At 32.4% G+C, this 250,929-nt stretch overlaps 2 protein-coding genes and 1 pseudogene across 2 annotated transcripts; all 3 read left to right on the forward strand.

The window, feature by feature from the left end:
* Nucleotides 1–33,366: 33,366 nt before the first annotated feature.
* Nucleotides 33,367–34,784, forward strand: LOC141388244 (probable deoxycytidylate deaminase). The gene is made up of 2 exons (XM_073958264.1): nucleotides 33,367–33,427; nucleotides 34,189–34,784. Exon 2 carries the CDS (start codon nucleotides 34,190–34,192, stop codon nucleotides 34,718–34,720), a length of 531 nt encoding a protein of 176 aa, XP_073814365.1. The 5' UTR covers nucleotides 33,367–33,427; nucleotide 34,189; the 3' UTR covers nucleotides 34,721–34,784.
* A 13,288-nt stretch (nucleotides 34,785–48,072) lies between these two features.
* Nucleotides 48,073–50,518, forward strand: LOC141388238 (deoxycytidylate deaminase pseudogene; annotated as a pseudogene).
* A 6,200-nt stretch (nucleotides 50,519–56,718) lies between these two features.
* LOC141388253 (uncharacterized) lies at nucleotides 56,719–212,877 on the forward strand (the record flags this gene model as incomplete). Its single annotated transcript, XM_073958275.1, has 3 exons — nucleotides 56,719–56,928; nucleotides 57,284–57,709; nucleotides 210,881–212,877. A coding segment is annotated over exon 3 (283 nt), but the record flags the coding sequence as incomplete, so codon positions are not given.
* Between the last annotated feature and the right edge of the window lie 38,052 nt (nucleotides 212,878–250,929).

Genomic DNA, 250,929 nt, shown 5'->3' on the forward strand with positions numbered 1-250,929 from the left:
GGCCCATATACATATGTCAAAACGTTTGTTTACGTTTTCATACAATTTATTCACAATAACAAAAAATTTGACATATTGAAACCAATCATCTGGTCATTTTACGCCATCTTATTATTTCATCATGGTTTCAATCTGTCAAATTTTTTGTTATTGTGAATCATTTATACAAAAATGTAAACAAACATTTTTACATTTTTCGGTCAAAACAGAGTTGCCGTTGTGCTACTTACGTGATCTGTAGTGCAATTCTCTAAAGGCCTAACCCATGGCACAATAATACATGTACAGCGGCAAAAACAGCTGGTTATCACACTAGTTGTCAAAATTCATTATTGTGAATAAAAACACATACAAAATGTAAACAAGCAACTCACAATAATACATTATTGTGACCAAATTTGACGTTTGGTATGATTTGTTACATCAAATTACATCAAATCCATGGTGGAATAAGAAGGTGCTACATCAAATCATACCAAATGTCAAAATTGTCCACAATAAAGCATTACTGTGAATTGCTTGTTTACCTTCTGTATATGATTTTATTCACAATAATACATTTTGACAACTAGTGTGATAATCAACTGTTTTTCCCGGTATTATTGTGCCATGTGTAAAACCATCTTATTCCACCATGGCCTATTCAGAATCAATTGTTGCTTGTTTCACAAATGTCAAATTATAAAGGAATGTCAGAGCCTCCCAAAGGGGAACGCAGGCGGATTTGCAAAGAGGCTCTGGCATTCCTTTATAATTTGACATTTGGTCCCGGCCCACACTTGAGCAATTTCATTAAACATATTTCTTGAAATTAGGTGTTCTTAGATTGAGTTCCCCACTGCAGCAATTCTTTAATACATGATGAAATAATAAGGTGACGTAAAACGGCCAGCTGATTGGTTTCAATCTGTCAAATTTTTTGTTAGTGTGAATAAATTGTATGAAAACGTAAACAAACATTTTGACATATTGGAGAATTTTTGGCCAAAACAGAGTTGTATTTGTGCAACTTACGTGACCTGTTAAATAGATCTTGCTTTAATATTAATCTAGTATGGAACTCGCTCTGGGGACGCGCAATTTCATGGGAAGCAAGTAACGATTGACTCTGTTTCTACCTTATAACACGTTTAGACTTAGTCCCAATTTACATTAGGCGAGTTTACTTGCGGCAATTGTCAGTTTGTGGGTGAGAGAGGGTGTTGAGAGGCAAAGGGTTACCATATACCTCACCTTTCTCTCCGTCAAACTGACAATTGCCGCAAGTAAACTCGCCTAATGTAAATTGGGACTAATAAATCCACTCGATCAATTCCATAGTATATACCATTGTACAATAATTCATAGGTAGGCCAGGTATGAGAATCGCCAAAAAAATACAACCCTGTCGCTATGGCGTAAAACGTCAAAATTGTTTTGTTGAATGATAACGGATGAGTAAACAAAGAAGAAGAAGAACGAAATGTTGAAATGAAAACAAAACAGAGTTGAATTTTTTGATCAATAATAAATATCAACTCTGCATGTCAACACGGTTTTGACAGATTAAGCCATAACAAAAAAAAATTGTAATCAGCTGTTAGCTGTGGCCTACCTAAGAATTATTGTACCATGGTATATACGTCAAATAAATCGTAGTTCTAAATCCACTGGATTTTATTTCACGTATATTTAATGGGATTGACAGTTTAAATCATAGTACAAGTTCATAATCTAATAGTGCGTTTATATATAACCGGATATAACAAACCCACTGGGTTTCAAATTTCAATTCCTTTGCGTATACGTCGAGTCGATTTCAACTGTCAATTCCTTTGTGTATACGTCAAATGAAATCCCATCTGAAATCAAGTGGATTTCATTTGACGTTTAAGCAATGGAATTGACAGTTGAAATCGAGTGGATTTCGTAAATGTAAACCAAGCATAACAGGCGTTTTAACATATTTTTTGAGTTACCGACAGAAATCGTTAAAATTAAAATGCTTATAATTTCGGTAATTAACGACATTATTCCGTAAGTTTGCGACGAATCAAAAGTAGTCGTAAAGTTCTACCGATAGCAAGAGAGTTGCCAACTTTTCTTTGAACTTTTTATACCCTACACCACTATGTGGGGAGGGTATTATAAGTTGGTTTTGGCCAAAAAGTTTGTAACGTATCGAAATACTGGTCGTAGACTAGAGCTGGCAAAAAAATCGATGGCACTATCGATATTATCGATTATTTTTTAAAAATACAATATCGATAGATAGTTTTGTCTATCGATATTATCGGATTAAAAACCCCTAACCTAAAATTCACTGAAATTAATAGAAATTCGCGCCTTTTCGGTTTTGTGGATGTAAGAAAGTAAGTTGTTAGTCACACGTACAAACTTTTCGAAAAAGTAAAATGTATTTTAATTAAATAAAAGCAATTGATTTTTCTCCTTTTCGATTTCTGTGAACTATTTGTGCAAAATATCAACAAAAGCGTATACATTTCCGCCATTTTCATTTCCAAATTAATAGTGGTGACAGATTAACGATAATATCGATAGCAGTCGATTTTTTAAACTATAAAGGCCTGCGTACATAAGCTGCTTTGCCTGATTGCCTTGCTTTGCTGCTTCAATAAAAAGATAAAAGAACAAAGAAGGCCGACCCAATTTCCAACTGATGGCAACCCAGTTCGAAATTTCGTCTTTATTCTATTATTTTTAATACGTCAGAAATGAAGCAGCAAAGCAAGGCAATCAGGCAAAGCAGCTTATGTACGCAGGCCTTAAAGGCCTGGGCACATAAGCTGATTTGCCTTGCTTTCCTGCTTCATTTTTGACATAATAAGAATAAAAGAATAAAGGAGGCCGAGCAAATTTCGAACTGGGTTGCCCTTTTCGTTTTTATTCTTTTATCAGAAGCAAGCAAGGCAACCAGGCGAGGCAGCTTACCCAGCGTTTACAAATGACAGGACAGTTGACTTCATGTATTGGTTGTCAAAATCACAAAACTTGCCTTTGTGACGTAGGCGTCCAGACAACTGCAAAAACAGTTGTAAAATTATGAATGAAATCATCGAATTCCTTTTGTTTTCCGTTCACATATTTTATTTTTGTTCATGTTCTTTTGTTTTCAACACATTTCAATTATTATCTCACACATTTTTGCAAAAAATGTCAAAATTTTGTTAACCCGGCTGTCTGTGAAAGAATGATGGACAGCTGGTAGCCAAATGACAAATGTATGTATGTGTTAGTAAATCAGAGTTGTATTTGAAGACAAACTGTCTAGTGTAAACGCCTAGTTATGTACGTAGGCCTTAATATCGAAAATATCTAATGTTGGGAATATCGATGTTTTGCCAGCTCTATCGTAGACCCATACTTATATATGCCAAAATGAATGTCTCGACGAGCTGAGTCGATCTGGCTATGTGTGTCCATCCGTCTGTCCATCTAAACCTGGTAATCACGCTACAGGTCGCAATTTTGATCGGATCGTCACCAAATTTTGGGTGTTGATGAGGGTTCAGTAGTGCGATTCTATAACACACTTTTTAAAACGCAAAATTATGAATGAAAAGTTCAAATAAAAGTTGACAACATTGTTGCTATCGGTAGAACTTTACGACTACTTCTTAGTAGTCGCTAACTTACCGAATAATATCGTTAACTAGCGAAATTTTAAGCATTTTAATTTTACCGACATTTGTCGGTAACTCAAAAAATGAGTTAGAGAATCGCACTACAGAAGGGGAAGAAGAAGCATATTGATTTTGGTGATGGTCGGATAATATTCAAGAATCGGAAAGGGCAAAAAACTTATTTGGAGAAAAAATCAACGTTTTATTTCAAAGCGAATATCTCCGCATCTATAAGGGGTATATCAAAAGCTAATGAAAGTAGAATATATCACCTTTACAGCGATATAACGCAGGTTGTCGTAGGTGGTCAAACAACGAAGATATTGCGATATTAGCGACTAATACAACAAGACTTTTCATTTTTGCGATTTTAATTATAATGACGAATATCACAGCGTGACTGTCGAAGTAGAATATCCCGCCGTTACAATGATGCAAAGTATGTTGGCGTAGGTGGCGAAATAACGGAGATATAGCAATAGTCGGTAATACATCCCATTTTTCAAACCGCCATGGTCTGGAGCATCAGCTGTTTTTGCCGATGTACCTGTATTATTGTGCCATGGTCTGGAGGGAAAATCGAATACTCGATTATACTGTGCTCGATTTTCGAGTATGCTCATACTCTCATAGAAGAACGAGCAAAAATCGATGTCACTATCGATTGTATCGATTATTTTTTAAAAATTCAATATCGGTAGTTATTTTTTTCTATCGATATTATCGGATTAAAAACCCCAACCTAAAATTTATTGAAATTAATAGAAATTAAGCGGATTTTTGGTGTTGCAGATGTGAGAAAGCTAAGTCCATAGTCACACGTACAAATTTTTCGAAATAAGTTAATTGTATTTTTGAGTACTTTTATTACATAAAAGCAATTGTTTTTTCCTTATATAATGGGGGCCCCAACTAGAACGCAATTTTTAAATTTGGCGCCATTCGAAGTGGCATTGTTTGACAGTTGAACAATTGTTATTGTTTGCTAGTAGAAGGTACGAGGCATGGCGGAATGAGAAGGTGTTGTTACATCGATAACAATAATCGGTCCATTTACCACACCAAACGTCAAAATTTGTTCACAATAACACATTACTGTAAATTGCTTGTTTACCTTTTGTATGTTAGGCCATGTTTATATTGTTACGAATGTAACTGATAGGTTTATGTTAGTTTAGTTTTATTTCCGTTAATTTAAAAATTTGAATTATAACGTAAAGTTTGTATTACGCAGTTACTTTATTTAAGCAACAACAACTACCATGTAGAACTCTCTTCATCATTCTAGTCGTTACATTACCTTTTGTTAATGTTCTTTTGTTTGTTTTGCCATAATCATGTAATTATCGTTTAGTTTGTTACTTCTTTTCTTGCATTTGTTTGTTGTTGTAATTACGTCATTACTTTGTCCACTGTATTGATCATTCCCCATGTATGTGAGTCTGGTTGATCGCTTAGTGCGAATGTGCGTCTGTGTGTTCGTTGTACATATTCGAGGAGTTGCCAGACATTTTCTAGAGGACTCTCGAACAGGGAGACTTTGGGATATAAATACAGGGGAACTGGCAATGACGAGTGAGTGGTGTTTTAAGCGTTGAACTGAACAGATCGGTTAAATAAGAGCTGCGTGCTAACTAGAGACTTGCTGTGTGCTTTGTAATTAAAGTCGGTTCTGAATAAGTGTAATAAAGTAAATAAAGCATTGTAGAAACGTAATCTAAAACGAACCCTGTTTTATTTGGTACAAATCGTATCCGGGAATAAAACAACGTCTACACGGAGATTAGTTAAATTTAATTCCGTAACAATTGGTGTCAGGAAGTGAGATTACGATCATCCTACAATGAAGTTTAAGGATCTACGAGTGGAAGACTTGAAGAAGGAGCTAAGTAAGTTGGAGTTGTGTTCTACTGGCAACAAGGCCGAACTACAAAAACGCTTGTTGGAAGAGTTCGAGCGCCGTGGAATGAACATCGATGAATATGAGTTCGACGGTAAGGAGGAAGTCGAGTTATCGGCAAAGGGCGAATCCAGCGTTGAGGAAGTTTCGTCGGTAACTGCCAGGGGTGACGATTTGAAATCAATGCTGGCTATGATGATGCTGGAAATGAATAAGAAAAATGAAGAAACTTTCAGACTTATGGCGGAAATGAAATCTGACAACTGTAAGATGTTGGAAGAGATGTCCAGAAAGAGTGAAGAAAATTCCAGAAAATTGGAGGAAAGATTTGCCAAATTCGACGACAAATTAGAGGAAAAGTTAGAAGAGAACTCCAGAAAAATCACCGAAAACTTAATGGCAGAGAATTCTAGGATGTTTGAAGAAAATTCAAGAAACTTAAAAGAGGAGTTGGAAGAGAATTCTAGAAAAATTAACGAGAAACTCGAGAACATCACGATAGTGATTGAAAAGAGAGTAGAAAACGTGGAGGTGCAAATGAAAGAGTTGGATAAAAATATTCTGTCTGTTGACGAGAAATTTCTGGCCCATGACGAGAAATTTGTGAACCTGGAGAAGAAAATGTCGGAACTGGAAATCAAAGGTTGCCCAGTGAGAGCTATTCATAACACGTTAAAAATTAAGCCTCCAGTGTTCGACGGCTCTACCTCTTTCAATGTGTTCAAATTACAGTTCGAGACAGTGGCTGCTAGAGATTCTTGGAACGACAACGAAAAGGCGGTATCACTCCTTATGGCATTGAAGGGTGATGCTGCTGACGTATTACAGACTATTCCTGCTGCTTCTAGAAACAGTTATGGGGATATAATGGCTGCTCTCGAACGTAAGTACGGTAGTGAACACAAGCAAGAGATCTACCGAATGGAACTGAGGGGAAGAGTCCAGAAGCCAAATGAGACTTTACAAGACTTTGCGGCTGATATAGAGCGGTTGGCGCAGTTGGCAGGAGAGACACATCCATTGGTGGACCGCATAAAGATTGAGACATTTGCAAGTGGTATTCGCGATCCAGAGATAAAATTTGCGACGTATGCGGCACCGATAGGAACATTTGCAGAAACCGTGTCATTTGCCCTGGCCCAAGAAACCGCGAGGATGCTGGTGAAACCTAAAGCTTACAACGTGAGGAGGCTGCAAGTTGAGGACAACAATTCCCAGACCGTTGTCGACCTGCTGAAAGATGCACTGATGCGTGTGAAACGAGGGGCTGCTAGAACGAAAAAGACTTGTTATAATTGTCGGAAAATCGGACACATGGCCCAAGAATGCAGATTGCAACAAGCAAGGCCCAGATCAGCCTCATCGCCTTCAAAAAGTGACGACCAACCGGTGGCCAAGAATATGGAGAGAGAGACATCAGGTGAATCAAATAAAGTGAATTCCGTCAATCACGAGACGCCGCTGACAGAGGATGAAAATGTTGGTCCCACAATCTCTATAGCCATAGTCCAGCAGAAGAATCACAACTTAACGGTTAAAGGCTTCGTCAATGGTGTATTGCGTATCTTGACATTGGACACCGGTGCAACAAAGTCCATTATTAGACCGGATTTCTTAAAAGGGAAGGTATTGCCGTTAAATGGAGTCAAATTGCGGACGGCCACAGGCGAGACTACAACGGTGCATGGAAAGGCCTACCAACGGCTAAGTATGGGTAGGAAATCGGTAAATTTCGATTTTATAGTGGTCGATATTGTGGACGAAGTTATACTTGGCGTAGACTTCATGATTGCCTTCGATATAAACCTGGACATAAAGCACCGTGTGATGACTTGGTCCAATGTGGAAATACCAATTAATGTGGGCTATAAAGAGAAGAAAATCATGTGTCGCTCTAGCGCAGAATCTGACGAAATCGCTGTAGATGTCCGTACGCTGAAGGTGGAAGCCGCCGAAAAATGGCCAGTACGAAAGCGGAAAAATCTCGCAACGAGGAGGAAAAAGCGAAGATGTACGTCGAGGAAACGTCCATCGAAAAGCGGCCGTACAACAAGGAAGGACAAGTCCGATGAAGACCAGGTGGCACTTAGGAAGGTGACCACAAAGAAAGAAGGTATAACGTCAAGATTCCTGGAGAGAAAGCAACGTCCAGAAGAGCAAAAGTCCAAAGCTGACGCAGTAGAGGGTACATCTAAATCGGTTGCCACCACTACGGAACGAGAACTGCGTCTAGTCAAGAGGAACAGGCTTAAGCGGGAGGCAGTGTTACCAATGCCCATACCACAGAGAGGGAACTGTGCCTATTCGGGACGAACAGACTTAAGCAGGAGGCAATGTTACGAATGTAACTGATAGGTTTATGTTAGTTTAGTTTTATTTCCGTTAATTTAAAAATTTGAATTATAACGTAAAGTTTGTATTACGCAGTTACTTTATTTAAGCAACAACAACTACCATGTAGAACTCTCTTCATCATTCTAGTCGTTACATTACCTTTTGTTAATGTTCTTTTGTTTGTTTTGCCATAATCATGTAATTATCGTTTAGTTTGTTACTTCTTTTCTTGCATTTGTTTGTTGTTGTAATTACGTCATTACTTTGTCCACTGTATTGATCATTCCCCATGTATGTGAGTCTGGTTGTTCGCTTAGTGCGAATGTGCGTCTGTGTGTTCGTTGTACATATTCGAGGAGTTGCCAGACATTTTCTAGAGGACTCTCGAACAGGGAGACTTTGGGATATAAATACAGGGGAACTGGCAATGACGAATGAGTGGTGTTTTAAGCGTTGAACTGAACAGATCGGTTAAATAAGAGCTGCGTGCTAACTAGAGACTTGCTGTGTGCTTTGTAATTAAAGTCGGTTCTGAATAAGTGTAATAAAGTAAATAAAGCATTGTAGAAACGTAATCTAAAACGAACCCTGTTTTATTTGGTACAAATCGTATCGGGGAATAAAACAACGTCTACACGGAGATTAGTTAAATCTAATTCCGTAACAATATTATAGCCTTTTACAGAGTTAACTTTCTTAATGAGGATTAATTTGACGTATACCTAAAGGAGTTGACATTTGAAACCCAGTGGGTTTGTTAAATATAAACGTACTGTAAACTTATTCACAATAATGTATTTGACAAACAGCTGTTTTTGCCCTTGTACCTGTATTATTGTGCCATGGTACGAGGTTAGAAGCTAGCTGACCATGCACAGCGAAGGAGTTCGTTAATTGGTTATAGGAGAGACAACATGAAAAATCATCAGCAATAACGAGGCCCATTTCCATCTTGATGGCTTCGCCAATAGGCAGAATTGTCGCATTTGGAGTGAGGAAAATCCTATAGGGATTCGCGGAAAGCAAATGCATCCTAAACGTGTCACTCACTGTGTGGTATGGTTTTTGGGCTGGAGGAATCATTTTTATGAAAATGAGGCAGGTGCATGCAGTCAATAAGTCTGTCTGGTTACCCTAAAATTTGTAACAATTTGTATCAATTGTTGCTGAAAGTCGTCTGTTAACTCAAAAAGCCAGCAAAAAAGAGCGATTCGAGAGAGACATTTTGACAGTTCTTTTACTGAGAGTTTGCAAATTCTTGCTGGACAAATTTCTTCCAGCAAGCACTAGCAACTCTTCTTCTTCTTGAAAAATATCAAACATCTGTTTTTAATATTTCGTTGATCTATGTTTGTGGAAATGAAGAACAATTTTATTGTGGAAATTTCAAGCCTAATTGTATTTTTTTTTTTTGTAGAACAAAGTGCAAAGTGGAAAAAAATCCTTTTTTTGGGTCATTTTCTTTTTTTTTTAATAAAATACAATATTTGTGCTTCCTTTTGTTCCTTCATTGGCGAACGAATTGTTCTGTTATGGCAAGTCAGTTGATTGCTTGCTGGTTCTGGCTGGGAATGTGTCTGTTTACTTTTTACAAATTGCTTACAAAAGAGAATAAAAACTCCTTACTCGCTGAGAAAGTCCTTCCAGGGAAAGTAACCAGACAGATCTATTGTTTTCACGTACTCTAGACGTAACCCATGCTAGAATGAACAAGGTAAAGTAATTACTACAACAAATACAACTCAACATAGCAAATTGTTTTTGTTTGTAATGTTACTGTCATCGGTAAATGTAAACAAAATAAGGAAATGTCTATAAATTATTGGAATTTAAAAAACTGAAGGCCTCGATACGTAAAAAGCATGGCATTCTTGCTGAAGTCATATCTGATAAAATACTAAAGGCCAAGTTCGACCTAATAAAAAAGTTTCCGGAATCACATTTGAATTAGGTCAAACTTGGTCTTTAGTCATTTACCAGATATGACTTAAGCAATAAAGCCATGAATGAAAACTCTTTACATTTTCAATTTGAATGTTTCCATATCATTCCACTAAATGCATACTTTCTCGCAGAAAGTAGAATTCTTGCAAAACTGTTTGGTGTCACTGGAAATTCATTGAAAAGGGAGAAGCTGCTTCAAACTTTTGTTTTTGAAAACAAAATAGCATATGTTTATTAGGGATTTATTTTTTAAGTTTAACAAAATACCACACATACTAACAAATATTGTACCGCCTCTATAAGCGGTGTTTTAGTTTGCGGCATGTCGTTCGGACTTGGAAGAAGTTACATGTCAATGATATGAAAAAGCCTTTATGGGAAATTGTTTTTGTTTTCTGATGAATATATTTTTTCTTCAAAAAGTATGCATATATCCCTAATATAACCGAACATAGAAATAAATATATAAAATGTGGTATGGAATTTGACACTAACATTACAGCCCAGTTCAGTCAGCTGGGTATTGTTGTTACCTTTTATTGTTCTACCATGGATGTAACCGTTAATGATATGTCAATCTTTGTCCCGGGCCACACTAACTAGGCGTTTGTCTTCAAATACAACTCTGATTTACTAACACATACATACATTTGTCGTTTGTCTCCCAGCTGTCTATCATTTTTTCACAGACAGTAAGGAAGACACATTTTTGGCATTTTTGTAAAAATAAGTGAGATAATGATTGAAATGTGTTAAAAACAAAAGAACATGAACAAAAACACAATATGTGAACGGAAAACAAAAAGAAGTCGATGATTTTCATTAAAAATTTTACAACTGTTTTTGCAGTTGTCGGGTCGCCTACGTCACACAGGCAAGTTGTGGGATTTTGAAAATCAATACATGAAGTCAACTGTCCTGTCATTTGTAAACGCAGGGTTAAGTAATTTCACTGAAATTTGTACATGAAATTATGCGTCTCTAGATCGAGTTCCATAGTAGAGTAAAATCATGAAATTGCTGTATTGGGGAACTCGACCTAAGTACACCTAAGCTTTGTTCCTTTACTTTTTTAATGGTAAGGGTGGTAAAAGAGAAAAATGTCAAAATTGCTCAAAATTGCTCTCTCATGAATATTTTTACCAGAAAAGTAAAGGAACGGAAAAATGGTTAGATCTGGCAGCAATGTCAAAAAGAAACATAAAAAATCAATTTTCGTCTTTTATTTCACAGTTTTTAATTTAGTTCAAGATCTATTTAACAGGTCACGTAAGTAGCACAACAACAACTCATTTTTGGCGGAAAATTCTTCAATATGTCAAAATGTTTGTTTACGTTTTCATACAATTTATTCACAATAACAAAATATTTGACAGATTGAAACTAATCAGCTGGTCGTTTTACGCCACCTTATTATATCATCTTGTTTAGTTTTGTCAGCGTTCGACTTTTTCTTCTGTTTTTGTCCACTTTCTTTTTCATTGTGAAATAATCGTCAAACAAAAGTCGAAAAATCAGTTCTGCCATTTTTTACCTGCAGAAATTTTGCTGGTAGCCTGTGGTAGAAGAGAAAGCCATATTTGCTCTCTCTCCACTCTCACTCTCTTAAAAATTGCTTCCAGTTTTGCCACTTTTCGGGGTTAAGGAACGCTTTGCAGGTTAAAAATGGTAACCTCAGGTAAGTAAAGGAACACATCTCTAATTTCATGAAAGTTTTTAATGAAATTCACTCTAGTGTGGACCGGGACTTTGGAAAATAACTTCAAATACTACAAATATATTTGAGTTTGGTGATAAGTGACTGACTGACTGACTCATCATCAACGCCCAGCTAAAACGGCTAAAGCTAGGAGTTTGAAATTTTACCAGTAGGTCACTGTTGGTGCAAATGTGCGAGATAAGGCCGGGTTTTGTAAAATTTGTCCTGGAACCTCAAAAAATAACAATAACAAAATTACTTATTATTCACTGTTATTACTTACTTATGTACTCAGTTGGGAACACATTTGTCAAATTAAATGCTATAATTTCTTAATACCGTAAAATATCACAAACAATTTCAAATTTTGTAGTTTACTTCTAGGCGCATTTATTTCATCGTAAACCAATATATATTGGAAAGACAATGAAGGTTGATATTTTCCATTGCAACAGATGTCGCAGTTGGTGATAATGGTATAAACTTCAAGTAAGCTATAAATACCAACCGATCCTGTAGTGGGATTCTGTAAAGCTGGGTACACATTGTCAGTTTTGAATGTCTATATTTCGCAATTATCGATAAATGTCAAACCGTCCAGCAAACACAAAACATTTTGCGGTTGCATGATGAATGGGAAAAATGAACGGCCACACTAGCAAGCAACAACAAAGCTGTCATTCGAAACTGACAATGTGTACCCAGCTTAACTTATTTTTGCTGTTATCGATAATTGTCGGTAAAATTAACCTAAACAATTCTGACAACTAATAAATTTACAAAAAAAAAAAAAAAAAAAAAAAAACATTGTTGTTATTGAAAATTAATTGTTAAATAAAATATTGAATAATAGGGTCGTTGCAAAAATTTTCTCAGGAAAAAACATAGATACATTTTGAAAATCCTCTAAAATAGAACAAATTTGAATCAAAATGTAAATATAAAGCATTCAGAATTACCGTAGGTCATTTTTATTACACGTTTAGGATGGAAAGCAGTATTTTATGGTAGCAAATTTCGATGTTTCAAATTTCACGAGTAGACCCTATTACATTTTGAAAACTAAATTTACAAAAAAACTAGGAATACAGCTGATTGTCACTTCTACCTTATATAAATATGTCTTGTTCATACCTTAATAAATGACAATAATTGGCCGTAATTGTTTGTTTTTTATATTTTTGAAATTTTATAAGCCCTTTTTGTTTGTAGAACCACTCAATAAGTTATTTATTAACTATACCCTAGTAACAAATTTTCAAAACGTTAATGTTTCATAAAAATTGGCTATTTTTATATTGCACTACATACATTGCAGTGGTCATACCACTTATCTACCTTATCTTATTATCATTATCTATATGTATATTGATATCAATGAATCCCGTCATTACATCAGACGTCGGGTTAAAGAGTATAAGAGACAAATTTCTCAACACAAATTCAAATCTGTGAGTGTTTAAAACTAATAAAGAAAATATATTTTTATCAAGGTTTCTTAACAGTGCTAATAGTTGAGTGATTTCTATAGGAAACTGTTTCAGCCTGGCTGAATAGTGATTTCCCTTGGAAATTTGCTATTCAAACTGGCTGAATGGCAAATTTCCTATAGGAAATCACTATTCAGCCAGGCTGAATAGCAAATTTCCTATGGCAATTAATTTTCAATAACAACATTTTTTTTTGTAAATTTATTAGTTGTTGTAATTCATGCATATACCTTATATAAATTTGCCTTGGGTATGAATTATCACGGTGTAATGAATAAGGTGTAAAAGAAAATCAGTTGGTTTTTATACCCTCCACCATAGTATGGAGGGTATATTAAGTTTGTTTTTCCGTTTGTAACGCATTGAAATACTCATTTGCGACCCTATAAAGTATATATTCTTGATCAGGGTAAAATTCTAAGTCGATCTGAGCACGTCCGTCCGTCCGTCCGTCTGTGGTAATCACTCTAGCATCCACAAAAATGGAGATAGGACGCTGAAATTTTGGGAAAATACGTCTTTTGTTTGCAGGTAGGTCAAGTTCGATGATGGGCTATATCGGTCCACGTTTTGGTATAGCCCCCATATAACGGTACCCCCCGATTTACGGTATTTTGACGTTTTTAGCTACATTTTCAGACCGATTTGGCTATAATTTGACATTTAGGGTTCTTAAGTGCCAATAAACATATATAACAAAACTTGTGGACATAGGTCCACGTTTTGGTATAGCCCCCATATAACGATACCCCCCGATTTGCGGTATTTTGACGTTTTTAGCTACATTTTTAGACCGATTTAGCTATAATTTGACATTTAGGGTTCTTAAGTATCAATAAACGTATATAACAAAAGTTGTGGACATAGGTCCACGTTTTGGTATAGCCCCCATATAACGGTACCCCCCGATATACGGTATTTTGACGTTTTTAGCTACAATATCAGACCGATGTAGCTATAATTTGACATTTAGGGTTCTTAAGTGTTAATAAACTTATATATTAGAAGTTGTGGACATAGGTCCACGTTTTGGTATAGCCCCCATATAACGGTACCCCCCGATTTGCGGCATTTTGACGTTTTTAGCTACATTTTCAGACCGATGTAGCTATAATTTGACATTTAGGGTTCTTAAATGTCAATAAACTTATATAACAAAAGTTGTGGACATAGGTTCACGTTTTGGTATAGCCCCCATATAACAGTACCCCTCGATTTACGGTATTTTGACGGTTTTAGCTACATTTTCAGACCGATTTGACTATAATTTGACATTTAGGGTTCTTAAGTATCAATAAGCATATATAACAAAAGTTGTGGACATAGGTCCACGTTTTGGTATAGGCCCCATATAACGGTACCCCCCGATTTGCGGTATTTTGACGTTTTTAGCTACATTTTCAGATCGATGTAGCTATAATTTGACATTTAGGGTTCTTAAATGTCAATAATCTTATATAACAAAAGTTGTGGACATAGGTCCACGTTTTGGTGGATACCCCGATTTACGGTATTTTGACGTTTTTAGCTACATTTTCAGACCGATGAAGCTATAATTTGACATTTGAAGTTCTTAAATGTCAATAAACTTATGTGACAAAACTTGTGGACATAGGTCCACGTTTTGGTATAGCCCCCATATAACGGTACTCCCCGATTTACGGTATTTTGACGTTTTTAGCTACATTTTCAGACCGATATAGCTATAATTTGACATTTAGGGTTCTTAAGTGTAACTAAACCTGTATAACAAAAGTTGTGGACATAGGTCCACGTTTTGGTATAGCCCCCATATAACGGTACCCCCCGATTTGCGGTATTTTGACGTTTTTAGCTACATTTTCAGACCGATGTAGCTATAATTTGACATTTAGGGTTCTTAAATGTCAGTAAACTTATATAACAAAAGTTGTGGACATAGGTTCACGTTTTGGTATAGCCCCCATATAACGGTACCCCTCGATTTACGGTATTTTGACGGTTTTAGCTACATTTTCAGACCGATTTGGCTATAATTTGACATTTAGGGTTCTTAAGTGTCAATAAACCTGTATAACAAAAGTTGTGGACATAGGTCCACTTTATGATATACCCCCAAATAACGGTACCCCCCGATTTGCGGTATTTTGACGTTTTTAGCTACATTTTCAGATCGATGTAGCTATAATTTGACATTTAGGGTTCTTAAATGTCAATAAACTTATATAACAAAAGTTGTGGACATAGGTCCACGTTTTGGTGGATACCCCGATTTACGGTATTTTGACGTTTTAGCTACATTTTCAGACCGATGAAGCTATAATTTGACATTTGAAGTTCTTAAATGTCAATAAACTTATGTGACAAAACTTGTGGACATAGGTCCACGTTTTGGTATAGCCCCCATATAACGGTTCCCCCGATTTACGGCATTTTGACGTTTTTATCTACATTTTCAGACCGATTTAGCTATCAATTGACATTTAGGGTTCTTTAATGTCAATAAACTTATATAACTAGTGGACATAGGTCCATGTTTTGGAATAGCCCCCATATAACGTTACCGCCCGATTTCAGGTATTTTGAGAATTTTACCAACAAGTTTTAACCGAATTATCTGTAATTTGAACATTTGACATTTGAAATTCTTAGTGGTCACCACACCTCTTCACCAAAAATTGTCAAGAAAGCCACCATATAACGGTACCTCCCGATTTTCAGTAATTTGATGATTTTAACTACAATATTAAACCGAACTAGCAGTAATTTGACATTTGAAGTTCTTAGTGGTCACAACACCTCTCCATCAAAAATTGTCAACATAGGTCCATGTTCGGATATAGCTCCCATGTAACGGTACCTCCCAATTTTCAGTAATTTGGCAATATTAGCTACAATTTTTAACAGAACTAACTGTAATTTGACATTTGAAGGTTGTAGTGATCACCACACATCTGCATCAACAATTTTCAACATAGCCCCAATATAACGATACTTCCCGATTTTCGTTACTTTGAGGATTTTACTTAAAATGTTTAACCGAACGTAGGTCCATGTTTTTGTATAGCCCCAAAACAAACCTCCCGATTTTCCGTACCTTAGCTTTATTTTTTTGACGAACTTTCTGTAATTTGAAATTTAAAAGTCAACAAAAATTCTGCAACAAAAATTGTTCATTTAAGTTCATATTTTCGTATAGCCCAGATACCTCCGAACTAGCTGTTAATGACATTTGAAGTTCCCACGTTATGTACCGATTTTTGATATTTTGAGGATTCTAGCTAAATTTTTTAACCGAATTAGGAGTTATTTGACATTAAAGGCTCCCATCAAAAACTGTCAACATAGGCCCATGTTTTATTATAACCCCTATATAACGGTACCTCCCAATTTCTAGTCCACCAAAAATTGTCAACTGTTAGCTATAGGCACCATAAAAAAGGGCCTCCCGAATGAAGCATTTTATGTACATTATCTGACATTTTAACGTACTCACTTAAAGTTGGGGACAGGAATGAATATTTTATGGTGGAGGGTATGAAAAGTTCGGCCCGGCCGAACTTAATGCTTTTTTACTTGTTCTACTTTATTTATAAACCAAATTGTCAGAATTGTTTAGGTTCTACTATAGACTGTGGGTTCTACCTAGAATATTCTAAATTTAGAAAATGACAAATGCTGAAAGACTCAAGCAAAGGAACAGAGCTATAATTTATTTGTCAATAACCTGGCGTTTACAAATGTCAATTTTGAGCAGACAATATTCAAATTATTAATTGTGTGATGTTTTGATTTTTTTATCAACAGTAATGCCAAGTTTACATTTACGAAATCAACTCGATTTCAACTGTCAAATCCATAGGTTAAACGTCAAATGAAATCCAGATGAGATTTGTTATCAATTCGCGGCATTTCAGAGCATATTAGGAACTTTTCACAATATTGCAATTTTCTTGTTTTTTTATAAACTGTATCTATCGGACAAGAGAATATGGTGTCATTTGCAACAAATTCGCGAAAGTTACAAACCGTTTTTAACCCAGATAAAGCCACTGGTCGTTTAAACGCCACAAAAAATGGTTACAAAAATTGACGTAAAACTCTGGTTTTTCGAGTATTTTTGTGGGATTTTTTGCATTTTGTTATAGTATTGTCTGTTATCTGTCATTTCATGCTTATTACGCTTCATTAGGCCTACGCATTTCCACGCAAATGGCCTAAATCCCAAGCTATTCAAAAAATCGACTTTTTTGTAATTTTCGACTTTTGATGAAATTTTTAAATATGCGATAAAAATTTAATCATAAATGTTAGAATCGTATAAAGTAAGGAATTTGTTAGGTATATAGTAAGAGTATTTTCTCAATCAAAAAGCAAGGGATTGGCATGTATGGATACACCTATATTAACCTTCAAAGTTTATGGCACTTTTAAAAGAAGGCCCGATTGCAGGAAAACTATACGTTTTAGAGAAAAAAGTTATTTGTTAAAAAATGCTTAAAAAGTCTCAAAAATATAATTTCATAAACAATTTTAAGTTTTCTCGCAAAAAAATTATCGGCGCTATATGGGTTAATGACTTTGCCTGTGAGAATTGAATTTATTTTCTATAAATATTTACACTATGCAACACTGAAAATGCAAACAACTTCTAATATGAATTTTTTGAAAGTACATATTGAGACTACAAAAACCCTAGTAGGGTTTTGCCCTGTCAGATCCAGTTCGTATTTTATGGCCTCATCTCAACCGGGCTAAAACAACAGTTTTTTGCATTTATTGGTCCTTTATCTCAGAAACGATTAGGAGTTTGGCCTTACTGTCTTTGGCAATATTGTAGTCCTCAACTAGTAGAACTTATCTTTTGAACAAACCACATAAGAAAAGCTCTATCTATGGCATCAAAATTGATAAAATATATACAATTTTACATAATTGCTGAAATTCTGGTCAGTATCAGCTAAACTATTGGGAATTGAACCAAGTAAACTTCTGCAAAAATCTTCCAACTAAAGTTCTCAACAATTCTTCAGAACATTCTGAAACTCTAAAATGCTTACTTCATGCTGTTTCAGCGGTATTTTGCATCATATCTTTTACAACACGTATTTCAAACACAGTTCACAACAACAGTTTATTCTCGCATTTCGGATTTCACTACATTATTTACATTTTTATTAAATCGTCGTTGAAAAATGTACTGAAAACAAAGGGATAGAGGCATTTTACAACAATGACATGTTCTGAAGAGTTTTGTATTACATTCCAGGGAATATTTTTCCAAAAGAAAATATTCAGAAAAAACTAACGGTTTTGGAGATATGGTGAGAAATGTATACAAATTGTGGAATTTTTGCATATATATTCTGAAATTTGAGGCAATAAATGTAGTTTTTCGAGTTCATTATTTCTCCAAATATTTTTCTCTTGTTTTTATCTACAAATTTGCTTCAGGTATCAGGACAAAATTCCTCACACGGTACTGGTGTGGTATTTTTTGGTTATAGCCCTAATATGTATAAAACATAACAGTAAATCTTAACTTATATTTTCTTTCAAAATATTATCCTTATAAACAAACAATTCATTAAGTTCTTAAACAACTGTCAAGTTTTAAAAGGCTTTTGTGTTCTAAGAACAACATTTCTATCTATTCAGCCAGGCTGAATAGAAATCGCTATACGTATAGTGACTGTCACTGAAAATTATGCAACCCGAAATAAAAATATAAACGCTGATAACTTGGAAACGAGTTGAGATTTTTTAACAATTTTGTAGCCTGAAAAGTTGTCTTTACGATGGCATACGAAAATATTCCGTTTATAGTACCGTTATATTAAAATTTTACCGGAACACAAAAAAGGGCCTGGCTGAATAGTGATTTCCTATAGATAGAGAAGACAAAATTTGCTATGATTTGAATGTAAACTAGTCGTTAAACCGCTTACTTTTCATTCACGTTTTGCAGTTTTTCTAAAAATGTTTGGGTTTTTAATAAAGTTTTAAACTTTGTATTTTTCCTGTCATAATTAATTTATTTCGATAAATTCTCTCATTTGTTAGAAATGGGACATATTTTATCGTCGTTCTGAGCGTAATTTAAATTGAATAATGTACAAAAATCGTTGTTCGTTCTCAAAATTTTGTATGGGAAATGAAGTAATTATATCGTAATTTGGGTTCGAACAACGAATAGAGAACGAATTAGCCTTAGTATGAACAAGACATAAGAATGGCTACTGCAGGTTAATAGTACGTTTATATATAACCGGATTTAACAAAACCACTGGGTTTTAAATGTCAATTCCATTACATATAAGTCAAACAAATCCTCATAAAGAAGGTTAACCCTGCAAAAGGCTATAATATAAACATGGCCTAAGTTGGAACAAGATACCTTGGATAATAAACATCTATCAAGTATGTTCTGAGACACACTTCACCTCTCACTACACGCCTCAAACATTTTGTTCACCCAATTTACGCTTATTTTTCGAGTATTTTACGGATGAACTAGGGTGTACTCTTCTTTTTAAATACCCTAATGAATCTTAGCCCCAAGAAAGAAGCAAAAAAATAGGAGTAAATGGGGTGGACAAAATGCTTGAGGCGTGAAGTGAGAGGTGAAGCGTATCTCAGAACATACCCGTATATATTTTACATGCTGAGGCTAATGCCATACTTATAACAACTCAGTTGAATATAAAGGGGGCCACCATTTACCAAACGCTGTATCCTTGCAGTGAGTGTATCAAACTAATCCAATGCTATGGTATAGAGAAGGTATATTATTTGCATAAGAAGAATAATGATGGAAGGATTACGGATAAGGCCTCTGAAAGAATGTTCAAAGTAGCAGGACTATCATGTCTGAAATACATTCTAGAAATAACATCGGACATACGTATATCCTTCAAAAATCCTGAGGAACAATAATCAACAGCCGTTATAAAAATGTCTTGCTTTCAAATAAAACACCGAGTTGATTATGATTACATTTTTGTTTTGATTATTGTAACTGTAGTTAGGCTGGGACTGCAAACACTTATTTAGACGTTTCAAATTCGATCAGATGAATTGATGCATCTACCTTGGTAATTGCGCCATGAACCATGTGTATGTGTTGTGTATGTATACATAAAAAAATCAGTTGAATGCCATTTAAATCCTGCGAAGGTATATCTAAATGCAATGGGATTTGTACTGGATTTATTAAATCCAGTTTTGGATTTATGCCTAGTCTAAATGAGCTATAATAGTACGGTTATATTGGAGTTTTTTGCCGAGTTATAGCTCATTTAGACTAGCCATAAATTCTCGACGGGATTTAATAAATCCAGTACAAATCTCATTGCATTTAGATATACATTTTGGAGGATTTAAATGGCAGTCAGCTGATTTTTATTCATAGCACAATTACCAAGGTAGATGCATCAGCGCATCTGATCGAATTTGAAACGTCAAAAGATTTTTTTTGTAAATTGAATTCGTCTCAAAAAATATACGTCAAATTAAAAATTTATTGTTTAATACAGAAAATGTTAGCACATTATGCTACTAATGCTAACTAGAGAGCAAATAAAGAATTCTTTTATCGCAGTTTGCCCATCTAAAATAAATAAACTAATTATTTTATCGCTTAGACATCGTATGTATTAGTCTTGGTTGATTAAAATCAACTTTTATTTAAACATATATTTATAATCATAAAAAAAAATTAATTTTTCCGCCTTGTTTACAAATTTTTACATTTTAAATTATTTCTAGTGTAGCAATTCACCGATGCATCTACCTTGTTTCTTGTGCCAGCTTGCAACCTTTTGTATTTTCTAGCAACATGTTGCAAAAATCAGAGTTGTATACGAGGATTTATGCCAGATTTAAAACAAATCCACTCAATGCGAGGATTTATTTTTGTATGGGAAATCTGGTTGATTTTGGCTGGATTTAGCAAATAAAACCTGATAATGTGTTAAATCCGGCTAATGAAGTCAAATCTAAATGGGCTATTAACCCACTTTATGAGGATTTATTTGACGTTTGCGCTATGGCATTGACATTTGAAACCCAAACCCACTGGGTTAATCCGGTTATGTGTAACCGGGGTATAAGACTAGACTACAACAAAAAATATTTATGAAACAATAGGTCTGTTCGATAACCCAAAAGTTTGTACAAACTTGTACAAAATGCTGTTCGATAACAAACTTGTTCAGTAAAAGACAAATGAGAAGTAGTTGCAAGTACTTGCAAATGCTTTTTACTTGCGAAGTTATCGAACTGGCCTAATGTATAGGATCATTACACTTAACAGAAACAATGCAGGTTGCTGGTGACTTGAAATCACAATCAAGAAGGAAAATTTCACCTTAACCCCAAAAAGTGGTAAAACTGGCAGCAATTTTTAAGAGAGTGACAGAGGAGATATGGAGAGCACATATGCCTTTCTCTTCTTCCACAGGCTACCAGACAAATTTCTGCAGGTAAAAAATGGTAGAACTGATTTTTCGACATTTGTTTGACGATTATTTCACAATGTAGAAAAAATGAACGAAAAACAGAAGAAAAAGTCGAAAGCTGACAAAATAGAATTAAAAACTGTGATTTTGTATGTTTCTTTTTGACATTGCTACCAGATCTACCATTTTTCCGTTCGTTTACTTTTCTGGTAAAAATGTTTTGAGCAATTTTGACACTTTTCTCTTTTACCACTTTTAGCATTAACAAGTAAAAAAGCATTAAGTTCGGCCGGGCCGAACTTTTCATACCCTCCACCATAAAATATTCATTCCTGTCCCCAACTTTAAGTGAGTACGTTAAAATGTCAGATAATGTACATAAAATGCTTCATTCGGGAGGCCCTTTTTTATGGTGCCTATATCTGACTGTTGACAATTTTTGGTGGGCTAGAAATTGGGAGGTACTGTTATATAGGGGTTATAATAAAACATGGGCCTATGTTCACAGTTTTTGATGGGAGCTTTTAATGTCAAATAACTCCTAATTCGGTTAAAAAATTTAGCTAGAATCCTCAAAATATCGAAAATCGGTACATAACGTGGAAACTTCAAATGTCATTAACAGCTAGTTCGGAGGTATCTGGGCTATACGAAAATATGAACTTAAATGAACAATTTTTATTGCAGAATTTTTGTTGACTTTTAAATTTCAAATTACAGAAAGTTCGTCCAAAAAATAAAGCTAAGGTACGGAAAATCGGGAGGTTTGTTTTGGGGCTATACAAAAACATGGACCTACGTTCGGTTAAACGTTTTAAGTAAAATCCTCAAAGTACCGAAAATAGGGAAGTATCGTTATATTGGGGCTATGTTGAAAATTGTTGATGCAGATGTGTGGTGACCACTACAACCTTCAAATGTCAAATTACAGTTTGTTCTGTTAAAAATTGTAGCTAAAATTGCCAAATTACTGAAAATTGGGAGGTACCGTTACATGGGAGCTATATCCGAACATGGACCTATGTTGACAATTTTTGATGGAGAGGTGTTGTGACCACTAAGAGCTTCAAATGTCAAATTACTGCTTGTTCGGTTTAATACTGTAGCTAAAATCATCAAATTACTGAAAATCGGGAGGTACCGTTATATGGGGGCGTTCTTGACAATTTTTGGTGGAGAGGTGTGGTGACCACTAAGAATTTCAAATGTCAAATGTTCAAATTGCAGATAATTCGGTTAAAACTTGTTGGTAAAATTCTCAAAATACCTGAAATCGGGCGGTAACGTTATATGGGGGCTATTCCAAAACATGGACCTATGTCCACTAGTTATATAAGTTTATTGACATTTAAGAACCCTAAATGTCAATTAATAGCTAAATCGGTCTGAAAATGTAGATAAAAACGTCAAAATGCCGTAAATCGGGGGTACCGTTATATGGGGGCTATACCAAAACTTGGACCTAGGTCCACAACCTTTGTTATATAAGTTTAGTTACACTTAAGAACCCTAAATGTCAAATTATAGCTATATCGGTCTGAAAATGTAGCTAAAAACGTCAAAATGCCGTAAATCGGGGGTACCGTTATATGGGGGCTATACCAAAACTTGGACCTAGGTCCACAACTTTTGTTATATAAGTTTAGTTACACATAATAACCCTAAATGTCAAATTATAGCTATATCGGTCTGAAAATGTAGCTAAACCCGTCAAAATACCGTAAATCGGGGGTACCGTTATATGGGGGCTATACCAAAACGTGGACCTATGTCCACAACTTCTAATTTATAAGTTTATTAACACTTAAGAACCCTAAATGTCAAACTATAGCTACATCGGTCTGATAATGTAGCTAAAAACGTCAAAATACCGTATATCGGGGGGTACCGTTATATGGGGGCTATACCAAAACGTGGACCTATGTCCACAACTTTTGTTATATACGTTTATAGGTACTTAAGAACCCTAAATTTCAAATTATAGCTAAATCGGTCTGAAAATGTAGCTAAACCCGTCAAAATACCGTAAATCGGGGGGTACCGTTATATGGGGGCTATACCAATACGTGGACCTATGTCCACAACTTTTGTTATATAATTTTATTGACTTTTAGGAACCCTAAATGTCAAATTATAGCTAAATCGGTCTGAAAATGTAGCTAAACCCGTCAAAATACCGTAAATCGGGGGGTACCGTTATATGGGGGCTATACCAAAACGTGGACCTATGTCCACAACTTCTAATTTATAAGTTTATTAACACTTAAGAACCCTAAATGTCAAATTATAGCTACATCGGTCTGATAATGTAGCTAAAAACGTCAAAATACCGTATATCGGGGGGTACCGTTATATGGGGGCTATACCAAAACGTGGACCTATGTCCACAACTTTTGTTATATACGTTTATAGGTACTTAAGAACCCTAAATTTCAAATTATAGCTAAATCGGTCTAAAAATGTAGCTAAAAACGTCAAAATACCGCAAATCGGGGGTACCGTTATATGGGGGCTATACCAAAACGTGGACCTATGTCCACAAGTTTTGTTGTATATGTTTGTTGACACTTAAGAACCCTAAATGTCAAATTATAGCCAAATCGGTCTGAAAATGTAGCTAAAAACGTCAAAATACCGTAAATCGGGGGGTACCGTTATATGGGGGCTATACCAATACGTGGACCGATGTAGCCCACCATCGAACTTGACCTGCCTGCAAACAAAAGACGCATTTTCCCAAAATTTCAGCGTCCTATCTCTATTTTTGTGGATGCTAGAGTGATTACCACAGACGGACGGACGGACGGACGTGCTTAGATCGACTTAGAATTTTACCCTGATCAAGAATATATATACTTTATAGGGTCGCAAATGAGTATTTCAATGCGTTACAAACGGAAAAACAAACTTAATATACCCTCCATACTATGGTGGAGGGTATAAAAAGTAAAGGAACAAAGCTTATATTATCAGAAGCGAAATGTATGAATTCTAGGGATCTATTCACGAAGAATTCCACGTCAATTGGACTGTTAAATTCGGTAAAATACGTACAAAACGTATAAAAGAACATAATGTTTTTTTTTAACATGTCGTAAAATTACATTTGGTCTGTTCCTTTGCGTTTAAAAATTGTAAAGGTGGCAAAAGTTGTGAACTGCCCTCATATGAATTGTATGGTATCTGAAGTAAGTCCCAATTTACATTGGGCGAGTTTACTTGCGGCAATTGTCATTTTGTAGGAGAGAGAGGTGAGACATATGGTAACCCTTTGCCTCTCAGCACCCTCTCTCACCTACAAACTGACAATTGCCGCAAGTAAACTCGCCTAATGTAAATTGGGACTAAGGGAACGCTTTTCAAGTAAAAAGTGGTAAAACTTGAAAGCTATTATGTTAAATTCAAAAGTCATTCACTGATGAATGATAGCTATAAAATACCCTATCTTGTGTGATTTCAACTGTCAATTCCTTTGCGTATACGTCAAATGAAAACTCATCTAAAATCAATTGGATTTCATTTGACGTTTGAGCTATGGAATTAACAGTTGAAATCGAGTGGATTTCGTAAATGTAAACATAGCATTGTTATATTTATGTCTTTGCCGATGCTATAATTTAGAGTACGGTTACATTCGAGTTTTTTTTTGCCGGATTATCCCACTTTATTTGATGGATTTATTTGATGTTTGCGCTATGCAATTGACATTTGAAATCGAAACCCACTGGGTTAATCGCTTCTGTCTATTATATTATCCATTATATTATCATTGCGGGTTCGTAGTTAGTCGGAGGCTAAAACATCTGGTATCCAGCTTCACCCTAGTGAATGAAAGACTTGCTGCAATTCGAATAAAAGCTAAATTCTTCAACACCAGCTTTATTTGCGCTCATGCTTCGACTGAAGAAAAGGACGAATAGACCAAAGATATATTTTACGACCTCTTAGAAGAAACATATGACAGTTGCTCTGCCCATGACATTAAAATCATTCTAGGCGATTTTAATGCCAAAATTGGAAAGGATGATATCTTTGGCCCAACAGTCGGGAAATTCAGTCTCCACAGTGAAACATCTGACAATGGTATGAGGCTGATAGACTTTGCAGCTGCAAAAAACATGGTAGTTAGCAGTACCAGACTTAATCATCTCGATATTCATAAGGGCACCTGGCTGTCTCCAGATCAAAGATCAAGTAATCAAATTGATCATGTTGTGATAGATGGAAGACATTCATCCAGCGTGTTGGATGTACGATCGTTCCGAGGCGCAAACATTGATTCGGACCACTACCTTGTTGCAGCAAAGGTACGTACCCGTCTAAACGTAGCAAACAAAGTACGAACAGACACAACGCGGAAGTTGGACATCGATAGGCTGCAAACACAACAGATAGCCACAGCATATTCCACTCAACTAGCCCAATTGCTTAACGCGAGCACTCCTTGTCCCGATAACATAACAACACAATGGCAAAATATTGCCCACTCCATGCAAACAGCCGCAAAATCCAGAGACCTCCACAAAGGAATTCATGGTATGACCAGGAGTGTCGTGCTGCTACCGAAGAGAAAAATGCGGCATATAGAGCTACTTTACAATCCGTAGCAACGCGTAGCGCACGAGAGAGATACAGGGAGAAAAGGAGAGAAGAGAAACGTCTTTTCCGTAAGAAAAATAGAGAAATGGAAACGCGGGAGTGTGAAAAAATCGAGATGTACAGGAGCCAGAATGAAGTCCGAAAATTCTACCAAAGAGTGAAACATCAAACAGATGGCTTTGGTACAGACACATACTCCTGTAGAGACCAGAAAGGTAATCTGGTAACAGATACAGATAGCGTGCTCAGGATATGGAAGGAACATTTCTCCAATCTGCTGGTTTCCAATAGTAGCGAATACGATGATACCACAGATCCAATCCCAGAAGATGGTATACAGGGTATATATAGAATGTATACCGCCCGGCCAAGATGAGGTAAAAACAGCAATCAACCGGCTGAAGAATAATAAAGCCGATGGCTTACCAGCCGAGCTGTTTAAAACCGGAGGTGACGCGCTGATAAGGTGTATGCATCAGCTAGTTAGCACCATCTGGCAGGAAGAACGCGTACCCGAAGATTGGAACCTGAGCATCCTTTGGCCCGTCCACAAGAAAGGAGATACGACTATATGCTCCAACTATAGGGGCATAAGTCTTCTCCCTATTGCCTATAAGATAGTGTCAGGGATATTGTGCGAATGACTAAAGCCAATGGTCAACGAAATAATTGGACCATACCAATGTGGTTTAGACCTGGCAAGTCCACCATTGACCAGATATTTACCCTGCGGCAAATCCTAGAGAAGACCCAAGAGATGCAGATCGACACATTTCACCTTTTTGTCGACTATAAAGCAGCCTTCGACAGCCCGCTGCGTTCAAAGGTATTCCAAGTCATGTCTGAATTTTGTATCCCCGCAAAGCTTATCCGGCTTTGTAAGATGACTTTAACTGATACTAGGTCCTCAGTTAAAATTGGAAAGAACCTCTCCGAAGAGTTTGGTACAAAAAGAGGTTTCAGACAAGGAGACAGCCTTTCGTGTGATCTCTTCAACATCCTGCTGGAAAAGGTAATACGAGATGCAAATGTCAAAAGAAATGGCACTATTTACACCAATAGCCACATGTTACTTGCCTATGCTGATGACATAGACATCATGGGACCATCAGTAAAGGAAGTAACTGATACCTTTAGGAAGGTCGAAGCAGAATCTGCGAAAATGGGTCTGGCGGTAAACGGCGAAAATACCAAATTGATGGTGTCGACGCGCAAAGCGTCCATAAAGCTCGGACCAACTGTGGAAGTTGGTACCTACAATTTTGAGGTAGTTAAAGACTTCGTCTACCTCGGCACTGCCATAAACACAACAAACAACATCAGTTGTGAAATAAGAAGAAGAATTGTATTGGCCAACAGATGCTACTATGGTTTAAGTAAGCAATTTAAAACAAAGCCCCATCTCGTCAAACAAAAATAACACAATACAAAACGCTGATACTACCCGTGATAATGTATGGCTCCGAAGAATGGGTACTTGCGCAAGCAGATAAGGCAGTGCTTGGTGTGTTTGAGAGGAAAATTCTTCGAAAGATCTATGGGCCGATTTGCGTTGACGGTGAATATCGACGTCGTATGAACCACGAGCTATATCAGCTATACAAAGACATGAATATAGTTAAACGTATCGAGATGCAACGATTGGTTAGGCCATATCATGAAAATGAGCGATGATGAACCCGCTAAAAAGGCGTATAAATACATGCCACATGGCGGTGCACGCAGAATCATCAGGCCTAAGCTTCGATGAAGCATACAAGTGGATGAAGAAATGAAAAGGCGCGGTATTCCAAAAAGTCAAGTCGAAAAACAGAGAGGATTGGAGGCCTTTTCTTAGTTCGGTCTATGGAACAAATGTTCTGTAATGGGCCAACTAAGTAAGCAAGTAAGTACTTAAAACTAGAAAATAATTTGTTGCTTAGCCACAATAAATATATTCTTTCTCAAGATGGAATCTCTCATATAAAACGCTTGCATTTAAATTATAAATGGTGGCAAAATTAAACAGTAAGCGTTTTATTTGAGAGATTCCATTATGAGAAAGAATATATTTATTGGTGCTAAGCGACAAATTATTTCCTAGTTTTAAGTGAATTTCTAAATAAAACACTGAAATTTATTTTTTTTTTTAATTATATTTTATTTCGTTCCTTTACTTTTCTGGTAAAACTGGTCATGAGAGCAATTTTAATCAATTTTGACAGTTTTCTCTTTACCACTTTTACCATTAAAAAAGTAACGGAACAAAGCTTATATTTATTATGTCTTTGCCGATGCTATAATTAAAGCATCTAATAGCTCATTTAGACTAGCCATAATTCCTCAACTGGATTTAATAAGTCCAGTAAAAATCTCATTGCATTTAGATATACCTTTGGAGGATTTAAATTGCAGTCAGCTGATTTTTGTTCATAGCACAATTACCAGGGTAGATGCATCAGACCATCTGATCGAATTTGAAACGTCAAAAGAAGTTGTTGTAAATTGAATTCGCCTCAAAAAACATACGGCAAATTACAAATTTATTGTTTAATATTGAAAATGCGACACCGTGGTGCAATGGTATGCACACCCGCCTTGCACACATAAGGTCGTGGGTTCGATTCCCCGGCCAGGCAACATCAAAACACTTTTCAACGGTGGCAAAATACCCCTCAGTAATGTTGGCGACATTTCCTGAGTATTTCAGCCATGTAAAACTTCTCTACAAAAGTGGTGTCATAGACACGCCGTTCGGACTCGGCAATAAACTGTAGGTCCCATATCATTGAGCTAAAATGAATCGGGTGCACTCATTGATATGAGAGAAGTCTCCCTTGTCCCTTATGGGATGTTTATGGAACAATTATTATTATAATTGAAAATGCGAGCACATTAGGCAGCTAATACTAACTAATGAGCAAATAATGAATTATTTTATCGTTTAGACATCGTAAATTTTTTTAGTAAAACGCCTGTTAGAATTGACAGCATAAATCGACTGAATTTACTAAATTCACCATAGTTTAGTAAGTTTACATTTACGAAAACCACTTGATTTCAACTGTCAATTCCATTGCTTAAATATCAAATGAAATCATGGAATCATGATAAGTCAAATTTGATCAAAATAATGCATTGCTGTGAATTGCTTGTTTACATTTTGTATGAGATTTTATTCACAATAATGTATTTTGACAATTAGTCTGAAAATCTGCTTTTTTGGCGCTGTACCTTATTATTGTGCCATGAATGAAATCCAGTGGATTTTAGATGAGTTTTCATTTGACATATACACAAAGGAATTGACAGTTGAAATCGAGTCGATTTCGCAAATGTAAACCAAGCATTAGTCTTGATTGTTTAAAATCAACCGTGTATTTCAAAGCAAATTTGATTTTTTACAATGTTTTACAATTTTTTTTATACCCTCCACCATAGTATGGAGGGTATATTAAGTTTGTTTTTCCGTTTGTAACGCATTGAAATACTCATTTGCGACCCTATAAAGTATATATATTCTTGATCAGGGTAAAATTCTGAGTCGATCTGTGCACGTCCGTCCGTCCGTCCGTCCGTCTGTGGTAATGGAGATAGGACGCTGAAATTTTGGGAAAATGCGTCTTTTGTTTGCAGGCAGGTCAAGTTCGATGATGGGCTATATCGGTCCACGTTTTGGTATAGCCCCCATATAACGGTACCCCCCGATTTACGGTATTTTGACGTTTTTAGCTACATTTTCAGACCGATTTAGCTATAATTTGACATTTAGGGTTCTTAAGTGTCAGTAAACAGGTGTAACAAAAGTTGTGGACATAGGTCCAAGTTTTGGTATAGCCCCCATATAACGGTACCCCCGATTTACGGTATTTTTACGCTTTTAGCTACATTTTTCGACCGATGTAGCTATAATTTGACATTTAGGGTTCTTAAGTGTCAATAAACTTATATAACAAAAGTTGTGGACATAGGTCAATGTTTTGGTATAGCCCCTATATAACGGTACCCCCCGATTTACGGTATTTTGACGTTTTTAGCTACATTTTCAGACCGATTTACCTCTAATTTGACATTTAGGGCTCTTAAGCATTACTAAACTTATATAACAAAAGTTGTGGACATAGGTCAATGTTTTGGTATAGCCCCCATATAACGGAACCCCCGATTTGCGGTATTTTGACGTTTTTAGCACCGATTTGCGGTATTTTGACGTTTTTAGCTACATTTTCAGACCGATTTAGCTATAATTTGACATGTATGGTTCTTAAGTTTAAATAAACTTATATAACAAAAGTTGTGGACATACATAGTTCCACGTTTTGGTATAGCCCCCATATAACGGTACCCCCGATTTACGGCATTTTGAAGTTTTTAGCTACATTTTCAGACCGATTTAGCTATAAATTGACATTTAGGGTTCTTAAGTGTAACTAAACTTATATAACAAAAGTTGTGGACATAGGTCCACGTTTTGGTATAGCCCCCATATAACGGTACTCCCCGATTTACGGTATTTTGACGTTTTTAGCTACACTTTCAGACCGATATAGCTATAATTTGACATTTAGGGTTCTTAAGTGTAACTAAACTTATATAACAAAAGTTGTGGACATAGGTCCACGTTTTGGTATAGCCCCCATATAACGGTACCCCCCGATTTGCGGTATTTTGACGTTTTAAGCTACATTTTCAGACCGATGTAGCTATAATTTGACATTTAGGGTTCTTAAATGTCAATAAACTTATATAACAAAAGTTGTGGACATAGGTCCACGTTTTGGTGGATACCCCGATTTACGGTATTTTGACGTTTTTAGCTACATTTTCAGACCGATGAAGCTATAATTTGACATTTGAAGTTCTTAAATGTCAATAAACTTATGTGACAAAACTTGTGGACATAGGTCCACGTTTTGGTATAGCCCCCATATAACGGTACTCCCCGATTTACGGTATTTTGACGTTTTTAGCTACATTTTCAGACCGATATAGCTATAATTTGACATTTAGGGTTCTTAAGTGTAACTAAACTTATATAACAAAAGTTGTGGACCTAGGTCCACGTTTTGGTATAGCCCCCATATAACGGTTCCCCCGATTTACGGCATTTTGACGTTTTTATCTACATTTTCAGACCGATTTAGCTATCAATTGACATTTAGGGTTCTTAAATGTCAATAAACTTATATAACTAGTGGACATAGGTCCATGTTTTGGAATAGCCCCCATATAACGTTACCGCCCGATTTCAGGTATTTTGACGTTTTAAGTCACATTTCTAGACCGAATTAGCTATAATTTGATATTTAGGGTTCTTAGTGACCAAAAACCTTATATTCGAAAAAATTATGAACATAGGTCCATGTTTTGGTATAGCCCCATGTAACGGTACCTCCCGATTTTCGGTATTTTGAGAATTTTACCTACAAGTTTTAACCGAATTATCTGTAATTTCAACATTTGACATGTCAAATTCTTAGTGGTCACCACACCTCTCCACCAAAAATTTTCAAGAAAGGTCGATGTATTGATAAAGCCTCCAGAACTGGGTGCCACCGTGGTGCAATGGTATGCACGCCCGCCTTGCACGCAGAAGGTCCGGAGTTCGATTCCCCGGCCAGGCAACATCAAACATTTTTCAACGGTGGCAAAATGCCCCTCAGTAATGTTGGCGACATTTCCTGAGTATTTCAGCCTTGAAAAACTTCTCCACAAGTGGTGTCTTAAGACACGCCGTTCGGACTCGGCGATAAACAGTAGGTCCCATATCATTGAGCTAAATATGAATCGGGGTGCACTTATTGATATGAGAGAAGTCTCCCTTGTCCCGTATGGGATGTTGTGGAACAATGTTTTTTTTTTTTTGTTTTATTAAACAGAACTAGCAGTAATTTGACATTTGAAGTTCTTAGTGGTCACAACAACTCTCCATCAAAAATTGTCAACATAGGTCCATGTTCGGATATAGCTCCCATATAACGGTACCTCCCAATTTTCAGTAATTTTGCAATTTTAGCTACAATTTTTAACCGAACTAACTGTAATTTGACATTTGAAGGTTGTAGTGGTCACCACACATCTGCATCAACAATTTTCAACATAGCCCCAATATAACGATACTTCCCGATTTTCGGTACTTTGAGGATTTTACTTAAAATATTTAACCAACAATAATTCTGCAACAAAAATTGTTCATTTAAGTTCATATTTTCGTATAGCCCTCATACCTCCCAACTAGCTGTTAATGACATTTGATGTTCCCACGTTATGTACCGATTTTCGGTATTTTGAGGATTCTAGCTACAATTTTTAACCGAATTAGGAGTTATTTGACATTAAAGGCTCCCATCAAAAACTGTGAACATAGGTCCATGTTTTATTATAACCCCTATATAACGGTACCTCCCAATTTCTAGCCCACCAAAAATTGTCAACATACATAGTTAGATATAGGCACCATAAAAAAGGGCCTACCGAATGAAAAATTTTATGTACATTATCTGACATTTTAACGTACCCACTTACAGGAATGAAAACTAATTATTCCATTTTAGTTCAGAATATTTTATGGTGGAGGGTATGAAAAGTTCGGCCCGGCCGAACTTAACGCTTTTTTACTTGTTTAATTATTAAAATTGTTTTTTAAATCTTTTAGTCTGGTTAGCAGGCCGTTTCCCAAAGAAAGGGTGCTTCTAAATATCCTTTCTGAAGGAAAGGGTGCTATTAAAGACCCTTCTCACGACTTAAGCTGAAAACACAACCAACGTTTGAGTAAAGTTTTGCATCGTTAAGCAAGTATGCCAAGCTGGTTATCAACTGGGTTTCAAATGTCAATTCCATTGGGTATACCCAAATACCCTGTACCCAAAAATATTCAAATTTATATAGGTGTTATCGACCTAAAGCGAAGTACACACCATCATTTTTGACCGCAGATTTTCGGAAATATCGACAAATATCAAACTGGAGCCACTAAAGATTTTGTGGTTACCTGATGACTAGCAGAAATGAACGGCCACATTGGCAAGCAAACCGATTATTTGAGTAAAACTGATCGTGTGTACTCTTCTTAATGAACTCGTTTATAACATAAAAGCCGTTTATTATACAAACCTTAGTTATTGACAATAATTGGCCTTAATTATTTTTTACATTTTTGAAATTTTATAAGCCCTTTTTCTTGGTATAACCACTCAATAAGTTATTTATTAAAGTCCGTAGTAACAAATTTTCAAAATATCAATGTTTCATAAAAAATTGCCATTTTTATATTGCATTACAGACGTAACTACCTTATCTTATTATCATTATCTATATAAATATATAGTGATATCAATGAACAACGGTATTACATCAAACGTCGAGTTAGGGTATAAAAGACGCATTTCTCTACACAAATTCAAATCAGTGATTGTTTTAAAGTAATAAAGAAAATATATTTTTGTCAAGGTTCCTAGCAGTTCTAATTGTTGAGTGATTTCTATTGGAAACTTTGTCTGGATGAATAGTGATTTCTATTGGAATAGTAATTTCCAAAGGAAATTTGCTATCCAGCCTGGCTGAATAGGGATTTCCAAAGGAAATTTGCTATTCAGCCTGGCTGAATAGGGATTTCCAAAGGAAATTTGCTATTCAGCCTGGCTGAATAGGGATTTCCGAAGGAAATTTGCTATTCAGCCTGGCTGAATAGGGATTTCCAAAGGAAATTTGCTATTCAGCCTGGCTGAATAGGGATTTCCAAAGGAAATTTGCTATTCAGCCTGGCTGAATAGGGATTTCCAAAGGAAATTTGCTATTCAGCCTGGCTGAATAGGGATTTCCAAAGGAAATTTGCTATTCAGCCTGGCTGAATAGGGATTTCCAAAGGAAATTTGCTATTCAGCCTGGCTGAATAGGGATTTCCAAAGGAAATTTGCTATTCAGCCTGGCTGAATAGGGATTTCCAAAGGAAATTTGCTATTCAGCCTGGCTGAATAGGGATTTCCAAAGGAAATTTGCTATTCAGCCTGGCTGAATAGGGATTTCCAATGGAAATTTGCTATTCAGCCTGGCTAAATAGTGTGATTTCAGTAGGAAATCTTCAATTATATTTATCTTAGCTTCAAGTATTCAATAAAACACCAATAATAATATTATTATTATTTGTTTCACATTTATTTTTCTTGTTACACTTCTAACACAGCATGGCCACAGCAGCACCACGTGAAGGTTCCCTGAAACGAGAAGATTTTTATATGGCCACTGCATTGCTAGCGGAAAAACGTAGTAAAGATCCTCATAGACAAGCTGGTGCCGTGATTGTCAATACGGAAGGACGTATTGTGTCCGTTGGCTACAATGGATTTCCAAGTGCTTGTAAGAATGGCAACTCCAGGTTAAGTTGGAACAAGACGAACGACCCTACTTCCTTGGATAATAAACATCTATATGTTGTACATGCTGAAGCTAATGCCATACTTAAAACAACTCAATTGAATATAAGAGGGGCCACCATTTACCAAACGCTGTATCCTTGCAATGAGTGTACCAAACTTATTCTATCCTCGGGCATAGAGAAGGTATATTATTTGCATAAGAAGAATAATGATGCACGGATTACGGATAAGGGCTCTGAAAGAATGTTCGAAGTAGCAGGAGTGCCATGTCTGAAATACATTCCGCAAAATACATCGGACATCCGTTTATCTTTCAAAGATCCTGAGGATAGTCAGTAAGCAGATAACAGATGTTATGTTAAATGCCTTGCTTTTAAATAAATGTCAGAAGTGATTATGACTATGTCTTTGTTTCGATTATTGTAACTGTTACACACCAAATGGTGTGGTCTCCCCAAGCTTTCAAGAGAGAGCGAGTGTTTTCAGGTAGGTTTCTATGTAAAAAAGAAATTTATAGAAAACCGTGGTCTCCACCAAGTTTTCTATATAGAAAACCGTGGTCTCCACCAAGTTTTCTATATAGAAAACCGTGGTCTCCACCAAGTTTTCTATATAGAAAACCGTGGTCTCCACCAAGTTTTCTATATAGAAAACCGTGGTCTCCACCAAGTTTTCTATATAGAAAACCGTGGTCTCCACCAAGTTTTCTATATAGAAAACCGTGGTCTCCACCAAGTTTTCTATATAGAAAACCGTGGTCTCCACCAAGTTTTCTATATAGAAAACCGTGGTCTCCACCAAGTTTTCTATATAGAAAACCGTGGTCTCCACCAAGTTTTCTATATAGAAAACCGTGGTCTCCACCAAGTTTTCTATATAGAAAACCGTGGTCTCCACCAAGTTTTCTATATAGAAAACCGTGGTCTCCACCAAGTTTTCTATATAGAAAACCGTGGTCTCCACCAAGTTTTCTATATAGAAAACCGTGGTCTCCACCAAGTTTTCTATATAGAAAACCGTGGTCTCCACCAAGTTTTCTATATAGAAAACCGTGGTCTCCACCAAGTTTTCTATATAGAAAACCGTAGTCTCCACCAAGTTTTCTATATAGAAAACCGTGGTCTCCACCAAGTTTTCTATATAGAAAACCGTGGTCTCCACCAAGTTTTCTATATAGAAAACCGTGGTCTCCACCAAGTTTTCTATATAGAAAACCGTGGTCTCCACCAAGTTTTCTATATAGAAAACCGTGGTCTCCACCAAGTTTTCTATATAGAAAACCGTGGTCTCCACCAAGTTTTCTATATAGAAAACCGTGGTCTCCACCAAGTTTTCTATATAGAAAACCGTGGTCTCCACCAAGTTTTCTATATAGAAAACCGTGGTCTCCACCAAGTTTTCTATATAGAAAACCGTGGTCTCCACCAAGTTTTCTATATAGAAAACCGTGGTCTCCACCAAGTTTTCTATATAGAAAACCGTGGTCTCCACCAAGTTTTCTATATAGAAAACCGTGGTCTCCACCAAGTTTTCTATATAGAAAACCGTGGTCTCCACCAAGTTTTCTATATAGAAAACCGTGGTCTCCACCAAGTTTTCTATATAGAAAACCGTGGTCTCCACCAAGTTTTCTATATAGAAAACCGTGGTCTCCACCAAGTTTTCTATATAGAAAACCGTGGTCTCCACCAAGTTTTCTATATAGAAAACCGTGGTCTCCACCAAGTTTTCTATATAGAAAACCGTGGTCTCCACCAAGTTTTCTATATAGAAAACCGTGGTCTCCACCAAGTTTTCTATATAGAAAACCGTGGTCTCCACCAAGTTTTCTATATAGAAAACCGTGGTCTCCACCAAGTTTTCTATATAGAAAACCGTGGTGTCCACCAAGTTTTCTATATAGAAAACCGTGGTGTCCACCAAGTTTTCTATATAGAAAACCGTGGTGTCCACCAAGTTTTCTATATAGAAAACCGTGGTGTCCACCAAGTTTTCTATATAGAAAACCGTGGTGTCCACCAAGTTTTCTAGAGAAAACCATGGTCTCCACCAAGTTTTTTATATAGAAAACCGTGGTCTCCACCAAGTTTTCTAGAGAAAACCATGGTCTCCACCAAGTTTTCTATATAGAAAACCGTGGTCTCCACCAAGTTTTCTAGAGAAAACCGTGGTCTCCACCAAGTTTTCTATAGAAAACCGTGGTCTCCACCAAGTTTTCTATAGAAAACCGTGGTCTCCACCAAGTTTTCTATAGAAAACCGTGGTCTCCACCAAGTTTTCTAGAGAAAACCGTGGTCTCTACCAAGTTTTCTATAGAAAACCGTGGTCTCCACCAAGTTTTCTATAGAAAACCGTGGTCTCCACCAAGTTTTCTATAGAAAACCGTGGTCTCCACCAAGTTTTCTATAGAAAACCGTGGTCTCCACCAAGTTTTCTATAGAAAACCGTGGTCTCCACCAAGTTTTCTATAGAAAACCGTGGTCTCCACCAAGTTTTCTATAGAAAACCGTGGTCTCCACCAAGTTTTCTATAGAAAACCGTGGTCTCCACCAAGTTTTCTATAGAAAACCGTGGTCTCCACCAAGTTTTCTATAGAAAACCGTGGTCTCCACCAAGTTTTCTATAGAAAACCGTGGTCTCCACCAAGTTTTCTATAGAAAACCGTGGTCTCCACCAAGTTTTCTATAGAAAACCGTGGTCTCCACCAAGTTTTCTATAGAAAACCGTGGTCTCCACCAAGTTTTCTATAGAAAACCGTGGTCTCCACCAAGTTTTCTATAGAAAACCGTGGTCTCCACCAAGTTTTCTATAGAAAACCGTGGTCTATAGAAAACGGTGGTTTCCACCAAGTTTTCTATAGAAAACCGTGGTGTCCACCAAGTTTTCTATATAGAAAACCGTGGTATCCACCAAGTTTTCTATATAGAAAACCGTGGTGTCCACCAAGTTTTCTATATAGAAAACCGTGGTGTCCACCAAGTTTTCTATAGAAAACCGTGGTGTCCACCAAGTTTTCTATATAGAAAACCGTGGTCTACACCAAGTTTTCTATAGAAAACCGTGGTGTCCACCAAGTTTTCTATATAGAAAACCGTGGTCTCCACCAAGTTTTCTATATAGAAAACCGTGGTCTCCACCAAGTTTTCTATATAGAAAACCGTGGTCTCCACCAAGTTTTCTATATAGAAAACCGTGGTCTCCACCAAGTTTTCTATATAGAAAACCGTGGTCTCCACCAAGTTTTCTATATAGAAAACCGTGGTCTCCACCAAGTTTTCTATATAGAAAACCGTGGTCTCCACCAAGTTTTCTATATAGAAAACCGTGGTGTCCACCAAGTTTTCTATATAGAAAACCGTGGTGTCCACCAAGTTTTCTATAGAAAACCGTGGTGTCCACCAAGTTTTCTATATAGAAAACCGTGGTCTCCACCAAGTTTTCTATAGAAAACCGTGGTGTCCACCAAGTTTTCTATAGAAAACCGTGGTGTCCACCAAGTTTTCTATATAGAAAACCGTGGTCTCCACCAAGTTTTCTACAGAAAACCGTGGTCTCCACCAAGTTTTCTATAGAAAACGGTGGTCTCCACCAAGCTTTCTATAGAAAACGGTGGTCTCCACCAAGTTTTCTATAGAAAACGGTGGTCTCCACCAAGTTTTCTATAGAAAACGGTGGTCTCCACCAAGTTTTCTATAGAAAACGGTGGTCTCCACCAAGTTTTCTATAGAAAACGGTGGTCTCCACCAAGTTTTCTATAGAAAACGGTGGTCTCCACCAAGTTTTCTATAGAAAACGGTGGTCTCCACCAAGTTTTCTATAGAAAACGGTGGTCTCCACCAAGTTTTCTATAGAAAACGGTGGTCTCCACCAAGTTTTCTATAGAAAACGGTGGTCTCCACCAAGTTTTCTATAGAAAACGGTGGTCTCCACCAAGTTTTCTATAGAAAACGGTGGTCTCCACCAAGTTTTCTATAGAAAACGGTGGTCTCCACCAAGTTTTCTATAGAAAACGGTGGTCTCCACCAAGTTTTCTATAGAAAACGGTGGTCTCCACCAAGTTTTCTATAGAAAACGGTGGTCTCCACCAAGTTTTCTATAGAAAACGGTGGTCTCCACCAAGTTTTCTATAGAAAACCGTGGTCTCCACCAAGTTTTCTATAGAAAACCGTGGTCTCCACCAAGTTTTCTATAGAAAACCGTGGTCTCCACCAAGTTTTCTATAGAAAACCGTGGTCTCCACCAAGTTTTCTATAGAAGACCGTGGTCTCCACCAAGTTTTCTATAGAAAACCGTGGTCTCCACCAAGTTTTCTATAGAAAACCGTGATCTCCACCAAGTTTTCTATGGAAAACCGTGGTCTCCACCAAGTTTTCTATAGAAAACCGTGGTCTCCACCAAGTTTTCTATAGAAAACCGTGGTCTCCACCAAGTTTTCTATAGAAAACCGTGGTCTCCACCAAGTTTTCTATAGAAAACCGTGGTCTCCACCAAGTTTTCTATAGAAAACCGTGGTCTCCACCAAGTTTTCTATAGAAAACCGTGGTCTCCACCAAGTTTTCTATAGAAAACCGTGGTCTCCACCAAGTTTTCTATAGAAAACCGTGGTCTCCACCAAGTTTTCTATAGAAAACCGTGGTCTCGCCACGAATTTCAGATTGAGCGATTTAGGTGAACAAACAAAAGGAAAGAGATTGACGAAAGAATTGGAATAGTTCCAATCGCCCATCATCGGAATAGTTCCTTTGAACTAGTTCGTTGATTTTCGAATTTTCTTTTGAAACTGTAAAACCGCTAGGTCAACAATCTATAGCTTTGTTCCTTTACTTTTTTAATGGTAAGAGTGGTAAAAGAGAAAAGTGTCAAAATTGCTCTCTCATGAACATTTTTACCAGAAAAGTAAAGGAACGGAAAATGGTAGATCTGGCAGCAATGTCAAAAAGAAACATCAAAAAAACAATTTTCGTCTTTTATTTCACAGTTTTTAATTTTGTTTTGTCAGCGTTCGACGTTTTCTTCTGTTTTGCGTCCATTTTCTTTTTCATTGTGAAATAATCGTCAAACAAAAGTCGAAAAATCAGTTCTGCCATTTTTGAACTGCAGAAATTTTGCTGGTAGCCTGTGGTAGAAGAGAAAGCCATTTTCGCTCTCTCTCCACTCTCACTCTCTTAAAAATTGCTTCCAGTTTTGCCACTTTTCGGGGTTAAGGAACGCTTTGCAGGTTCAAAATGGTAACAAATGGTAAAAATGGTAACCTCAGGTAAGTAAAGGAACACAGCTTATATTTATGTCTTTGCCGATGCTATAATTTAGAGTACGGTTACATTCGAGTTTTTTGCCGGGTTATCCCACTTCACAAGGATTTATTTGATGTTTGCGCTATGGAATTGACATTTGAAATCGAAACCCACTGGGTTAATCCGGTTAAGTGTAACCGGGATATTAGACTAGCCAATGCTCGACATTGCTACCAGATCTACCATTTTTAAGTGTTTTATTAACTTGCTTTGGCCCGTTTAGTTCAAATCTGGTAACCCATTCTTAACACTGTTGCAGTTGACCAATCGAACTGATACTTTGCACACTTTTCAGATTTAGATGACAATACATGAATATGGAATCGAACCCAATATTGGTCCATTTTATAGGGTTTTATTTAAATTGCATTTTAAATTTGGTAACTCAATTTTGACACAGTTGCAGCTGACCCACGGACTAAAACTTTGAACACTTGTCAGATTTGGATGACAATACAGTAATATGGGCCCATTTTTTCCTACAGCCCCCATATAGCGGTACCACCCGATTTCAGTTATCTTGAGGATTTTATCTTCATTTTTGCCCGAATTAGCTGTCATTTGGCATTTCCAATGATACAGACATTTCCCCACCAAAAATTGTGAACATTGGTCCAGGTTTTGGTATAGCGCCCTTATAGCGGTACCACCCGATTTCAAGTATTATGAGGATTTTATCTTCATTTTGAGGCCGAATTGGCTGTAACTTGGCAATGGGACCCCCCATTGAATCAGAAACTTCCTCACTTGGTTAGGTTAGGTTGAGAAGAGGGGTGATTCAAGATCACCACATGTCCTTAAAAAGAAAGGGCATACACTTAAGCCAGAAGAGGCCTGTTGTGCGCTCTAATTTTATGTGTCCTGGAAGTTGTTGTTAGTTTAGGAGTTCCGTCCCATTGACGTAGTCCCTCAAGTTTTTGAACCCGATGTCCTTGATATGGTCGAGTCCTGTAATTATGTCGTTTCCCATTAGTTGAGTTCTCAAGTTTGTGAAAGCCTGGCAGTGGCAGAGATAGTGTTCCAACGTTTCGTTGTCCTCGCCACATGCCCTGCATTCACTATTCTCTGCACAGCCTATCCTGTGCAGATGCGCTTGTAGTCCTAAATGCCCTGTGAGGACACGGATCAGTCTACCGATATCCTTTTTACTCATCACTAGGAGGTCACTTGTTTTGTCCTGGTCTGGGTTTCCCCATAGGATTTTTGTAGTTTTCCCTTTTCCTGGTTGTTCTATAGGGATACATGAGCATTCTTTGCCCAAACTTTTAGTTCTATACGCGCGTTTTTAAGGGTTTGACATTGTCTAGACTTACTGTAGGTAGCTCCCTGGCTTGTTTTGCTAAGGAGTTTGCTACTTCGTTTCAGGTAATCCCTATGTGTCCTGGTACCCATATAATGTTTACCGAGCCATAATGGGAATAGTCGTTAATTGAATTTTTACACTCTAAGACAGTTTACGATATTGTTGCCTTACTTGTTATAGCTCTAATTGCTGCTTTACTATCCGTAAGGATGTTAACTGTGAGTGGCCTTGTATTTGTTTTAAACCAGTTCAGACATTCTGTGATCGCTCGGATTTCGGCCTGGATCGTGTTATGATCCGGCAGACGAAGGGAGATCCTCGTTTCCGTCTCTACGATATAAAGACCCAGTCCCGTTCTCCCCCCTAACACAGCCCCGTCCGTAAACCCGCAGCTTCCAGCGGGAATCTGTGCAAGGGTTCCATCGATTCACATATCTCTGTCCGGTATTAGAACTTCACACAGAGCTACTTCACTTGATTCTGGTATCCGGTCTGATACTATTTGATTTATAGATTCACCCGTTGTGAACCGTAATATGAATTGGTGGTATGTTTGGTGGTCTCTTTCGATCCACTCGCTCATCGCTTTCAGTCTTATAGCCGCGATGGCTGCTTCATACCTTACCTGTATTTCTATCGGGTGGACAAATATAATTGTTTCTAAAGCCCTAGTTGGTGTAGTCCTCATCGCCCCGCTAATGCCTAGGCAGCACATTCTTTGGACTCTTTGCAATGTTTCCACATTGTACTTTTTGTCCATAGCTGTACACCATACAACAGATGCGTAAGTAAGAATCGGTCTTATTTCGCTTCTGTATAGCCAGGGTATCATTCTAGGATTAAAACCCCAGTTTGAGCCTATAGCCCTTCTAGAAGTTGACCAACATCTGTGTGCTTTGGCAGCCCTTTCCTGAATATGGTCTTTCCATTTGAGTTTCCTATCTAGAATTACCCCCAGATATTTAACTGTTGGAGATATAGTTAATGTCTTATTCAGGAAAACTGGTTCCTCGACGGAGCCCAATTTCGTTTTCCTAGTGAAAAGACATAACTATGTTTTTTCCGGGTTAACATTAAGACCTCTTGGTCTAGCCCAGTTGTAAGCTATATTTAGAGCCTCTTCGGCTCTCCTGCAAAGTAGATTTGGATTCTTTCCCCTTAGAAGTATTATAACGTCGTCTGCATAACAGGCTGGTTCAAATCCTTGGTTAAGGACCTTAGTAGACTATTTATGGTAGTGACCCACAGAAGCGGCGATAAAATCCCCTCTGTGGCGTTCCCTGCCCTACTTTGTCTCTTTTTGTTACGTCATTACGTCAGCTTATCCATCTGTTCCTTGGCATGTCGTCTATCCAGTTCCTCAGCGTTCAGTCTACACGAAATTCGTCTAAGGAGTGGATCAGCGTTTCCGTGCTGACGTTGTTGAAAGCACCATCTATGTCGATGCAAACTGCGATTGTGTACATCTTCATTTCGAAGGTCCTCTCTATGTGGTGTACTACCTCATGTAATGCGGTTTCCACTGATCTACCTTTCACGTATGCATGTTGTTTATATTTCAACATGTCGTTGGGGATTTTGCTCTTGATCATGGTATCGACTGTCCGTTCCATTGTCTTGAGTAAAAAAGATGTTAAACTTATCGGGCGATAAGATTTTGGTACTGCGTAACTTGCCTTACCTGGTTTGGGTATAAAAACCACCCGTGCCTCCTGCCAGGCTATGGGAGTATACGCAAATTTTAAGCACGCGTTGAAAATTCTGACCAGCTTGGACGAAATGTAGTCCACTTCCCTTTGAAGTAAGGCCGGGAAGATCTGGTCAGGTCCTGCTGCTTTGTTTGGTGAGAAGCTCATTATGGCTTGCTTAACCATAGAGCTGTCTATTTTTGGTACTTCTTCTGATGTGTGGACATTTTCCGTCAAAAGCACTGTTTGGGCCGCAGTGCTCAAAGGGAAGTGTGTTCTCATCAGAAGGCCTAAGGTTTCCTCGCTTGTTTCCGTCTTCCTTCCCATTTCATCAACCATTAGCTCGGCTTGTGTATGGGTTTTGGATAGAAACTTTTTAATTTTTGATACGTCGTTTACGCTATCTACCTGTTCGCAGAAAAGTTTCCAGGAGTTGCGTTTGGCGTTCCTTGTCAGTTTGTTGTATTCTTTTAGTTTTGATTTGTAGTTGTCCCAGAATACAGCTAATTTTTTTCGTTTTGCCCTATTGTAAAGTCTACGGACCTCTTTGCCTTTGTTACGAATTTCCCCTGTCAACCAGGGTTTTTCGTAGGCAGACTTCCTTTCTCGTAGGGGACAACTATCCTCGAAAGACTTTACCAGGGCTTCGGCTAATTTGTTGACTTTACTGTCAATGTCCTCTTTACTTAGGCATTCCTCATCTTCTCCTTGCCCTAGTCTGTACCTTAATTTAATTCCGAACTTGGTCCAGTTTGTTTTGGATTTGTTATGGAATGTTATCGGGTTTGGTGGTGGCCTCGATATTTTGAACCTAATATACCTGTGGTCAGAGAAGGAGTGGTCATCTGAGACCCTCCAGTCATGTACCTCGTTTATTAGGTTTTCTGAACATATTGTTATATCTAGTACTTCCTCCCTAATTCTGTTAACAAAAGTAGGTTTATTTCCTACTTTAAGAGTTATTAGGTCGTTAGTATTCAAATAATCTAGAAGGGCTTGACCCCTTTTGTTAGTGTTAGTACTATCCCACGAAATGTGGTGTGAGTTAGCATCGCTACCTACTAGTACTTCGTTACCTGTTTGCTTGATTTTCCTCACCAGCTACTGCAATTCCGACGTAGGTGGTAATGTCGGGGAGTCGAACGGTAGGTATATAGACGCTAGGTATATATTACACATTCCCTTGCTTCAATACCGTGGCGTCCGACGATGACAACTCTGGAGAGAAAAGAAAGCATAATTTTTTATGGACTATAATACAGGTCCTCGGGCGGGTACCTGTACTAGCGTAGAAAAGTTGATAATTTATATGGTTCAATCCAGAGACCTTGTTCTTCACTGTCCAAGGTTCCTGGATTAGACCTATGTGTATATTACCTTTCTTCATTTTCTCCATCAGCGCATGAGTTGCCGTTTCGCTCCGATGGAGGTTGATCTGGATGACCTCAATCATTGGTCGTCCAGTAGACGGTTTTCTTGGTAGGCGCTGATGGGTTCGTCTCCCTCTGTGTCTTCGCTCGGTAGGTTTTTCTCCCGGCTAGGTGGTTGGGCATCTTTCTCCTCTCTGACTCTTGCCCTTCCAGTCTTGAAGGTGACTGCGTTGCAGATATAGAACGCCCTGCCCTTCGTCTTTGAGAGACTGGCTAGTGAGAGGTCGTCAATTTCCACCACACGGAGAGTGCCATCTTCTTTCTCCTCCCTGTGGAAGACTTCCCACCTCTTCACTTCCAAAGTCTTGGACTTCTTAATTGAGTCACCGGGTCTTCCAGAAGATTCTGCAGTCGCACTCACACCCTTCATGTCTGAGCTCACTTCTTCTCCCTCCTTCGAAGGGTTCTTTGGGCAGTCTCCTTCGTGTGGGTTTTGAATTGGTTTGCTCAGGGCATTCGAGTGTGGGAAGCTCTTTTTCTTCTTACTCGGCTTAGCGGTGTTCTGTTCCTCGGGAGACCTTGTCCTCTTCGCCGCTTCCGAGGAAGTGGAGGGAGTATCATTGGTCCTTTTTGGAGCATCCCGTTGTTTTTTGTTATGCCGCGCCTGGTTCTTCTTATACCTTCGTCTTTGAGCCCCAGTTCACCGCACTTTATTTGTTGTAAGTTTTGCGATGTTATCGCTTATTTCTTCTACCATCTTTTGGACCTCCTCTTTATTTGGGTTTTTCACGACGGTAGTATTGTTTTTGCTGTTACTGTCGGATTCGGAGTCAGGGTCGCTCCCATACTCTGATGGTTGGGTCAAGTTTAATCTATCCCTAGGCTTCCCTGTCTTCTCCTCCATTTTACCTTTAGGTTGTGTGCTTGTAGCCGTACCTTCGACCACAGATGCCAAGGCACCCACATCTGTGGGAGATGTTTGCTCACGATCGCTTGATGACGACGAGGTGTGACTCGCAGGCAGATCACTGGTCCCCGCCGGTACTGGGTTATTTAGGCCCTGCACCGTAACTTTTGTCTCATTTCCAACATCCATATTTGTTTTTTGTTTTAGGGGAACACCCCAGTAATCAGTTTTTTGTCCGCGGAAACTCGAAGTTTCCAGAGGTAGGTGATCGTATCACTCTACCTCAGACAGTACAGTCACTAGTGATTTCCTAGTTTGGGGTAGAGTGATACGATCGTCCACCTCCCCCTATTCGGCGGTGGGGACGCGCCCGGTAGGAGAACTGACAAACACCCTCGGGAACTTCCTCACTAAAAATGATGGACATAGGTACAGGTTTTGGTATAGCCCCCATATAGCGCCACCACCTGATTTTAAGTGTTTTAAGGATTTTATCTTCATTTTTTAACTTGGCATTTGGAGTTCCCAATGGTACAGAAACTTCCCCACCAAAAATGATCGTGACGGTACTACACGATTTGAGGCATTTTAAAGTTTTTATCTAAATTTTCGGCCTAAATTGAATACAATTTTGTTCTCAGTGGTCAAAAAAATGTATTTACCAAAAAGTTAAAAATAAAAAATAATTTAATAAAAATTATATTCCAGTGTTTTATTTAGAAATGCACTTAAAACTAGAAAATAATTTGTTGCTTAGCCTTAATATATATATGGAATCTCTCAAATAAAACGCTTGCATTTAGATTATAAATGGTGGCAAAATTAAACTGCAAGCGTTTTATTTGAGAGATTCCATTATGAGAAAGAATATATTTATTGGTGCTAAGCGACAAATTATTTCCTAGTTTTAAGTGCATTTCTAAATAAAACACTGAAACTTATTTTTTTTTAATTATATTTTATTTCGTTCCTTTACTTTTCTGGTAAAACTGGTCATGAGAGAGCAATTTTGATCAATTTTGACAGTTTTCTCTTTTACCACTTTTACCATTAAAAAGTAACGGAACAAAGCTTATATTTATTATGTCTTTGCCGATGCTATAATTAAAGCAACTAATAGCACATTTAGACTAGCCATAATTCCTCAACTGGATTTAATAAGTCCAGTACAAATCTCATTGCATTTAGATATACCTTTGGATGATTTAGATTGCAGTCAGCTGATTTTTGTTCATAGCACAATTACCAGGGTAGATGCATCAGACCATCTGATCGAATTTGAAACGTCAAAAGAAGTTGTTGTAAATTGAATTCGCCTCAAAAAACATACGGCAAATAACAAATTTATTGTTTAATATTGAAAATGCGAGCACATTAGGCAGCGAATATTAAGTAATGAGCAATTAATGAATTATTTTATCGTTTAGACATCGTAAATTTTTTTTTGTAAAACGCCTGTTAGAAATGGCAACATAAATCGACTGAATTTGCTAAATTCACCATAGTCTAGTAAGTTTACATTTACGAAAAGCACTTGATTTCAACTGTCAATTCCATTGCTTAACTATCAAATGAAATCATGGAATGTCATGAAACGTCAAATTTGATAACAATAATGCATTGCTGTGAATTGCTTGTTTACATTTTGTATGAGATTTTATTCACAATAATGTATTTTGACAATTAGTCTGAAAATCAGCTTTTTTTGGCGCTGTACCTTATTATTGTGCCATGAATGATTTTGCAAATGTAAACCAAGCATTAGTCATGATTGTTTAAAATCAACCTTGTATTTCAAAGCAAATTTGATTTTTTACAATGTTTTACATTTTTTTTAATTATTAAAATTGTTTTTTATATCTTTTAGTCTGGTAGCAGCCCGTTTCTCAAAGAAAGGGTGCTTCTAAAAATCCTTTCTGAAAGAAAGGATTGTTCAAAGATACTTTCTGAAAGAAAGGGTGCTTCTAAAAATCATTCCTGAATGAAAGGATGCTTCAAAGATACTTTCTGAAAGAAAGCGTGCTTCAAAGATCCTATTTGAAAGAAATGGTGCTTCTAAAGACCTGTTGTGAAACAAAGGGTGCTTCTAAATATCCTTTCTGAAAGAAAGGGTGCTGTTAAAGACCCTACCTGAAAATCGATCACGACTTAAGCCGAAAACACAACCAACAGCTTTGTTCCCGTACTTTTTAATAGTAAAACTCGTAAAAGAGAGAAAGAAAGCAAAATTGTTGTCACACAAAAGTTTTTTCAAAAAGTTCGGGAACGCAAAAATGGAAAAAACGTCAAAATAGCTGGAACAAATGTCAAAGTCGACGTAACAGCCAATCAGACGCCGGCATTCATGTTACTATTTTTTACACGCTCAAATTTGTCGAGTAAAAAGTTTTAAAGAGAGCGTCATTCAGCGCCATTTTTGTTTAAAGAGAAGTGAACATTTTACAACTTTTTTGTGTACGGGAACGGGTTTTCGTGTAAAATGTGTAAAAGTCGTAAAAATTGTAAAAAGTTTTTAGTTCTGGAACACAGCTAACGTTTGAGTAAAGTTTTGCATCGTTAAGCAAGAATGCCAAGCTGGTTATCAACTGGGTTTCAAATGTCAATTCCATTGGGTATACCCAAATACCCCGTACCCAAAAATATTCAAATTTATATAGGTGTTATCGACCTAAAGCGAAGAACACACCATCATTTTTGACCGCAGATTTTCGGAAATATCGACAAATATCAAACTGTCCAGCAACCACTAAAGATTTTGTGGTTACCTGATGACTAGCAGAAATGAACGGCAAGCAAACCGATTATTTGAGTAAAACTGATCGTGTGTACTCTGCTTAATAAACTCGTTTATAACATAAAAGCCGTTTATTATACAAACCTTAGTTATTGACAATAATTGCCTTAACAATATTTTTTTATATTTTTGAAATTTTATAAGCCCTTTTTTCTTGGTAGAACCACTCAATAAGTTATTTATTAACAAGTCCCTAGTAACAAATTTTCAAAATATCAATGTTTCATAAAAAATAGTCATTTTTATATTGCATTACAGACGTAACTACCTTATCTTATTATCATTATCTATATAAATATATAGTGATATCAATAAGCAACGGTATTACATCAAACGTCGAGTTAGGGTATAAAAGACGCATTTCTCTACACAAATTCAAATCAGTGATTGTTTTAAAGTAATAAAGAAAATATATTTTTGTCAAGGTTCGTAGCAGTTCTAATTGTTGAGTGATTTCTATTGGAAACTTTGTCTGGATGAATAGTGATTTCTATAGGAATAGTAATTTCCAAAGGAAATTAGCTATTCAGCCTGGCTGAATAGGGATTTCCAAAGGAGATTTGCTATTCAGCCTGGCTGAATAGGGATTTCCAAAGGAAATTTGCTATTCAGCCTGCCTGAATAGAGATTTCCAAACGAAATTGGCTATTGAGCCTGTCTGAATAGGGATTTCCAAAGGAAATTTGCTATTCAGCCTGGCTGAATAGGGATTTCCAAAGGAAATTTGCTATTCAGCCTGGCTGAATAGGGATTTCCAAAGGAAATTTGTTATTCAGCCTGGCTGAATAGGGATTTCCAAAGGAAATTTGTTATTCAGCCTGGCTGAATAGGGATTTCCAAAGGAAATTTGCTATTCAGCGTGGCTGAATAGGGATTTTCAGAGGAAATTTGCTATTCAGCCTGGCTGAATAGGGATTTCCAAAGGAAATTTGCTATTCAGCCTGGCTGAATAGGGATTTCCAAAGGAAATTTGCTATTCAGCCTGGCTGAATAGGGATTTCCAAAGGAAATTTGCTATTCAGCCTGGCTGAATAGGGATTTCCAAAGGAAATTTGCTATTCAGCCTGGCTGAATAGGGATTTCCAAAGGAAATTTGCTATTCAGCCTGGCTGAATAGGGATTTCCAAAGGAAATTTGCTATTCAGCCTGGCTGAATAGGGATTTCCAAAGGAAATTTGCTATTCAGCCTGGCTGAATAGGGATTTCCAAAGGAAATTTGCTATTCAGCCTGGCTGAATAGGGATTTCCAAAGGAAATTTGCTATTCAGCCTGGCTGAATAGGGATTTCCAAAGGAAATTTGCTATTCAGCCTGGCTGAATAGGGATTTCCAAAGGAAATTTGCTATTCAGCCTGGCTGAATAGGGATTTGCAAAGGAAATTTGCTATTCAGCCTGGCTGAATAGGGATTTGCAAAGGAAATTTGCTATTCAGCCTGGCTGAATAGGGATTTGCAAAGGAAATTTGCTATTCAGCCTGGCTGAATAGGGATTTCCAAAGGAAATTTGCTATTCAGACTGGCTGAATAGGGATTTCCAAAGGAAATTTGCTATTCAGCCTGGCTGAATAGGGATTTCCAAAGGAAATTTGCTATTCAGCCTGGCTGAATAGGGATTTCCAAAGGAAATTTGCTATTCAGCCTGGCTGAATAGGGATTTCCAAAGGAAATTTGCTATTCAGCCTGGCTGAATAGGGATTTCCAAAGGAAATTTGCTATTCAGCCTGGCTGAATAGGGATTTCCAAAGGAAATTTGCTATTCAGCCTGGCTGAATAGGGATTTCCAAAGGAAATTTGCTATTCAGCCTGGCTGAATAGGGATTTCCGAAGGAAATTTGCTATTCAGCCTGGCTGAATAGGGATTTCCGAAGGAAATTTGCTATTCAGCCTGGCTGAATAGGGATTTCCGAAGGAAATTTGCTATTCAGCCTGGCTGAATAGGGATTTCCGAAGGAAATTTGCTATTCAGCCTGGCTGAATAGGGATTTCCGAAGGAAATTTGCTATTCAGCCTGGCTGAATAGGGATTTCCGAAGGCAATTTGCTATTCAGCCTGGCTAAATAGTGTGATTTCAGTAGGAAATCTTCAATTATATTTATCTTAGCTTCAAGTATTCAATAAAACACCAATAATAATATTATTATTATTATTTGTTTCACATTTATTTTTCTTGTTACACTTCTCACACAGCATGGCCTCAGCAGCACCACGTGAAGGTTCCCTGGAACGAGAAGATTTTTATATGGCGATTGCGTTGCTAGCGGAAAAACGTAGTAAAGATCCTCATAGACAAGCTGGTGCCGTGATTGTCAATACGGAAGGACGTATTGTGGCCGTGGGCTACAATGGATTTCCAAGTGCTTGTAAGAATGGCAACTCCAGGTTAAGTTGGAACAAGACGAACGACCCTCTTTCCTTGGATAATAAACATCTATATGTTGTACATGCTGAGGCTAATGCCATACTTAAAACAACTCAATTGGATATAAGAGGGGCCACCATTTACCAAACGCTGTATCCTTGCAATGAGTGTACCAAACTTATTCTATCTTCGGGCATAGAGAAAGTATATTATTTGCATAAGAAGAAAAATGATAGACGGACTACGGATAAGGGCTCTGAAGAATGTTCCAAGTAGCAGGAGTGCCATGTCTGAAATACATTCCGGGAAATACATCGGACATCCGTTTATCTTTCAAAGATCCTGAGGATTGTCAGTAAGCAGATAACATATGTTATGTAAAATGCCTTGCTTTTAAATAAATGTCAGAAGTGATTATGACTATGTCTTTGTTTCGATAATTGTAACTGTTACACCAAATGGTGTGGTCTCCCCAAGCTTTCAAGAGAGAGCGAGTGTTTTCAGGTAGGTTTCTTTGTAAAAAAGAAATTTATTTTTTTATAGAAAACCGTGGTCTCCACCAAGTTTTCTATATAGAAAACCGTGGTCTCCACCAAGTTTTCTATATAGTAAACCGTGGTCTCCACCAAGTTTTCTATATAGAAAACCGTGGTCTCCACCAAGTTTTCTATATAGTAAACCGTGGTCTCCACCAAGTTTTCTATATAGAAAACCGTGGTCTCCACCAAGTTTTCTATATAGTAAACCGTGGTCTCCACCAAGTTTTCTATATAGAAAACCGTGGTCTCCACCAAGTTTTCTATATAGAAAACCGTGGTCTCCACCAAGTTTTCTATATAGAAAACCGTGGTCTCCACCAAGTTTTCTATATAGAAAACCGTGGTCTCCACCAAGTTTTCTATATAGAAAACCGTGGTCTCCACCAAGTTTTCTATATAGAAAACCGTGGTCTCCACCAAGTTTTCTATATAGAAAACCGTGGTCTCCACCAAGTTTTCTATATAGAAAACCGTGGTCTCCACCAAGTTTTCTATATAGAAAACCGTGGTCTCCACCAAGTTTTCTATATAGAAAACCGTGGTCTCCACCAAGTTTTCTATATAGAAAACCGTGGTCTCCACCAAGTTTTCTATATAGAAAACCGTGGTCTCCACCAAGTTTTCTATATAGAAAACCGTGGTCTCCACCAAGTTTTCTATATAGAAAACCGTGGTCTCCACCAAGTTTTCTATATAGAAAACCGTGGTCTCCACCAAGTTTTCTATATAGAAAACCGTGGTCTCCACCAAGTTTTCTATATAGAAAACCGTGGTCTCCACCAAGTTTTCTATATAGAAAACCGTGGGTCTCCACCAAGTTTTCTATATAGAAAACCGTGGTCTCCACCAAGTTTTCTATATAGAAAACCGTGGTCTCCACCAAGTTTTCTATATAGAAAAACCGTGGTCTCCACCAAGTTTTCTATATAGAAAACCGTGGTCTCCACCAAGTTTTCTATATAGAAAACCGTGGTCTTCCACCAAGTTTTCTATATAGAAAACCGTGGTCTCCACCAAGTTTTCTATATAGAAAACCGTGGTCTCCACCAAGTTTTCTATATAGAAAACCGTGGTCTCCACCAAGTTTTCTATATAGAAAACCGTGGTCTCCACCAAGTTTTCTATATAGAAAACCGTGGTCTCCACCAAGTTTTCTATATAGAAAACCGTGGTCTCCACCAAGTTTTCTATATAGAAAACCGTGGTCTCCACCAAGTTTTCTATATAGAAAACCGTGGTCTCCACCAAGTTTTCTATATAGAAAACCGTGGTCTCCACCAAGTTTTCTATATAGAAAACCGTGGTCTCCACCAAGTTTTCTATATAGAAAACCGTGGTCTCCACCAAGTTTTCTATATAGAAAACCGTGGTCTCCACCAAGTTTTCTATATAGAAAACCGTGGTCTCCACCAAGTTTTCTATATAGAAAACCGTGGTCTCCACCAAGTTTTCTATATAGAAAACCGTGGTCTCCACCAAGTTTTCTATATAGAAAACCGTGGTCTCCACCAAGTTTTCTATATAGAAAACCGTGGTGTCCACCAAGTTTTCTATATAGAAAACCATGGTCTCCACCAAGTTTTCTATATAGAAAACCGTGGTCTCCACCAAGTTTTCTATATAGAAAACCGTGGTCTCCACCAAGTTTTCTATATAGAAAACCGTGGTCTCCACCAAGTTTTCTATATAGAAAACCGTGGTCTCCACCAAGTTTTCTATATAGAAAACCGTGGTCTCCACCAAGTTTTCTATATAGAAAACCGTGGTCTCCACCAAGTTTCTTGGTCTCCACCAAGTTTTCTATATAGAAAGCAGTGGTCTCCAAGTTTCGATAGACATCTTGTGTCTCCACCATGTTTTCTATAGAAATCTTGTGTCACCACCAAGTTTTCTATAGAAATCTTGTGTCACCACCAAGTTTTCTATAGAAATCTTGTGTCTCCACCAAGTTTTCTATAGAAATCTTGTGTCTCCACCAAGTTTTCTATAGAAATCTTGTGTCTCCATCAAGTTTCCTATAGAAATCTTGTGTCTCCACCAAGTTTTCCATAGAAATCTTGAGTCTCCACCATGTTTTCCACAGAAATCTTGTGTCTCCACCAAGTTTTCTATCGAAATCTTGTGTCTTCACCAAGTTTTCTATAGAAAACTTGTGTCTCCACCACATTTTCTATAGAAAACTTGTGTCTCCACCACATTTTCTATAGAAAACTTGTGTCTCCGCCAAATTTTCTGTAGAAAACTTGTGTCTCCGCCAAATTTTCTGTAGAAAACTTGTGTCTCCGCCAAATTTTCTGTAGAAAACTTGTGTCTCCGCCAAATTTTCTGTAGAAAACTTGTGTCTCCACCAAATTTTCTATAGAAAACTTGTGTCTCCACCAAATTTTCTATAGAAAACTTGTGTCTCCACCAAATTTTCTATAGAAAACTTGTGTCTCCACCAAATTTTCTATAGAAAACTTGTGTCTCCGCCAAATTTTCTGTAGAAAACTTGTGTCTCCGCCAAATTTTCTGTAGAAAACTTGTGTCTCCGCCAAATTTTCTGTAGAAAACTTGTGTCTCCACCAAATTTTCTATAGAAAACTTGTGTCTCCACCAAATTTTCTATAGAAAACTTGTGTCTCCACCAAATTTTTCTATAGAAAACTTGTGTCTCCACCAAATTTTCTATAGAAAACTTGTGTCTCCGCCAAATTTTCTGTAGAAAACTTGTGTCTCCGCCAAATTTTCTGTAGAAAACTTGTGTCTCCGCCAAATTTTCTGTAGAAAACTTGTGTCTCCACCAAATTTTCTATAGAAAACTTGTGTCTCCACCAAGTTTTCGATAGAAAACTTTTGTCTCCACCAAGTTTTCGATAGAAAACTTTTGTCTCCACCAAGTTTTCTATAGAAATCTTGTGTCTCCACCAAGCTTTCTATCGAAATCTTGTGTCTCCACCAAGTTTTCTATCGAAATCTTGTGTCTCCACCAAGTTTTCAATAGAAACTTGTGTCTCCACCAAGTTTTCTATAGAAATCTTGTGTCTCCACCAAGCTTTCTATCGAAATCTTGTGTCTCCACCAAGTTTTCTATCGAAATCTTGTGTCTCCACCAAGTTTTCTATAGAAATCTTGTGTCTCCACCAAGTTTTCTATAGAAATCTTGTGTCTCCACCAAGTTTTCTATAGAAATCTTGTGTCTCCACCAAGTTTTCCATAGAAATCTTGTGTCTCCACCAAGTTCTCTTGTGTCTCCACCAAGTTTTTTTATAGAAATCTTGTGTCTCCACCAAGTTTTCTATAGAAACCGTGGTCTCTCCACCAAGTTTTCTATAGAAACCGTGGTCTCTCCACCAAGTTTCCTATCGAAAACCGTGGTCTCCACCAAGTTTTTTCTATAGAAAACTTGTGTCTCCACCAAATTTTCTATAGAAAACTTGTGTCTCCACCAAATTTTCTATAGAAAACTTGTGTCTCCACCAAATTTTCTATAGAAAACTTGTGTCTCCACCAAATTTTCTATAGAAAACTTGTGTCTCCACCAAATTTTCTATAGAAAACTTGTGTCTCCACCAAATTTTCTATAGAAAACTTGTGTCTCCACCAAATTTTCTATAGAAAACTTGTGTCTCCACCAAGTTTTTTCTATAGAAAACTTGTGTCTCCACCAAGTTTTTTCTATAGAAAACTTGTGTCTCCACCAATTTTTTTCTATAGAAAACTTGTGTCTCCATCAAATTTTCTATAGAAAACCTGTGTCTCCACCAAATTTTCTATAGAAAACTTGTGTCTCCACCAAATTTTCTATAGAAAACTTGTGTCTTCACCAAATTTTCTATAGAAAACTTGTGTCTCCACCCAATTTTCTATAGAAAACTTGTGTCTCCACCAAATTTTCTATAGAAAACTTGTGTCTCCACCAAATTTTCTATAGAAAACTTGTGTCTCCACCAAATTTTCTATAGAAAACTTGTGTCTCCACCAAATTTTCTATAGAAAACTTGTGTCTCCACCAAATTTTCTATAGAAAACTTGTGTCTCCACCAAATTTTCTATAGAAAACTTGTGTCTCCACCAAATTTTCTATAGAAAACTTGTGTCTCCACCATATTTTCTATAGAAAACTTGTGTCTCCACCAAGTTTTCTATAGAAATCCTGTGTCTCCACCAAGTTTTCTATAGAAATCTTGTGTCTCCACCAAGTTTTCTATAGAAATCTTGTGTCTCAATCAAGTTTTCTATAGAAATCTTGTGTCGCAATCAAGTTTTCTATAGAAATCTTGTGTCTCAATCAAGTTTTCTATAGAAATCTTGTGTCTCCACCAAGTTTTCTATAGAAATCTTTTGTCTCCACCAAGTTTTCTATAGAAATCTTTTGTCTCCACCAAGTTTTCTATAGAAATCTTTTGTCTCCACCAAGTTTTCTATAGAAATCTTGTGTCTCCACCAAGTTTTCTATAGAAATCTTTTGTCTCCACCAAGTTTTCTATAGAAATCTTTTGTCTCCACCAAGTTTTCTATAGAAATCTTGTGTCTCCACCAAGTTTTCTATAGAAATCTTGTGTCTCCACCAAGTTTTCTATAGAAATCTTGTGTCTCCACCAAGTTTCCTATAGAAATCTTGTGTCTCCTCCAAGTTTCCTATAGAAATCTTGTGTCTCCACCAAGTTTCCTATAGAAATCTTGTGTCTCCACCAAGTTTTCTATAGAAATCTTGTGTCTCCACCAAGTTTCCTATAGAAATCTTGTGTCTGCACCAAGTTTTCCATAGAAATCTTGTGTCTCCACCAAGTTTTCCACAGAAATCTCGTGTCTCCACCAAATATTCTATAGAAAACTTGTGTCTCCACCAAATTTTCTATAGAAAACTTGTGTCTCCACCAAATTTTCTATAGAAAACTTGTGTCTCCACCAAATTTTCTATAGAAAACTTGTGTCTCCACCAAATTTTCTATAGAAAACTTGTGTCTCCACCAAATTTTCTATAGAAAACTTGTGTCTCCACCAAATTTTCTATAGAAAACTTGTGTCTCCACCAAATTTTCTATAGAAATCTTGTGTCTCCACCAAATTTTCTATAGAAAACTTGTGTCTCCACCAAATTTTCTATAGAAAACTTGTGTCTCCACCAAATTTTCTATAGAAAACTTGTGTCTCCACCAAATTTTCTATAGAAAACTTGTGTCTCCACCAAATTTTCTATAGAAAACTTGTGTCTCCACCAAATTTTCTATAGAAAACTTGTATCTCCACCAAATTTTCTATAGAAAACTTGTGTCTCCACCAAATTTTCTATAGAAAACTTGTGTCTCCACCAAATTTTCTATAGAAAACTTGTGTCTCCACCAAATTTTCTATAGAAAACTTGTGTCTCCACCAAATTTTCTATAGAAAACTTGTGTCTCCACCAAATTTTCTATAGAAAACTTGTGTCTCCACCAAATTTTCTATAGAAAACTTGTGTCTCCACCAAATTTTCTATAGAAAACTTGTGTCTCCACCAAATTTTCTATAGAAAACTTGTGTCTCCACCAAATTTTCTATAGAAAACTTGTGTCTCCACCAAATTTTCTATAGAAAACTTGTGTCTCCACCAAATTTTCTATAGAAAACTTGTGTCTCCACCAAATTTTCTATAGAAAGCGGTGGTCTCCACCAAGTTTTCAATAGAAATCTTGTGTCTCCACCAAGTTTTCCATATATAGAAACCATGGAATTCTACCAAGTTTCCTATGGTTCTCTTTATAATGTATAGAGGTCACTGTTGTCGTTGTTTTTGTCTGTAGAAAATAGCGAGAACACATGCGTGAGAGAAAACACATGTTTTGCAAAGCTCTCTCGCCATTGTAAAACAAAACAAAAATCACATGTTTTCATAGATTTTGGCGCTTACACGAATACTCTTGCATCCACACACACACACACACTCGGGCACATGGTTACAAACAAAATATTATTATGCTGCTATTGTTACAACAAAGAATGAACGAACGAACAAATTTCAATGAAAACGAAAGGATGTTGTTGATGTTTTTGAAAGAATCCACACGGTGGTTGTTTTACACGGTGTGTCTCTGTTTACTACGTTGTCCAAAGACAAAACATTTCAGTTCTTCCATGCAACGCAAAGAGAACGGTTGTGTTGTGTCCGGGTATCTCCTCCATTTGTTAAGGGGAATTAACGAATGCGACCGCCGCCAACGTATGAGTGATTTGAGAAACATCTCATAAAAATTATTTATAAATGAATAAAAAATAAAGAAAATCGTGTGAAAGCGAAATGAAATATTAAAGAAGAATATATTGGAAAATTCGGTAAAAATAAAAAACATATATAAAAATATTAAATGAAAAATAAGTTTTTTTTTAATTTGAAAAAAAATACGCAGATAATTTTGTTTGTGAGTTTTAGTTGTCTTTTGTTGTTGTTTATTTTTCATGTGCAAAAAATATATGGCTTTTTCTTTTGCCGGCTACTTTTTACTGTCTATGTTGCCATTCAATTAGTTGGTGTTTATTCGAGCGTGATTGATCCATAGTGTTTTTTTGTTTATATAAATTTCCAACATTTGTTTATTTGTTTGTCCTCACTCACGCACTTTCTCAGCGTGTGTTGGTAATTTCTTTGTTATGTTTGTGATTTATTTCCAATGCTTTCATTTTCGGAAAGGGAATTATATTCAATCTTAAAGAGGAAAACATAGAACGAAGAGCAAAAAATAAAAATAACAGAAAAAGTGGGCCAAGCGCTATGAGTAAATTGAGCAAAGGCCATATTTCCTAAAGAAAAGTGACCCTTAAAAGCTGCAACCAGAAAAAAGAAAAGTGACAAAAGTTTTGCCCCCATTCCTTTCCCTCTTTTTGGTAGCCAACAAACCGCGGGTAGCCGGTAAACATAAAAAATTAAATAAAAATTCTTGTTTCGTTCATAAATTACGGCCACAAATTGTGTGGGTGGAATTTGCCATCATCTGCGCCAGTATTTGGTGTCTTGTGCTGTGCAAAAAAAAAAACTCTTCTTACCCTCCTCTTCAACCTAACCATAGACAACATTATTCATATTTACTTGTTGTTGTTTTTGGAAAACCACTAAAAGGTAAGTGTCCAATTTGCCATTCTAATTAGGTGTCTTAATTGTTGAAACAAAAAAAGGGGGGCGGGTGGGGATGATTTTTTATGCAAAAAAAAAAAAAAAAAAAAAAATACTAATAAAAGAAAAGAAAACAATTTTCTAAATTACGTGGATTTTTTAAACAATATTTTTCCAATAAACGTGGATTTTTTAAACAATATTTTTTAATAAACGTGGATTTTCTAAACAATATTTTTCCAATAAACGTGGATTTTTTAACAAAATTTTTCCAATAAATATGGATTTTTTAAACAATCTTTTTCCAATAAACGTGGATTTTTTAAACAATCTTTTTCCAATAAACGTGGATTTTTTAAACAATGGAAAACGTGGATTTTTTAAACAATGGAAAACGTGGATTTTTTAAACAATATTTTTCCAAAACAACGTGGATTTTTTAAACAATATTTTTCCAATAAACGTGGATTTTTTAAACAATATTTTTTCAATAAACGTGGATTTTTTTAAACAATATTTTTCCAATAAACGTGGATTTTTTAAACAATATTTTTCCAATAAACGTGGATTTTTTAAACAATATTTTTCCAATAAACGTGGATTTTTTAAACAATATTTTTCCAATAAACGTGGATTTTTTAAACAATATTTTTCCAATAAACGTGGATTTTTTAAACAATATTTTTCCAATAAACGTGGATTTTTTAAACAATATTTTTCCAATAAACGTGGATTTTTTAAACAATATTTTTCCAATAAACGTGGATTTTTTAAACAATATTTTTCCAATAAACGTGGATTTTTTTAAACAATATTTTTCCAATAAACGTGGATTTTTTTAAACAATATTTTTCCAATAAACGTGGATTTTTTTAAACAATATTTTTCCAATAAACGTGGATAAGGCGTGGATATTTTAAAAAATATTTTTTCCATGGACCACAAGGCGTGGATATTTTAAGAAATATTTTTTCCATGGACCACAAGGCGTGGATATTTTAAAAAAATATTTTTTCCATGGACCACAAGGCGTGGATATTTTAAAAAATATTTTTTCCATGGACCACAAGGCGTGGATATTTTAAAAAAATATTTTTTCAATGGACTACAAGGTGTGGATATTTTAAAAAATATTTTTCCGTGGACCACAAGGTGTGGATATTTTAAACAATATTTTTTCCATGGACCACAAGGCTTGGATATTTTAAAAAATATTTTTTCCATGGACCACAAGGCTTGGATATTTTAAAAAATATTTATTCTATGGACCACAAGGCGTGGATATTTTAAAAAATAGTTTTTCCATGGAACACAAGTCGTGGATATTGTAAAAAATAGTTTTTCCATGGACCGCAAGGCGTGGATATTTTAAAAAATATTTTTCCAAGGACCACGGGGCGTGGATATTTTAAAAAATATTTTTTTTCATGGACCACAAGGCTTGGATCATTTAACATATATTTTTTCCATGGACCACAAGGCGTGGATATTTTAAAAAAATAAATTTCCATGAACCACAAGGCGTGGATATTTTAAAAAAATATTTTTTCCATGGACCGCAAGGCGTGGATATTTTAAAAAATATTTTTTCCACAAGGCGTGGATATTTTAAAAAATATTTTTTCCACAAGGCGTGGATATTTTAAAAAATATTTTTTCCACAAGGCGTGGATATTTTAAAAAATATTTTTTCCACAAGGCGTGGATATTTTAAAAAATATTTTTTCCACAAGGCGTGGATATTTTAAAAAATATTTTTTCCACAAGGCGTGGATATTTTATAAAATATTTTTTCCACAAGGCGTGGATATTTTAAAAAATATTTTTTCCACAAGGCGTGGATATTTTAAAAAATATTTTTTCCACAAGGCGTGGATATTTTAAAAAATATTTTTTCCACAAGGCGTGGATATTTTAAAAAATATTTTTTCCATGAACCACAAGGTGCGGATATTTAAAAAAAAATATTTTTTCCATGAACCACAAGGCGTGGATATTTTAAAAAATATTTTTTCCATGAACCACAAGGCGTGGATATTTTAAAAAATATTTTTTCCATGAACCACAAGGCGTGGATATTTTAAAAAATATTTTTTCCTTGAACCACAAGGCGTGGATATTTTAAAAAATATTTTTTTCATTAACCACAAGGCGTGGATATTTTAAAAAATATTTTTTTCATGAACCACAAGGCGTGGATATTTTAAAAAATATTTTTTCCATGGACCACAAGGCGTGGATATTTTAAAAAATATTTTTTCCAAGGACCCCAAGGCGTGGATATTTTAAAAAATATTTTTTCCATGAACCACAAGGCGTGGATATTTTAAAAAATATTTTTTCCATGAACCACAAGGCGTGGATATTTTAAAAAATATTTTTTCCATGAACCACAAGGCGTGGATATTTTAAAAAATATTTTTTCCATGAACCACAAGGCGTGGATATTTTAAAAAATATTTTTTCCATAAACCACAAGGCGTGGATATTTTAAAAAATATTTTTTCCATGAACAAAAAGGCGTGGATATTTTAAAAAATATTTTTTCCATGAACCACAAGGCGTGGATATTTTAAAAAATATTTTTTCCACGAACCACAAGGCGTGGATATTTTAAAAAATATTTTTTCCATGAACCACAAGGCGCGGATATTTTAAATAATATTTTTTCCATGAACCACAAGGCGTGGATATTTTAAAAAATATTTTTTTCCATGAACCACAAGGCGTGGATATTTTAAAAAATATTTTTTCCATGAACCACAAGGCGTGGATATTTTAAAAAATATTTTTTCCATGGACCACAAAGGGTGGACATTTTAAAAAAATAGTTTTTCCATGAACCACAAGGTGTGGATATTTTAAAAAATATTTTTTCCATGAACCACAAGGCGTGGATATTTTAAAAAATATTTTTTTCCATGAACCACAAGGCGTGGATATTTTAAAAAATATTTTTTCCATGAACCACAAGGCGCGGATATTTTAAATAATATTTTTTCCATGAACCACAAGGCGTGGATATTTTAAAAAATATTTTTTTCCATGAACCACAAGGCGTGGATATTTTAAAAAATATTTTTTCCATGAACCACAAGGCGTGGATATTTTAAAAAATATTTTTTCCATGGACCAAAAAGGGTGGACATTTTAAAAAATATTTTTTCCCGTGGACAATAAAGCGTGGATATTTTAAAAAATATTTTTTCCATAAACCACAAGGTGTGGATATTTTAAAAAATATTTTTTCCATGAACCACAAGGCGTGGATATTTTAAAAAATATTTTTTCCATGAACCACAAGGCGTGGATATTTTAAAAAATATTTTTCCATGAACCACAAGGCGTGGATATTTTAAAAATTTTTTTTTACCATGAACCACAAGGCGTGGATATTTTAAAAAATATTTTTTCCATGAACCACAAGGCGTGGATATTTTAAAAAATATTTTTTCCATGAACCACAAGGTGTGGATATTTTAAAAAATATTTTTTCCATAAACCACAAGGTGTGGATATTTTAAAAAATATTTTTTCCATGAACCACAAGGCGTGGATATTTTAAAAAATATTTTTTCCATGAACCACAAGGCGTGGATATTTTAAAAAATATTTTTTCCATGAACCACAAGGCGTGGATATTTTAAAAAATATTTTTCCATGAACCACAAGGCGTGGATATTTTAAAAAATATTTTTTCCATGAACCACAAGGCGTGGATATTTTAAAAAATATTTTTTCCATTAACCACAAGGCGTGGATATTTTAAAAAATATTTTTTCCATTAACCACAAGGCGTGGATATTTTAAAAAATATTTTTTCCATGAACCACAATGCGCGGATATTTCAAAAAAATATTTTTTTCATGAACCACAAGGCGTGGATATTTTAAAAAATATTTTTTCCATGGACCACAAGGCGTGGATATTTTAAAAAATATTTTTTCTCACCTATTACTTTTCTTCACCATTTAAAGGCTTTTATTTATTTGCCTTAATATAGCTTTAACAAGTACAACATCTAGGATAGCTGTCAAGGAAATAAAAAACACAAACTCTAACATTTAAACATGTACAACATGTTCAAAATGGAATAAAAGGACGAAAAAAAAACACGGAAACAAAATTCTCTTCTCATAAGCTGTTGGCTAGCAGTAAAAACTTCAGGTTGTGTTTTTGGAACATTTTCGTTTTGTGTTACAGCCGGGATATAAAATTCTGTCACTCATAACGGTGGCATTGTTGTTAATGCCAATGGACAGCTGATATAAGACATGTTGCCCTAACATGGTATATGGTTATGTGGGTATTTTACGATACAAAATTGGAATTACTATGAAAGGACAATGATGTCCATTTGCAAAGGCAATGTAGAAAAAGTCAAACGTTTAAGGGTCACTAAATATCCATCAAAAATTGTTTAAAAAATCCACGTTTAAGGGTCACAAAAAATCTTTAAAAAATTGCTTAAAATGTCCACGTTTAAGGCTCGCTAAATATGCTCCAAAACTTTTTTAAAAAAACCACGTTTAAGGCTTGCTAAATATCCTCCAAAATTGTTAAAAAAATCCACGTTAAGGCTTGCTAAATATCCTCCAAAAGTTGTTTAAAAAATCCACGTTTAAGGCTTGCTAAATATCCTCCAAAAATTTTATAATTATAATTCATGTTTAAGGCTCGCAAAGCCTTCTGTGCTTTTTGTTGTTATTTCGTTTAAAACCTCCATCATTTCAATTTACTTTTTCTTTATTGTTTATTTACTTCACGCATTAAAAATAAAATCTCTTTTAACCTCAACAGTTTCAAAATCAATACAACTTTACCAAGAAATGATGAATAACTCATACATACTCAGACAAACATCCACCACTCAATATTGTCATCTCCGCTTGATGTTCCACCCTTGTTTGACTGAAAAATTTTCTTTCTTGTTTTTTGTTACAAAATATCAGAATTTATTTGCATATAATTTCGAGGACCACCGTACGTAGCCCCCACCTCCCCCTTCACAACCAATGCTCCACTACCTTCCAGACATTTCAATATTTATGAATTACAAAAGTTGTCAACAACAACAACATCAAACAAGTGAGCCAGCCTTCAAACAAGCGACTGCAGCCAACAAAAAACCTGTCAATTGCAAATCGGCTTTGGAATTATGTTGTTCTCCTCCTCTATCATTGGTGGAATTTTAAGAAGCAAATTTCCTTACAAACGAAATGAAAAGTTTTCTTCAAAAATATTTGTACAACTTGGTAAACAGTTGTTGCTGTTATTTTGTTGTCATATTAAATGATTATTATTGTTTGCAGTTGAAAGCAAGTTGGGTTGTGAAGCAAAGAGGCCGGCAAGGATGTTACAAAAAGAAAAGAACACATAAAATGAAATTTATGCTTTGTAGTTTAAGGGACCAAACAAATGGACAACAGTTTGACATTTTCATTTCCTTGGAAATGTTAAACAAAAAATCCTGATTTTTTCGTATTCTGGTGTCTAATAATAATGTTTTTAAATAATTTTTAAGGAATATTAGAAGGCCTCCAAACGTGGATTTTTTTAAATAATTTTTGAGAAATATTAGAAGGCCTATAAACGTGGATTTTTAAAATAATTTTTGAGGAATATTAGAAGGCCTATAAACGTGGATTTTTTAAATAATTTTTGAGGAATATTAGAAGGCCTATAAACGTGGATTTTTTAAATAATTTTTGAGGAATATTAGAAGGACTTCAAATGTGGATTTTTAAATAATTTTTGAGGAATATTGGAAGGCCTCCAAACGTGGTTTTTTAAATAATTCTTGAGGAATATTAGAAGGCCTATAAACGTGGATTTTTTAAATAATTTTTGAGGAATATTAGACGGCCTATAAACGAGGATTTTTTAAATAATTTTTGAGAAATATTAGAAGGACTTCAAATGTGGATTTTTAAATAATTTTTGAGGAATATTGGAAGGCCTCCAAACGTGGTTTTTTAAATAATTCTTGAGGAATATTAGAAGGCCTATAAACGTGGATTTTTAAAATAATTTTTGAGGAATATTAGAAGGCCTATAAACGTGGATTTTTAAATAATTTTTGAGGAATATTAGAAGGCCTATAAACGTGGATTTTTTAAATAATTTTTGAGGAATATTAGAAGGCCTATAAACGTGGATTTTTTAAATAATTTTTGAGGAATATTAGAAGGCCTATAAACGTGGATTTTTTAAATAATTTTTGAGGAATATTAGAAGGACTTCAAATGTGGATTTTTAAATAATTTTTGAGGAATATTGGAAGGCCTCCAAACGTGGTTTTTTAAATAATTCTTGAGGAATATTAGAAGGCCTATAAACGTGGATTTTTTAAATAATTTTTGAGGAATATTAGACGGCCTATAAACGAGGATTTTTTAAATAATTTTTGAGAAATATTAGAAGGACTTCAAATGTGGATTTTTAAATAATTTTTGAGGAATATTGGAAGGCCTCCAAACGTGGTTTTTTAAATAATTCTTGAGGAATATTAGAAGGCCTATAAACGTGGATTTTTTAAATAATTTTTGAGGAATATTAGACGGCCTATAAACGTGGATTTTTTAAATAATTTTTGAGAAATATTAGAAGGCCTATAAACGTGGATTTTTTAAATAATTTTTGAGGAATATTAGAAGGCCTATAAACGTGGATTTTTTAAATAATTTTTGAGGAATATTAGAAGGCCTATAAAAGTGGATTTTTTAAATAATTTTTGAGGAATATTAGAAGGCCTATAAAGGTGGATTTTTTAAATAATTTTTGAGGAATATTAGAAGAACACCAAACGTGGATTTTTTAAATAATTTTTGAGGAATATTAGAAGGCCTCCAAATGTGGATTTTTTAAATAATTTTTGAAGATTATTAGAAGGCCTTTAAACGCGGACTTTTTGAATAATTTTTGAATAATATTAGAAGGCCTCCAAACGTGGAATTTTTAATATAATTTTTGAGGAATATTAGAAGGCCTACAAACGTGGATTTTTAAATAATTTTTGAGGAATATTAGAAAGCCTCCAAAAGTGGATTTTTTAATAATTTTTGAAAAATATTAGAAGGCCTCCAAACATGGATTTTTTAAATAATTTTTGAGGAATATTGGAAGACCTCCAAGCGTGGATTTTTTAAATAATTTTTGATGAATATTAGAAGGCCTCCAAACGTGGATTTTTTAAATAATTTTTGAGGAATATTAGAAGGCCTCCAAACATGTATTTTTAAAATAATTTTTGAGGAATATTAGAAGGCCTCCAAACGTGGATTTTTTAAATAATTTTTGAGGAATATTAAAAGGCCTCAAAGCGTGGATTTTTTAAATAATTTTTGAGGAATATTAAAAGGCCTCAAAGCGTGGATTTTTTAAATAATTTTTGAGGAATATTAAAAGGCCTCAAAGCGTGGATTTTTTAAATAATTTTTGAGGAATATTAAAAGGCCTCAAAGCGTGGATTTTTTAAATAATTTTTGAGGAATATTAAAAGGCCTCAAAGCGTGGATTTTTTAAATAATTTTTGAGGAATATTAAAAGGCCTCAAAGCGTGGATTTTTTAAATAATTTTTGAGGAATATTAAAAAGCCTCAAAGCGTGGATTTTTTAAATATTTTTTAAAGAATATTAAAAGGCCTCAAAGCGTGGATTTTTTAAATATTTTTTAAAGAATATTAAAAGGCCTCAAAGCGTGGATTTTTTAAATAATTTTTGAGGAATATTAAAAGGCCTCAAAGCGTGGATTTTTTAAATAACTTTTGAGGAATATTAAAAGGCCTCAAAGCGTGGATTTTTTAAATAATTTTTGAGGAATATTAAAAGGTCTCAAAGCGTGGATTTTTTAAATAATTTTTGAGGAATATTAAAAGGCCTCAAAGCGTGGATTTGTTAAATAATTTTTGAGGAATATTAGGCCTCAAAGCGTGGATTTTTTAAATAATTTTTGAGGAATATTAAAAGGCCTCAAAGCGTGGATTTTTTAAATAATTTTTGAGGAATATTAAAAGGCCTCAAAGCGTGGATTTTTTAAATAATTTTTGAGGAATATTAAAAGGCCTCAAAGCGTGGATTTTTTAAATAATTTTTGAGGAATATTAAAAGGCCTCAAAGCGTGGATTTTTTAAATAATTTTTGAGGAATATTAGAAAACTTCTTAAAATGGATTTTTTAAATAATTTTTGAGGAATATTAAAAGGCCTCAAAGCGTGGATTTTTTAAATAATTTTTGAGGAATATTAAAAGGCCTCAAAGCGTGGATTTTTTAAATAATTTTTGAGGAATATTAGAAGGCCTCCAAACGTGGATTTTTTAAATAATTTTTGAGGAATATTAGAAGGCCTCCAAACGTGGATTTTTTAAATAATTTTTGAGAAATATTAGAAGGCCTCCAAACGTGGATTTTTTAAATAATTTTTGAGGAATATTAGAAAACTTCTTAAAATGGATTTTTTAAATAATTTTTGATGAATATTAGAAGGCCTCCAAACGTGGATTTTTTAAATAATTTTTGAGGAATATTATAAGGTTCCAACCGTGGATTTTTTAAATAATTTTTGAGGAATATTAAAAGGCCCCTAAACGTGGATTTTTTAAATAATTTTTGAGGAATATTAGAAGGCTTATAAACGTTGATTTTTTTAAAATAATTTTTGAGGAATATTAGAAGGCCTATAAACGTGGATTTTTTAAATAATTTTTGAGGAATATTAAAAGGCCTCAAAGCGTGGATTTTTAAATAATTTTTGAGGAATATTAGAAGGCTTATAAACGTTGATTTTTTTAAAATAATTTTTGAGGAATATTAGAAGGCCTATAAACGTGGATTTTTTAAATAATTTTTGAGGAATATTAAAAGGCCTCAAAGCGTGGATTTTTTAAATAATTTTTGAGGAATATTAAAAGGCCTCAAAGCGTGGATTTTTTAAATAATTTTTGAGGAATATTAAAAGGCCTCAAAGCGTGGATTTTTTAAATAATTTTTGAGGAATATTAAAAGGCCTCAAAGCGTGGATTTTTTAAATAATTTTTGAGGAATATTAGAAGGCCTATAAACGTGGATTTTTTAAATAATTTTTGAGGAATATTAGAAGGCCTATAAACGTGGATTTTTTAAATAATTTTTGAGGAATATTAAAAGGCCTCAAAGCGTGGATTTTTTAAATAATTTTTGAGGAATATTAAAAGGCCTCAAAGCGTGGATTTTTTAAATAATTTTTGAGGAATATTAAAAGGCCTCAAAGCGTGGATTTTTTAAATAATTTTTGAGGAATATTAAAAGGCCTCAAAGCGTGGATTTTTTAAATAATTTTTGAGGAATATTAAAAGGCCTCAAAGCGTGGATTTTTTAAATAACTTTTGAGGAATATTAAAAGGCCTCAAAGCGTGGATTTTTTAAATAATTTTTGAGGAATATTAAAAGGCCTCAAAGCGTGGATTTTTTAAATAATTTTTGAGGAATATTAAAAGGCCTCAAAGCGTGGATTTTTTAAATAATTTTTGAGGAATATTAAAAGGCCTCAAAGCGTGGATTTTTTAAATAACTTTTGAGGAATATTAAAAGGCCTCAAAGCGTGGATTTTTTAAATAATTTTTGAGGAATATTAAAAGGCCTCAAAGCGTGGATTTTTTAAATATTTTTTAAAGAATATTAAAAGGCCTCAAAGCGTGGATTTTTTAAATAATTTTTGAGGAATATTAAAAGGCCTCAAAGCGTGGATTTTTTAAATAACTTTTGAGGAATATTAAAAGGCCTCAAAGCGTGGATTTTTTAAATAATTTTTGAGGAATATTAAAAGGTCTCAAAGCGTGGATTTTTTAAATAATTTTTGAGGAATATTAAAAGGCCTCAAAGCGTGGATTTGTTAAATAATTTTTGAGGAATATTAGAAGGCCTCAAAGCGTGGATTTTTTAAATAATTTTTGAGGAATATTAAAAGGCCTCAAAGCGTGGATTTTTTAAATAATTTTTGAGGAATATTAAAAGGCCTCAAAGCGTGGATTTTTTAAATAATTTTTGAGGAATATTAAAAGGCCTCAAAGCGTGGATTTTTTAAATAATTTTTGAGGAATATTAAAAGGCCTCAAAGCGTGGATTTTTTAAATAATTTTTGAGGAATATTAAAAGGCCTCAAAGCGTGGATTTTTTAAATAATTTTTGAGGAATATTAAAAGGCCTCAAAGCGTGGATTTTTTAAATAATTTTTGAGGAATATTAAAAGGCCTCAAAGCGTGGATTTTTTAAATAATTTTTGAGGAATATTAAAAGGCCTCAAAGCGTGGATTTTTTAAATAATTTTTGAGGAATATTAAAAGGCCTCAAAGCGTGGATTTTTTAAATAATTTTTGAGGAATATTAAAAGGCCTCAAAGCGTGGATTTTTTAAATAATTTTTGAGGAATATTAAAAGGCCTCAAAGCGTGGATTTTTTAAATAATTTTTGAGGAATATTAAAAGGCCTCAAAGCGTGGATTTTTTAAATAATTTTTGAGGAATATTAAAAGGCCTCAAAGCGTGGATTTTTTAAATAATTTTTGAGGAATATTAAAAGGCCTCAAAGCGTGGATTTTTTAAATAATTTTTGAGGAATATTAAAAGGCCTCAAAGCGTGGAATTTTTAAATAATTTTTGAGGAATATTAAAAGGCCTCAAAGCGTGGATTTTTTAAATAATTTTTGAGGAATATTAGAAAACTTCTTAAAATGGATTTTTTAAATAATTTTTGAGGAATATTAAAAGGCCTCAAAGCGTGGATTTTTTAAATAATTTTTGAGGAATATTAAAAGGCCTCAAAGCGTGGATTTTTTAAATAATTTTTGAGGAATATTAGAAGGCCTCCAAACGTGGATTTTTTAAATAATTTTTGAGGAATATTAGAAGGCCTCCAAACGTGGATTTTTTAAATAATTTTTGAGAAATATTAGAAGGCCTCCAAACGTGGATTTTTTAAATAATTTTTGAGGAATATTAGAAAACTTCTTAAAATGGATTTTTTAAATAATTTTTGATGAATATTAGAAGGCCTCCAAACGTGGATTTTTTAAATAATTTTTGAGGAATATTATAAGGTTCCAACCGTGGATTTTTTAAATAATTTTTGAGGAATATTAAAAGGCCCCTAAACGTGGATTTTTTAAATAATTTTTGAGGAATATTAGAAGGCTTATAAACGTTGATTTTTTTAAAATAATTTTTGAGGAATATTAGAAGGCCTATAAACGTGGATTTTTTAAATAATTTTTGAGGAATATTAAAAGGCCTCAAAGCGTGGATTTTTAAATAATTTTTGAGGAATATTAGAAGGCTTATAAACGTTGATTTTTTTAAAATAATTTTTGAGGAATATTAGAAGGCCTATAAACGTGGATTTTTTAAATAATTTTTGAGGAATATTAAAAGGCCTCAAAGCGTGGATTTTTTAAATAATTTTTGAGGAATATTAAAAGGCCTCAAAGCGTGGATTTTTTAAATAATTTTTGAGGAATATTAAAAGGCCTCAAAGCGTGGATTTTTTAAATAATTTTTGAGGAATATTAGAAGGCCTATAAACGTGGATTTTTTAAATAATTTTTGAGGAATATTAGAAGGCCTATAAACGTGGATTTTTTAAATAATTTTTGAGGAATATTAAAAGGCCTCAAAGCGTGGATTTTTTAAATAATTTTTGAGGAATATTAAAAGGCCTCAAAGCGTGGATTTTTTAAATAATTTTTGAGGAATATTAAAAGGCCTCAAAGCGTGGATTTTTTAAATAATTTTTGAGGAATATTAAAAGGCCTCAAAGCGTGGATTTTTTAAATAATTTTTGAGGAATATTAAAAGGCCTCAAAGCGTGGATTTTTTAAATAATTTTTGAGGAATATTAAAAGGCCTCAAAGCGTGGATTTTTTAAATAATTTTTGAGGAATATTAAAAGGCCTCAAAGCGTGGATTTTTTAAATAATTTTTGAGGAATATTAAAAGGCCTCAAAGCGTGGATTTTTTAAATAATTTTTGAGGAATATTAAAAGGCCTCAAAGCGTGGATTTTTTAAATAATTTTTGAGGAATATTAAAAGGCCTCAAAGCGTGGATTTTTTAAATAATTTTTGAGGAATATTAAAAGGCCTCAAAGCGTGGATTTTTTAAATAATTTTTGAGGAATATTAAAAGGCCTCAAAGCGTGGATTTTTTAAATAATTTTTGAGGAATATTAAAAGGCCTCAAAGCGTGGATTTTTTAAATAATTTTTGAGGAATATTAAAAGGCCTCAAAGCGTGGATTTTTTAAATAATTTTTGAGGAATATTAAAAGGCCTCAAAGCGTGGATTTTTTAAATAATTTTTGAGGAATATTAAAAGGCCTCAAAGCGTGGATTTTTTAAATAATTTTTGAGGAATATTAAAAGGCCTCAAAGCGTGGATTTTTTAAATAATTTTTGAGGAATATTAAAAGGCCTCAAAGCGTGGATTTTTTAAATAATTTTTGAGGAATATTAAAAGGCCTCAAAGCGTGGATTTTTTAAATAATTTTTGAGGAATATTAAAAGGCCTCAAAGCGTGGATTTTTTAAATAATTTTTGAGGAATATTAAAAGGCCTCAAAGCGTGGATTTTTTAAATAATTTTTGAGGAATATTAAAAGGCCTCAAAGCGTGGATTTTTTAAATAATTTTTGAGGAATATTAAAAGGCCTCAAAGCGTGGATTTTTTAAATAATTTTTGAGGAATATTAAAAGGCCTCAAAGCGTGGATTTTTTAAATAATTTTTGAGGAATATTAAAAGGCCTCAAAGCGTGGATTTTTTAAATAATTTTTGAGGAATATTAAAAGGCCTCAAAGCGTGGATTTTTTAAATAATTTTTAAGGAATATTAGAAAACTTCTTAAAATGGATTTTTTAAATAATTTTTGAGGAATATTAAAAGGCCTCAAAGCGTGGATTTTTTAAATAATTTTTGAGGAATATTAAAAGGCCTCAAAGCGTGGATTTTTTAAATAATTTTTGAGGAATATTAGAAGGCCTCCAAACGTGGATTTTTTAAATAATTTTTGAGGAATATTAGAAGGCCTCCAAACGTGGATTTTTTAAATAATTTTTGAGAAATATTAGAAGGCCTCCAAACGTGGATTTTTTAAATAATTTTTGAGGAATATTAGAAAACTTCTTAAAATGGATTTTTTAAATAATTTTTGATGAATATTAGAAGGCCTCCAAACGTGGATTTTTTAAATAATTTTTGAGGAATATTATAAGGTTCCAACCGTGGATTTTTTAAATAATTTTTGAGGAATATTAAAAGGCCTCAAAGCGTGGATTTTTAAATAATTTTTGAGGAATATTAGAAGGCTTATAAACGTTGATTTTTTTAAAATAATTTTTGAGGAATATTAGAAGGCCTATAAACGTGGATTTTTTAAATAATTTTTGAGGAATATTAAAAGGCCTCAAAGCGTGGATTTTTTAAATAATTTTTGAGGAATATTAAAAGGCCTCAAAGCGTGGATTTTTTAAATAATTTTTGAGGAATATTAAAAGGCCTCAAAGCGTGGATTTTTAAATAATTTTTGAGGAATATTAGAAGGCTTATAAACGTTGATTTTTTTAAAATAATTTTTGAGGAATATTAGAAGGCCTATAAACGTGGATTTTTTAAATAATTTTTGAGGAATATTAAAAGGCCTCAAAGCGTGGATTTTTTAAATAATTTTTGAGGAATATTAAAAGGCCTCAAAGCGTGGATTTTTTAAATAATTTTTGAGGAATATTAAAAGGCCTCAAAGCGTGGATTTTTAAATAATTTTTGAGGAATATTAGAAGGCTTATAAACGTTGATTTTTTTAAAATAATTTTTGAGGAATATTAGAAGGCCTATAAACGTGGATTTTTTAAATAATTTTTGAGGAATATTAAAAGGCCTCAAAGCGTGGATTTTTTAAATAATTTTTGAGGAATATTAAAAGGCCTCAAAGCGTGGATTTTTTAAATAATTTTTGAGGAATATTAAAAGGCCTCAAAGCGTGGATTTTTAAATAATTTTTGAGGAATATTAGAAGGCTTATAAACGTTGATTTTTTTAAAATAATTTTTGAGGAATATTAGAAGGCCTATAAACGTGGATTTTTTAAATAATTTTTGAGGAATATTAAAAGGCCTCAAAGCGTGGATTTTTTAAATAATTTTTGAGGAATATTAAAAGGCCTCAAAGCGTGGATTTTTTAAATAATTTTTGAGGAATATTAAAAGGCCTCAAAGCGTGGATTTTTAAATAATTTTTGAGGAATATTAGAAGGCTTATAAACGTTGATTTTTTTAAAATAATTTTTGAGGAATATTAGAAGGCCTATAAACGTGGATTTTTTAAATAATTTTTGAGGAATATTAAAAGGCCTCAAAGCGTGGATTTTTTAAATAATTTTTGAGGAATATTAAAAGGCCTCAAAGCGTGGATTTTTTAAATAATTTTTGAGGAATATTAAAAGGCCTCAAAGCGTGGATTTTTTAAATAATTTTTGAGGAATATTAAAAGGCCTCAAAGCGTGGATTTTTTAAATAATTTTTGAGGAATATTAGAAGGCCTATAAACGTGGATTTTTTAAATAATTTTTGAGGAATATTAGAAGGCCTATAAACGTGGATTTTTTAAATAATTTTTGAGGAATATTAAAAGGCCTCAAAGCGTGGATTTTTTAAATAATTTTTGAGGAATATTAAAAGGCCTCAAAGCGTGGATTTTTTAAATAATTTTTGAGGAATATTAAAAGGCCTCAAAGCGTGGATTTTTAAATAATTTTTGAGGAATATTAGAAGGCTTATAAACGTTGATTTTTTTAAAATAATTTTTGAGGAATATTAGAAGGCCTCCAAACGTGGATTTTTTAAATAATTTTTGAGGAATATTAAAAGGCCTCAAAGCGTGGATTTTTTAAATAATTTTTGAGGAATATTAAAAGGCCTCAAAGCGTGGATTTTTTAAATAATTTTTGAGGAATATTAAAAGGCCTCAAAGCGTGGATTTTTTAAATAATTTTTGAGGAATATTAAAAGGCCTCAAAGCGTGGATTTTTTAAATAATTTTTGAGGAATATTAAAAGGCCTCAAAGCGTGGATTTTTTAAATAATTTTTGAGGAATATTAAAAAGCCTCAAAGCGTGGATTTTTTAAATATTTTTTAAAGAATATTAAAAGGCCTCAAAGCGTGGATTTTTTAAATATTTTTTAAAGAATATTAAAAGGCCTCAAAGCGTGGATTTTTTAAATAATTTTTGAGGAATATTAAAAGGCCTCAAAGCGTGGATTTTTTAAATAACTTTTGAGGAATATTAAAAGGCCTCAAAGCGTGGATTTTTTAAATAATTTTTGAGGAATATTAAAAGGTCTCAAAGCGTGGATTTTTTAAATAATTTTTGAGGAATATTAAAAGGCCTCAAAGCGTGGATTTGTTAAATAATTTTTGAGGAATATTAGAAGGCCTCAAAGCGTGGATTTTTTAAATAATTTTTGAGGAATATTAAAAGGCCTCAAAGCGTGGATTTTTTAAATAATTTTTGAGGAATATTAAAAGGCCTCAAAGCGTGGATTTTTTAAATAATTTTTGAGGAATATTAAAAGGCCTCAAAGCGTGGATTTTTTAAATAATTTTTGAGGAATATTAAAAGGCCTCAAAGCGTGGATTTTTTAAATAATTTTTGAGGAATATTAAAAGGCCTCAAAGCGTGGATTTTTTAAATAATTTTTGAGGAATATTAAAAGGCCTCAAAGCGTGGATTTTTTAAATAATTTTTGAGGAATATTAAAAGGCCTCAAAGCGTGGATTTTTTAAATAATTTTTGAGGAATATTAAAAGGCCTCAAAGCGTGGATTTTTTAAATAATTTTTGAGGAATATTAAAAGGCCTCAAAGCGTGGATTTTTTAAATAATTTTTGAGGAATATTAAAAGGCCTCAAAGCGTGGATTTTTTAAATAATTTTTGAGGAATATTAAAAGGCCTCAAAGCGTGGATTTTTTAAATAATTTTTGAGGAATATTAAAAGGCCTCAAAGCGTGGATTTTTTAAATAATTTTTGAGGAATATTAAAAGGCCTCAAAGCGTGGATTTTTTAAATAATTTTTGAGGAATATTAAAAGGCCTCAAAGCGTGGATTTTTTAAATAATTTTTGAGGAATATTAAAAGGCCTCAAAGCGTGGATTTTTTAAATAATTTTTGAGGAATATTAAAAGGCCTCAAAGCGTGGATTTTTTAAATAATTTTTGAGGAATATTAAAAGGCCTCAAAGCGTGGATTTTTTAAATAATTTTTGAGGAATATTAAAAGGCCTCAAAGCGTGGATTTTTTAAATAATTTTTGAGGAATATTAAAAGGCCTCAAAGCGTGGATTTTTTAAATAATTTTTGAGGAATATTAAAAGGCCTCAAAGCGTGGATTTTTTAAATAATTTTTGAGGAATATTAAAAGGCCTCAAAGCGTGGATTTTTTAAATAATTTTTGAGGAATATTAGAAAACTTCTTAAAATGGATTTTTTAAATAATTTTTGAGGAATATTAAAAGGCCTCAAAGCGTGGATTTTTTAAATAATTTTTGAGGAATATTAAAAGGCCTCAAAGCGTGGATTTTTTAAATAATTTTTGAGGAATATTAGAAGGCCTCCAACGTGGATTTTTTAAATAATTTTTGAGGAATATTAGAAGGCCTCCAAACGTGGATTTTTTAAATAATTTTTGAGAAATATTAGAAGGCCTCCAAACGTGGATTTTTTAAATAATTTTTGAGGAATATTAGAAAACTTCTTAAAATGGATTTTTTAAATAATTTTTGATGAATATTAGAAGGCCTCCAAACGTGGATTTTTTAAATAATTTTTGAGGAATATTATAAGGTTCCAACCGTGGATTTTTTAAATAATTTTTGAGGAATATTAAAAGGCCCCTAAACGTGGATTTTTTAAATAATTTTTGAGGAATATTAGAAGGCTTATAAACGTTGATTTTTTTAAAATAATTTTTGAGGAATATTAGAAGGCCTATAAACGTGGATTTTTTAAATAATTTTTGAGGAATATTAAAAGGCCTCAAAGCGTGGATTTTTAAATAATTTTTGAGGAATATTAGAAGGCTTATAAACGTTGATTTTTTTAAAATAATTTTTGAGGAATATTAGAAGGCCTATAAACGTGGATTTTTTAAATAATTTTTGAGGAATATTAAAAGGCCTCAAAGCGTGGATTTTTTAAATAATTTTTGAGGAATATTAAAAGGCCTCAAAGCGTGGATTTTTTAAATAATTTTTGAGGAATATTAAAAGGCCTCAAAGCGTGGATTTTTTAAATAATTTTTGAGGAATATTAGAAGGCCTATAAACGTGGATTTTTTAAATAATTTTTGAGGAATATTAGAAGGCCTATAAACGTGGATTTTTTAAATAATTTTTGAGGAATATTAAAAGGCCTCAAAGCGTGGATTTTTTAAATAATTTTTGAGGAATATTAAAAGGCCTCAAAGCGTGGATTTTTTAAATAATTTTTGAGGAATATTAAAAGGCCTCAAAGCGTGGATTTTTTAAATAATTTTTGAGGAATATTAAAAGGCCTCAAAGCGTGGATTTTTTAAATAATTTTTGAGGAATATTAAAAGGCCTCAAAGCGTGGATTTTTTAAATAATTTTTGAGGAATATTAAAAGGCCTCAAAGCGTGGATTTTTTAAATAATTTTTGAGGAATATTAAAAGGCCTCAAAGCGTGGATTTTTTAAATAATTTTTGAGGAATATTAAAAGGCCTCAAAGCGTGGATTTTTTAAATAATTTTTGAGGAATATTAAAAGGCCTCAAAGCGTGGATTTTTTAAATAATTTTTGAGGAATATTAAAAGGCCTCAAAGCGTGGATTTTTTAAATAATTTTTGAGGAATATTAAAAGGCCTCAAAGCGTGGATTTTTTAAATAATTTTTGAGGAATATTAAAAGGCCTCAAAGCGTGGATTTTTTAAATAATTTTTGAGGAATATTAAAAGGCCTCAAAGCGTGGATTTTTTAAATAATTTTTGAGGAATATTAAAAGGCCTCAAAGCGTGGATTTTTTAAATAATTTTTGAGGAATATTAAAAGGCCTCAAAGCGTGGATTTTTTAAATAATTTTTGAAAAGGCCTCAAAGCGTGGATTTTTTAAATAATTTTTGAGGAATATTAAAAGGCCTCAAAGCGTGGATTTTTTAAATAATTTTTGAGGAATATTAAAAGGCCTCAAAGCGTGGATTTTTTAAATAATTTTTAAGGAATATTAGAAAACTTCTTAAAATGGATTTTTTAAATAATTTTTGAGGAATATTAAAAGGCCTCAAAGCGTGGATTTTTTAAATAATTTTTGAGGAATATTAAAAGGCCTCAAAGCGTGGATTTTTTAAATAATTTTTGAGGAATATTAGAAGGCCTCCAAACGTGGATTTTTTAAATAATTTTTGAGGAATATTAGAAGGCCTCCAAACGTGGATTTTTTAAATAATTTTTGAGAAATATTAGAAGGCCTCCAAACGTGGATTTTTTAAATAATTTTTGAGGAATATTAGAAAACTTCTTAAAATGGATTTTTTAAATAATTTTTGATGAATATTAGAAGGCCTCCAAACGTGGATTTTTTAAATAATTTTTGAGGAATATTATAAGGTTCCAACCGTGGATTTTTTAAATAATTTTTGAGGAATATTAAAAGGCCTCAAAGCGTGGATTTTTAAATAATTTTTGAGGAATATTAGAAGGCTTATAAACGTTGATTTTTTTAAAATAATTTTTGAGGAATATTAGAAGGCCTATAAACGTGGATTTTTTAACTAATTTTTGAGGAATATTAAAAGGCCTCAAAGCGTGGATTTTTTAAATAATTTTTGAGGAATATTAAAAGGCCTCAAAGCGTGGATTTTTTAAATAATTTTTGAGGAATATTAAAAGGCCTCAAAGCGTGGATTTTTAAATAATTTTTGAGGAATATTAGAAGGCTTATAAACGTTGATTTTTTTAAAATAATTTTTGAGGAATATTAGAAGGCCTATAAACGTGGATTTTTTAAATAATTTTTGAGGAATATTAAAAGGCCTCAAAGCGTGGATTTTTTAAATAATTTTTGAGGAATATTAAAAGGCCTCAAAGCGTGGATTTTTTAAATAATTTTTGAGGAATATTAAAAGGCCTCAAAGCGTGGATTTTTTAAATAATTTTTGAGGAATATTAAAAGGCCTCAAAGCGTGGATTTTTTAAATAATTTTTGAGGAATATTAAAAGGCCTCAAAGCGTGGATTTTTTAAATAATTTTTGAGGAATATTAAAAGGCCTCAAAGCGTGGATTTTTTAAATAATTTTTGAGGAATATTAAAAGGCCTCAAAGCGTGGATTTTTTAAATAATTTTTGAGGAATATTAGAAGGCCTATAAACGTGGATTTTTTAAATAATTTTTGAGGAATATTAGAAGGCCTATAAACGTGGATTTTTTAAATAATTTTTGAGGAATATTAAAAGGCCTCCAAACGTGGATTTTTTAAATAATTTTTAAGGAATATTAGAAGGCCTCCAAACGTGGATTTTTTAAATAATTTTTAAGGAATATTAGAAGGCCTCCAAACGTGGATTTTTTAAATAATTTTTGAGGAATATTAGAAGGCCTCCAAACGTGGATTTTTTAAATAATTTTTAAGGAATATTAGAAGGCCCCCAAACGCGGATTTTTTAAATAATTTTTGAGGAATATTAGAAGGCCTCCAAACGTGGATTTTTTAAATAATTTTTAAGGAATATTAGAAGGCCTCCAAACGTGGATTTTTTAAAAAATTTTTAAGGAATATTAGAAGGTCTCCAAACTTGGATTTTTTAAATAATTTTTAAGCAATATTAGAAGGCCTCCAAACGTGGATTTTTTAAATAATTTTTAAGGAATATTAGAAGGCCTCCAAACGTGGATTTTTTAAATAATTTTTAAGGAATATTAGAAGGCCTCCAAACGTGGATTTTTTAAATAATTTTTAAGGAATATTAGAAGGCCTCCAAACGTGGATTTTTTAAATAATTTTTAAGGAATATTAGAAGGCCTCCAAACGTGGATTTTTTAAATAATTTTTAAGGAATATTAGAAGGCCTCCAAACGTGGATTTTTTAAATAATTTTTGAGGAATATTAGAAGGCCTCCAAACGTGGATTTTTTAAATAATTTTTAAGGAATATTAGAAGGCCTCCAAACGTGGATTTTTTAAATAATTTTTAAGGAATATTAGAAGGCCTCCAAACGTGGATTTTTTAAATAATTTTTAAGGAATATTAGAAGGCCTCCAAACGTGGATTTTTTAAATAATTTTTAAGGAATATTAGAAGGCCTCCAAACGTGGATTTTTTAAATAATTTTTAAGGAATATTAGAAGGCCTCCAAACGTGGATTTTTTAAATAATTTTTAAGGAATATTAAAAGGCCTCAAAGCGTGGATTTTTTAAATAATTTTTGAGGAATATTAAAAGGCCTCAAAGCGTGGATTTTTTAAATAATTTTTGAGGAGGCCTCAAAGCGTGGATTTTTTAAATAATTTTTGAGGAGGCCTCAAAGCGTGGATTTTTTAAATAATTTTTGAGGAGGCCTCAAAGCGTGGATTTTTTAAATAATTTTTGAGGAATATTAGAAGGCCTCCAAACGTGGATTTTTTAAATAATTTTTGAGGAATATTAAAAGGCCTCAAAGCGTGGATTTTTTAAATAATTTTTGAGGAGGCCTCAAAGCGTGGATTTTTTAAATAATTTTTGAGGAATATTAGAAGGCCTCCAAACGTGGATTTTTTAAATAATTTTTAAGGAATATTAGAAGGCCTCCAAACGTGGATTTTTTAAATAATTTTTAAGGAATATTAGAAGGCCTCCAAACGTGGATTTTTTAAATAATTTTTAAGGAATATTAGAAGGCCTCCAAACGTGGATTTTTTAAATAATTTTTAAGGAATATTAAAAGGCCTCAAAGCGTGGATTTTTTAAATAATTTTTGAGGAATATTAAAAGGCCTCAAAGCGTGGATTTTTTAAATAATTTTTGAGGAATATTAAAAGGCCTCAAAGCGTGGATTTTTTAAATAATTTTTGAGGAGGCCTCAAAGCGTGGATTTTTTAAATAATTTTTGAGGAGGCCTCAAAGCGTGGATTTTTTAAATAATTTTTGAGGAATATTAAAAGGCCTCAAAGCGTGGATTTTTTAAATAATTTTTGAGGAATATTAGAAGGCCTATAAACGTGGATTTTTTAAATAATTCTTGAGGAATATTAAAAGGCCTCCAAACGTGTTTTTCTTTAAATACATTTTGTGGAATATGAGAAGGCCTCAAAACGTGGATTTTTTAAATAATTTTTGAAGAATATTACAAGGCCTCCAACCGTGGATTTTTTAAATAATTTTTGAGGAATATTAAAAGACCTCAAAACGTGGATTTTTTAAATAATTTTTGAAGAATATTACAAGGCCTCCAACCGTGGATTTTTTAAATAATTTTTGAGGAATATTAAAAGACCTCCAAACGTGGATTTTTTAAAAAAATATTGAGGAATATTAGACGGCTTCCAAACGTGAATTTTTTGAATTATTTTTGAGAAATATTAAAAGACCTTCTAACTGGCCTCAAATAAAACTGATACAAGAAATATACAGTGTACATCCCGTTAGCAAACAGAAGAAGCTCACAAAAAAGCTAAATTCATACATATGATATTTTAAAACTCACACAATAGGACACACTTCAAGACGTGTCGAGGAATAATGTATACAAATTTACTCTTCGCTACGTGAGAGTTCTTCAGCAAACCAAATATACATGGGAATATTGCAGCTTCTGCCGTTTGCATCCTATTTTATTTTTCAAAATACGCGGAGCTCTCATAAGGATAATAACTTTAAAATTGGAAAACTCTAAAGGAGGAACAAAATAGTGCCATAAAAACCAATCTTACTATGTTTGGCCACATACCATGTGATGGCGAAAAGTCTCTTGTATTTGGCCGTTCGGCCATTGGCATTAACATTACCACCTAGACAACCATCACGAGTGGTGGTATTTTTATACATCTTTTGCTAAAACACAGAAAGTGGGGGAACAACAAAAATATTGCCAAAAACACGTCCAACTGAAGGTTTTGTGGCCAACAGCTTAAGGGGAGGGAGGGGGAATATTTTGTTTCTCACTTTGTTTTTTTTTTCTTGTGCACTATTTTGTACGTGCTTAAATGTTAAAGTTTTCGTCTATGGTCTTTTTCTTATGGGTTTCAATTTTCGCAACACAAAGCTTAGCTGAACTATCTTAAATGTGGTACTTGTTAAAGATAAGCTAATGGCGAAACACTTAAAGCTATTTCAGAAAAAAAAAACAAATAAAAATTGAATAAAAAGGAGATCATGGATTATTATTAGGAAGTGAGCGATATTATTTCGAAAATCAATTGAAAAAAATATTTTTTAAAATATCCACGCCTTGTGGTCCATTGAAAAAATATTTTGTAAAATATCCACGCCTTGTGGTCCATTGAAAAAATATTTTGTAAAATATCCACGCCTTGTGGTCCATTGAAAAAATATTTTTTAAAATATCCACGCCTTGTGGTCCATTGAAAAAATATTTTTTAAAATATCCACGCCTTGTGGTCCATTGAAAAAATATTTTTTAAAATATCCACGCCTTGTGGTCCATTGAAAAAATATTTTTTAAAATATCCACGCCTTGTGGTCCATTGAAAAAATATTTTTTAAAATATCCACGCCTTGTGGTCCATTGAAAAAATATTTTTTAAAATATCCACGCCTTGTGGTCCATTGAAAAAATATTTTTTAAAATATCCACGCCTTGTGGTCCATTGAAAAAATATTTTTTAAAATATCCACGCCTTGTGGTCCATTGAAAAAATATTTTTTAAAATATCCACGCCTTGTGGTCCATTGAAAAAATATTTTTTAAAATATCCACGCCTTGTGGTCCATTGAAAAAATATTTTTTAAAATATCCACGCCTTGTGGTCCATGGAAAAAAAAAAATTTTAAAATATCCACGCCTTGTGGTCCATTGAAAAAATATTTTTTAAAATATCCAAGCCTTGTGGTCCATTGAAAAAATATTTTTTAAAATATCCACGCCTCAAATGTAAATATTGTAAACAATTAATGGAAATTATTCGAAGCACCTTTAATGTCTATATTTGTATAACACATTTTGGAAATATTTGCAGAACTTTAAAGGTGTGTTTTATAGCTACCAATGCCTTATGTTACCTCCGTTTGATATCTTTATTTATTACGCAACTTTGTTTTTTGTTATTGTTTTGCAAAGTCCTTGAGCCAAAAACAAATGAATGACAAACGCATGTTAAGCGAACATAATTTCCATTTACCACTGAAGGCAATGTGCGTGCTTGCGGAATGGAGTTGTCTGACAGACATACATTTTGCCATCTTTACTTTTCAAACTAATGGCTGTCAAACAACAAATTAGAAACTCGAATACATAAAACAGGTGTGTCTGTGTTGTTTGTTGCGTTTTTTTGTCGTTTATGTAAAATGCGTGGATAGGAAATATTTACAGAGTTAAAGAACTTTGAAGGCCTTCTAAATCCCCAAAAAATTGTTTAATAAATTCTCTCTTGAAAGCCTGTTAATAGCCCCTAAAAAGTATATAAGAAATCCAAATAGACATCAGGCAAAAAACGTGGATTTTTTAAAGAATATTTTTCCTAAAACATCAGGCCCATAAACGTGGATTCTTTAAAGATTATTTTTCCTAAAAAATCAGGCCCATAAACGTGGATTTTTTAAAGAATATTTTTCCTAAAACATCAGGCCCATAAACGTGGATTTTTTAAAGAATATTTTTCCTAAAACATCAGGCCCATAAACGTGGATTTTTTAAAGAATATTTTTCCTAAGACATCAGGCCCATAAATGTGGATTTTTTAAAGAATATTTTTCCTAAGACATCAGGCCCATAAACGAGGATTTTTTAAAGAATATTTTTCCTAAAACATCAGGCCCATAAACGTGGATTTTTTAAAGAATATTTTTCTTTGCACATCAGGCCCATAAACGTGGATTTTTTAAAGAATATTTTTCCCTCAACATCAGGCCCATAAACGTGGATTTTTTAAAGAATATTTTTCCCTCAACATCAGGCCCATAAACGTGGATTTTTTAAAGAATATTTTTCCCTCAACATCAGGCCCATAAACGTGGATTTTTTAAAGAATATTTTTCCCTCAACATCAGGCCCATAAACGTGGATTTTTTAAAGAATATTTTTCCCTCAACATCAGGCCCATAAACGTGGATTTTTTAAAGAATATTTTTCCCTCAACATCAGGCCCATAAACGTGGATTTTTTAAAGAATATTTTTCCCTCAACATCAGGCCCATAAACGTGGATTTTTTAAAGAATATTTTTCCCTCAACATCAGGCCCATAAACGTGGATTTTTTAAAGAATATTTTTCTTTGCACATCAGGCCCATAAACGTGGATTTTTTAAAGAATATTTTTCTTTGCACATCAGGCCCATAAACGTGGATTTTTTAAAGAATATTTTCCCCTCAACATCAGGCCCATAAACGTGGATTTTTTAAAGAATATTTTTCCCTCAACATCAGGCCCATAAACGTGGATTTTTTAAAGAATATTTTTCCCTCAACATCAGGCCCATAAACGTGGATTTTTTAAAGAATATTTTTCCTAAAACATCAGGCCCATAAACGTGGATTTTTTAAAGAATATTTTTCCTAAAACATCAGGCCCATAAACGTGGATTTTTTAAAGAATATTTTTCCTAAAACATCAGGCCCATAAACGTGGACTTTTTAAAGAATATTTTTCCTAAAACATCAGGCCCATAAACGTGGATTTTTTAAAGAATATTTTTCCTAAAACATCAGGCCCATAAACGTGGACTTTTTAAAGAATATTTTTCCTAAAACATCAGGCCCATAAACGTGGACTTTTTAAAGAATATTTTTCCTAAAACATCAGGCCCATAAACGTGGATTTTTTAAAGAATATTTTTCCTAAAACATCAGGCCCATAAACGTGGATTTTTTAAAGAATATTTTTCCTAAAACATCAGGCCCATAAACGTGGATTTTTTAAAGAATATTTTTCCTAAAACATCAGGCCCATAAACGTGGATTTTTTAAAGAATATTTTTCCTAAAACATCAGGCCCATAAACGTGGATTTTTTAAAGAATATTTTTCCTAAAACATCAGGCCCATAAACGTGGATTTTTTAAAGAATATTTTTCCTAAAACATCAGGCCCATAAACGTGGATTTTTTAAAGAATATTTTTCCTAAAACATCAGGCCCATAAACGTGGATTTTTTAAAGAATATTTTTCCTAAAACATCAGGCCCATAAACGTGGATTTTTTAAAGAATATTTTTCCTAAAACATCAGGCCCATAAACGTGGATTTTTTAAAGAATATTTTTCCTAAAACATCAGGCCCATAAACGTGGATTTTTTAAAGAATATTTTTCCTAAAACATCAGGCCCATAAACGTGGATTTTTTAAAGAATATTTTTCCTAAAACATCAGGCCCATAAACGTGGATTTTTTAAAGAATATTTTTCCTAAAACATCAGGCCCATAAACGTGGATTTTTTAAAGAATATTTTTCCTAAAACATCAGGCCCATAAACGTGGATTTTTTAAAGAATATTTTTCCGTGGACATCAGGCCCATAAACGTGGATTTTTTAAAGAATATTTTTCCGCGGACATCAGGCCCATAAACGAGGATTTTTTAAAGAATAGTTTTCCTAAAACATCAGGCCCATAAACTGTGGATTTTTCAAAAAATATTTTTCCTTGGACATCAGGCCCATAAACGTGGATTTTTCAAAGAATATTTTTCCTTGGACAGCAGGCCCATATACGTGGATTTTTTAAAGAACATTTATCCGCTGACATCAGGCCCATAAACGTGAATTTTTTAAAGGCACGTGTGAAGGCTTCTTAATGTCCTCAAAAAATGGTTTAAAGTCTTCACGTTTGAAGGAATCCATTTTTATTTCTATCCTTGTTACAAATATTCATGAATAAAACGTCTAATATTGTCTTTGTTGTTGTTGGGATACCATTGACACTTTTCGAAATTCTCTGTTCTTGGCCTTATCAATCGCAAACAACCTTTTTGGAGAACATTTGCTTTTATGTTTACCTTTGGCCTTTAAAGTATGCAAATCTCATGTAGAGATTTTGCTTAGGGGCATTTGCCAGGAATTTTTTTCTGTAAGGATTTTCAATAAAATTTTATCACAGATCAAATGGCCACTTATGTCAAGAATTTAATGTCAACTTGAAATTTGTACCAAAATTTTCAAAATTTCTTTGGTGGAGAAGACGAAAGAAAACATAAATTTGTAACCCTTTGGCGATTCTGTGTCTTTGGGTGTTTTTAAATCCTTGTGGTTGGTAGTCCACAAGAAGGACTTTTTTAATTTATGTACTTTTCCTAATTTCTGTTGAATTAATTTCTTAATTGTTGTTGAAGAAGAACCAACAAAATTGTGAAATCCGCCTAGAAGGAGGCTTGCTTTTTCTTTAAATATATTCCAGCCTAAATATAGGCAACACATTTTTTGTTGCTTTTCGTAATTTCCAACCCTCCTAATTGTATACAAATTATATACATTTGTGTTGCTGTTGTGTCCGTGTTTTTTTTCTTTGTTGACATTCTCACTATGTTTGCGTGTGTGAGTCAGAGGTCTGGTTATATTTTTAGAAATCACAAAAAAGACGCAACAACAACAATAAAATGCTACAGCAAAATAGAAAATCAATGAACCTGTTTTTGTTGCCATATCTCTTTTTGGGTAAACATGTGCGTTTTGTAAGATTTTTTGGTGAGGAAACAGGGGTAGGGATTTTTTGTAAGGGTTTATTAGTTCCGCTATTTTAAAGGTGGCTCTTTAAATTTAAAAATAATCTCCTTAAAAGGGATGGATATATTTCACTGAAATGGAGCAACCTTTTTGCAACGCCTAAAAACGGTTTGGTTATTCAGCAGACCAATAAAAGAGGTAAGTAGCGAAGCGGAAAAGAAATGGTTGTGCCAAATATTTTCAGCTGACTTTACATAAAAGTTGCTAACAAACAACTAAGTTGTATTGAAAAAATTAAAAAAAAAAAATTCGGAGAAAATAGAGACGCCATTTGGAAATTTTATCTTAAATCCTGCAACCATTCTTAAGAGGTTTCAATAAATCCTATTTCAAAAGGGAAATTTTCCATGTGGAATATATCCTTGGAAATAGGAATACATTAGAAAAATGGAGAAACTCGTTTAAATAAATGTAGCTTTGGTTTATTTAATGACATTTTTTATAAAAAAAAGAAAATGTCTAGTCAGGTTAATGATGGCCAAAGACGTAAGAGTAAATTAATATTTGAAAGACAAAGAAGCATCTATGCGTATAAGTGCTGACAATAATTATACGCCCTGATGTCCCAAAACAATATTTATGAACAGCCAACAAAACGCGGATTTTTAAGGAATATTTTTCCTTCAACATCATGCCCATTAACGTGGATATTTTAAAGAATATTTTTCCCTCAACATCAGGCCCATAAAGGTGGATTTTTTCAAGAATATTTTTCCTTTAACATAAGGCCCATCAACGTGGATTTTTTAAAGAATATTTTTCCAGCTACATCAGGCTGATAAACGTGGATTTTTTAAAGAATATTTTTCCTTCAATATCAGGCTCATAAACGTGGATTTTTTAAAGAATATTTTTCCTTCAACATCAGGCCCATAAACGTGGATTTTTTTTAAAGAATATTTTTCCTTCAACATCAGGCCCATAAACGTGGATTTTTTAAAGAATATTTTTCCTTTAACATAAGGCCCATCAACGTGGATTTTTTAAAGAATATTTTTCCAGCTACATCAGGCTGATAAACGTGGATTTTTTAAAGAATATTTTTCCTTCAATATCAGGCCCATAAACGTGGATTTTTTAAAGAATATTTTTCCTAAAACATAAGGCCCATAAACGTGGATTTTTTAAAGAATATTTTTCCAGCTACATCAGGCTGATAAACGTGGATTTTTTAAAGAATATTTTTCCTTCAATATCAGGCTCATAAACGTGGATTTTTTAAAGAATATTTTTCCTTCAACATCAGGCCCATAAACGTGGATTTTTTTAAAGAATATTTTTCCTTCAACATCATGCCCATAAACGTGGATTTTTTAAAGAATATTTTTCCTTTAACATAAGGCCCATCAACGTGGATTTTTTAAAGAATATTTTTCCTGCTACATCAGGCTGATAAACGTGGATTTTTTAAAGAATATTTTTCCTTCAATATCAGGCCCATAAACGTGGATTTTTTAAAGAATATTTTTCCTAAAACATAAGGCCCATAAACGTGGATTTTTTAAAGAATATTTTTCCTAAAACATAAGGCCCATAAACGTGGATTTTTTTAAAATAAAATTTTCCATCAACATCATTCCCATAAACATGGATTTTTTAAAGAAAAATTTTCCATCAACATCAGGCCCATAAACTTGGATTTTTTAAAGAAAAATTTTCCATCAACATCAGACCCATAAACGTGGATTTTTTAAAGAATATTTTTCCTTCAACATCAGTGCCATAAACGTGGATTTTTTAAAGAATATTTTTCCTTCAACATCAGACCCATAAACGTGGATTTTTTAAAGAATATTTTTCCTTCAACATCGGGCCCAAAAACGTGGAATTTTTAAAGAATATTTTTCCTTCAACATCGGGCCCATAAACGTGGATTTTTTAAAGAATATTTTTCCTTCAACATCGGGCCCATAAACGTGGATTTTTTAAAGAATATTTTTCCTTCAACATCGGGCCCATAAACGTGGATTTTTTAAAGAATATTTTTCCTTCAACATCGGGCCCATAAACGTGGATTTTTTAAAGAATATTTTTCCTTCAACATCGGGCCCATAAACGTGGATTTTTTAAAGAATATTTTTTTTCTTCAACATCGGGCCCATAAACGTGGATTTTTTAAAGAATATTTTTCCTTCAACATCGGGCCCATAAACGTGGATTTTTTAAAGAATATTTTTCCTTCAACATCGGGCCCATAAACGTGGATTTTTTAAAGAATATTTTTTTTCTTCAACATCGGGCCCATAAACGTGGATTTTTTAAAGAATATTTTTTTTCTTCAACATCGGGCCCATAAACGTGGATTTTTTAAAGAATATTTTTCCTTCAACATCGGGCCCATAAACGTGGATTTTTTAAAGAATATTTTTCCTTCAACATCGGGCCCATAAACGTGGATTTTTTAAAGAATATTTTTTTTCTTCAACATCGGGCCCATAAACGTGGATTTTTTAAAGAATATTTTTCCTTCAACATCGGGCCCATAAACGTGGATTTTTTAAAGAATATTTTTCCTTCAACATCGGGCCCATAAACGTGGATTTTTTAAAGAATATTTTTCCTTCAACATCGGGCCCATAAACGTGGATTTTTTAAAGAATATTTTTCCTTCAACATCGGGCCCATAAACGTGGATTTTTTAAAGAATATTTTTCCTTCAACATCGGGCCCATAAACGTGGATTTTTTAAAGAATATTTTTCCTTCAACATCGGGCCCATAAACGTGGATTTTTTAAAGAATATTTTTCCTTCAACATCGGGCCCATAAACGTGGATTTTTTAAAGAATATTTTTTTTCTTCAACATCGGGCCCATAAACGTGGATTTTTTAAAGAATATTTTTCCTTCAACATCGGGCCCATAAACGTGGATTTTTTAAAGAATATTTTTCCTTCAACATCGGGCCCATAAACGTGGATTTTTTAAAGAATATTTTTCCTTCAACATCGGGCCCATAAACGTGGATTTTTTAAAGAATATTTTTCCTTCAACATCGGGCCCATAAACGTGGATTTTTTAAAGAATATTTTTCCTTCAACATCGGGCCCATAAACGTGGATTTTTTAAAGAATATCTTTCCTTGGATTTTTTAAAGAATATTTTTCCTTCAACATCAGGCCCATAAACGTGGATTTTTTAAAGAATATCTTTCCTTGGATTTTTTAAAGAATATTTTTCCTTCAACATCAGGCCCATAAACGTGGATTTTTTAAAGAATATTTTTCCTTGAACATCAGTCCCATAAACGTGGATTTTTTAAAGAATATTTTTCCTTCAACATCGGGCCCATAAACGTGGATTTTTTAAAGAATATTTTTCCTTCAACATCGGGCCCATAAACGTGGATTTTTTAAAGAATATCTTTCCTTGGATTTTTTAAAGAATATTTTTCCTTCAACATCAGGCCCATAAACGTGGATTTTTTAAAGAATATTTTTCCTTGAACATCAGTCCCATAAACGTGGATTTTTTAAAGAATATTTTTCCTTCAACATCGGGCCCATAAACGTGGATTTTTTAAAGAATATTTTTCCTTCAACATCGGGCCCATAAACGTGGATTTTTTAAAGAATATCTTTCCTTGGATTTTTTAAAGAATATTTTTCCTTCAACATCAGGCCCATAAACGTGGATTTTTTAAAGAATATTTTTCCTTGAACATCAGTCCCATAAACGTGGATTTTTTAAAGAATATTTTTCCTTCAACATCGGGCCCATAAACGTGGATTTTTTAAAGAATATTTTTCCTTCAACATCAGGCCCATAAACGTGGATTTTTTAAAGAATATCTTTCCTTGGATTTTTTAAAGAATATTTTTCCTTCAACATCAGGCCCATAAACGTGGATTTTTTAAAGAATATTTTTCCTTGAACATCAGTCCCGTAAACGTGGATTTTTAAAGAATATTTTTCCTTGAACATCAGTCCCGTAAACGTGGATTTTTAAAGAATATTTTTCCTTGAACATCGGTCCCATAAACGTGGATATTTTAAAGAATATTTTTCCTTGAACATCAGTCCCATAATCGTTGATTTTTTAAAGAATATTTTTCCTTCAACATCAGGCCCATAAACGTGGATTTTTTAAAAAATATTTTTTCTTGAACATCAGTCCCATAAACGTGGATTTTTTAAAGAATATTTTTCCTTGAACATCAGTCCCGTAAACGTGGATTTTTAAAGAATATTTTTCCTTGAACATCGGTCCCATAAACGTGGATATTTTAAAGAATATTTTTCCTTGAACATCAGTCCCATAATCGTTGATTTTTTAAAGAATATTTTTCCTTCAACATCAGGCCCATAAACGTGGATTTTTTAAAGAATATTTTTCCTTCAACATCAGGCCTATAAACGTGGATTTTTTAAAGAATATTTTTCCTTCAACATCAGGCCTATAAACGTGGATTTTTTAAAGAATATTTTTCCTTCAACATCAGGCCTATAAACGTGGATTTTTTAAAGAATATTTTTCCTTCAACATCAGGCCTATAAACGGGGATTTTTTAAAAAATAATTTTCCTTCAACATCAAGCCTATAAACGGGGATTTTTTAACGAATATTTTTCCTTCAACATCAGGCCTATAAACGTGGACTTTTTAAAGAATATTTTTCCTTCAACATCAGGCCAATAAACGAGGATTTTTTAAAGAATATTTTTCCTTCAACATCAGGCCCATAAACGTGGATTTTTTAAAGAATATTTTTCCTTCAACATCAGGCCCATAAACGTGGATTTTTTAAAGAATATTTTTCCTTCAACATCAGGCCCATAAACGTGGATTTTTTAAAGAATATTTTTCCTTCAACATCTGGCCCATAAACGTGGATTTTTTAAAGAATATTTTCCCAAGGATCATCAGGCCCATAAACGTGGATTTTTTAAAGAATATTTTTCCTTCAACATCAGGCCCATAAATGTGAATTTGTTAAATAATATTTTTCCTTCAACATCAGATCCATAAACGTGAATTTTTAATGAATATTTTATCCTTCAACATCTGGCCCATAAACTTGGATTTTTTAAAGAATATTTTTCCTTCAACATCAGGCCCATAAACGTGGATTTTTTAAAGAATATTTTTCCTTCAACATCAGGCCCATAAACTTGGATTTTTTAAAGAATATTTTTCCTTCAACATCAGGCCGATAAACGTGGATTTTTTAAAGAATATTTTTCCTTCAACATCAGGCCCATAAACGTGGATTTTTTAAAGAATATTTTTTCGTAGATATCAGGCTTATAAACGTGGATTTTTTAAAGAATATTTTTCCTTCAACATCAGGCCCATAAACGTGGATTTTTTAAAGAATATTTTTCCTTCAACATCAGGCCCTTAAACGTGGATTTTTCAAAGAATATTTTTCCTTCAACATCAGGCCCATAAACGTGGATTTTTTAAAGAATATTTTTCCTTCAACATCAGGCCCATAAACGTGGATTTTTTAAAGAATATTTTTCCTTCAACATCAGGCCCTTAAACGTGGATTTTTCAAAGAATATTTTTCCTTCAACATCAGGCCCATAAACGTGGATTTTTTAAAGAATATTTTTCCTTCAACATCAGGCCCATAAACGTGGATTTTTTAAAGAACATTTTTCCTTCCGCATCAGGCCCATAAACGTGGATTTTTTAAAGAATATTTTTCATAAAACATCAGGCCCATAAACGTGGATTTTTTAAAGAATATTTTTCCAAGGATCATCAGGCCCATAAACGTGGATTTTTTAAAGAAAATTTTTCCTTCAATATCAGATACATAAACGTGGATTTTTTAAAGAAAAATTTTCCTTCAATATCAGATACATAAACGTGGATTTTTTAAAGAAAAATTTTCCTTCAATATCAGATACATAAACGTGGATTTTTTAAAGAATATTTTTCCTTCAAAATCAGATCCATAAACGTGAATTTTTTAATGAATATTTTATCCTTGGACATCAGGCGCATACACGTGGATTTTTTAAAGAATATTTTCCTTCAACATCTGGCCCATAAACTTGGATTTTTAAAGAATATTTATCCCAAAATAGCAGGCTAATAAACGTGGATTATTTAAGAATATTTTTCCTTCAACATCAAGTCCATTAACGTGGATTTTTTTTAAAGAATATTTTCCTTCAACATCTGACCCATAAGCCTATGTATATTTTCCATGGTAGCGTATGAGTACTGACAACATGTATACGCCATCAAGCGCCAGTTTATTAGAGGCAACTAAATTACCAAAAATCTGGATTCTCTTCTTCTTCTGCTGAGTTATGAAGACAGTTTATTGTTCATTTTTGTAACAGAATATTAAATCCTCACATGTCCATATTGTCCCTAGTCATAATAGCTTTATCCCTTCTAAAAATGTAAAATTCAACTTTTCAGAATTTCATTGGAACACGAACTGGTGTGAGTTATTTTAATTGTTGTTGGTTTCTAAAAAATAACAAAAACATAAAACAGATCAAGGGGCGGTATGAGTAATTGAAATTTACATAGTTGTCATACGCATAAATATTAATTTTTTGTATAGGAAGGAGGAATTTTGCATGTGCAAAGACAACTTCTGTTGTGCCTTAAAATCCTGTATAGAAAATATGTATTATATTTTTAAAAATTGGTTGTGTGTGTGTAAAGATGTGATACCAACAATAACATATGGTGAAAGTGACATGTTATTGGAAATAACTTAAATGTGTTAAACATAAGGTGACAACTCCCCACACCCCAACCTTTGAAGGATATATTTTTGTAAAGGATTTCCTCTTTGTGCTCATGTGGCAAACAATTTCTTTTTGAGCATAATAAACATGCTAAACAATACTTTATGGGGGCTTCCCAACGATTTGAGATACGCATATTTATGTATTCCTTTTTCCCATTTCCTTCATAACAAAAATGGCGTGAAAATATCCTTAAATCCACACGTATAAATATTAAGTACCGCATTAACATAAATTTCCTTCCGAAGAAGGTCTTTAATCAAATTTATGTGGCATACGTTAAGGTGAAATTATTCTCACCGAAAAAAAAGAACACAGAAATATATTTTATTATACCATCAACTTTTAGAGTACACATTTACTACCTTGACGTTTAAATCTTCATTTATATGGTCGTCATAAATTTTTCTCATTAAAAGTGATTTCTTGTTAAACATTGTTATTTCTGCCTGCCCTCCAAAAAGTGTTAGGTGTGCTTGGTCACAGAAGAACTCTATGGGAAAATGTGTTCTCGTCTAGACTGTGATAGTATTAATAATAAGTTTCAAAAATATATATTTTAGGGGAAAGTCAACACAAATATGACAAGAGAGTCCAATAAAAGTTAGCAAAACTTTACTCAGTTACTTTGCTGACACGGTGCAAAAAAAAAAAGAAAAACTTTGAATTATTAATATATGACAATTAGAAGATCATAAAACTAGGGTCATTAATTTTAGATTTAACAAGTCGATAGACCAATAAAATTGACACGAGAATTAAAAAGTAATAATTGGTGTCGTATAACTGATGACAATACGTATACGCCACCAATATTTGGGAGTTTCTTCATAGAGGGGTTAAAAAGTTTTTTTTTTGGAAATGACCAACGGGAAGAACTGGTGAGGTTGATGTGGAAGGAAAAATATTCTTTAAGAAATCCACGTTTATGGGCCTGATGTTGAAAGAAAAATATTCTTTAAAAAATCCACGTTTATGGGCCTGATGTTGAAAGAAAAATATTCTTTAAAAAATCCACGTTTATGGGCCAGATGTTGAAGGAAAAATACTCTTTAAAAAATCCACGTTTATGGGCCTGATGTTGAAGGAAAAATATTCTTTAAAAAATCCACGTTTATGGGCCAGATGTTGAAGGAAAAATACTCTTTAAAAAATCCACGTTTATGGGCCTGATGTTGAAGGAAAAATATTCTTTAAAAAATCCACGTTTATGGGCCAGATGTTGAAGGAAAAATACTCTTTAAAAAATCCACGTTTATGGGCCTGATGTTGAAGGGAAAATATTCTTTAAAAAATCCACGTTTATGGGCCTGATGTTGAAGGAAAAATATTCTTTAAAAAATCCACGTTTATGGGCCTGATGTTGAAGGAAAAATATTCTTTAAAAAATCCACGTTTATGGGCCTGATGTTGAAGGAAAAATATTCTTTAAAAAAATCACGTTTATGGGCCTGATGTTGAAGGAAAAATATTCTTTAAAAATCCACGTTTATGGGCCTGATGATACTTGGGAAAAATATTCTTTAAAAAATCCACGTTTATAGGCCTGATGATACTTGGGAAAAATATTCTTTAAAAAATCCACGTTTATGGGCCTGATGTTGAAAGTAAAATATTCTTTAAAAAATCCACGTTTATCAGGCAGATGTTGCAGGAAAAATATTCTTTAAAAATCCACGTTTATGGGCCTGATGTTGAAGAAAATATATTCTTTAAAAAATCCACGTTTATGGGCCTGATGTTGAAGAAAAATGTTCTTTAAAAAATCCACGTTTATGAGCCTGATGTTAAAGGAAAATATTCGTTAAAAATCCACGTTTATTGGCCTGATGTTAAAGGAAAATATTCGTTAAAAATCCACGTTTATTGGCCTGATGTTGAAGGAAAAATATTCTTTAAAAAATCCACGTTTGTGGGATTGATGTTGAAGGAAAAATATTCTTTAAAAAATCCACGTTTGTGGGATTGATGTTGAAGGAAAAATATTCTTTAAAAAATCCACGTTTATGGGCCTGATGTTGAAGGAAAAATATTCTTTAAAAAATCCACGCTTATGGGCCTGATGTTGAAGGAAAAATATTCTTTAAAAAATCCACGTTTATGGGCCTGATGTTGAAGGAAAAATATTCTTTAAAAAATCCACGTTTATGGGCCTGATGTTGAAGGAAAAATATTCTTTAAAAAATCCACGTTTATGAGTCTGATGTGGAAGGAAAAATATTCTTTAAAAAATCCACGTTTATGAGCCTGATGTGGAAGGAAAAATATTCTTTAAAAAATCCACGTTTATGGGCCTGATATTGAAGGAAAAATATTGTTAAAAACAAGTAAGAACAGTGTTAAGTTCGGCCGGGCCGAACTTGTTATACCCTCCACCACAAGTTGTATTGAAGTAAAATGGAATAATTAGTTTCCTTTCGTGTATGAAGAAGACTTAATACTAAATTTCAGCAATTTCGGCAAAACAATGTGAGGCACCATTATTTGGGGCTATTTCAAAACGTCGATCTATACCGACAAATTTCTGACGAAAAGTTTTTAGGCTCAGAGAAGACTAAATACCAAATTTCCTATATTTCGGTAAGAGAATCTGGCTAAAACTAAAAAAATACCGAAAATAAAGAAGTAAGCTTCTCTGGGGATATAGGAAAACGGGTACCTATACTGATAATACTCTTCTGGAATATTTTATAACTCTTGGAAGACGAAATAACGAATTTCAGCCATTTCGGTTGGATATTGACGTCACAATCTTCATTATCACGAAAATCCGGATGGGGGCTATATCGAAACGTGGACCTATACCGACGAATTTTAGTCTGAAATGGGGCAATATGAAAGCGTGGACATATTTCTGGCGAACAGTTTTATATCACATTGAAGACTAAATACCAAATTTCAGCCATTTTGGTGGAATATTGAAGACACAACCTTCAAAATACGAAAAATCGGGAGGTACCTTTCCATGGGGGCTATATGAAGGCGTGGAGCTATACCGACAAATTTAAAGGGGAAGTTTGAGTACCCCCAACGAAGTCTAAATACCAAATTTCAGCCATTTCGGTGGAATATTGAGGCCACAACGTTCAAAATACCGAAAATCGGGAGGTACCGTTCTATGGGGGCTATATGAAGGCGTGGACAGATACCGACAAAGTTCTGGGGGAAAGTTTTATACCACGAACGTAGACTAAGTACCAAATTTCAGCCATTTCGGTGTGATAATGAAGCTAAAACCTTCAAAATATCGAAAATCGGGAGGTACCGTTCTATGGGGGCTATATGAAGGTGTGGACCGATACCGACAAAATTCTGGGGGAAAGTTTTGTACCCCTAAAGAAGACTACGTACCAAATTTCAGCCATTTTGGTAGGATAATGAAGCTAAAACCTTCAAAATACCGAAAATCGGGAGGTACCGTTCTATGGGGGCTATATGAAGGTGTGGACCGATACCGACAAAATTCTGGGGGAAAGTTTTGTACCCCTAAAGAAGACTACGTACCAAATTTCAGTCATTTCGGTGTGATAATGAAGCTAAACCTTCAAAATATCGAAAATCGGGAGGTACCGTTCTATGGGGGCTATATGAAGGTGTGGACCGATACCGACAAAATTATGGGGGAAAGTTTTGTACCCCTAAAGAAGACTGCGTACCAAATTTCAGCCATTTTGGTAGGATAATGAAGCTAAAACCTTCAAAATACCGAAAATCGGGAGGTACCGTTCTATGGGGGCTATGTGAAGGTGTGGACCGATACCGACAAAATTCTGGGGGAAAGTTTTGTACCCCTAAAGAAGACTACGTACCAAATTTCAGCCATTTTGGTGGGATAATGAAGCTAAAACCTTAAATATACCGAAAATCGGGAGGTACCGTTCTATGGGGGCTATATGAAGGTGTGGACCGATACCGACAAAATTCTGGGGGAAAGTTTTATACCCCTAAAGAAGACTACGTACCAAATTTCAGCCATTTTGGTTGGATAATGAAGCTAAAACCTTAAAAATACCGAAAATCGGGAGGTACCGTTCTATGGGGGCTATATGAAGGTGTGCACCGATACCGACAAAATTCTGGGGGAAAATTTTATACCCCTAAAGAAGACTACGTACCAAATGTCAGTCATTTTGGTAGGATAATGAAGCTAAAACCTTAAAAATACCGAAAATCGGGAGGTACCGTTCTATGGGGGCTATATCAAAAGGTGGACCGATATATCCCATTTTCAATACCAACCATCCTGCAAGTAATAAAAACTTCTGTACCAAATTTTGACTCTCTATCTTTAAAATTGCGAGCTGTATCTTGATTTCAACAGACAGACAGACGGACGGACAGACGGACATGGTCAAATCGACATAGAATTTTATGCTGATCAATAATATATATACTTTATAGGGTCTCCGACGAATATTTCGATGTGTTACAAACGGAATGACAAATTTAATTATACCCTCCATATGGTGGAGGGTATAAAAATCCACGTTTATGGGCCTGATATTGAAGGAAAAGTATTGTTAAAAAAAATCCACGTTTATGGGCCTGATATTGAAGGAAAAATATTGTTTAAAAAATCCACGTTTATGGGCCTGATATTGAAGGAAAAATATTGTTTAAAAAATCCACGTTTATGGGCCTGATATTGAAGGAAAAATATTGTTTAAAAAATCCACGTTTATGGGCCTGATATTGAAGGAAAAGTATTGTTTAAAAAATCCACGTTTATGGGCCTGATATTAAAGGAAAAATATTGTTTAAAAAAATCCACGTTTATGGGCCTGATATTGAAGGAAAAATATTGTTTAAAAAATCCACGTTTATGGGCCTGATATTGAAGGAAAAATATTGTTTAAAAAATCCACGTTTATGGGCCTGATGTCCTGGGAAAATATTGTTTAAAAAATCCAAGTTTATGGGCCTGATGTTGAAGGAAAAATATTCTTTAAAAAATCCACGTTTATGGGCCTGATGTTGAGGGAAAAATATTCTTTAAAAAATCCACGTTTATGGGCCTGATGTTGAGGAAAAAATATTCTTTAAAAAATCAACGTTTATGGGCCTGATGTTGAGGGAAAAATATTCTTTAAAAGATTCACGTTTATGGCCCTGATGTTGAAGGAAAATTTTTCTTTAAAAAATCCACGTTTATGGGCCTGATGTTGAAGGAAAAATATTCATTAAAAATCCACGTTTATGGCCTGATGTTGAAGGAAAAATATTCTTTAAAAAATCCACGTTTATGGGCCTGAGGTTAAAGGAAAAATATTCTTTAAAAAATCCACGTTTATGGGCCTGAGGTTAAAGGAAAAATATTCTTTATTCCTTTGTTGAAGGAAAAATATTCTTTAAAAAATCCACGTTTATGGGCCTGATGTGCAAGGAAAAATATTCTTTAAAAAGTCCATGTTTATGGGCCTGATGTTGAAGGAAAAATATTCATTAAAAAATCCACGTTTATGGGCCTGATGTTGAAGGAAAAATATTCATTAAAAAATCCACGTTTATGGGCCTGATGTTGAAGGAAAAATATTCTTTAAAAAATCCACGTTTATGGGCCTGATGTTGAAGGAAAAATATTCTTTAAAAAATCCACGTTTATGAGCCTGATGTGGAAGGAATAATATTCTTTAAAAAATCCACGTTTATGAGCCTGATGTGGAAGGAAAAATATTCTTTAAAAAATCCACGTTTATGGGCCTGATGTTGAAGGAAAATATTCTTTAAAAAATCCACGTTTATGGGCCTGATGTTAAAGGAAAAATATTCTTTAAAAAATCCACGCTTATCAGCCTGATGTTGAAGGAAAAATATTCTTTAAAAAATCCACGTTTATGGGCCTGATGTTAGAGGAAAAATATTCTTTAAAAAATCCACGTTTATGGGCCTGATGTTGAAGGAAAAATATTCTTTAAAAAATCCACGTTTATGGGCCTTATGTTGAAGGAAAAATATTCTTTAAAAAATCCACGTTTATGGGCCTGATGTTTTAGGAAAAATATTCTTTAAAAAAAATCCCCGTTTATGGGCCTGATGTTGAAGGAAAAATAAAATTCATTGTGGTACGAGGTGTCGTATCAGTGTTGACAATACGTATACGCCATCATATGGTCTGGTGGCAATTCAAAAATATTCTTTAAAAGAAATGACGGATTTTGGCTCCTAATTCTTTGAAATAAAATCCTTAAAAATTTGGATTTAATCCCTCCTTTCTCTTCTGTCTTCCATATTTTATATTTCTTTACCTCGCTTGTGCGAACAATTTCCACAAAATATTTCTAATGCATGACTTTTTTGCGGGTGCCTTTTAACAAGTCATTTGTGGTTTTTTTTGAGTGGTAGCCTGCTGTGGAGTCTCACAAAAATAATCCTTTTTAAATTAGAAAAGAATTTTTGTAATGGTGGTGGTTATAGCGAAGGCATTCAACCACATATTTGATTTTAACACAGGAAATGAAAATGAAATACGATTTCGAAATAATTGTGAATTTTTCATTTTAAATTATAGTTACTCTGAAAGGCGTTTCCTAGAGATGTGATGCTTGGCAATTGAAATAAAATTCAATTTTAATTACAAAGTAGTGGCCAACTTTAAGGCATCAAACTTGCGGTATAACTTCGAGTTTGTTTTGAAGTTGGTAGGGAAAAACTTGTACCGAAATGAACATTTCGGAACTGCCAAAAAATAAATCCCCCCTAACAAGAGAAAAATTAACATAATTTTTGATCAATTCCAGGAGATTCATGGTTTTCAATTAACATTGGGGGCTTGGTTGGTTGTTTTTCAATTTACTTTTTCTTAATTCGTTGGGGTTTGGTTTTTGCTACTCAGAGAAGCTTCTGCTGGGCCCGCTCACATAAATAAGAAAAATATGTAAATATCAGCAAAATTTGAACATAAATTTATTTATTTTTTATGGCTTTGCATAATTTTCAATTTAATAGGGGAAGGCAAAGGAGAAACATGAGAAGGAAAATACAGACCAATTTAAATAGTAACAACCGCAGCAGGAACAAATGCCAAAGGTCTTGGCTGGGCATTTAGGGGAAATGTAAAAAATAAAAACAAGAAGGGAAACAAAACAGGAAAAGCAATTTAAATACATTTTATGTGGGCTGTGAACATTTTTTACTTTAAGTAAGAAAAACCCGCCAAGAAGGGTTCTTTAAAATTATTGTAGCTATTATGTTTGCCAAATTGCAAAAGTTTGCATTTTTCTTATGTTTATTTTTATTGGTTCACTTTCCACTCGCCTAGAACGAAGAAGAATTCTAAAGAAACCCAAAATAATTCACAAGAACTCAACTTTAGAGAGGACTTTTTTATAATTCACAAGAATTCATTTTTTGGAATGAAAGAAAGGATTTCTTTACTTTTAATTCAATTGTTTACTGTTTGGTTAAATGTTATTAAACGATTACCAAAAGGAAAGAAAATAAGTTAAAACAAAAAGCAAATACTTGTCCCTTTCAGATTTATTTAATGAGTTTTTAATGTGGATTCATAAAAGTTGGAAAAAAATAAATAAAAGAATTTTTCAAGTAAATAGGGATTACTTTTTGTGGCGTATACGTGCTGTCAACACTTATACGACCGACATGGCCGTGAATGAAAATTTCTTAAATAATTTTTTTCCAAGCCAAAAGACAAAAATATTTTATTTGTTTTTAAATAATAAATAATAAACTGTTACCAAAAGGAGAGAAGTGAAGTTAAAACAAAAATTTGGTGGCGTATACGTGCTGTCAACACTTATACGACCAATAAGCCTATAAACGTAAATTTCTTAAATAATTTTTTTTCAAGTCAAAAGGCAAATAAAATATAATTTTTAAATAATAGGCTGTGGCCAAAAGGGAAGAAATGAAGTTAAAACAAGTAGGAATTACTTGACCGTCACAGATTTATTTAATGAATTTTTTAATGGGAACTCGTAGGAGTTTAAGCAATGAAATTTAGAATAATTAAAAAAAATCTTTTAATAAAAATTACTGGAAAAGACCAAAACGCCAACATAAGCCGAATTTTTAATGAATATTTTTCAAGTTACATTATTAAGCTTTTTTAATAATATTATTGTTAAAGGTAGTTCGCTGTCGCTCTATAGAAATGCTGAAAAATTAAAAAAATTGTAATTGCTTCATTTATCAGTTTGCTGCAATGCACACATTGGTGGCGTATACGTGCTGTCAACACTTATACGGCAAGCAGTCCTATAAACGTAAAATTGTTTGCAATAATTCTTCTATAACGAAAAGCAAATAAAATAAAATTTTTAAACTAGATTTTTTAATTTTTAATAAAGGGAAAAAAGGTGGAATGAAACAGAACACTTTATATAAACAATTAATTAAACAAAAAAAAAAAAAAATTAAATATAAATTATTTAAACAAGTTTTGGAGATGACTTTTCCTATACAAAAGTTCACCGGAGACGACTTTTCCTATACAAAAGATCACCGGAGATGAATTTTCCTACTCAAAAGTTCACGGGAGATGACTTTTCCTATACAAAAGATCACCGGAGATGACTTTTGCAATACAAAAGTTCAGCGGAGATGACTTTTCAAATACAAAAGTTCACCGGGGATGACTCTTCCAATACAAAAGTTCACCGGAGATGACTTTTCCATCACAAGAGTTCACCGGAGATGACTTTTCCAATACAAAAGATAACTGGAGATGACTTTTCCAATACAAAAGTTCACCGGAGATGACTTTTCCAATACAAAAGATCACCGGAGATGACTTTTCCAATACAAAAGATAACTGGAGATGTCTTTTCCAATACAAAAGTTCAGCGGAGGTGACTTTTCCTATACAAAAGTTCACCGGAGATGACTTTTCCATCACAAAAGTTCACCGGAGATGACTTTTCCAATACAAAAGTTCACCGGATATGAATTTTCCAATACAAAAGATCACCGGAGATGACTTTTCCAATACAAAAGTTCACCGGAGATGACTTTTCCTATACAAAAGTTCGCCGGAGATGACCTTTCCATTCCAAAATTCAACGGATATGACTTTTCCATCACAAAAGTTCACCGGAGATGACTTTTCCAATACAAAAGATAACTGGAGATGACTTTTCCAATACAAAAGTTCACCGGAGATGACTTTTCCTATACAAAAGTTCACCGGAGATGACCTTTCCAATACAAAAGATCACCGGAGATCAGTTTTCCTATACAAAAGATCACCGGAGATGACTTTTCCAATACAAAAGTTCACCGGAGATGACTTTTCCTATACAAAAGATCACCGGAGATGAGTTTTCCTATACAAAAGATCACCGGAGATGAATTTTCCTATACAAAAGTTCACCGGAGATGACCTTTCCAATACAAAAGTTCAGCGGAGATGACTTTTCCTATACAAAAGTTCACCGGAGATGACTTTTCCTATACAAAAGATCACCGGAGATGACTTTTCCTATACAAAAGTTAACGGGAGATGACTTTTCCTAAACAAAAGTTCACCGGAGATGACTTTTCCTATACAAAAGATCACCGGAGATGAGTTTTCCTACACAAAAGATCACCGGAGATGACTTTTCCTATACAAAAGTTCACCTGAGATGACTTTTCCAATACAAAAGTTGAGCGGAGATGACTTTTCCTACACAAAAGTTCAGCGGAGATGACTTTTCCTATACAAAAGTTCACCGGAGATGACTTTTCCTATACAAAAGTTCAACGGAGATGACTTTTCCAATACAAAAGTTCAGCGGAGATGACTTTTCCTATACAAAAGTTCACCGGAGATGACTTTTCCTATACAAAAGATCACCGGAGATGACTTTTCCTATACAAAAGTTCACCGGAGATGACTTTTCCAATACAAAAGATCACTGGATATCACTTTTCTAATACAAAAGTTCACCGGAGATGACTTTTCCAATACAAAAGTTCACCGGAGATGACTTTTCCTATACAAAAGTTCACCGGAGATGACTTTTCCAATACAAAAGATCACTGGATATCACTTTTCTAATACAAAAGTTCACCGGAGATGACTTTCCCAATACAAAAGTTCACCGGAGATGACTTTTCCTATACAAAAGTTCACCGGAGATGACCTTTCCAATACAAAAGATCACCGGAGATGACTTTTCCTATACAAAAGTTCACCGGAGATGACTTTTCCTATACAAAAGTTCACCGGAGATGACTTTTCCTATACAAAAGTTCACCGGAGATGACTTTTCCTATACAAAAGTTCACCGGAGATGACTTTTCCAATACAAAAGTTCACCGGAAATGACTTTTCCAATACAAAAGATCACCGGAGATGACTTTTCCAATACAAAAGTTCACGGGAGATGACCTTTTTAAAATATGTTTAATAAACATTTTTTTGGAAAACATATTTTTTAATACAAATTTTTTGGAACAATATTTTTTAATAAATCAATTTTTTTGGAAAAATATTTTTTTAAAAATTCTATTTTTTTTTTGAAACAAATATTTTTTAAAAAATTGAATTTTGGTAAAAAATATTTTTTAAAAATCCAATTTTTGGAAAACAATATTTTTTAAAAAGCCTAATTGTGGGGAAATATTATTTAAAAAAAATCTAATTTTTTGGAAAGAATAATTTTTAACAAATTCAATTTTCTGGAATTATTTTTTAACAAATCAAATTTTTTGGAAAAAAGTATTGTTAAAAAAATCTATTTTTATTGAGAAAATATTTAAAAAAAAACACTTTTTTTAAAAAAAAATCTACGTTTATTGAAAAAATATTTTGTAAAAAATCCACTTTTATTGAACAGTGTTCGAACTAGATTTTTAATTTTTAATAAAGGGAAAAAGGTGGAATTCTATTTTATTTATTATACTTTATATAAACAATAAATTTAAAAAAATGTATATTTTAAATAGAAATTATTTAAACAAATTTTGGTGGTGTATCTCTTAAAATGTCTTTCATTTACCAGTTTGCTACAATGTACCCTTTGGTGGCGTATACGTGCTGTCAACACTTATACGCACAGAAGTCTTATAAACGTAAATTGTTTAGCAATATTTCTTCTATAAGAAAAAGCAAACAAAATACAATTTTTAAACAATGTTTTAACTAGATTTTTTAATTTGTATGGACCTGCGACAAAACAATTAATTTTTAAAGAATATTTTTAAATAGAAACTATTAAATAACCTTTTGGTGGTGTATACGTGCTGCCAACACCAGCAGCCCCATACACGTAAATTCCTAAAAAAATATTTCCTCTACGATCAATAGACCAACAGATATTAATTCTTTCTTTTTCATCCTCATATGAGAACCATCAGGCCAACATGGTTCCTTGTGATGACTTTAAGACCTCCTGTAGTTCTCATATTTGATTATTTTGTTTATAATTTCCTTCCATAGAATGTTGACTATATTAAATTTTACAGAAAAAATAATTTATTGTTGTTACTGATATTTTTCATTTGTCACTGTAAATTAAAGTTGATGTCGTGGGCAGAGAAAAAACTGTAGTCGTCATTTCTTTTTTTGGCAATAGAAGAATAGTTGATGTCCTCCCACAAAGTATGCAAACAAAATATCCTAAAAGTATGTGACATACTTTAGTTTTGTATTATTCTTCGTATTATTGTCACATAACTACAAGGGAAGACAGTTTTATGTGATAAATTTCTTTGAGCAACAAGTACAACAACAACAAATTTTATAGATAGTGGGAGGTTATGGGGGCAGGCTGATGGGTGAGTTGAATGGGGAATAACTTAAAAAAGCCTAGATGTTGTTGGGGTATTATAGTTTTAAAAGCTCGTGTAAACACATTAAATCCTTAAAGTATGCCTTAATATTCGTAAACATATACACTGTGACAAGGGCGTATAAACAAACATTTGAATTGTGAACAGAAACGTTCACATTCACTTTTTAAATTCACTTTTTAGAAAAAAAATTATTGAAGATTTTTTTTAATTATTTTCATAAACGTGGATTTTGTAATTTTTTTTTAATGATATTTCAACTAAAGTCAATTTTTTTAAAAAAATATTTTTTCAATAAACTTTGATTTAAAAAATATTTTTTTCAAAAAACGTGGATTTTATAAAAAATATTTTGCTAAAAACCTGGAATTTATAAAAAATATTTTTGAGTTTTATAAAAAAATATTTTTGTAATAAACGTTTATTTGTTTTTTTTTTTTTTTTTAATAAACGTGGATATTTTTGTTTAAAATCCACGTATAGTTAATAAAAAGTTCTTTAAATATACATTTTTAAATATTTCTTAAATAAATAATCCAAGTTTACTAAAAAAATGTTTAATGGATTTTAAAAAAAATTCATTTTTTAATATTAAAAAACAAACATTTTTAAATATATTTATTTATTTAATCCCGCATTTTTAAAATATTTAAAAAAAATCTTTTTTTTTTAAATCCACATTTTTTAAAAACTATTTTTAAATAAATCCACTTAAAAATATTTTTTAAAACATATTCGTTTTTTGTGTAATATAGACATTATGTTTTAACATAGATATACATTTTTTTCAAAAAATATGGGTTTTTTAAAATACTTTTTCAATAAACATGGATATTTTTAATATATTATATATATATATATATATATATATATATATATATATTTAATAAAAAATATTTTTAAAAAATTAAATGTTTATTGAAAATATTTTTTTAGTCAAAGTTAAAACTCCTTTTTTGAAATATTTTTTTAAAAAATTCATCTTTTACATTAAAAAAATACTTATTTAATTTTTTTTTGCAACAAATCCACGTTTTTTAATATTTCTTAAAAAAAACTACGTTTTTAATGTTCTTTATCCCCTAAAAAACAGTTTTTAAATAAAACCACTTTTTTTTAAAGATTCCTAGTTTTTTTGAATTTTTTTAATACACTTTTTAAAAATAATTTTTTTTAAATCCACGTTTTTTCAGAATCCACGTTTTCAAAACCTTACGTTTTAAAATATGTTTAATATTTTTTTTTTTGGAAAAATATTTTAATACACATTTTTTAATACAATTTTTTGAAAAAATATTTTTAAAAAAACTAATTTTTTTAAAAAAACTTATTTTTGTAAAGAAAAAATCTAATTTTTGGGAAAAAAGTTTTTGTTTTGGTTGAAGTTTCAATCTCATTTGATTGTTTTTAAGTCTGGAATATTACCCCCATGGCTTAAACTTCATCATTTATTGAAGAAATATTTTGTAAAAACCCAAATTTATTGAAATCTTTTTTCTTAAATTAACTTTTTTCGAAAAAATATTTTTAAAAAATCCACGATTATTTAAAAATACTTTTTAAAAATCCACGATTATTGAAAAATACTTTTTAAAAATCCACGATTATTGAAAAATATTTTTAAAAAATCCACGATTATTGAAAAAATATTTTTTGTAATCCACATATGTATACTAAAAAAATATATTTTTAAAAAATCCGCGTTCATTGAAAATTTGTTTTAAAAAATCCACATGTGTTGAAAAAGAATGAAAGCATATATTTTTAAAAAATCTACATTTGTAGAAAAAATAGTTATTAAAAAATTCACGTTTATTGAGAAAATATTTTGTTTAGCGTTTTTTTAATATTTAAAAAAACCCACGTTTATTGAGAAAAAAATATTTTTTTAATCCACGTTTATTGAAATATATTTTTTAAAATATTGAGAAAATATTTTTAAAAAATACACGTTTATTAAAAAATGTTTTTAAAAAATCCACGTTTATTGAAAAATATTTTTAAAAATCCACGTTGATTTAAAAAATATTTTTTAAAAAAATCCACGTTTATTGAGAAATATTTTGTTTTGTGCTTTTTTAAATATTAAAAAAAAATCCTAGTTTATTGAAAAAAAAAATATTTTTAAAAAATCCACAACTATTGATTTTTTTTTAATAGTATTTTCAAATAATGTGGATATTTTTAATAAAAAATAAAATATATTTAATAAAAAATATTCTTAAAAAAATCATTTTTAAATATTTCTTAAAAATTTTTAATAAACGTTCATTGAAGGTATGTATTTAAAGTCAAGGTCCATCCATTCGAAATCTCTCTTTTATATGAAAATATACTTTTTTAATTTTTTTTTTTACAAAATCCACGTTTTTTTAATATTAAAAAAAAGTGTTTTTATTTTTTTAATTTACTTTTTTCAAAAAAAAAAAAAAAATATATATATATATATAAACTAGCAAAGTGCCCGCTACTTCGTATGCGAAAAGGGTATAAAAACAAATAACAATATATAATATGAAAATGGCGAATTTTTATCAATATTTATTTTAGTACTGTTCGTCCCTTTTTAGTTCGATTTTCAAAAAGATCAGCCTTATATCACCTTTACACATTAACACATTACGCATTAACGTTGCAATACTCACTCTAACTCCAAAACATACAGATTCCAGCACTGTCCCTAGACCCAAGAAATTGAGTATACTTATAGCACGTTTTTCGACGACATGCCTCAATCCTACACTAACTTGAATACAAAATAAAAACAGTAATCGTAATTCTAAATCTCAAGATTCTAAGTGTATCCGTTTATCCAAATCCAAACTGTATCATTTCGTACTCTTCGTACCCATAAGTAAGATTTTCGAAAACTACCTCAATTCTTCACTCACCGTTCATACAAATCCAAATTGTACCAAATTTAGTACCATTTAGTACTTTTCGTACCCGTAAGTACAAATTTTCAAAACTATCTCAGTGCTATGTTCAAACAATAACCTTAATTCCAAATTTCAGGATTCCAGATATATCCGATCACTCAAATCCAAATTTGGTACCATTTAGTACTATTCGTATCCAAAGTACGAATTTCTAATCATACCTCTATCAACACTCCAACATCAATTTTAATTCCCAATATCACGATTCCAAATCTATCAATGAAATCCAAATTGTACCTTATTTAGTACCATTTAGTACTTATCCTACCCATAACTAAAAATTTCCACAACTTTATCAATGCTACACTCCAACAGCACTCCTTATTTCAAATCTCGGGATTTCAGCTATATCCGTTCACCCAAATCCAAATTGTACCAAATTTTGTACTATTCGCACCCATGAGTACGAATTTCCACAGCTACCTCAATCCTGCACGCCAACAGTAATCTTAATTCCAAATTTCAGGATTACAGCTGCATCCGATCACCGTAATCCAAATTGTACCAAATTTAGTACCATTTAGTACTTTTATTCCGAATCTCGGGATTCCAGCTATATCTGTTCACCCAAATCCAAATTGTACCAGATTTAGTACCATTTAGTACTTTTCGTACTCATAAGTACAAATGTTCAAAACTACCTCAGTGCTAAGTTCAAACAATAAGCTTAATTCGAATTTCAGGATTCCAGATATATCCGATAACTCAAATCCAAATTTGGCACCATTTAGTACTATTCGTATCCAAAGTACGAATTTCCAAACCTACCTCTATCAACACTCCAACATCAATTTAAATTCCGAATCTCACGATTCCAAATGTATCCTATCACTGAAATCCAAATTGTACCAAATTTAGTACCATTTAGTACTTTTCTCACTGATAACTAAAAATTTCCAAAACTTTATCAATCCTACACTTCAACAGTACTCCTTATTCCAAATCTCGGGATTCCAGCTATATCCGTTCACTCAAATCCAAATTGTACCAAATTTTGTACTATTCGTACCCATGAGTACGAATTTCCACAACTACCTCAATCCTACACGCCAACAGTAACCTTAATTCCAAATTTCAGGATTACAGCTGCATCCGATCACCGTAATCCAAATTTAGTACCATTTAGTACTTTTTGTTCCCATATGTCCGAATTCCCAAACCTACCTCTATCCAACACTCCAACAGTAATCTTAACTTCCAATTTCAGGATTCCAAATGTATCCGATCACCCAAATCCAAATTGTACCAAATTTGGTACCATATAGTACTTTTCGTAGCCATCAGTACAAATTTTCACAAGTATCCCAATCCCACACTCCAATAGTAATCATAATTTCAAATTTCACTATTCCTGCTCTATCCGATCACTTAAATTCATATTGTACCAAATTTGGTACCATTTAGTACTTTTCTTACCCAAAAGTACAAATTTCCAAAATACCTCTATTCTACACTCCGACAGTAATCCTAATTCTAAATTTCAGGATTCCAGGTTCATCCGTTCCCCCTAATCCAAATTGTACCTTATTTGGTACTATTTAGTACCTTCCGTACCCATATGTACGAATTTCGAAAACTACCTCCATATCCCAAACCAACACTCCATCAGTAATAGTAATTCCAAATTTCAGAATTCCAATTTTATCGTTTCGCCCAAATTCACATTTTACCAAATTTAGTACTATTTAGTACTATTCGTACACATGAGTACACATTTTCAAAACCACCTCCTAATATCAACTTATCTTCTAAACCTTGATTTTCATTCCAAATTTCAAGATTTTAGCTCTGTCCGTTCACGTTATACCAAATGGTACTAAATTTAGTAACTTTTAGTACTTTTCGTACACTTATAGTTCGAATTTCCAAAACCCCTTTGGTACACCTTTCTAACTCTCCATCAGTGAACCTCATTCCAAATTTCAGAATTCTAGCTCTTCGCGTTTGCCTAATACTAAGGGTACCATATTTAGTACCTTTTAGTACTTTTCATACTGTTCTAGTTCGAATTTCTTATCTGACCTATTCGGACCATGAGTGACCCTCACCAAAATTTCAAGATTCTAGCTCCAGCCGTTTAGTCTGGGCGTTGATTATCAGTCAGTCAGTGAGTCATCATTACGGAACTCTTTTATAAGTATAGATAATAATTAACGTTTTTGAAAAAATTACGTTTTAAAGAATGTTTTTTTGAAAAAATATTTTTTTAATAAACATTTTGGGAGCATCATTTTTTAAGAAATCCATTTTTTTTGAAAAAGTATTTTTTATCAAATTTTTTTTGGAAAAATTATTTTTTAACAAATCGATCGATTTTTCGGAAAAAATATTTTTTAAAAAATCAAATCTTTTCGAAAAATATTAAAAAAAAAAATCTATTCTTTTCGAAATAATATTTTTGAAAAAAATCGAATTTTTTGGTGCAATATTATGCACACACGCCTTGCACGCACGATTCCCCGGCCAGTCAATATCAAACACTTTTCAACGGTGGCAAAATACCCCTCAGTAATGTTGGCGACATTTTCTGAGTATTTCAGCCTTGTACAACTTCTCTACAAGTGGTGTCTTAGACACGCCGTTCGGACTCGGCGATAAACTGTAGGACCCATATCATTGAGCTAGTATGAATCGGGGTGCACTCATTGATATGAGAGAAGTCTCCCCTGTCCCGCCCGGGATGTTTGTGGAACAATTATTATTATTACATTTTTTAAAAATATTTAAGCAATCGCATTTTTTTGATTTTTTTTTAATCTGTTTTTTGCTAAAGATTGAAAAAATGTTTTATAAAAATCCACGTTTATTGAAAAATTATTTTGTAAAAAATCCTCATTTATTGAAAAAATATATTTTTAAGAAATCCACGTTTATTAAAAAAAATATATTTTTAAAAAATTCACGTTTATTGAAAGAATGTATTTTTTACAAAATCCCCGTCCATTGAGAAAATAACTTGTTTTTTTTTATATTAAAACAAATCCACGTTTATTGAAAAAAATATATATAAATTTTTTTCTAACTCCACGCTTATTGAATTAAAATCCACGTTTATTGAAAAAAACTAGATTGTAAAAAAATCGACTTTTATTGAAAAAAATTAAAAAATATTTTTAAAAAATTCACATATATTGATTTTTTTTAAATCAACGTTTATTGAAAAAGCATTTATTTAAAAATGGAAGTTTATTGACAAAATATTTTTTAAAATATTTTTGCAAAAATCCACGTTTATTGAAAAAATATGTTTAAAAAAATCCAATTTTTTGAAAAAAATATTTAAAAAAAAATCCATTTTTTGTTGAAAAATATTTTTTAAAAAATCCACGTTTATTGCAATATTTCTTTAAAATCCACATTTATTGAAAAATATTTTTTAAAAAATCCAAAATTACTGAAAAACATTTTTCTGAAAATCCAAGTTTATTGAAAAATTATATGAACAGTTTTTTTTTTAAAGAAATAATATTTTTAATTTCTTATATAACTAGGAACAGTGTCCGTCTTCAAGAGAAGACCCTTCTGTCCCCATAAAAGTTTATTTTCTCTTATTTATCCTTTGCTTGTGACTCCAATAAAAAAATAACTTATTATTATATTCAACATTTTTATTTATCTGTCATTAACACTCGATTTTTTTACATCATCTAAAATGATTGTTTATAATATATTTTTCTTCGTTACTTAGTCCCTACAGCATAATTTCATATGAAGTATGAACTATTAAGTCATATAATTTCATTCTCTCTCCCTCTCTCTCTCTGTCCTCCTTTTGTTGTTAATACCCCTGTGGCAAAGATTAAAAGATTATTGTTAATGAAAATTAAAGGATATTTAAACTTTGGCCTTTTTTCGTATCATGTGTTGGCTGTTTGTTAAAACATCCTTTTAGTCCTGTAGTTAGCATTTCACTCCCAAAGAATGCGAAGAGTTAGCTTTTAGTTAAGGTTTATGTGGTTGTTTGGTTTGCAGGAGAGTGGTGGTGATGCGGTTACTTTGAGGTTCGTTAACTGGGAAGTTTTACTAACGAACTGCCATACCCAAAATAAATGCCAACAAAACCACATCACAAGAAGAAGAAGAAAATAAAACACAAAAGAAGCTAGCGAAATAGGGACTCAGCATATGGAGTTTATTTTGGGATTACAGTGGTGGTTAAAACTGTGTTTAGTTTGAATCTTGGTCTCTCCTACTTAAAATTCACAATTTTGTTTTAACACTTTTACCCTCTACTGTTACATATGTACATACATATATCCTTACTGCCCTGTTTGTTGATTTTACAACCATTCATGTCACTTCCAGTTCGTTGTTTCCATTCCTTATTTTTGTTTGCCAAAAATCCCATTCATAACACCCAAAAGTATTAATCAAAAAGTTAACTCCATTGGTAATCATAAATATTCGTTTTATTTCCAATGTTACTGCAAAAGTATGGCAGCTGAATGGTTATTTTGCAACATTCGATGGAATTTGTTGGCAGATATTTTTTTTTATTTATTTTGTTCATTTAAAGTTGTAATTCCATAAGAAAATAAAATGTTGTGCCACTCCTAAATATAATGCTATAACTTTGTTTCTCTTTGTTTGTGGCAACAAGGTGTTACCTAATTCACCTAAAAGTATGCCTCACACATGCACGCACGCATTGAAATAAAAACCAGAAACAGAAAAAAGAATAACAACCAAAGAGATCACTGATGCGTGCTGTGAAACCAACGAAACGAAAAGAACAACCAAAAATAAAACAGATGGCATTCACATTAACCAACAACACGCAAAGAGAACATATTCTTAGTTGCATAGCATAATTTTGGGGGCAATGCTATTTTAAAAGCATTTTAAATGGCAGACTAATAAAATAGTGTGGCCCATTTAAGATGATGAAGTGCGGTAGGGAGTTTAAAAATAAATTAATTATATTTTGGCTGTATTAGGGTGGATCACATCTCCATACAAAATATAATGACAATACAAAAAATTAAACATGATTTTAGGAGGATACAAATGTGGGGTTTTGGAGGATAATTTTGTTTTTTAAAACGTAGATTTTTCAAAAAATATTTTTTTACAAAATGTGGATAATTTATTTTTTTCACAAAACGTGGTTTTTTTAAAAAAAAAATATTTTTTCACAAAACTTACTTACTTAGCTGGCCCATTACAGAATTGGTCCGTAGATCTTTCGAAGAGTTGTTCTCTCAAACACACCAAGCACTGCCATGTCTGCTTGCGCAAGTACCCAGGCTTCGGAGCCATACATCAGAACGGGTAGTATCAGTGTTTGTACAGCGTTATTTTTGTTGTGTTTACGGCGGTGCCGAGGTATACGAAGTCTTTTACTACCTCAAAATTATAGGAACTAACTTCCACAGTTGGTCGAAGCTCAATGGACGCATTGCGCGTCGACACCATCAACTTGGTCTTCTCACCGTTTACCGCCAGACCCACTTTAGCAGATTCGCGTTCGACCTTCATAAAGTTATCATTTACTTATTTTACTGATCGTCCCATGGTGTCTATATCATCAGCATAAGCAAGTAACATGTGACTATTGGTGTAGATTGTGCACTTCTTTTGAAGTTTGCCTCTCGTATAACCTTTTCCAGCAGGATGTTGATCACACGAAAGGCTGTCTCCTTGTCTGAAACCTCTTTTGGTACAAAACTCTTCGGAGAGGTTCTTTCCTATTTTATCTGAGGTTCTCGTGTCAGTTAAAAGCATTTTACAAAGCCGAATGAACTTTGCAGGGATACCAAATTCAGACATGGCTTAGAATACCTCAGAACGTAGCGGGCTGTCGAAGGCTGTTTTATAATCGACAAAAAGGTGGTAGTTGTCGATCTGCATCTCTTTGGTCTTCTCCAGAATTTGACGCAGGGTAAATATCTGGTCAATGGTGGACTTGCCAGGTCTAAAGCCGCATTGGTATGGCCCAATTATCTCGTCGACCATAGGCTTTTGTCGTTCGCACAATATCCCTGACACGATCTTGTAGGCAATAGGGAGTACACTTATGCCCCTATAGTTGGAGCATACAGTCTTATCTCCCTTCTTGTGGACGGGGCACAGGATACTCAGGTTCCAATCGTCGGGTACTCGTTCTTCCTGCCAGGTGGTGCTAACTAACCGATGAATACACCTTATCAGCGTGTCGCCTCCGGTTTTGAACAGCTCGGCTGGTAAGCGATCGGCTCCTGCTGCCTTATTATTCTTCAGCCGATTGATTGCTGTCTTTACCTCATCTTGGCTTGGCGGTATACATTCAAAACCATCTTCTGGGATTAGGTATGTGGTATCTTCGCTGCAATTGGATACCAACAGTTTTGAAAAATGTTCTTTCCATATCCTGAACACACTATCTGTATCAGTTACCAAATTACCTTGCTGGTCTCTTCAGGAGGATGTGCCTGTACCAAAGCCACCAGTTTGATATTTCACTCTTTGGTAGAATTTTCGGACTTCATTCTGGTTCCTGTACATCTCGATTTTTTCACACTCCCGTTTTTCCATCTCTCTCTTTTTCCTCCGGAAAAGACGTTTCTCCTCTCTCCTTTTCTCCCGATATCTCTCTCGTTCGCTACGCGTTGCTACGGATTGTAAATTAGCCCTATATGCCGCATTTTTCTCTTCGGTAGCAGCACGACACTCCTGATCATACCATGAGTTTCTTGGTGTAGGTCTCTGGTATACAAGTATGGATTTTGCGACTTTTTGCATGGAGTGGGTAATACTTTGCCATTGCGCTGATATGTTATCGGGATGAGGATTGCTTGATTAAGCAATTGGGCTAGTTGTGCGGAATATGCTGTGGCTATCTGTTGTGATTGCAGCTTACCGATGTCTAACTTTCGCGTTGTGTCTGTTCGTAATTTGTTTGTTACGTTTAACCGGGTGCGTACCTTTGCTGCAACAAGGTAGTGGTCCGAGTCTATGTTTGCTCCTCGGAACGAACGCACATCCAACACGATCGATGAATGTCTTCCATCTATCACAACGTGATCAATTTGATTTCTCGCTTCCTGATCTGGAGACAGCCAGGTGCCCTTATGGATGTCGAGATGTTTAAATCTGGTGCTGCTAACTACCACGTTCTTTGCCGCTGCGAAGTCTATCAGCCTCATACCATTGTCAGATGTTTCACTGTGGAAACTGAATTTTCCGACTGTTGGGCCAAAGATATCCTCCTTTCCAATTTTGGCATTAAAATCGCCTAGAATAATTTTAATGTCATGGACAGGGCAACGGTCATAAGTTTCTTCTAAGCGCTCATAAAATATATCTTTGGTCTGTTCGTCCTTGTCTTCAGTGGGAGCATGAGCCGGTCAGGACCGTTCCTTGGTATCTTTCATCCCCTACGTTGACAAAACGTGGATTTTATAAAAAATATCTTCTCAAAAAACGTGGATTTTTTTTAATATTATTTTTTCCACGAAACTTGGATTTTTTAAAAAATATCTGCTCACAATACGTGGATTTTTTAAAAAATATTTTTTCAAAAAAAGTGGATTTTTCAAAAAATGTTTTTTTCAAAAAACGTAGATTTAAAAAAAAAAAATGTTTTTTTTTAAAAAAACGTGGATTTTTTAAAAAAAATTTTTTCACAAAACGTGGATTATTTAAATTTTTTTTCACAAAACGTGGATTTTTCAAATTTTTTTTCACAAAACGTGGATTTTTTAAATTTTGTTTTTCACAAAACGTGGATTTTTTAAAAATTTTTTTTCACGAAACGTGGATTTTTAAAATATTTTTTCACAAAACGTGGATTTTTAAAATATTTTTTCACAAAACGTGGATTTTTTAAATTTTTTTTTCACAAAAATCGTAGATTTTTTAAAATTTTTTTTTTTTCAAAAAAACGTGGATTTTAAAAAAAAAATTCACTAAACGTGGATTATTTTTTTTTTTTTCACAAAACGTGGATTTTTTAAAATTTTTCTTTCACAAAACGTGAATTTTTTTAAATTTTTTTTTTTCAAAAAACGTGGATTTTTTAATTTTTTTTTTCACAAAAATCGTGGATTTTTTAATTTTTTTTTTCACAAAAATCGTAGATTTTTTAAAAAATGTTTTTTTCAAAAAAACGTTGATTTTTTTAATTATTTTTTTTCCCCAAAACGTGGATTTTTTAAATTTCTTTTTTCACAAAACGTGGATTTTTTAAATTTTGTTTTTCACAAAACGTGGATTTTTTAAATTTTGTTTTTCACAAAACGTGGATTTTTTAAATTTTTTTTCACAAAACGTGGATTTTTTAAAAATTTTTTTCCCAAAACGTGGATTTTTTAAATTTTGTTTTTCACAAAACGTGGATTTTTTAAATTTTTTTTCACAAAACGTGGATTTTTTAAAATTTTTTTTTCACAAAACGTGGATTTTTTAAAAATTTTTTTCCCAAAACGTGGATTTTAAAATTTTTTTTTTTCACAAAACGTGGATTTTTTAAATTTTTTTTTTCACAAAACGTGGATTTTTTAAAAAAATAATTTTCAAAAAACATGGATGGATCACAAATCTTGGATTTTTTAAAAAAATATTTTTTTCGCAAAACGTGGATTTTTTAAAAATATTTTTATCAAAAACGTTTATTTTTTAAAAATATTTTTTTCAAAAACGTTTATTTTTTGAAAATATTTTTTTCAGAAACGTGGATTTTTTAAAAATATTTTTTCAAAAACGTGGATTTTTTAAAAATATTTTTTTCAAAAACGTGGATTTTTTAAAAATATTTTTTTTCAAAAACGTGGATTTTTTAAAAATATTTTTTTTCAAAAACGTGGATTTTTTAAAAATATTTTTTTACGATCCTGGATTTTTTAAAAAATATATTTTCAAAAAACGTGGATATTTTAAAAATATTTTTTTCAAAAACGTTAATTTTTTAAAAATATTTTTTTCAGAAATGTGGATTTTTTAAAAATATTTTTTTCAAAAACCTGGATTTTTTAAAAATATTTTTTTCAAAAACGTGGATTTTTTAAAAATATTTTTTTCAAAAACGTGGATTTTTTAAAAATATTTTTTTCAAAAACGTGGATTTTTTAAAAATATTTATTTACGATCCTGGATTTTTTTAAAAATATATTTTCAAAAAACTTGGATTTTTTTAAAGAGTATTTGTTTTGGATTTTTCAAAAAATGTTTTTTCAAAAAACGTAGATTTAAAAAAAAAAATGTTTTTTTTAAAAAAACGTGGATTTTTTAAAAAAAAATTTTCACAAAACGTGGATTATTTAAATTTTTTTTTCACAAAACGTGGATTTTTCAATTTTTTTTCACAAAACGTGGATTTTTTCAATTTTGTTTTTCACAAAACGTGGATTTTTTAAAATTTTTTTTCACGAAACGTGGATTTTTAAAATATTTTCTCACAAAACGTGGATTTTTTAAAATTTTTTTTCACGAAACGTGGATTTTTAAAATATTTTCTCACAAAACGTGGATTTTTAAAATATTTTTTCACAAAACGTGGATTTTTAAAATATTTTTTCACAAAACGTGGATTTTTTAAATTTTTTTTCACAAAAATCGTAGATTTTTTAAATTTTTTTTTCAAAAAAACGTGGATTTTAAAAAAAAAAATCACTAAACGTGGATTATTTATTTATTTTTTCACAAAACGTGGATTTTTTAAAATTTTTCTTTCACAAAACGTGAATTTTTTTAATTTTTTTTTTCACAAAACGTGGATTTTTTAATTTTTTTTTTTTTCACAAAAATCGTGGATTTTTTAAATTTTTTTTTCACAAAAATCGTAGATTTTTTAAAAAATGTTTTTTTTTCAAAAAAAACGTGGATTTTTTTAATTATTTTTTTTCCCCAAAACGTGGATTTTTTAAATTTCTTTTTTCACAAAACGTGGATTTTTTAAATTTTGTTTTTCACAAAACGTGGATTTTTTAAATTTTGTTTTTCACAAAACGTGGATTTTTTAATTTTTTTTTCACAAAACGTGGATTTTTTAAAAATTTTTTTCCCAAAACGTGGATTTTTTAAAAATTTTTTTCCCAAAACGTGGATTTTTAAAATTTTTTTTTTCACAAAACGTGGATTTTTTAAATTTTTTTTTCACAAAACGTGGATTTTTAAAATTTTTTTTTTTTCACAAAACGTGGATTTTTTAAAATAATAATTTTCAAAAAACATGGATGGATCACAAATCTTGGATTTTTTAAAAAAATATTTTTTTCGCAAAACGTGGATTTTTTAAAAATATTTTTTTCAAAAACGTTTATTTTTTAAAAATATTTTTTTCAAAAACGTTTATTTTTTAAAAATATTTTTTTCAGAAACGTGGATTTTTTAAAAATATTTTTTTCAAAAACGTTTATTTTTTAAAAATATTTTTTTCAAAAACGTTTATTTTTTAAAAATATTTTTTTCAGAAACGTGGATTTTTTAAAAATATTTTTTCAAAAACGTGGATTTTTTAAAAATATTTTTTTCAAAAACGTTTATTTTTTAAAAATACTTTTTTCAGAAACGTGGATTTTTTAAAAATATTTTTTTCAAAAACGTGGATTTTTTAAAAATATTTTTTTTCAAAAACGTGGATTTTTTAAAAATATTTTTTTTCAAAAACGTGGATTTTTTAAAAATATTTTTTTACGATCCTGGATTTTTTAAAAAATATATTTTCAAAAAACGTGGATATTTTAAAAATATTTTTTTCAAAAACGTTAATTTTTTAAAAATATTTTTTTCAGAAATGTGGATTTTTTAAAAATATTTTTTTCAGAAATGTGGATTTTTTAAAAATATTTTTTTCAAAAACGTGGATTTTTTAAAAATATTTTTTTCAAAAACGTGGATTTTTTAAAAATATTTTTTTTCAAAAACGTGGATTTTTTAAAAATATTTATTTACGATCCTGGATTTTTTTAAAAATATATTTTCAAAAAACTTGGATTTTTTTAAAGAGTATTTGTTTTTTTTTTTTTCATTGTCTACAAAACGTGGATTTTTTTAAAGAGTATTCGTTTTTCAAAGTCTGCAAAACGTGGATTTTTAAAGAGTGTTCGTTTTTCAAGGTCTGCAAAACGTGGATTTTTTAAAGAGTATTCGTTTTTCATGGTCTACAAAACGCGGATTTTTCAAAGTATTTTTTAAAAAAAATCTGGATTAAAAAAAAAAATTCAAAAAAACCTGGATTTAAAAAAAAATATTTTTTCATAAAAAGTGGATGTTTTAAAAAATATTTTTTTCACAAAAAGTGGATGTTTTAAAAAATTTTTTTTGTCACAAAACGTGGATTTAAAAACAAAAATATTTTTTTTCGCGAAACGTGGATTGTTTATAATTTTTTTTAAAAAACTTGGATTTTTTTTATAATTTTTTTCACAAGACTTGGATTGTTATTTTTTTTACAATTCGTGGATTTTTTAAAAAATATTTTTTTTCACAAAAAGTGGATATTTTTTAAAGAGTATTTTTTACGGTCTACAGAACGTGGATTTTGTAAAATATATTTTTTTCAGAAAACGTGGATATTTTTTAACGAAAATGTTTTTCATGGTCTAGAAAACGTGGATTTTTAACGATATTTTTTTCATGGATTTTTTTATATTTTTTTTTCACAAGACTTGGATTTTTAATTTTTTTTTTCACAATTCCTGAATTTTTAAAAAAATATTTTTTTCCTGGACTACAAAACGTGGATTTTTTAAAAAAGTTTTTTTAATTTTTTAAAAAAATATTTTTTCTTGGACCCCAGAACGTGATTTTTTAAACAAATATTTTTTAATCGACCACTAAAAGTGTTTTTTAACTATTTTTTCATGGGCCACAAAACGTGGATTTATTTAAAAAATATTTGTTCATGGACCACAAATTGTGGATTTAAAAAAAATATTTTTTTCACAAAACGTGGATATTTCAAAAAATATTTTTTTCTTTCAAAACTTGGATTTTTAAAATTTTTTTAGATAACTTCATTGACCACAAAACGTGGATTTTTTAAAGAATATTTTTTTCATTGACCACAAAACGTGGATTTTTTAAAGAATATTTTTTTCATTGACCACAAAACTTGGATTTTTTAAAGAATATTTTTTCATTGACCTCAAAACGTGGATTTTTTAAAGAATATTTTTTTCATTGACCTCAAAACGTGGATTTTTTAAAGAATATTTTTTTCATTGACCACAGAACGTGGATTTTTTTAAAGAATATTTTTTTCATTGACCACAAAACGTGGATTTTTTAAAGAATATTTTTTTCATTGACCACAAAACGTGGATTTTTCAAAAAAATATTTTTTCATTGACCACAAAACGTGGATTTTTTAAAGAATATTTTTTTCATTGACCACAAAACGTGGATTTTTCAAAAAAATATTTTTTCATTGACCACAAAACGTGGATTTTTTAAAGAATATTTTTTTCATTGACCACAAAACGTGGATTTTTTAAGAATATTTTTTTCATTGACCACAAAACGTGGATTTTTTAAGAATATTTGTTTCATTGACCACAAACAATATTTTTTCATGGATTTCTTTAGTTCGAAAATATTTGTCATGCCTGTAGATGTGAATAGACAACCATCCCTTGGTAGCATGTGCTGCAAATAATTTATTCAAATTTTTATGTCTTTCTCTATTTACCTTTTCAGTCATTTGAAATTCAAATTCATTATCATGATGGAATGAATAACATTGTCTGGCAGATAAGGGTATTTCTTTTGTTATTGTTAACAGGTTAAGCTCAAAATATTGTGGGAATATTTAGTACCAAAAACAATAAGAAGATCCTATAAGTCATAGACTTAAACTGAAATAAATTATTCATAATTTTACACGTGTCTAATTAGTAAGGTGAAGATTTCGAAGATAAAGATACAAATAAAAGAGATTTTGAATTCTCCTTATGTTCATGAATCTGGAAGGCGTATGTTTAATAATACCCTTATGGTTTTGAGATTAAATAATATAAATTAATTAAAATAATTTTTGTAACAATAGAATACTCTAATTGCTGCGAAGAAATGAAATCTTTTGCTTAACGCTTTAGTTGAGGCTCAAATATGTAATAATTGAGGGTGGCGTATAAATAGCGACACAACTCATACGCAACCGAGTCCATTATTTATTATTTTTCATACGCAAATGTGAAAACAATGTTCGTCAACATGTTTTATTTAAATATATAATTGAATTTTATTAATAGTTGTTTGTTTATCTTTCCAGGTACGAAACGTATTTATATATTCATTAATAAGTAAGTAAAATTTATAAATATAAAAGTGTATAAAGGTTTACATAAATAAATTATTTAAAAGAACTGCAATCCGTCAAAGGAGGTATGGAGAAGCCAAAAAATCCATGTTTATTGTGGCAATGGAATTTATTTCATGGAACATATTTCCTTAAAACAAATCCACGCTTACTGGGATGAGGGAAAATATTTCATGGAAAATATTTTTTTCTAAATCACATTTATTGGGTTGTTAATCCGTCGAAACATATTCTTTGAAATATCCACGTCTATTGGGCTGATAATCTTGGAAAAAGTATTCTTTATTAAATGTAAATTTAATGGTCTAATGAATCTTGAAAAATATTTTTTAAAAATTCCAAATTCATTGGTCTGATGACCCTTGAAAAACATCCAAAATGGTCTGATGGCTTTTGAACTTACTTAAATTCAAAGTATGTACCTGGTGCCGTATACGTGGCGTCACAACTTATACGCTATTACTATTCCCCATTCTTTTTATGCGCAATAATCAGCACTTATTGTTCTTCGTAAAATTTTGAAAAGTGATTTTTGCTAATGAGATTTTTTACTTAACCTAAACACATTTTTAAATTGAATTTCTACCTTCACTTTTCCCCAAAATAACCCCAACTCAAGGGGTATATAAAAACTGCTTTCCCTCTTCATTGCAAACTGTACCTTGCACCTAACTCATAACTTAATAATAATATTATTCCATTAAAGAATTACAACTTCAATAAAAAATAAATAATAAAAATGTTTTTTAAGTGTCGAAAGAAAAAAAAAACAAAAGAATATCTTCTTACAAGACTGCGAAAAGTCAAAGTACCCATTTTTCAAATTGAAAAGGTACTCAAGGTAAAATTTCACTTTGTGTGGCAATTTTTCGTGGCTTGTTTGGATGTGGCACGACTCCCCATAATGCTTATTTTTCAAATCGTTAGAAATTGAACAAGTATGATAATGACATGGAATGGGGCGGGTTGTGCTAAGTTAAAAGTCTTTATATTACATTTGTGTCAATGAAGACAAGGACTTTTCATGCCATGTGGTTGATTGTAACACATTTAAGGTGTTGACTTTCACACTTTCACCTCATCATGTATGAGCGTCGTTGGCTTTGCCAAAAATAACGAGAACAAGTTAAATGCATTTCACATTTCTGGGAAACTGTTTCTTTGTATTGTTTTACATTACAAGTTTGTCTGGTTCGTGGAGGGAATTCGTGTGTTTGACTTTTTCATTGTGTTAACCATTTTCATTCACTCGGTTCAAAGAAATCAAATTTTTCCATTAATTTTCTTTTCGTTTTAACGTAAAATGTGGTCTGTTGCTTTTGATATATGTTGCCTTGGTATTTTTATTTGATTACTTGTTTTTTTTTTATTCTAACACAATAAATTAATGCCATTTATTTTTCACTTTAAATGTGATTTTAGCAAAATGATTTGCAATTAATAATGGCGTTTAGTAAGGAAGGCAATATTTTTCACTCTTAATAAAAAAACAATTGGTTAAAGGTATATAAATAGGTTTTAAAATTTAAATGATTACAAAACGTGTGTAAGGACCAGGTGACGGATGAGTACTGACATGTCTTATACGCAATCCCATCCACATAAATTGTTGATTTGAAACCTATTTTTTAAAGAATAATTTTTTCATATACCACAAAACGTGGATTTTTTAAAGAATATTTTTTTCATTGACCACAAAACGTGGTTTTTTTAAAGAATATTTTTTTCACATACCACAAAACGTGGATTTTTTAAAGAATATTTTTTTCTTATAATTCACAAAACGTGGATTTTTTAAAGAATATTTTTTTCTTATAATTCACAAAACGTGGATTTTTTAAAGAATATTTTTTTTCTTATAATTCACAAAACGTGGATTTTTTAAAGAATAATTTTTTCTTATTATTCACAAAACGTGGATTTTTTAAAGAATATTTTTTTTATTATTCACAAAACGTGGATTTTTTAAAGAATAATTTTTTCTTATTATTCACAAAACGTGGATTTTTTAAAGAATAATTTTTTCATATACCACAAAACGTGGATTTTTTAAAGAATAATTTTTTCTTATAATTCACAAAACGTGGATTTTTTAAAGAATAATTTTTTCTTATAATTCACAAAACGTGGATTTTTTAAAGAATAATTTTTTCTTATAATTCACAAAACGTGGATTTTTTAAAGAATAATTTTTTCTTATAATTCACAAAACGTGGATTTTTTAAAGAATATTTTTTTCTTATAATTCACAAAACGTGGATTTTTTAAAGAATAATTTTTTCTTATAATTCACAAAACGTGGATTTTTTAAAGAATAATTTTTTCTTATAATTCACAAAACGTGGATTTTTTAAAGAATAATTTTTTCTTATAATTCACAAAACGTGGATTTTTTAAAGAATAATTTTTTCTTATAATTCACAAAACGTGGATTTTTTAAAGAATAATTTTTTCTTATAATTCACAAAACGTGGATTTTTTAAAGAATAATTTTTTCTTATAATTCACAAAACGTGGATTTTTTAAAGAATAATTTTTTCTTATAATTCACAAAACGTGGATTTTTTAAAGAATAATTTTTTCTTATAATTCACAAAACGTGGATTTTTTAAAGAATAATTTTTTCTTATAATTCACAAAACGTGGATTTTTTAAAGAATAATTTTTTCTTATAACTCACAAAACGTGGATTTTTTAAACAATAATTTTTTCTTATAATTCACAAAACGTGGATTTTTTAAAGAATAATTTTTTCTTATAATTCACAAAACGTGGATTTTTTAAAGAATAATTTTTTCTTATAATTCACAAAACGTGGATTTTTTAAAGAATAATTTTTTCTTATAATTCACAAAACGTGGATTTTTTAAAGAATAATTTTCTTATAATTCACAAAACGTGGATTTTTTAAAGAATAATTTTTTTAGTATACCACAAAACGTGGATTTTTTAAAGAATACTTTTTTCTTATAATTCACAAAACGTGGATTTTTTAAAGAATACTTTTTTCTTATAATTCACAAAACGTGGATTTTTTAAAGAATAATTTTTTCTTATAATTCACAAAACGTGGATTTTTTAAAGAATAATTTTTTCTTATAATTCACAAAACGTGGATTTTTTAAAGATTTTTTTTTTTCACGGAAACTCGGAAAAAATATTTCATAAGATCCATTGTATCCAAATGTAAATATCCATAAAAAATTCTACATGGGGGCGTATAAGTAACGACACCGCTTATACGTCACCAATTATTTTGTATTTATTTTCAAATAAATTTGTTTGTATTTTAATTCTTTTTTTACAGTGTTTTTTGTTAATTAATGTTGAGTGGTATTTGCAATTTTGTGTCTCTTTTTCCCCTCCCCACCCCATTTGGAAATTAAATTAAGCGGGAAACATAACATTTGTGTTTCTTGTTGGCTAATATTTTAATGGATTTTTCTAATGGACAAGTGGCCTAAAATAACAGTTAGTTTGAGTGGAGAATACATTTATGTTATTAATGTGTGATACATCACACTCACATCTACACTTATGGAACTGGGAATACCAACAGCTATGATGCCACAGACGACAAATTGGCAAATAATTTATTTTGTTCTGTGATAGGCAGATACATGCTTTTGCCAAAGGTCAAGAGGCCAGCGGAAAATTATATATGGAAAATATAAATCAATTATATGTATACGGAGGATGTTTCTTGTAAATGGATTCTATGGCAATAAATATTAATGTTTGAATAATAAAAATAAAATTAATAATGTAGAGCAATCGATAACAATAAAAGGGGGGAAACAAGAGCAAACATTCTAGATGGGGATTTGATATCTGTCTACTACAATATTCTTAGAGATATATTGATATATTGATGACGCTTTTGGCCGCCTAACTTATTACAAAAATCAAAAAAATCCCTCCATATTTATTACTATAAAACATAAATTATGTCATTTATTATTACTTAATAACTGTGGGCGTATAACTAACGACATTACTTATACGCCACCAATATAGTTTTATGATCGTAAATTGGTTTCCACTGCATTTTAATATCCTTGAATAATTTGCAATAACAAAATATTTTAGCATATTCAGTGTTGGTGGCTTAACTCCTCCAGTAATAATGACATGTTGGAACTGTCTCTTGGCATGACCATGTAAATGAAAATAAATTTCACCCATCATTAGAGGCGAAAATGTAAACACAGCACAAGCATGACCATCATTCATCGTCATGTGGTGTTGTCCAGCAATAGTTTTTGTGTTTTGTTTTTTGGTCATGGTGATATTTACTTTTCTTTTGTTGTTTTACATTTCATCTCTCTCCCTTCTCCTCTTCTTTTTCATTTCTGTTTGCCTTCTATGTTTATTGTGATAGGGATAATGTTGTGTCCACAAATTGTAATGTATATATGTATGTGTATGGGTGGCTATTTATCCATTTGTTTTTATCACTACAGGATATCTATTGATATCAGCTATCATTATTACAAAGAAAATTGGATTTCCGGTACAATGACCAGGACAGAAACAGAACAACAAAAAAGAAGCAACAAACAAATAAACAAAAAATAGCAATTACTCATTTCAGATACTTTTTTCCGGGGATTAATAAGGAAATAAGTATGAAAAAGGAAAAACGATTTTTTCTTGGAGTGTTAATATTCACTCTGAATAAAGTTCACTAATAAATTTAACAAAAAAATATTCTTGGAATTACACATTCCAAAGGTATGACAAAATGTTTTTTTTTTATGACAAATACATATTTGATTTCTTTAAATTTATTTATTTACTTTCTCTCTACATATTTTCTTTCCTCTCATTTCCATTTGCCATAAAGCAATATTTTCTTAATCGTTTTTCTTCCAAACACTTTTCACCGTCGAAGAAAAAGAAAATAAATGTCTTTTTTTGCCAGCAATTTCATTCATTTTTTAAAGATGTCTTTTTATTATTCTTGGCAAAGTGTCCATTATAAATTTTTCTCGTGTATGTTTTTTTTTGATTTTGTAGACATTTTGGCAATAAAAAAAGCAACGACACGACAATTTAACAATCTGTGGTCCAGATGAACAAGAAATGAAACGATATGCATATCTACTTTGGAAACTCAGTCAGGCATTGAACGCTTTCACTCATGACAATGTCAAAACATATGTTTGTTTGAAGAAATAATTCGTACATATACAATATTTTTTTCCATGAGCTAATATTTAATAATTGGTCCACTTATGAACTAGAAATTCAAATATAAAATTGTGTGAAAATAGGGCAGAGAAATTTTAGTTCAAAATATTTAAAACACTTTGTAAAATATGTAGCTGCTAAATACTTTGTGTCGTATGAATGATGACATGAGTCATACGCAGGCAAGGAATTTGTGGTAGTTGTTGTAGAGCAGGGGAGAAAAAGAAAGAAGAAGAATATATTTATATATTATTTATAAAATTAGGCTGTTCACTCATAGTTTTGTTGTTTTAGATTTAAAAACATTTATTATTTATTTTTTGATATTTATTATTATTTAATAAATATTAAATTTGTATTGTTAATTTATAAATATTAAATATTTATTATTAATATATATTGTGTGACGAAGGGGTTGGAAGATACCAAGGAACGTTCCTGACCGGCTTTAACATGGCAAAGCCCAGGATTTATCTTGGTCCCTCTTTCATCTCAAGTGTACACTGACCTCCCCGTGGTGTCACCTGGGGAACTGCCTTTAACACTCGTTAAAGGTAGTGAGCTAACATGTGCCGCGCGTTCACCCATAAGAACGTTAAAAACTTGGGTTTGGGCGTCGGGATAGTATCCCTCCCCTAGTATCCCTTCCCTACTATGAAAAAACGAAAGAAAAGAAAAACAAACCCCTCTAAAGTTGACGACCCCCGCAAACGTTTTAAGGACCATGATCTGCGAATCTGCACCTGGAATGTTCGCACTCTTTATAGAGAAAGTGCAGTCCTCGCATTGGCAGACGTACTTGAAAAGTACAAGGCCGATATTACTGCCATACAGGAAATACGATGGCACGGGAAAGGCGTCACAACAACACCTAAAGGTGACGCACTGTATTGTAGCTGCCATGACGTAAAGCATGAGTTTGGTTGCGGATTCGTAGTTAGTCGGAGACTAAAACATCTGGTATCCAGCTTCACCCCAGTGAATGAAAGACTTGCTGCAATTCGAATAAAAGCCAAATTCTTCAACATCAGTTTTATTTGCGCTCATGGTCCCACTGAAGAAAAGGACGAACAGACCAAAGATATATTTTACGAGCCCTTAAAAGAAACATGTGACCGTTGCCTTGCCCATGACATTAAAATCATTCTAGGCGATTTTAATGCCAAAATTGGAAAGGAGAATATCTTTGGCCCAACAGTCGGGAAATTCAGTCTCCACAGTGAAACATCTGACAATGGTATGAGGCTGATAGATTTTGCAGCTGCAAAAAACATGGTAGTTAGCAGTACCAGATTTAATCATCTCGATATTCATAAGGGCACCTGGCTGTTTCCAGATCAGAAAACAAGAAATCAAATTGATGATGTTGTGATAGATGGAAGACATTCATCGAGCATGTTGGATGTACGATCGTTCCGAGGCGCAAGCATTGATTCGGACCACTACCTTGTTGCAGCAAAGGTACGCACCCCCCTAAACGTAGCAAACAAAGTACGAACAGACACAAAACGAAAGTTAGACATCGGTAAGCTGCATTAACAACAGATACTTACTTACTTAGCTGGCCCATTACAGAACATTTGTTCTATAGGCCGAACTAAGAAAAGATCTCCAATTCTCTCTATTTGTTGCTTCGCTTTCTGGAATACCGCGCCTTTTCATCTCATCATCCACTTGTTTGCGCCATCTATTCCTTGGCCTGCCAATTTTGCGTGCACCGCCAAGCGGTCCGTGTTTATACACCTTTTTACCGGGGTCATCATCGCTCATTCTTATGATATGGCCTAGCCAACGCAATCGCTGCATCTCGATACGTTTAACAATATTGATGTCGTTGTACAGCAGATACAGCTCGTGGTTCATGCGACGTCGATATTCACCGTCAACGCAAATTGGTCCGTAGATCTTTCGAAGAATTTTTCTCTCAAACACACCAAGCACTGCCATACATCAGCACGGGTAGTATCAGTGTTTTGTAGAGCGTTATTTTTGTTTGACGAGATGTGGCTTTGTTTTTGAACTGCTTACTTAAACCAAAGTAGCATCTGTTGGCCAATATAATTCTTCTTTTTATTTCACAACTGATGTCGTTTGTTGTGTTTAAGGAGGTGCCGAGGTAGACGAAGTCTTTTACTACCTCAATATTATAGGAACCAACTTCCACAGTCGGTCCGAGCTCAATGGATGCATTGCGCGTCGACACCATCAACTTGGTCTTCTCACCGTTTACCGCCAGACCCACTTTAGCAGATTCTCCTTCGACCTTCATAAAGGTATTAGTTACTTCTTTTACTGATCGGCCCATGATGTCTATATCATCAGCATAAGCAAGTAACATGTGGCTATTGGTGTAAATTGTGCCATTTCTTTTGACGTTTGCCTCTGGTATAACCTTTTCTAGCAGGATGTTGAAGAGATCACACGAAAGGCTGTCTCCTTGTCTGAAACCTCTTTTGGTACCAAACTCTTCGGAGAGGTTCTTTCCTATTTTAACTGAGGACCTTGTGTCAGTTAAAGTCATTTTACAAAGCCGGATGAGCTTTGCGGGGATACCAAATTCAGACATGGCTTGGAATACCTTTGAAAAAAGCAGCGGGCTGTCAAAGGCTGCTTTATAATCGACAAAAAGGTGCTAGGTGTCGATCTGCATCTCTTGGGTCTTTTCCAGGATTTGCCGCAGGGTAAATATCTGGTCAATGGTGGATTTGCCAGGTCTAAAGCCGCATTGGTATGGCCCAATTATTTCGTTGACTATAGGCTTTAGTCGTTCGCACAATATCTATGACACGATCTTGTAGGCAATAGGGAGTAGACTTATGCCCCTATAGTTAGAGCATACAGTCTTATCTCCCTTCTTGTGGACGGGGCACAGGATACTCAGGTTCCAATCGTCGGGTACTCGTTCTTCCTGCCAGATGGTGCTAACTAGCTGATGAATACACCTTATCAGCGTGTCGCCTCCGGTTTTGAACAGCTCGGCTGGTAAGCCATCGGCTCCTGGTGCCTTATTATTCTTCATTGCTGTCTTTACCTCATCTTGGCTGGGCGGTATATATTCTATACCATCTTCTGGGATTGGGACTGTGCTATCTTCGTCGTCTTCGCTGCTATTGGATACCAGCAGATTGGAAAAATGTTCCTTCCATATCCTGAGCGCGCTATCTGTATCAGTTACCAAATTACCTTGCTGGTCTCTACAGGAGGATGTGCCCGTACCAAAGCCATCAGCTTGATGCTTGACTCTTTGGTAGAATATTCGGACTTCATTCTGGCTCCTGTACATCTCGATTTTATCACACTCCCGCTTTTCCATCTCTCTCTCTTTTTCCTGCAGAAAAGACGTTTCTCCTCTCTCCTTTTCTCCCAGTATCTCTCTCGTGCGCTACGGGTTGCTACGGATTGTAAAGTATCTCTATATGCCGCATTTTTCTCTTCCGTAGCAGCACAACACTCCTGATCATACCATGGGTTTCTTGGTGGAGGTATCGGGTATCCAAGTATGGATTTTGCGGCTGTTTGCATGGAGTGGGCAATATTTTGCCATTGTGCTGATATGTTATCGGGACGAGGAGTGCTTTTATTAAGCAATTGGGCTAGTTGAGTGGAATATGCTGTGGCTATCTGTTGTGTTTGCAGCTTACCGATGTCCAACTTCCGCGTTGTATCTGTTCGTGCTTTATTTGCAACGTTTAGACGGGTTCGTACCTTTGCTGCAACAAGGTAGTGGTCCGAGTCCATTTTTGCTCCTCGGAACGATCGTACATCCAACATGCTTGATGAATGTCATCCATCTATCACAACGTGTTCAATTTGATTTCTAGTTCTTTGATTTGGCGACAGCCAAGTGCCCTTATGAATATCGAGATGATTAAATCTGGTACTGCTAACTAACATGTTTTTTGCAGCTGCAAAGTTTATCAGCCTCATACCATTGTCAGATGTTTCACTGTGGAGACTGAATTTCCCGACTGTTGGGCCAAAGATATTCATTCTCCTTTAGAATTTTGGCATTAACATCGCCTAGAATGATTTTAATGTAATGGGCAGGGCAACGGTCATAAGTTTCTTCTAAGCGCTCTTAAAATATAACTTTGGCCTGTTCGTCGTATAAAGGAAAAATTTAATTGACAAATTTTAAAAAATTCAGAAAAAATAGTAATCGTCCGAACCCCATTACTGCATAGGACTTAAAAATTTTGTAATTGAACCTAGTTTAATACAAAAAAAAAAAAAAAAAAAAAATTAAAGAAAATCGAACGAGTCGAACATCTTTAAGAATTGATTTTAAATATTAAATCGCGAAAATAGCATCCAACCCCACTGTGCACTTCTTTTTGCTATTTTATACCCTCCACCATAGGATGGGGGTATATTAAGTTTGTCACTACGTTTGTAACTACTCGAAATAATCATTGTAGACCCCACAAAGTATATATATTCTTGATCAGCGTGCAATTCTACATCGATATAGCCATGTCCGTCCGTCTATCCGTCTGTGGAAATCACTCTAGCGTCCGAACGGATTGACGTAGGTTGTTGAAATTTTGGGAAAATATGTTATATTTACGTAGGACTTTTGGTATTGAAAGCGGGCTATGTAGGTTCACGCTTTCGTATAGCCCCCATACAAAATGACGCGTGACGCGTCGTCGTTTTAAGGAATTTTTAAGATATTTGGCCCATTTTACCACTGAATTGGTTGTAATTTGGTACTTTGTGTCTCCAGAGGCCAAAAAATATTCCTACCAAAGTTGGGTTATATAGGTCCACGTTTTGGTATAGCCCCCATATAAGGCCCCATATAAAGTACGCGTCATTTTAATATATTTTGAATGTATTAGACTCATTTGACAACAGAATTGGTTGTAATTTGTTATTTTGTGTCTTCAGAGGCCAGAAAACATTCCTACCAAAGTTGCGTTATATAGGTCCACGTTTTGGTATAGCCCCCATATAAGACCCCTTATAAAGTACGCGTCATTTTAATAGATTTTGAATGTATTAGACCCATTTGACCAAGGAATCGGCTGTAACTTTGTATTTTGTGTTTCCAACAGACTAAGAAACATTTCTACCATAAAATGTTTATATAGGTCCACGTGTTGATATAGCCCCCATAATACAATATCTCTCGATTTTCGATATTTTGAACGTTTTAGCCTCATTATCACACCGATATGGCTGAAATTTGGTTTTAGTCTTCTATAGGTGTATGAAAGTTTCCCCCAGAAATTTGTAGGTATAGGTCCACGTCATCATATAGCCCCACGTCATCATATATAGAACGGTACCTTCCAAATTTCGGTATTTTGAAGGTTGTGGCCACATTAATCCACCGAAATGGCTGAAATTTGTGGTGGAGGGTATAAAAAGTTCGGCCCGACCGAACTTACGCTTTTCTTACTTGTTTTATTTAATAGCTGACAAAACAACAAACATGCAAAAAAAGATTTTTTTCAAATTGGACCAATATTAGAGAAGTTATGAGTATTTCTTTGCATGTAATTTTTACAGAATTTGACTTTTTCAAGGCGCGATATCTCTGGAACCGTTAGTCAAAAAAATCTGAAAATATACTTAAATGTTTCGCTAATCAGCAGCATCACCGCAGCAAAAAATAAAGGAAATCAAAAGCCTCATCTTGAAAAAGTGTCCGATTTCACTCCGAAATCCCCGTATGTTCTATACATTGTTTCCCCTTCCGAGCATTCCAATTACCTACGCTAATTGGCCGCTCTTATGAGCCCTATGGGGATATCTTCTCTGCACTTCTTCCAGGAGTCGTATTCGCCTAGTTCGGTTTGTAGAAGAGAGCTTGCTCTTTTCTACTCACTCTCCTGGAAGCCATATTCGCTTAGTTCGGATGCAGAGGGGCGCTTTCCAATGCTGCGGTCGTAGTTGATTGTCACGTCCTTGTTAACGTTATTCTGCCCGCCGGCAACTTCACTTTTTTCGCTTTCGTTAATAACACGCACAAAAGCTAAAGTCTCGTTTCCTTGAAACTCATCCACTTTACAACAATGAATTGAAAATAAATCTACATAAAATTACATACACCCAATTGTTTTTAATTTTCTTTTCTTTTTTGGGTTTCAAATGCACTGGTATCACGCCGCTTATTTCTATCATTATTGTACGACTAGATGTTTATGAACTCGATGGTCTTAAAAACATTTCAAAGGCCAATCATTTCTGTCGGCACAGCGGAGGCAAACTTATGAAAATGCATAACTTTTGTTTTCTGGAAAACTAGTAAAAAGTAATAGTCGGGTTTGCGACAGAGATATACTCTCTGTCTGTGTGGTTGAGACTTTTGTATATAGGCTAATCGAATACGGGCTATATAGCCAATTTTTTCTATAGGTTTTCGCGATTTTGTGGTCTTACCATTTTTTAGGTATAAAAGTTCAGGTCACATGTTTTAGGTTTTTTGATAGGTTTCCACGATTTGCTTCAAAATAGTAAGTCCTATCGAAATGGGACTACAAAAAATTTTATAGCTGTGAAAGTTTACTACAAGATTGGGTTTGTAATTTTTCCTAGGTTGTACCAATTTTTAGGTATATAAGTTTAAGTTGGGAAATTGTAGTCATGACATTGTTTAATAATGGGATGATATAGTCAGTGAACTGTACCAATTTGAACTTATATATCTCAAACATGGTAAAACCTACTAAAATTTCATAAAGGGCTGTATTGTAGAGAGTTTTCACTTTCATTTTCTTAGTTTGATAGGGCTTGTGGTTTCACAGCAAATCCGCCAAAACCTAAAAACGCTAAAAATGTGAACTTTGACCCCGTTTATTTAACAAGCGCTCCGGTGATTTTTTTTATTTTTCTCATCTATGTACCATCTATGAACCCTGGTGTAACCGTCTTTTATTTAAAGTTGGTTCGGGAGCACCGTGATATACAATACGAATAACATTTAATACCATATAACCAAAGTTTGAGCATTAATTTCGTTTACGCTTGTTTTCAGCTACAAATTTGTTACTGATAAGAAAATATTCAGATGGACATGCTATTTATAGCAGATATTATCACTTTATGATGCACAACAATCATTTTTCCCCATTATTTTGGTCATATAAAATAGGAATACAAAATTTTGATAAAGACAGTAAAACAATTTTCTAATTGGGTTTCGAGATATACTCCACGGAGAAACCTTGATATATCGTGCATATTGGCCAATAGACATTTCATTTTATGTACATACTTCTAATCTGCACAATACAGAATTTGTAATCGTTTTTAATACAAAATGAGTTTAAAGCATCAAGATCTTTAAGCTGAAAATACATACAACGTTTGAGTAAAGTTTTGCGTTGCGCGTTGACAAAAAAACTACAACAACAGGGCGACGCCGACACCAAAGTCCGGCGTTGATGTGTTCGCCGGCATATATTTCAAATGAATTTGAATTTTTCGGCATCATGTCCAACAGTGTAAAAACGGGCAAAACGACACAAAACTTTACCCAAACGTTGTATGTGTTTTCAGCTTTATGTTCATTACAGAATTCCTCCCTGGCTAGGTCCTACCTCACTGTCCTTATTCCTAAACATATGAGTGATTTCATAGAAACGAGCGTATGAAATCACTCATATGTACTTTTTTCATACAAACGATGCGATCAATTGGAACTACACCGTGGACTAGACTGTCATAACACATAGGACACAAAAAGTTTTTTTTTAACATTTTTAAGGATCTGAATGAAATGAGCGATGTGGATTTTTGAGTGTATTTTTACCAAGGATAATCAGGCCATGAAATGTGGATATTTTGGAATATGTTCTAAAACCATCTGAAAAACAAACCCGGATTGTTAGGCATAGGCATATAGTCTAAAAAATGATTGTATTAACGTCAAATTTGTTCGAACGTCCGATGAATTCCCATAATAAAGTTGGTGAGTTGCGTGAGACGTTGGACTTGTTTTGGTAGCTGTAGTAATTATTAACCTTAAAATGATAGGTTTCAACTTCCATATGTTGTCCGAGTACACTGAAATTCGTGGCCTTTTTCTGTCAGGCTCCTTCTCAATTTTTGCAAGGGTGGATATTAAAGCTCGCTAATAACGGGCTCGCAGGCTAATAACACGATTCCTTTAGTATACAGTATGCTATTTTCATTATTTGTATCCAGCTTTGCATCTTGGTTGATCTTTTCCAGCAGGATGTGAAAAAAGTCAAATTTTATCTTTCACTACCAAATTGAGTATGACTACTGTCACAACGTATACGCCACCATACATCATTATTCGCAGCTTATTTGTCTTATATTTTATTTGCTGCTTTCCAGGGGGTAACTTGAAAGATAAAGTGTTGTCAGCCACACATCCAACGAATATTTCAAAACTCAATGTAGTTTTAATTCATTCTTCTAGTAGCTTGATAATGGCCTAACTAATGATTTTGTGCTTATATAATTATTTAGCGGTTAGCGATATTTGTGGGGCTTAAAACATTTAATAAACTATCTTTTTAGAGTTTTATAGAAACGATGATAAATGGATTTACTTTGGAAAGCAGAAAGGAGAGGTAGATTAGCAAATAACTGAAAGTTTTAGTGGGTACCTGAAGCACATTAGAAGTATTTTTTAAATAATTTGGAATATTTTATCAAAGGAAATGTTTAAAGAATATATTTTCAAAGACCGACAGGCCACTAAACTTGGATTTTGAAAGTACATTTTTAAGGACCAGTGTTAAGAATATTTTTCTAATGCACCAAGAGGCCACTAAACGTAAATGATTAAGGAATATTAATCAAGGACCTGGATTCTTCAAAAATATCTTTGAACCACCAAGCGAATATGTTAAATGAATATTTTTGAAGGACAATCATATGGCTATGAGGAGGCTTCTTAAAAGAATATCAGTAGATACAACAAGGTCGTATATATGTTATCGCTACGAATCCGTCCACCTGAGTCATATTGAACGACGAGGATGGGATATGGACAGCCAAATACTCGGAATCCATAATGGGTGTATACAGTTTTTCCGATGACCAAAAGTCAACTTAATTTTATTAGTTTTAAGCTTGTTTATTTCTTTATGAGTATGAGTAGAGGTCAGGAGTGCGTATACGTATTTTCACAATGTATCCGCCATTCTATTCAATTGTTTTCTCATACCTTTTTTGTCCATAATGTTATTTGGTTAACACGCTATTAGAACAGGGAAATAATAATTTTTGACCAAAAGCACGAGACCATGGGCAAACCCATGGATATAAATCACTATTCTTGCTAATGATCAAATGAATTTGAGATGGAAGTCCTGCGATAATTTAGGGTTCATTGTCAAAATAGCAGTTGTAAAACATATTTAGGTAGACATTGTTGGAGTTTCCTAATACGAGGAGGAATGAATATCAAGAATCCATAGTGAGTCCACATAACTTATCAGAATATTTCTCTATCCTTCATACAATTTTTATATATGAGTATTGACCAGAAGTGCGTATAGGTATTGTCATAACGTATTCCAACTAAAATTCTGGGCAAGCATCTTATTTACCCAGATTTTTACTTGGAATATTTTTAGACCTTTTATGGTTATACGTCTCCCCTTTTTATGAAATCTTGGCAATATAAATAATGACCTTTAGTGCGTATAAATATTGACTTAACGTACTCTCTACCCTCCACAATTATTTTCACTTAGCTTATTTATCACACAGTTTTATTTGACTAATATGCAAGTAAATGGCTGAAAATTACAGCCATATCCTTTCACTTAGCTTATTACTCCATAATATTATTTAATAATATGTAAGATTATTTTTCCAGACAGACAAAACGTGGATTTGTTTTTAAAAATATTTTTCAAACATCCACATAACGTGGATTGCTTTAAAAAAATATTTTTTCAAGCATCCGTAAAACGTGGATTTTTTAAAAAATATTTTTTCAAGCATCCGTAATACGTGGATTTTTTAAAAAATATATTTTCCAAGGATCCGTAGAACGTGGATTTATTAAAAAATATTTTTTCAAGCATTCGTAAAACGTGGATTTTTTAAAAAATATTTTTTCAAGCATCCGTGAAACGTGGATTTATTAAAAAATATTTTTTCAAGCATCCGTAAAACGTGGATTTATTAAAAAATATTTTTTTCAGGTATCCGTAAAACGTGGATTTATTAAAAAATATTTTTTCAAGTATCCGTAAAACGTGGATTTATTAAAAAAATATTTTTTCAAGCATCCGTAGGACGTGGATTTATTAAAAAATATTTTTTCAAGCATCCGTAAAACGTGGATTTATTAAAAAATATTTTTTCAATCATCCACAAAACGTGGATTTGTTAAAAAATATTTTTTCAAGCATCCGTAAAACGAGGATTTATTAAAAAATATTTTTTCAAGCATCCGTAAAACGTGGATTTATTAAAAAATATTTTTTCAAGCATCCGTAAAACGTGGATTTATTAAAAAATATTTTTTCAAGCATCCGTAATACGTGGATTTTTGAAAACAATATTTTTTCAAGCATCCGTAAAACGTGGATTTATTAAAAAATGTTTTTCAAGCATCCGTAAAACGTGGATTTATTAAAAAATATTTTTTCAAGCATCCGTAAAACGTGGATTTATTAAAAATTTTTTTTCTAGCATCCGAAAAACGTGGATTGTTTAAAAAATATTTTTTCAAGCATCCGTAAAACGTGGATTTATTAAAAATTTTTTTCAAGCATCCGTAAAACGTGGATTTTTTTAAAAATATTTTTTCAAGCATCCGTAAAACGTAGATTTATTAAAAAATATTTTTTCAAGCATCCCTAAAACGTGGATTTTTTAAAAAATATTTTTTCAAGCATCCCTAAAACGTGGATTTTTTAAAAAATATTTTTTCAAGCATCCGTAAAACGTGTTTTTTTAAAAACATTTTTTCAAGCATCCGTAAAACGTGGATATTTTTTAAAATATTTTTCCAAGCATCCGCAAAATGTGTTTTTTTTTTAATATTTTTCCAAGCATCCGCAAAATGTGTTTTTTTTTTTAAATATTTTTCAAGCGTTCGTTAAAAAAAAATATTTTGTTAAGCATCCGTAAAACTTTTTAAAAAAATAGTTTTTTCAAGCGTCCGCAGCACGGTGATTTTTAAAGAATATTTTTCAAGCGTCCACAACACTTGAATTTATTTAAATAATATTTTTCAAGCATCCAAATATCTGAAATTCATAATAGGTACCCAGAGTTTATTAGAAGGACTAATATCCAGAGCTTATTAGAAGGGCACAAAACTAGGTTTCTCTTGAGAAAAATAGTTTATAGGACCAACATTCCCTTTACAATAGAGTAGTTAAAGATTTTATTTTTTTTGGAACTTTCAGCTCTACATTTCCTCTTCATGACATCGTGCCAATGCAAGTAGTGACCATTGGTGTGTATACGTATTGTCACGACGTATACGCCACCCCCAAATTTCCATGCTGCTAATTAGTCCATTGGTGTATTAGACTAATGGCAACAACTCGTGGGGTGGAAAATAAAGTTCTCTTTTACCACGCGTCCCCCGAACATGATTAACATAAAACTTTGTACTTCGGTAATGGCAAACTAATAAATTTGGGGTTAGTTGCTGTGATTATTTAGCTCTTATTGTCATTAGCAGCGGAAGATATTTTTTAGAGACAAATGTCCGGAAATTTTAGGTGCATTGATGAATAGAAATGGGCAGCAAAAATACAGAATTTCCAATGAGTTAATTGTGGTTAAAGGCCGACAAATGTTGGGAAGAAGACCAAATTAGGTGTTTTTGATGCATAATTTGGCATTTATCTTCAGCAAAAGAATTAATAAATAGCATTCACATTTATTAAGAAAAAAATATAAAATGAATTTTCACAACTAAGTTTCAAATGGAAAATAGCTGCTCAAGCTGTAATAACAAATAGAGATTTGTTACGATTCATGTCACAAGAATTACAAATTAGATAAACAAATTATTAATTTTTTCATAGCATGCTTAAGCTCATAAGATTCCGAAATCGCTAAGTATTCAGCTCCAAGATGGATTACAGAAAACCCGTCCAAAAAAGAAAAATAAATAAATAAATATAAATAAAAAATCAACAATGGATTCATAATGAAGAACAGAGCATTAAGTTTCCATTAAACTGACAAGATTACATGATTACGTAGGAAACTGAAATTGAACTTGATTTATCAATTTCCATTTCCGGATTTGTAAACGAGCTGTTGATCTAAAGGTATGACAGAAATCGTAACTCAACAATATTCACATGATTGATTTGATGCCACATCCAAGGGGTATGTCATGACATCTTTAAAGTGTGCATTGTAAGTTTTTTTTATCTACTCTTATTTTTTCCGGTATTTCCTTATCTACCATCATTGTAACATAAGATTATGTTTGGCATCTGCTACTCTAACTACTGCTAGCCAATTTGTAATTTTGCTTTGCTCAACAATGTTCACATTAATGCCTTTAGGTTACGATATCTGAGTAATAGATTTCCTTTTCCTCTTTCTTATCGTTACTTGGATCACGCGGCATGGTATTCATTGCTATGGTTCCATATGTGTCAATACTGATGCAGATGCATATTTTTCCAACGATGAACAACTAACTTTTGTAATACAACGTAACGTGATTAGAAAGCTAAGGCATAGATTTTTAGTTGAGATCCTAGGAAAGTTAAAATGTAGTTTTAATAGAATTTCTTAAGAAAAATTAGGTTAGTGGAAATCTACTAAAGGAATTGTTACGTACTATGAATGTTTTCCAACCTCATTCAAGGTTTTTTAGTGTTCATGATTAGGTTGCGTATAAGTGTTGTTGCCTCAATGCACTAAAAATATTTTTAGCGGAGATTTAGTTCCATTTAGCTTTCCATTTTCGATGGGAATTTATTTCTACCAATAATTTACCAAAAATTATCTTCTGTGTTAAATATTATTTTTAATTTTCGGATAATAAATTGCCTTTGGAAAATTAATTAATTTAAAAGGCAAGGAAAAAGCTTTCGCTCACAATCCAAATTTCTATTTAAAAGAATTTTCTGATGAAGGGGCCTATGAGCATTGCCATCACTTATACACCCCAGACAAAGTATGACTTCCACTTACACCGGTAGCACAACTGGAATTTCCCCTATACGACTCAAAGTATTTATCTTCTTTGTATACTTTTTCCTCTAACAGAGGCGTAGAGCCTTAACTTTTCTTAGAGAAACAACGATGCTCATCTTCCGTATATTATTTTTCATAGAAAAAATGGTGATAATTTTAATAACTATATCCTCAGGAATTAGAATTTTCTAAGCATTCTGAAACAACGTATCTATAGAGAAAAATTAATTTAAGAACAATAAAAATGTCTTAATTGATAAAACTTCTATTAAAAATCTTTCTGCGACCATGGTGCGTATGACTGTTGTCATAATTTATACGCCCAATAGTAGTGTGACAATAGAGGTTTGAAAGAAAAATTGAAAAACCAATTTCAGTGACATGTCCCTTAAAGCGTTGACTGTATCCTTTTTAGAGACTGTCACAGGATATGTTACTGTCAACCGAATGGAATGCTTCGATTCTTTGGGATGATAAACATTTAAGGGAATGACAAAATAGATAATATATGGCTTAGAGTTTAAGGTAATTTTTGGGAGCGTTTTTAATTAAATACATTTTTTAAGCATCCACAAAACGTGGATTTTTTTAAAAATATGTTTGCATGCATCCGTAATACTTGAATTTTTTAGAAAATATTTTTTAACGTACGTTAAACGTGGATTTTTTAAAAAAATTTAAGTATCCATAAAACGTGTATTTTTTAAAAAAATTTAAGCATCCATAAAACTTGTTTTTTTTAATATTCTTTTCAAGCATCCACTGAACATGGATTTAAAAAAAATATATATTTTTGCAAGCATGTACTAAACGGGGATTTTTAAAAAATATTTTTCGAAGCATTCGTAAAACGTGGATTTTTTTAAAAATATTTTTCAAAGCATTCGTAAAAGGTGGATTTTTTAAAATGTTTTTCGAAGCATTCGTAAAAAAAAATATTTTTTTCAAGCATCCACAGAACATGTATTAAAAAAAAAAAAATATTTTTGCAAGCATGTACTAAACGGGGATTTAAAAAAAATATTTTTCGAAGCATTCGTAAAAGGTGGATTTGTTAAAAAATATTTTTCGAAGCATTCGTAAAACGTGGATTTTTTAAAAAATATTTGTCAAAGCATTCGTAAAACGTGGATTTTTTTAAAAAAAAATTTTTTCGAAGCGTTCGTAAAACGTGGATTTTTTAAAAAATATTTTTGGAAGCATTCGTAAAACGTGGATTTTTTAAAAAATATTTTTCGAAGCATTCGAAAAATGTGGATTTTTTAAAAAATATTTTTCGAAGCATTCGTAAAACGTGGATTTTTTAAAAAATATTTTTCGAAGTATTCGTTAAACGTGGATTTTTTAAAAATATTTTTCGAAGCATTCGTAAAACGCGGATTTTTTAAAAAATATTTTTCGAAGCATTCGTTAAACGTGGATTTTTTAAAAAATACTTTTCTAAGCATTCGTTAAACGTGGATTTTTTAAAAAATATTTTTTCAAACATGTACTAATAGTGCATTTTTTAAAAAATATTTTTTCAAGTATTCGTAAAACATGGATTTTTTAAAAAATATTTTTTCAAACATGTACTAAACGTGAATTTTTTAAAAAAATATTTTTCAAGCATTCGTAAAACGTGGATTTTTTAAAAAAATATTTTTTCAAGCATTCGTAAAACGTGGATTTTTTAAAAAAATATTTTTTCAAGCATTCGTAAAACGTGGATTTTTTAAAAAAATATTTTTTCAAGCATTCGTAAAACGTGGATTTTTTAAAAAAATATTTTTTCAAGCATTCGTAAAACGTGGATTTTTTAAAAAAATATTTTTTCAAGCATTCGTAAAACGTGGATTTTTTAAAAAAATATTTTTTCAAGCTTTTTTAAAAAAATATTTTTTCAAGCTTGTACCAAACGTGGATTTTTTAAAAAAATATTTTTTCAAGCTTGTACCAAACGTGGATTTTTTAAAAAAAAATATTTTTTCAAGCTTGTACCAAACGTGGATTTTTTTAAAAAAATATTTTTTCAAGCTTGTACCAAACGGGGATTTTTTAAAAAAATATTTTTTCAAGCTTGTACCAAACGTGGATTCTTTAAAAAAATATTTTTTCAAGCTTGTACCAAACGTGGATTCTTTAAAAAAACATTTTTTCAAGCTTGTACCAAACGTGGATTCTTTAAAAAAATATTTTTTCAAGCTTGTACCAAACGTGGATTTTTTCAATCATGTACTGAAAGTGGGTTTCTTAAAAAATATGTTTTTAAATGGCACGCGCCGGGGAATTTGACAAATTCCAACAACAATTACTCTCAGGCAACTGTGTTGATGTTCTTTTCATCTTACATAACTCGATCAGTTCTTAGTTGATACGTGCTGATAGTTGTTTGCAAATATTTTTGTTCTGATGTTTTTTGGGAAAGCCGAAAAGTGAGTGTGATTCTCATTTATTTGAAAGAGGCATCATTTCTAAAAGCTGAAAAACCAATAGATAATTCCCTTCGCCGCGATGAAGTCATGTTATTGGTAGCGATCAGTAAAATTTTAAAAAACTTTACTCTATGTAACAGAAATTAATGATGAAGTTTAAGCCATAGAGGCAATACTTCAGACTTAAAAACAATCACAAATATTTTTCAAGCATGTAATATACGTGGAGTGTTTACAAAATATTTTTCAATGATGTACTAAACGTGGATTTTTTAAAAAACTATTTTTAAAGGATGTACTAAGCGTGGATTTTTTTAAAAAAATCCACTTGAATTTATCATATTCATATTTTTCCTGAATTCTCATAACAAACATCTTCTGGACCCCAAAACGTATAATTATACCCTACACCACTATGTGGGGAGGGTATTATAAGTTGGTTTTGCCCAAAAAGTTTGTAACGCATCGAAATAATCGTCGTAGACCCATACTTATATATACCAAAATTAATCTCTCGACGAGCTGAGTCGATCTGGCTATGTGCGTCCGTCCGTCAGTCCGTCCGTCCGTCCGTCTGTCCGTCTGAAATTTTGGATGTTGATGGGGGTCCCGGAGGGGAAGAAGCCTATTGATTTTGGTGATGGTCGGATAATATTTAGGGGTCGGAAAGGGCAAAAAACTTAGGTGGATAAAAAGACAACGTTTTTTTCCAAAGCAAATATCTCAGCTTCTATATGGGGCATACCAAAAACAAAACCTGACGATTAAAGTAGAAAATTTCACCTATCTAATAATGTAAAGTAGGTGCTCGTAGGTGATCAAACGACGAAGATATCACAATAGTAGCAAATAAAACCTCAATTTTAATTTTTGCGATTTTAATTATATTGACGAATATCACATCTTTAGTTGTAAACTTTCCAAAAGCAATGCCTGAGTATGAAAGTAGAAGATCCCGTCTTTACAATGATGCAAACTAGGTCGGCGTAGGTAATCAAATGACGGAGATATCGCAATAGTCGGTAATACATCCCATTTTTCTTTTTTTTTGGAAATCACGATAAAGGTCGCAATTTTGATCGGATCGTCAAGAAAATTTGAGGGTTAATGGGGGTCTCACAGATGAAGAAGCCTATTGATTATGGTGATGGTCCGATAATATTTAGGGGTCGGAATGGGCAAACACTTATTTGGAGAAAAGTCAACATTTTATTTCAAAGCCAATATCTATGTTTCTTTAAGAGGTATATAAAAAGCAAAACCTGACAAGGAAAGTAGAAAATATCACCTTTACAACAATGTAAAGTAGGTTGTCGCAGCTGCTCAAACAACAGAGATATCGCAATAGTCGGTAATGCATTCCATTTTCTGATTTGTTTGTAATCACGCTACAGGTTGCAATTTTTATCGGATCGTCACGAATTTTTTGGGAGTGGATGCGGGTCCCACAGAGGAAGAAGCCTATTTAGTTTGGTGATGGTCGGATAATATTCAGGAGTCGGAATAAGCGAAAAGCTTATGTGGAGGAAAGTCAACTTTTTTTCTTATGCGAATAACTCCGCTTCTGGTTGAAGTATTCCAAAAGGAATACCCGTCAATTGAAGAAGAAAAGATCTTGTTTATATTGATGCAAAGTATGTTGGCGTAAGTGAGCAAACCGAGATATTGCAAAATTCAGTAATAAACCCAATTTTTCCATTTTTTGTAATCACGCTGCAAGTTGGAATTTTGATCGGATAGTGACGAAATTTTGGGGGTAGATGGAGGCCCCACCGAGGAAGAAGCCTATTGATTTTGGTTATAGTCGGATAATATTTAAGGGTCGGAATGGGGAAAAACTCATTTGGAGACAAATTCAAAGTTTTATTCTTTGTGAATATATCGGCTTCTAGTAGTGGTATTCCGACGGCAAAGTCTGTCAATGGAAGAAGAAAATATTACCTTTACATTGGTGTAAAGCAGGTTGGCGAAGGTGATCAAACAAGAGAGATACTACAATAGGGGGTAATACATCCAATTCTTCCATTTTTTGCAATCAAGCTACAGGTTGTCATTTTGATCGGATGGTCACGAAATTTTGGTTGCTTATGGGGGTCCCAGAGACAAAGAGGCATATTATTTTTGGTGGTAGTCGGTTTATATTCCCTAAAAGAAATGTTTATCAGTGAAAAGCTTATGCACAGGGGTAGTGGTGTAGGGTATCACATGGTCGGCCCCGTCCCGACTATAGCCTTTGCTCACTTGTTTTTTTTTTCAATCATGTACTAAACGTGGTTTTTTAAAAAAATATTTTTTTAAGCACGTAGCATGTACATTTTTTCATGTATTAAACTTGGATTTTTTTAAAAATATTTTTTATGCATGTACTTAACGTGGATTTTTTTAAAAATATTTTTTCAACCAAGTACTAAACCTGGATTTTTTAAAAAAGTATTTTTGCAAGCATTTATTAAACGTGAATTTTTTTAAAAAATATTTTTTTATGCATGTACTAAACGTGAATTTTTTAAAACAATGTTTGTTCAAGTATTCGCTAAACGTGGTTTTTTAAAATGTTTTTTCAAGAATCCGTAAATCGTGGATTTTAAAAAAAATTCAATATTCCGTAAAACATGGATTTTTACAGTGTTTTATTTAACTTGCCTTGGTGTGTGTTTAGTTCAAATCTGGTAACTCATTTTTAACACGGTTGCAGTTGACCAATCGAACTAAAACTTTGCACACTTCCCAGATTTGGATGACAATACACGAATATGAAATCAAAACCAATTGGTCCATTTTTACACTGTTTTATAGTGTTTTATCTAATTTGCTTTTCAAATCTGGTAACTCATTTTTCACATAGTTGCAGTTTACCAATCGAACTTAAAATTTGCACACTTTTTGGATTTGGATGACAATACATGAATATGAAATCAAAACTAATATTGGTCCATTCTTACAGTGTTTTTACGGTGTCTAACTTGACCCCCTTTTCAAATCTGGTAACTGATCTTTAACACGGTTGCAGTTGACCAATCGAACTAAAACTTTGCACACTTTTCAGATTTAGATGACAATACATGAATATGAAGTCAAAACAAATATGGGTCCATTGTTTCCTATAGCCCCCATATAACGGTACCACCCGATTTCCGGTATTTTGCTTTTCAAATCTGGTAACTCGTTTTTCACGCAGTTGCGGGAGACCAATCGTACTTAAACTTTGCACACTTTTCAGATTTGGATGACAATACATGAATATGAAATCAAAACTAATATTGGTCCATTCTTACAGTGTTATTACGGTGTCTAACTTGACCCCCTTTTAAAATCTGGTAACTGATTTTTAGCACGGTTGCAGTTGACCAATCGAACTAACACTTTGCACATTTTTCAGATTTAGATGACAATACATGAATATGAAACCAAAACCAATATGGGTCCATTTTTTCCTATAGCCTCCATATAACGGTACCACCCGACTTCTGGTATTTTGAGGATTTTGTCTTCATTTTTAGCCCGAATTTGCTGTAACTTGACATTTGGAGTTCTCAATAGTCCAGGAACTTCCCCACTAAAAATTGTGGACGTAGGTCAAGGATAATATAGCATCCATATAACTGTACCACCCAATTTCAAGCATTTTAATCTACATTTTCTGCTCAAATGGACTGTAATTCGGCATTTGGGGATCTCAGTGGTCAAAAATTGTATTTACTAAAAAGTTAAAAATAAAAAATAATTTAAAAAAATTAAGTTTCAGTGTTTTATTTAGAAATGCACTTAAAACTAAAAAATAATTTGTCGCTTAGCCTCAATAAATATATTCTTTCTCATGATAGAATCTCTCAAATAAAACGCTTGCCATTTAATTTTGCCACCATTCATAATTTAAATACAAGCGTTTTATTTGAGAGATTCTATCATGAGAAAGAATATATTTATTGAGGCTAAGCGACAAATTATCTTTTAGTTTTAAGTGCATTTCTAAATAAAACACTGAAACTTAATTTTTTTAAATTATTTTTTATTCAAGCATCCACTTGGATTTTATAAAAAATGTTTTTTGAAGCATCCACTTGGGTTTTATTAAAAATGTTTTTTCAAGCATCCACTTGGATTTATCATATTTATATTTTTTTCCAGAATTCTCATAACAAACATCTTCTGGACCCCAAAACGTATCATTTCTGAATAGGTTAGGCTAGGTTAGGTTGAAAAGAGGGGCACAAGTCGCCACATGTCCAATGGACCAATGGACAAGATCCCTTAACTGTTTAACATCATTTACCGTTATCTGATTAAGTCCCGGTATAGTGTCGGTCCCTAAAGACTGGGACCTGATATTTGCGAAAGCTGGGCATTGGCAAAGAAAGTGTTCCAACGTTTTGTCGTCCTCTCCGCATACCCTGCATAAGCTGTTATCTGCGCATTTAATTTTATGCAGATGAGCTTGTAGGCCCAAATGACCAGTAAGGATACCTGTTAGCCTATTAATGTCTGCCTTACCTAATAATAGTAAGTTTTTAGTTTTTTCCTCGTTTGGATCCCCCCAGTAGTCGAATTCTGTAACTCATTTTTTGACTTACCGACAAAAATCGGTAAAATTAAAATTCTTATAATTTCGGTAATTAACGAAATTTTTCGGTAAGTTAACAACCAAAATAAAGCTGTCGCTAAGCCCTACCGATAGCAGCAGTGTTGTCAACTTTTATTGACACTTTTCATTCATAATTTTGCGTGTTAATTTTACAGACATTTGTCGGTATCTGAAAAAATGTGTTAGAGAATTCCACTACAGGATCTTAGTGGTTTTCCCTATCTTTTCTCTATTCCATAGGGACGTATGGGTCTGTTTTTCCCAATTTTTTAACTCTAGACGTGACGCATTTAGAGGCTTTGCGCTGTCAAAGTTTACTGTTGATAATTTCCTGCCATTTTTTGCCAGAGAATTTGCTCTTTCATTACTCATATGATACACACTATTCTTTGCTGGGAATAATTGTTTATCGTATTTATGCAGTCCAGTAGAGTTCTTGATTTTACTATCTTGGATGTTATTGCATTGATTGCCATTTTACTGTCCGTAAGGACGTTTACGGTAGTTGGTCCTGAGTTAGCAGTTCAGACGCTGTGTGATCGCCCTGATCTTCGCTTGAAGGACCGTATTGTGATCCGGCAACCGAAGAGAGATTTCGGTCTCTGGTTCTTCAATAAAAAGTCCCAGTCCCGTCCTCCCTCCTAAGATCGAGCCGTCTGTATAACAGCAGTTTCCAGGAGGTTTTTCAGCTAGAGTCCCGCCGATCCACGAGTCTCTGTCAGGTATTAATGTTTCACACGAGGCAATTACAATTGTTTCAGGTATACGGTCCGAATTAACGTTATCTATTGACTCCCCCGTTGTTACCTGTAGCATTTTTTGATGGTATGTTACGTGGTCCTTTGTGATCCACTCGTCTGTCGCCTTCAGTCTTATGGCTGCGACGGCAGCTTCATATTTTATCTGAATTTCTATTGGGTGTATGTATAGAATAGTTTCTAGTGCCCTCGTTGGTGGTGTTCTCATAGCACCTCTTACGCCTAAGCACCACATTCTTTGGAGTTTTTGTAAAATTTGTATATTACATTTTTTATCCATCGCTGTCTACCAGACTACTGATGCGTATGTTAGGATGGGTCTAACTACGCTTTTGTATAGGCTGTGTCATCTTTGTATTGAGACCCCATTTAGAGCATATGGCCCTTCTACAGGTTGACCAACATCTGTATGCTTTGTTGGCTCGTTCTTTGATATGATCCTTCCATATAAGTTTCCTATCCAGGATTACTCCCAGATATTTGACCTTGTTGGAAATCTTAATAGTCTTGTTAAGGAAAACAGGTTCTTCGATGTGACCCAGTTTTGTTTTCCTAGTGAAAAGATATATTTCTGTTTTTTTTTCGGGTTAACGTTTCGACCTCTTGGTCTAGCCTAGTTATACGCAAGTTTTAGGACCGATTCGGCCCATCTGCGTAACAAATTAGGGTTCTTTCCGCTCAGAAGTATTATGACGATGTCTGCATAACAGACTGGTTCAAATCCCTCTTTGGTTAAAGTTATCAGTAGGGTATTTATGGTAGTAACCCACAGGAGAGTTGACAAAATCCCTCCTTGTGGCGTTCCCTGACCAACTTTATCCCGTTTCGTTACGTCGTGTAGCCCGCAACTTATCCACCTATTCCTTAGCATATTGCTTATCCAGTTCCTTAGGGCCCGGTCCACATAAAATTTATCTAAGGATTGGATAAGGGTTTTAGTGCTGACGTTATTGAAAGCACCCTCGATGTCAATGCATACTGCCAGTGTATACATCTTCTGGTCGAAGGTGTTTTCGATGTGGTGTACTACCTCATGTAAAGCGGTTTCCACTGATCTGCCTTTAACGTATGCATGTTGTTTATATTTAGGTATATCGTTTGGGATCTTGCTCTTAATCATGGTATCGACTATACGTTCCATGGTTTTAAGCAGGAAGGATGTTAGGCTTATCGGACGATAAGACTTAGGAATTGCGTAACTTGCCTTACCAGGTTTGGGGATAAATACTACCCTCGCCTCCTGCTGTTCTAGTCCTTTGCTGTTCTAGTCATTTTGTTGTATTCTTTAAGTTTTGTGTGATAGTTGTCACAGAATACAGCTAAATTCTTTCGTCGAGCTCTGTTGTAAAGCCTTCGGACCTCTTTGCCTTTGTTACGAATTTCTCCTGTCATCCAGGGTTTTTCGTAGGCAGATTTTCTCTCTTGAAGGGGACAACTTTCTTCGAATGACTTTACTAAGACCTCCGTTACAATGTTGACATTTCTGTCTATATCTTCCGTGCTTAGGCATTCATATCTATCGTGCCCTAGCCTATCTTTTATTAGTTTTCAAAATTTTATCCAATTGGTTTTGGATTTATTTCGGAAACTTATAGGTTTCGGCGGTGGCCGTGTTAGTTCAAATCTTATATACCGATGATCCAAGAAGGAATGCTCTTCCGAGACCCTCCAATTCTGCACCTCGTTTATAAGATTTTCGGAACATATTGTTATATCTAATACCTCTTCCCTAATCTTGTTAACAAAGGTGGCTTTATTTCCTATGTTAAGGGTTATTAGGTCGTTAGTATTCAAGAAATCTAAAAGGGCTTGGCCCCTTTTGTTAGTATTAGTACTGCCCCACGCAATGTGGTGTGAGTTAGCATCGCTACCTACTAGTACTTCGTTACCTGTTTGTTTTGCTTTCCTCACCAACCGCTGCAGCTCCGACGTAGGTGGTAGTGTCGGCGAGTCGAACGGTAAATATACTGACGCTAGGTATATATTGCCATTCCCCAGCTTCAGCACAGTTGCAATCATTGGTCCTCCAGTAAACGGGCTTCTTGAGAGTCGGTGATTACGGAATCGACTCTCTTTTCATTTTCATTTTGTTTGGCTGCCTCGCTTTCGCCGATTACCGCCTTTCCTGCTTTGAAGCGGACAGCGTTGGAGATGTAGAAAGCCCTGCCCTTAGTCTTTGTCAGACTAGCCATGGAGAGATGGTCAATTCCGACCACAAGGAGAGTTCCGTCCTCCTGCTCCTCCCTGTGGAAGACCTCCCATATCTTCACGTCCAAGTCCTTGTTTTGGCGACCAAAGACTTCGAGCATGCGTTCCGTCTCGAACTTGCTGCCCCATCCTCTGACGAATACCGAAGTTTTTGTTAGTTGAGGAATTTGGTCTTTCTTCATAAACTTTAGTTTGCCACTTTCCCATGGAGGTATTATGCTGCTGATAATATCCTTGAGGGCGGCAACGTTTGCATGCTGGGCAAATTGGAACACCATCACGTCCCCTTTGACCCCGCTGCTGATAATTTGAATTGGATCACCTCCAATCATTATGTGATCCAATATCTTATTGTTGACCATTTCCTCAATTGCTGGAAGATGGTCTTTGGGTAGCTTTCCGGAACCTCTATTGGTATCGATCACTGCATAGCAGAGTTCGTCCCTGTAGCGTTTCTTGGCTACCTTGGCGTAAGATGGCGGCTCTCTACCAGTCTCCGCAGTCCTCTTCCTCTTCTGCCGGGTCCGGGATTTCTTCGCAGAATCCCCAGGCACTGCAGTCGATTCCGCGGCTGGGCACACCCTCTTCACGTTCGAGCTGACTTTGTCGCCCTCTGCCAAAGGATTCTCGGAACAGTCTCCTTTGCGTGGTACTTGACGCGGTGCACTCGAGACGTTTGGGGATGTGGAGCTCTTTTTCTTCTTCGTCGCCTTTGCAGTGTTCTGCTCTTCGGGGGATCTGATCCTCTTCGCCGCTTCCGAAGAAGTGGAGGGAGTGTTCATGGTCCCTGTGGGAGCATGCTGCGATATAGCCTTTTTGCTTGCCCGTTGCTTCCTGAACCTGCGTCGTTGAGCACCAGACAGCTGCTTCTTGTGTGTTGTGAGCTTTGCAATGCTGTCGCTCACTTCGTCTACCATCTTGTGGACCTCCTCCTTTTCTGGGATTTCCATGACGGTTATATTATTTTTGCTTTCGCATGAACTTCCCCTTAGCTTCTAAGTCTCTTGCTCTCTGTATCTGCCCTTAGGCTGTGTGCTTGTTGCATTACCTTCGACCACACCTGTGGGAGAGATTTGCTCACGATCGCATGATGACGACGGGGTGTGATTCGTACTGGGTTTATTAGGCCCTGCACCGTAACTTTTTCGCATTGTCCAACTTTCTTCATATTGTGTTTTTTGTTTTAGGGGAACACCCCCATAGTCAGTTTTTTGTCCGCGGAGAAAATAAATTTCCCTGAGGCAGGTGATCGTACTAATCCGTTCCGGAACAGGTTTAATCACAAATTAATTCCCTAGATCTAGAACTAATTAGTGCGGTCATCCGCCTCCCCCTATCTGCCGGTGGGGACGCGCCCGGCAGGAGAACTAACAAACACCTCGGGAGGAAAGTAAGTAGGTTTGCCTTGCAAAATTTTTAAGAAATAACCCATCATTTTTCGGATTACTAGTAATGAAAAAAGTAGCTTGGTTACATAACTTTGTAATGGATTACGTAATGACTACCGGATCCAAGTTTTTGCTGGGTAATTCAAATAAATTCAGAATAAATATGCCTACGGTTCTTTATAAATTATCTACTATCGCAGAATTAGTAATTGGTATAAGCTGTCCGTCCCTTGAATCCATTTTCTTCGCATTTTAACCCCGCCACATAGAAAACCTCAATAATACGTATAGAATAGATTACGAATTATCGAGATACTACTGTAGATGCTACGCTTGTGAGGTAATGGTTTAGTTTCCAAGCAATAGCAGAATATTTCAGTGGATAATGTTGTATATTAATAATTTTTGACTTTGACGACTTCTATTATTCACATTGTGCTGAAATGTTGTTGACGCCCAATATTAAAAAAAAATTTAAATATCGTACAAAGAGGCGTATACATTGTGACGGAACTCATACGTAGCATTGGACAGTCACGACAGTTAAAGTCACGTCTACCAGTTCCCAGCATGAGGTCTTCCAATGTAATGTCTAAACAAGAAATTCTGCATTTTTCTATTTCTATGGTTTAGACTGAATTTAGATGAGGAATATTTTCTTAATAAATTGCAATACAAAATGTTAATCAAAAATTCTGAAGGGAAGTTTTTTTAATGATACTTTATCAAGCATGCTCAAATCGTGGATTTTATAAAGAAAGGCTGTCGATTTCCTATATTAGAAGAATTAAATAAATTTAATATTCTATGAAGTGGCGTATACGTTCTGACGGTACTCATACGTATCATGGAAAAATTTTAAAGAATATTTCGTTCAATACATGCTCTGTTCCAGAAGTGCAATTTTTTCTTTTATAAATTTCTAAGAAAATTCAATAATATTAGATTCTAGATACTAGATTCTTTTTTAATAATTTGCTATACAAAATGTTAATGTTAATCAAAAATATTGATTCTATTTAGTTCTGTTTTGTCCCATATTCCTAATTTGGTCACGTCTACCACTTGCCACTACGCGGTCTAACAATTTCATGTGGCTTAGTGAAGGATTTCACTTTACGGAGTTCATGACTTCTTCCTTCATGTTTACATACGTGCCAAGATGTTATGATGTATAAAAATAATCCTAATGTGTCTAAATTGTTTGTGAAATGACCAAGTCATGACCTGATGATTGACCATATCACAGCAGTGGTTGTTGTTTGTTTATAGCTGACATTCAAATAAGTTCCCACTTCCTCCATTTTCACACAATATACAATATCTTGATTACGCAAAGTCATGTAATTCCTCCCGTTGAGAGGGTCAATTCAATGATATGTACGTGAGTAGGTCATGTGTGTTTGCATGTGTGTGTGGATTTCTTTTGCAAATGTCACATGTCACCATGCCTAATAGGCCTTGAATGCCATGAAATAAATGTTTAGTTAACATTTCCTTAATATTTCTCCATCCACTTCCCCATCATTTAGCCTTGATGATATTTGCAATTACAGCTATAAAATTTCACTTGAATAGACAAATATCGATAACATCTTCTCTAGGACTTCTTCTTGTACTCCTTCACTTGCAGTAGTTGTTATGTAAACACATCTATCCTTCATGTCTATGTGGTGGATATGGTCATCATATCCTTAATTGATATTAAGTGCTTTAGAGGCTTTATGTCTAATGTGAATGATATGTTGCTGTTGTTGTTGATATTGTAATGCAGGCAATGTTGCATGTCGAACGTAAAAGGAATTGAAATTATTTCATCAATTTGACTGTCAGTTAGTGGTAGTTGGCAGGAAGGAAGCTTAAAGAGTATATTGGTGTATGAAGCTCAAAGAGTATATTTGTGTATGGATGGGCGTTGGCGGCAATGGCCAAAGGAAATCATGTGGAAATTTGTTGTAATGTCTGATGCAAATATGAAACGGAAGTTCTCAATTTTTCAAGAGGATTTTGTGAATAAATTTTGCTTGGGGGAATGTGTGAAGTAGAGAAGATATCTCAAACTCATGTCGAATTAGGAAATTATGGGGAAATTTGAATCATATTAAGTACCATGTTGCGTATAAGTAGCGCCGGAATGTATACGCCCTCTTGTAGTGAGTTTATTTTCTCTGAAAAAAAGGAACTTAAGAAATGGTTTTGAATCATATTAGTTGTGAAATATCACATGTACGAAATTTGGGAGGCATTTTTATTACGTTTGGTACATTGATCCGTATGATTAGCGTCAAAATGTATACGCTTCCTTCATAGGATATTTAAATTTAAGAAAAAGGCTCTTATTGCAAAGCAAATTAGGTAAGAAATATGATACTGAAAAAATATGAATAATATGATACGTATAATGACTTTGAGTACAATGATACGTATAATGACTTTTAGTACAATGATACGTATGAGTGGCGTCGCCATGTATACGCTCCCTTTGTAAATCTGGTTTTTTGGCAAACCAATTTTTAAATATGCCATTTAAAAAAATATTCAGGTCTTTTAATGGGTTTTAGGACCATGATACGTATGAATTGCGTCAAAATGTTTATGCCCCTTTAAACATTAAAAAAAAATGTATATATTCATGAATGTTTTGGACCTAAAATGATTGTGAAATATGACATGAAGGTCTGTCAATGACTTTTAATACCATGCTACCTATGAGTAGCCCCAGAATGGATAGGCAAACAAAATACATTTTTTAAATTCTCGTTTCGTGGATGCTTTAATCCACGTTTCGTATGCTTTTTTTTATAAAATTCACGTCATAATTATTTTTTTTTTATAAATTCCACTTCACATGGATACTTTTATAAATTCCACTTCACATGGGTACTTATTTTTTTTATAAAATCCTCGTCGCAGGGATACTTAATTTTTTTTATAAAATCCACGTCGCAGGGATACTTAAAAATATTTTTTTATAAAATCCACGTCGCAGGGATACTTACAAATATTTTTTTATAAAATCCACTTCGCAGGGATACTTATAAATATTTTATAAAATCCACGTCCCATGGATACTTAAAAATTTTTTTAAATCCACGTCACATGAATATTTATTTTTTTTAGTCCACTTTATGTGGATTCTTAAAAACACTTTTTTTTAAATCCACGTTTCGTTAATGACTGAAAAAATATTTTTTAAAAAATTCACGTTTTGTTAATGACTGAAAAAATATTTTTTAAAAAATTCACGTTTTGTTAATGACTGAAAAAATATTTTTTAAAAAAATCCACGTTTTGTTAATGACTGAAAAAAATATTTTTAAAAAAATCCACGTTTTGTTAATGACTGAAAAAAATATTTTTTTAAAAAATCCACGTCTTGTTAATGACTGAAAAAAATATTTTTTAATAAATCCACGTTTTGTTAATGACTGAAAAAATATTTTTTAATAAATCCACGTTTTGTTAATGACTGAAAAAATATTTTATAAAAAATCCACGATTTGCTAATGACTGAAAAAATATTTTTTTAAAAATCAACGTTTTGTTAATGACTGAAAAAATATTTTTTTAAAAATCCACGTTTTGTTAATGACTGAAAAAATATTTTTTTAAAAATCCACGTTTTGTTAATGACTGAAAAAATATTTTTTTAAAAATCCACGTTTTGTTAATGACTGAAAAAATATTTTTTTAAAAATCCACGTTTTGTTAATGACTGAAAAAATATTTTTTAAAAAATCCACGTTTTGTTAGTGACTGAAAAAATATTTTTTAAAAAATCCACGCTTTGTTAATGACTGAAATAATATTTTTTAAAAAATCCTTGCTTTGTTAATGACTGAAAAAATATTTTTTAAAAAATCCCCGTATTGTTAATGACTGAAAAAATATTTTTTAAAAAATCCACGTATTGGTAATAACTGAAAAAATATTTTTTAAAAAATCCACGTTTTGTTAATGACTGAAAAAATATTTTTTTAAAAATCCACGTTTTGTTAATGACAGAAAAAATATTTTTAAAAAATCCACGTTTTGTTAATGACAGAAAAAATATTTTTTAACAAATCCACGTTTTGTTAATGACTGAAAAAATATTTTTTAAAAAATCCACGTTTTGTTAATGACTGAAAAAATATTTTTTAAAAAATCCACGTTTTGTTAATGACTGAAAAAATATTTTTTGAAAAAAAAACACGTTTTGTTAATGAGTGAAAAAATATTTTTTAAAGAATCCACGTTTTTTTAATGACTGAAAAAATATTTTTTAAAAAATTCACGTTTTGTTAATGACTGAAAAAATATTTTTTAAAAAATCCACTAGTTGTTAATGACTGAAAAAATATTTTTTAAAAAATCGTGGTTTTGTTAATTTCTGAAAACATATTTTTTAAAAAATCCACGTTTTGTTTATGACTGAAAAAATATTTTTTTAAAAAATCCACGTTTTGTTAATGACTGAAAAAATATTTTTTAAAAATCCACGTTTTGTTAAAGACTGAAAAAATATTTTTTAAAAAATCCACGTTTTGTTAATGACCGAAAAAATATATTTTAAAAAATCCACGTTTTGTTAATGACTGAAAAAATATTTTTTAAAAAATCCACGTTTTGTTAATGGCTGAAAAAATATTTTTTAAAAAATCCACGTTTCGTGGATGCTTTAAAAAATATTTTTTAAAAAATCCAAAAGATATTTTTTTTAAAAATCCACTTTTTGTGGATGCTTGAAAAATATTTTTTAAAAAATCCACGTTTCGTGGATGCTTGAAAAATATTTTTTAAAAAATCCACGTTTTGTGGATGTTTGAAAAAATATTTTTAAAAAATCCACGTTATGTGGATGCGTGAAAAGATATTTTTTAAAAAATCTAGGTTTTGTGGATGCTTGAAAAAATATTTTAATAAAAATCCAGGTTTTGAGGATGCTTGAATAAATATTTTTTATTTATATGGATGACTGAAAAAATATTTTTTAAAAAATCCACGTTTTGTTAATGACTGAAAAAATATTTTTTAAAAAATCCACGTTTTGTTAATGACTGAAAAAATCCACGTTTTGTTAATGACTAAAAAAATATTTTTTAAAAAATCAACGTTTTGTTAATGACTGAAAAAATATTTTTTTAAAAAAGCCACGTTTTTTTAATGACTGAAAAAATATTTTTTAAAAATCCACGTTTGGTTAATGACAGAAAAAATATATATTTTTTTAATCCACGTTTTGTGAAAGGCTGAAAAATATTTTTAAAAATAATCCACATTATGTGGATCCTTAAAATACTTTTTAAAAATCCACGTTTTGTTAGTACCAATTTATGTATCTTTAGAACAATGTTTCCCTTAGATGACAAGAAATATAGTCATAAAAATCTTTTATGCATTTTTAAAAGACTTCATGTTGCAATATTTTTTTCTTAATATGCAACATGTAAATCATAACGAATGCATGTCACACTTTGCCAACACCAATCTGCCAACGAGATGCCATGGTAAATATTACAATTTTTATGGTTAACACTATGGCATGCATAACCGATTTCCCCACTGAGATTCTAAACCACATCCTCGCCAGCGTGAAAGCACGAATGCACAATGTAATATTTTATCTTAATACTTGAATAATTCACACAGGAAATGCACAAATCTATGTTGTGAATGCATTTGACATAAAATGTAGTTCAGGATGAGAACATAACTATGAGTAAATGTTTCAAAGTATCAAGGGTCGTATAAGTGTTGTCATAACGTATACGACTCATTTTACGTGTTCAGGGAATATAATTACAAACAAAACAGAAGTGTTATCAAGCTTTTTTATGTTCTTGAAAAATATTCTTTAAAAGTTTTTCGTTTTCTTAGCTATAGACAAAATATTCATTAAAATATCTACATCTAGTAAATAATTATAAAAATTATTCTCATAAATATGGAGTTTTTTGGTTTTTAAAAAATAATCTTTAAAAAATAAATTTCTTGGGGAACTTTACTGAGAAAAATACTGTGAAAAACAGCTTAGATGCTTCTTGAAGGACATCTGTTTCGTATATGGTTTGCAGTAAGCACAGATTCTGCCCAAAAACTAGGAGCTAGACCAGATTGAATCATCATACATCGCGCCATCTCGACTAATGTACGATTCTTTCTCTCAGCCACGCCATTTTGCTGAGGTGTATATTCGACAGTAAATTCATGTTTTATACCTTCCTCCTTCAAATATTTCTTGAATGCATTATTAGTATATTCCGTTCCATTATCCGATCTTAGTGCCTTTATTATCCGTCCAGTTCGTTTTTCAACCATTCTCTGATATTCCGTGAACTTTTCCAACACTTCGGATTTCTTCTTCAAAAAATATATCTCGCACCATTCTGACTTGTCGTCAATGAAAGTAAAAAAAATAACGACTTCCGCCATGAGAATTCACCTTCATGGGGCCGCATACATCGGTGTGTATAAGCTCCAACAATTCTGACGAGTTTGTTGTTGATCTGGAAAATGGGGCTTGAGCTTAATGCATGTCTCACACACCTGCAATTTCACATTAGTATTGAAATTTACACCAGTTACCTTCTTATTCCGAATAATGTCTTTCAAATCGGCTTCATTTAGATGCCCAAAACGTTCATGCCATTCCTTTAAACATGTCCATTGAACTGATCTGCAATTTTCTTCAGGTTCTTCAGCAACATAATATAAGTTCTGGTTCCTTTTCGCTATCAACAATGTTTCCTTAGTTTTTGGATTAACAACTAAAGCCTTATCCTTGGAGAAGGTCACTTGAAAACCTCTAGCTGTCATTTTTGCAACAGACAACAAATTTGATCTTAAATCCGGCACATACAAAGTATTCTCCAGTCTTGCGATACAACCACCTTTCGAGTTTAATTTGACGATTCCAGCTCCTTCAATTCTTGTTGAATTATTGTTTGCCAAATGCAAAACATCTGTATTGGAATCTCCCATACTGTAAAATTTACCTTTATCAGAACACATGTGCGATGAGGCACCTGAATCCAAACACCATTGTTCTGCCTCTGCATTGATACCCATGGAAATTTCAGCATTTCCTGAAAATTCCTGTTTCTTTCGGTTTCCATTTGTATTAGTTGCATTTCTGATTCTGCAGTCTCTCGCCACGTGGCCAACCCTTCCACACGAAAAACATTTTGAATTGAAATTCGATCCATTTTCCTTCTTTGTCACTTTTCTATTAAAACTCTTTTTAGAATTTTTCACATACATTGCATCTGTAGACTCACCACTTTCATTTCTTTTTCTAGCTTCGTATTCCTCTAGCAATTTCACTTTTAACGTTTCTGGATTAGGCAGCTTCTCCTGGGTCTCTATAGCAATTCTGAATGATTCATATTCTTCAGGAATGCTGTACAATAGCAATATTGTAAGCAAGTCGTCGATTATCTCAACTTCCATTTCATTAATTTTATCCACAATGTCAAAAAACTTCCTAATATGGTCTCTGATGTCATCTCCGTTCATCATTTTTAGTAGAATCAAGGATTTGAGAAGCATTGCCTTGCGAGCGGGACCTTTTGACTGGTAAATGCTATGCAATTTGTCCCACACTTCCTTTGAGGCATTGCAATTCTTAATTTGTTTCAGTTCCGTAGGGGAAATTGACAAAATCAAATCAGATTTGGCTTTACCATCTTCTGTAATCCATTCTTCCACCTTATCCGGAGGCGCACTCGGCTTTGGGAAACTGCCATTTACATATTTCCATGCATTGTTCTTGATTAACAATGCCTCCACTTGAATTTTCCATGTATCAAAATTCTCCTTACCAAGCGGCTCAATTTTCACATTTGTATAACTCATTTTTGCACAATTATTTTATCTTCCTTGATATTCCTTCGATACGGCGCAGTGGAAGTGCCCAGGGACGATAACCTGTGACAAATTGATGAGTCCGAGGAACAAAAATACAAACACCAACTTTTAATGTGTAGAGGAATGAAAATTTATTAAGAGACTGACAACAAAATGTGTGTACAATATTTTCTTCAATACACAAAGAATCAAGGCCTACTATGTTAAAAATGTAAACAATGAAATACAGTAGAAATGTACAGTCGGAACTCGATTATCCGTGATGTTCGGGACCGGATTTTTTGTTTGTTTACCTTTTGTTTGCTTAATCAAATTAATTGGAAAGTGTTCTTTTAATGCCGGGTAATGAAGTTTATAACGAAACATAGAGGAAATTGAACAAAACCCAACATTTCTTTTCTATCACGGATAATGGAGGTTCCCGGATAATCGATTCACGGATAATCGAGGTTCAACTGTATAAAGTATTATTTTGCCATTTACAACATTGTGGATGCTTGAACAAATATTTTTTAAAAAATTAACGTTTTATGAATGCCCGAAAAAATATTTTCTAAAACATCCAGGTTTTATGAATGCTTGAAAAAATTGTTTTTAAAAACATCCAAGTTTTATGGATGCTCGAAAAAAATATTTTTTAAAAATCCACGATTTGTTGGTTCTTGAAAAAAAATGTTTAATAAAATTCACGTTTTGTCGATGTTTGAAAATTTATTTTTAAAATTTCACGTTTTGTGGATGCTTGAAAAAATATTTTTCTTTAAATAAAATCACTTGTTGTGGATGCTTGAAAAATATTTTTTTTAAAAAATCCACGTGTTTGTTAAAAAAATCCACTTTTTGTGAATGCTTGAAAAAATATTTTTTAAACAATCCTCGTTTTGTGAAAGCTAAAAAATATTTTCATAATAAATTCCATTTTCTGTGAATTAAAAAAAAAAAAAACAAGTAAAAAAGTATCAGTCGGCTTGGCCGACAGAGATATACCCTCAGCCTGTGTATATTGAAACATTTTTTTCCAAAAAACGTATATAAGGTTTTAAAAATTTTGGGCGTGTCAAACGACAAAAATGTTGATTAGGATTAAAGAGCAAAAGTTTTGCGGAGGAAATACTTAAAGGAATAAATCGACATTGGCCATTATGGAAGTGGATCTCCAGCCACTCCATAAGGTGACTATGGGGTTTTTACACCCTTCGGGCTGTTTGCTCAAGAAGTATGGACTTGCCCCTGAAAAAAACTTTTACAATCGTTATTGAGGCAGCAAATGCAAGTTACTTTAACAAAAATCAAAGTGATTCGATAGCAGGTCTTAAAGTGATCATGTATCCGAAATTTTGAGTGGGAGGTACCGGGTGGAGTGGACAAATATAGTCCATATTTGAACCTGATCTATATCTGGTAGATATATTAGGATGTGTAAAGTATGGACCAATTCGGCCACTCTCTTCAAGGGTTATCGTACGCACAATTTTTCCGAACATTTTTGAACTTTTGTGGGGGAGGTACCTGAAGGAGTGGACCGATATGGCTTATCTTCGAACTTAAACTATGTTTGGACAAAATATTACTAAGACCAAACTTTGGACCGAATCGGCAGACCTGTTCGAGAGTTATTTTGCCCTCCAACCTCCTCACACGGTGTCATAGGGGTTTTTTTGCAACTTTCAGGCTATTTTCTCAGGAAGTATGGACTTGCCCCTGATGAAACTTATACCGTCGTATGGAGGGCATTGAATTCAAGTTGCTAAAGCAAAAATCAAAGCGATTCGAGAGATGTTCCTAAACTGAACTTTTCCAAAATTTTGTGTGGGAGGTACCCGACGGAGTGGACCGATTGAGTCCATATTAAAACCTGATCTAAGTCTGGTACACGCTCCACGATGGGCAAAGTATGGACCAAATCGGTTACACCCTTCAAGAGTTATCGTGCGTACAAATTTTCCGAACATTTTAGAACTTTTGTGGGGGAGGTACCGGAAGGAGTGGACCGATATAGCTCATCTTCGAACTTAAACTAAGTTTGGACAAAATATTACGAAAGCCAAAATTTGAAACGAGTCGGTTCATCCCTTCGAGAGTTATCGTGCGCTCCAGCCAGCCAGACAGACAGACAGACAGACAGACGGACGGACATTGCTCAATCGACTCCAAATTGTCTGAAACACATTTCGTCCAAACATACTTGGGGTCTAAAACCATTATATCGATGAGGCACATTTTGCCCGTATGAAAGTGTATATACCCTTCATAGCCTAAAGGCTGAGGGTATATATATCAAAATTGACATATCGTCCAATGATACGTATGAGTGCCGTCACAACGTATACGCCTCGTTGTAGGATATTTAAAATTTTTGATATTGGGCGTCAACACCATTTCAGCACAATAATGAATAATAGAAGTCGTCAAGGAAAAAAGAAAAAATAATAATAATAATGTTGAACATTATTATTATTTATATACAATATTACCCACTGAAGTACTCTGTTAGTACTCAAAAGCGTAAAACCTAGTATATAATTCACAATGAACCTCAGGCATATTTATTGTGAATTAGAAAGGTAATTCTTAAAGTGAACACAAATAAAAGTAAATGGATCAAAGTGTCAAAGGTCGTATAACTGTTGTCATATCGTATACGACTCATTTTACATACTCAGAAATGACACGTTTTGGGCTCCATATACAAGATATGAGCTGGAAAAAATGTTATCTAAAAATGTTTGAAAAAAATATATTTTTTTAAAAAATCACTTTTTGTGTATGGTTGAAAAAAATATATTTTTTAATTCACTTTGTTTGAGTGCTTAAAAGTATATTTTTTTAAAAAAATTCACTTTTTGTGAATGATTGAAAAATTATTAAAAAATTCACTTTTCGTGAATGCTTGACAAATTTTTTTTTTAAAAATTTACGTTTTGTGGATGCTTAAGAAAATATTTTTTTACAAAATCCACGTTTTGAGGATGCTTGAAATATATTTTTTAAAAAATTCACGGTTTGTGGATGCTTAAAAAAAATATTTCTTAAAAATGCCGCGCTTTGAGAAAGCTTGAAAAAATATTTTTTAAAAAAAATCCAAGTTTTTTAAAAAAATCCAAGGAATGCTTGCAAAAAAATTTTAAAAAATCTACGTATTGTGGATGCTTGAAAAAATATTTTTTTAAAAAATCCACGTTTTGTGGATGCTTGAAAAAATATTTTTTAAAAAAATCCACGTTTTGTGGATTGTTGAAAAATGTTTTTAAAAAATTCACGGTTTGTGGATGCTTAAAAAAAATATTTCTTAAAAATGCCGCGCTTTGAGAAAGCTTGAAAAAATATTTTTTAAAAAAAATCCAAGTTTTTTTAAAAAAATCCAAGGAATGCTTGCAAAAAAATTTTAAAAAATCTACGTATTGTGGATGCTTGAAAAAATATTTTTTTACAAAATCCACGTTTTGAGGATGCTTGAAATATATTTTTTAAAAAATTCACGGTTTGTGGATGCTTAAAAAAAATATTTCTTAAAAATGCCGCGCTTTGAGAAAGCTTGAAAAAATATTTTTTAAAAAAATCCAAGTTTTTTAAAAAAATCCAAGGAATGCTTGCAAAAAAATTTTAAAAAATCTACGTATTGTGGATGCATGAAAAAATATTTTCTTAAAAAATCCACGTTTTGTGTATGCTTGAAAAATAATTTTTTAAAGCCAAGATTTGTGGTTTCTTCAAAAAATATAATATAGAATATTATTATGAATTCCCGAAAAAAATATTTTCTAAAACATCCACGTTTTATGAATGCTTGAAAAAATTGTTTTTAAAAACATCCACGTTTTATGGATGCTCGAAAAAAATATTTTTTAAAAAATCCACGTTTTGTTGGTTCTTGAAAAAATATGTTTAATAAAACTCACGTTTTGTCGATGTTTGAAACTTTTTTTTGAAAATTTCACGTTTTGTGGACGCTTAAAAAATATTTTTAAAAAAACCAGGTTTTGTGGGTGCTAGAAAAAAAATTGTTAAAAATATCTACGTTTTGTGGGTGCATGAAAAAAATGTTGCTAAAAAATGGACGTTTTGTGGATTCTTGAAAAAAGTTGAAAAAAAATCACGTGTTTTGGATGCTTGAAATAATACTTAAAAAAAACACTGAAATACATATTTTTAAAAAATCCGCGTGTTAATGACGTTTGTAAAAATATTTTAAAAAGTCCACTTTTTATGGGTGCTTAAAAAAATATTTTTTTAAATTCCACGTTATGTGAATGGTTGAAAAAATATATTTAAAAAATCCACGTTTTATGGGTGCTTGAAAAAACATTTTTTAAAAAATCCACGTATTTTGGATGGTTAAACAAATATTTGTTAAAAAAATCCACATTTTGTAAATGCTTGGAAAAATATTTTTAAAACAATCCTCGTTTTGTGTAAGCTAAAAAATATTTTTATAAAAAATCCATGTTCAGTGAATGTTTGAAAAAATATTTTTTAAGAAATCCAAGTTTTAAGAATGCTTAAAACATATTTTTTAAAAAATCCAAGTTTTAAGAATGCTTAAAACATATTTTTTTAAAAATCCACGTTTTACGAATGCTTGAAAAAATATTTCTTAAGAAATCCACGTTTTACGAAAGCTTGAAAAAATATTTTTTAAAAAACGACGTTTTGTGAATAATATAAAATATTTCATTTTTTAAGATCCATGTTCTGTCGATGCTTGAAAAAAAAAAACATTTATTAAAATCCATTTAAAAAAAACACGTCTTGAAGATGCTTGTAAAAATATTTAAAAATCCACTTTTTATGGATGCTTGAAAAATATTTTTTTTTAATCCACTTACTGTGGTTGCTTACAAATCTATTTTTTAAAAAAGTATGTTTTTTGATGCTTGAAAAAATATTTTACATATTTTTAACATTACCTAAAAATACACAGACTCACCAAAAACTTAAAATATAAGTCATAGTTTTTTTGTCTTGCAATCCCTTAAATTGTTATCATCCAAAAAAATCAAAGTATTTCATTAGGTTGACAACAACATAACCATTGACATTTACTGAAAAGGATACGGTCAACGCTATAAAGGACATATCACTAATATTGATTTTCATGTTTTCTTTCGAACATCTATTTACTTCCTTTTGATGTTGATTCTATCAATAAAATGTTTGGTTGTTGCTAAAGGGATTTTTCGTTTAAAGACAAGAAAATCAAAAATCTTTAGTGTAACTTTATTGAAATTATTAAGGCAAAACTTCCGGTTTAACAGTAGTGTTCTTTTTTCTATTAAAAATATATGCCTATCGAATAAAACATAATTAATGAGAGAAATTTACCATTCTAGTACCATTGGGCGTATGAAGAGTCATACCAACCATGGTCGCAGAAATAACTCTCAATAGAAATATATTTACATTGGCCATAAAATTACATTTTTTGGCCAAAAGGTTTGTTGTTTCAACATGTATTGAAGCCCTTGGATCCACAATATAGCTTTATTAATATTATCACCATTATGGAAAAAATAACACATGTGGGGTGAAAAACTTTGTTTTTGTTTTAAGATTAATTAAGGCTAGGCCTCGGTTCTAGAAAAAAAACAGCGAAGATGAATACTTTGAAGTTTTAAAGGATACTCCTGCACTGCCACACGAATATGTGGAAGTCATACTTCACTGGGGTGTATGAGTTATGGCAATACACATACGTAGCTTGATCATAAAATTTTTGTAAATAAAAATTTGATTAATGGCTGAAACCTATTCGTTGGGTTTTCAATGAAATACTTTCCCAAAGGAAATTTTTTTAAGAAAATTATATGTGATACTGAAAACAAACTTTTGGAGAAATCATTAGAGGAAATGGTTACCCAACGAAATTTTGAAGCTAAAAATAAACATACTCTCTATGAAGAAGTATTCTCAATGACTTTATGGCGTATAATTTGTGGCAACACTCATACGCAACATAGGCGTTAACACTATTGAAATACATTGGCTTGAGTTGATAAGCAGTTTTTAAAGTTTTTTTACTAGACAATTGGTAAAATTTACTCGTAGATTGCATTGATTCCTGTAGTAGATTTACACTTTCGTCTACGTTCCTAAGTTGATTGCAAAAATATACCAAGAAATTCTGTAAAGCTAAATTTTAGTATCTCTAGGATCTCAACTACAAATTTTCCTCAACATTCTATCCATGCTTTTGAATTACAAAATTGTGTAGTTCGTCCCAAGAAAAATCCGCATCTGCAATATTGCTACATTTGGTACTATGGCAATAAATACTATTCCGCGTTATCCAAGTAACCATAAGAAAGAGGAAAAGAAAATATGTTGCTCAGATATCGTAACCTAAAGGCATTGACATGAAGTTCATGTAGAGCAAAGTTAAATGACAAATAGACTAGCAGTAGTTGGTGCAGTAGATACCAAACATATCTAATGTTACAATAGTGGAAGTTAAGGAAATAATGGAAAAAGGAAATCACTTTAACTAACAATGCACTTTTTAAGGATGTGATGACATACTCCCTGGCTGTGTCATTGAAATCAATCATGTGAAGAACGCTGTTGAGTTGCAACTTCTGTCATACCTTTAGATCAACAGCTCGTTTACAAATCTTGAATTGGAAATTGATAAATCAAAATCAATTTCAGTTTAAATTGTAATCGGATAGTCATGTTAGTTTGTTTTCTACTTCATTATTGAACCATTTTTGCATTAAGCAAATAAGGAACTTGATGGGAATATGTAATTGGAGATTTTGAAAGTTTATATGCTAAAGCATGTCAGGAAAAAGTTAGTGAGTTTTTATTAATTTGATGTTGATCATGTTCGGAGAACGTGTGGTAAAAGAGGACGTTATTTTCCACCTCACTGCAAATAATAGGTACATGGAATTGATACTGTGGGGTGGCGAATACGTTGCGACAATACGTATACGCACCAATGGTCACTACTTGCATTCGCAAAATTTCATTAAGAGGAAATGTATCCCTGCAAAAATCTTAAAAAAAGCTACCAAGGCTCGTGGATTTTTAAAAATATTTTATGACAAGCTACCAAGGCTCGTGGATTTTTAAAAATATTTTAGGGCAAGCTACCAAGGCTCGTGGATTTTTAAAAATATTTTAGGGCAAGCTATCAAGGCTCGTGGATTTTTAAAAATATTTTAGGGCAAGCTACCAAGGCTCGTGGATTTTTAAAAATATTTTAGGGCAAGCTACCAAGGCTCGTGGATTTTAAAAATATTTTAGGGAATGCCACCAAGGCTCATGGAGTTTAAAAATATTTTAGGGCAAGCTACCAAGGCTCGTGGATTTTTAAAATATTTTAGGGCAAACTACCAAAGCTCGTGGATTTTTAAAAATATTTTAGGGCAAGCTCGTGGATTTTTAAAAATATTTTAGGGCAAGCTACCAAGGCTCGTGGATTTTTAAAAATATTTTAGGGCAAGCTACCAAGGCTCGTGGATTTTTAAAAATATTTTAGGGCAAGCTACCAAGGCTCGTGGATTTTTAAAAATATTTTAGGGCAAGCTATCAAGGCTCGTGGATTTTTAAAAATATTTTAGGGCAAGCTACCAAGGCTCGTGGGTTTTTAAAAATATTTTAGGGCAAGCTACCAAGGCTCGTGGATTTTTAAAAATATTTTAGGGCAAGCTACCAAGGCTCGTGGATTTTTAAAAATATTTTAGGGCAAGCTACCAAGGCTCGTGGATTTTTTTAAATATTTTAGGGCAAGCTACCAAGGCTCGTGGATTTTTTTAAATATTTTAGGGCAAGCTACAAAGGCTCGTGGATTTTTCAAAATATTTTAGGGCAAGCTACCAAGGCTCGTGGATTTTTTTAAATATTTTAGGGCAAGCTACAAAGGCTCGTGGATTTTTAAAAATATGTTAGGGCAAGCTACCAAGGCTCGTGGATTTTTAAAAATATTTTAGGGCATGCTACCAAGGCTCGTGGATTTTTAAAAATATTTTAGGGCAAGCTACCAAGGCTCGTGGATATTTTTAAATATTTTAGGGCAAGCTACAAAGGCTCGTGGATTTTTAAAAATATTTTAGGGCAAGCTACCAAGGCTCGTGGATTTTAAAAAATATTTTAGGGCAAGCTACCAAGGCTCGTGGATTTTTAAAAATATTTTAGGGCAAGCTACCAAGGCTCGTGGATTTACTCAGTAGATTGCATCGATTGCTGTAGTAGATTTCCACTTTCCTCTACGTTCCTAAGTTGATTGCAAAAATATTCCAAGAAATTCAGTAAAACTAAATTTTAGTATCTCTAGGATCTCCACTACAAATTTTCCTTAACATTCTATCCATGTTTTTGAATTACAAAATTGTGTTGTTCATCCCAAGAAAAATCTGTATCTGCAATATTGCTACATTTGGTACTATGGCAATGAATACTATTCCCCGTAATCCAAGTAACCATAAGATTGAGGAAAAGGAAATATGTTGCTCAGATATCGTAACCTAAAGGCATTGACATAAACATTGTAGAGCAAAGTTAAATGACAAACATTCTAGCAATAGTTGGAGCAGAAGATACCAAACATATCTTATGTTACAATAGTGGAAGTTAAGGAATTAATGGACAAAAGGAAATCACTTATGTTAGTTTAAGTGCACTTTTTAAGGATGTGATGACATACTCCTTGGCTGAGCCATTGAAATCAAACATGTGAAGAGCGCTGTTGAGTTGCAACTTCTGTCATACCTGTAGACCAACAGCTCGTTTACAAATCTTGAAATGGAAATTGATAAATCAAATTCAATTTCAGTTTATATTGTAATCGGATAAACATGTTTGTTTATTGGAAATTTCGGCTTTTCTTCATTAATGAGCCATTTGTTGTGTATGCAAATAAGAAACTTGAAGAGAATACTAGGAAATTTTGCAATCTTATATGCCGAAGCATTCCAATGAAAATCTAATAAATTTTCTTATCTAATTTGTATTCATTGTGACATGAAGGTTTTTGGATCTTCAGAAAATATAAACCATTATTTAGATTTTAGTTATCCTATCCCCAATTAAGTTTAACATTGGAAAGTGGTGGATAAAATTTTCCAATGTAAAACTTAATTGTGGGAATTTATTTCATACATTTTTCTCTATAAACATGAAAGTTATTTACTAATTCGTTTGCTGCAAAATAATTGTCTAATTAAGCATAAGAAGCATTTAATATGGTCTTCTTTCCAACAGTTTTAGGGTTTAAACCACAAAGCATTAAATAACTGTCATATACTCATGGTAACTTCCTGTTTGCTTGCAGGCCATATCCATTCATCAATGCACATAAAAACTCCGGAAATTGGTCTCTTATAAATACCTAGCAGTGGTAGATAGCAACAAAAACCAACTAATCACAGCAACCAACCATAAATATATTAGTTTGCTATTACCAAGGTAAAATCAGGTTGAGTTAAAACTTTGATTTTGATCATCCGGAGGATGTGTGTTCGAAGAGAACGTTATATTCCACCTCACAACAAATAACAAATAAAATGAAATTTATACTAAAGGGTGCGTATACGTTGCGGCAATACGTATACGCACCAATGGGCACAACTAGCATTTCGTGGTTCCAAGTGGATGCTATTTTTTTATACCCTCCACCATAGGATGGGGGTATATTAAGTTTGTCACTACGTTTGTAACTACTCGAAATAATCATTGTAGACCCCATAAAGTATATATATTCTTGATCAGCGTGCAATTCTACATCGATGTAGCCATGTCCGTCCGTCTGTCTGTCTGTCCGTCTGTCCGTCTGTGGAAATCACTCTAGCGTCCGAATGGATTGACGTAGGTTAATGAAATTTTGGGAAAATATGTTATATTAACGTAGGACTTTTGGTATTGAAAGCGGGCTATGTAGGTCCACGCCTTCGTATAGCCCACATACAAAATGACGCGTGACGCGTCGTCGTTTTAAGGAATTTTTAAGATATTTGGCCCATTTTACCACCGAATTGGTTGTAATTTGGTACTTTGTGTCTCCAGAGGCCAAAAAAAATTCTTACCAAAGTTGGGTTATATAGGTCCACGTTTTGGTATAGCCCCCATATAAGGCCCCATATAAAGTACGCGTCATTTTAATATATTTTGAATGTATTAGACCCATTTGACCACAGAATTGGTTGTAATTTGGTATTTTGTGTCTTCAGAGGCCAGAAAACATTCCTACCAAAGTTGGGTTATATAGGTCCACGTTTTGGTATAGTACCCACATAAGACCCCTTATAAAGTACGCATCATTTTAATATATTTTGAATGTATTAGACCCATTTGACCAAAGAATCGGTTGTAACTTTGTATTTTGTGTTTCCAGAGGCTAAGAAACATTTCTACCATAAAATGTTTATATAGGTCCACGTGTTGATATAGCCGCCATAATACAATATCTCCCGATTTTCGATATTTTGAGCGTTTTAGCCTCATTATCACACCGATATGGCTGAAATTTGGTATTTAGTCTTCTTTAGGCGTATAAAACTTTCCCCCAGAAATTTGTAGGTATAGGTCCACGCCATCATATAGCCCCCATAGAACGGTACCTTCCGAATTTCGGTATTTTGAAGGTAGTGGCCACATTAATCCACCAAAATGGCTGAAATTTGTGGTGGAGGGTATAAAAAGTTCGGCCCGACCGAACTTAACGCTTTTCTTACTTGTTAAATTCACGTGTTGTGGATGTTTGAAAAAATATTTAAAAAAAATTTGTGGATGCTTCAAAAAATAATTTTTAAAAAATCCACATGCTGTGGTTTGTTGAAAAAACGAAAATGCATTTTTTAAAAAAATCCACATTTTATGGATGTTTAAAAATATTCTTAAAAATCCACATTATGTGGGTGGGGGTTGTATAGGGGCTAGGTGGTTCTTAAAAAATAGTTTCAAGAAAACATCGTGTTGTGAACTATGGGTCCTTTTAATATGCTCTGGCCACATTATATGAATTTCAGATATTTGCTCGCACATATTAATCCCTCAACGTTCTATAAATTTCCGAAAATTTATCTCTAAAACCGACTTTCCGATGTTATGGGCAATACAGACAGAGACATATGTACCTGAATGGTCTTAACAAATATCCCAAGTAAAATTATTGGCAAAAAAGGTACATGAAAACCGTGGTGAAGGGTGGTGAATACGTTATGGCAATACCTATACACACTATTGGTCAATACTCATATTTGAAAATGATAAGCTCTGAGGACCCCACTATTGATTCTCGATTCCTTCTCGCCCTAAAAAATCCAAAAATGTATATCTAAAAATATCTTACCGCTGCTAATTTGACAATGAACGCCAAATTTTCGCCGGCCTTCCATCACAAATTTCTTTGACCACTACCAAGAATAGTGAAAAATTACTATCGGTTTACTCATGTTCTCGTGCAATTTGGCTACAAATTGTAGTTTCCGTGATCTAATAGCGTGTTAATCAAATAAAATTCTTGGGCAAATAAGCTATGAGAAAACAATTGAATAGGATGGCGGATACAGTGTGACAATACGTATACGCACTCCAGACCACTATTCATAACAAATCTAAAACGTAAAAAATTTAGTAAATTAAATGAAGTTTGGTGAATACGTTAAGACTATTGGTCAATACTCATATTGCAAAGATTTCATAAAGAGGGGATATATACCCTTTTGATAAGTTTTGAGGGCCCACTATTGATTCTCGATTCCTTCTCGTCCTAAAAATCCAAAAATATATATCTACAAAATATCTTACCGCTGCAAATTTGACAATGAAAGCCAAATTATCGCTGGCCCTCCATTACAAATTCCTTTTACCATTACCAAGAATAGTAAAAAATATCTATCGGTTTGCTCATGTTCTCGTGCGATTTGGCCACAAATTGTAGTTTCCGTGTTCTAATAGCGTGTTAATCAAATAAAATTCTTGGCCAAATAAGCTATGAGAAAACAATTGAATAGGATGGCGAATACAGTGTGATAATACGTATACGCACTCCAGACCACTACTCATAACAAATCTAAAACGTATAAAATTAAGTGAACTGTTGGTCTTCAGAAGAACGTTTAGATAAAAACAAAAAACATTCTTCCACAACACCCCATACGAGACAAGGGAGACTTCTCTCATATCAATGAGTGCACCCCGATTCATATTTAGCTCAATGATATGGGACCTACTGTTTATCGCCGAGTCCGAACGGCGGGTCTTAAGACACCACTTATGGGGAAGTTTTTCAAGGTTGAAATACTCAGGAAATGTCGCCAACATTACTGAGAAAAATGTTTGATGTTGCCTGGCCGGGGAACCATTGCGCCAAGGTGGCACCCAAAGTTTAGATACCCATTATGGTTTCCTATTATCTGGCTGTCCATATTCTATCCTTGTCCTCTTATGAAACTCAGGGTGGTGAATACGTAGTGATAACATATACACGCCTAGATTTCTCTACTGATATTCATAAGATTGTCCATAAAAAATATTTTTTTAATATGCACGGTTGGCGACTCATGAATATTCTTAAAAAGATCCACGTTTATTGGCCTATCGTTTTACAAAATAAACTTTAAAAATCCAAGTTAAGTGGCCTGTAGGTCCTTAAAAAAATGTTATTTAAAAATCCAAGTTTAGTGGTCTGTGGGTCCTTGAAAAAATATTCTTTAAAAATCCAAGCTTAGTGGACTGCCGTTCCCTGAAAAAAATCTCGTTCAAAGTTCACATTTAGTGACCTTTCGGTCCATAAAAAAATATACTTTAAAAATCTATGTTTAGTAAACTGTCGGCCTTTAAAAATATTCTTTAAAAATCCGCCTTTAGTGGCCTGTCGTTCTTCGATAAATATTCTTTAAAAATCCAGGTTCAGTGGCATTTCTGTTCATTGAAATTATTCTTTAAAAACACACGTTTATTGGCCTCCCTGTCCTTTAAAACTATTCTTTAAAAATCAACGTTTATTGGTCTGTCGGTCACGGAAAATATATTCTTCAAAAATCGATGTTTAGCTGTCTGTCGGTTCCTGAAAAAATATTCTGTAAAAATCCAAATTTTGCGGCCTGTCGATCCTTGAAAAAATATTCCTTCAGTTCTAGTGTCCTGTCCGTCTCTGAAAAAATATTCTAAAAAATACACGTTTAGTGGCCTGTCAAAATTTGAAAAAATATTTTTTTAAAAATCAAGATTTAGTGGCCTGTCGGCATGTAAGTCTCTGAAAAAAATTTAGTAGCCTGACGGTCCTTAAAAAATATTCCCTAAAAAGTCACGTTTATTGATCGTTCAGTCCTAGTAAAAATATTCGTTAAAAATTCAGTTTTAGCGGCCTGTTGGTCCTTAAAATAATATTCTTTAAAAATCCAAGTTCATTGTCCTGTCGGTCCTTGAAAAATCTAGGTTTAATGGTCTACGTTTATTGGTCAGTCGGTCCCAGAAAATATATTCTTTAAAAATCCACGTTTATTGGTCTGATGGTCCTTAAAAATATTTTTTCAAAATCCACGTTTATTTGCCAGTCAAAAAATATTCTATAACAAGTAAAAAAGTGTCAGTCGTATACCTCAGAGGTATACCCTCAGCCAATGTGAATTGAAATTTTCATCTACGGACAGATATAATGTATTTAGCGTCTCTTCAGAATTTTGTGGCCCTTTTTCAACATTTAAATATTGGCGACAAAAATGTGGATTAGGGATTAACACAAATATTGAACTTTGGTGGGGGAGGTACCCTTAGGGAGGACCGATATGGGACATTTTAAGAGTTAAACTAAATTTTGACAAAATATTAGGAGATCCATAGTTTGGACCAAATTGGTTGCACCATTCAAGTGATATCGACCTAACATTTTAGTGACAATTTTTAAATATTGGGGAGAAGTACCGAAAGTTGGGGACCGGTATTGCCCCATGAAACTAAGTTTGGATAAAATATGACGAAGACCAAATGTTGCACCAAATCGGTAGAACAGTTCGAGAGCCACATATGGTAACATAGAGCTTTTTACACCTTCCGGGATGTTTTCCCAAGATATATGGACCTGCTCCTGAAAAAACTTTTACCGTCGTAATGGAGGTAGCGAATGCAAATCGCTTCAACAAAAATCAAAGTGATTCGGGAGCAGTTTTTAAAGTGAACTTATCCGAAATTTTGTGTGAGAGGTACCAGAAGGAGTAGACAAATATAGTCCATATTCGAACCTGATCTATATCTGGTAGATATATTAGGATGTGCAAAGTATGGATTACATCGGTCACTCCCTTCAAGAGTTTTTTTCCGAACATTTTTGAACTTTTGTGGGGGAGGTAGCTGAAGGAGTGGACCGGTATTGCTTATCTTCGAATTTAAACTATGTTTGGACAAAGTATTACGAAGCCCAAATTTTGGACAGAATCGGCAAATCCATTCAAGAGTTACCTTGCGCTCCAACCACTACAGACGGGTTTTTTGCATCTTTCAGGCTATTTTCTCAGGAAGTATGGACTTGCCCCTGATGAAACTTGTACCGTCGTATGGAGGGCAGTGAATACAAGTAGCTGAAACAAAAATCAAAGCGATTCGAGAGATGGCCCTAAACTGAACTTATCCGAAAATGTGTGTGGGAGGTACCCGAAGAAGTGGACCGATTGAGTCCCTATTGAAACCTTATCTAAGTCTAGTACACATTTCACGATGGGCAAAGTATGGACCAAATCGGTTACTCCCTTCAACAGTTATCGTGCGTACAAATTTTCCGAACATTTTCAACCTTTTGTGGGGGAGGTTGCTGAAGGAGTGGACCGATATTGCTTATCTTCGAATTTAAACTATGTTTGGACAAAGTATTACGAAGCCCAAATTTTGGACCGAATCGGCAAATCCATTCAAGAGTTACCTTGCGCTCCAACCACTACAGACGGGCTTTTTGCATCTTTCAGGCTATTTTTTCAGGAAGTATGGACTTGCCCCTGATGAAATTTGTACCGTCGTATGGAGGGCAGTGTATGCAAGTTGTTGGAACAAAAGCCGAAACGATTCGAGAGCAGTTCCTGAACTGAACTTTTCCGAAATTTTGTGTGGGAGGTACCCGAAGGAGTGGACCGATTGAGTCTATATTTAAACTTCATCTAAGTCTGGTAGAACTTTCCCGATGTACAAAGTGTAGGCCAAATCGCTTACTCCCTTCAAGAGTTATTGTGCGCACAAATTTTCCGAACATTTTCGAACTTTTGTGGGGGAGGTACCGGAAGGAGTGGACCGATATAACCCATCTTCGAACTTAAACTAAGTTTGGGCAAAATATTACGAAAGCCAAATTTTGAACCGAATCGGTTGCTCCGTTCGAGAGTTATCGTGCGCACCAGCCAGCCAGACAGACAGACGGACAGGGAGACGGACGGACATTGCTAAATCGACTCCAAATTGTCTGAAACACATTTCGTCCAAACATACTTGGGGTCTAAAACCATTATTTAGATGAGGCACATTTTGCCGGTATGAAAGTGTATATACCCTCGTTAGCATAAATGCTGAGGGTATAAAAATCCAAGTTTATTGGCCTGTCGGTCCTAGAAAAAAATTCCTTAAAAATCCACGTTATTGTCATGTCGGTCCTATTATTTAAAAATTTACATTTGTTGGTCGGTCGTTCCCTGAAAATACATTCTTTAAAAAGCCACGTTTTTTGGTCTTTCGTTCCCTGAAAATATATTCTTAAAAATTCACGTTTATTGGTCTGTCGTTCCCTGAAATATATTCTTTAAAAATCCACGTTTAGTAGCCGGTCGGATCTGAAAATATATTCTTAAAAATCCACGTTTATTGGTCTGTTGTTCCCTGAAATATATTCTTTAAAAATCCCCGTTTAGTAGCCGGTCGGATCTGAAAATATATTCTTTAAAAATCCACGTTTATTAGACTGTCGTTCCTTGAAAATATATTCTTTAAAAATTCACGTATAGTGGCAGGTCCTTGAAAAATATTTTTTTAAAAATCTAGGTTTGGTGGCTTGTCGGTCCTTGAAAAAATAAACTTTAAAAATCCAGGATTATTAGCCTGTCGTTCCTTGAAAAAATATTGTTTACAAATCCATGTTCAATAGCCTGTCGGTTCTTGACAAAATATTCTTTACAAATCCAGGTTTATTGGCCTGTTGGTCCTTGAAGAAATACTGGCCTATCGGTGCTTGAAAAATTATTCTTTATGTATCAACATTTGTTGATCAGTGGGTTCTTGAAGAACAATCTTTAAAATCCCTATCGGTCCCTGAAAATATATTTTTTAAAATTCACGTTTATTGGCTTGTCAGTCCTTGAAAATTGTTTATTGGTCTGTAGGTCCTTGAAAAAGTATTCTTTAAAAAATACATCTAGTTTTCTGTCGTTCCTTGAAAAAATATAAATCGATTAACGTCATAAGTTAAATTAAGCTGCAACACTTCATTTCTTCTTTAGCCTCTAAATGGCCTTTGATGAAAAAAAAAAACTTCTAAGACTTTCCATTCAGCTTCCAAAGTAAATCCATTTATCACCGTTCTATTAAACTCCCAAAAACTGTTTCCTAACTGTTATTAGCGTCACAAATGGCGCTAACCGCTTAATAATCTCACGGCCAAAAGCACAAATCCATTAGTTTGGCCATTATCAGGCTACAAGAAGAGTAAATTACCACTACATTGGGTATTGCCATATTCGGTGGACGTGTGGCATTAAATTTTGTTTAGTTACTGCTTGGCTGTTAGGCAAATGCAATCAGCGACAAATAAGCTACGTGACTTATTGTGGCGTATACGTTGTGACAGTAGTTATGAGGCACATGGTACGGAGAGGAAAATTTTAGGCTTTATACAAAGGTGAGTTATTGTCGTGGTGTAATACCACCGTGGTGCAATCAGGTGCAAGCACGCCCGCCTAGAGCACAAAATGCCCTGGAGTTCTACAGGTTGTGTCGTTAGACGGAAGCTGCATTAAAAATTACATCCCATATCAATGCATTTATATGAGTCTGGATACGTGCACTGATTGCAGTCTCCCTGGACTAAGATGTTCGTAGGGAAATATATGTATGTATGAGATATTGGCGATTGAGTAAGGTGAATTAAATAGTTTTCCCCTTGCTATTAGCTTGGTAAATAATTTTTCCCTTTGTTATTAGAGTGGTAAATCCATCATACTCCAGATCTTCACTCTACTCCAAATTCTAGACTGTAAGGCCGACTCTGCAGCCCAATTAGATTGTAAGTGTTCCAAGTTATGTCTGAGTTTGGCAATTGTGGTTACGAAATCTTATCTAAAATCGTGACTTGGGACAAATGTCCTGTATCGTATCACATAAGTAAATGGCGTTGGGTCTTAATTTTGCAACTTTTTTGTCAAATATAATTATCTCCAATATGAATGCATTAAAATTATGGGTATGTTGGTGCGTATACGTTCTGATCAAAATCATACGCAGTATGTTGCTGAAGATTTTAATTCTCTGAGGTATTTTTTTTGCAGAACTTTAAATGTCAATATGTTAAATTGAGTGAACAACTGATCAGAGATGTCATAAATGTTGGTTTAAAAAATGATACGAGAAAGTAAATTGTCGGAGAGAGTGAAATTCTGTTCTTAATTAAATTCTAAAGTTCGTTCCTGTAGATCAAATACTACTTAAAGGCCTTTTCTGCAGTTTTAGGAATACCTAAAGCTATTTTTGTATATATAACAGTTACAGAAGGTTTTTTTTGTAAAAGGAAAGAGCTCATAATGCAAACCTCCTACAGGAAAATAGTTTTCCCAAAAAACATTTTCTTTAAATAGGAGCCCTCTTAAAAGTCATTTCTGTGGATGGAAGACCTTCTATAGTTCTTTCCTTTAGATTGGAGACTTCTTTGAAATCTTTTTATAGATAAAAGGTCTCTAACAAATCTTTCATTGCATTTTCAGTAGATAGAAGACTTACCAAAGGCATTTTCTGCAAATAGAAGGACTCCTAATTGTCATTCCTGTAGATGGAACCCGTCCTATATTTATTTCCTGTGGATAGAAAACCTCCTACAGTTATTTTCTGTAGATAGAAGACTACATACAGGTTTTTGTATACCCTCCACCATAGGATGGGGGTATATTAAGTTTGTCACTACGTTTGTAACTACTCGAAATAATCATTGTAGACCCCATAAAGTATATATATTCTTGATCAGCGTGCAATTCTACATCGATATAGCCATGTCCGTCCGTCTGTCCGTCTGTCTGTCTGTCCGTCTGTCCGTCTGTGGAAATCACTCTAGCGTCCGAACGGATTGACGTAGGTTGATAAAATTTTGGGAAAATATGTTATATTTACGTAGGACTTTTGGTATTGAAAGCGGGCTATGTAGGTCCACGCTTTCGTATAGCCCCCATACAAAATGACGCGTGACGCGTCGTCGTTTTAAGGAATTTTAAAGATATTTGGCCCATTTTACCACCGAATTGGTTGTAATTTGGTACTTTGTGTCTCCAGAGGCCAAAAAATGTTCCTACCAAAGTTGGGTTATATAGGTCCACGTTTTGGTATAGCCCCCATATAAGGCCCCATATAAAGTGCGCGTCATTTTAATATATTTTGAATGTATTAGACCCATTTGACCAAATAATCGGTTGTAACTTTGTATTTTGTGTTTCCAGAGGCTAAGAAACATTTCTACCATAAAATGTTTATATAGGTCCACGTGTTGATATAGCCCCCATAATACAATATCTCCCGATTTTCGATATTTTGAACGTTTTAGCCTCATTATCACACCGATATGGCTGAAATTTGGTATTTAGTCTTCTTTAGGCGTATAAAACTTTCCCCCAGAAATTTGTAGGTATAGGTCCACGCCATCATATAGCCCCCATAGAACGGTACCTTCCGAATTTCGGTATTTTGAAGGTAGTGGCCACATTAATCCACCGAAATGGCTGAAATTTGTGGTGGAGGGTATAAAAAGTTCGGCCCGACCGAACTTAACGCTTTTCTTACTTGTTTTTCTGTAGAAAGAAGACGTCCCAAACACATTTTATATAAATGGAAGGCATCTTAAAATTTATTTCTGTAGATGGAAGACCCACTGTAGTTCTTTCTTGTAGATAGAAGACCCCTTTAAGGTTTTGCAGATAGAAGAGCTCATAAAGGTATTTTCTGTAGATGGATGCCCCTCAATGGTTTTTTCTATAAATAGAAAACCTCCTACAGGACAGAAGTCTTCCTAAAAATATTTTCTTTAAATAGGAGCCCTCTTAAAAGTCATTCTTGTGGATGCAAGACCTCCTATAGTTTTTTTCCTTTAGATAAAAGAATTCGTTAAGATCTTTTTTGTAGATAAAAGAACTCTTACAAATCTTTTCAATAGATAGAAGCTCTTTAAAGGTATGTTCAGTAGATAGAAGACTTACCAAAGGCATTTCCTGTAAACAGAAGCTCTTAAAGTCATTTATGTAGATGGAACACCTCCTGTAATTCTTTCCTGTAGATAAAAAACCATCTACAGTTATTTTCTGCAGAAAGAAGCCTAGCTTCAGGTCTTTTCTGGAGAAAGAAGACTTCCCAAGTGCATTTTGTGTCAAAAGAAGGCCTCTTGAAATGTATTTCTGTAGATGGAAGACCTACTGTAGTTCTTTCTTGTAGATGGAAGACCCCTATGAGGTTTTTTTCTGTAGAAAGACGAGCTCATAAAAGATTTTTCTGTAGATGGCTTACCAAAGATGGCTTAGAAGACTTACCGAAGGCATTTCATGTAAATATAAGGTCTCTTCAAAGTCGTTTCTGTAGATAGAACACTTGCTATAGTTACTTCCTGTATATGGAAGATCTCCTACATGTCTTTTCTGTAGGAAGAGGACTTCCCAAGAGCATTTTCTGTAAGTAGAAGGCTGTGGTTCTTTCCGGTAGATAGAAGATCTCTTTGAGGTATTTTCTGTAGATAGAGGAGCTCATGAAGGCATTTTCTGTAGATGGACACCCTCTAAAGTCTTTTCTGTATATAGAAAATCTGCTACAGGAAAGAAGTCTTCCTAAAACATTTTCTTTAAATAGGATCCCTCTTAAAAGCCATTTTTGTGGATGGAATACCTCCTATAGTTGTTTGATTAAAATAGAAGACTTCTGTAAGATCTTTTTTTGTAAATAAAATACCTCTTACAAGTAGATAGAACCCTTTAAAAGAATTTTCAGTAGATAGAAGACTTACCAAAGGCATTTCCTGTAAACAGAAGCTCTTAAAGTCATTTCTGTAGATGGAACCCCTCCTATAATTCTTTCCTGTAGATAGAAAACCTCCTACAGTTCTTTTCTGTAGATAGAAGACTACCTACAAGTCGTTTCCGTAGAAAGAAGACTTCCCAAATGCATTTTTTTGTCAATAGAAGGCCCTTTAAAATTTATTTCTTTAGATGGAGGACCTACTGTAGTTCTTTCTTGTAGATAGAAGCCCCCTTTGATGCTTTTTTTCTGTAGATAGAAGAGCTCATAAAGGTATTTTCTGTAGATGGCTTACCTAAGATAGATGTCTTAGAAGACTTACCGAAGGCATTTCATGTAAGTAGAAGGTCTCTTAAAAGTCCATTCTGTAGATGGAACCCTTTCTATAGTGCTTCCTGTATATGGAAGACCTCCTACATGTCTTCTCTGTAGAAAGAAGACTTCCCAAGTGCATTTTCTGTAAGTAGAAGGTTGTGGTTCTTTCCTGTAGACAGAAGATCTTTTTGAGGTATTTTCTGTACATAGAAGAGCTCATAAAGCCATTTCCTGTAGATGGCTGTTTAAATAGGAGCCTTCTTAAATGTCATTTCTATGGATGGAAACCCTCCTATAGTTTTTTTTCCTTTAGATAAAAGACTTCTTTAAGATCTTTTTTGTAAATAAAAGACCTCTTACAAATCTTTTCAATAGATAAAAGCGCTTTAAAGGTATTTTTAGTAGATAGAAGACTTACCAAAGGCATTTAGTGTAAACAGAAGGACTCTTAGAGTCATTCCTGTAGATGGAACACTCCTATAATTTTTTCTTGTGGGTAGAAAACCTCCTACAGTTATTTTCTGTAGAAAGAAGACTAGCTATAGGTCTTTTTTGTAGAAAGAAGACATCCCAAATGCATTTTTTGTCAATAGAAGGCCTGTTAACATTTATTTCTGTAGATGGAAGACCTACCGTAGTTCTTTCTTGTAGATAGAACACCCTTTTGAGGTTTTTTTTCTGTAGATGGAAGAGCTCATAAAGGTATTTTCTGTAGATGGCTTACCAAAGATAGATGACTTAGAAGACTTACCGAAGGCATTTCATGTAAATAGAAGTCTCTTGAAAGTCATTTCTGCAGGTGAAACCCTTGCTATAGTTCTGTAGAAAGAGGACTTCCCAAGTGCATTTTCTGTAAGTAGAAGGCTGTGGTTCTTTCCTGTAGATAGAAGATCTCTTTGAGGTATTTTCTGTAGATAGAAGAGCTCATGAAGGCATTTCCTGTAGATGGTAGAGTTGTGCCAAAGGAACTATATGGAACTATCTCGTTCACTTCGCCGTTCTAATGGCCCACATTTTTTCTTTGAACAAACTGCGTATACTTAATACCACACGTTATATTTCATGATGTTACTCATACGTTTTGGAACTAGTACAAGGAACTAGATTACCCAACTCTAGTAGATGGACACCCCTCTAAAGTCTTTTCTGTAGATAGAAAACCTCATACAGGAAAGAAGTCTTCCCAAAAACATTTTCTTTAAATAGGAGCCCTCATTTTTGTGGATGGAAGACCTCCTATAATTATTTCCTTTAGATATAAGGCTTCTTTAAGATCTGTTTTGGAGATAATATACCACTTACAGATCTTTTCAATAGATAGAATACCAGTTAAATTTTTTTCCTGTAGATAAAAAAATATTTAAGGTATCTTCTGTAGATAAAAGACCCCGTAAAAGTATTTTCTGTAGATGGAAGTCGTTTAATTGTCCATTTTGTAGAAAGAAGACCTCTTATAGGAATTTGCTGTAGAAAGAAGACTTCGTTGACTAATTTGCTTTAGATGGACGCCGCTTGACTGCCTATTCTGTGGAAAGAAGACGTCTTATAGGAATTTTCTGTAGATGGAAGACTTACTAACAATACTTTTAGTAGATTGAAAACCTCTCAACGTTTTTTTGTACGTAGAATAACTTCTTTAGACAAATTATCCCATCCATATTTTTTCTGTAAAGAGAAGATCTTTTAAAAGTATTTTCTGTAGTTAGAAAGGATTTCTTTGTAGAGAGATGTCATCCTCTGAAAGTATTTTCTTTAAGTAGCAGATCGCAAAAAGGTTTTTTAAATATAGATATTCTATTTAAGGAATTTTCTCGAGAAACTAAGCCTCTATGAAGAACTTAGCTGTAAGGCGTTGGTACGGTGGCGTATACGTTGTGACAATAGTCATACGCAGTAATTAGAAAGGGTTTCTTTGTGGAGAGATGACATTCTGAAAGTATTTTCTTTAAATTGCAGATCTCAAAAAGGTTTTTAATATTGATTTAATATAGATTTTATCGAGAAGCTTCTATGACAAACCTAGCTGTAATCCAAACAACGTACAAAAGCGTTGGTACGGTGGCGTATACGTTGTCACAATAGTCATACGCAGTAAGGTATTTTAAAAATATTTTCTGTAGTGAAAAAGGTTTTTTTTTTGTAGAGAGATGACATTCTGAAAGTATTTTCTTTTAAGAGCAGATCTCAAAAAGGTCTTTTTTAAAAATAGATTTCCTATCTAAGGAATTTTCTCGAGGAACTAAGCCTCTATGAAAAACTTAGCAGTAATCAAAACAACTTATAAGGAATTTTCTCGAGAACCAATTCTCTATGAAAAACTTAGCAGTAATCCAAGCAACGTATAAAAGCGTTGAGCAGTAAGGTATTATAAAATTATATTCTGTAGTTAGAAAGGGTTTCTGTGTAGAGAGATGACATTCTAAAAGTATTTTCTTTATATAGCAAATCTCAAAAAGGTCTTTTTTAAATATAGATTCCCTATATAAGAAATTTTCCAGAGAAACTAAGCATCTAGCAGTAATCAAAACAACGTGTAATAGCGTCAGTACGGTGGCGTATACGTTGTGACAATAGTCATACACTGTAAGGTATTACAAAAGTATATTCTGTAGTTATAAAGGCTTTTTTGTAGAGAGATTACATTCTGAAAGCATTTTCTTTAAATAGCAGATTTCAAAAACGTCCTTTTTAAATATAGATTCTCTACCTAAAGAATTTTCTCGGGAAACTAAGCCTCTATGAAAAACCTAACAGTAATCCAAACAATGTATAAAGTATAAAAGTATTTTCTTTAGTTAGAAAGGGTTCCTTTGTAGAGAGATGACATTCTGAAAGTATTTTCTTTAAATAGCAGATTTCAAAAACGTATCTAAGGAATTTTCTCGATTAACTAAGCCACTATGAAAAACTTAGCAATAATCCAAACAATATATAAAAGCGTTGGTACGGTGGCGTATACGTTGTGACAATAGTCATACGCAGTAAGGTATTAAAAAATATTTTCTGTAGTTAGAAAGGGTTTTTTTTTGTAGAGAGATGGCATTCTGAAATTATTTTCTTTAAAAAGCAGATCTCAAAAAGTTCTTTTTTAAAAATAGATTTCCTATCTAAGGAATTTTCTCGAGGAACTAAGCCTCTATGACAAACTTAGCTGTAATCCAAACATCGTATAAAAGCGTTGGTACGGTGGCGTACTACATACGCGTATGTAGAAGACCTCTTAAAGGTTTTTCTGTATACAAAGGAACTCCTAAAGACCTTTCTGTAGATAGATGACCTCATAATAGTATTATCTGTAGATCGAAACCTCCTAAAGCTCCTTTCTTTAGATAGAATGACACTGAATGATATTTTCTGAAGATAGAAGACCTCCTAAAGGTATTTTCCGTAGATGGAATATCTTCTGAACGTTTTTCTGTAGATAGAATACCTCCTAATGTTATTTTCTGGGGATACAAGACCTCCTTAAGATCTTTCGTGTAGATAGAAAACCTCCTTAAGGTATTTTCTGTAGATATATAAATATATTTTCTGTATATAGAAGACCCCAAGGCCTTTTTTGTAGATAGAAGCCCTTCCAAAGTTATTTTCAAAAGATAGAAGGTATTATAAAAGTATTTTCTGTAGTTAGAAAGAGTTTCATTGTAGAGGGATTACATTCTGAAGGTATTTTCTTTAAATGGCAGATCACAAAAAGGTGTTTTTAAATATAGATTCCCTATCTAAGAAATTTTCACGAGAAACTAAGCCTCTATGAAAAACTTAGCAGTAATCAAAACAACGTATAACAGCGTTGGTACGGTGGCGTATACGTTGTGACAATAGTCATAGGCAGCAAAGTATTCAAGGAAATTATAACCGTATACATAAGTGCTCAAATGTATAAAATAGGAATGATAAAAAAATATGACATAGACTCTTTTGCCTTTGAGTTATTAATGACTTTACATTTTACATATGTTCCTATGAATTTTGTAATTTTGTTGAATGGCCAATTAATTTTCTTATTTAAATACATTTAATCTGGGAATATTTTCAATAAAATTACATTCTTAATGTGAGCATAAATACTTAAGTAAATAATATGTTTATATGCATGTGTACAGATTAAAAATTGTGTAGAAATATTATTTATTGCCCTCAGGGCTTAGAACAGAAACTAGAGAAATTTACTCGAGCACACATGGTATAACAAAATAAGTAGATTATAAAAGCAAATTTATATTCTGTAAAATATAAATAAAATTACATTTCTGCTTGAAAGAAATTCTTTGGAAGTAACTCTTTCTTTTGTCATGGTTACCTTACCACTAGCATAGCAAAAGGAGTGGGAATTCGGTTTACATTCCACGAAAAAATATATTTTGTCCTCTGCTAGAAATTCTCAAAACGTAACTTATAATTATTTGTAAGGCATTACAAGGGCTCTAATTCACTTCGTGTTTTAAATTACTTTCTCGAGCATCACATGTCCTACGACTTACGTGTTTGTGTAATTTAAACTTTTCTCCTGCCAAATAAAACGCTAACTCTAATTAATGAAAAGGCACGTTTCAAGTTTATTTTTTTTTGGTTCTTTTGCTTTGTTTGTAGAAAATATATGTCAAGAATAATAACTAATGTTGCATGCAACTGTGGCAACATTGTGTACGAAGTAATAAAGCATAGGACTTAATTAGCTAAATAAATATATTTGCAATGGAGAATGTTGACATGTGAAGAAGAAGTCATCATATGCCAGAGCTTGGGTCATGGCAGAAACAAAAAAAAAAAAAAAAAACGTTGAGGTGTTGTACAGCTCAATAAAGGATTGAGTGTTGACTCATATACGACATTTTAAAAATATTATGGCTATGTACGGAGAGTTGGAAGGCGAGAATTACTACACCTGGTCAGAGATATCGAAAATCGACGTTCTCAAACATGGAAGGACAAAATTCTATTCTATTATAAATTCGGCATGTGGGACAAATGTTGGCAAATGCCCTGTATTGAGAAAACTATATAAAGCTTGGAGCGATCTTTGTTAAATAAAATTGTAGTCCATGAAATTTGTGGATCTAGAGGTGCGGTGACGTATACATTGCGACAATTGTCATTCGCCGTATGGTATTGAAATTTCTAATATCCAAAAAAAAACTTTAAATGACAAAAGTTTCAATTTATTGAACATGTGGGAAGATGAATTAATCATCATAGTATTTATAATTGGAAATTTTGTACAAATTAGGCTCATGAAACTTATATTCCACAATGGGACACGCAAGAATGACTTCCCATTCAACAGAAAACTTCCCTAGGATGACTTTGTAAATAAAAAGAACTTCTAAAGGTTGCAACATTGTGTACTAAGTAATAAAGCATAGGACTTAGTTAGCTAAATAAAAATTTTTGCAATGGAGAATGTTGACATGTGAAGAATAAGTCACCATATGCCAAAGCTTGGGTAACGGCAGAAAAAAAAAACGTTGAGATGTTATACAGTTCAATAAAGGATTGAGTGTTGACTCATATACGATAGTTTAATAATATTAAGTCGATGTACCCAGAAATCAAAAACTACCACAACTGGTCAGAGATATCGGAAATAGAGGTTTTCAATTTTAAAAGGACAAAATTGTATTTTATTATACATTGGCAAATGCTCTATATCAAGAAACCTAAGAATGGCTTTGGGCGCTCTTAAAAATGTGTCCAACTTTTTATTTATTAAATAAATTTATAATAAGAAACTTAATTAAAATCCATAAAATTTGTGAGTTTAGGGGTACTTGGGCGTATACATTGTGACAATAGTCATACGCCGTATGGTATTGAAAATGTTAATACCCAAAAATAGGTTCTTGTAGAACTTTAAATGATAAAAGTTTAAACTCATGGTATTCATAATTTAAAATCAATCAAATGAAATTAGGCTCATGAAACTGATGTTCAATTTTCGGTTACATAAGAAAGACTTTCCAGCAAACAGAATAGAGAGGGTGACTGTTGTAAGTAAAAGAACATATAAATGTTGTGTCTGTAGACAGAAGACCTCCTAAGGTCATTTCTGTTGATAGGGGACCTCCTAAAGGGCTTCTTGTAGATTAAGTATACCCAAGAGGTATTTTCCAAAATATAACACATCATAAACCTATGTTTCGTACATACACGACATCCTAAAATATATGCTTTATATAGAACGCCCCCTGTAGTAATTTAGGTAGAAGAAAGGCATCTATAAGGTATTTTCTGTAGATTGGGGTTCTCCAAAATGTCCTTTCCCTACATGGAATACCTATTGAAGCCCCTTTTCATTGATAGAAGACCTACTGAAAGTAATTTATATAGTTGGAAGGCATCCTATGGTCTTTTATCTAGATAAAATCCTCCTAAAGGTATGTTTTATACCTGGAATACTTCATAAAGGTATTTTCTTGGGATAAAGGAGACCTTAAAGATATTTTCTGTACGTAGAAGACCTCTTAGAGGTCTTAAAGACATTTTCCGTAGATAGAAGACCCCGCCCATAAGACTTATAGGTGAATAAAAGACATCTTAAAGCATGTTTCTGTAGATGTAATACCTTCTTGTAAATAGAAGATATCCTAAAGATTTTTTTTGTAGATAGAATGCCTCCTACATTTTCTGTAGAAGGAAGAATTTCTAAAAGTCTTTCCTGTAGCAGAAGATCTCATAAAGGGTTGTTTCTGTAGGTAGAAGACCTTCTTAATGTCTTATCTGTATATAGAAGACCTCCTAAATGTCTTTTTGTAGATAAAATGCCTCTTAGTGTTATTTTCCGTAAAAAGATACAGTAAAGTTATTTTCTGTAGATATAATACCTCATTGTAATAAAAAGACCTACTAAAGGTATTTTCTGTAAATAGAAGACCTTCTAAAGGTATTTTCTGTAGATAGAGTTTTTCCCAATGATACTTTCTGTATATAGGAGGTCTATTCTCTAGGTAGAATACCTCCTAAAAACATTTTTTGTAGGTAGAAGACCTAGTAAAGGTCTTTTCTGTAAAGAAAGAATAACTCCTAAAAGTCTTTTCTGCAAATAGAAGACCTTTCCTGTATACAAAAGAACTCCTAAAGACCTTTCTGTAGATAGAAGACCTCATAATAGTATTATCTGTAGATCGAAACCTCCTAAAGCTCCTTTCTTTAGATAAAATGATTCTTCAAGATATTTTCTGTAGATAGAAGACCTTCTATACGTATTTTCTGTAGATGAGATATCTTATAAAGGGGTTTTTATAGATAAAAGAACTTCTAATGTTATTTTCCTGGGATACAAGACTGCCTTGAGATCTTTCGTGTAGATAGAAAACCGTCCTAAGGTGTTTTCTGTATATAGAAGACCCCCCATGGCCTTTTCTGTAGATAGAAGACCTCCCAAAGTTATTTTCAAAAGATAGAAGACCCTCAACTGTAGGTAGAATACCTCCTAAAGTTCTTTTCTGTGGATAGAAGAACGTATAAAAATTTCGTTTCAGTGGATAGAAGACATCGTAAGGGCTTTTCCTGTAGGTATTATAGGTTTTCTGTTGATAGACCTCCTAAAATCTTCTACATTATTTTCAAATGAAGGTCTTTTCTGTAGATAGAAGACCTTGAAGATCTTCTAGAACTGTTTTCTCTACATGGAATAGCTCTTGGAGGCCTTTTCTGTAGATAGAAGACCTGTTGAAGATAATTTATATAGATAGAAGTGCTCCAACATGTATTTTCTATACTTTGGATGCCTAATAAATTTATTTTCTGGATGCCTAATAAATTTATTTTCTGGGGATAAAGGAGCCCCTAAAAATTTTTTCTGTAGGTGGAAGTCCTACTAGATCTCCAAAGGACTTTGAATAAAGTCCTCATAAATAAATTTTCTGTATATAAGAGAAATAAGATTCCGTAAAGATATCTTCTGTAGATAGGGGACCTCGTAAAGGTCTTTTAGTAAATAAAATACCTCCTAAAGGTATGTTAGTAGATGAAAACCCTCACAAAAGTCTTTTATGTAGATGGAAGGCACCCTGAAAGTTTTTTTTATATAAAAATAGTTCTTTAAGGTATTTAATGTAGACAGGAGACATGCTAAAGGTCTTTTCTGTAAATATAAGACCACCTTAAAATCTTTTCTGTCGATAGCAATCTTTCTGAAGGTTTTTCTGTAGACACAAGACCACATATGAGTATTTTCTGTAGATAGAAGATCTCCTAAAGGTTTTTTCTGTAAACGGAAAATCATCTAAATTTTTTTTGTAGATAACACTTCTCCTTATCACCTTTCTGTCATCTTAAAGATCATTTCTGTAGACAGAAAACCTACTAAAGTTATTTTAAGTTACTTTCTTTAGGTAGAAGTCCCTTTAAAGGTATAGCAAAACTCGTCATAGTCTCCTGCAGATTGCTGACCTCCTAAAGACATCCTGAAATTCTTTTCTCCTAAAGGTACTTTCTGTATATCTTCTACCTTTTCAAGGTCTTCCCTGTGGTAGGAAAACCTGCTTAAGTTCTGTCCTATATAGAAGATACTCTAAAGCATTTTCTATATATAGAACGGCTTCCAAAAGTATTTTCTGAAAATGGAAGACATCTGAAGATGGAAGATCTCCTAAAGCTATTTTCTGTATGCAGAATGCCTTGCTAAAGACTTTTCGGTGTGTAGAAAACTTCATAAAAATCTTTTCTGTGTAAGGAAAGACCTGTAGTTAGAAAACCTGGTAAAGTTTTCTATTGATAAAATACTTCCTTAAACCATTTCCTGTAGATGGAAGACTTCCTATAGTTCTTTCCAGTAGATAGAAGACCTCCTAATACTATTTTGTGTAAATAGCAGACCTCCTTAAGTTCTTTTCTGTATTTATCAGACCTCTTAAAGATAACTTCTGTATATAGAAAACCTTCTTAATGTATTTCCTGTTGATAGAAGACCTCCTAAAGGTATTGTTTGTAGATAGAAGTCCTCATAACTTTTTTTTGTAGATAGGAGACCTCTTAAAGATATTTTCGGTTCATGAAAAATCTTAAATATCTGTTTTGTTGATAAGACACCTTCTAAGGTATGACAAAGTTAGCTATAACAAGTGAGCAAAGGCTATAGTCGGGACGGGGCCGACCATGTGATACCCTACACCACTACCCTGCATAAGGTTTTCACTGGTAAACATTTCTTTTAGGGAATATAATCCGACTACCACCAAACATAATATTCCTTTTCTCTCTCTGGGACCCCCATAAGCAACCAAAATTTCGTGACCATCCGATCCAAATTGCGACCTGAAACGCAATTGCAAAAAAATGGAAGAATTGGATGCATTACCCACTATTGTGGTATCTCCCTTGTTTGGCCACCTACCTACTTTACTCTAATGTAAAGGTAATATTTTAGTCTTCCATTAACAGGCTTTACCGTTGGAAGCCGATGTATTCACAAAGAATAAAACTTTGAATTTGTCTCCACATGAGTATTTCCCCACTCCGACCCCTAAATATTATCCGACTATCACCAAAATCAATAGGCTTTTTCTTCTGTGGTGCCACCATCAATTTCGTGACTATCCGATCAAAATTCCAACCTGTAGCGGGATTACAAAAATGTAAAAATTGGATATCTGCGATATCTCGGTTGTTTGCCTACTTAAGCCAACATACTTTGCATCAGTATAAAGGAGATCTTTTCTTCTTCCTTTGACGGTCTTTCCTATTGGAATACTCCTACCAGAAGCGGAGATATTCACATAAGAAAAAAACGTTGACTTTTCTAAACATAAGCTTTTTGCTTATTCCGACTCCTGAATATTATCCGACCATCACTAAACTTAATAAGCTTCTTCGTCTGTGGGACCCACATCAACTCCCAAAAAATTCGTGACGATCCGATCAAAATTGCGACATGTAGCGTGATTACAAAAAATCGGAAAATGTAAAGTATTACCGACAATTGCGATATCTCTGTTGTGTGACCACCTATGACAGCCTACTTTACATCGTTGAAGGTGATATTTTCTACTTTCCGTGCCATTTTTTGCTTTTGATATACCTCTTAAAGAAACAGAGATATTGACTTTGAAATACATCGTTGACCTTTTCTCCAAATAGGTTTTTGCCCATTCCGACCCTTAATATTATCCGACCATCATCAATCTCAGTAGGCTTTTTCCTCTGTGGGTCGCCCATTAACCCCCAGAATATCGTGACGATCCGATCAAAATTGCGACCTGTAGCGTGATTACAAAAAAAAATCGGAAAATGGGATGCATTACCGACGATTGCTATACCTCCGTTATTTGGCCACCTACGCCAACCTACTTTGCATCATTGTAAAGATGGGATTTTCTACTTTCATACCCATGCTTTGCTTTTGGAAAGTCCCCATCCAAATCTGTAATATTCTTCATTATGGTTAAAATCGCAAAATTGAAAAATTGGGTTGTTTTTGCGACTATTGTGATATCTTCGTTGTTTGATCATCTACGACAACCTACTTTAGGTCGTTAGAAAGGTGATATTTTCTACTTTCATTAGCAGGTTTTGCTTTTGACACACCCACTGTAGATGCGCAGATATTCGCTTTGGAAAAAAACGTTGACTTTTTCTCCAAATAAGTTTTTTGCCCATTCCGAGCGCTAATATTTATCCGAGCATCACCAAAATTAATAGGATTTTTCCCCTCCTTGACCCTTATCAACACACAAAATTTGGTGACGATCCGATCAAAATTGCGACCTGTAGATCGATTTCGGGAAAAAAATGAAAAATTGGATGTACTACCGACTATTGCTATACCTCCGTTATTTGGGCACCTACGCCAACCTACTTTGCATCATTGTAAAGATGGGATTTTCTGCTTTCATACCCAGGCTTTGCTTTTGGAAAGTCCCCATCCAAATCTGTGATATTCCTCATTATGATTAAAATCGCAAAATTGAAAAGTTGGTTTGCATTTGCGACTATTGTGATATCTTCGTTATTTGATCACCTACGACAACCTACTTTACGTCGTTAAAGAGTTGATATTTTCTGCTTTCATTAGCAGGTTTTGCTTTTGATATACCCTTTGTAGATGCGCAGATATTCGCTTTGGAAAAAAGCCTTGACTTTTTTTCAAAATAAGTTTTTTGCCCATTCCAAGCCCTTAATATTATCCGAGCATCACCAAAATCAATAGGCTTCTTCCCCTCCGGGACCCTCATCAACACCCAAAATTTGGTGACGATCCGATCATAATTGCGACCTGTAGCGTGATTACAAGGTTTAGATGGACAGACGGACAGACGGACGGACTGACGGACGGACACACATAGCCAGATCGACTCAGCTCGTCGAGACATTCATTTTGGTATATATATGTATGGGTCTACGACCATTATTTCGAAGCGTTACAAACTTTTTGGCCAAAACCAACTTATAATACCCTCCCCACATAGTGGTGTAGGGTATAAAAACTTGGGAATCTGTTGGTGCGGTGGCGTATACGTTCTGACAATAGTTATACGCAGTATGGCATGGCAAGAAATAACAAGCAGAATATTCCATTTGTTCACTATCAAATATATTAAAGGTTTCCATTTGTAGATAGAAGACTTCCTAAAGGTCTTTTCTATAGATAGGATATCTCCCAAATACCTTTTCTATATATATATAATATCTCCTTAACGTCTTTTCTGTAGGTAGAATACCTTAGACTTGCTAAAGACTTTTCTGTGTGTAGAAGACTTCTTAAAAATCTTTTCTGCGTAAGGAAAACCCTTCTGAAGTTCCTCCCTGTAGATAGAAAACCTGGTAAAGTTTTCGATTGGTAAAATAAGAAAACTTCATAAAGTTCTATCCAGTAGATAGAAGACCACCGAATTCTATTTTCTGTAAATAGCAGACCTCCTTAAGTTCTTTTTTGTATTTATTAGACCTCTTAAGGGTAATTTCTGTATACAGAAAACCTTCTTAAGGTATTTTCTGTTGATAACAGACCTCCAAAAGGTTTTGTCTGTAGATGGAAGTCCTCATAAAGTTTTTTGTAGATAGGAGACCTCGTAAAGATATTTTCCGTTGATGAAAAATCTTAAATATCTTTGTTGTTGATAAGACTCCTTCTAAAGCATGACAAATTTAGCTATAAAAATTTGGGAATCTGTTGGTGCGGTGACGTATACGTTCTGACAATAGTTATACGCAGTATGGCATGGCATGAAATAACAACCAGAATGTTTCATTGTATACAGTTTCCTACAGAAACATGTTTACTATTATATAGATTAGGAGTTCAAAGATTTACAAATAAAAATTATGAAGAAATCTGTGATTTAGGCTTTGAAATATCCACTCTGTAGATCAAATTGTACTTCCAAAGGTCTTTTCAGTAGATAGAAGTCCTCGTAAAGGTTTTCATCCGTAGATAGAAGACTTACTAAAGGTATTTTCTATAGGTAGGATACTTCATAGATGCCTTTTTTATAGATATAAGATCTCTTAAATGTCTTTTCTGTAGGTAAAATACCTTACAAAGGTCTCTCTGTAGATAGAATACCTCATAAAGATCTTTATTCTGTAGACAGAATATCTCCTAAAGATATGTGCTGTATATAAAAGATCTCCTAAATGTCTTTTGTATAGATAGACGGCCCTCTTAAGGTCCTTTCTGTAGATAGAAGTCCCCTAAACGACTTTTCTATAGATAGGTGGCCTCTTAAAGTCTTTTTTGGAAATAGAAGTCGCTTTTATAAACAAGAGACCTTCTAAATGTATTTTTTCTGTAAATAAAAGACCAACTAAAGGCATTTTCTGTAGTTAGCAAAGAGCTTGTTTATATATTGTAGATATACTAAATAAAGTATATAGAAGATCCCCTTAAGGCGTTTTTTAGATAGAAGACATAAAGTTATTTTGAAAAGATAGAACACCTCCTACTGGAATTTTCTCTAGATAGAAACTTCCTAAAGGTATTTTCTCCGAACAGAACACCTTCTGAATGTATTTTCTGTAGTGAGAAGACCTTACGAAGGACTTTGGTGTAGGTATAACAGCCCCTAAAGATATTTTTTGTAGATAGAAACCTTATAAAAGACATTCTAAATCTTTTTTGAAATTTTGTCTGAGGGAGAAGATCATTTTGAATGATTTTTATTAATTTTCTCGTTTAGAGCTAAGCTTGATGATCGACATTTTTTGCAAGTGAAAAAGGAAAGCCAAGGACCCGAACCCACGCAACCACCAAATTATGTGACCGGTTTCGCTGTTAGTTGGGCAGCTCTTCAGACATATCGACTGTGGAATGGCTTCTCTGTGCTAGAACTTTTTGTTTTTCAAATGCTAATGTGTTTTATACAATAACGAATATTTGGCCGTTGAATTGTATTTCTTCATGACAAACGCTTTTTTGCGCTGCCTTTGAAGTTATGAGTTTGGCTTTGAACGCTAACACCCGGGACAACATTTTTTCCATATCTTTTCAAGGACGTGGGTTCAAATCCCAGCCAGGCTCAGCCTGTTTTTTATTTGTTAAAATTTTGCCTGTTAGGGCGAAGATCATTTTGAATGATTTTTATTAATTTTCTCGTTTAGAGCTAAGCTTGATGATCGAAATTTTTTTAAAGTGAAAAAGGAAATCCAAATACTCGAACCCACACAGCAACCAAATTATGTCATCCGGTTTCGCTGTTAGTTGGGCAGCTCTTCAGACATATCGACGGTGGAATGGCTTCTCTGTCCTAGAACCCTTGGTTTTTCAAATGCAAATGTGTTTTTATACAATAACGGATATTTGGCCGTTGAATTGTATTTCTTCGTGACAAACGCTTATTTGCGCTGCCTTTGAAATTATGAGTTTGGCTTTGAACGCTAATACGCCGTGACAACATTTTTTCTATATGTTTTCAAGGACGTGGGTTCAAATCACTGTATACAAGACCTCTTTTAAGGTTGTTTCTGTAGACAAAAACTCTTTTCGTGTAGGCCTTTTCTGTAGATAAAAGAATTCCTATTTTCTCAATAATAGTAGACCACCTAAAAGACTAGATAGCAGACCTCCTAAAGGTCTATTGGTAGATAGAAGACCTCATAAAAACTTTCTGTGGATAGATGTCCTTTTAGAGGTCTTTTCTGTAGACAGAAGGCGTCCTGCCAAAGTTTTTTTTGTAGATAGAAGAACTCCTAGAGTTATTTTTTGTAGACAGAATTTCTTCTTAAGTTTTTTTTCTCCAGAAAAGAGATTTTCGAAATAATTTTTCTGTAGTAAAATGGCTCCTTAAATACCCTAGACAGACGGCAGAGTTAATTTGCATTAAAAATGTCCTAATTTGAATTAATTTTTCACCCTGACAGACGATAGTATCTGCATTTATGAAACAGCTGTTTGTTTGTACCCAGCAGACCATTTCATAAAGCTTTACAAAAGTTCGCCAAAATATGCGAAACAAATACACTTTCTACCTTTAATCTTTTCACCACGATGAAGCAAAAATAAATTTAATTTATTCGCGATATTTTTGAGTCTTTTTAATATTATAAAAATATTGCAAAACTTTAAAAAACATTTGAGGAAGATATAATTTTCGATAGAATTGGTATGGTGGGTAATGAAATTTTTTGTGAAAATAGAAATTTGAAAAAGAGATTTGTTAGAAGGCGTGAAAAACGATTAGCTGCTATTCTACTCGCGAAAGACCACTACTTATTTTGAAGAAACGCGAAAATTGCTGATTTGCTTTCCATTTTTATTTTCTTAAACATGGAAATTTGACAAAAGACAATTGATTTTCAACAGCATTGCCATATTGAAATTGCTAAATTCAGTTTAAATTTCCTTTGATTTTGTGCATTAAGAATGTGGATAATGAACGAATTAATTTGAATTAAGGCAGTTAATGCAAATTAACGCTGCCGTCTGTCTAGGGTAAAAGGTAGAAAGACAATTACTTTTGTTGCTTGCTCTACGCTTAATTTTAGGTAAATGAATAAAGGCCAGGGGCTGGATTCTTGTTCTATGGAAATTTGAAATGAAAAATATTTCCTTTATAATGTTTTTCATTTGGCAGTTTTTTCCGTCATAAAAGTTTTCATTTCACATTTTCATAGAAACAGAATTGTGGTCCAGGTACTACCTAATTAAAATGCGATCCTGCATTTCTTTATTCTTTTACACAATTTTAGGCTTGATTAAGCGTGAATTTCTCATTTTGTAAGTAGAATACCACCTAAAGGTCTTTTCTGTAGATAGAAGACCTCATAAAAATATTTTCTCTAGATGAAAGATATCTTAAAGATAGAAGTCTTCTTAAAGATCTTTTCTGTAGATAGAAGAACTCCTAAGTTTCATTATGGGATGTTCGTGGAACAACTATTTTTATACCCTCCACCATAGTATGGAGGGTATATTAAGTTTGTCATTCTGTTTGTAACACATCGAACTAATCATTTGCGACCCTATAAAGTATATATATTCTTGATCAGGATAAAATTCTAAGACGATCTAGCCATGTCCGTCTGTCCGTCTGTCCGTCTGTTGTAATCACTCTAGCGTCCGCAATAATTGAGATAGAGTGCTGAAATTTTGCACCCGAGGGTCTTTTTTCCATAGGCAGGTCAAGTTCAAAGATGGGCTATATCGGTCCACTTTTTGGTATAGCCCCCATATAACGGTACCTCCGGATTTGAGGTATTTTGACGTTCTTCGCCACATTTGCAGACCGAATTAGCTATAATTTGGCACTTAGGGTTCCTACTGATCCACAAACTTATATCCCAAAGGATACGGGCATAGGTCAATGTTTTGGTATACTCCCCATAGAACGGTACCTCCCGGTTTTCGGTATTTTGAGAATTTTAGCCACAATTTTTAACCGAACTATCTGCAATTTGACATTTGAGGTTCTCAGTGGTCATGAAACATCTCCACTAAACATCGTCAACATCGGTCCATGTTTTGCTATAGCCCCCATATAACGGTACCTCCCGATTTTCGGTATTTTGAGAATTTTAGCCACAATTTTTAACCGAACTAGCTGTAATTTGCCATTAGAGATTCTCAGTAGTCATGAAATATCTCCACCAAGTATCGTCAACATAGGTCCATGTTTTGGTATAGCTCCCATATAACGGTACCTCCCGATTTACGGTATTTTGAGAATTTTAACCACAATTTGTAACCAAAATATCTGCAATTTGACATTTGAGGTTCTCAGTGGTCATGAAACATCTCCACCAAACATCGCCAACGTAGGTCCATGTTTTGGTATAGCCCCCATATAACGGTATCTCCCGATTTTCGATATTTTGAGCATTTTAGCTGCAATTTTTAACCGAACTAGCTGTAATTTGCCATTTGCGGTTCTCAGTGGTCATGAAATATCTCCACCAAGCATCGTCAACCTAGGTCCATGTTTTTTTATAGCTCCCATATAACGGTACCTCCCGATTTTCGGTATTTTGAGAATTTTAGCCACAATTTGTAACCGAAATATCTGCAATTTGACATTTGAGGTTCTCAATGGTCATGAAATATCTCCACCAAACATCGTCAACATAGGTCCATGTTTTGGTATAGCCCCCATATAACGGTACCTCCCGATTTTCGGTATTTTGATAATTTTAGCTAAAATTTTTAACCGAACTAGCTGTAATTTGCCATTAGAGGTTCTCAGTGGTCATGAAATATCTCCACCAAGCATCGTCAACATAGGTCCATGTTTTGGTATAGCCCCCATATAACGGTATCTCCCGATTTTCGGTATTTTGAGTATTTTAGCTGCAATTTTTAACCGAACTAGCTGGAATGATCGGTATTTTGAGAATTTTAGCTACAATTTTGTCTATTCAAAAATAATCATCAATATAGGTCCATGTTTTGGTATATCCCCCCATATAACTGTACCTCCCGATTTTCGGGAATTTTCAGTGGTCACTAAAATTCGTCAACATGGGTCCATTTTTGAGGGTCTACATTGTTTTGATCAAACTACCCTCAATTTGACTCTTGAAGTTCCCTGCAGCTATAAAACTTTTCCGCCAAAAAATTTAAAGATAGGTTGACTCCGTAGGTGGTACCCTTCACCTAGCTGAACACATTTTTTTTAGATTAGATCAGATAACAAAATGCAACAAAATGGAGGTGAAAGCCTGGGGCACGGAAAATTCCTCTTGGGGAAGAAAGGCCTTGGTGAGTATATTATGAACCCCGAAGGACAGATCCGCCGTGAGTCCAACTTCCGCCTTATGGCGTGATGAAATTTTTGCTAGAGACCTTGTGGGCCATCAGGAATTAGCGTTATATCTTTGTTTACTGTTGCTTAAGTGCTCTACAAAAACAACAAACAAAGATATAATGCTAATTCATGATGGCTTACAGGGTCTCTTGCAAAAACTTCATCACGCCATAACGCGGAAGTTCGAATCACGGCGCATCTGTCCTTCGGGGTTTTTAATATACACACACCAAGGGCTTTCATCTCCAAAAGGAATTATCTCTGTCCCAACATTTGTGTTCACAGTGTAATTTAAGCAATAGCGGGGGGCAGTAGGAGTCTAACCATTATCGAAAAGTTGTTCCACCTAAAATTGTAAAAGGACCCTAATTATTCCATTTTAATTAAGACTATTTTATGGTGGAGGGTATAAAAAGTTCGGCCCGGCCGAACATAACGACTTTTTACTTGTTATTATATATATTTTACTAAAGTAACGTGTTTAGAATACCCAAAGTTATTTTCTTTAGATAGAGGGTCTCGTCCTATGGACGGAAGGCCTCCAGAAAAAGAGATCATAAATATCCTTTCTGTAGATAGAAGCTTTCCAAATAGAAATTTTTCCATTGAATTCAGATATTTTCGACTTTCTGAGCTGCGCAACATAAATTAAACTATTAAATTTAAAAGGCAGGGCTAAAGCTTGGCTAAATAAAGTTGTTATGGGCAAAGAGGCGTATGAGTGTTGTCAAAAGTTATACGCCCTAATAAATGAAAATTTTAAAGGCAGGGCCAAAGGTTGGCTTAGTTAAAATCTTTTGAACAAAGGGGCGTATGAGTACAGTCACAAGTTATACGCCCGAATGGAGTTGTCTACTTTTAAGGCAACTAGAGTCTTATTTTCTCTTATAGAATGACTGTTTTATTCTCATTGATAGTCATATTTTTCCTAGCACAGAAATGCTCAATGAAAAGTATAGGTTTAATTATTTGTAAAAATAAAAGCCTGGGTGTTAATTTTTCCTATCTATTCCCAAACAAAATTCCTTTTCGGAAGCCACCAAAATGTTCAATTCTAAAGATGCTATTCCTTCATTTGTGGAAATGATGTGGCATCTTCTTAGGTGACCCCTAAAAGGAAAACCGACTTTTTATAATTATAATTAGATTTTTTATTTCCATTAATAGTATTTTAAGGCCAGTGAGTGTCCGGACTTATTAGTCCCCTGTGAGGAATGGTTATTTCTAACTTGTCTATGGCTTTAATTACTATTATTGACTAGCAAGTCTTTACCTTCGTTGCATTTTTTTCTTTTACAAAAAGACCCTGAAAAAGTTTCATATTAAAATTTCTATGAAAATATCCTCAGGTGTTAAGATTCCCTTTCCTAAAGAAAATTGTGTCCCAAAGAATATCCATTTTTAGAAGTAAATACATTTAAAGAGCAAGACAAACCTATTGGATATTAGTGAAATTCTCCTTAAATAGATTTTACGATATGGGGGCGTATGACTGTTGTCAACACATATACGCCTTAATGATTACTTATAACAGATATTAGTTTTTCATATGCAATAAACATCCTAATAGTCTTTTTTTCTCACGAAAAGAAGAGTATGACCAAAGCAAAGAACATCCACACAAATTTCCCCAAAGGTAATCCTCAGGATGTTTGATTATCTAATCTTTGCCCACATGTTTTTCTTTCCGAAGTTAACTCATTCGCCAGACAAGAATTGCCATGATAAAAACATAAAAAAAAAGAAAATAAATAAATGAAACTAAAATTCCGATGTAAACATGAAAGCCAATATTTTGCAAACGCCCCCAAAGGATTGACTGTATCCTCTTTCACTTTGGCATTTGGTTTGTTATGAATTCCTTTAATTTTTTTTTTTTTTTGAGATAAAATTCTATGAAATGACAAAACAAAATTACATGCTTTAAATCTTAACGTCTCGTGTGGGTGGCTGTGTGGTGCATGGTATACGTGTTCCAATGCTAGCCTAAGGCGGCAAGTTTATCCCACATATGCCCAGCTTTACTGGGATATTTTATGAGATTTCTTGGATTTCTTAAACACAGAAGTTTCTTCTTGTCGCGTGTCTCCCTCTCTCTTGACTCGAATTGCCTTCATAAACTTAAGATGGGATCTTAATGTAGATTGAGATTTTATTGTCTTAGCTATACGCACGATTTACGCATGCATATAACACTTGCATAACACATACACGCACACTTGTGAGAACCTATGTTCGCACTCAAATACATCATGCTCTTCGTCTTTTCAGTTTGAAGTGGATTTTTGGCTAAGTTTACATTAGCCATTGTTTTATGACTCCTTTGTCCTTTTTTGTTAGTGTGTTTTTTGTTTTATAGGACCTTAAAGCTGGTATTGTGTGCTTACTTTTGTATATGTGTCCTTTCGGGGCATGCCATTTGACTTTTCTTTGTTTTCAGCCTTGTTTTGTGCGTCCCAAAGTTTAGGCCTTCCCTTTAAATTTATGAAGACAGAATGCCTTGCCAAGTCCTTCAAGACCTTGTGGCACATGCCTTAAGTGCATTTAAAGATGTTGTATGTACACACGACATTGTTGTCCTTTTTAAGTCCTTGACAAGCAACACGTACCTACGCTAAGAATAATCGATTACTTGGGATTAATTTCAAATTAAAATTTTGTTCTTACGCCGAACATAAAGTAAACACGTCATAAAACTCCACATACAAGATGACAGACTCGGTATAAGGAAGTGAACACTTACATATCATTGTAAGACGTGGAGGCTGAGATAGAGGCAACTTGCATCCTTCCAATTCAATTCCCATGAAATAAATAAAAATATAATTTTTTTTACAATCGATAAAATTCCAATGGAATTTTTTTCGATTATTGAAGCTTTCGATTATCGATAAAATTTCTATAGGAAATTTTTGATTATCGATTAAATTTCTACAGGAAATTTTTCGATTATCGATTAAATTTCTAAAGGAAATTTTTGGAAAATAATCTATACAAATTTTTTCGATAATTATCGAGAAAATTTTCATAGTAAATTTTTCGATAATTATCGAGAAAATTTTCATAGTAAATTTTTCGATAATTATCGAGAAAATTTCTTTAGTACATTTTTCGATAATTATCGAGAAAATTTCTTTAGTACATTTTTCGATAATTATCGAGAAAATTTCTTTAGTAAATTTTTCTATAATTATCGACAAAATTTCTATAGTAAATTTTTCGATAATTATCGACAAAATTTCTATAGTAAATTTTTCGATAATTATCGACAAAATTTCTATAGTAAATTTTTCGATAATTATCGACAAAATTTCTATAGTAAATTTTTCGATAATTATCGACAAAATTTCTATAGTAAATTTTTCGATAATTATCGACAAAATTTCTATAGTAAATTTTTCGATAATTATCGACAAAATTTCTATAGTAAATTTTTCGATAATTATCGACAAAATTTCTATAGTAAATTTTTCGATAATTATCGAGAAAATTTCTATAGTAAATTTTTCGATAATTATCGACAAAATTTCTATAGTAAATTTTTCGATAATTATCGACAAAATTTCTATAGTAAATTTTTCGATAATTATCGACAAAATTTCTATAGTAAATTTTTCGATAATTATCGACAAAATTTCTATAGTAAATTTTTCGATAATTATCGACAAAATTTCTATAGTAAATTTTTCGATAATTATCGACAAAATTTCTATAGTAAATTTTTCGATAATTATCGACAAAATTTCTATAGTAAATTTTCCGATAATTATCGACAAAATTTCTATAGTAAATTTTCCGATAATTATCGACAAAATTTCTATAGTAAATTTTCCGATAATTATCGACAAAATTTCTATAGTAAATTTTTCGATAATTATCCACAAAATTTCTATAGTAAATTTTTCGATAATTATCGACAAAATTTCTATAGTAAATTTTTCGATAATTATCGACAAAATTTCTATAGTAAATTTTTCGATAATTATCGACAAAATTTCTATAGTAAATTTTTCGATAATTATCGACAAAATTTCTATAGTAAATTTTTCGATAATTATCGACAAAATTTCTATAGTAAATTTTTCGATAATTATCGACAAAATTTCTATAGTAAATTTTTCGATATTTATCGACAAAATTTCTAAAGTAAATTTTTCGATAATTATCGACAAAATTTCTATAGTAAATTTTTCGATAATCAGTAAATTTATTTCTATAGTAAATTTATTGTCGATAATCATCGAAAAATTTCCTATAGAAATTTTATCGATAATCATCGAAAAATTTCCTATAGAAATTTTATCGATAATCATCGAAAAATTGTCCTATTGAAATCTTATCGATAATCGTCGAAAAATTTCCTATAGAAATGTTATCGATAATCATCGAAAAATTTCCTGTAGGAATTTTATCGATAATCATCGAAAATTTTCCTATAGAAATTTTATCGATAATAATCGGAAATTTTCCTATAGAAATTTTTTCGATAATCATCGAAATTTTATCGATAATCATCGAAAAATTTCCTATAGAAATTTTATCGATAATCATCGAAAAATTTCCTATAGAAATTTTATCGATTATCATCGAAAAATTTCCTATAGAAATTTTATCGATAATCATCGAAAAATTTCTTATAGAAATTTTATCGATAATCATCGAAAAATTTCCTATAAAAATTTTATTGATAATCATCGAAAAATTTCCTATAGAAATTTTATCGATAATCATCGAAAAATTTCCTATAGAAATTTTATCGATAATCATCGAAAAATTTCCTATAGAAATTTTATCGATTATCATCGAAAAATTTCCTATAGAAATTTTATCGATAATCATCGAAAAATTTCCTATAGAAATTTTATCAATAATCGTCGAAAAATGTCCTATCGAAATTTTATCGATAATCATCGAAAAATTTTCTATAGAAATTTTATCGATAATCATCGAAAAATTTCCTATAGAAATTTTATCGATAATCATCGAAAATTTTCCTATAGAAATTTTATCGATAATCATCGAAAAATTTCCTATAGAAATTTTATCGATAATCATCGAAAAATTTCCTATAGAAATTTTATCGATAATCATCGAAAAATTTCCTATAGAAATTTTATCGATAATCATCGAAAAATTTCCTATAGAAATTTTATCGATAATCATCGAAAAATTTCCTATAGAAATTTTATCGATAATCATCGAAAAATTTCCTATAGAAATTTTATCGATAATCATCGAAAAATTTCCTGTAGAAATTTTATCGATAATCAGCGAAAATTTTCCTATAGAAATTTTATCGATAATCAGCGAAAATTTTCCTATAGAAATTTTATCGATAATCATCGAAAAATTTCCTATAGAAATTTTATCGACTATCAGCGAAAAATTTCCTATAGAAATTTTATCGACAATCATCGAAAAATTCCTATAGAAATTTTATGGATAATCATCGAAAAATTTCCTATAGAAATTTTATCGATAATCGTCGAAAAATTTCCAAAAGAAATTTTATCGATAATCATCGAAAAATTCTCTATAGAAATTTTATCGATAATCATCGAAAAATTTCCTATAGGAATTTTATCGATAATCATCGAAAAATTTCCTATAGAAATTATATTGATAATCATCGAAAAATTTCCTATAGAAATTTTATCGATAATCATCGAAAAATTTCCTATAGAAATTTTATCGATAATCATCGAAAAATTTCCTATAGAAATTTTATCGATAATCATCGAAAAATTTCCTATAGAAATTTTATCGATAATCATCGAAAAATTTCCTATAGAAATTTTATCGATAATCATCGAAAAATTTCCTATAGAAATTTTATCGATAATCATCGAAAAATTTCCTATAGCAATTTTATCGATAATCATCGATAATCATCGATATCGATAATCATCGAAAAAATTACTATAGAAATTTTATCGATAATCATCGAAAAATTTTCTATAGAAATTTTATCGATAATCATCCAAAAATTTACTATAGAAATTTTATCGATAATCATCCAAAAAATTCATATAGAAAACTTTTGATTATTGGAAAAATATATAGAGAACTTTTTCGATTTCAATAGTAAATATCGATACAATTTTCTAAAGTAAATTTTTCGGTAATTATCGAGAAAAATTCTATAGCATCTTCTTCGATAATTATCGCGAAAATATCTATAGCAAATTTTTCGACAATTATCTAGAAAATTTCTATAGTAAATTTTTCGATAATTATCGACAAAATTTCTGTAGTAAATTTTTCGATAATTATCGAGAAAATTTCTATAGTAAATTTTTCGATAATTATCGAGAAAATTTCTATAGTGAATTTTTCGATAATTATCGAGAAAATTTCTATAGTGAATTTTTCGATAATTATCGAGAAAATTTCTATAGTGAATTTTTCGATAATTATCGAGAAAATTTCTATAGTGAATTTTTCGATAATTATCGACAAAATTTCTATAGTGAGTTTTTCGATAATTATCGACAAAATTTCTATAGTGAATTTTTCGATAATTATCGACAAAATTTCTATGGTAAATTTTTCGATTATTATCGACAAAATTTCTATAATTATCGATACTAAATTTCTTAAGTTAATTTATCGATAATTGTCGAGAAATATTCTGTAGTAAATTATTGCTAGAAATTTCTTTAGTAAATTGTTCGATAATTATCGATAAAATTCCCATAAAAAATAATGATGCAAAGTTCCGGTTTAGTTATGATTCGATTATCGAAAATGTCTTTAAAATGTCCTTAATTAAATTAAAAGAAAATCTATTTGTCTTTAGCATGTTTATGTTTTCCCATTGTTCCCCATTTGCTGGTACTGCTGCTGCTAAAATTTGCCAATCTACTTTCCATAATAAATTTTCTGATAGCATTTCATGTTTCTTGTCAATCATAACAAAATTTTATTATTGTTATTAAGAAAGTGGAATGCTGCTGCTGCTATCAACAACAAAATGAGCGCGAAAAACAATGACAATGTAGATAATGAAAATGAAGACAATGACGGGACATTAACACTCTCTGTATAAGACACGAAAACAATAATGAATGAATAAATGGATGAAATTGTGGAAGAAGACAAGAACATGAAACGAACCAAGTACCCTCTTCCTCCTTCATAAAATATGGTTTTGGCCATAAAAATTTTATCAAATTCCAATAAGTCGAATTATGAGCCAATGAAAGGAGCGGTGGTGGCAGTTATAGCGTTATCGGAAAATATTAATGCCCAACTATAATGGGAATACTGCAAAAATGAAAAGGGAGTGGTATTGTTTGTGAACGTTAATGAAAGTGATACAGATAACGAGACCACAAAGACTACTAAAAACTTTAGAGCGGTAGGTGTATGAATTGGGAGATTTCGAGACCTCTTGGAATAAAAAAAATAATATGACCACAGGAAGTAACTTCGGTAAACATTTCAAAGCGATGCTCGAACAGCCTTTTAACTGCATATAGACAAAAAATTTTAACTTGATGTTGGGAAACTGGTTATCTAACATATTTTCTTCAGGTGTCTTAAGAATCTTTGCTACTGACGACAGGAGGGAAATCGCAGTGACCAATTCGCCGGCAAAGCGCATTCCTCTTTACCCTGTCACTCTTGAACTGGGCAATAAACTGCCGGTTATAATAACCTGCCCACCTCTTCGGATTTGTTACTGTCACGTAGTTGAAAGTAACAATCAATATATCATCCTTCTATCTTTCCTCGATTCGAGAGTGATTTAAGCGTTACCCACAATTTACTAAATCATTTCCTAGTCCCGTCGCCTTTGCTGGCCTAATTTCAGGCCACTGAAGGACCTGAGGGATTGGGCAGCTCTCTAAAGTGTGACTGATAAATTCTTTGAACATTTGCCAATCAGCTTTTCCTTGGTTAAGAAAAGTACGACTGTCAGGGGTTATGAACTCGGGTGGTCTGTGATGATTATAGGAAGTTGTTCTGAATTAATGGAAATAAGGGGTTGCCAGGACATTTATCAGATCGGTTGCTCTACTTATTTTCGTTCACCGTGCAAAAAGTAAAGCTGTCACTTCGCCCGGTCAGCGTTATACCCCTTATTTCATTGAATAAAAGGACCAAAGCTCATGATGAGCATTGAAGGAGATGGTTATTAGCCACCAAAAGTGAACTAATATACGGCATATCACGCAGGGTTAATTTATTCAATGGCGGAATGTACACATTAGGCACCTTACCTCGGTAGTCCCAGACTTAACTAGAGTAAATCTCGATCGAGATAGGTCTACACTGGACAGACTAAAGTATATGAAAGCAAGACCTCCTTCTCTGCTTCTTGTACAATCCTTCTGCAAAACATTGCAACCCTATAGAAATTTTGAAGACAATCGAATTTTTTTCGCCTTGCCATAACATATTTTTAAGAACATTTTTCGATTATCCATAAATTTTCTTAAACTATTTTTTTGATTACACTGTGAACACAAATTTTGGGGCAGAGATAATTACTTTTGGGGATGAAAGCCCTTGGTGAGTATATTAAGAATCCAAAAGGACAGATCCGCCGTGAGTCGAACTTTCGAGTTATGGCGTGATGAAGTTTCTGCTGAAGACCCTGTAAGGCATCTGAAATTAGCGTTATATCTTTGTTAACTGTTGTTTTAGCTTATTTATGAGATGACATATCTTCAGTCAAATCGAATGAGGATTATTTTCGTAAAGCACTTCGACCTTCTAACTCGCTTCCTTCAAAGTCCTTTTCGTCCTTTATTTTAAGAGCCGCTATAAACGCCACAAGATAACGTTCGCTTCGAAATGTTCTGCAAAAATTTTAGGTACGGCTCTCATTCACGACTAATAGGTTTTGTCGCGTTTTCATATTCATTTTGAACATTTACATTGGATTATCGATCAATTATCTTTAGGAAATTTTTCGACTACCTATAAATTTTTTCTCTGGAATATTTTCGATTATCGATAAATGTTCTGTAAGAATTTTTTTTTGATTATCGATAAAATGCCTTTAGGAAAATTTTCGATTATCTATAAATTTTCTTCAGCAAATTTTTGAATTATTTCTTAAAGTAAGTTGTTGGATTACTGATAATTTTTTTGTGAAAATTTTCGATTATTTTCTTAAGGAAATTTTTCAATTATCGATAAATTTTCTTTAGGAAATTTTTTGAATATCTATAAATTTTCTTTAGAAAATTTTTCGATTACCGGTAAATTTTCGTTAGGCAATTTTACGATTGTAGATAAATTTTCTGTAGGAAATTTTTCGATTATCTATTAATCTTCTTCAGAAAATTTTTAATAAATTTTAATTAGGCAATTTTTTTTAATTATCGAAATGTTTTTTATAGAAAATTTTTCGATTATCACAAAATTTGCTTTAGGAAATTTTGTAATTATCGATAAATTTTCTTTAGGAAAATTTTCGATTATCGATCAGATTTCTTTGGGAAATTTCTCGAATAAATTTTCTAGATAAATAAATTTTTTAATTTGGGTGCCACCGTGGTGCAATGGTATGCACGCCCGCCTTGCACGCAGAAGGTCGGTGGTTCGATTCCCCGGCCAGGCAACATCAAACATTTTTCAACGGTGGCAAAATACCCCTCAGTAATGTTGGCGACATTTCCTGAGTATTTCAGCCTTGAAAAACTTCTCCACAAGTGGTGTCTTAAGACACGCCGTTCGGACTCGGCGATAAACAGTAGGTCCCATATCATTGAGCTAAATATGAATCGGGGTGCACTCATTGATATGAGAGAAGTCTCCCTTGTCCCGTATGGGATGTTGTGGAACAATGTTTTTTTTGTTGAATTATCGATTAATTTTCTTTAAGAGTTTTTTTCAGTTATTTCCTAAAAAAAATTGTTCGAATATTCATAATTTTTTAGAAAATTTTTTGATTGTCGATAAAATTTCTATGTAAATTTTTGGTTATATTTAAATTTTCTTTTGGAAAGTTTAAATTAAAATTTTCTTTAGAAAACACTATGCGACAAAAAAAAAAAAAAATTACAAGGAAAATCGAGTAGATTATGAAAGTTGAACTACAAATATGAGACACGTGTATCGGCGTTTTTATACCCTCCACCATAGTATGGAGGGTATATTAAGTTTGTTTTTCCGTTTGTAACGCATTGAAATACTCATTTGCGACCCTATAAAGTATATATATTCTTGATCAGGGTAAAATTCTAAGTCGATCTGAGCACGTCCGTCCGTCCGTCCGTCCGTCCGTCCGTCTGTGGTAATCACTCTAGCATCCACAAAAATGGAGATAGGACGCTGAAATTTTGGAAAAATGCGTCTTTTGTTTGCAGGCAGGTCAAGTTCGATGATGGGCTATAGCGGTCCACGTTTTGGTATAGCCCCCATATAACGGTACCCCCCGATTTACGGTATTTTGACGTTTTTAGCTACATTTTCAGACCGATTTGGCTATAATTTGACATTTAGGGTTCTTAAGTGTCAGTAAACATATATAACAAAACTTGTGGACATAGGTCCACGTTTTGGTATAGCCCCCATATAACGGTACCCCCCGATTTGCGGTATTTTGACGTTTTTAGCTACATTTTTAGACCGATTTAGCTATAATTTGACATTTAGGGTTCTTAAGTATCAATAAACTTACATAACAAAAGTTGTGGACATAGGTCCACGTTTTGGTATAGCCCCCATATAACGGTACCTCCCGATATACGGTATTTTGACGTTTTTAGCTACATTATCAGACCGATGTAGTTATAATTTGACATTTAGGGTTCTTAAGTGTTAATAAACATATATAACAAAACTTGTGGACATAGGTCCACGTTTTGGTATAGCCCCCATATAACGGTACCCCCCGATTTACGGTATTTTAACGTTTTTAGCTACATTTTCAGACCGATTTGGCTATAATTTGACATTTAGGGTTCTTAAGTGTCAGTAAACATATATAACAAAACTTGTGGACATAGGTCCACGTTTTGGTATAGCCCCCATATAACGGTACCCCCCGATTTGCGGTATTTTGACGTTTTTAGCTACATGTTTAGACCGATTTAGCTATAATTTGACATTTAGGGTTCTTAAGTATCAATAAACTTACATAACAAAAGTTGTGGACATAGGTCCACGTTTTGGTATAGCCCCCATATAACGGTACCTCCCGATATACGGTATTTTGACGTTTTTAGCTACATTATCAGACCGATGTAGCTATAATTTGACATTTAGGGTTCTTAAGTGTTAATAAACATATATAACAAAACTTGTGGACATAGGTCCACGTTTTGGTATAGCCCCCATATAACGGTACCCCCCGATTTGCGGTATTTTGACGTTTTTAGCTACATTTTCAGACCGATGTAGCTATAATTTGACATTTAGGGTTCTTAAGTATCAATAAACTTACATAACAACAGTTGGGGACCTAGGTCCACGTTTTGGAATAGCCCCCATATAACAGTACCCCCGATTTACGGCATTTTGACGTTTTTATCTACATTTTCAGACCGATTTAGTTATCAATTGACATTTAGGGTTCTTTAATGTCAATAAACTTATATAACTAGTGGACATAGGTCCATTTTTTGGAATAGCCCCCATATAACGTTACCGCCCGATTTCAGGTATTTTGAGAATTTTACCAACAAGTTTTAACCGAATTATCTGTAATTTGAACATTTGAAATTCTTAGTGGTCACCACACCTCTCCACCAAAAATTGTCAAGAAAGCTCCCATATAACGGTACCTCCCGATTTTCAGTAATTTGATGATTTTAGCTACAAACCGAACTAGCAGTAATTTGACATTTGAAGTTCTTAGTGGTCACAACACCTCTCCATCAAAAATTGTCAATGTAGGTCCATGTTCGGATATAGCTCCCATGTAACGGTACCTCCCAATTTTCAGTAATTTGGCAATTTTAGCTACAATTTTTAACAGAACTAACTGTAATTTGACATTTGAAGGTTGTAGTGGTCACCACACATCTGCATCAACAATTTTCAACATAGCCCCAATATAACGATACTTCCCGATTTTCGGTACTTTGAGGATTTTACTTAAAATGTTTAACCGAACGTAGGTCCATGTTTTTGTATAGCCCCAAAACAAACCTCCCGATTTTCCGTACCTTTCTGTAATTTGAAATTTAAAAGTCAACAAAAATTCTCCAACAAAAATTGTTCATTTAAGTTCACATTTTCGTATAGCCCAGATACCTCCGAACTAGCTGTTAATGACATTTGAAGTTCCCACGTTATGTACCGATTTTCGATATTTTGAGGATTCTAGCTAAATTTTTAAACCGAATTAGGAGTTATTTGACATTAAAAGCTCCCATCAAAAACTGTCAACATAGGCCCATGTTTTATTATAACCCCTATATAACAGTACCTCCCAATTTCTAGCCCACCAAAAATTGTCAACAGTTAGATATAGGCACCATAAAAAAGGGCCTCCCGAATGAAGCATTTTATGTACATTTTCTGACATTTTAACGTACTCACTTAAAGTTGGGGACAGGAATGAATATTTTATGGTGGAGGGTATGAAAAGTTCGGCCTGGCCGAACTTAATGCTTTTTTACTTGTTAAAGTTTACGTCGGAAAGTAACCAAAATAGGCGGGGCAATTTCCGTCCATTTTTAATTTCTTCGAAATATTCGAATTAAGATATCTTGGAATCCTTGCATTTCAGGTATATAGTGTCTGTGGCAACTTTACTCAGGAGGGTGTGGGGAATATTTCTGATAAAAATTTTAACCCTCATGCGGATCATCAAAGGGGTCTTTTTTGTCCTTTTTTGAAAATCTTTCAAAAACTCCTTAAAAATGTGATCGTATCAAATCCAAATATTCTACAAAAATGTTCACCATAAAATTTTACTATAGGTCTCAGAATACACCAAATCTGCAACTCTTGTCTAATCGCCAGGAATCTCTAAAAATGAAAAACACGTTTTAGGGTTAAAGTCGGACTTCATCTGAGTTTATTCAAAATTGTCCCACAAAACATAATTTTAGAGAGATGATGTCAGAGACAAAAATTTTCTTCATCAAATTTCACTATGGGTCACCAAAGAAATGAAATGTCTATGTCCATTTTATAGCATGAAAATATCAGTATCAATTTTGCTGAAAAAACATGAAAATATTTCCCAATTTTTTTGATGAAAAATTTTTTCTTCTTTTTTCGAGTTGGTACATGGAAGTAATATAAAACTTGGTTATAGATGAAAAGTGTCAAAGGATGAAAAATTCTACACAAAATTTCACTATGAGTTTCAAAATAAACTATATATCTGTGTATACTATTTCCTTAAAAAAATTAGATTACAAATTTATATATATTAGGATGAAATTATATGTTTTAATTTTGGACTGTTAATATTACATAATTCCATACTGGATCAAAATCTAGCAAAATCCTTTTCTTTTTGGAAATATAGTTAAAGAAAGAAATGTTCCAAATGAAATTTCATTATGGGTCTCTGAATAAAAGAAATCTGTAGCTATAGCATATAACATTCTTAGCAGCATTTGTTTTTGATATATATGTTTTAGGGCCATATTTCCCAATTTCCATACAGATTGTCGTTGTGATTGGATACTGTAAATATCATATTGATGGATTTTCGTTGTGAATTCATACAGAAGACGTTGTGCGTTCCATTCATAATGCTTTTGAAATATTTGTGGTGCATATATATTTGGAATATAAAAAACCCACATTGGACCTGCCCAAATTGCGTATTTTTAGTACTTTCAACTTAAATTCCGTAGTTTGGATAAGCCATTGGTTGCTTATATTGTAAGTGAAAATAAATTAGAGGTCTACGGCTATGGTCAAGTGAAAATATAGGTGTCATATGGGCTTTCACATGCAAAATTTGGTGTGGTCAAAAAACTACAATGATGGGAATAACTCCTACTTTGGTGGCATTTACGGAATAAACCTTAGAAACCTGAAATGAAAATTTTTGATTATTGACGAATATTCTTTAGGACGTTTTTCCACTTTTTTTTATAAATTTTTCTTAAAAAAATTTCGATTTTCGATTAATTTTTGTATGGGAAATTTTTCAATTATCGATAAATATCCTTTAGGAAATTCTCGATTAAATTTTTAAATTTTCTTTAGGAAGTTTTTCAATTATCCAAAAATATTCGTTAGGAAAATGTTCGATTATCGATAAATTCTCTTTAGAAAATGTTTCAATTATCGATCAATTTTCTTTAGGAAATTTTTTGATTGTCGATGATTTTTCTTTAGGGCGTTTTTCGATTTTTATACCCTCCACCATAGGATGGGGGTATATTAAGTTTGTCACTACGTTTGTAACTACTCGAAATAATCATTGTAGATCCCACAAAGTATATATATTCTTGATCAGCGTGCAATTTTACATCGATATAGCCATGTCCGTCCGTCTGTCCGTCTGTGGAAATCACTCTAGCGTCCGAACGGATTGACGTAGGTTGATGAAACTTTCGGAAAATATATTATATGTACGTAGGACTTTTGGTATTGAAAGCGGGCTATGTAGGTCCACGCTTTCGTATAGCCCCCATACAAAATGACGCGTGACGCGTCGTCGTTTTAAGAAATTTTTAAGATATTTGTCCCATTTTATCACCGAATTGGTTGTAATTTGGTACTTTGTGTCTCCAGATGCCAAAAAACATTCCTACCAAAGTTGGGTTATATAGGTCCACGTTTTGGCATAGCCCCCATATAAAGTACGCGTCATATTAATATAATTTGAATTGGTTGTAATTTGGTATTTTTGGTCTCCAGAGGCCAAAAAACATTCCTACCAAAGTTGGGTTATATAGGTCCACGTTTTGGTATAACCCCCATATAAGGCACCATATAAAGTAAGCGTCATTTTAATATATTTTGAACGTATTAGACCCATTTGGCCGCGGAATTGGTTGTAATTTGGTACTTTGTGTCTTCAGAGGCCAGAAAACATTCCTACCAAAGTTGGGTTATATAGGTCCACGTTTTGGTATAGCCCCCACATAAGTATATATAAAGTACGCGTCATTTTAATATATTTTGAATGTATCCGACCCATTTGACCAAAGAATCGGTTGTAACTTTGTATTTGTGTTTCCAAAGGCTAAGAAACATTTCTACCATAAAATGTTTATACAGGTCCACGTGTTGATATAGCCCCCATAATACGATATCTCCCGATTTTCAATATTTTGATGGTTTTAGCCTCATTATCACACCGAGGTGGCTGAAATTTGGTATTTAGTCTTCTTTAGGCTTATAAAACTTTCACCCAGAAATTTTTAGGTATAGGTCCACGCCATCATATAGCCCCCATAGAACGGTACCTTCCGAATTTCGGTTTTTTAAGGTTGTGGTTACATTAATCCACCGAAATGGCTGAAAGTTGTGGTGGAGGGTATAAAAAGTTCGGCCCGGCCGAACTTAACGCTTTTCTTACTTGTTTTCTATAAATTTCTTTAAGAAAGTTTTCGATTATCGATAAATTTTTGTTTAGGAAATTTTTTAATTATCGATAAATTTTCTTTAGGAAATTCTCGATTATCGATACATTTTCTTTACGAGATTGTTCGATTATAGATAAATTTTCTTTAGGAAGTTGTTCGATTAACGATAAATTTTCTGTAGGAAGTTGTCCATTTATACATTATCTTTGATTTTTGAATTTTTTCGGTTATCGATCAAATTTCTATATTTCGATAAGTTTTTGTTAGGAAAATTGTCAATCATTGATAAATTTTCGTTAGAATATTTTTTTGATTATCCATAAATTTTAAGAATTTCGATTATTGTTAAATTTCTCTAGGAATTTTTTCGATTATCTTTAAATTTTCGTTAGGAAGTTTTTGGATCATCGATAAATTTTCGTTATGATATTTTTCGATTATCTTTAAATTTCCGATAGGAAATTAATTGATTATCGATAAGTTTTCCGTGGGAAATTTTACGAGTATTGATACATTTTCTTCAGGAAATTTTGCGATAACCAAAAAAAAAAAAAAAAAAAAAAAATTAAGAAAATTTATCGATAATCGAAAAATTTCACTGGGAACATCTAAAACTGTTTTTGTCAATTACGAAAGTGTTATTTTTTAGAGGTCTGTACATTTGGATCCACCACTCCTGTTTATGTTTGGTTTTGTAAATTTTTAGTCTCTGGTTGGTTATTGTATTTCTATTCATTTTCTTGTCTTTAGTCAATTAATTTAACAAAATATTTTTTTAAAAATCAATTATAAAAATTACACTATACATGCAAATATCCTTAAAAATGTATTTCAGGACTGTTGGTTCTTTAAAAAATTAAAAATGTACATATTTTAATTTAAAAAAGATTCTTTGAAAAATATATTTTTAAAAATGTCCTTTCAAAAATCCGCTCTAGTTGAAAAAAAAACCTTTAAATTTATAAATTTTTTATTTATATTTTCCTGCTTCTTATAATGTTTCTTTAACTCTTATCTCTCTTTTCAGCCAATTAAATTAACAATGGCCTAAAATGTTGATTAAATTGTTTTGACTTCCTTCTAAAATTTAAATTAAGTCATTAAAGTGAGTGCTGGAATTCTTTAACTAAGCCCCGTTAAAACAAAATATTTTAAAAGCCTAAGAACAACTTAATAAAATTTAATTAGTCTTCCCGTTAAATAATTTTCCGCGACATTTTTTTTAGCACTGAAGATACCCACTTTAAGGGCGCACACAAATAGCCGTTAACCAAAGAAAATAAAACGTAAAGTAAAAGTTTAACACAAAACCATAACACTTGAATGGCAAATATTTGCAAAAGTTTAAAGTAGACGGCTTTTATTTGAAGATTTATTGTGGCCACTACATACTACACGAACAATTACAACAAAACGATTAAAGAAAACAACTAAAAGAGCAACAACAAGAACATTTTCTAAGAAATAATAACACAGCAAGAGGCCACAGCAGTCTCTATTTTTTTGGGGTTTATAACACTCTCAATTGCCGGTTGAGAAGAAAAGTGTGTGTGAGTACAAGAGAGCCACACTTAATAAGGAGAAGTATTTTTAAAAAGCATTACACACGTGTTATAGCTCAATAACAAAAGGAGCGAAAGCACGACGAAAGGAAATTTATCCCCCTGTTTTTTTTTCTTTTTTTGCCTTACTTGTGTGGGTCAAGAGCATTTTAGTGAGAAAAAGAGCTACTCTCTGGATTTGAAGAAATATATTTAAGTGCTCCTCCATAACAACAATAGACAACAATAAAAGACAAACAACTCCCCCCTCGCATTTGTCTATTGTTTATGGTACTACAGTATATGTAAAAGAGTATATCATCGAGAGAGATAGATAGCCATTGTGCTCCACACGTGTTAGTCAACAATAACAAGTCAAACACCTAAAGCAATCCCCCATATATGTGTTCTTTGTTTACGTTAAATACTTCTGTGTGTAAGTGACAAATCAGTGAGAGAGAGAGAGTTGTTGTTTACATGGACACTTCAGCACGTGTTAATAACGGCAACGAAACCCCCCATTCGTCGTTCATTGTTTACAGTTGCAATTGTATACAGAGTACAGTTTAAGAGAGAGAGCGAGAGAGAGCGCCACTGTTTATAAAGAGTTTACTAATGCACGTGAGTTAGATAAACACTTGTGTTGGACAAAACAGATTCATACTCAGGGATTTGTTTACTTTTGGCAAATACTCACGCACACACAAATATAAAGAAGCCACAGTAAAATAAAAAATAACTTAAATTATTCTTCTCTATTACAGAAGGAAAAAACAACAACAGCATTTTGTAAACATTCAAAATATCCACACTCTCACATAACCTAACTTAACCTTAAAGAAGCCCCGCACACAGAACAAATACACATCTTAAATTACTCTCCTTTATAACGAAGAAGAAGAAAACAAAAACAGCAACAAAACGGCTTCAGAACAAAGTGCATTGGTATTGCATCATCTTCCATCAAATACGACCTCCTCCTCTATTGCTTCCTATAAGACCAGCACCACAAATTCGTCACCTTCCACGCCTTCTTCCACCTGTCGCCGGCCGCAACATCATCATCAACAATACAGACAAACCTCATCATCACCAGCATTGGTAATACATTCAGAAATAAACGAAGAACAAGAAGACACCCCTACAACAACAAAGGCGACATCAGATAACAACAACCACGGCCACCGAAAAAACAACATCATGTTGCGTAGCTGCGTTTGTTTTGGACAGCGTGGTGGCAATCACAAACGGCGTAGTTCATCATTTGATACATCCTCTTCATGCCGTTCATCGGAAATTGAACGTGGTGGTAAAACGGCCACGACCAGTAGTGGAAGCGATGCCACCAACAATCAGCAACGACAAAATCAAGTTGCAAATGGTCGTATGGCCTCTAGTTTGTTACAGTACTTTCAGACGAAAGGTTGGCTCCGACACTGGCGTAAACCGACAAGGGGCCTCAGCATGACCAAAATAGAAATCAGTAAGTACAACAAAAAAAGAAATATTCTAATAAATTATTTTAAAAATATTTAAATAAGAAAAGAAGAAATTCAAATCGTATCGGTTGAACCCATGGACATTTTCCATGGTGCCTCTGTGTGTGTTCGTGGCCTCCGGCAGTGTAAATTTTACATTCTAAGATGTTTTCCATGTTTATGTTGCACTCATTATTGACACTTAACCCTTTTGTTTTTTGATTGGCAATTGCAAAAAATAGACAAACAGACAGTCAGCCAGACAGGCCGGCGGTAAAATCAAAAGCTACGCAGTTCGGGGTCTTTTTATATAAAAAAAAATCACAGGGTTTTATTTCACAAGGGGGTATGTCGCCAGTTGAATATTTATTTTTCTATTCTCAAAAAGACAAAAATAAGCAAGTGAAAATGACATCATTTTACCATGGCAAATAATGGATGTGCTGCAGTGATTTAAAGGCAAATTACAGCGATTATACGCTATAATAGAGCGAAGCACGTGATTTACAAAATACAATAACAAAAACAAAAAAAAAATGTTATGGTTGTGAAAAAAATTAAGAAAGAAAAACAATTTTGATTAATTTCCATCAATTTTCTCTGCGAAATTTTTCAATTATCAATAAATTTTTCTTCAAGAAATTTTTCGATTATTGAAAATTTTTTGTCCAATATCGACCAAATTTCTAGAGGAAATTTTGTCGAATATTGATAAAGTTTTCTTTAGAAAATTTATCGGTTTATCGATAAAATTTCTATAGGAAATTTTTCGATAATTATCGATAAAATTTTTATAGGAAATTTTTCCATAATTCTCGATAAAATTTCTATAGGAAATTTTTCGATGATTATCAATAAAATTTCTATAGGAAATTTGTCGATGATTATCGATAAAATTGCTATAGGAAATTTTTCGATGATTATCTATAAAATTTCTATAGGAAATTTTTCAATGATTATCGATAAAATTTCTATAGCAAATTTTTCGATGATTATCGATAAAATTTCTATTGAAAATTTTTCGATGATTATCGATAAAATTTCTATAGGAAATTTTTCGATGATTATCGATAAAATTTCTATTGGAAATTTTTCGATGATTATCGATAAAATTTCTATAGGAAATTTTTCGATGATAATCGATGAAATTTCGATAGGAAATTTTTCGATGATTATCGATAAAATTTCTATAGGAAATTTTTCGATGATTATCGATAAAATTTCTATAGGAAATTTTTCGATGATTATCGATAAAATTTCTATAGGAAATTTTTCGATGATTATCGATAAAATTTCTATAGGAAATTTTTCGATGATTATCGATAAAATTTCTATAGGAAATTTTTCGATGATTATCGATAAAATTTCTATAGGAAATTTTTCGATGATTATCGATAAAATTTCTATAAGAAATTTTTCGATGATAATCGATGAAATTTCTATAGGAAATTTTTCGATGATTATCGATTTCTATAGGAAAATTTTCGATGAATATCAATAAAATTTCTATAGGGAATTTTTCGATGATTATCGATAAAATTTCTATAGGAAATTTTTCAATGATTTTCGATAAAATTTCTATAGCAAATTTTTCAATGATTATCGATAAAATTTCTATAGTAAGTTTTTCGATAAAATTTTTCTAGTAAATGTTTGGCTGATTATCGATAAAATTTCTATAAGAAATTTTTCGATGATTATCGATAACATTTCTATAGGAAATTTTTCGATGATTATCGATAAAATTTCCTATAGAAATTTTTCGATTATCGAAGAAATTTCTGTAGGAAATTTTTCGGTTATCGATAAATTATCGTTAGGAAATTTTTCGATTATCGATAAATTTTTGTTAGGAAAATTTTCGGTTATCGAAAAATTGTCGTTCGGAAATTTTTCGATTATCGATAAATTTTCTTTAGAAAATTTTTCGGTTATCGATAAAATTTCTATAAGAAGTTTTTCGATGAATATCGATAAAATTTTTACAGGAAATATTTCGATGATTATCGATAAAATTTCTATAGGAAATTTTTCGATGATTATCGATAAAATTTCTATAGGAAATTTTTCGATGATTATCGATAAAATTTCTATAGGAAATTTTTCGATGATTATCGATAAAATTTCTATAGGAAATTTTTCGATGATTATCGATAAAATTTCTATAGGAAATTTTTCGATGATTATCGATAAAATTTCTATAGGAAATTTTTCGATGATTATCGATAAAATTTCTATAGGAAATGTTTCGATGATTATCGATGAAATTTCTATAGGAAAATTTCTATAGGAAATTTTTCGATGATTATCGATAAAATTGATATAGGAAATTTTTCGATGATTATCGATAAAATTGATATAGGAAATTTTTAGATGATTATCAATAACATTTCTATAGGAAATTTTACGATGACTATCGATAAAATTTCTATAAGAAATTTTTCGATGATTATCGATAAAATTTCAATAGGAAATTTTTCGATAATTATCGATAAAATTTCTATAGGAAATTTTTCGATAATTATCGATAAAATTTCTATAGGAAATTTTTCGATAATTATCGATAAAATTTCTATAGGAAATTTTTCGATAATTATCGATAAAATTTCTATAGGAAATTTTTCGATAATTATCGATAAAATTTCTATAGGAAATTTTTCGATAATTATCGATAAAATTTCTATAGGAAATTTTTCGATAATTATCGATAAAATTTCTATAGGAAATTTTTCGATAATTATCGATAAAATTTCCATAGTAAATTTTTCGATGATTATCGATAAAATTTCTTTAGTAAATTTTTCGATGATTATCGATAAAATTTCTATAGTAAATTTTTAGATGATTATCGATAAAATTTCTATAGTAAATTTTTCGATGATTATCGATAAAATTTCTATAGTAAATTTTTTGATGATTATCTATAAAATTTCTATAGTAAATTTTTCGATGATGGTCAATAAAATGTCTATAGTAAATTTTTTGATAATTATCGATAAAATTTCTATAGTAAATTTTTCGATAATTATCGATAAAATTTCTATAGTAAATTTTTCGATAATTATCGATAAAATTTCTATAGTAAATTTTTCGATAATTATCGATAAAATTTCTATAGTAAATTTTTCGATAATTATCGATAAAATTTCTATAGTAAATTTTTCGATAATTATCAATAAAATTTCTACAGTAAATTTTTCGATAATTATCAATAAAATTTCTACAGTAAATTTTTCGATAATTATCGATAAAATTTCTATAGTATCGATATCGATAAAATTTCTATAGTAAATTTTTCGATAATTATCGATAAAATTTCTACAGTCAATTTTTCGATGATTATCGATAAAATTTCTATAGTAAATTTTTTGATGATTATCTATAAAATTTCTATAGTAAATTTTTCGATGATGGTCAATAAAATGTCTATAGTAAATTTTTTGATAATTATCGATAAAAGTTCTATAGTAAATTTTTCGATTATTATCAATAAAATTTCTATAGTAAATTTTTCGATAATTATCAATAAAATTTCTATAGTAAATTTTTCGATAATTATCGGTAAAATACCTATAGTAAATTTTTCGATGATTGTCAATAAAATGTCTATAGTAAATTTTTCGATAATTATCGATAAAATTTCTATAGTAAATTTTTCGATAATTATCGATAAAATTTTTATAGTAAATTTTTCGATAATTATCGATAAAATTTCTATAGTAAATTTTTCGATAATTATCGATAAAATTTCTACAGTAAATTTTTCGATAATTATCGATAAAATTTCTACAGTAAATTTTTATCGATAATTATCGATAAAATTTCTATAGTAAATTTTTCGATAATTATCGATAAAATTTCTATAGTAAATTTTTCGATAATTATCGATAAAATTTCTATAGTAAATTTTTCGATAATTATCGATAAAATATCTATAGTAATTTTTTCGATTATTATCAATAAAATTTCTATCGATAAAATTTCTATAGCAAATTTTCCGATAATTATCGATAAAATTTCTATTGTAAATTTTTCGATAATTATCGAGAAAATTTCTATAGTAAATTTTTCTATAATTATCGATAAAATCCCTATAGTAAATTTTTCGATAATTATCGATAAAATGTCTATAGTAAAATTTTCGATAATTATCTATAAAATGTCTATAGTAAATTTTTCGATAATTATCGATAAAATTTCTATTGTAAATTTTTCGATAAGTATCGATAAAATTTCTATAGTTAATTGTTCGATAATTATCGATAAAATTTCTATAGCAATTTTTTCGATATTTATCGATAAAATAGGGTTTTTTTGATTATAGGAAATTTTTCGATGATTGTCGATAAAATTTCTATAGGAAATTTTTTTGATCATTATCAAGAAAATTTCTATAGGAAATTTTTTAAGATTATCGATAAAATTTCTGTAGTAAATTGTTGAATGATTATCGATAAAAATTCTATAGTACATTTTTTGATGATTGACAATAAAATTTCTATAGGAAATTTGTCGATGAATATCGATAAAATTTCTATAGTAAATTTTTCGATAATTATCGATAAAATTTCTACAGTAAATTTTTCGATAATTATCGATAAAATGTCTACAGTAAATTTTTCGATAATTATCGATAAAATGTCTACAGTAAATTTTTCGATAATTATCGATAAAATTTCTACAGTAAATTTTTCGATAATTATCGATAAAATTTCTACAGTAAATTTTTCGATAATTATCGATAAAATTTCTACAGTAAATTTTTCGATAATTATCGATAAAATTTCTACAGTAAATTTTTCGATAATTATCGATAAAATTTCTATAGTAAATTTTTCGATAATTATCGATAAAATTTCTACAGTAAATTTTTCGATAATTATCGATAAAATTTCTATAGTAAATTTTTCGATAATTATCGATAAAATTTCTATAGTAAATTTTTCGATAATTATCGATAAAATTTCTATAGTAAATTTTTCGATAATTATCGATAAAATTTCTATAGTAAATTTTTCGATAATTATCGATAAAATTTCAATAGGAAATTTTTCGATAATTATCGATAAAATTTCAATAGGAAATTTTTCGATAATTATCGATAAAATTTCAATAGGAAAATTTTCGATGATTATCGATAAAATTTCTATAGGAAAATTTTCGATGATTATCGATAAAATTTCTATAAGAAAATTTTCGATTTTTATCAATATAATTTCTATAGGCAACTTTTCGATGATTATCGATAAAATTTCTTTAGGAAATTTTTCGATGATTATAGGTAAAATTTCTATAGGAAATTTTTGGATGATTATCGATAAAATTTTTATAGTAAATTTTTCGATGCTTTTCGATAAAATTTCTATAGTAAATTTTTCAATGATTATCGATAAAATTTCTATAGTAAATTTTTCGATAATTATCAATAAAATTTCTATAGTAAATTTTTCGATAATTATCGATAAAATTTCTATAGTAAATTTTTCGATAATTATCGATAAAATTTCTATAGTAAATTTTTCGATAATTATCGATAAAATTCCTTTAGTAAATTTTTCGATAATCATCGATAAAATGTCTATAGTAAATTCTTCGATAATTATCGATAAAATTTCGATAGTAAATTTTTCGATGATTATCGATAAAATTTCTATAGTAAATTTTTTCGATGATTATCGATAAAATTTCTATAGTAAATTTTTCGATGATTATCGATAAAATTTCTATAGTAAATTTTTCGATGATTATCGATAAAATTTCTATAGTAAATTTTTCGATGATTATCGATAAAATATGTATAGTAAATTTTTCGATGATTATCGATAAAATTTCTATAGTAAATTTTTCGATGATTATCGATAAAATTTCTATAGTAAATTTTTCGATGATTATCGATAAAATTTCTATAGTAAATTTTTCGATGATTATCGATAAAATTTCTATAGTAAATTTTTTCGATGATTATCGATAAAATTTCTATAGTAAATTTTTCGATGATTATCGATAAAATATGTATAGTAAATTTTTCGATGATTATCGATAAAATTTCTATAGTAAATTTTTCGATGATTATCAATAAAATTTCTATAGTAAATTTTTCGATGATTATCGATAAAATTTCTATAGTAAATTTTTTCGATGATTATCGATAAAATTTCTATAGTAAATTTTTCGATGATTATCGATAAAATTTCTATAGTAAATTTTTCGATGATTATCGATAAAATATGTATAGTAAATTTTTCGATGATTATCGATAAAATTTCTATAGTAAATTTTTCGATGATTATCGATAAAATTTCTATAGTAAATTTTTCGATGATTATCGATAAAATTTCTATAGTAAATTTTTCGATGATTATCGATAAAATTTCTATAGTAAATTTTTCGATGATTATCGATAAAATTTCTATAGTAAATTTTTTCGATGATTATCGATAAAATTTCTATAGTAAATTTTTCGATGATTATCGATAAAATTTCTATAGTAAATTTTTCGATGATTATCGATAAAATATGTATAGTAAATTTTTCGATGATTATCGATAAAATTTCTATAGTAAATTTTTCGATGATTATCGATAAAATTTCTATAGTAAATTTTTCGATGATTATCGATAAAATTTCTATAGTAAATTTTTCGATGATAGTTGACAAAAATGTCGAATTGTAATTTTATTTTAGTTTTTATGTTATGGTTTTTGTTTCACATTTTAAATAATGAGGTCATTTTTACAAAACGTCTTGTTGCAGTTGTGACAAACATTCAACCAGCAACACAAAAGAGGCAGGATAACAACAGGCTTACACACTTCTAAAAGACCTACCAACGATTCTTCTACATTTGAATAATTGGTGTTGTTTTTAGTTCGCGGTCATTGTCATTTCTTTCTGCTGAATATTCACTTTCTTCTTCTTCTTCTTGCCACAGACAATATGACACATGGCTGTTTGAGTAGACTTTGATTGCATTTTAACGTCGTTTTGATGGACAGCAGCAGGCAGAATCTGGGTCTGGTGTACTGAATATTTAAGTGGTATTTGAGGTTATTGCGGACACTCGATGGGGATTTTTTTTCTTACGAAGTCAATAAGGCAATGATATTGAGTTACAGAAAAGTAGACCAAGTTTCTTGGGTCCTTGAGGGAAAAAGTCCTTAATAGCTTTAATGGCAATTTCAAGTATTTTAAAAAGGACAAAAGGAAAAGTTGTAATATGGCCTGCTTAAGACTTTGTAACTTTGAACTATTGGGACAGCAGGTGCCGTGGATATTCGATATTGTTTTTATTTTGAAATTAAAGTCAAGCAACATTGTTGATGTTATACGCACACAAGTACAGAAAGTAAGAGTTTAGCATTCACATCGAAAAAGACTAAAATGTCAGTATCGATTTGTCTTGTTACTTAATTATTGTGCTACGCGACAATTTTTTCATCCGCTTGGCTCCAATCCAAAGCATAACATCGTTATGCTACATTAATATTTAACTGCTCAACAACATTAACATAACGAAATATATGTAAATACATTCAAGAAGTTCAGCTTGTAGTAGTAGTCACTCCTCTCAAGTGAATACTTCACACCAGACATCGGAATAAAATATTTTGCAAATCTATTTATAATAAAGCTGCAAAATAATCCTCAAGAGGGAAATAAAAAAGAGACAAGAAATAATTGAAGAACAGTGGGTACGAAAACTTGTCTTTTGAAAAAAGTTCCCTTTTTAACCTTTCTCTAGGAAAATTTTAGATTATCGATAAATTTTCTTTAAGAAGTTTATCGATTATCGATAATTTTTCATTAAGATGTTTTTCGGTTATCGATAAATTTTCATTTAGAAATGTTTCGATTATCGATAAATATTCTTTACAACATTTTTCGATCATCGATACATTTTCTTTAAGAAATTTTTCGATTATCGATAAATTTTCGTTAGGGAATTTTTAGATTATCGATAAATTTCTATTTGAAAATTTTCGATTATCGATATAATTTCTATATAGGAAGTTTTTCGATTATCGATAAATTTCTATATAGGAAAATTTTCGATTATCGATAAATTTCTACAGGAAATTGTTCGAATATCGATAAATTTCTATATAGGAAATTTTTCGATTATCGATAAATTTCTACAGGAATTTTTTCGACTATCGATAAATTTCTATGTAGGAAATTTTTCGATTATCGATAAATTTCTATATAGGAAATTTTTCGATTATCGAAAAATTTCTACATAGGAAATTTTTCGATTATCGAAAAATTTCTATATAGGAAATTTTTCGATTATCGATAAATTTCTAAAGGAAATTTTTCGATTATCGATAAATTTCTATAGGAAATTTCTCGATTATCGATAAATACCTATAGAAAGTTTTTCGATTATCGATAAAATTCTATAGGAAATTTTTCGATTATCGATAAATTTCTATAGGAAGTTTTTCGATTATCGATAAATTTCTATAGGAAATTTTTCGATTATCGATAAATTTCTATATAGGACATTTTTCGATTATCGATAAATTTCTATAGGAAATTTTTCGATTATCGATAAATTTCTATATAGGAAATTTTTCGATTTTCGATAAATTTCTATATAGGAAATTTTTCGATTTTCGATAAATTTCTATAGGAAATTTTTCGATTATCGATAAATTTCTATAGGAAATTTTTCGATTATCGATAAATTTCTATAGGAAATTTTGTCGATTACCGATAAATTTCTATAGGAAATTTTGTCGATTACCGATAAATTTCTATAGGAAATTTTTCGACTATCGATAAATTTCTATAGGAAATTTTCCAATTATCGATAAATTTCTATAGGAAATTTTTCGATTATCGATAAATTTCTATAGGAAATTTTTCGATTGTCGATAAATTTCTATAGGAATATTTTCGATTATCGATAAATTTCTATAGGAAATTTTTCGATTATCGATAAATTTCTATAGGAAATTTTTCGATTATCGATAAATTTCTATAGGAAATTTTTCGATTATCGATAAATTTCTATAGGAAATTTTTCGATTATCGATAAATTTCTATAGGAAATTTTTCGATTATCGATAAATTTCTATAGGAAATTTTTCGATTATCGATAAATTTCTATAGGAAATTTTTCGATTATCGATAAATTTCTATAGGAAATTTTTCGATTATCGATAAATTTCTATAGGAAATTTTTCGATTATCGATAAATTTCTATAGGAAATTTTTCGATTATCGATAAATTTCTATAGGAAATTTTTCGATTATCGATAAATTTCTATAGGAAATTTTTCGATTATCGATAAATTTCTATAGGAAATTTTTCGATTATCGATAAATTGTTAAATTTTCTTTAGGAACATTTTCGATTGACGATACATTTTCAATAGGAAATTTTTTGATCATCGATAAATTTTCGATAGTACATTTTTCTATAATTATCGCGACAAATTTCTATAGTAAAATTTTCGATAATATCGATACAAAATTCTATAGATATTCTATAATTATCGCTAAAAATGTCTATATTAATATTTTCGATAATAATCGAGAAAATTTCTATAGCAAATTTTTCGATAATTATCGCTAGAAATTTCAATTTTATTCTCGATAATTATCGACAACATTTTTATACTGGGGCCTAATTACGTGATTCGATTCGATCGAGTATTTGCTCGTGAAAAAGATTTCGACACGATAAAAAAGCGGCATGACGAGATTCGATCGAAATCGTTGATCGAATGTTGCGAGAGTAACCGGTAATCGAACTATGAAAACCTATGTGTACTTTAGGGAATATTATGAAGGTAGATGTAAAAAATGGTGTTTGTTTGAAAGCAAGAACTATAAAAACAAAATTATGAATGAAAAATTTAAATGTTTGTTTAACAATACATTGAATAATAATTTCTGAATGAAGTTGTGCTAAGAAAAAAAGAAAATGATTAATTCTTGCAAAATCTTTTTGACATTGTAGTAACAGATTGCTAGTACATCTACCTTAATAATCCTCTCTCAAAATAAATGAGAAAGAGTTTGGTGGGTGTTTTGCATTAGCCTCTCTGAGAGAATATTTCCTTTGGTAAACAACGGGGGATGAAATGTTTATAATGTACTTCACTTATAAAATAAAGGCTATTAATATTAAATATTTTTTTTCTGTTTTGCAAAAATGCTTATTTTTCAACTGTTTTTAATGACTGCAAAACTAATGGTTAATGATTGCTTGCATTTTGATTCTAAATTAATCACAATTTCTAAAAACGACTACAAAGCACTTTTCGCAATTTCTCTTGTTATATTGTCTAAAAAATGCTACCAATTATTTACTAACATCGTTTTTCTTCTATAAAACGACAACAAACAACAATTTTTACATTTTAAACAAAAAGACAATAAAAAATCTTTCATTTTATTTGTTTACGATAGGCAATTTGGCCTCGAGAAATTACTCGCAAATTTATGCTCAATTATTCGATAATTTTACTCGATAACGAGTGTTGTCATCCCTACTTTGAGTACTCAGGTCGAAACAACTCGATATCGAATCACATAATTAGGCCCCTGAATTTTTGGTAATTATCGACAAAATTTCGATACTAAATTGTTCGATAATTATCGACAAAATTGCTGTAGTAAATTTTATCGATAAATTTCTATAGGAAATTTTTCGATTATCGATAAATTTCTATAGGAAATTTTTCGACTATCGATAAATTTCTATTGTAAATTTTCTTTAGGAACATTTGCGATTGACGATAAGTTTTCTTTAGGAAATTTTTCGATTATCGATAAATTTTCGATAGTACCTTTTTCTATAATTATCGCGACAAATTTCGATAATATCGATACAAAGTTCTAGATAAGTTTTCGATAATTATCGCTAAAACTTTCTGTATTAATTTTTTCCATAATTATCGAGAAAATGTCTATAGCAAATTTTTCGATAATTATCGTTAGAAATTTCTATAGTAAATTTTTCGATAATTATCACTTGAATTTTCTATAGTTGTTTTTTAGATAATTATCGACAAAATTTCTATAGTAAATTTTTCGATAATTATCGACAAAATTTCTATAGTAAATTTTTCGATTATTATCGACAAAATTTCTATAGTAAATTTTTCGATAATTATCGACAAAATTTCTATAGTAAATTTTTCGATAATTATCGACAAAATTTCTATAGTAAATTTTTCGATAATTATCGACAAAATTTCTATAGTAAATTTTTCGATAATTATCGACAAAATTTCTATAGTAAATTTTTCGATAATTATCGACAAAATTTCTATAGTAAATTTTTCGATAATTATCGACAAAATTTCTATAGTAAATTTTTCGATAATTATCGACAAAATTTCTATAGTAAATTTTTCGATAATTATCGACAAAATTTCTATAGTAAATTTTTCGATAATTATCGACAAAATTTCTATAGTAAATTTTTCGATAATTATCGACAAAATTTCTATAGTAAATTTTTCGATAATTATCGACAAAATTTCTATAGTAAATTTTTCGATAATTATCGACAAAATTTCTATAGTAAATTTTTCGATAATTATCGACAAAATTTCTATAGTAAATTTTTCGATAATTATCGACAAAATTTCTATAGTAAATTTTTCGATAATTATCGACAAAATTTCTATAGTAAATTTTTCGATAATTATCTACATAATTTCTATAGTAAATTTATCGATAATTATCGACAAAATTTCTGTAGTACATTTTTCAATAATTATCGATAAAAATTGTTATAGTAAATTTTTCGATAATTATCGCTGAAAATTTTTATATTAAAATTTTCGATAATTATCAACAAAATTTCTACAGCAAATTTTTCGATAATTATCGCGACAAATTTCTATAGTAAAATTTTCGATAATTACCGCGACAAATTTCTATAGTAAATTTTTCGATAATTATCGACAAAATTTCTATAGTAAATTTTTCGATAATTATCGACAAAATTTCTGTAGTAAATTTTTCGATAATTATCGCTACAAATTTCTGTAGTATTTCTGTAGTATTATTGAAAAAATTTCTATAGTAAATTTTTCGATAATTATCGAGATAATTTCTTTTGTAAATTTTTCGATAATTATCGAGATAATTTCTTTTGTAAATTTTTCGATAATTATCGATACAAATTACTATAGTAATTTTTTTCATAATTATCGACAAAATTTCTATAGTAAATTTTTCGATAATTATCGACAAAATTTCTATAGTAAATTTTTCGATAATTATCGACAAAATTTCTATAGTAAATTTTTCGATAATTATCGACAAAATTTCTATAGTAAATTTTTCGATAATTATCGACAAAATTTCTATAGTAAATTTTTCGATAATTATCGACAAAATTTCTATAGTAAATTTTTCGATAATTATCGACAAAATTTCTATAGTAAATTTTTCGATAATTATCGACAAAATTTCTATAGTAAATTTTTCGATAATTATCGACAACATTTCTATAGTAAATTTTTAGATAATTATCGACAAAATTTCTGTAGTAAATTTTTCGATAATTATCGACAAAATTTCTATAGTAAATTTTTAGATAATTATCGACAAAATTTCTATAGTAAATTTTTCGATAATTATCGACAAAATTTCTATAGTAAATTTTTCGATAATTATCGACAAAATTTCTATAGTAAATTTTTCGATAATTATCGACAAAATTTCTATAGTAAATTTTTCGATAATTATCGACAAAATTTCTATAGTAAATTTTTCGATAATTATCGACAAAATTTCTATAGTAAATTTTTCGATAATTATCGACAAAATTTTTATAGTAAATTTATCAAAAATTATCGACAAAATTTCTATAGTAAATTTTTCGATAATTATCGACAAAATTTCTATAGTAAATTTTTCGATAATTATCGACAAAATTTCTATAGTAAATTTTTCGATAATTATTGCTAAAAATTTCTATAGTAAATTTTTCGATAATTATCGCTAAAAATTTCTATAGTAAATTGTTCGATAGTTATCGCTAAAAATTTCTATAGTAAATTTTTCGATAATTATCGGTACAAATTTCTATAGTAAAAATTTCTATAGTAAATTTTTTGATAATTATCGCTAAAAATTTCTATAGTAAATTTTTCGATAATTATCGCTAAAAATTTCTATAGTAATTTTTTCGATAATTATCGACAAAATTTCTATAGTAAATTTTTCGATAATTATCGACAAAATTTCTATAGTAAATTTTTCGATAATTATCGACAAAATTTCTATAGTAAATTTTTCGATAATTATCGACAAAATTTCTATAGTAAATTTTTCGATAATTATTGACAAAATTTCTATATTAAATTTTTCGATAATTATCGATACAAAGTTATAGTAAATTTTTCGAAAATTATCGACAAAATTTCTATAGTAACTTTTTCGATAATTATTGACAAAATTTCTATAATAAATTTTTCGATAATTATCGACAACATTTCTATAATAAATTTTTCGATAATTATCGACAAAATTTCTATAGTAAATTTTTTGAAAATTCTCGAAAAAATTTCTATAGTAAATTTTTACTATTAAAATTTTTCGATTATTATTCCTGATTTTCTACCAAAAAATGATAATTTATCAATAATCGAAACAATTCATAAAAAGTTATCGATAGTAGAAAATTTTCCTAAAAAAATGTTAAATAAAATTGGTGTTTGAAAATATTAATAATTTGGCCTTCATACAACCACTGTGCCTGACTACCGAAAAATGTCATAGTAACGATAAAATATTCTTGAGTGTATTATATCTGTATCGTTACGACTGTTGTGCTTTTAACATTTCTAATGTCATTTGCAATTAATTTCACTTGATTGTACAAGAGAACGCCGAACAGACAATGAGAATAATCAGGCTTGACATGATTAAGATACAATATCGGTGCCTAAGATGCTGAGGCAATATTTTTGTTTAAATAAAACAGAAGGTGCTAATGCCCAGCAATCCATTTGATACAATTTCCATTTACATTTTAATACTATATTCCCATATACTTGGCAAATGCCAACCGAATTAAATTTTTTTCCCATTTTCTTTCCACCTTTCATCAAGGATAATTTTTTCTTCTTCTGAGTGCTGGACAGACAAACGAAACTCGTTATCACAGGATGTCACATTAAGGCGCCGTTAAGACATCCTGACATTAAGATATCCATTTGTATTGTTGGTCAGGCGGTTTGAAGAAGCCTTGGAAAGAAGAAGAAAATATCAGCCATATCCCGTTGTGGTCAAAGCGAAAAATGAGCTTCATTGTGGCGTTAAACATGGCGTTAAGCTATTTATGTCCGGTGTAATGCGGGTGTTGAAAAAAATTTTTTTTGCAAACATTAATCAAAGTCAAACGCGATTTTTTGATTCAATTTCTTTGTAATGGCCTTTCATTGGGCTTACGAGTGTCCGAGGACAGGAAGGAAGAGGAATGAAAAGATATCTCAATTGTTGGCATTTTACTGCAGAACCTTGATTTGTTGGGAAGAAGAAATAATTAAAATTATCTATGAATAATGAAGTCTCAATTGGCTCAATTGACTTCCCGGCAGGGTTTTTTTTCAGCTTTTCCATATCGAAAATGGGTTGCGTATAAGTACTGACACAACGTAAACGCCAACCAGTAGCATCATGGCGGTAGAGACATCAAGCTTCTTTAAATTTGAAAGGCTACAAATTAATGGATAAAAAAGTCCAAGGGTATATGATGAACCTCTTTATGTGTCAGCTCTATAGGGTCTAAAAATTGTCATTGAGGAAAAGAACAAGTATGAGTGAAGCCACCATAGGACGAAATAGGAAATTTGCGTTGTAGGGAGTTTTGAGAGGACACACCTCTTCTGTTGTGAACAAACAATAATTGTCGTTATCTTTAATTATAGAGGATTCAATTAGCCTGCAAATTACCATGTTATGAAATTTAACCATGTTGCACATGGGGTACGTATGAGTGGTGGCACAACGTATACGCCCACAGGTAACTTTATGATGGTAACAAAATAAACCCATATATTGCATATACCCATTTTTAAACCTCTTATATTTTGCAAAACAAACCTTTGTGACTCTGCACATAACTCCACAGTCTATTCAACGAATTGGAAATGATACGCAACAGAACTTGCCCACACATACTTTTGGACTTTTTATGTAATTGAATTTCAATCGCTTTGGTTTTCACATATTGTCAATTCATGGTGTTTTCTTTTTTTGTTGATTGAAATTCCAGTTCACTTTTAACACCTATACAATACACGATATATAACAAACACACACGCACAAACAGAGGCATTGAATGGTAATCCTCTTAACTGAAGAGGATACTAGCTTTAACATAAACAATGATGACAGGACACAAAAACTAACAGGCTTACAAAATGTGAAAAATTCAAAAACAGACACAAACAACCTAAATTTCCACAATCATAATCAGGTTAGGATGACTAACTTTCAGTTTTTGGTTTCACATTGACAAGCTCTTTTGTGTATGGATTTTATTTAATTTACAAAATTTCATTATAATTTCTTTATTAGTAAAATATAAACTTAAATAGACATACATACATGTGTATCTACATATATTTCAAAGGATTTTGCAAAAAATGTTATTATAAATATTTTTTTCTTTATGGACAGATTGTGAAATATTTGTTGACAGATCAAAGGATTAGGAGAGTAATTTGTATGTAATCAATTTGTTAAAATGCCACTCAAATTTGTTTAATATATAAATTGATACAGAATTAGAGTAAAATATGAAACATCAAAAAAAGAAAAATCACATAAATCCAAAGTGATTTATGGCGTATACATAGTGACCATACGTATACGCAACCTGCAGCCCAGAGATAAAATACGTTAATAAAGCAATGTTGATTATTTGTGTAGAAAATATTTCTTTATGGACCAAAAGGAGCGGATTTTCTCAAAAAGCATTTTTTCATACAGCAGTAGGCGTGGGTTTAACAAAGGCTTGAATTGTTTTTAAACCAGAATTTTTGCATACTAAAATAGGCATGGCTTTTTTTCATTCCACAAAGGCGTGGATTTTTTTAGACAAGATTTTTTGCATACAACAATTTGCGTTGGTTTTTTTTTCATTCAACAAAGGCGTGGATTTTTGTAAACAAGGGATTTTTTTCATCCAACATAGGCGTTGATTTTAGCAAACAAGGATCTTTTTGATCCAACGTGGATTTTTTCGCCCAACAAGGGCGTGACTTTTTTAAATAAGAATTTATTTTTTAACGATTTGTTTATAGTCCAAAAGGCTTGAACTTTGAAACTTTTCAGAGACCTGCATGCGTTGAAATTTAGAGAAGAAGAAGCAGGGGTCAGTCAGAAATTGTCAATATTTTAAGAATATTATTTTCGGAGATCAGCTGTCGTGGAATTTTAAAGAAGAGTTCCTTTCGTAGATCAACAGGCGTGCATTTTTAAAGAAAACTATTTTCTGGAATTTTTAAAGAATGCGTGGATTTTTAAAGAATATTTATCGGAGATTAGCAGTCGTCGGTTTTTAAATAAGATTATTTTCAGTGATCAACAGGAATGGGTTCATAAACAAAAGTGCTTTTCGAGGATCAACAGGTAAGGATTTTTATCGAAGACTTTAAACTTGAATTTAAAAATTTAAATTTCGGAGATCAGCAGGAGTGGAAAAATAACTTTTTTTAAAAATACATGAACGTTTTAAAATATATTTTTAAAGAAAAAATGGTTTTCTAAAAACGCATTTTTAAGAAAACGATGAATAAAAAATATATTTTGAAGGGATTTTTAGAAAATATTTTTTGAAGAAAACATGGATTTCTTAAAAATATTTTTTTAAGAAAACGTGTCTTTTTTAAGAGAATATTGTTTGAAGCAAACGTGGATTTCCTCAGAATTTGTTTTAGAAAAACGCGTATTTTTATAAGAAAATATTTTTTGAAGAAACGAGGATTTCCTAAGAAATTTTTTTAAGAAAACGTGGATTTTTTTAAAAAATATTTTTTGAAGAAACGAGGATTTCCTAAGAAATTTTTTTTAAGAAAACGTGGATTTTTTTAAAAAATATTGTAAAAGATGTGCATTTTTTTAAAAAAAATATTTTTATGGAAATGTTTTTTTGACATTTTGTATTATATTGGATTTTTTTATACCCTCAGCATTTATGCTAACGAGGGTATATACACTTTCATACGGGCAAAATGTGCCTCATCGAAATAATGGTTTTAGACCCCAAGTATGTTTGGACGAAATGTGTTTCAGACAATTTGGAGTCGATTGAGCAATGTCCGTCCGTCTGTCTGTCTGTCTGTCTGGCTGGCTGGAGCGCACGATAACTCTCGAAGGGATGAACCGATTCGGTTCAAATTTTGGCTTTCGTAATATTTTGTCCAAACTTAGTTTAAGTTCGAAGATGAGCTATATCGGTCCACTCCTTCCGGTACCTCCCCCACAAAAGTTCGAAAATGTTCGGAAAATTTGTACGCACGATAACTCTTGAATGGTGTAACCGATTTGGTCTATACTTTGCCCATTGTGGAGCGTGTTCCAGACTTAGATCAGGTTTTAATATGGACTCAATCGGTCCACTCCTTCGGGTACCTCCCACACAAAATTTTGGAAAAGTTCAGTTTAGGACCATCTCTCGAATCGCTTTGATTTTTGCTTTAGCAACTTGTATTCACTGCTCTCCATACGACGGTATAAGTTTCATCAGGGGCAAGTCCATACTTCCTGAGATAATAGCCTGAAAGTTGTAAAAAACCCCTATGACACCGTGTGAGTAGGTTGGAGGGCAAAATAACTCTCGAACAGGTCTGCCGATTCGGTCCAAAGTTTGGCCTTAGTAATATTTTGTCCAAACATAGTTTAAGTTCGAAGATAAGCCTTATCGGTCCACTCCTTCAGGTACCTCCCCCACAAAAGTTCAAAAATGTTCGGAAAAATTGTGCGTACGATAAACTCTTGAAGAGAGTGGCCGAATTGGACCATACTTTACACATCCTAATATATCTACCAGATATAGATAAGGTTCAAATATGGACTGTATTTGTCCACTCCATACCTCCCACACAAAATGTCGGAAACATGTTCACTTTAACACCTGCTTTCGAATCACTTTCAACTTTCAATTGCGATGGTAAAAGTTGTTTCAGGGGCAAGTTCATACTTCTTGAGCAAACATCCCTGAAGTTGTAAAAAACCTCTATGGTACCATATGTAGTGGCTGGAGATCCATTCTTTTTAGTATCTTCTCCGCAAAACTTTTGATCTCTAATCCTAATCAACATTTTTGTCAGTTCAAACGCCCAAAATTCCTAAATACATGCGTTTTTTGGGAAAAAATTGTTTCAATATACACAGGCTGAGGGTATATCTCTGACTGATACTTTTTTACTTGTTTTAAATGAATAAAAACATGTTTTTTATTAAACAAGAAAAAAAAATTATTTTTTAAGATTTAGATTTAAAGGTATTTTTTGCTACTTGCTGTCATTTGATTCACCATTTTATTAGCTTTCCAATGATATACATATACGATTAATCGGTTACTTAAAACCGGTTCCAAAATCAGTTTTGATATCAGAATATCCGGTTCAAAAGTTTAGATAACCGGATCTATTCTTCAATAAAATTTGTTATTAACGTGTTCGTCATTACAAGAGCTATTTATGGTAAGTATTCCAGATGCACCACAGACCGATAACGAATATACATAAAAACAAAACACAGTTTTCTCAACAAAATACGGGCAAATGTCAAAAAGGACCATGAAAACGGGGAAATATCGATTGGTCATCGATGAGAACCGTACATAAAATCTTCTGAACAACATTTTTGTAGAATATTTGGATGCTGTAAAATCTCATCTTGTGGTACTTTTACTACGGTTCAAAAAATAAAGGACGAAAAGGACATGGAAGGAATTGAGTTAGAGGGATGAAATATTCTACAAAAAGATACACCATTCGATTTGACTGAAGAGATGTAATCTCAAAATGAAGGTACAATAACGCTTAACAGAGATATAAAGCTATTTTCTCGCAAATTAAGGGGCCAAAATTAAACCATTAATCACGCGATATCTCGGAAACTTGACCTATGGTGAAAATTTCCTTTTGGGTTCTTAGTACACTCACCAAGGGCTTTCATCTCCGAAAGGGATTTTCCACCCATTGAATTTGAGTCCCATTTTGTAGCACAGTGTCATTTATCGATATTTTCCGAAAAATGTGCACCTTCTCGAGGCCATAACTGCCTGAAGGAGCGTTCCAATGCTTTTGCAATGAATTAAAGAGTTCTTTATTATTGTCTTGGCTACAATTGTTGTCTGTGTGTTGGATCGAAAATATAAGTGGTTTGGTTGTTATATGCCAAAATATCCGAAAATCCTTGAAAAAAAACTTCAAGTCAAAATCCGGGGGCTCGATTTTCACCGTAGACATATGGTCTAGTTGACTTTTTTGCTCAGTACAATCCCAAGAATCAGAAACTCCAGGCGCCCGTGATGGTGTTCAAATCGCCCCACTCTAATGTATATATATATATATATATATATGTATATATATGTATTTTCAAGTTTTTTTTTTTAAATTTGACTTTTTTAAATTTTTCCAAGAACTTTGACTTTTTTTGATTATGTGAATTTTTGTAAGTATTTTTCAAGGCTGTGGAAATGTTTTTCAAAGAATTATTTTTTATTTATTATTGTCTTTTTAGGACGAAGGCCATTATTTATGAAGTTTTTAATTAATTAATTGGATTAATCGAGCTAACATGGCCTAAGTAGTTTTGTATTGAAAAATGAATTCTAGCGAAATACCACACACTCAACCATTACGCTACGATCGTTTCGCCTGGTGGTTTAAGCCAGGCTCATCAGGCGTATTTGAATGCTAATTGCTAGAAGACAAAGGCTGATTTTGATAACTTCTATTTATACAAACATTTTTACAATTTTGTAATTATGAAGTATTTATTGAAGTCTTTTTCTTTATCACTACCAATATCATGATTTCATTCCGGCGAAGGGAATTATCAATTGGCTTCTCAGTTTTTGAAATGATGCCGTTTTAGTATAATTCCCTTCGCCGGGATGAAATCATGATATTGGTAGCGATCAGTAAAATTTTGCAACACTGTCAGTTCGGTTTCAAAAACATTACTCTCTGTAATAGAGGGTAATAAATGAAGTTGAGCCAATGGGGGAATACTCCACTCAAGCAATCGAAAAGTGGATTTTTTTAAATGGTTTTATTTAGCTCACCCTGTTTGTTTTATTTATTATTAAATGGTTTTATTTAGCTCACCTCGTTTGTTTTTTTTTATTATTTATTATTTATTCTTGGGTCAAATTTAGTGATTCAAATTTCACCCTATTCCCGTCAACCAATTAATCTGAAATTTTGTATACACTTTGGATTTTGGTGACAATACAATTATATTTATTCATTATCAATATAAATTCAAGATGGCGGCCGCTACAAAATGGCGGATAACGTAGGTTTTATCAATCCCATCAATATGGGTTTCAAATGAAAGTGCTCAACCAGTATATACAATGTACTATATAAAGTTAAAATCTAAGATGGCGGCCTCTACAAAATGGCGTATAACTTAGGTTTTATCAATCCCCTCAAAATGGGTATCAAATGAAAGGTCTCAACAAGTAGAATACAATTTACTATGCAAAATTGAAATCTAAGATGGCCGCCGCTACCAAATGGCTGATAACAATTTTTTATCAATCCCACCAATATGGGTATCAAATAAAAGGGCTTGACAAGAAGAATACAGTGCACTATACAGTACATCTTATACACCCGAAAGCCATACAGTTTCCAGCTAAGTACAATTACGGGACGGCTGAAAGAAGAATGTTGCCTTTAATAATATCATGGGCTTCTACTATACATAAAATGCAGGGCAGCACTGTGGATCACGCAGTCGTATACTTAGGTGCGAAACTGTTTGAAGAAGGTCAAGCCTACGTGGCTCTTAGTAGAGTAAGATCTTTGCAGGGACTACGTATAGAGGACAAGAAACCTTGCAATAATGAAGCACTTAACGAATTAAACAGAATGCGAAATAAAAACTAAAAACTAGAAAATAAAAATAGGTAAAAAACCTTTTTAAGTTAAACGGTTTTATGTTAAACATACTTTGCAATGTTTAAGATAAATGTACTAAAAACCAAAAAATAATAAAATAGATACAGTCGTGGGAATTATAAACATATGCATAGACTAGACTAAAATAAAACCGTGGGGCACGTCAATTGTCTACAAATTATCGACATAATGTGCGATAGAAGAATAGTTTAATTCGTCGTTAGGCAGTTGGCCCGCAGACGGTGAGGAAATTACTTACTATTTCTTGCTCATGGAAATTCCAATAGTTATACACTCCATGTAAATAAAAGAGATGTTTCAACTAGTTTATCGTTGGACATTCACACTGCTGCTCGTAGTTTGTCTTTAATCGACAAAGTACTACTCGCTCACCACTATGAAACCCTAAAACTCGCATATAATCGAGCTTGCTAGCTTGTTTCCACATTCTAGCCCTACTTATCACACGTCCATCGTTGTCGGTTGAACAACTGCCTAATTATAGTGTAACATTACAAAACAAACATTTTAATCAACGATTGTAGACAATTGACGTGCCCCACGGTTTTATTTTAGTCTAGTCTATGCATATGTTTATAATTCCCACGACTGTATCTATTTTATTATTTTTTGGTTTTTAGTACATTTATCTTAAACATTGCAATGTATGTTTAACATAAAACCGTTTAACTTAAAAAGGTTTTTTACCTATTTTTATTAAAGAATAAAAACATGTTTTTTATTTAACAAGAAAAGCAATTTTTTATTATTTAGATGTAAAAAGGTATTTTTTCAAGACGTGGGGTTTTAAAACACATTTTTTCGAGACTTATACACCATATAGGGTCTCCGACGAATATTTCGATGTGTTACAAACGGAATGAAAAAATTTAATTATTTTTAAAATATTTTTTTTTTGCCGTGGATTTTTTAAATTATTTTTTGGGACGGGGACTTAAAAAAAAGTAAAACGTAATTTTAGTAAAAATAAATTTCAAAACGTGGCATTGTTAAATATTTTCTAGACGTGGATTTTTTGTAAATATTTTTCAAGACTTGTTTTTTTTAAATAATTTTCAAAATGTGGATTGTAAAAAATTCTAAATTTGGACTTTTCGGAAATATTTTCCAAGACTTGTTTTTTTTTTTTAAAAAATTCAAAACCTGTATGTAGACCTATACCGACAAATTTCAAATGGAATATTTTATACCCCAAATGAAGACTAACCACCAAATTTCAGCCATTTCGGTGGAATATTGATGCCACATCCTTCAAAATACTGAAAATCGGGGGGTACCGTCCTATGGGAGTGTATAAAGACGTGGACCTATACCTACAAATTTCCGGGGGAAAGTTTTATACACCCAACGAAGACCAAATACCAAATTTCAGCCATTTCGCTGAGATATGAGGCTAAAAACTTCAAAATACCGAAAATCGGGAGATATCGGCCTATGGGTTCTATATCAAAACCTGGACCTATATAAACATTTTATGGTAGAAATATTTCTTAGCCTGTGGAAACACAAAATACAAACTTACAACCGATTCTGTGGTCAAGTGGGACTAATACATTGAAAATATCTTAAAGTGACGTTTACTATATATGGGGCGTTATATGGGGGCTCTACCAAAAGGTATATGTACACCTGGTAGAAATGTTTTTAGCCTCTGGAGACACAAAATAGCAAATTACAACCAATTCGGTGCTCAAATGGGACTAATACATTTAAAATATCTAAAAATGACGCGTACAATATATGGGGGCTATAGCAAAACGTGGACCTATGTACACATTTTATGGTAGATATGTTTCTTAGCCTCTTGAAACGCAATGTGCAAAGCTACAACCGATTCTGTGGTCAAATGGGACTAGTACATTCAAAATATCTTAAAATGACGCGTACTATATATGGGGGCTATACCAAAACGTGGACCTATATAAACAAACTTTGGTAGAAATGTTTTTTAGCCTCTGGAGACACAAAATACTAAATTACAACCAATTCGGTGGTCAAATGAGACAAATGTCCTAAAATTTCCTTAAAACGACGACGCGTCACGCGTCACTTTGTATGGGGGCTATACGAAAACGTGGACCTACATAGCCCGCTTTCAATACCAAAAGTCCTACTATATCGATGTAGAATTGAACGCTGATCAAGAATATATATACTTTGTGGGGTCTACAATGATTATTTCGAGTAGTTACAAACGGAATGACAAACTTAATATACCCCCCATCCTATGGTGGAGGGTATAAAAACAAATTTAGTCAAATATATATATTTTTTCAATGTTGTCTAGGTGTTCAGTCTGTTAAACTCCAACATCCCAAAGATAATCACTTCTTTGACTTATTTTATTTTTCATTACCTGCAACAAAGAAAAGCCCTGCACATATTATTCTCTCAACAGTGAATAGGTGAAATGGCATTAAGTTGCAAATGTAAGTTATAAAAACTTTTAAATTAGCAGCTGTCTCAAATCCCTCGCTTTTTTGTGACTAATGAAATGTCAATATTAAAAATCAATCGATTTTTAATTTGGGCAAATACAAAAAGAAGTTATCAAAGAGAATTTTATGGTTGAACGAGCAGGTGAGCAGCAGATTGATGTGAACTTTTTTGATGCGGCAATTGATGTATCAAAAGATGTGACATTTGAAGAAAAACATATTCCATGACAGACGATTAAATAAAAGAAATTTTTAATGTGTATTTAAATGAATTTAATATTATTCTTTAATTGTGCATTTGTATCTCTATTATTTTTCAGTAGGAACATTTCGGCGTATACTACATCCTGTCAACAATAATACGTCAACGATGGCGTGGAATTTATAAAAATTATGGTCATGGCGTGGAATTTATAAAAATATTTGTTCAATTTATAAAATATTCTTTCAAGACCTGGAATATAAAAAAAATTTTGTTAAGACATGGAATTTTTACAAATATTTTTTTAAGACGAGGAATTTTTAAAAAAAAATTGCAACACGTTGAATTTTTAAAAATATTTTTTCAAGATGTGGAATTATTAAACAAAATTTTTCAAGATTTGGAAATTTTAAAAATATTTTTCAAGACTTGGAATTTTTAAAAATATTTTTTTTCAATACGTGGAATATTTAAAAATATTTTTTCAAGATGCGGAATTTTTGAAAAAAATTTTTCATGACGGCGAATTTTTAAAAATATTTTTTTCAAACTTGGAATTTTTAAAAACATTTTTTCAAGACTTGGAATTTTTTAAAATATTTTTTTTAAGAAGTGGAATTTTAAAAAATATTTTTTTAAAGATGTGGAATTTTTGAAAACATATTTTCATAAAGGGGAATTTTCAAAAATATTTTTTCAAGACTTGGAATTTTTAAAAATATTTTTTCAAGATGTGGAATTTTTGAAAACATTTTTTCATGACGTGCAATGTTTAAAAATATTTTTTCAAGACGTTCAATTTTTAAAAACACTTTTTCAAGATTTGGAATTTTTACAAATATTTTTTCAAGACGTGCTATTTTTGAAAATTTTTTCAAGACGTGGAATTTTTAAAAATATTTTTTCAAGAAGGCTATTTTTTAAAATTTTTTCAAGACGTAGAAGTTTTAAAAATATTCTTTCAAGACGTCGAATTTTTGGAAATCTTTCTCAAGACGTGGAATTGAAAAAAAATTCAAGACGTGAAATTTTTAAGAATTTTTAAAAATATTTTTTTCAAGATGTGGAATTTTTAAAAACATTTTTTATCACAGGGAATTTTTAAAAATATTTTTTCAAGAACAGGAATTTTTAAAAACATTTTTTCAAGACCTGGAATTTTTAAAAATATTTTTTCAAGTAGTGGAATTTTTAAAAATATTTTTTAAGACGTTAAATTTTTAATATTTTTTGTAAGACGTGGAATTTTTGAAAATATTTTTTCAAGACGTGGAATTTTTGAAAATATTTTTTCAGGATGTGGAATTTTTAAAAATATTTTTTTAGGACGTGGAATTTTTGAAAATATTGTTTCAAGACGTGGAATTTTAAAAATATTTTTTTCAAGGCGTGGAATTTTTAAAATTTTTTTAAGTCTTGGAATTTTTAAAAATACTTTTTTCAAGACGTGGAATTCTTAAAAACATTATTATAAGGAGTGGAATTTTTAAAAATATTTTTTCAGGGCGTGGAATTTTTAAAAACATTTTCTCAAGACGTGGAATTTTAAAAAATATGTTTCAAGATGTGAAAATTTTAAAAATATTTTTTATGACGTGAAATTTTTAAAAACATTTTTTAAGAAGTGGAATTTTTAAAAAATTTTCAAGATGTGAAAATTGTAAAAATATTTTTTATGGCTTGAAATTTTTAAAAACATTTTTTCAAGAAGTGGAATTTTTAAAAATATTTTTTCATGACTTGGATTTTTAAAAGAATTTTTCACGACGTGGATTTTCTGAAAATATTTCTTTAAGGCGTGAAATTTTTAAAAATCTTTTTGCAAAACGTGGAATTTTAAAAAGTATTTTTTCAAGAGGTGGACTTTTTAAAAATGTTTTTTGAAGATGTGGATATTTTAAAAATATTTTAACAAGACGTGAAATTTTTAAAAAGTTTTTTTCAAAAAGTGGAATTTTTAAAAATGTGTTTTCAAACAGTGGAATTTTTAATAATATTTTTTCCAGACGTCTTGTAAAAACATTTTAAAAGATTCCACGTATTAAAAAAATATTTTTAAAAAATCCACCTCTTAAAAAAATAAAAATTAATTAATTATTTTTTTTTAATTCCACGTTTTAAAAAATATTTTTTAAAATTTGGAATTTGTGGAATTTTTAATAAGTAAAAACATTTTAAAAAATTCCACGTGTTGAAAAAATATTTTTAAAAAATCCACCTCTTAAAAAAATAAAAATTAATTAATTATTTTTTTTAATTCCACGTTATAAAAAATATTTTTTAAAATTACACGTCTTGAAAAAATATTTTTAAAAACTCCATGTCTTCAAAAAAATATTTTTAATTTTTCAAAATAGTCTGGCTTAATCCCTTTTTGTTGTTTTAATATTTAAAACAACAAGTTTATTAGTGGAGAAGGTTTGGCATTGTTCGCCAGGGGGTAAGGCAAGGAAGACTAGTTTCGATCCACGCCACTGGATCTCATCAGTTCCCTTTGTTTCTTGTTTGTGGATATTCTCCACCGAAGTTATTTTTCAATAACTTCTTCAACAAGGAACTTTTTATACCCAAACATCAATCGTCAGCTCGAAGTATAAACGTAAACAAAGAAACCCCTTCAATGAGAAGTTTTTCTTTGGTAACCTAACACAACTCCGACGAAAGTGTTTACGAAACAAAGCAAACCTTCTTCCACTCGTATGTGTCGTTGATTTTTCAACAAATGCACATACCCAAATGCTGTTTGGTAGCTTATATACCAACAACACACAAAACCGTGCCAGTGTTTCTCAAATAGAACATTGGTGGCGTTTATTTAATTGGGATAGCTGTTACAATTTTGATTTTTCAAAATAGTCTGGCTTAATCCCTTTTTGTTGTTTTAATATTTAAAACAACAAGTTTATTAGTGGAGAAGGTTTGGCATTGTTCGCCAGGGGGTAAGGCAAGGAAGACTAGTTTCGATCCACGCCACTGGATCTCATCAGTTCCCTTTGTTTCTTGTTTGTGGATATTCTCCACCGAAGTTATTTTTCAATAACTTCTTCAACAAGGAACTTTTTATACCCAAACATCAATCGTCAGCTCGAAGTATAAACGTAAACAAAGAAACCCCTTCAATGAGAAGTTTTTCTTTGGTAACCTAACACAACTCCGACGAAAGTGTTTACGAAACAAAGCAAACCTTCTTCTACTCGTATGTGTCGTTGATTTTTCAACAAATGCACATACCCAAATGCTGTTTGGTAGCTTATATACCAACAACACACAAAACCGTGCCAGTGTTTCTCAAATAGAACATTGGTGGCGTTTATTTAATTGGGATAGCTGTTACAATTTTGATTTTTCAAAATAGTCTGGCTTAATCCCTTTTTGTTGTTTTAACCTTCTCCACTAATAAACTTGTTGTTTTAAATATTAAAACAACAAAAAGGGATTAAGCCAGACTATTTTGAAAAATCAAAATTGTAACAGCTATCCCAATTAAATAAACGCCACCAATGTTCTAAAAATATTTTTATAAATTCCACGTCTTGAAAACTATTTTTAAAAATTCCAAGGCCTGAAAAATACTTGTAATAAAGGTCTTGAACAATCATTTTTAAAAATTCCACGTCTTGAACAAAAATTTTTAAAAATTCCACGTCTTGAACAAAAATGTTTAAAAATTCCACGTCTTAAATAAATATTTTTATCAATTCCAAGTATTGAAAAAATATTTTTAAAAATTTCAGGTCTTGAAAACATCTTTTTTAAAAATTCCACATCATGAAAAAATTTTTTTGAAAATTCAACGTTATAAAAAAATATTTTTAAAAATTACAGGTCTTGAAAAATTATGTTTAAAAGATTTAAATTTTAAGATTTAAATGTTAAAGATTTAAATTTTAAAAATTTCAGGACTTGAACAAATATTTTAAAAACTCCACGTCTTGAAAAAACAGTTTTAAAAATTCCACGTCTTGAAAAAATATTTCTAAAAACTCTACGTCTAGAAATGTATTTTTAAAAATTTTAAGTCTTTAAGAATGTAATTTTTTGAAAATTCCCCTTGAAAAAATATGTTCCAAAATGCATTTTTAAATTCAACGTATTGAAAAAATTTTTAAATTTTTAAATATTTTTAAAAATGCCAAGCCTTGAAAAAATATATTAAAAAAATCCCCTTAAAAAAATATTATCCCCCTCATGAAAGAAACGTTTTTAAAAATAAATAGCATTTTCTTAGGTGATAAATATAATTTTGGAAGTTTCCAGCGTAAATATTTTCCGTTTGGAAGAAAACCCACTGACTGAATCAAAAACTTATGCATCATTCCGTGTATATTCCTATTCATCCCTAGGGATACTTTGGGCGTATACATGCAGTCATCAACTATACGCATACATTTTTTAGAATAACCCCTGGGACGTATACGTGATGTCACTACTTATACGCCACGGGCCTTCCGAATAAATTATGTTTAAATAAAATTTAATTTTTCGGAAAAAAATTAGCTAATTTTGCCCCAAATATTTTGTGGGAAATAAAAACTCTAATAACCTACACACTACAATTGGGGCCTAATAATATAGCATAATATAATTAACTTATGTTCATGTCCTTAATGTACAATAACACAATATGAATTATCAATAATGCCATGCACTTGTCCCTCACAAGTAATATTCCATTATGTTAACATTATTTAGACATAAATAGATTATATAATACCCCAATGGATAATATTAACACTTTTACTTTACACAAAAACATTACTTAAATTTATATCTCTCTCCCTTGGAGTTTACTATTCTACATTGTAATTGAAAATTTTACTATTGATTAGTATCTCATCTCTCAGGCAAAACATCTTTATGAAAGCTTAAGTGCTTTCGAAATATACACAAACTTTATATTTTCATTACATGTTAACAAATAACTAACCCAGCAAACATATTGAACTTACAAAAGGGTTAATGAGTAACTTGGTCTTGTCAATGCACGCCGAAAATCGAATAAGTATCCTTCTTTGTTAAAGAAAAATATGTGTACTTTAATATTCCAGTCAGAACACGATAAGACTTTCCAATAATTAATATTAAATATTTGTATACGAGTTCTGCGTAGCGTATGAATATTGTCATAAGTCATACGCAACCATATTCACCCAGAAATAAATATTATTTATTTGTTTTTGCGGTAGCTTCTCTAGCTCTCAATTGAAAATACATTATATTAATTGATCACTACCATTCCAACCTTATGCTGGGTTAAGTGTATATATGCATCTTTGTTGGTTTGTGTGTTAACCAATTGTAAAATATTACCCGCATAACCATGAGAAAGTACAAACTTTTATCCATGTATGTAACAGCACTTTAAACTGTAACTACATAAAACTACAAGTTTGGCCATAAAATAAACATCACTCACACATACAAACAAAGGCATAAACTTCAATTGAGGTAAGGTAGAAACATTAAAACCTCACTTAGTTTATTGAGAAGAAGCAGAGAAAAAACAAAACAAGTTAGGAAGGCCAAACACAGACATTGTAACTGGAAATTGGCTTGGATGAAAACTATGTTGAGTCCTTGGCTTTTTAGAATGATTATAATTATTGTTTAAATACGTTTAATAAAAATAAGTTTTTAATATTTAAATTAATAAATAAAGACGACCATCAAAACGTGGATTTTTAAAGAATATTTTTTCACAAAAGGACCAACAAGACGTGGATTTTTAAAGAATATTTTTTCACAAAAGGACCAACAAGACGTGGATTTTTAAAGAATATTTTTTCACAAAAGGACCAACAAGACGTGGATTTTTAAAGAATATTTTTTCACAAAAGGACCAACAAGACGTGGATTTTTAAAGAATATTTTTTTCACAAAAGGACCAACAAGACGTGGATTTTTAAAGAATATTTTTTCACAAAAGGACCAACAAGACGTGGATTTTTTAAGAATATTTTTTCACAAAAGGACCAACAAGACGTGGATTTTTAAAGAATATTTTTTCACAAGGCAACCAACAAGACGTGGATTTTTAAAGAATATTTTTTCACAAAAGGACCAACAAGACGTGGATTTTTTAAGAATATTTTTTCACAAAAGGACCAACAAGACGTGGATTTTTAAAGAATATTTTTTCACAAGGCAACCAACAAGACGTGGATTTTTAAAGAATATTTTTTCACAAGGCAATCAACAAGACGTGGATTTTTAAAGAATATTTTTTCACAAAAGGACCAACAAGGCGTGGATTTTTAAAGAATATTTTTTCACAAAAGGACCAACAAGACTTGGATTTTTTAAGAATATTTTTTCACAAAAGGACCAACAAGACGTGGATTTTTAAAGAATATTTTTTCACAAGGCAACCAACAAGACGTGGATTTTTAAAGAATATTTTTTCACAAGGCAATCAACAAGACGTGGATTTTTAAAGAATATTTTTTCACAAAAGGACCAACAAGGCGTGGATTTTTAAAGAATATTTTTTCACAAAAGGACCAACAAGACGTGGATTTTTAAAGAATATTTTTTCACAAAAGGACCAACAAGACGTGGATTTTTAAAGAATATTTTTTCACAAAAGGACCAACAAGACGTGGATTTTTAAAGAATATTTTTTCACAAAAGGACCAACAAGACTTGGATTTTTAAAGAATATTTTTTCACAAAAGGACCAACGAGACGTGGATTTTTAAAGAATATTTTTTCACAAAAGGACCAACAAGACGTGGATTTTTAAAGAATATTTTTTCACAAAAGGACCAACAAGACGTGGATTTTTAAAGAATATTTTTTCACAAAAGGACCAACAAGACGTGGATTTTTAAAGAATATTTTTTCACAAAAGGACCAACAAGACGTGGATTTTTAAAGAATATTTTTTCACAAAAGGACCAACAAGACGTGGATTTTTAAAGAATATTTTTTCACAAAAGGACCAACAAGACGTGGATTTTTAAAGAATATTTTTTTCACAAAAGGACCAACAAGACGTGGATTTTTAAAGAATATTTTTTCACAAAAGGACCAACAAGACGTGGATTTTTTAAGAATATTTTTTCACAAAAGGACCAACAAGACGTGGATTTTTAAAGAATATTTTTTCACAAGGCAACCAACAAGACGTGGATTTTTAAAGAATATTTTTTCACAAGGCAATCAACAAGACGTGGATTTTTAAAGAATATTTTTTCACAAAAGGACCAACAAGGCGTGGATTTTTAAAGAATATTTTTTCACAAAAGGACCAACAAGACGTGGATTTTTTAAGAATATTTTTTCACAAAAGGACCAACAAGACGTGGATTTTTAAAGAATATTTTTTCACAAGGCAACCAACAAGACGTGGATTTTTAAAGAATATTTTTTCACAAGGCAATCAACAAGACGTGGATTTTTAAAGAATATTTTTTCACAAAAGGACCAACAAGGCGTGGATTTTTAAAGAATATTTTTTCACAAAAGTACCAACAAGACGTGGATTTTTAAAGAATATTTTTTCACAAAAGTACCAACAAGACGTGGATTTTTAAAGAATATTTTTTCACAAAAGTACCAACAAGACGTGCATTTTTATATTTTTTCACAAAAGTACCAACAAGACGTGGATTTTTAAAGAATATTTTTTCACAAAAGTACCAACAAGACGTGGATTTTTAAAGAATATTTTTTCACAAAAGTACCAACAAGACGTGGATTTTTAAAGAATATTTTTTCACAAGCAACAAGACGTGGATTTTTAAAGAATTTTTTTTCACAAAACGACCAACAAGACGTGGATTTTTAAAGAATATTTTTTCACAAAACGACCAACAAGACGTGGATTTTTAAAGAATATTTTTTCACAAAAAGACCAACAAGACGTGGATTTTTAAGGAATATTTTTTCACAAAACGACCAACAAGACGGGGATTTTTAAAGAATATTTTTTCACAAAAAGACCAACAAGACGTGGATTTTTAAAGAATATTTTTTCACAAAAAGACCAACAAGACGTGGATTTTTAAAGAATATTTTTTCACAAAAGGACCAACAAGACGTGGATTTTTAAAGAAAAAGTTTTCAGGTCGACCTTATTGGCCGTTGTTGTGCGGGTTTGACGGGGTTTTTTAAATATACAACTTAAACGTGTTTTTAATTATTATAAAGGCGGCGTATGCTTAATCAAATCCTGAATATTTTAATAAATAATACTCATACGCTCCACTCTCCTTTGGTTTCCATATAGACATTTTAAAATTTAATTATTTACTTTAACATATATTTTATTATTATTTCTCTTAATTCTAGTGGGTTTTGTCTTTTCTACGAATTTCAAACACAAGTAGTCCCAAAAGCATTTTTACTTCCTGTTTTAACGGCTAAAAACTTGCCCCACTCCGGGATACTCACATATGCAAATGTACCCATTTCCTTTTATTATTAAAAATTCTGAATTATTGTGTGGGTGTGTGGAGGAACGAAAGATGAAAGTTTGTCAAGATATACCATTCAGAATATTTTCACATTCGTTAAAAATGCAAATGAATGTCGAGTGAGTGAATATTTAGTGAGGAGAAAATCACCAGCAAAAGAGGTAGTTGTGACGTGTTAAAGGTATTTCTGTTCAAACTATACAACAGAGAGTTCTTATGGAAATTCACACTAATACATATTTCCTGTTTTAAATGAAGAATTATAAAGCGTTGAGTTTCTGAAGGAAGAATGGGAGGACTTGAAGAAATTCTATGTATTCAGGATACATTATTGTTTGAGAGCTATTAATGGGAATCCATGAATGCATATTAATCAAACGCTCTCTGGAAGTGAATTATAATAACAAATCCTAATAAGGATTGGATAAAATTTACATTTTTTCGCCAGGAAGCTGGATTGTGAGGCAATTAAACTTTACATCAACTTGTTTCTGTTTTGAAATCTAAAAACACAATCACATTTCCATGGCCACATTTTGACATTTATAGAAAAAAAATACCCGACATTCATGCCGTATGATTGATATTTGTACATTAACAGCAATTACACGTCACTTATCCATCATCATGGGAAACATGTTGATGTTAAATCAACCAGAGAAAAAATCTTTTGCCAGCTCAATTGATGGAAAAGCCACAAATTGAATGATGGTTTGATTTGGTGGAGAGATAGATATTAACTTTTGCCATGGCAAATGTCAAACGTTTTTCTTTGACATATATCACGATTGGGGGATTTCAAAAGTGATTTAGATTTGTTTTACCCCGAAAAAGTTGCTGAAATAGAAAGCTAAGTGGAAAATGTCAACAAACCTAAATTCATTGAATGCAAATAAACCTGTAAGGCAGGAATATACGCTGATATATAGGGCGTATAAGTAATGACACAACGTATACGCATCTAATAATATAAGTAGCAATCATTGTCTATGAAAGTTTTCTAGGTTTTATTCAAGAAACTAACTTAGCTTTTACAATGTTCGAACTCAACTCTTGTTTTCGTCTTGAAAAAATATTCTTCAAAAATCCACGTCTTGTTTTCGTCTTAAAAAAATATTCTTTTAAAATCCACGTCTTGTTATCGACTAAAAAAAAAATTCTTTAAAAATCCACGTCTTCTTTTCGACTTGAAAAAAAATTCTTTAAAAATCCACGTCTAGTTTTCGACTTGAAAAATATTCTTTAAAAATCCACGTCTTGGTTTCGACTTGAAAAAATATTCTTTAAAAATCCACGTCTAGTTTTCGACTTGAAAAAATATTCTTTAAAAATCCACGTCTTGTTGGTCATCAGGAAAAAATATTCTTTAAAAATCCACGTCTTGTTGGTCATCAGGAAAAAATATTCTTTAAAAATCCACGTCTTGTTGGTCATCAGGAAAAAATATTCTTTAAAAATCCACGTCTTGTTGGTCATCAGGAAAAAATATTCTTTAAAAATCCACGTCTTGTTTTCGACTTGAAAAAATATTCTTTAAAAATCCACGTCTTGTTGGTCATCAGGAAAAAATATTCTTTAAAAATCCACGTCTTGTTGGTCATCAGGAAAAAATATTCTTTAAAAATCGACGTCTTGTTGAGTGGTCATCAGGAAAAAATATTCTTTAAAAATCCACGTCTTGTTGAGTGGTCATCAGGAAAAATATTCTTTAAAAATCCACGTCTGAGTGGTCATCAGGAAAAATATTCTTTAAAAATCCACGTCTGAGTGGTCATCAGGAAAAATATTCTTTAAAAATCCACGTCTGGGTGGTCATCAGGAAAAATATTCTTTAAAAATCCACGTCTGGGTGGTCATCAGGAAAAATATTCTTTAAAAATCCACGTCTGGGTGGTCATCAGGAAAAATATTCTTTAAAAATCCACGTCTGGGTGGTCATCAGAAAAAATATTCTTTAAAAATCCACGTCTGGGTGGTCATCAGGAAAAATATTCTTTAAAAAGCCACGTCTTGTTGGCCATCAGGAAAAAATATTCTTTAAAAATCCACGTCCTGTTGGTCATCAGGAAAAAATATTCTTTAAAAATCCAGGTCTTGTTGGTCATCAGGAAAAAATATTCTTTAAAAATCCACGTCTTGTTGGTCATCAGGAAAAAATATTCTTTAAAAATCCACGTCTTGTTGGTCATCAGGAAAAAATATTCTTTAAAAATCTACGTCTTGTTTTCGACTTGAAAAAATATTCTTTAAAAATCCACGTCTTGTTGGTCATCAGGAAAAAATATTCTTTAAAAATCCACGTCTTGTTGGTCATCAGGAAAAAATATTCTTTAAAAATCCACGTCTTGTTGGTCATCAGGAAAAAATATTCTTTAAAAATCTACGTCTTGTTTTCGACTTGAAAAAATATTCTTTAAAAATCCACGTCTTGTTGGTCATCAGGAAAAAATATTCTTTAAAAATCCACGTCTTGTTGGTCATCAGGAAAAAATATTCTTTAAAAATCCACGTCTTGTTGGTCATCAGGAAAAAATATTCTTTAAAAATCCACGTCTTGTTGGTCATCAGGAAAAAATATTCTTTAAAAATCCACGTCTTGTTTTCGACTTGAAAAAATATTCTTTAAAAATCCACGTCTTGTTGGTCATCAGGAAAAAATATTCTTTAAAAATCCACGTCTTGTTGGTCATCAGGAAAAAATATTCTTTAAAAATCGACGTCTTGTTGAGTGGTCATCAGGAAAAAATATTCTTTAAAAATCCACGTCTTGTTGAGTGGTCATCAGGAAAAATATTCTTTAAAAATCCACGTCTGAGTGGTCATCAGGAAAAATATTCTTTAAAAATCCACGTCTGAGTGGTCATCAGGAAAAATATTCTTTAAAAATCCACGTCTGGGTGGTCATCAGGAAAAATATTCTTTAAAAATCCACGTCTGGGTGGTCATCAGGAAAAATATTCTTTAAAAATCCACGTCTGGGTGGTCATCAGGAAAAATATTCTTTAAAAATCCACGTCTGGGTGGTCATCAGGAAAAATATTCTTTAAAAATCCACGTCTGGGTGGTCATCAGAAAAAATATTCTTTAAAAATCCACGTCTGGGTGGTCATCAGGAAAAATATTCTTTAAAAAGCCACGTCTTGTTGGCCATCAGGAAAAAATATTCTTTAAAAATCCACGTCCTGTTGGTCATCAGGAAAAAATATTCTTTAAAAATCCAGGTCTTGTTGGTCATCAGGAAAAAATATTCTTTAAAAATCCACGTCTTGTTGGTCATCAGGAAAAAATATTCTTTAAAAATCCACGTCTTGTTGGTCATCAGGAAAAAATATTCTTTAAAAATCCACGTCTTGTTGGCCATCAGGAAAAAATATTCTTTAAAAATCTACGTCTTGTTGGTCATCAGGAAAAATATTCTTTAAAAATCCACGTCTTGTTGGCCATCAGGAAAAAATATTCTTTAAAAAGCCACATCTTGTTGGCCATCAGGAAAAAATATTCTTTAAAAATCCACGTCTTGTTGGTCATCAGGAAAAAATATTCTTTAAAAATCCACGTCTTGTTGGTCATCAGGAAAAAATATTCTTTAAAAATCCACGTCTTGTTGGTCATCAGGAAAAAATATTCTTTAAAAATCCACGTCTTGTTGGCCATCAGGAAAAAATATTCTTTAAAAATCTACGTCTTGTTGGTCATCAGGAAAAATATTCTTTAAAAATCCACGTCTTGTTGGCCATCAGGAAAAAATATTCTTTAAAAAGCCACATCTTGTTGGCCATCAGGAAAAAATATTCTTTAAAAATCCACGTCTTGTTGGTCATCAGGAAAAAATATTCTTTAAAAATCCACGTCTTGTTGGTCATCAGGAAAAAATATTCTTTAAAAATCCACGTCTTGTTGGCCATCAGGAAAAAATATTCTTTAAAAATCTACGTCTTGTTGGTCATCAGGAAAAATATTCTTTAAAAATCCACGTCTTGTTGGCCATCAGGAAAAAATATTCTTTAAAAAGCCACATCTTGTTGGCCATCAGGAAAAAATATTCTTTAAAAATCCACGTCTTGTTGGTCATCAGGAAAAAATATTCTTTAAAAATCCACGTCTTGTTGGTCATCAGGAAAAAATATTCTTTAAAAATCCACGTCTTGTTGGTCATCAGGAAAAAATATTCTTTAAAAATCCACGTCTTGTTGGTCATCAGGAAAAAATATTCTTTAAAAATCCACGTCTTGTTGGTCATCAGGAAAAAATATTTTTTTTAAAAATCCACGTCTTGTTGGTCATCAGGAAAAAATATTTTTTTTTTTTAAAAATCCACGTCTTGTTGGTCATCAGGAAAAAATATTCTTTAAAAATCCACGTCTTGTTGGTCATCAGGAAAAAATATTCTTTAAAAATCCACGTCTTGTTGGTCATCAGGAAAAAAATATTCTTTAAAAATCCACGTCTTGTTGGTCATCAGGAAAAAATATTCTTTAAAAATCCACGTCTTGTTGGTCATCAGGAAAAAATATTCTGTAAAAATCCTCGACTTATTGGTTGACTTGAAAAAATATTCTGTAAAAATTTTCGTCTTATTGGTTGACTTGAAAAATATTCTTTAAAAATCCACGTCTTGTTTTTGACTTGAAAAAAATATTGTTAAAAAATCCACATCGTATTCTTTAAAAATCCACGTCTTGTTGGTCATCAGGAAAAAATATTCTTTAAAAATCCTCGTCTTATTGGTTGACTTGAAAAAATATTCTGTAAAAATCCTCGTCTTATTGGTTGACTTAAAAAAATATTCTTTACAAATCCACGTCGTTTTGGATGACTTGAAAAAATATTCTTAAAAAATCCACGTCTTGTTGGTCAACTTAAAAAAATTCTCTAAAAAAAACCACGTCTTCCTGGTCATCTTGGAAAAATATTCTCTGAAAACACACTGGGAAAAATATTTTTTCTTGCTATATATGCTTGTCCTTAATGTCCTCCTATGTCAGTATGTGAAAATGCATTTTCCTAATTAGAGGAAAAAATATTTGCTGTTACCAACAACAAATTAACACCAAGGGATTTCATCTCGATTAGTGTAGATTAGTTTTCCTTCGAAAAAGAAGAAATGAAACTTAGTTTGAAAAAATAATTCATAATGTAATTGTCATCCTTCCCCAAAGGGAAAGCTTGTTAATAAAACGTATGCATGAGTCGTGCATGTAGCTTTTTATAGCAAAATTGTCTGTAATTAAGTTTATCATTTTATAGATATTGTCGTTGGCAATTTACAATTTAATTGAAATTGAAGTTGAGGTACTTCCACTATGTACGTTCTTCATATGTAGATGAAATGACTTGCGATATGCAATTGAAATATTATTATGAGACAATTAATGGGAAAATATACGGTGGCAAAATGGCGAGGGACATTTCATTGGAGAATAAAGTACAAAATTGCATGTCGAAATTTAAGAAATAGCCATTTAATAAAGAGTAATTGTTGTCACATATTGTCACAATGTATACGCCATATGGTACTCAAAGAATTATTACATTTTTTAATGTCCGATATTACTTACTTAATTACTTACATAGCTGGCCCATTACAGAACATTTGTTCTATAGCCTGAACTAAGAAACGATCTCCAATTCTCTCTATTTGTTGCTCCGCTTTCTGGAATACCGCGTGCCAATTCTGCGTGCACCGCCAAGCTGTCCGTGTTTATACACCTTTTTAGCGGGGTAATCATCGCTCATTCTTATGATATGGTCTAGCCAACGCAATCGCTGCATCTCGATACGTTTAACAATATTGATGTCGTTGTACAGCAGATACAGCTCGTGGTTCATGCGACGTCGATATTCACCGTCAACGCAGATT

This window comes from Musca autumnalis, unplaced genomic scaffold, assembly GCF_047663935.1.
Source record: "Musca autumnalis isolate F117 unplaced genomic scaffold, ASM4766393v1 scaffold_9, whole genome shotgun sequence".
In the NCBI taxonomy this organism is placed as follows: domain Eukaryota; kingdom Metazoa; phylum Arthropoda; class Insecta; order Diptera; family Muscidae; genus Musca; species Musca autumnalis.

Coding starts and splice junctions, on each gene's coding strand:
- LOC141388244 (XM_073958264.1), top strand. CDS start 34,190: ATGGCCACAGCAGCACCACGTGAAGGTTCCCTGAAACGAGAAGATTTT.